General features: G+C 43.7%; 11 protein-coding genes and 5 long non-coding RNA genes across 40 annotated transcripts; 6 read left to right on the top strand and 10 right to left on the bottom strand.

Annotated features, from left to right (window-relative positions):
• The first annotated feature begins 27,737 nt into the window (after nt 1-27,737).
• LOC127004242 (uncharacterized) lies at nt 27,738-76,928 on the top strand. The gene is made up of 5 exons (XR_007757707.1): nt 27,738-27,838; nt 45,248-45,305; nt 61,654-61,729; nt 74,110-74,197; nt 74,371-76,928. It is a non-coding gene; the product is annotated as an uncharacterized LOC127004242 (long non-coding RNA).
• Nucleotides 65,357-69,701, bottom strand: LOC127004241 (achaete-scute complex protein T5-like). The gene is made up of 2 exons (XM_050871801.1): nt 69,597-69,701; nt 65,357-69,411 (listed from the first exon to the last, which is right to left on the bottom strand). Exon 2 carries the CDS (start codon nt 67,877-67,879, stop codon nt 67,094-67,096), a length of 786 nt encoding a protein of 261 aa, XP_050727758.1. The 5' UTR covers nt 67,880-69,411; nt 69,597-69,701; the 3' UTR covers nt 65,357-67,093.
• Nucleotides 73,308-90,274, bottom strand: LOC127004239 (proton-coupled folate transporter-like). Of its 6 annotated transcripts, none has more exons than XR_007757705.1 (13): nt 89,429-89,585; nt 83,026-83,241; nt 82,697-82,822; nt 81,659-81,893; nt 81,105-81,304; nt 80,326-80,485; nt 79,862-79,963; nt 79,314-79,460; nt 78,864-78,947; nt 78,056-78,212; nt 77,460-77,563; nt 76,879-76,939; nt 74,067-74,154 (listed from the first exon to the last, which is right to left on the bottom strand). XR_007757705.1 is itself a non-coding variant. In XM_050871798.1 (13 exons), the coding sequence occupies exons 2-13, from the start codon at nt 89,444-89,446 to the stop codon at nt 76,424-76,426; spliced, it is 1,641 nt and encodes a 546-aa protein (XP_050727755.1). In that variant the 5' UTR covers nt 89,447-89,552; nt 90,126-90,274; the 3' UTR covers nt 76,384-76,423. The 6 variants fall into 6 exon arrangements, 4 of the variants coding, with proteins under 4 accessions (XP_050727753.1, XP_050727755.1, XP_050727751.1 ...); XM_050871798.1 differs by lacking the exons at nt 74,067-74,154; nt 76,879-76,939 and adding exons at nt 76,384-76,515; nt 90,126-90,274 and having other exon boundaries at nt 89,429-89,552; XR_007757706.1 differs by lacking the exon at nt 74,067-74,154 and adding an exon at nt 76,428-76,515.
• A 1,829-nt stretch (nt 90,275-92,103) lies between these two features.
• LOC127004240 (endoplasmic reticulum-Golgi intermediate compartment protein 3-like) lies at nt 92,104-99,705 on the bottom strand. 2 transcript variants are annotated; one of them, XM_050871799.1, is made up of 10 exons: nt 99,458-99,705; nt 97,908-98,021; nt 97,480-97,638; nt 96,732-96,851; nt 96,391-96,508; nt 95,982-96,147; nt 95,576-95,633; nt 94,983-95,218; nt 94,709-94,800; nt 92,104-94,219 (listed from the first exon to the last, which is right to left on the bottom strand). In XM_050871799.1, the coding sequence occupies exons 2-10, from the start codon at nt 97,999-98,001 to the stop codon at nt 94,084-94,086; spliced, it is 1,179 nt and encodes a 392-aa protein (XP_050727756.1). In that variant the 5' UTR covers nt 98,002-98,021; nt 99,458-99,705; the 3' UTR covers nt 92,104-94,083. The 2 variants fall into 2 exon arrangements, with proteins under 2 accessions (XP_050727756.1, XP_050727757.1); XM_050871800.1 differs by lacking the exon at nt 99,458-99,705 and adding an exon at nt 99,318-99,336.
• Nucleotides 99,706-106,215: 6,510 nt separating this feature from the next.
• Nucleotides 106,216-111,823, bottom strand: LOC127004233 (cell adhesion molecule DSCAML1-like). Its single transcript, XM_050871780.1, has 8 exons — nt 111,656-111,823; nt 110,913-111,194; nt 110,187-110,338; nt 109,876-110,005; nt 109,048-109,147; nt 108,361-108,557; nt 107,571-107,861; nt 106,216-107,249 (listed from the first exon to the last, which is right to left on the bottom strand). Exons 1-8 carry the CDS (start codon nt 111,714-111,716, stop codon nt 106,675-106,677), a joined length of 1,788 nt encoding a protein of 595 aa, XP_050727737.1. The 5' UTR covers nt 111,717-111,823; the 3' UTR covers nt 106,216-106,674.
• A 2,150-nt stretch (nt 111,824-113,973) lies between these two features.
• LOC127004232 (von Willebrand factor A domain-containing protein 7-like) lies at nt 113,974-133,018 on the top strand. The gene is made up of 26 exons (XM_050871779.1): nt 113,974-114,125; nt 115,012-115,330; nt 116,084-116,325; nt 118,250-118,325; nt 119,096-119,308; nt 120,108-120,213; nt 120,663-120,802; nt 121,272-121,485; nt 121,868-121,980; nt 122,454-122,570; nt 122,785-122,991; nt 123,659-123,788; nt 124,026-124,283; nt 124,991-125,076; nt 125,650-125,975; nt 126,366-126,528; nt 126,878-127,004; nt 127,163-127,348; nt 128,185-128,327; nt 128,833-128,968; nt 129,367-129,467; nt 130,150-130,327; nt 130,806-130,905; nt 131,199-131,398; nt 131,751-132,023; nt 132,227-133,018. The coding sequence occupies exons 2-26, from the start codon at nt 115,205-115,207 to the stop codon at nt 132,841-132,843; spliced, it is 4,578 nt and encodes a 1,525-aa protein (XP_050727736.1). The 5' UTR covers nt 113,974-114,125; nt 115,012-115,204; the 3' UTR covers nt 132,844-133,018.
• Nucleotides 133,019-133,162: 144 nt separating this feature from the next.
• Nucleotides 133,163-137,472, bottom strand: LOC127004236 (uncharacterized). Of its 7 annotated transcripts, none has more exons than XM_050871783.1 (6): nt 136,784-137,472; nt 136,161-136,352; nt 135,493-135,642; nt 134,948-135,090; nt 134,570-134,680; nt 133,163-134,022 (listed from the first exon to the last, which is right to left on the bottom strand). In XM_050871783.1, the coding sequence occupies exons 2-6, from the start codon at nt 136,309-136,311 to the stop codon at nt 133,354-133,356; spliced, it is 1,224 nt and encodes a 407-aa protein (XP_050727740.1). In that variant the 5' UTR covers nt 136,312-136,352; nt 136,784-137,472; the 3' UTR covers nt 133,163-133,353. The 7 variants fall into 7 exon arrangements, with proteins under 7 accessions (XP_050727740.1, XP_050727745.1, XP_050727746.1 ...); XM_050871788.1 differs by having other exon boundaries at nt 136,823-137,472; XM_050871789.1 differs by lacking the exon at nt 136,784-137,472 and adding an exon at nt 136,634-136,683.
• Nucleotides 135,716-148,790, top strand: LOC127004237 (ubiquitin-conjugating enzyme E2 K-like). Of its 4 annotated transcripts, XM_050871791.1 has the most exons (6): nt 135,716-136,162; nt 140,552-140,704; nt 141,834-141,916; nt 142,455-142,618; nt 143,774-143,955; nt 148,423-148,790. In XM_050871791.1, exons 1-5 carry the CDS (start codon nt 136,016-136,018, stop codon nt 143,908-143,910), a joined length of 684 nt encoding a protein of 227 aa, XP_050727748.1. In that variant the 5' UTR covers nt 135,716-136,015; the 3' UTR covers nt 143,911-143,955; nt 148,423-148,790. The 4 variants fall into 4 exon arrangements, with proteins under 4 accessions (XP_050727748.1, XP_050727747.1, XP_050727749.1 ...); XM_050871790.1 differs by lacking the exon at nt 148,423-148,790 and having other exon boundaries at nt 135,717-136,162; nt 143,774-144,040; XM_050871792.1 differs by lacking the exons at nt 135,716-136,162; nt 148,423-148,790 and adding an exon at nt 137,552-137,734 and having other exon boundaries at nt 143,774-144,034.
• Nucleotides 145,971-159,929, bottom strand: LOC127004234 (solute carrier family 22 member 15-like). 2 transcript variants are annotated; one of them, XM_050871781.1, is made up of 11 exons: nt 159,852-159,907; nt 157,471-157,534; nt 155,000-155,201; nt 150,923-151,080; nt 150,491-150,696; nt 149,670-149,891; nt 149,134-149,358; nt 148,164-148,298; nt 147,752-147,913; nt 147,054-147,297; nt 145,971-146,593 (listed from the first exon to the last, which is right to left on the bottom strand). In XM_050871781.1, exons 3-11 carry the CDS (start codon nt 155,130-155,132, stop codon nt 146,426-146,428), a joined length of 1,653 nt encoding a protein of 550 aa, XP_050727738.1. In that variant the 5' UTR covers nt 155,133-155,201; nt 157,471-157,534; nt 159,852-159,907; the 3' UTR covers nt 145,971-146,425. The 2 variants fall into 2 exon arrangements, with proteins under 2 accessions (XP_050727738.1, XP_050727739.1); XM_050871782.1 differs by lacking the exon at nt 157,471-157,534 and having other exon boundaries at nt 159,852-159,929.
• Nucleotides 159,930-166,913: 6,984 nt separating this feature from the next.
• Nucleotides 166,914-169,904, top strand: LOC127004230 (uncharacterized). 4 transcript variants are annotated; one of them, XM_050871771.1, is made up of 6 exons: nt 166,914-167,048; nt 167,213-167,350; nt 167,556-167,764; nt 167,902-167,997; nt 168,273-168,470; nt 168,593-169,904. In XM_050871771.1, the coding sequence occupies exons 1-6, from the start codon at nt 166,914-166,916 to the stop codon at nt 169,626-169,628; spliced, it is 1,812 nt and encodes a 603-aa protein (XP_050727728.1). In that variant the 3' UTR covers nt 169,629-169,904. The 4 variants fall into 4 exon arrangements, with proteins under 4 accessions (XP_050727728.1, XP_050727731.1, XP_050727732.1 ...); XM_050871774.1 differs by lacking the exon at nt 167,213-167,350; XM_050871775.1 differs by lacking the exons at nt 166,914-167,048; nt 167,213-167,350 and having other exon boundaries at nt 167,565-167,714.
• On the bottom strand, nt 169,796-177,032 carry LOC127004231 (2-aminomuconic semialdehyde dehydrogenase-like). Of its 2 annotated transcripts, none has more exons than XM_050871777.1 (10): nt 176,882-177,032; nt 174,669-174,850; nt 173,404-173,604; nt 172,975-173,186; nt 172,635-172,801; nt 172,201-172,296; nt 172,035-172,114; nt 171,126-171,297; nt 170,556-170,765; nt 169,796-170,461 (listed from the first exon to the last, which is right to left on the bottom strand). In XM_050871777.1, exons 2-10 carry the CDS (start codon nt 174,836-174,838, stop codon nt 170,315-170,317), a joined length of 1,455 nt encoding a protein of 484 aa, XP_050727734.1. In that variant the 5' UTR covers nt 174,839-174,850; nt 176,882-177,032; the 3' UTR covers nt 169,796-170,314. The 2 variants fall into 2 exon arrangements, with proteins under 2 accessions (XP_050727734.1, XP_050727735.1); XM_050871778.1 differs by having other exon boundaries at nt 176,923-177,021.
• Nucleotides 177,033-182,283: 5,251 nt separating this feature from the next.
• On the top strand, nt 182,284-185,106 carry LOC127004228 (uncharacterized). Of its 3 annotated transcripts, none has more exons than XR_007757700.1 (3): nt 182,284-182,528; nt 183,715-183,851; nt 184,680-185,106. It is a non-coding gene; the product is annotated as an uncharacterized LOC127004228 (long non-coding RNA). The 3 variants fall into 3 exon arrangements; XR_007757701.1 differs by lacking the exon at nt 182,284-182,528 and adding an exon at nt 182,601-182,992; XR_007757702.1 differs by lacking the exon at nt 182,284-182,528 and adding an exon at nt 183,093-183,241.
• Nucleotides 185,107-185,250: 144 nt separating this feature from the next.
• Nucleotides 185,251-187,801, bottom strand: LOC127004229 (uncharacterized). The gene is made up of 2 exons (XR_007757703.1): nt 186,875-187,801; nt 185,251-185,776 (listed from the first exon to the last, which is right to left on the bottom strand). It is a non-coding gene; the product is annotated as an uncharacterized LOC127004229 (long non-coding RNA).
• Nucleotides 187,802-187,849: 48 nt separating this feature from the next.
• On the bottom strand, nt 187,850-192,285 carry LOC127004226 (uncharacterized). Of its 2 annotated transcripts, XR_007757698.1 has the most exons (4): nt 192,135-192,285; nt 191,950-192,015; nt 188,434-191,824; nt 187,850-188,327 (listed from the first exon to the last, which is right to left on the bottom strand). It is a non-coding gene; the product is annotated as an uncharacterized LOC127004226 (long non-coding RNA). The 2 variants fall into 2 exon arrangements; XR_007757697.1 differs by having other exon boundaries at nt 187,850-191,824.
• LOC127004225 (proline-rich protein 36-like) lies at nt 192,256-194,671 on the top strand. 2 transcript variants are annotated; one of them, XM_050871769.1, is made up of 2 exons: nt 192,256-192,780; nt 192,849-194,671. In XM_050871769.1, exons 1-2 carry the CDS (start codon nt 192,256-192,258, stop codon nt 194,184-194,186), a joined length of 1,863 nt encoding a protein of 620 aa, XP_050727726.1. In that variant the 3' UTR covers nt 194,187-194,671. The 2 variants fall into 2 exon arrangements, with proteins under 2 accessions (XP_050727726.1, XP_050727727.1); XM_050871770.1 differs by having other exon boundaries at nt 192,815-194,119.
• Nucleotides 194,672-197,080: 2,409 nt separating this feature from the next.
• LOC127004227 (uncharacterized) lies at nt 197,081-202,363 on the bottom strand. The gene is made up of 3 exons (XR_007757699.1): nt 198,081-202,363; nt 197,311-197,866; nt 197,081-197,205 (listed from the first exon to the last, which is right to left on the bottom strand). It is a non-coding gene; the product is annotated as an uncharacterized LOC127004227 (long non-coding RNA).
• Between the last annotated feature and the right edge of the window lie 10,209 nt (nt 202,364-212,572).

Below are 212,572 nucleotides of genomic sequence, written 5' to 3'. Positions count from 1 at the left end.
TCATCATTATCATCATCATCGTCCTCTTTCTCTCTCCTCTTATTTTTCATTATTTATTTTAGCGTCATTTTCCCGCGTCACCGCCCTCGTCTGGTCCACAGCAATGCTCACCGTCTGTCCGCAAGTCACTGAACTCAAGAACTGAGAAAACAAACAAACCTGCCATTCCTCTTTTATCTCTAGGACATAAGAAGATTACCTACAGATTCTATGGTGAAATGTCTACAAAAAGATATTAATAAACACTTGCAGGGAAGGATTAGTAACTTTTTCGACGTCTGGAGGCATCCCCTTCTTAGATACTTTCTCTCCATACACCAAGACGGGATAAAATTAACATAAACTCGACTATACAACCTTAAGTGAAGGGCATGAGCCTCGTAAGCTGCTAAAAGGATCCCCGCCAAACCGAACGTCAGCCGCATACCAATCTGAATAGGGAGGCGTTAGTCGCAGTCGGCACGCGCGAGATCAAACAGGTAATGACCCTCGACAGGTATAGGCGTATAGCTCAGGTGAGGAGATTAGGATCAACCATAGACGGGGCATGATGGTAGGGACGCTGCTGGTGGTGGTGGGGGAGTATTGTTATGTAGTGGAGGAAATAGTGACAGGGACGAGGGTGATGGCGGTGGTGATGGTGATGGTGAGGTTGAAGGGAACGCTATAGTGGAGTGGAGAAAAAACGACAGCGGGTTTAGAGAGAAAAGGATTTGCAGAAACTCCCATTTAGCAAGAGACGAGAGACGAGAGACAAGGGACGTGAGAGATGACGGCGGCGGTGGTGGTGGTGAAGCTGAAGGAAACATTGTAGGGAAAGTTAGAAAAAAAATATAGGGAAGGTATAAGAGAAAAGGGTAGGAGGGTAGGGGAAAAGAGTGACAAGTCGGATCTAGAGAGTAAAACATATCCAGAAACTCCCATTTAAGTAGGACACGATGGTTGGGAACGTAGGTGACGGTGGTGGTGGTGAGGCTGAAGGGAGCGCCGCAGAAAAGAGAGAGAAAATTACTGACAGGATGAGTTGAGAGAATTAAATAATTGCAGAAACTTCCATTAAGCAAGAGACAAGGAGATGGAGGAGACGGCAGTGGTAAGACCTAAGGGAACGCCGCAGAAAAGAGAGAGAAAATAAGTGACAGAATGAGTCGAGGGTGTGAAAGACCTGCAGGAACTCTCATTTTGGTGAGACGATAATTGGGACATGAGAAACAGGGATGGTGACGGTGGTGGCGGAGAGGCAGAAGGAAACGGTGCAGAAAAGAGAGAAAATAAGTGACAGGATGAGTCGAGGGCGTGAAGGACTGGCAAAAACCCTCATTAAGCTCATGTTAGCGTCCCGTCGAGGAGGCTGAAGGAGGGCGGGGACGTAGGGGGACGTAGGAGAGCAAGGAAACTGCACAAGAATCATATAAAAACAGTCCTTGGAGGTATGTGAGCCACAGAAAATTAGCCTCAGAGGTAAATTTTGCAGCTGTTGATTCGTACCGCGTCGGCGCTGCAGGGAATTAGAGAAAGGTTAAAGATGGCATTTGAGAAGAAGATGGAAGGAGGAGGAATTAGAAAAGGATTGAAGATGGAATTACTGAAGATGGACGGAGGAGGAATTAGAAAAGATGGAAGATGGAATTAGGAAAGAAGATGGAAGGAGGAGGAATTAGCGAAGATGGAAGATGACGGATGGAAAGTAGAAAGGACAGGATAATTTTGGGTGCTAAAAGAGGGAGTTATGGCGGCCCTATGTTAGTGGTTTAATGTTAATATATGCAACGCCCTTCCTCTGTCCCTTACCCCCCCCCCCCCCCTCCACACACACACGCACACACGCACACGCTCCACCTCCTCCACCTAATTGTCTTTCCTCCACCTCCAAGCAAGGTCGTTTCTTCTTCACCTGTTTTTTTTATTAATTAATTTATCCTCCTATCATTTACCGTTTCCCTCTTTCTTTCTTTTTCTCTTCCTTTCGTTCGTTCGTTCGTGTGTTTCTTTCTCTCTCTCTCTCTCTCTCTCTCTCTCTCTCTCTCTCTCTCTCTCTCTCTCTCTCTCTCTCTCACACACACACACACACACACACACACACACACACACACACACACGTATACGCACATCCCCCCCTCCCCCCTTCTATCTCCACCACCATCTTCCCGCGACTTATTATTAAACTTTACATTGTTATGTCTTATTTATTTATTTTCCTGCTCGTATCTTTCTTTTTTTATCCTCCTCCTCCTCCTCCCTCAGTTGATAACCCGCCAACATTTAATGAGCTACTTCAGAGCCATTCTTGTTTAATGAGCTCAGAATCAATTATTTAAGGTGTCTGTGCGAGCCTTCCTATCGGGGCGGCGGAAATACTTGTGGTGGCCGGGCGGTAGCGGGCTGGCGCGGGTTAGGTACTGCAGGGAAAGGCTTCATGATGTCGTTAACTGTGCAGGAGGAGAAGGAGAAGGAGAAGGACGAGGGGGTGGAGGACGAGGGGGAAGAGGAGGAGGAGTAGGAGGAAGAAAAGAGGAGGACGAGGAACAGGAGGAGGAGGAAGAGGAGCAGGATATGACCCAAGCTGAGTGCGTCGGGGAGGGACAGAGAAAAGAAGTAGGAAGAGAAAAAGGGCGATGTGGAGGAAAAGAACAAGAAAGAGGAGGAAGGTAGAGTAGGAAAGTAAGACAGTAACATAAGATAATAAGATAAAAAGGCAGAGTTAGAAAAAGGGAAGAAGAGATGTGGTATAATGGGTCGTCAGAAAGGGAAGATGGAAGAAGATAGTGAAACAGATAAAGGAGAGGGAAGAAATCAAGAGAGTAGGAAGGAAACAGCACGGCGAAGGTGGAGAAAGGCTAGCAAAAACAAAAAAAAACAGAGGTACTTGATAACGAATAAAAAGAAGAAATTAACGTCAAGATAGAATGTTGAGGGAGGAGACAAAGAAATGAGAGAGAGAACAAGAGAATCAGGTAAGCAGTTCATGAGGGAGAAGAGAAGGGAAGGGGCGTAGAGGTGGAGTATGGGAGGGGTGGAAAGAGAAAGGGAGAGAGAAATAAAATAGACACTGGAGACAAATTCTGATAAAAACACGTTATGCCAAAAAAAAAAAAATGGCAGACAGACAGATTATTGGCTCGCAACGCATACTATCTCTTACGATCTTGTGTAAAAACAAAAACAAAATCCACCAAAAAAAAACACGAAGAACAAAGAACTTAACGAAGAATCGCTTAAATTATCGAGTGTGCTAAAAAAAATACAGGTTTGGGACGGGTTTTAAATGTGTTCGCATTAGCTACGTTGCCCGGTCATTTGTTGCGGCGAAGGAGAGCAATGATCGTCCCTGGGAGAAAGGCTTTGTCACCGTGTTATGTTTGTATCTCCCCTCTGTTGTTTATTGATGTTGTTAGTGGACGCTCCTTCCCTTGCCTCCTGCAGCTCTCAACCTCACTGATTTGTTGCGCATTGATCGTCCCTCAGAGAGTCTTTGTCACTGTTATGCTTGTGTCTCCTCATCTGCTCTCTCTTCTTCCTCTTCTTGTTGTTTATCAGTGTTGTTAGTGGAGGCTCCTTCCCTTGCCTCCTGCAGCTCTCAACCTCACTGATTTGTTGCGCATTGATCGTCCCTCAGAGTAAGTCTTTGTCACTGTTATGCTTGTGTTTCTCTTCATCTGCTCTGTCCTCTTTCTCTGCTGTATATTGATGTGAGTTGACGCTCCTCTCCTTCCCTCCCTCCCTCAGCCCTCCCTCCACCTCACTGATTCGTAGCGGCGAGTAGCGTGTTGATCGTCCCTCAGAGAAGTCTTTGTCAGTACGTTATAGATACATCGCGTTTTCCTCCTTCCTTAGCTGTTAATTAATCGAACCGGGGATATCTCCGTCATGCTAATCATTGCACTGGTTTTATGTCTTTAAGGATTATGTAAGAAAAGGAATAAGCTACAGAAAAAAATGGAATGAAAGAAGAAGGATAAATAAGTGTGCGCAGAGAGAGAGTCAAGGATCGTGGAAATGGTTAGAGCAACAAGTAAAGTTAGAATGTAAGAAGTAGAATGAATGGTGAATGAGGTAATAAGAGGCATGGTTGAAGGCACTGGCCAAGCACTCACCGGATGCAACCAACCACGAAGCAGGATCAAAAGTCAACGAATATAATAATACTTTGCGACAGAGGTGACACGGCTGACCACGCGGCAGGGGTTGTATGCTTATAGGAGGGAACGGGGCATACGGCAGGGCTAGGCGGCAGCGGCAGGGGCAGGGTGTTGAGTGATGCCCGGGGAATATTTCAACAGTGCACCGTGCAGAAAGGAGATTTGGTATTCATATCAGCCCCGTGAGCCGTAGACCCGCTTACTGAGAACCCTTAAGCCGTGGTGCTGGTGCTGGTGGTGGGACGAGGAGAGGCAGGGAAGGGGAGTAAGAGCTGGAGGATGGAGAAGAACAATAACGATAACAAGAACAAGCAAGGGGTTGAAGGAGTATAGGGAAGAACAAGAACAAGGAGAATGAAAACTAGAAAAAGGAAAGAGGAGAAAGAAAGAGAATGGAAAAGGAGACTAGAGAAGAAAAAGAAGAAGAACAAGAGGAATGAGTTGAAGAAAATAAGAAGTGAGAGGAGTAGGAGGATAGAGAAGAACAAGAGGAATGAAAACTAAAGGAAGAAAAGAAGAAAAAGAGGAGAAAGGTAAAGGAAGGTATAAAAGAACAAAAAACAAGAGCCACGAGAGCTAGAAGAAGAGAAAAAGAGAAAGCAAAAGGAAGATAGAGAAGAACAAGAACAAGAACTCTGAGAACTAAGAGAAGAAAAGGAGAAGAAGAAAAATACAGGAAAAGGAACTGAAGGATATGGAAAGCGAAAGAAAAAATGGGAAAAGAGAAGAAAGAGAAGACTTGGAGGTAAGAGAAGAGATTAAACAAAGAAACCAGAAATTAACACAAAAGGAATTGCGCGAGAAATGACAAAGGGGAAAAAAAGTAGAAAAAAGAAATGGAAACAAGACTGGAAAAAGGAAAATGGTGGCAGAGGTGATTGTAAGAGTTCTAAAACGTTGCGGATCTTGACAATAAAAATGACGACTTTTCACTATATAAAAAAATGGATTATTACCCTCATTTTTGCTTCTGTCTGATTTCTCAATTATATTCAACCCTTGCGTCCTCCTCCTCCTCCTCCTCCTCCTCCTCCTCCTCTCTGACACGCCACCACCCTCATTCCCTTCACCACCTCGGCCTCTGTTGCCACCGTGTGTGTGTGTGTGTGTGTGTGTGTGTGTGTGTGTGTGTGTGTGTGTGTGTGTGTGTGTATGTTTCCGTGTGTCGAATAAGAACTGTCACTTTGTCACTCTGGACTTCGGCAGATCTTTTTATTATTCTATTTTATTTTGCCTCGGCGGATAAGAAGTTTTCCTCCTCGTCATCGCCGTCGTCGTCGCCGTGCAAAATAATTGTACATGGCGGAGGCGAGTTTTCCTGCCGTCCGCCTTAAGTGTAATTTGTTTCTCACGCTTGTCCGGCCCCGTATTCAGGTGTTTCTGGCCGCGGCAATATACAGAAGTGACCTGGAAACGGGGACACGGAGACGCGGCCAACAATTGTACCTTATATCATGCACGTTGGGTTGAGGAAGACTGTGCTACTTGTACTATTCTTTTGTCATCGTTGTTAGTAATAGGGATGGTAGTAGTAGTAGTAGTAGTAGTAGTAGTAGTAGTGGTGGTGGTGGTATCAAAGCTAAGATGCCACACTGTTTTTTTTACCCCTCGCTCAGTCTTAAATAAAGGTAAAACTAAGAATATTAAAAGCGTGTTGGAGTCAGATTTATTTTCGCCTGCCTTCATCATCATAATCTTTTTTCCTGCTTGGTGAATGTATCTTTCGCGCCCGTAAATTCATCGTCCAGAGAAGAGCAGAAATTGAAAGCAGAAGAAAATGCATGAAAAAGAACAAGGAAAAGAATGTAGAGAGAGGGGGGAGGAAAGAAGATTGGAAAAGATAAAAAAAAGTGAAAGCTGGGCTAGGAGTTGCTGAAAAGTCGTGGGCCTTGACAGCAGGAGTGATGACTATATATGATCAAAAATATATATATACGTAAGGATGATATATATATATGATGAAAAAACAACAACTATTACATTCACACTTCGATACATGACATACGGTTGGATTTCCCTTCCCACACTTCATCAGTCGATTCTTTCATTTTCTATATCGTGTGACAGTTAGCAGAATGGACTTGGCTCATGCAGCAGCTGAGAATACTAGCACCAACACATCCTTTGATACATGACATACAATTGACTTTCTCTTCGTACATTTCAGTAGTCGAATCTTACATTATCTTTACATGTAACAGTTTGCGGGCAGGAAGGCAGGAAGGAGGTGGCACGTGCAGCAGCTGAGAATAGCGGACACCAACACACACAGTTGATACATGGCATACAATTGGCTTTCTCTTCGTGCATTTCAGTAGTCGAATCTTACATTATCTTTACGTGTGACAGTCTGCAGGTGGGAAGGAGAGAAGGACTAGACACTTGCAGCAGCTGAGAATAGCGGACACCATTGATACATTACATCCAATTATCTTTCTCTTCGCACATTTCAGAAATCAAATCTTTCATTATCTTTGCGCGTGACAGTTTGCAGGCAGAAGGGACGTGGCACTTGCAGCAGCACCCGAGATTACTATAAAAAAAAAGCACCGCGCAACTCGTCAGACCGCTCCGCTTTCTCCTAAGTAAAGGGTCCGGCAAAGATTTATTGCTTGACGATGTTTCTAAATTGACGGTTTTACGTGTCTGTCGCAGGCGTAAAGATAAGCGATCCCCGCCCTCGTTCAGTGTTATTCATGGCGCCCTGGGAACGAAGCTTGACGTGGTGCGTATAAATCATGAGGAAAAACAATGTGAAAATCAAGTCAGTGCTATCTAAAAAAAAATAGATAAAAAAGAAATTAAAAAAATGAAAAAAAGTACAAATCCAGCGTCGCAGTTCTTCATTATACACTGCAGAATCAAGCTGGACCCAGAATCGACCCCTGTGGCAGCACGTATAAAAACACACACACACACACACACACACACACACACACACACACACACACACACACACACACACACACCAGTAAAAAACACCACCACCACCACCACCACCACCACGACAGCCAGCTAGCACGTTTTTTCTCCCCCACTTAATCTTTTATTGTTTAGCCAGTAGTCGTATGCAGGCCAGGCACACGCGGCTTGGCTCCATTAATAATACGAGCCCGGACTGTTTTCCTCCTCCTCTTCTCCTCGGATTGAATTTATGACGCGAAACTTTCCTGGACCTTCATTTTATTTTTTGTTTTGTTTTGTTTTTTGGTGAAAGTGAAGGCCAACAACGACGATAGGGAAGATTGTATTTGTGGATTGAAACTAATAATAACTAGCAATAATCAGAGAAATGAAAACAACAATAGCAACAACAACAAATAAAGAAAAAACAGCTATAAAACCTCACCTTTCCAGAACGATATTTTTATTTTCGATTTTGGAGGTAAGGAAGATTGAATTTTTTCGCGTCATACTTTCCTAAACCTTTTTATTTTTTGTTTTTGTTAAAAGTAGAGTCAGACGATAAGGGAAGATGAAATTTTTCGCGTCAAACTTTCCTTAACCTTTTCTTATTTTTGTTTAGCGGGAAACGATAAGGGAGACAGAAATTATGGCGCGAAACTTTCTTGAACCTTTATTTTATCGAAAGTGCAAGAAGACGACGATAGCGGAGATTGAATTTATAGCGTGAACCTTTCCTGAACATTTTATTACGGAACTGGAGGAGACTTAAAAGACCAGAGGAAGAGTAGAAGACGCCATGAAAGACTAAATTCACGACGTCAGACTTTCCCAAACGGTTTATCCTCCCCGAAACTCAAGGTACTCGATAGAGGAGAATAATTCCGTGGCGGCGTGACGGTGAAAACAAAGCATTACGGCGCATTAGCAAGTTAGATAAGATGATGTACTGCGCCCCGAACACCACACAGCCTCCCATTAGCCGGGGATTGTCGAGGCAGCCCATTACCTCGTCTGATGATGGGTTCAGCGTTTGCCAACCACCGAGGCGCCGCTAATAGGCCTGCAATTACCTGTCGGGAGGGAGAGAGAGAGAGAAGGAGAGGGTGAGAGGGAGGGAGAAAGGGTGAGATAGAAGGAGAGGGAGAGGTAGGAGGTGGGAGGGTGGAAGGGAGAGAAAGAAGGAGGGTGAGAGAAAGGAAGGGTATGAAAGACAGACACACAGACAGACAGAAACAGACAAAGCACTTGAGAGGCGTGGCAGTGGGGGGAAGGTGTGAAGAATAGTGAGGAGAAAAACATCGCAAGGAAACATGATTCACCCGGGAAGAAAAGGAACAAGGGTGCGAATTGAAGGCAGGTGTGAAGAGAACCAACGTAAGGTGTGACGCTGGAGATATGACATGAGAGAAACAATGAAGGAGAACAGGTGTGAGGAGAGGAGGCAGGTGCGGAAATATGAGAGGGACTTTCGGGCATATTCTTAAAGGCATTTCGACGACCAAGCACACGCATCTGACGAGACTTTCGTAGGACTTGTGGTCGGTGCTCCCATGGGTGATAGTTTCATAACCCTAATGGTAGTTTGATAAAGCTTCTGTTCTTACCACTACAAAAATAATGAACGAAAGCCAACACGAGTATGAATATAGTGGACCCAGGACTGAACCTTGTATTAACCACTTCAATCAGTCATGTGAAGAAGGGTTACTTGTCAAAATAGTGTTCAAAAGTCATAAACACTCCTAAAAACCCGAATAATCTGCTTTATGGATTTTGAATTGAAATTAGTTGATGTGAAAAACGGAAGCATCTCAGAACAATGACCTTAGGGAGAATATGTGTGTGAAAAGACCTCGAGCAAGGCCTGGTAAGGGATGTGGAAGGTAACTGGGAGAGCTGATGGGCCATGGACGTGAAAAAATACTCATGATTACCCAATTAATTTCTTTTGCGCTTCTTTTTTTTTCACAACAAAGGAGACAGTTCAAGGGCACAAAAAAAGTAAACAATAATAATAAAAAAAGCCCGCTACTCGCTGCTCCTAAAAAGAATCCAAAGAGGTGGCCGAAAGAGGGGTCAGTTTCGGGACCCCTCTGAAAATAGTTTGTAAGAAGCGAAGCCATCCGAGAACACCGAACCTTAGCGAGAACATGTGTGAAAAGATCTTAAGCTAGGCGTGGCAAGGGTGTGGAAGTAATTGAGGTCGGCATTGTCAGACGCTTCCACCTCTCACACCAACTACTTCCAAAGGCCCAAAGGAAGATCACTCGGGTCCTGATGAGTGTTTCTTTAGGTCCATGGTACAGCAGGAGGGTCATGCTACCTCCAGGGTCATCAGACTACTACTGGAAAGGCCCAAAACTCCTTCGAAAGCCTTGTCAAATATGTGTGCTTGGGCGCCGATATGTTTAAGGCTGGCCGGCGCGGCGTGACCAGCCCCGCCGAGCCGCGCCGCCTTCGCCCGGGGATTACACGTGTGGAGGCCCGGCGCTTGTGATTTATCTATGCAGCGGCGGTGATGGACGGGGCGGAGATCGTGGAGCGGCCGCCTCGTGCATGATGGACGCGACGCACTGACCCGAGAAGCCTGGCAGCCGGAAACGAAAATGATGCCTTACAGGGCTATATATACTTAGTCCTTTCCTCTTCTTCTTCCTCCTACTCTTCCTACTCCTCCTCCTTTTTTCTCTCGTGTTTTTGTTTACTAGTCATGTATTACCTTCATCTCCTCACCTACCTTATTTTTTCTCCTCCTCCTAATCATCATCATCATCCTTTTCTTCCTCATCCTCTTCTTCCTCCTACTCTTCCTTCTCCTCCTCCTTTTTCCTCTCGTGTTTTTGCTTACTAGTCATGTATTACCTTCCTCTCCACACCTACCTTATTTTTTCTCCTCCTCCTAATTATCATCATCATCCTTCTCTTCCTCCTTCTCCTCTTCATCCTCCTCCATTCCTTCCTTTCTCTTTCCTCTTTCATCTCCAATATTTCCCCTCCTCATTTCATTTCATCTCCTTTCTCTTTCCTTCTTTTCTCTTTCCTCAGCATCTCTATTCCTCCTCCTCCTCCTCTTCCTTTTCCTTTTCTTTATTGTATCCCACTTTCTTTGCCTTTCCTCTCCGTCCTTACTCATCCTGGTTCCTCCATTTTCTTTACACTTTTCTTTATCTCGTTATCTATTTCTACACCTCCTCCTCCTCCTCCACCACCTACCTCTCCTCCTCCTCCTCCGCCACCTCCTCTTTTTTCATCTCCCTCATGCTCCCGTAAATTTCACACCCAAGATTTACGTGGCTGTTCGCGTGGTCAAGTCGGTTTTCTCTCTCGCGGGATGATGGGCGAGTGTGTTTTGGGGAACCAGAATGAGACCCAGTAACCCAGAGAACGGCTCGTGGTCCAGGGTGTGTTTTCAACGGCGCTAACTTGTGAGAGGATTAAAGGAGAATAGAAGATGATAAGAAAGGAGAGGACTGGAAAAGTAGAAGACGATAGGAAAGGAAAGCATTGGAAAAGAAGATGATAAAGAAGATGATTGGAGGAGGAGTGGAAAACGATAGGGAAGGAATGGATTGGAGGAGAAGTAGAAGACGATAGGAAAGGAGAGGTTTGGAGTTGATGATGATAGGGAAGGAGAGGATTGGAGAAGTAGAAGACGATAGGGAAGGAGAGGATTGGAGAAGTTGAAGAAGCTTGTTGCTCCATCCCTACCAACAGCTCTCTCTCTCTCTCTCTTCCTTTCCCAAGCTCTCCTTACCTTTACCGAGCTCATTGTGGTCCAGTTTATTTTATTCATGGCGAGGACTTGTGAAATGGAGAAGCTTGTTGACTCATACCTACCAAGCTCTCTCTGTACTTACCTAGCTCTCTCTACCTTTACCGAGCTCACTCTCTCTTCCTCGGCTTCCCATCTCGAGACATCATCATACCACCGCAGGAAATACCTCTTCATTTTTTCACCATATTCATCAACCGCCCCCTCTTACACACACCCTCCCTCTCTCCCCACTCCTCTACACCACGTCTCTTCCTCATCCTCTTCCTACACACACATACAGCACCACCACCACCACCACCACGCCCTGCTTTCTCCCCTCTCTCCCCAACACACACCAATCCACAATCACACCTCCCCTTCCCTCGCCCTCACACACCTTAACACTACCATCACGCCCCCTTCCCTTCCCTTCCCTTACACACACACACCACACCACACAGCCCCCCTCCCCCTCCTCCCCCGCGGCGCCGCAGCCTCCGAGCATAACCCTCCATCACCCTCTCAACACCTCGCGGCCTCTCGGTATGTTGGTATGAAAATCAATCAGAGGAACACACCGCCGGTTCGCCTGGGCAAGCCGGGCTCTCCGCTCTGCCCATCTTCCTGGCAGGAGACGAAGGAACCATCTCCTTCCTTTTGACATTATCTCCCACGACCATCTCCCAGCCTGCCTGCCCTCACTCACTCGGGTCCATCCTTCCCCCCTCCTTCTCCTCCGCCTCCTCCCTTATCCTTTTCTCTCCGTATTCCTTCATTTTATCTTCTCTTCCTTCCTTGCTCTCTCCCTCCCATTTTGTTCCTCATTCTTCCTGTCGGCTTTCGTCTGGGTGTTCCTTCATCTCTGTTCTCCCTCTTCACTTGCTCTTTCCTTCTCTGACCTTCCTCCTCCTCCTCCCTTGTCCTTCACACTTCGCTCTCCTTCATCTCCTCCCTCTCCATACTCTTTCATCTCCTTCCCTATCACTTTGCACCTCCCTCGTCCTGCCCCGTCGTATTCCTTCATCTTTCTTCCTCTCTCCCTTCTCCCCTCTTCGTGTTCACTCATCTCCTCGCTCCCTCGCACTTTGTACCTCCCTCGTCCTCGCGTTGGCACCCCGCCGCCCTCGTGTCACCCCTTGGGAAGAGAGCGTCTGCCGGCCACACCTCAGCCCGTGCATGGACCTATCCTTGATGGTGACCGATAGCCCCTCCTTCCTCTCTCCCCTATCCCCAACCCATCACCCACCGCCCACCGCCCCTACAACCACCCACCACCCACCTCCCGCCGCCCGCCACCTTGCATGAGCGGCGTCAGGGTGAGAAGAGGTCAGGAGCACCTATCGTCGGTGATGTGTTGACACCTGTTGGCAGGGAGGTCACAAGGAAGGTGAGCGAGTCGAGCTTGAAAAGAATTATAATTGTTTAATTTATGGGTTCGGTTCCGTGTGTGCTGCCTTATTGGCTCCGCGTTTGTTTCATAAATTAAGTTTAGTGAAGAATTTAGGGAAGCGAAGGCATATGTTAAACTTCGGCTCCGATTAGTCGTCTTTAGAGATAGACGAGACAAAAACGCTTCGCAACATGACGTGCCTTGTAGTGGTACTTGCCGGGGAGACGCTCCGAGGCGCCTCCACAACCGCCCCCCCCCCTCCCGGCCCTTCCCCCAGCCACACACCACCCCGCTGACCCTACCACCTAAAAAGTGCCCACAACCACACCTCGTCTCCACCACACCACGTCACTATCCATTGCAGGCACCAATACTCACCCGTCCCTGCCCCCAGCCACACCTTACCACCACATCACACCAATGTCCAGGTTACCTCCCGTCCTTGCCCTCACCCACATCTAATCACCACCACTCCACATTATCGTCCTGGCTTCTCCACACACCCTAACCCCATCACCGCCACACCACACCACTCTCCATGCCACCACCACACGCCCGTCCCCTGTCACACCCTCACATCATAGTATTATAATTATATAGTCCCATATTCTTTCATCTTCTCTACCTCTTTGTACCCCCTTCGTCTTACTGCCTTCTTAATCCTCCATGTGGGGGAGCTGTGGGGCGTGAAAATAGAGAAAGAGCAAGATAGAGAAACAAAGGAGAAAGATCAAGAGAGAGCGAAAGGGACAAGATCATAGTTCATTTACCTGTCTTGAATTATCTCACGTCGCTGCAGAACTCAAGACTGGACTGACTGACCACCTTGTTCTCTGGTCGGGGATGGCGGCGTTTAACATACAAAGACTTTACTTACGAGCACAGACGAAGGTGGTGGAAAGTAGACCGCTCACCAGTTCTGTATCCGCGTTAAAGTTTATTCATTTTTTTTTTTACCTTCCCTCCTTACTTGATTTTATTGTTTTTTTTATGACTAGGCGTTGAAGAAGAGGAAACTATAAAAGAGGAAGATGCGATGATTTTAGAAGCAATACGTGTTTCTTATTTCTGAGCAGGTTTGTCATTTGTTATCATCCACTCTTTCTCTCTTGCCTCTTTATGATCAGGCGTTGAAAAAAGAGAGAGAAAAAAAGGAAAGAGCATGCAAGGATTTTAGGAGCATTACGGCTGGGTATTTTTTTCTTATTTTCAATCAGGTTTATTTTTCATACTCTCTTTATCTTTTTTTTATGACCTGGTGTTGAAGAAGAGAGAGAAATAAAAGAGGAAGGTTCGCATGCGTGGAATTTAGAAGCATTACATTTTTCTTACATTCAATCAGGTTTATCGTACTTTCTACCCTAACTTTGAGGAGGAAGAAGCAAGAGGGAGGTTCGCATGCGTGGAATTTAGAAGCATTACATTTTCCTTACTTTTAATCAGGTTTATCGTACTTTCTACCCTAACTTTGAGGAGGAAGAAGCAAGAGGGAGGTTCGGATGCGTGGAATTTAGAAGCATTACATTTTCCTTACTTCTAATAAGGTTTATCGTACTTTCTACCCTAACTTTGAGGAGGAAGAAGCAGGAGGGAGGTTCGCATGCGTGGAATTTAAAAGCATTACATTTTCCTTACTTCTAATAAGGTTTATCGTACTTTCTACCCTAACTTTGAGGAGGAAGAAGCAGGAGGGAGGTTCGCATGCGTGGAGTTTAGAAGCATTACATTTTCCTTACTTTTAATCAGGTTTATCGTACTTTCTACCCTAACTTTGAGGAGGAAGAAGCAAGAGGGAGGTTCGCGTGCGTGGAATTTAGAAGCAATACATTTTCCTTACTTTTAATCAGGTTTATCGTACTTTCTACCCTAACTTTGAGGAGGAAGAAGCAAGAGGTTCGCGGCGCGGCAATTTAAAAGCAATATTTTACTTTCTAATAAGGTTTTTATACTACTTTCTATATTTGAGGAGGAAAGAAGAGAGGTTCTCGTGCGTGGAAGAACAAATTGCCACTCGAAGGCTTATCGTACTTTCTACCCTAACTTTGAGGAAAAGCCGTACACAATTATGGATCAGCTACCTGCCCGGATCACCTCGCGCCGTCACGTTCCTGGGCGCTGATACCTCACGATGCGCAGCGCTAATTGTGTGAGGAGGTGATTGCGAGAGGGAAAGGTCTGTTCCCGTCTCTGTATAGCCTTGGAGTAAAATGTTTCTTTCTGATAACTGGTTTACCTTATAATAATTGTCTTGCTTTCCACCTGTTTCTCTCTCACTCACTCACTCATTTTCTCACTGACTCACTCGCTCGCTTACTCATTCCCTCCTTCACTCAATATGTCAGTCTGTCTATCTATCTATCTCTCTATCTATCTATCTGTCATGGAAGGCACTGACAGGTAGTATATATGTCTCTTTTCTTTCTTAAATTTTTTCTTTCTCTCTTTCCTTCTTCCTTTCTTTCTTTCACTCATTCATTCATTCTTATTTCCCTCCTTTCTCCCTTTCTTTTTTTCTCTCTTTCTTCCTTTCTTTCTTTCTGTCCTTTCTTACTGTCTATCTCCTTTACGTTCCCTCCTGTTCGATTTACTCCCCCACATGATTTCTGTCTCTGTCTGTAGGACTGTCTGTCTGTCTATCTGTCTGTCTGTCTCTCATTTACCTTCCCTTGTCTGTGCGATGTTAACCAATGTTTTTATCTAGTACGATTATATTTTCTTCGTCGTGTCTAATTTATCGACTTGATGGTGGCGGTGAGGAAGGCAGTTAGTTTTTTTCTGCTGCGTCTCTCCCTCTCTCGCTGTGCTTGTGTTCAGTTTTATGTCACAATTTGTATTCTTTTTGCGTCGTTTGCTCAGAACTTCGCCTTGTCTTGTCTATTTGTCTTCGTGTGAGTACGGACACGGCGCGCGGAACATCTGATAAGGGCTACCACCTTCTCCTCCTCGTCTACCTCTCTCTCTGCTTCTTTCTCCTCTCTCGTCTCTGTCTCTCCCCTTTCCATTCTTTCTCTCTTATTCGTTCGACAGTTTTCCTTCCCCTTCCAAATTCTGTATCTCGCGCAACATTTACTTTGCCTCCCTCTTTGCCTCTCTGTCTCTCTGTCTCTCCTTTCTCCTCTTTCCATTCTTTCTCTTATTCGCTCCACAGTCTTTCTTTTCTTTCCAGACGATCTCTATTGCAGTATTTACTTTCTCCCTCTTTAACTATCTCTGTCTCTATCTCCCACTTTGCCTCTTTCTCTGTCTCTTTCTCCCTTTTTTCCATTGTTTCTCTCTCATTCGTTCAAGTTTTCTTTCTCCTCTCAAACTCTGTATCTTCCTTGCAGTATTTACTCTTTTAATCACTCTTTTATTAGTCACTCCTTTCTCCCTCTCTTCTCTTTTACTTGCCCAACAGTTCTCCCCCTCCCCCCCCCTCCCCCTCTTCGCTCGCACTATCTGTCTCCTGCGCAGTATTACTTTAAGTGCGTCTTTTATTCGTCAGTCGGCCCTGGGATCTGACAAGCTTTATGTGGTGGGAGTAAATTAGTTTGCCCTGATGCTCTTCTCCCCGCCTGAGAGTGTGTGTCCTCCGTGTTATTTATTCTTGTTTTTCCTCCCCGCCTCGCCTATCGGTGTCGTGGGTCGCTCGTGGGTTGTCACTGGCGGTTTTAGTGTTGTCGGGGACTGTTGTGAGCGCGTTGACCCTCCCGCCGGGCCTCAGCGAGCTTGTTGGTGCTTCCCGATGCTGCTGCCGTCGGTGGTGATGTGGTTCCTCCTGAGTCATTTTCTCAAGTTTCTGTTTGTGTGGTTTAGTCGTAATCCAATCTCTGTACTCTTTGTTGTTCAGTCTAGCTTTCTTATCTGCTTAATCGTAGTTCAATCCAGTTCTTGCCTCTGTGGTTCATTCTCATTCTGCCTCTCTCCTTCCATTGATTTTGCGGTGTTTGCCATTATTTGTACGAAGGGGTATTTTTATCTTTATTCCCACTCGTATGGGAAAAAAAAGGAAAATTTATATTGTCTTCAGGTACGAGTATTACCTCACATCAGTGTTGGAATGGGATTCTCTGAAAGGATATGTGAAGTCTGCTTGGTGGGTGTAAGACATGGTAAGACGCCAGGGGTATGGAGTGTCCCTATGACCTCATGGGACTGGGTGCTTCGAGGGACGGGTCGCGGCACAACACAAAAACACTAAATACCAGAGACAGGCAATTACTAAAGGCACCAGGCTGCTACTTCAGGGATGACCAATAATACCAAAGGAGGAAGATTAATGGTTCCGAAATAGAGGCTGATGTTGATGTTACTCTGGTGATGAACAACACTTACTGAGGTTATCGATCCCGAGGGAGTGGTTAGTGATGGTGTTCTGTGACGGGGCAGGTAGTGGGCCTAACAGGAGACAGGTAGCGCTAGTGTGTTGACGTGCAGCGAAGAACGACAACGCAAAAACTAGTCCACCAATTTGAAAGGTGAGATCGAAGCCACCTGAGCCACCCAAGAGCCTCATCGGAACACTTGTCACCCATTCATCGTTGTCTTGTAACTGATCCATCCATCTCTCCTCCCCTATGTTAATCCTCGTCCTGCCTTTCATTTATCACTAGTTCTTTGCCTTGATTTGATACATTGAGGCTTCGTCCTTTCCATCACGCAGAGCCACTGGGGAAACTAAACTAACCAGGAATGGCAGGCAGCTACTGAATCTCCCTGGTGCATCGAGCCGCGGGAGCATCGAATTTTTTAATGACACGATGTTCCACTTCCCCGGGGTGCGCTGGGCTGTGTCGGGCTGTAATGAGAGCCAAGCTGGGACCCACGTCTTCTTAATTATCGCCTCAAGACCGATTTATACAGGCCCCCTACACTGGCTGACTGGCTGAGCGGCTGGCGGAAGGGAGGGAGCGAGCTTGTGGTAGTGGAAGTGGTAGTAGTGGTGGTGGTGGCGATGGTGGTGCTAATGGTGATACTTGCCTATACATCGACGGGCTTGTTGTCGGTGAGGAATGGCTTATGACTGACATCAGGACGGGCGGGTGAGTTTGGAGAAGGTTAAGGGGAGGATGACAAGCGAAAGGGAGAGGCGAATAAGGTGTGAAAGTAGATTAGAAGCGGAAAAGTAGGTTGTTACATTAAATCATATATAGGTGTGATTGTGTAAGGAGGAGGTGGCATGATGTAGGGGGAGGTAGCAAGTGATCTCAGCTCCCGTTTTGCCACCCTTGAGTCGTCATCTAAGCCGCCGCCGCTACCACACCCTCGTTAGCCTTCACGCAACCTTTGTCTTTCTCCTCCACGCCACGACCTCCCTCACGCAGCCCACACCTGACCTCACCCCGGCACTGATGAGCGTGTGATACAGAAGGGACTTTGTCGAAGAGAAGTTCTGTGCTCCTTCTCATGTCTTTCGAAAAATGTATACCTCTCTCTCTCCGCCACAACCTCCCTCACGCAGCCCACACCTGACCTCGCCCCGGCACTGATGAGCGTGTGATACAGAAGGGATTTGTCGAAGAGAAGTTCTGTGCTCCTTCTCATGTCTTTCTCTGATAGATAAATGTATACCTCTCTCTCTCCGCCACAACCTCCCTCACGCAGCCCACACCCGACCTCGCCCCGGCACTGATGAGCGTGTGATACAGAAGAGAATTTGTTGAAGAGAAGATTTCGGTGTTCCTTTTGTCTTTTATTGATCTGAGAATACAACTGGAACTGTCTTTGCCCCTTAATGCACTTATAAGCCACTGTAATGCATTGATACAGAATTTAATTTGTCGAAGAAACGTCCTATGCTCCTCATGTCTTTTTGTTGACCTGAGAATACAAAACTGGAGCTGCCTTGGCCTGTTATGTTCCTGACTCCACCGTTCTCTCGTGTATATCTCTCGCCAACAGATGCTGCGCCCTCTTTGTCTTTAATGAGCTAAGAGGAAAATAATTGTCTTACTCTTCCCTTGGGGTTCGTAAGATTCCTGAGGTTCTCGTTCGCATGTCAATGAAAATTTCGCGTTACCAATATTTATCTGAACCTTACGCGGCCAGCTGGTCTTGGTTGGGTTAGCTAAGGTCATAGATCCCGCGCCTGCCTCCAGCTCCCTGCCTCCGTCCTCGCTGGAGGTCACCCCGCTCTTGAGGATGCCCACCGCCCGCCTGTGCTCTGGATGACGTGCCGGCAGCCCATCGATAAGGCGGACCTCGGAGTCTTGCCCGTCACGGTACATCGGGGCGTGAAATCCCTCGGCCTACACCGTCGCGCTACCCGGGAGGCGAGGAGGCGAGAATATGATCCAGAGAGTCCTTATGCATTACAAGTTTAGGCATTTCCCCTCCTGTTGTGAATTAATGCAAGGATTTTCGTTAGTATGCCTCTGCGTTGCCTGGGAGGCGAGAAGGGCGAAGAATGTGATCCAGGTAGTCACTCTACATTACGAGGTTATGTGTTATCTCCCTCCCGTTGCGAATTAAATCAAGGTTATTCCTCAGGCCTATGCCTCGGCGCTACACGGGAGTCGAGAGAGGGGGGAAGAATATGATCCAGGTAGCCGGTCTGTACTATGAAGGTATGGCCTTATCACCTCCATTTGCGTGTATAAGCAGGGTGATTCGTCAGGCCTACACCTCACCCACCTGTGATCTAGAGGCTGGAAGAATTTGATCAGGGAAGACAATCTACATGGCTAAGGTATACAGCCTGCGCCTTGAGGGCCAAAATTGAGGCGGACGGGATCTGACTCGACCTCGAAGCCACTTGACTCGAGGAAGAACCTAATCAACCTTCCGTCCACACTCCTCTGTCTCTCTAAAAGCCATACTAAGGTCCATGTTATCACACTTTTCGAAGGCTTAGTCCATCTATTTCAAAAGGCTCGCGCGGAAGTTGTCGGTAGTTTTGCAAGGCCTCCGCGCTGTGAAATGGACAAACGCTCATGACAACCCGACGTAGCTTCTCTCTGGTCTTGAAAAACATTCGTAACAAGAGCCACAAAAGTTTGATAATTCGAGTGTAAGTCACGCCTATCCTTATCATCTGGCCTCTTGTAGTCTCCTTATGTCCTTATGTATCCTCATGTATCAACAGGAAGGAGGTAAATAATATAATCTCAGGGCTGCCATGTGTTGACCGTCTAGGTTTTTGTCGTCTCCTTATAGTCATTTGTATCCTCATAACCTCACCAAGCCAGTAATTCCTCAACGTGATAAAGGAGCAAGACCCGTATTCTTAAACGTATCAACGCCTGTGTACACTTGTTTGAAAAGCCTCTCGTAGAATATGTTGGGATATCCATGGATTGTTTTGTGATGCTATAGTTATACACGGCTTCTGGATCTTGAACGGGAAAAAAACACACATATAAAACTCCGGTCAATCTTCTCTAAGACCTTTGGAAACAGTCGTAATGGGACCCCGATACGTTTAAGAATAAGGACCAAGCAAGACTCGTTCACGTCCTCATGTAAAGTCACCGGCTGCTCCCGCTGACCCACGAGCCTTTGACCAGGGATCGGGGCGGAGTGCGGTACTGAGGCTGCCTCGCCTCTCCGCGCGCTATCATCCCCATCACCCGCCTGGCAGCCCACTATTATCATTCCTGGCCTTGGTGACCCGCGCGGTTGATAGCTCTGACAGCCATCGTCATTTTTGTTATCTGAGAACAGGCGCGGCCATCACCTCACTCTCGTATGGACTTTGTGGCGAGGCGCTGCTCATGTCCGGCCGACGAGACAAACAGATGGAGACACGAGCGAGGGGCAGGATGGTTGTGGCGCGCTACGGGATGCATATTCGAGGAGAAGGAGGAGGAGGAGGCGAGGCTTATGGCGGTGTTTTTAGACGCTTCTGGCTTTCACATCAGCTATTTCCAAAGGCCAGAAAGGAGATCAATCGGGTTCTAATGAGTGTTGTTTTAGGTTCATGGTACAGAAGACGGGTCATTGAACTATCCCTGGATATGATACGATGATGTGAAGACGGTTTGCTTTCCACTCTTCCGTCCATCTTTCATTTCATTTCTTTTAACTTTTCTCTCCTTCCTCTTTCCTCATTCCATCCTTTCCTCCCTCCTTCCCTATGTTCATTCTCGTCTCTTCCTCTCATTCATCACTAGTTATTTTTCTCCTTCTCCCTCAATTCTTCCCTCCTTTCATCCTTTACTTTTCTTCTTCCTTTCCTTCTGTCCATCTTCATTCCTTCCTTCAATTCTCTTCTCCATCCATCCAGTCTATCTTCTCTGCCTTCCTTTTACTACAGAAATCTATCCTCTCTTCATCCCTTAGTCTCTCCTCTCTCCCACCTCCTGTCCTCCCTCTCCACCATGAAACAGCAAAATCAACATCAGGAGCAGCAACAGTAGCCACAAACAGGAGCAGGGAGGCGCGGCGGGAGGCTGTTGGGCACTGGGCAGGCAAGCTAAGCGAACAGGCCGGGCGGGCAAGGAGGAGGAGGCAGAGGAGCGGACGGGTCATTACCTCCTAGGAACACCCTGCCACCCTCCAAATTCGGGCGACAACTTTCACTACCGATATTTCCTTTTGCGGGATCATTTGCCGAGGAATTTCCCCCCCGACACACACTCACCCGCGCGCCGGCCAGCCTCCTGCGCCCACCCAAGCCAGTTTTTGTGGGTTCTTGTCACCGACGGCGCCCCCAGACTTCCTCGGCCTTATCCTCCCGACACCTGGAGCTTCCGACCCCATACACACTCGGCCCTGCGCTCCTGGACTCCGCTGAAGGGTGTCTTGTGCGTCCGCGAGTGTGTCAAAACCAAGGTCGTCCCTCTGTCTTGTCGTGTGAGGTCGGCGTCGTTGTTTGTTCGCGTCAGGTGGAAAGACTGAATATATGATTGGAAAAAAAATGTGGCTAATAATGTGTACAGCTATCTAGGAAATGCATGCAGCCGAAAGATATGCGTTGGGTTAAAGGGGGCGGGGGGGGGGGGGGGGATGTAAACTTAACGAGCTTTGTGTGTTTGTCTGAGGGTGTGTGGTGTGTGTGTGTGTGTGTGTGTGTGTGTGTGTGTGTGTGTGTGTGTGTGCGTAAATGAAGACGGATCGAGTGAGGGCGGTGTGGTGGGCTGTCCTCCTCGCGTGCTCGGCCTCCGTCACTCAGGCACGCTATCACTCACAGGGATCTGGGTGCTGTATGCCGCAACACACAGGCACACACACACTGCAGCACGCAACACCTCGCCCACCATGCACCACCTGGACCCATGGCAAACACACCTAGGCACACACACACACTGCAGCACACAACACCTCGCCAACCACACACCACATTGACCCATGGCAAACATAAGCTCATATATTTGACACGGTTATCTTAGTAGGAGTTTGGGGCATTTCCACGTGTAGTTTAATGATCCTGGTGGTAGTCTGACCCTTCCTCTACACTAAGAACCTAAAAAAACACTCTTGAGAACCCGATTGATCTCCTTTTTGACACATTTGACACGATTTTCTTCGGAGTTTGGGGCATTTCCAGGCGTAGTTTAATGATCCTGGTGGTAGTCTGACCCTTCCTCTGCACCAAGAACCTAAAAAAACACTCTTGAAAACCAGACTGATCTCCTTTTCGGCCTTTGGAAATAGTTGATGTGAGACTGTGTGTGTGTGTGTGTGTGTGTGTGTGTGTGTGTGTGTCAGAGGAGCGTCTAAAAGTACCATCTACACACAGCTCCGTTCCTCTGCCCCTCCACACTAAGGCCTCGCTCAAGGCATCACGCAGCACTCAGCGGGCGTCTCTCTGCAGCTGACCGCCCCGCTGGAACCTCTTCACCTCGCACACCAAAGACGGGGAAACAGCTGCCAGGAATAAATAATACAACTTTTTTTTCTCCGCGTGGCTTCCAGGGGTCGCGTCGCTACTCTGGCCTGGCGAGTACAGAGAAAGGAAGAGGAGGAGGAGAAGGAGGAAGAGGAAGAAAGAGTAGTAATAGTATAGGAGGAGGAGGAGTAAGAAGAAGAAAGAGTAGGAGGAGGAGGAAGAGTAAGAAAAAGGAGAAAGAAGAGGAGAAGAAGGAGGAGGAGGAGGTGGAGGAGTAAGATGAGAGTAGGAGAACGAGAAGAAGAAGAAAGAGTAGCAGAAAAAGGAGTAAGAAGAAGGAGGAGGAGGAGCAGGAGGAGGAGGAGGGGGAGATCGAAGATGGTGATTTGCGCTCCTAAAAACCGGTGACTGAAGGGGATTTATATTATTGTACAAAGCGGCGCTATCTCGGCCGTGCTGCATGCGGGATTGCCGGGCGGCGCGCCACAACTCAGCGGGGCCCCAATCGGTGTCGCGCGGAACACTGTGATTCGCCGCCGCTAAAAACGAAAACCATTCCCGATATACGCGCGATGGGAGGGTCGTCCGCTGCCCTTTATCAACAGCGGCATGTATTAAGGAAATCCTAGTCGAGAGATCAACCCATATTCGCTATTTATGTGTGTATTAAGGCGGGAACGTCTTGACTCCTTATGGCAATGCGGCGGCTGCGGGCTACTGATACGCGGCGCTGCAGGTGTGTGTGTGTGTGTGTGTGTGTGTGTGTGTGTGTGTGTGTGCCCGCCCCGCCGCCTCCAGGGTCGAGCAGCGGGTGGTGTCCGTCCGGCGAGGCGCTTGACTGAATGCTAATGCTTTTTTGCCTTCGTGTCGATTTTAGTCTGCAGGTTGATGTTCCCTTTTTTTGTTTGTTTACGCAGTGGCAGCGTCTTGTGTGTGTGTGTGGACTGATGGCGGAGATTGCGGGTTAGTATAATAATGGCAGGTAAAGGAGAAGTATCGTGTGGTACGTTCCCTTTGTGAAAACTGAGTACTAGCAATCTCTTCGTTTTTTATCAGCCATAAAAGAGAAACGACGAGGAAATCACTGAGATCAAGGTGGGGAGGCGAAGTATGGCCGACGGAGGGACAGGTGTATGAGGACGGCTCAGGAACAGGTGTGACGCTGGAATGGGAGAAGGAGGAGGAAGAGGAGGAGGAGGAGGAGGAGGAGGAGGAGGAGGAGGGTAACTGCGATAGGCAATGCTACACGTGGCTTAGGAAAAAGGAGAAAAAAACAGACACGTGAAAAAACGGAGAGACAGGAGGAATAGGAGAACAGGAAAAGAAACAGGAGCAGCAGAAGAGATAAAAGGAGGAAGGAAACAGTAGAAGACGAAGACATTATAAAAGACAGGATGAAATGGATGTGGAGAGCAGCAGAAGAGGTGACCAGCAAAAGATGAGGTCGTGAGAAGAAGGAACGGGGAAAAAATACCCCCAAAAAAAGAGGAGAAAAGAGGAAAGAAACGGCAGAAAGCGAAGACATTAAAAAGACAGGATGAAATGAAAGAAGAGAGAAAGAAGAAGGCAGCAAAACGTGAAAAGCGGAAAGAGAGGCAGGAATATAAGAACATGAGAAGAGATGAAAGGAGGAAAGAAACAGCAGAAAACGAAGACAATATTAAAGGCAGAGAACGAAATAGAAGAGAAGAAAGGTACAGCAGAAGAGGCGGCCAGCAAAACGTGAGGTCGTGAGAGGAAGAGACGGGGGGAAAGGAAAAAAAAAAATGACTCCCCCCCCCAAAAAAAAACAAAAAAACACAGACCCCCTCACCTCTAATCATGACACCTGGAGCCCGCGTCGTCCCAGCAGGTGCGCCGCTAAACACCTGCCTCATTAAGGTGACACGGAGACAAGGGACCACCTGGACGATGTTTGAAGGATAGGCTTGAAAAAAATGGCAGGAGAGGAATTAGGAGAGAGAGAGAGAGAGAGAGAGAGAGAGAGAGAGAGAGAGAGAGAGAGTAGGAGGAGGAGAAGGGATGGGATACTATAAGAAAAGGAAGGTGGGAGGGAGGAAGATAAGGAGGAAGGAAAGAAGGGAAAAAAGGAGAGAGAAAGAGAGTAAGGAAGGGATGGAGATACGAAGGAGGAACAGACAGATAAAGAGGAGAGACAGAGACAGACAGAGAGACAGAGAAACAGAGACAGACAGACAGACAGGCATCCAGACAGAGTAGAAAAGGATTTAGTGAGACATGCAAGTGTGATGATAACTCCGCCGAGGTTTTAGCCGAGAGAGGATAAGCAAGCCAGGCCCATTAGCCAGGCCTGGAGTGCGCGGCGAGGGCAGATGTGTCTTCGGAGGCAGGTATGTAGGTGTGGGGGAAGAAAAACAGAGAGGAATGCCAGTGTTGTGATAAGAAGGTATGCAGGTGTGTGCAGGAGAGAGAGGGAGAGAGAAGGTATGCAGATGTGGAAGAGAGGAAAAGGTGTGTGTGGAGTTGAGAGGCAGAGCGCAGGTGTGTGGAAGAGAGAGGAAGAAATGCAGGTGTGTGGTGGAGGAAAGGCAACAGGTGTGTGATGGAGTTAGACTAAAAGGAAAGTATATCTAGTAGTGTGAAAATAATGGAAAGAAAAGCAGTGAGAGGGACAGACAGACACAGACAGACAGACAGACAGACAGACAAAGACAAAAACAGAAACTTGGTGCCTCAAAAGGTTTAGAGAGAAAGCTAAGAAGCGTACAAGGAGAAACGGAGGAAAGAAAAAAAATATGCTGAGTGTAACTTGGAGAGGAAGGGGAGAAGGAGGAGGAGAAGGAGGAGAGCATCATGGATTAGGGAACACACAAAGCTGAAAACGTTTTAATGACGATGAAAACGTTTTAATGACGATGAAAACGTTTCTTTCCCTCTATTTTCTGTTCCCTCTTTCCCTTATCTCATTCCTTTCCCTTTCCTCTTATTATTATCTCTTTCCCCTTCTTTTCCCTTCCGTATAATGATAATGATGTATGTATGTTCGTATGTATGGTATGTGTGCGTGTGTGCCTGTGCGTGTGCGTGTGTGTGTGAGTGAGGGTAATGGGGATGTGGCTGCAACAGGAGGGTGTGGCCGAGAAGCAGGTGTGGACTGGGGACAGGTGTAGCAGGTCATATCTGTGGCAGGTGGATATGGCTGGTGTCAAGGGGCAAAGACGTCCCCTCCGCCCACCTTCCTTTCCCTTCCGTTCCCTTTTCTATACTTATTTCTCTTCCTTTCTTTTTCCTTCCCCTTCCTCTTTCTAGTGTTTCTGTACTACTTACGTTCCTCATGCACCCATTATCTTCCCTTTCGCATTGTTTCTCCTCTATTTTTCCATTCCTTCTTCCCTCATCCCTCATCCTCCTTCCCTTACTCCCTATCACCTCCCTTTTGCTCTTCCTACCTACCTTTTATCTTTGCATTGCTCCTTTTTGTCCATTCCCTCTTCCCTCATCCCCTCTTTCCTTCCTCTCCTCTTCCCTTCTCAGTACTACCTCCCACAACACCCCATGCCTCTCCCTCCCTCCCTCCCCCATGATTGATACAAGATACTGTTATCAGATACACATTGAGGGTGCCCGCTAACCCCCGCAGCCTGCCATGGAAGTCGCTCTCTTTGCTGGATTATACGTCTGTGTGCTTTCTGGTTTTTGCATACGATTCGCGGCGAAGAAGAAGAATCTGACGGGAATTATTATAAATGCTAATCTCGTGGTTCGGAACAAGTTCAATATTCATGAGGAGCCTCACTTTAGATGGCGGTGATAAAGTTTAAGAGGAAGAGGAGCGGGGCGGCCGTTGTCTTCTTCTTTTTAAGCCATATTTGACGGGGATTTACGTTCATAGCGGAATCTGTGTGCTAAACTAAATTCTCTTGACAAATTTGTGTATTATGCAGTGCCCCGTCGCGAGGGTTTACTCTAGAACGCGTAATGCACTCCCGGCGAACAGACTTAGCAATGCAAATGGTATATCTAGCATGAGATAAGACCCCGTGTGAGTCAGCTCTTATCCGTGCTGGGCTCTAAAACCACCACCACTACCACCACCACCACCACCACGACCCCTACCAGCTCTCCATCACCTCTGATCCCCTTCTCTTCTCCTTCATTGTCCTGACGCCAACCACTCCTGTGTCCAGTACGAAATGTGCCACGCTGTGCTCCTCTCCAGCCACGGCGTTCACACACACACACACACACACACACACACACACACACACACACACACACACACACTGCACGCCTACACTGTCTCTCGTTTACTCAGATTTCACTCGTATGTTACATCTTACCGAGCATGAAACATATCCCCCACAGAAACTCAAAATATATTAGTACTCCCATGTTTAGATAAAAAAATAAAAAGGAATAAAAAACGAAAGGCGCATCAAAGAGCAGCATGTTCGCGCGTAGAGGCTAATAAGTCTTTAGGAGGGAAAATATTATTATACCTTCCACGCTGTCTTTGGGTCGAGTGCTAATCCTCCTCATCACCAAAAACAACAACAACAACAACCACTACTTGAAAGCCACTCCTCCTCTTCTCTTCTTCCTCCTCCTCTTCTTCTTTCTCCTCTTCTTCCTCTTCCTCCTCCCCTTCTTCCTCTTCCTCCTCCTCCTCTTCCTCTCTTCCTTTTCCTCCTCCTCTTCTTCCTCCTCCTCCTCTTCTTCCTCTTCCTCCTCCTCTTCTTCCCCTTCCTCCTCTCTTCCCCTTCCTCCTCTCTTCCTCTTCCTCTCTTCCTTTTCCTCTCCTCCTCCTCCTCCTCCTCTCCTCCTCCTCCTCTTTTAATTCCCGGAGCCGCGTTGTCGTTGTCGTCGTTATCGCGGCCATCACTCACCACCATTAGCATTTCGTCACCTACCCACGGCTCATGCCTCCAATCTTTTATTTTTTTTCCATTTAGTCAGTACAAGAAACCAGCCAGCCGCCGCAAGTCTTTAGTGAGAGCCGGAGGTCAGCTGGGGTTAAAGGGGAGAGGGATGGTGAGGGGGGAGAGGGATGGTGAGGGGGGAGCGAGGGGGAGAGAGGAGGCAAATAAAAAAAGTTTGTATTCTTGAAAGTATCTGCACCTCAGCTCGCCTGTTTGAAAAGCCCCTCGTGGAAGTTCCTGCTGGGATGTTCATGTGCCGTTTTGCGATCCCAGTGATAGTTTTACACGACTTCTGCACCCTGGACTGGAAAATCACCCTTGAAAACCCGGTTAATCTTCTCTGTGGCCTTGGAAAATAGTCGTAATGGGAACCCGATACGTTAAGAATATAGACCAAAGTGAAGAGGAGGAAGATGGTGTGAATGGGGCAAGGCGGAGTGGGACGGGGCGGAGCGGGCGGGGCAGGTTGCATGAATATTCCCCGTGTGCCTCTGTGTGTGTGTGTGTGTGTGTGTGTGTGTGTGTGTTGCGTCTCTCTCTCCGTCTCATGTTCAGTGGAGTTTTTGTGGTAAAGTTGCGGCCCAGAGCATCATGAGCCTTTACTGTGTCGCTACCCTTACTATGGAGAAACATAGAAGAAGCAGCATAGAAGAAGAGGTGGAAGAAGAAGAAAAAGAAGAAGTAGTAGCATATTTAAAAAAGCATAAAAGATTAAACTGAATGTATTTATTGTACACGGAAGCCGGAAATCAATCAAATCAATTCATCCACTCAAAGAAACACTGCAACACGTGGGAAAGGGAGAGGAGGAGAGGGAAGAGAGAGGGGGAGGAGGAGGAAAGGGGTGAGCTATCATCAGCCAGCCTGCGAAGTGGCCCAAGCCTCTCTGATTGGTCTCGCTCCACATAGTTCGAATCCCATGAACCCCGTGGCGCTGAGAGGGAGACGCCGCGGGAGACAGTGGATGCTGCGGACGTGTCTCTACCTCGTCCCCAGTCCTTCCTCAGCGTGTGTTAGTGGGTAAGGAACTAGAGTATACTATGTTAATTATACGATTTTTGTGTTATTTTGTGCTTCAGAATCTCACTTCATAGGGTCCTTGAATTTGGTTTAATAATGAGACTGATACGTGTTACTTTGATCATTGTTATGTCGCTTCTGGTTTCGCTGCGTTGTCGTACTGATTGTCGAGCTGTACGTTACGTTGTACCCTAAGTTACTATGCAGTTGACCGTAGAAGCAATAGTGGCAGAAGTATTGGTAGTATTATCAGTAGGAATGGCAGCGACCGAACGAGCTCTTGATAGTTGTGTGGAGGGTTGATTTGTAACGAGAAAACACAAGGAAATAGTATCATAAATATGCGTATTCATTGATGCACTATAAGTTATGCTGTACCCTATAAGATACCATGTAGTTAACAGTAGAAGCAGTAGCAGCAGAAGTAGTATTAGTGGTATAAGTAGTAATGGTAACTGCCGAACGAGCTCTTGATAACTGTTTTGTGAAGGGTCATGGGAAAGATTACAGGTGAAACTAACAATTATTTCCCCATGACTCGTAAAGACAAACAATTATTCTAGGGAGGGGTTGACTTTGTCGAGAAAACACAAGAAACAATGACGGTGTGCCTTCAGATCATTGTAATCTGCGCAGGAAATCGTTAACTATCAATCGGAAGCAGGAAAATATATATACGTGGATCACATTGACAACTTGGTGAAAAAATGAGTAACAATTGAGTGCAGGATGTGTCGGGGAATTGCATTTGTCTACTTTCATTTCAAGTAAAAAAATAAAAGTACATGGCGGGTTCTTTTGTAGCTGGATTTTTCTTCATTTATTTTTTGCACTTATTTAAGTTGCTTCCTTTACCTTAAAGATATATAAAACGGCAATACCAGTTCAGGAAAATACATTATCATCCTACAGGAGGCGGAGGTATTCTCAGACGCTACCGCCTCTCACATCAACGATTTCCGAAGACCGAAAAAGGAGATTCATCGAGGTCTATGGAGTTTTTATCCCCGTTCGTTGTACAGAAGCCATGTCAAACTTTTCAGCGCGGTCATAAAACTACCCATGGAAATGCAGAGAAGTCCTACGAAACCTTTGTCAAATGTGTGCTGTTAGGAGATTCATCGGGTTCTGAGGAGTTTTTTACGTTCATTTTACAGAAGTCTCATTAAACTACCGCCATGGTCCTAACACTACCCATGAACGTACCCAGAAGTCCTGCTAAAGCTTTGTCAAATGTGTGGTGTTAGGAGATTCATCGGGTTCTCAGGAGTTTTCTTACGTTCATTTTACAGAAGCCTCGTTAAACTACCCATGGAAGTAATCAGAAGTCATACGAAAGCTTTGACAAATGTGTGTACGCGCTGACCGCCGAAATCTTTAAGCATATTATCCCCTAAGTTAAGATTCTGTCCCTTCCCCTCCCTTATCTCATCACGTAAGCATCCGTATCTCGTTTGGAAGTGCCCAGAATTCATAAGAAAGTTCTGTCTTATGTGAGTGTGTACTTGGGCGCCGAAAAGTTTGAGAATATGGACTTTAAAATATTTCGTCCCCCTCATTCTCTCCCCCTTCCCGCCGCTCATCACATAAGCATCCATATCTCTCTGCACTAACGGCGTACGAAAGCCTTATCAAATGTGTGTGCTTGGCCGCCGCAATGTTTAAGAATATCGCTCTTTAGATTCCGTCCCTCCCCCATACCTTCCCCTTCCCTCCGCTCATCACGTAAGCATCCATATCTCTGTGCACTCACGTCGTACAAAAGCCTTATCAAATGTGTGTGCTTGGCCGACGAAATGTTTAAGAATACAGCCCTAATACTCCCTCCCCCCCCCCTCCCCCCTTCCCTCAGCTCATCACGTAAGCATCCATATCTCTCCTCACTCACGCCTGCGCGGAGAACAAAGGCTCACGTCCGTCACAAAGCCGCGTGTTAAGGAGACTGAGCCGCTAAGTACGTTCGTCTCGGGCATGGCAGGGAGTTAGGGAGACAGGTAGGGAGGGAGGGCAAGGGCTGGCCGGGGTATTTGCTTCTCGCACCCTTAACCCTTCCACCCACCCACCCTTCTTATGGTTTTCAAGGCTCTCTTCAGACTCATATGTAAATTTCACTAGTATACGGGCACATGGCGTCCATCCATCTAGATTATCGGGGTGATGCACTCGGACACGCGTTCCTCACCTCGGCTCACCCCGCGACCCGCCGACCAAGAGGCGCCTCCTGCCGTCGCTCAGCCTGGCCACGCGTCACGCAGCCTCACACACCTCGCCTCACCTCCCCGGGGCGACCTGTACGTCCAACTGTGTTTGTACGTATTTTTTCCGTCCTGACTTTATTCGCAGAACCTGTTTATGGGTTACCGGGAGGACCTCTGCGTGCCCTCCGCCGCCGCCCCAGCCCGCACGAGGACTCAGAGGGCGCTGGTCACCTGTTTGAAGTGACGGGTGGCAGCTTCCTTTGTTGCGTCTGTCAGCACGAGGCGGTCCTGACGAGGGTAGTGACACGGGGATATATGGAGTGGGAAGAATTAGGAGTCGTCAGCAGTGAAGGGAAGAGAATAAAGCTGAAGATATAAAAGGGAACATGAAAGCAGGTTTGGAGATGCGGAAAGAATAAAAAGGAGAAGATAATAAGTATGGATTAGTTACCACAGGGAAATCATTAGCCTTTATAGAGTGGCAGGAATTATGAAGCGACAGTAGTTAAGAGAAAATGGATACCGCTGAAAGAATAAAGGTGACTCTGAAAGCAGGTACGAAAAAAAAATATAAAAAGTTACGAGAGAAAAAAAATATTGAGTGGCAGGAAATATAAAGCGCCAATCGTTAAGGGAAAATGAATGTCGCTGAAGGGATAAAGGGGAATATGCAAGCAGGTGCGGAGAGAAGCAGAAAGAAAGAATATAAGTATAGATAAGTTACGAGAGAAAAAAAATGTAGGACGTAAAATTCAGGCCGTCAGCGCGCCGCCTCCCCGCCACTTTGACACACACACTCTGAGGGACGACCTGAAAACACGAAGCTTACCTAAGTTTTTTGTTAGCTTCCTTAGCCTGAGCCGCGCATACTAATGTGGTCTCGCGCGCTTGCATGTTTTCTCCTCGGCCCATGCGGATTTCACACCTACGCCTGACTGACTTGGCTGTATGCTGGGGGTGGGAGTGTAAATGGGGTGGATTGGTAGCTGGGGTGCAGGGGTGGGGGGAGAGGTTGGTGAGGTGCTGACTGGCTCTTTGGGTGGGTGGGTGGGTGCTCGCTGGAACGGAAGCTCCACTCAGCCGTATAAAGTTTTGTTACGAGAATAAACTAATGATGTACATGTCAGCTCTAGCCAAGTTCAACTGCCGCGCTCCGCCAGGCCGTATATTATGAGGAGTCGGCGGGTGATACAGACGGGTAGTAGTAGGCAATAACTGAGAAGCATCGTGGGGATCGTACAGAATTGTGTTACGAGAATAAACTAAAGATGTACATGGCGGTGTTAGCCAAGTCCATCTGCAGCGGTGATACAGGCAATATAATTCATAGGGTCTACAGACGTTATTTCTCGTTCTTTCTGCTTTTGTTCGATGCAGTGTCTAGCGTGCTTTTCTTCGTTTTTTTTTCCTTTGAGTTGCCTCTCGCTATAAAAAAACTGGTAACAGACAATGACCGAGAATCGTTGTGGGGCTATGCACACACGAATGAACCCAACGAAAAAAAGGTGTATTTTCCCGAATGCGAGATAATGGATTTTGCACGCACCGCACGCTCGCCACCCCAGTCATTAGCGAGAATGTAGTGCATTACGATTCAATAAAGGGTCGGATTTGGGCACCACTTACCACACCCGACACAGTGTTAACACCCACCACCACAAGTACCCGTAATGGTGGTGGTAGGCTGCGTCCCCCACACCTCTGCGCCCCACGTCCACCCACTACCTCACCTCCTCAGCCACCCTCCTCACACCCTACCCCTTCACCCTTTCTCTTGACACCCAACCTCCTCACACCTCACATTTATCCCCGACCTCCTTACACCACTGCACCCCACACCAAAACACCCACACCCCACACCCCTACACTATTCCATGTTCTCACACGCCCACACCAGTACAGCCTACGTCCCCACACCCCTGCTACACCCCAGAGCCTGTGTATCCCTGGTCGGCGGGGCAGGAGAGGAACACAGGGCAGTTTCATTACCCACGGTGAGTTTCATGCGTGCGGGGGCAGGGGCGGCCGGTGTTGGTGCTGGCTGGCTGGCGTCTTGGCAAGCGGTCGTAAGCACGTATTCCCGCGTCCTGCCGCCGCTCCCCGCACCTCTGAGCGGCTAATAAAGCGAGGAAAAACAGCGTCCCTCTCACTCGTGATTACTGGCTTTGGAAGGTCTTTAAGGAGGCTGCCTGATTGGTTTATTTTGAGCGAACAGCAATTCTCTTTTTTGTATCTTCCAGTCCGCCGAGCAGCCCGCCAGCCACCCAAGCCATGCAGTCAATTACGTGGTGTCGGGTGCTCATCGTTGTCTCGCCCGATTCGAGACATCCACGCTGGTTTATGTCGCTTAATCAGCCTTTCACTTCGTCTCTGCGCATGGCCTGACTCGATGCGGCTCTTTGGGTGTGAAGCGACGCCTGCGGGGAAGAACATTTTCTCGTATTCGAGGTAATTTGATGGTTTTTTGCGGCCCAACTCGTTTCTGCAGCCTGTGAAGTGTTCCCGCGCGACAAGTCCAGGCTGGCGTAGGTGGTGTTCAGTTTCTTAGCCTTGTGTGCTCGGCTTATGGATGCACTTAATAAAATACAGGGCATATTTCCTCGTGATTGCAGGCCCCGTGACTATTAGGCTGCCACGCGGCGTTAGGTCCTGCCCGTGTGAATGACTGCCGCTGTTATTAGTATTATTGAGAAAGTAATTTGGGGTTGAGCGATAATTTTGTACCGACTGTAATTTTCTTCCTTGCTCGGTTTTGAGAGGCGGAGGCGGAGGAGGCGACTAGGAGGATGGAGGAGGAGGAGGACGAGAGAGGGGAAGGGGGGAGGAGGCGTTCTTTGCTCTAGGTTCTTTGCGGTGAATGATTTTGCTTCCTTTTTATTTTCGTTATTAGATTTGACTTCCACGTATTTGTTAACCCTTTAGGAATGTACCTCTCCCACCACCCCACCACCACCACCACCACCAGGGCTTGTATCATGTTTATCCGTCCATGCTAATTTGGGGAGGAGGTTAGAACACGGATGCACCTCGTTTTTTATATACCATCATGACGTGAATGCATAAACTTACACGCCACTTTGTATGTGTAGAGGAGAGAGGGAGAGAGGGAGGCGGCTAGGGGGAGTAAGGAGGGACAAGCAAGAGGCGTGGAGGTAAAGCGAGCACTTGTTATAAGCTTGAAGGAACTGACTGAAAGGACGGTACCCATAAGTGTTTCTGGAGGAGGTGTAAATATGGGTGTGGGAGGGTGGGCGTTCGTGTGTGTACCCGTAGAGAGACTGAGAGTGGGATTAGAGGGTTTTGGGTGGAACTACATAGCTATGTATGGGTGCGTCTGTGTGGGTGAGAGGAATAACGGGTGTCTCGGGTTGCATGGAGGTGAGTGTGGGTGGATGTAGGCGGGTGTAAGTGTGTTTAAAAGCATTTGGGTGGATTCATAAACTCTTGGGTGAATCTAGATAGGTGTGTGTATAAGAGAGAATAGATACGCTTGGGTGACTGTGAGTGTCTAGAAGCATTTTGTGTGGGGGATAGGAGTGGCTTAGATTGTGTGGGTTGGTGTGGATGAGTAGGTGTGACTATATAGAGGAGGAGGAGGAGGCGGAGGAGAGAGGATAGGAAGGCGTAGGAAGACGAAGAGAAAAAAAAGAGATATAGAAGAGGAGGAAGAGAAATAATAGGAAGATCACAATAAAACAAAAAAAATGAGGAGAAAGGATGAGAAAGGCGTAGAAAGGAAGACGACGAGAAATAAAAAAAAGACAGGAGGAGGAGGAGGAGGAGGGTGGATGTAGATAGTGTAGGTAAGTGTGTGTGGATGTGGGTAGGTGTTGGAGTGTGGATTATGTGTGTGTGTGGGTAGTGTGCAGTGTAGTGTGGTGAAGGGTAGGTTGTGTAGTGTTATGAAGTGTAGTATAGTGTAGGGTAGTGGGGTGTGGGGGGGGCACTGTTTGTCTACTTCGGGTACACATGAGGGTGGAGAGTCGGCTGTTCTTTGCTTAACTCATTATACTCTCCATGACACTTCCGCCACTCCGCTCCTTCCTTATATTACTCCTCCTCCTTCACCTTCTCCTCCTCCTCCTCCTCCTCCTCCTACTGTCTTTTTTTTATTTATCGTCGTCTTCCCTCCTACGCCTTTCTCATCCTTTCTCTTCCGTTTTCTTTTTGTTTTATTGTTATCTTCCTATTATGTCTCTTCATCATCTTCTATATCTTATTTTTTTCTCCGTTTTCCTACGCCTTCCTATCCTTTCTCCTCCGCCTCCTCCTCCTCCTTCTACTCTTTGTTTTTCTCCTCCTTCTTCTTCTTCCTCTTGCTTCTCGACCTCCACCTATCCTATCTACTTTTATTCTTTTTTATGTATTTATTCTTTTATTCGTCCTTCTGTTTTCCTGTTCTCTTCATTTTCCACTTCGTTCTTTTTTTCTTCGTTGTCCTCCTCCTCCTCCTCCTCCTCCTCCTCCGCTGACACCTTCTTCTTTATATAATTTCCAGTTTTTCTTCGTCTTTTTCGTCTTTTTCTCTTGTCCTTTTCCTTCACGTGTTCTTCCTCCTTCTCCTCCTTTTCTTCGTCCTCTTCCTCCTCCTCCTCCTTCTCCTCTGCCGCCTCCTCCATCACCTCGTATTCATATTTCATCCCCCCTCCCCCCCTCTCCCCGCCCCCCCTTTGCCTTCCTCTCCTCAGCTCCTCTTCAGTTTTTTTCTTCCTCTTATGTTTTTCCGTTCCTTTTTATCTGATTTAAGACTTGACCAATTAGGAACGTGGAAGGAAAGAGTTTGCCCTTCAAGTCTTCCATTCATATTTATTGTTTTTTTTCTTTTCACTTATTCTCCTCCTCTTCCTCTTCCTCTTCCTCTTCTCTCCTGTCCTGTCCTGTCCTTATCGTATTCCCCCATCCCTCTTTTTTCAGTACAAGTTCTCCTCTTTTCTCTTCTCTTTCCTCCTCTCCTCTTTCCCTCTCTTATCTTGTTTTCCCTTCCCTCTCATATACCTTACAATTTCTCCTTCTCCTCCTCTCATTTCTTTTCATCTCTCTTCTTTCTATCTCCTATGTTATTCCCCTTCACTTCTTTCACTAGTTTTTTCTTTCTCTTTTATTCTCTTCTCTCATCTCTTGTCTTTCTCTCCTGTCTCGTTTTCCTTTCCTTTCTTACATTAATTTCTCATTTTCCCTCTTTTCTTCTCACCTCTCTTTTCCTATCCTATCCTTTCCCCCTTCTTAGTTTCGCCTCTTCCTCCTCCTTCTCTCTTCTCTTTTCTCCTCTCATATCTGTCTTTTCATCTCCTAGTCTTTTCCCGTCCTCTCAGTTTCTCCTCTTCCTCCTCCTTCTCTCTTCTCTTTTCTCCTCTCATATCTTGTCTTTTCATCTCCTATTCTTTTCCCGTCCTCTCAGTTTCTCCTCTTCCTCTCTCTATTCTCCTCTCCTCCCCTCCTCTTCCCTATCCTTTACTCCTCTCCCCAAACTCTACCCTATCTCTTACCTCTCACAGCATCTTCCCTTTTCCCTCTCCTGTATCTCCCTCCATCTCATCTCCCCATCTCTCACTCACACTCTCTTCTGGCTGGGCACATTCTCCCTTATCACTTTCCTCGCTGTGCACACTCTCCCTTATCGTTTATCCTCATCACCATCTCTCTGGGCAACACGGGACGCAGCTTGGCCACGTGTTGGAGTGGAAAGCAGCGAAGGAGAGAGGGAGAGGGAGAGCTGCTTGATGACTTTGGGTACTCCGTCTTACAGTGCGAGTTCTTGGGCTCTGAAATTGTGGAGTTGCTTGGAAGGTTCATGTGTGTGCGTGTATGTTTGTGTTTTCTTTCTCTCTTGTTAGTTATTGGTTGAATGGATATATAAAGTGACGAGTGAAGAACGGAGAACTAAGAATTAAAACAACATAGAGAAAAGAAACTAAGAAACTAAAAAAAGAACTTAGGATATTGAGAGGAAATTTAGTAGAAATTGTAGTGATGGTGAGGGTGTTAGTTGAAGTAGTAGTAGTAGCTGTAGTAGTAGTAGTAGTAGTAGCAGTAGCAGTAATAGTAGTAGTAGTAGTAGAAGTAAAGTGTGTGTTGAGGTGCTACAGGAAAGTGATGTAGTAGATAATTAATTGCATTGTTCCCGGCGCTAAATAAATCTTCGTTTCATGCCTCGTCGCAGTAAGTTATCACGTGACAATTATAGTGTTTTCTGATGGCAGCCTCGCTCGTTTTTATTATCGGTGTTATTTATTATTTATTCATTTATTATTATTATTATTATTATTATTATTATTATTATTATTATTATTATTATTATGACCGCTTCTTTCCTCTTCCTGCCCTCTCTTCCTCCTCCTCATGTTTTTAATCATGCTTCCTATCTCACTTTTCACAACTATATGGTCTCCCTTTCCTTTCATACCTGGTTGCTTCTTTCTCTCTCTCCTTGCTTGTCCTTTCATCCTTTCTCTTGTCATAGTTCTTCCTCCACGTCCATCTTTCTCCTCCTTTTGTTCCTAGTCTTGCTTTCCTTTCTCACTTAACAGCCTTATGGTTTTCCTCTCTCCTCATCCCTGGTCGGTTTTTCCCTCTCCTTGCTTGCCCTCTCATCCTTCCTTTTGTCTTACCACTTCAGGCTTCTCCTAACCTAACCTAAACTAACCTATAATTATTACCACTCCTCCTCCTCCTGTTCCTTCTTTTCGTATTCCATTTGCTCTTAATCTTGCTTTTGTTTATTACTTCACAGCCATATGGTCGCTTCTTCCCTCCTCACTTCCCCTCACATCCTTCCTCTTGTCTTACTTCTTCAACCTTCTCCTCCTCCTCAGCCTCCCTACCTCCTCATCTTCAGCCTCCTTCTCCTCCTCCTCCTCCTCCTCCTCCTCCTCCAGCTAGGCAGTACTGGGCACGTTGGGGGCGCAGGTTTAACAGATTTATAACCAAATATTTCTCTGGTCTCTCGGAGGCTGGCGCGGCGGATGGAGTCTATTCCCGAACGTTTATTATATTTTCATTATTATTTATCCGTTTATGATATTGGTTTATTTGCGCACCACGACCATCTACGCCAGTGGGGCTGCTTGACGTCCGTTTGTTTTGCCCCCCTGAGTGAGTGAGCGTTGTGTGGAGGCGGTGGAGGGAGGGAGAGGGAGGCGTGGAAGGAGGGAGGCCGTGAGGGTGTTGGGGTGTGCCTTTGTGTGTTGGCGAAGCATCGGAAATACCTGTGTTGTGTATCTTGTATCATGGTCTCTCGGTGACGGCTGGAGGAGAAGGAGGAGGAGGAGGAGATGGAGGGAGCTAGACTAGGTTGGTTGGGCTCACTGGCTGACTGGTTGACTGACTGACTGGTTTTAGGGGAGGAGAGTGGATTAATACATATTTTATTTGCTTCTCGCTACTCACCCTTTCCAAAACAGTTGCGATTTTACGGTTCAAAGCAACGTAGCAACAACGGGTGATCTTTAGGGACGGAATGCATATTAATTTATTTTTGGGGTTTGCTTTTGCCAACAGACGCTCCGAAAAGGCCGCATCCTCCCTAGCTGAGGCAACGCGGATAAACAGGCGATCTCGGGGAGGGCGGGGGTCTCCTATATATCTATTTTGCATTGTTTCACCTACACTCGGCTTTTCCTCAGGGGTCGGCGCCAGCACGGACTTACTTGCTGCATTATATTCAACTCAATACTTTTTTGTTAATTAAGGGTCACGTAGGGGTCTCATATTGATAGTGTGTATTATATTTACCTGCTCTCCGTTTTTGTCTAGGGTTCGGTACCGGACAACATAAGTTTATTCTCCGCATCATTTTCACCTCAACACAATATTTCTTTAAGGGTACGTACAGTCCGCCCAGCTCAGCACATAGCCACGCCCTGTGCTTAAACTTTACCCGAGTCAAAACACACCGAGAAGTATAACATTATAATACTTTTTCCGTCTTTGATTAATCGAGCTGAATATTCACTTAATCACCGGCCCATCCCGAACACCTGTTAATTGACAGGTAGCGGGGCGGGAGGCGGCGATGGGCGAGGCGGTGACCTGCTGGAAACTTGCCGTGGCGGAGGTGAAAGGGAGGCAGGGAAGGGCAGGGAAGGGCAGGGCGAGACGGGCGTACAGGTAGGCAGGCTTAACTATGAGCAGGGAAGGTATGATGAACGGTAAAGCTAAGGCAGGCGGGATAGTGAGCTAGTAAACTTGCACACACAACACAATTTGCCGTGGCGGAGGTGAAGGGAAGGTAGGGAGGGGCAGGGCGAGGCGGACATACAGGTAGGCAGGCTTATCTATGAGCTGGGAAAGTATGATGAACGGTAAAGGGCTAAGCCAAGTGGAATAGTAAACTAGCTAGCCTGCATATACAACAAAACCTCGTGAATAGTTTTTTTGAATTAGAAACTTATTTAAAATTGCATAAAGTAACATCAATCAGGTATAGTGAGAGGTAGGGCAGGCTGATTAGTAAATTAATGAGCCCGGAGACCTAACAGAAGATAAATAGTAGCAGAAGTAGTAAAAAAACTCTGGTAAATGGTCTCTTGTATTAGAAAGTTTACTTAAGATTACGTAAACTAACACCAAACAGGTACAGTGAAAAGTAGAGCAGATTAACTGATAATTTAGTAACCCCGTAAATGTAAGAGAAGATAATTAGTTTTGTGATAGATTTATAACATTACGTAACCCAGGGACAGTAGATGCAAGGAGGGAGTAAGGGGGAAGGAAAGTATAAGGAGACACACGAATGATTACCAGGTGGAGGAACTGAGTGTATACATGCGAGGATAGATGGAAGGAGGAGAGAGCAGGGACGGCGGTTGCATGGAGGTGAGGAGGGAAGGGAGGGCGAGGCAATAAAGATTAATAGGTGGAGGAACTGAACGCATTGTGACCGGGGTGCAGACAAACCAAGGCGGGAGTGGCGGCAGACAGTTAACAAATTTCGAGTAGAGATAAACTGGCGATGAAAATGGAAGCGTGCATGAGAGGAAAATTAGTCCCCGCGATGATATCAGGCGAATTAAAACTATATATTTGTCCCTGTCAAGACTACGCCATTTTGAGACCGAGAAGAATAGTGAGACATGTGTTCTTACGATAATAATAAGAATGATAAGAATAAGAATAAAATGATAATGAATATGAACCATGAATATTAAAATGGAGAAGGAAAAGGACAATAAGATGATAATAAAGAAGGAGAAGAAGAAGAAGAAGAAGAAGAAGAAGAAGAAGAAGAAGAAGAAGAAGAAACGGTTATAGGTTACTCTCAGATCTACATGAACGGTCGCGAGCTTGAGCATTAGTGAAGTTTATCCGAAGTTATCCGAAGTGAAGCTTGGATAATTCTTCCTGGACGCAGACAGGAGAGTTCGTTGTGTCCTGTCGCCAGTTTTGGTTCGAACATCCTAGTCTTGTGTAAATAGTTCAATCAGACGTGCGCACACTAATGCTACCCTCTGCTCCATGAATTTTCGTCCTCCCTCTCTATTAAAGGTAAAGGTAAGGTTGGGGGCGTATACTATAGCTCCGCGTGGCCTCGGTCCTCATCTCCTTCTCTGTAGTCAATAGGGAACCAAGTGCAGAGTCGTTTCTCACAATAAAATGCTGTACTCTGATCATTTTTGCTCTTATTTATTTTTCGTACTTGTTTTAGAATTCGAAAGCAAGGCAGTGTCGTACTCACAAAATTCATCTCTCATGCATATCTCATTGAGAGTGAGTTATCAGGTACATTGTCATACCTTTTTATTCATTTATCTGATGCGCATTTGTTTCCGTATGGACCAAAAGGAACTCAAATCAACATCGTACCTCAAAACCTAACACCTTGCAAGTATATTTAAGACAGAAAGAAAATCAAAGCACCATCGCATCTCAAAACCTCATTCACTACAAATATATTTAAGTAAAAGGAAAAACACCTGCAGCGTTACTCCTTTCTAATCGTGTTAATACTAATTTTGGTATCGCCGCCTCCGTCAAGCGTTTACATATTGATTGCATACTCTTTGCCTTCCCGTCCAGACCCATGAATCATTGCATATATCGGATCGTGCTGAGCTGCCAGTGCGTGCGCCATCTGTGTTCCCTTATCAATTATAGTAGTAGTAGTAGTAGTAGTAGTAGTAGTAGTAGTAGTAGAAGTAGTAGCAGGGTTTTTCTTTCCGTGCCGTTCCATTCACATTCCTTCGTGTTTTCAGTGGAAGTTTGAGCAGTGATCAATTTTTCTTTAACTTACCTCTATCTTGCTCCTCATTAACCCCCTCCAGTTTCTCTCTACCCTTCTGGTTCCTCCCCTCTCTGTCTTAACCCCTCTGCCCACCCCCTTCCACCCCTGCCTCCGTTACACTATCCTTCCTTCCCTGTTCCCTGCTAAGTAACTATTCCTTTCCCCTTTCCCTTCCTACTTCCTTAACTTTCCTCTACCATGCTCTGCCCTTCCCTGTCCTTCCCATTCTGCTCCACCCATTCCTCCTTGCTATCAACTATCAACCTCCTCTTCCTTCTCCTCCTTTCCCTGGCTCGTATCTCTTCACACTCCCTCTCTTCTCCTTTTCCTTGCCCTGCCCTTTCTGTTCCTCATTATTCCTCCCTTTCTCCTCCCTTTCTCCTCCACCCATTACGCCTTGCTATCAACTATCAACCTCCTCTTCCCTCTCCTCCTTTCCCTGGCTCGTATCTCTTCACTCTCCCTCTCTTCTTTTTCTCTTGACTCCCTTTTACCTTTCTTTTCCCTTCCTGTTCCTCCGTTACTCTTCCCTTTCTCCTCCCTTTCTCCTTTACCCATTCCGCCTTACTATCAACCTCCTCCTCCTCCTCCTCCTTCCTCTGCCTCGTATCTCTTCACTCTCCCTCTCTTCCCCTTCTCTTAACTCCCTTTTACCCTTCTTTGCCTTTCTTGTTCCCCCCTTTCTTTTCCCTTTCTCCTCCGCCCATTCCGCCTCGCTATCAACTATCAACCTCCTCCTCCTCCTCCTTTCCCTGGCTCGTATCTCTTCACTCCCAATCTACTCATCGCCTCGCCCACCCCACAGCATCCAGCCCCGCCCCGCCCCGCCCCGCCCCGCCCTGCCTCGTTCCGCCTTCCGCCTCAGACCACCCACTCGGGCCCGCTCAATTAGTAGGCAAGAGGTCGAGTCATCCGCCACCGCCGATGTCTGACCACATATATATCGGCCATTAACACCCACTTAGCTATTTGTTGGATGAGGAGCAGTGTATATCTATCCCCCTCCTCTTCCCCCTTCCCCCCCTCCTCCTCCGCCTTGTCCACCTCCTCCTCTCTTTGCTTCCTCTCTCCTCCTCCCTCCCTCCTCCCGAGTTACCACGCCCGTCCCCTTTCATCTCTACCTTCATCACTTTCTGCCGCCGCCTCCTCCTCCTCCTCCTCCTCCTCCTCAATCTCTTCCTCCTCCTGTTTTACCATCTCCCTTAGCTCCACCTTTTCCTCATTACATCCACCTCCCTCCACTTCCTCCTCCTCCTCCTCCTCCTCCTCCTCTTCTTGTCTCCTCTTGTTATTCATTAAGCTCATTCTTCATTAATTCCTCTCCTCTCCTCTCCCTCGCCTCCTCTTCCTCCCAACACTTTAGAATTGATCGCTCGCTCTTCCGTGTCGTTAATCAGCGAGGTGGTTCTCCGTTAGGTCGTTGTTTTAGCCCTGTTCGCTATCTCTTTTTTTTTATTCTTTACAGTTTTCAGGTTTTATAATTTAGCATAATGTTCTGTAGTTGCCTTTCGTTTCTATCCCTTTTTCTCATTATGTAGTTTTATGTATGCGTGTCAATGATTCTAATGCTTCTTATGCACATTTCTTACTTAAATAAAACTTTCAGAGGTAATATTTCTCTCTGGTCTCATACACAGTTCAGGGTTTCCGTTGTGGGCGTGTCCATGGTGATAAACTTTCCAATTTACACTTCATACCTGTAAGTCTTAAGTGGCAAGAGTTTCTCTCTCGTACAAACACCAACTAGTCATCGCCTGAGTATGCAGACCTCCCAGGCAGTCACCCGAGCACATACCCTTCGTACACACACTTTTAGGTCCGTTTTCTCAAACGCTTTCGGATCCCACAACAAACTTTTCCAAAGGCCCGCAAAGAAGATTAGTCGGGGTCTCATGAGTTGTTTACATTCATGGTGCAGAAGCCTTGTCAAACTAATACTAGGCTTATAAATCTACCCATGGAAAGACCTTTACAACTCTACGAAAGTCTTATCAAATGCTGGTGTCTGAGCTCCGGAATGCCTGTGAATATGGGGCTCCATGGAAAAACCCACAGCCTCTACGAAATCCTTCTTAAATGTGGGTGTGTTGGCCCCGGTATGTTTTGAGACTATGGACCTTCGTCATTACCTAAGCCTCATTTCTTCTCCCGGGCAGCAGACTCAGGTCCATAATCTGAAAAGTACCCAGTTCCCATTACGATTATTTACCAAGGCCACAGAGAAGATCAACCTGGTTTTCATGGGTGATATTCCCTGTTCAAGATGCAGAAGTCGTTTAAAACCATCAATAGGATCAGAAAACCGTCCCATGAAAATCCCAGGAACTTCTACGAGAGGCTTTTCAAACAGGCGAACTGAGGCGTCGATACATTTAGAAACACGAGCTTCAGCCTCTCCTCAGGGCAGCGGCGGTAACATATCATCGGCGAGGCTCCTTGAACTGATCATTACCTGTGTTTTCAATCTGACCCTCAACGTTTCAGCTCCGCGCGCCGCTAAAGGCAGGCCCACACTGCGTGATGGGTGACGCGGCACTCTGCTCCGGCGGTTCAGATCAGGCACACTCGGGGCCGCCATCCCTCACCCAGCTGGGCTACCGCGGCTACACGAAGCTCCCGGCGCACAGGGTCATGACACTCCTCGCTCCGCCCTGCCCAGCCCTTCCTGATGTCATGTTCCTTAACCGCACCCTGATACTACCTTCACGCAGAACAGTCTCTCCACTGCCAATATTCTTCCCCTCCTTTTCAACCCATAAACCGTCCTACCATGCCTCACCTCGCACTGCACAGCCTATTCCCGGCGTTGTCATGTTCCTTAACCGCGCCCCAGTCCTACCCTTAAGCAGATCCGTCTCTCCCTTGCCAATATTATTAGTTCTTGTGCTTTCCCCTCCTCCCTTCTCAGCCCATAAGCCGCTCCAATATGCCTCGTCTTGTCCTGCTGCACTGTGCCGTTCAAGCCGTTGCCTAACCTAGCATACCCGTCACCTCTAGGGCTATACAATATACTTAAACATATCTATCGACATCCAAGTATACACATTTTACAAGGCTTTCGTAGGAGTTGTGAGCATTTCCATGGATAGTTACATGACCCTGGTGGTAGTGTGCCAAAGCTTCTTTACCGTGAACGTGAAAAATATTACTCATGAGAACTCGATTAATCTTTTGAAATAGTTGATGTGAGAGGCAGCAGCTAGCGTCGAAGAATACTGTCCACTGTCCTGATTCTCTCACCCCGATACCTGCCACGCTTAACTTGGTACTGACAGCATTCTTACATCTATTAACCGACACCTCTCCTCCCGAAATTGACCTCTCTTTTGGACACTCCTTTGATCTCTATTCAGGAGCAGTGAGTAGCGGGCTTTTTTTATATATTTTTCTTTACGCCCTTGAACTGTCTGTCTCCTTACCTGTAAAAAAAAAAAGTTTGATCAGGCATTTCTCAAGCAGGTGAAATGGCGGATGAAGGCACAGGAGGAGGAGGTGGAAGAGGAGGAGCAGGAGAAAGCCGCTCACAGATGGATGTTCGCGTCATGGCAAAGCAAAACTGATATATCTCCGTGACAAGCTCGTAAAGTACTGTAATTAAAGTTGATGAGATACAACTCTGATCATCACTTCTATTTAGACTATGTTAGTGATTTGTACTTGCCGTTTTAATTATTGCACACATAAAAGATGATAAAAACTACTAAGAAATTAACTTTTATCCGAATTAAGAATCTTCAGTAATTTTACTTATGGCAATACGTAAATTTAATACCTCAGATTGATTTTCCTGGGAAGGTTTGTTTTTCCTGCTTGAGTGAGTACTGACTGGAGGGTGCTTACAAATTGGCGCACTTCCCCCAAAAAAGGACGCAGCGAGTAAATTGAAATCTACGCGTTCAGCCAAAGTGCTGTGTCGACCACGCCCCTCGCCGCAGGAGTCGCCGCCTCACCTTCCACCTGTTACCGCGATCCTCCTCAAGGCGCTGGTTCTATGCCACCCACCGGACCCGTGACCTGAACTGGACTTGTCTCTGCTGGGAACACTGACGTCAAGGCTTTGCTCAGCTTGTCTCTGCCGCAATTCTCAGACTGCTGTTTTCTCAGACGCCTCCACCTCTCACAGCAAATATTTCCAAAGGCCACAAAGGAAATTAGTCGGATTCTCATGAGTATTTTTTCACATTCATGGTGGGAAAGCCTAGTCAAGCTGTCACTATAGGCTCAACAAACGACCCATGGAAGTACTAATACGACCTCTACGAAAGCCTTGCTAAATATGGAAGTGTGAGTCCTGAAATGGTTGAGAAGCCTTGTCAAACCGTCTCTAGGCTCATACTAACACCACCTCTACGAAAGCCTTACTAAGTGTGGGTGTGTAAGCTCCGAAATGTTTGAGAAGCCTTGTCAAACCGTCACTAGGCTCATACTAACACCACCTCTACGAAAGCCTTACTAAGTGTAGGTGTGGAACCTCCGAAATGTTTGAGAAGCCTTGTCAAACCGTCACTAGGCTCATACTAACACCACCTTTACGAAAGCCTTACTAAGTGTGGGTGTGTAAGCTCCGAAATGTATGAGAAGCCTTGTCAAACTGTCACTAGGCTCATACTAACACAACCTTCACGAAAGCCTTACTAAGTGTAGGTGTGGAACCTCCGAAATGTTTGAGAATCCTTGTCAAACTGTCGCTTGGCTCGTACTAATACAACCTCTACGAAAGCCTTACTAAGTGTGGGTGTGTAAGCTCCGAAATGTATGAGAAGCCTTGTCAAATTGTCACTCGGCTCAGAAATCTACCCATGGAAATACCCACAACCTCTACCAAGCCTTACCAAAATCACTGTAGGTGCGTGTGTGAGCTCCAGAATGTTTGAGAATACGCACCTGACTTCCTGCCTATCTTGTCTCTGCTGCAAACACTGGCATCCAAGTGCTGCCAAGCTTGTCTTCGCTGCAAAGGCTCACTCAGGTTTTTTTTCTTCTTCCCACCAGGGCGAGATGGCGCCGCGGCAGGGTCTCTGAAAGGCGTGTGAGCCGCAGCCTGGCGTCGGTAAGTACACTCCTTTGTTCTTTGTATTGTTTTGGTCACGGAGGAAAATGGATTCAGACTCTATATATCTACGAAGCGTCTTTACTTTTTTGCACTAGTAATAATGATGGTAGGGGTGATGATGATGATGGTGATACGCTGCTACTATTACTACTGCTACTAATAATGATGGTAATAGTAAATAATAATAATAACGATAACAATAGCAAGGGAAGAGTTCGTGGAAATACCCCTTCAGTCTTGTCCTCGAAGTCCCCCGTCACCGCCCAACGAACGCCCTGTCCTCAACTAACCTTTCTCCTCCCTACCAACACACCCACACACCCACCCACACACCTACACCCACCCATCCAACACATGCCCTCCCGCTAACCTCACGCCTCCCACTTAACACCCACACCCTCACCCAGCGCCCCCGCCCTCGCTGCCCTTCACCTCCCAATAAGGGGCGTCGGGCGCGGGTCGGCGGGTTGCAGGGCGGCGCATAAGGAGGGATAATGCCCGCCGCGCCGTGCCTTCACGCTTATGTCGGGGCTGAGGGCGAGACATTAGCCGAGCCAGGGCGCTACTGTGGGGCGGGGCGACTGCAGGTGAACAGGGGCTGGGGAGGCCATCAAGGCAAAAAAGAGGGGGAGCGGAGGCGAGCAGAGGGGAGCAGGGAAGAGTAGGAGGGAGCGACGGTAATAAAAAACGGACAGAAGCAAGCAGAGACAAACCGAAAGGAGCAGAGGAGAGCAGAGAAGAGTAGGAACAAGCAGGAACGAATAAGGGTAAACAGGGATTGACAAAAGCAAGCTAGGGTGAACAGAGGCGAGAAGAAGATAGCAGGGATGAGCAGGAATGTGCAAAGGTAAACAGGAACGGAGAAAGGCGAGCAGAGGTGAACACAGATGAGCAGGGACAAGCAGGGGAGGGCAGGAACGAGCAGAAGCGCACTAAAATTAGCAGGGACGGACAAAAACAAGCAGGAGATAAACAGAAATGAGCAAGGGGGGAGCAGGGACGAGAAGGAAGGAGCAAACTGGAACGGACAAAAGTGAGAATTTTTTTTACGGCGCCGGGCAATGTGCGCAAAACGAGATTAAGGTGAAGTTTTTATTGCCTCCTCCAAACAGATTTTCCTCCACCCGAGCAGTTTACTCCCATCGCTTCTGAAGGCTAATGTTCACCCCCCACCCCCCCACCCCACCCCCCGGTAAATTTTCACTCTACGGTTTTAGTCCGGCGACGTTAAGGCAGCGTGACTGATTCGTTGTCGTGTTACAATTAAATGCGCCGGAACATTTAATGCAAGAAAAAAATACGAGAGGAAGAGAAGTGAGGACTCAGGCGACATGATAAATCGTTACTTTTTTTCCCTTCCTTCTTTTCCTCGTTTTTTTTTAAGTTACGTGTTTGGTTAGTTACTGATTCGTTGTCGTGTTACAATTAAATACACTGGAACGTTTAGTGCAATTAATATGACAGGAAGAGGAGAAGTGAGGGCTGAAACGACATACTATATTGTTACTCTTTTTTTCCACCTTCCTTCTCCTTTATCTTGTTTTAGTTAGTGATTCGTTGTCGTGTTACTATTAAATGCACCGGAACGTTAAGTGCAAAAAAATACAGGAGGAAGAGGAAAGGTGAGGACGGAGGCGGCATACTAAATTGTTACTCTTTTTTTCCACCTTCCTTCTCCTTTATTTTGTTTTAGTTAGTGATTCGTCGTCGTGTTACTATTAAATGCACCGGAACGTTAAGTGCAAAAAAATACAGGAGGAAGAGGAAAGGTGAGGACGGAGGCGGCATACTAAATTGTTACTTTTTTCCCATTCTCCTTCTTTTCCTTGTTCGTTTAGTGACGCGTTTGCTTAGTCACTGATTCGTTGTCGGAACATTCGGTGCAAAAACTTATGGGAGGAACGGAGCTAAAAAAAAAATATAAATAAATAAAAAAATAAAAAAACGAGAGTAAGAGGAAAAGTGTAGGTTGAGGCGACATACTAAATTGTTGCTTTTTTTTCCTCTTCCTCCTTTTTCCTTGTTTGTTTAGGATCTGTTCAGGCAGTTTAACGTTCAGTGTCAGATTTCTTTATTAGTCATTATTTCTTATCTTCATAGTTATTTTGTGTGTGTGTTCATGTTCTATATAAAATGTTCTTTCTTGTTTTTCTCTCTATCTATCTATTTATGTCTATCTATCTAACGTTTAGTATCAATATGGTATCTACTCAAGCTTATTTTATCGTTTAATATCAATTCGTTACTACTTATTTCCTTCCTTCATGTTTGTTTGTTTCTTATAAGTTCGTGTTCCGTATAGAATGTTAGTTTTTCAAGTCTCTCTCTCAATAAAACATTCATATTCATCTAACGTTCAGTATCAGTTTTGTTTTAGTTGTATATCTCTTCCTTTTACGTTCATGAGCCTTCTCCTCCTCCTCCGCTGTCTCTTCATCTATCTAACTCTCGCTCTCCGCGCACCGGCGTCTCATAAGCCGTCCATTATACTCGCGATTTACCATTTTCCGCGATGGGTAGCTCGTCCACAAGTCAAAACAACTCAATGTCTTCCCTGCTCTTACCCTGCTTCTTCTCCCTCTCCTACTCCTTGCCTCGGTTGCCTCCGTTCATTAAGGGTCATATTCTTGAACATATCGGCGCCCAAGCACACATATTTGAGGGGGGTTTATGACACTTTTGATAGTTTGACCTTTCTTCTGTACGATGAACCTAAAAAAACACCCATTAGAACCCGGCTGATCTCCATTGCGGCTTCTGGAAATAGCTGATGTGAGAGGTGGAAGCGTCTCAGAACACCAACCTTAGCCTCGCACGACGTCGGGGTGTGTTAGACCTCGTAAAAGGCAGACCGGGGTGGGCGTCTATATAATATTCTCTTATTTATCGTTCTGTTAGTAAGTTGGCGGGGTGTTGGCGTGCGTGGAGGCGAGGGAATGGCTACGGGGTGTACACTCTGAAGGACTAAACAAATAACCTGCCAGTTACACGATGAAATGGCTTTGTTTTATGCAGGGTCCTCCATTACTATGTGCATCACTTAGCGTTCGGTCCGCCTGGCCTGACCCGCCCCGTCCGAGGAATCCCCAACCTGTCCGAGAAAAAGCGAGCCATATTTATGCGTCCCTAGCAGAGGCGAGGCTTCGTTCCCCGTCCCAGGTTAAGGCGGGGACTCGCTCACCTGCCCTCGGCCCAAAGCACGTAAGGAAGTGTCGTGTTGTCGGGACAGAATGATCAATGTTCTGCCCGCCTCGACATCTGATCTCTGACTGGACACTAGCTCGACCTTCCTCACTATTATACCTGTGTGCCTTGTTCTGTGCGCTCTATACATGCATTCGCTGTAGCTATCGCAGTTCATTTCTTCCTCCGACTACCTGATAATACTGTCTTAGGTGTGGTTATGTTCTTTCTCACTGTGTAGACCTTTGTGCCTTGTCCTGTACGCTCTATACATGCATTCGTTTTGGGTATCGTAGTGATTTCCTTGCTCAGACTACCTGATGATAACGTCTTAGGTGTGATAATGTTCCTTGTTATTAGCGTAAGTTACATTGTTAGATGTGAGTGTTACGTTGTTTTGTTTATGTTTACTCCTTATCTCTTGTTTTTTTGTTTTTTTTGTTTAGTCTCTCTCTCTCTCTCTCTCTCTCTCTCTCTCTCTCTCTCTCTCTCTCTCTCTCTCTCTCTCTCTCTCTCTCTCTCTCTCTCTCTCTCTCTCTCTCTCTCTCTCTCTCTCTCTCTCTCTCTCTCTCTCTCTCTCAATTACCCTTGTCGTTCATAACCAAAGGTGCTAAAATTATGGGTGTGTGCCGGGCCGCGAGAGAAGAGGAGAAGGAGGAGGAGGAGGAGAAGGAGGAGGAGGAGAGTACCGACCCACAGATGACCAGATGAAGAAATTGCATGACTGGTTCAGATAAATTCCTCTCCTCTGGCGGGCGGGGCGGGCGCTGGCAACGCTGCTGAGTGATCACCGTATACGCAACCCTTCTCTTCCCCCTCCTTCAAGCAATAGTACCAACGCCGCCGCTTCTCGACCCCCCTCCCTCCCGCTCTCCCGCCTTCGCCGTCGACGTTATCTGTAATACACTCACACCTTTGTACTTCGCTGCGGGTTAAGGTTAATATATAGAGAGAGGGAAGAATGAAAAAAAGAGCGAGCGTCATTTCTTCTCCTCTTCTTCCTTTGTCCTCGTCCATTCGTTCGTGGTGTTAATGTTTTTGGCTCCGTCCGTCCGTGAGGCTGAAGCGTGATTTGTCGCTCCTCTTCACCGTATCTTTTACTATTAGGAGATGAAAATTGATTGTGTTAAAGTATGTGTATGTTTTCTTTTCTCTTATGGTTTGGTTGTAATTGGTAGAAGAGAAGAAAACATATGAAGAAAAAGTAAGGAAAGAATAATGTGATGGTTTGAGAGAAGGAAGAGGAGGAGGAGGAGGAGGAGGAGGAGGAAGACGGGAAAGAGATAAGAGAAGGCGGCCGTGACAATGGAATAAGGAGGAGGTTGTGGAGGAGGCAAGATAAGTGGAGGAGGAAGAGCGACACGGTAAAATAATGGGAAAGAGGAGGAAAAAGAAGAAAATGACGAGACGAATGAGGTGGGAAGAGAACAAGAAGACAAGAAAGGGCGAGGACAAAGGAGAGAAGGAGAGTGAGAAGGTAAAAGAGAGAAAAAAGAAGAGGAGGAGAAGAATGAAGAGGGAGAAAAAAAAATTAGGGAGGAAAGAGGAGAAAGAGGAGGGGAAGTAAAAAATATAGGAGGGGAAGGAGGAAACGAGGAAGCACAAGATGAACAAAAAAGAAAAAGGAAAAGAAAAAGTAGCAAAAAACAAGAAAAGAATGAAAAAGAAAACAAAAGATAGAAAAAGAACCCGAAGAAAAAGAAAACAAAAGATAGAAAAAGAAAAAAAAGAAGGAAAGCGTATAAAAAAAGAAAGCAAAAGACGAAGAAAAAAGAACAAGAAAGAAGAAGAAGAAGAGAAAGCATCACCACCACCATCACCACCACCACCACCACCACTACGACCACCACCACCATCACCACCACTAGCAGCAAGTCAGTGGGAACGCGCATCACTTACCAATTCGTCCGCCGGTTTTCAATTTATTGTTTAATCACCGGCGGGGCTCGGCGAGCAGGTTTTGTGAAAGCCCGTAATAGTTTCTCGGGCCACGGAGATTCAATGATAAAAATTTCGCGTGTTAAAAGCTCATTGAAGTCGGTGAAGGGAGGAGGAGGAGGAGGAGGAGAGATAAGTGGAGGAGAAAGAGGGACACAGCAAAATAAAGAGAAAGAGAAGAGGAAGAAAAAGAGGAGAATGTATAGGAGAATAGGAGAAGGAGGCGGAGGAGGAGGAGGAGGAGGAGGAGGAGGAGGAGGAGGAGGAAAGATAAGTAGAGGAGAAAGAGCGACACGTGAAAATAGAGGAAGAGAAGAGGAGGAAAAAGAGAAGAATACGGATGAGAATGGATGACAAGAAAGAAAGGGAGAAGGCAGAAGAGGAGAAAGAGGAAGAAGAGGAAGAAGTAGGAGGATGGAAAGGGCTCTGGGGGTCAGGGGGAGGTTTGTGTGAGTGCGTGTGCGTGTGCGGAGGTGACAGCGGGCATAGAAGGGACATCATTTGAGGAGCAGGGTTCGTTTCTTCTTATTTTTTCGTTCTCTGTTTCCTCCCTCTCTCTCTCTCGTGTGTGTGTGTGTGTGTGTGTGTCCCCGGGTCCCGCCGCCGCCCTAACAACCCGGGTCGAGATGGAGTGTTAATAGGAAGTCATTTTTGTTTGCATGAATCAGTTGACGACGATCTTTTAATTTATGCGAAGTGGATTAGCCCCAAACGAACCGCCCGCCTCAGCATCGGACCCCAAGCGTGTTTTTGTTAATTCCATGCAATCCGGAGCCGCAAGAGCCTATCATTTTGGCATAATTATTTGGGTTATTTATGCCTTTAAGCCTGTCTGGGAATCGGTAATTTTGTCGCTTACTTCTTTTTGCGGGGAGATGCACGAAAACTCGCTTGTGCCGGCGTTTATCGCACTGGTCCAGCCGCCGCCGCCGCCACCGCTACCACTCCGCCGCCGCCCATGATGGAGGGGGTGGGAGTGAACGTCGTATTATCTTAATTGTAACCACTGTACCTGCTGCTATTGTTACAGCTGAAGCTACTACTGTTGCTGCTACTACTGTTCTACTACTACTGCTGATTATACTACTGTTTCTACTGCTACTACTGTTACTGCGTCTTCTACTACTACTACTACTACTACTAGTACTACTACTACTACTACAACCAATATTACTACTACGTCTCCCTATGTTCTTATGTTCTTATGTACTACTACTACTACTACTACTACTACTGATACTACTACTGATACTACTACTGATACTACTACTACTACTACTACTACTACTACTACTACTGATACTGATACTGATACTACTACTGATACTACTACTACTACTACTACTACTACTACTGATACTGCTACTACTACTACTACTACTACTACTACTACTACTACTACTACTACTACTGCTACTACTGCTACTACTGCTATCCACACGTAGCAATGAAAACAGCAACAACGGATCGTAGATAACCATTTTCTTACCTACATAAATAATATTGCGATGCTGCTGAGACAAAGAAAAAAGAGAGAACACACGGAGATGAATCAGTAAAAAAACGTGTATGTGTATGTGTGTGTTGGCACCCGCATATGCATCAGGTGTTTGTGTCTTTCATGAGGGGCGGACGGACACAACTATATATACGATGTTACATTATTTCTTTTCTATCTCTCCCTCTGTCCCTCTCTCTTATTCTTTTCCTCTTCCCCCCGCGGCCAATAGACAATAGATCGCGGGTTATCTCACCGGTGACACCCGAGTGGAGCCTGGCATTCCGGGGCGTCAGGGGAGGGAAGACGGAGCGACAATGGAGGGTCGGGGCGCACGGCGAGAGGGTCAAATACCACTAGAATCAGAGATGCTAATGCGTTTATTGTCTCGGCTCCTTCGGTATACAGGGACGATCACACCTTATTGTAATCCCGATGCTCACTTGTTACCGGCGGCAGGTGTCAGGCGGGCCGGAGGGACGGGCCGTGTTCGACGTCGACTCGGAATAATTGTGGATCCCGGAGAGGTCATTTTCGGGGCGGGGGAGGAAGGGGCGAGGTGGGTGAAGGGAGGGAAGGAGGGAGCGCTGCGAGTAAGGTCATTAGGCTGTGGGAGGCTAAGGTGAAGAAGAGGAAGAAGAGGGAATGAAAATGAAAATGAAGGAAAGGAGGAAAGAAGGGATGAATAAAGAAACAAAGATACGAAAGAGGAATAGACGGATAGAAGAAGAGGGAGGAAAAGAGGAATAGTGAGAGAGGGAGAGAGAAAAAGAAGTGTTGCCAAGGGAAGGTGTAGACAGACAGGAAGCCGACCCGTGAGATTTATCGCTCAAATTATGAAGCTCACCGCCGCTATTGGTTTTCATCTATATTACTTAACCTTCCTCGGAGCTGCCAACCTGCCCTCTTAAGTAGCGTAATTATCTAGCGGTTTGTTAAGGAGTTTCGACACCAGTTAATTGAGGCTAATAATGAAGTAGTAAGGACCTGAAATATTTGAGCATAATGGCTAATTCTCCGCCTCGTTTATTAGTAAGGAGGGAAATGTTTATTGATAAGAGTCAAGTTCATTTTGTTGATATTTTGTTGGTCTTCGGTTATTGAGTTGGGGTCTGGTTCGAAGGAGAAGGAGTGAGGGGAGGTGGAAGAAGGAGGTGGTGGAGGTGAAGGTAGAGGTGAAGATAGAGGTGGAGGTGGAGGAGGAAGGAGGAGGAGGAGGAGAGTTGAGGTGAAGTGGAAAGAGTATGAGAAGGAGTAAAATGAGAGAGAAAAGGAAGAAGAGTAGAAAAGAAAGAGGAAGAGATAGAAAAAGAGAAAAATCGAAGGAGTAGATAGAGAGTTGAGGTGAGGTAAAAAGAGCATAAGAAAGAGTTAAGTAAGAGCAAGAGAGAGGGAAGAGGAGTAGAAAAAGAAGAGGAGGAGATGGAATATGAAGGAGAAAAAGAGAAGAAGAGGTGACAAAGGAGAGAAAATGAGAAAACAAAAAAGAGAACGAGGAAGAAATAAAACAACCTGAACGAAAGCAATACGTGTAAAGAAATAAAAGATAAGTGGTTTCGTTACGTACGTTCTCTTTAAAATAGTCGCGTCTATAAAAGAGAGAGAAAAAAAACAGAACTGAACAAACAAAACAAAACAAAACAAAAAATTATACGGGTGGTAACAAAAATAATAAAAAAAAAATCATGTATATATATTCCCTTTACCATGTGTGTCATCTAATTCCCCTCTTCAGTTTCCCCGTAAAATAAAACCCAGGGAACAAAACATTAAAAACAACAACAAACAAAAAAATACATACGGCTAATAACAAAAATAATAAAAAAAAGATCACGTATATATATTCGCTTTACCCGGTGTGTCATCTAATCCCCCACTTCAGTTCCCCCGTAAGATAAAACCAAGGAACAAAACACTAACCCAAGATCACAGCGTTTATAGATCCCTCCCATCAGCCAACCAGTCAGTCCGTCCGGTTACCTTGCGCTGATGCCTCTTATTATTGCGAGCCTCTTCCTCATACACAGACGCTTGCCCGAGCCACACAGGTGCGATCATTAGCGCTATCCGCGACACGATAGCCGGGGCGTCCGACACAGAAGGACAGTTTAGATCGCCTGATAGCAATATGTTAATGGAAAATGCCCTCGTTGTTAGATGCTGCCGGGGGAATAATATGTCCGGTTCTGTCGCACACTGATTCTCTCTCTCTCTCTCTCTCTCATTTCTCTCTCTCTCTCTCTCTCTCTCTCTCTCTCTCTCTCTCTCTCTCTCTCTCTCTCTCTCTCTCTCTCTCTCTCTCTCTCTCTCTCTCTCTCTCTCTCATTGGACAGGTAATAAGGACAAGTCAACATTCTAATTAAGTCAGCCAACCAGTTAGTCAGTCAGTCGGCTCGTCAGCTATATGACTGACAAACTGACAGGCAGGGTAACTTGTAGGCAGGAGAAAGGAGACGAAAGAGGAGAGAAATAAAAAACACCAACGAGCAAGAGCGAGTTATTACACTGATAATGCTGCGAAATAAATCCCAATCAGTCTTAAGCCCTGATGGATCGTGACCCGCTACACACCGTTGGTCCGAGTAATGAGGCAGCGGGGCGGAGCGGCGGGGGCAGGGTTGGTATTCTCAGACGCTTCCACCCCTCACATAAACTATTTCCAAAGGCTCAAAAGAAGATCAATCGCGTTCTAATGAGTGTTCTTGCAGGTTCATGGCACAAAATAATGATGAAACCACCAGAAGGGTTATAAAACTACCTCTGGAAATGCCCAGCACTCCTGCGAAAGCCTTGTTCAATGTGTGCGTTTGGCCGCCGAGATGTTTAAGAATATGGTTACATGCAGGCTCTAGCACGACCCGGTGACGGAGGCGGCGGCGGAGCTGTAGTGGGTGCCGGAGTAAGTTTTTTCCCATCGCTATGCTGCCTCGTGTGTGTGAGTGAACTGACTTTTTAAGTGAGCTTTTTTTTTTCCTTTCTCCCTTGCAAGTTTTCGGAGCCACCATCCACCTTGTTCTTTTGTTCTCTAATAATCTTGTTTCTCGTCCGTGTGAACCAGTAGACTTACGTATTGGATTTTTTTTTAATTGCAAGACTCCTTAATTAACTTTTTTTCCCCTTTGCTTTGTGGGGCTTTTGTTTACAGGACTTGATGGTGTTTTTGGTTGTCTGCTGTGCTCTCTCGTTGTTCTCTCTGCTCCGTGAGGGTGAACAGACAGACTTGTTGGGTAGACTTTCTTTACTGTACAAAATTCCTGGTCTTTAATTCCTTTTCTTTTGCTCTGTAGGTCTTCTGTTCCCACGACTCTAGACAAGATGCTGTTTGCCCTGTGGTGATGCCCCGTGGGTGTGAACAAACTGATTGGGTGAGGTTTACTGAACTTATAAGACTGTAGGCACTTTATCTTCAGTCTTCCTAAAGATCTATAATTATTTTGTTTCCACGAGTCGAAGTGGTAGTCTTTATGTGCTTTGTGTGTATAAAGTTAAAGAAACGTATTGAATAAGCTTTTGTTTTTAGCATGTAAGACTAGGCATGTCAGACGCTAGGCACCTTATGTTTTGTTTCCTTATAGGTATTTGGTTTCCAAGAGTATAGATGGTATTTTTGTTTCTCTATGAGTATTTTGTTTCCAAGAGTATAGATGGTATTTTCGTTTCCCTATGAGTATTTTGTTTCCAAGAGTATAGATGGTATTTTTGTTTCCCTATAAGTATTTTGTTTCCAAGAGTATGGATGGTATTTTTGTTTCCCTATAAGTATTTTGTTTCCAAGAGTATAGATGGTATTTTTGTTTCCCTATAAGTATTTTGTTTCCAAGAGTATGGATGGTATTTTTGTTTCCCTATAAGTATTTTGTTTCCAAGAGTATAGATGGTATTTTTGTTTCCCTTTGAGTATTTTGTTTCCAAGAGTATAGATGGTATTCTTTATTCTTTCTGTGATAATACTTCGTGTGCATGAGGTTACACGTCGTACAAGATGCGGTTTTGTCTTTGTTTGTGGCGTGCGAAAGTCATGACACTATTCCACTTTTCTTGCCTCCTGTTTCCAAGACGCCAGGAGGTATTTTTCCCGTGGCAGTGACTCGCATGCGTGGGAAATAATCTATTTAATGGGTGCGCTTTTTTTATTATTTGCAACTCCTGAAGCAATTTTCTTTTTCTCTGCAAACCTCCTGAAGCAATTTTTTTCTCCTTTATGCTTTCAAACCTCATATTCTCAAGACGCGAAGTGGTGGTTTTTTTTTCCCCCTGTGGTAATAATGCCTCGTTTGCATGTGTGAACTAACCGACTTTTTGGGTGAGCTTCTTTTAACTTGTAAGGCTCCTAATCTTCTCTTTCCCTCGCCCTATCAACCTGCTATTAAAAATTACAAGTGATATTCTTCATGTGATTATGCTTCGTATTTGTGAACTAACCGACTTTTGGGGCGATTTTTTTCCTTTTTAACCATTGCAAGACTTTTGAAGCAGGTATTCTATTATCAACGTATATCCCGTAAGTCTCCAGTTCCGATGACTTTGAGCGGTGACTTTTTTGGGCAGTTTTTCTTTTTAAAAATTGCTAGACTTCTTCAGCAGTTATTTCTTTTGTCTACCCATTGCAAGACCAGTCATTCTTTTGTCTTTCTCCCGTAAGCCTCCCGTTCCCAAGACATCTGCGGATTTCTAAAGCTGTTATTCTTGTCTCTCTTTCCCGTAAGCCTCCTGTTCCCAAGGCTCTGAGCGGTGTGTTCTCACGTGAAAGCATACACAGCGGTAAGTGACACCCGCTCTCGAGGCAAGAATCAAACCAGAGCGGCGTTTAAACAAGTGGAGAAAGGCATGCACTGAAGACTTAAAGGCCATACTTTTTTGCACCACCCGAACTCTTAACTCCGAGATAAACACACCTTCTGGAGAGGCTAAGGGAGATTAAAATGGCGTAGATACTAATTCCCCTGTCGTTTACTTATTTAAAAGGGCGGACTTGCGAGTAATCAACAGAGTAACTGAGGTGAGTGGATGCATGGGGGGAGGGGAGAGGAAGGTAGGAGGAGGAGGTGGGAGAGGTGGAGAGGGGAGGGCCAGAAGCGATAAGATCCAGCCTCACCCCCGTCGACCCTCCGCACAAAAACTGGTAAAATAATTCCAGTGGAGGTAAAAAGAGAGCGTTGAGGCGCCTCGCAGATTGGGACGGGAGGCGGCCGACTGGGGCGCGCTGGGGGCAAGGCTGGGGTATGCTGGGGACGAACTGGGGAATGCTGGGGAAGAGTCTTCTTTAAGGAAGGTCATGAAGAGTTGAAACTTGGGTCGGAAATAATTGTTTACTAATACACACCAATCATAAATTTGGTTGATGTTTGTTATAGGTATTTGCCGGCCCGTGAATCAATGCATTACTGAAGAAAGTTAAGGATATGTTAGAAACGACCTGGAGTGAGCTTGGCTGGGTCGGGTTGGTACTGCTGGGCCACGCGAGGGGAGGGAGGGAGGGAGGTGTGTGGATACAAGGGAAGAAAGTAGAAATTAGTAGGCGGTCAACATGTTGTCGCTGCTTCTTACATTCATTGTCACAGGAGTATTAAGTCCCTATTTTGTTGGTGTCATATTTATTTGTCCGCCCTTAAATCGGTGCTTGATATTTTCTCTGCGGAACACTGAAATATTTCCACATAGTAAGCGCGATTACTTGTTTAGTTAAGGCACAAGATATTCACACTGCTCGGTAACGAAACTTTTGGGAATTTTTAACTAAAAAAAATCAACAGTTGTATAAGCATTAATTTCAGAAGTAAAAGACACTGATATTGAATATGCTTAGAATTCTAACACTAGTTTTTCCCTCATGCAAAAAAAAATATCGCGGAGAGGAGCAGAAACACAAGGTCAGACAAGGAGACGAGAGCACTTCAAGCCTCGGGTCTGAGCACTCTCCTCCACAAACGCGAGAACCGCAAACCGCGAGAAAACTCCAAAATTAAGTTAGATATTAAAAGAAGGTCATTCATAGTCTTAAAATTGAGATAAGAGCCAACCGCAGGACTGGTATTAAAAGTAAGTTAATATCTTAAATCACAGGAGCCGCGAGTGGGGAGGGAGAACGTTTAATTCCGATGTAGTGGCTGAAAAGAGAAAACCAGTTAAGAACAAGATATTAAAGTAAATGACTCTCACTCCACCTCCACCTGCGCCTCCACCTCCCCGAGGCACGCTTGTACCCAGATGGGGAGAAAAAATGGCAAAAAATGAGCGAGGGTGATCCGTGGGAAATTTTAGAGGCGAGCCAGAATACTGGAGTAGATTGGGGCATGCGAGTGAGTATTTGGGAGGAGAGACGAGAAGACGGAGACAGATAAAAAGGCAGATAGACACAAAATACAAGTACAGAAAGGTAAGAGAACATACACATACAGGAGTAGATTGGGGCATGCGAGCGAGTACTTGGAAGGAGAGACGAGAAGACGGAGACAGACAGAAAGGCAGATAGACACAAAATACAAGTACAGAAAGGTAAGAGAACATACACATACAGGAGTAGATTGGGGCATGCGAGCGAGTACTTGGAAGGGGAGACGAAGAAACAGAGACATGTGTTAAGGCAGATGGACACAGGCGATAAAAGTACAGAAAGGCAGGAACACATACACATAATTGACATTTGCTCAAACACACCAAAAAAAAGACATACAGACGGAGAAACAAGAAAGTGAAAGACTCAGAGAAAGGCACACAGACAGATACTTATAACGTATGTGTATCTTGTAAAGGGGCTGGCAATTAGGTAATCCGTAGTAATAACAAACCCAGAAGGGCGAAAACGTTAGCTAAGAAATATATCGTCCCGCCTACATGCCTTGAGTGGGAGAAGTTTCGTCACAAAAAAAGTTTAAGGCCATTATCTAGTGAGTAATAAAAAGCGATGATTCTGCTCAGTAAAGGAGTAAGCGAACCTCTGGACAGACACTGGTTTCGGAGGCAACTACAGTTACCTTCCAAAGGCCAAGACGAAGACACGAGCACTACGACAACGGGAAACATGACTACGAAAATGTACTACAACAAACAAGGAGACTACACGAATACTACGACTACAAACAGAGCGGAGACACGATGAAGACGATCGAGACAAACAGGATGGGATTGACCAAACGTTGCAACCAGGAGGAAGATCACAAAAATACGACAGCGATGACCGAGACCCCAACTGCAGATACCTCCCAGATAAAGATTGTGAGACTAACGAAGATAACCACAACAAGCTCGATAACTACGACGTATCATGATTAGCAACTGAAAGACGATAAAAACATGGCGGTGATAACGAAAAGAGCGACGATCAAGACCCCAACTTCAGATACCTCCCAGATCGAGATTGCGAACTGAACGGAGATAGCCACAACAAACTCGATAACTACGACGGAACATTATAAGCAACTATAAGACGATAAAAAACACGGTGACTATAACTAAGAGAGACCACGACAACGATGATCACCGCGACGGATACAGATCGACGAAGATAACCACAATACACTCAATAGCTACGACGTAACATTATTAGCAACTGGAAGATGATAAAAACACGACTGCAATATAGACGGGAGACCACGACAACGATGATCAGTGACGAAAATAGATCCCGACTACGATAAAGACCATGTAAATCAAGAATGTGGAGACGAAGAGCATACCATGAGAACTACAAGACCTCCATCAGACCCACACCGAGAGGACGCACACACACCCCTAGCCTCGCTAAGGTGACGGAGCGTATCTGCGGGAGTACAATGGACACGCATCACCGGTCACCGCGGCGGAGAGCGCTAACAAGGGTCGTTTGTGAGGGTGCAGAGAGAGTGAGTCGACGGTGTGTCAGTGGGGACCCTCGCAGGCCTCTGGATCCCTGTGACTCCCCCTTCCCCCACGTCACGCCCCGAGCAAGTGCAGGATTGAATTATTGACCAGAGTATTACAGAGTGGATATACCCGACGGAGCTTTGAACTTCAGCGGATGCTTATCACACTAATGGGCATATATGTGTTTTCTTGAGTGGGAAAAAAACTTCGATACTTGAGGTAAAGGGATTAACAGTAAGAGATTTTTAAGTTTACACAAGCGTCTCTTTAGGATTTCATTTGTCACTTTAACTGGTGCCGTTAATCATGAGGCATTAGACAAACACGACCCTGGGATGGCGGTGGTGGCTGGTGGCTGCATGGCGGGGGCGAGGCGGTAGGATGGTAGTGGTGGTGGCGACGAGGCGATAAGCTGCTAACAAGTGGTGGGACTGCCTTCGCCGCCACGCCCGTGTACCTGCATTAATCACCTTCATTGTCCATACATCATGTGCGCGTCGCGATAGCGTGTGTGTCCTTCCGTCAGCGCAGGGCCACCGCGACGGCCGCCCCCCGCCGCTCATCCGTCAGCTTTATCTTGAGTGTTTATTATTTTTACTGCGCTGCCAATGACACTGCCACCCTGCACGTCCCCGCCCCGTCCACACACACACACACACACACACACACACGCACACAGACTCCCCCCTCCCCAACATTAACCGTCACCCACCCATCCACCAATGCACCTCCTTCCCTCCCTCCCACCCCCTCTCCCTCCCTCCCTGCACCGCCTGAACCTTACCAGCGTGAATGAACCTCCACTTTTGTATTTAGTTTATCTCGGTGCATTTAATTATTGTTTTTGTGTGTGGCCGAGAGCAAACATAAACACGCCCGGATACACATGACCGCCGCTCACCGTCCACACCGATAGAGCGTCCTCGTCACCTCGCTGTCTGAACTCGCTCATGAATTTACATCGAGAGACTTAATTGAGCTCCTGTCCCTCGCTTGTCGCTGCCACGATAGAGAAAATAATAAAACACGTCCACGCCTTTTTTACTCTTCGCCTCTGCCTCCTATTTCTTGACCAAAGGTAAAAATAGGTAAAGTAATTAAATTAGGGGAGGCGGTGGCTGAATGGGCAGTGTGCTGGCGTGGCGTCCAGGAGGATGCAGGTTCGCGTCCAACCCGCCGCTACAAGCTGGCAATTTTTCAGTCATTGCCGACTGCCCTAAGACTACTCACATGCTGCCCTGAAGACCACTTATCAACCAGAGCTTAAGAGTCTCTCTAAAAAGAGGATCAAAGAGGCGCTCTGGGGGGCAGCATGAGCCAAGTAATATTTCGCCATTATAAACATTTGCCTGCTCCAAAACAGGCTGGGGCCGACCACCAGGCCCCACTAAAAAAAAACTACCGGCGACATAGGCTAAACGTTATTAAAAAATCCTCTTTCTTTTCTGCCTTCTTATCTTGATCATTTAAACTCCGGGAGAAGATAAAACGACACATTTCTCTATCTGTATATCTATCTATTTTTCTCTCCTGCCTTGACTAATGCACCCGGAGAAACACATTGACTAAGTGGATATTATCGTGTTTCTCGTCGCTGCTGTTCTCGCGTGCTGGGTAAGGGTCGGTAGGCGGTGAGGAAGGCGGGAGGCGTCGAGGCAGGGCGCAGAATGCAGTACCTGGGTGAGTGGCGACGTGGTGATTGATGGATGCTTAGTATTTCTTTATCGTTCCATCATTTTCTTCCATCTTTCTTCATTTTTCGCAGTTCTCTTTATTTTTCTCCCTCAGTATGTTTTAGGTTAGCTGTTGTTCGTGATTTGCTATGAGTAATAAAGCCAAAAGTGTCTAATAAAGTGCTTAATATTTTTTTTCTTTCTTCTTCAGCTTTGACGCCGCTTCCTTACCTGTCCCCTTTCCCCCCGTGCACGCCACCTTCGTGAACTCAACAATTAGTCCTCAGGTAAGCGTTTCATAGACCCTTTATTATATTTCAGGTAATAAGCGAAGCGAGGAGGAGGATTTTCTTCACGCAGAAGTAAGTAGTCAACAAGTTTAGGATTTTGCCTTTTTTAGGTTTATAATGTAAGGTTTGGGGGGAGGAAGAAACCTGAATTCGCTGGTGGAAATGTCTCGTGTTTCTTTGGCTGTTTTGAAAGTGTGATGAAGTTTGTTGCTGAACGTCACTGACTTTACCTGGCTTTACCTGTCGCCGTCATTATCAGGTAAATTCGCTCTGACAGGTGGGAAAAACTTTTACTAATTGACGAAACCATTTGCATGTCGCGGAACAAAGGAGGGAGGCCATCGTTCAGGCGGGAAGCTGCTCCTGCCCTTTGTTGTTAACTCTTACCACATTTTCTCGTAAATGATGAACGTTTACGATTCATTACACTTGTTACCCTCGGCCCCAGAAAGCCATAACGTTCATGAGGAATGTTCTTGGGGAGACAGTCGAGGAGAATTCCCTTTTAGCCTGAACCTGTAAAAAATGTTAAAATGTTGGCTAAATTTGCATTGTATGATGAACGACTAAAGTGGACTTGGCGTTTCATTTGCACGTTTTGCGATTCTGAGGTTAAGTGCATTGCTGGGCGGGGCGGAGAGGTTGGGGAGGGACAGAGTGAGGCGGCAGAGAAAGTAAAGACGTGTTACTGTGACAGGAGCGACAGAACGTGGAAGGCGGCGAGCTCTAATGCAGTACATGTAATTATTTTTGACACAGCGGGAGATGTTATTCTCTTGGGTCAGAGCTCGGCGGATTTAGGGCATGGGCTGGGAGGTAAAGGGGATGCTACGGAGACAGAACATGTTAGGTGACGGAATGGAGAGCAGCATACTAAATATAGCACAGCGTGGGGTGTCACTGTTATGCGTGGTGGGGCCGGTGAGCTGCTACGGGGAAACGGTGGTAATACAGGTGATGCCATAGCCGGAGAACTGCCTTAAACGGCTCGGAGATGTGCGAAGTACCTCTAAAAACTAACCACTTGCCTTGCCGACACCCTGCCAAGCCCATGTTCGCACGGCCTCGCACGCACGTAGGCAAAATAAAATAAAAGAAAACATCAGGTCATATTCGAGATGACATCGCTGCTAGTTGAGGCAATTTCTAAAATAATCAAGTGTTTAGGCCTCATTGCACATCACTTTATTCAATACAAAGCTCTCAGGAAAACTGGTTCCTTGATGTTAAACTCATTCGTATAATAATCTTCCTTGTTTGGCTGTACCGTTGCCCACCACACAACCCAAAGAAGCGAGGGGTGATGCCACGGGAAGGTGTGTGTGTGTGTGTGTGTGTGCGTGTGCGTGTGCGTGTTGATGTTTGTTTCTTTCTGTGTGTTTTTACAGCAAGGGAGGCGGCTCAAGGGCAAAAAACAAAAAAACAGCAACAAAAAAAGCCCGCTAGACGATACTCCGACAGAAGAAATTAGAACGAAGGTCAGAGAGGTCAGTTTCGGGTGAGGAGAGAGTGTGGTGATGTTTCTTTGTTTGTTTGTGTGTGTGTTTTCCGCGCGTGTTTTTATTCGTATGTATCTTTGTCGTAGTGCGTCGGGCGATGTCCTTATAAGCAAAGAAAGCTTGCCTAATGGGAGACCTGGAGACCGTGTGCCAGACCGTGGTCCTCGTTCTTAGTGTCCTGTGACTTGGTTCTGCCTGATGGAGTTTTCTTTATTTCTCTTTTCTCTTTTTTTTCTATTTCTGTATTTCTCTCCTGTCTGTTTCTTTCTCTCTCTCTCTCTCTCTCTCTCTCTCTCTCTCTCTCTCTCTCTCTCTCTCTCTCTCTCTCTCTCTCTCTCTCTCTCTCTCTCTCTCTCTCTCTCTCTCTCTCTCTCTCTCTCTCTCCTCCCCCCTCTCTTCCCCCCCTCCTTCCATCCCTCTCCCTCCCACTCCCCCAACATACCCGTTAACACGCTGCCACTGTCAAAAGTTACTCATTTGAGGGCTTGTTAGAGGTACTTCCTTACATAGCCAAAGAAGCCTTACCGAGAGGCGCTCAAAAGGATGATGTTTACATTAGTCAGCCCGCCGCCTCGCCTCGCCGCGCCGCACCCTCCCCTGCCTGCCTTGTATGGGCGTAACGTAGAAGCTCTTGGGACACTCGGCGGGCGCTCGGGTATACAGCGTTTTCTTCAGCCCGTTTCCTGCCATGGCCCGTTACTGGTAGCTTGGTGTCCGAGGCGCGGAAAGGTCATGTAATAGTACTCCTCAATGTCGAGGTTCCGAGGCGCGGAAAGGTCATGTAATAGTAGTAGCATAAGCGACAACAATAGTAATATACGCCTCCGTGGTGCAGTGGTAAGCGTCCCTGACTGCGAATCTGCGGGTCTGAGTTCTGATTCCCAGCCTGGGCGGTCGGCGTGCAGCCCACCCAACTGTTCATTCAGCTTTCGGGATAGGCAAGTAATGGATACCTGAGGAAACCTGGGGAAGGTAAACTGTGGTAACCCGGATGTCACATGTCACCCGGATGCCCTGTGTTCCGGGGTAATAAGTTCTCTTCCACCTCAGACAAGGGACAAAGGGACGGAGATGAGATCCGCCACCACGCGTAGCTATAGCGTATGCTCCCACCTTTACCTTTAAGAGTAATGATAACAGTATTGGTGCAGTACTCGGTTTACTCTTATAATGAAGGTCAAATAAGCCTAGACTAAATGGTGCCTGTACTGTATTTCCGCCTCGAACGGCCCTTCATGCTAATCTTATAACCAGTTTGTAAAGCATCATTAACACGAGCCACCACTGTCTGCCTGCTGGACGGAAACATAAAAGGCGTCCATTAATAAGTGACTTAACCCTGGCCGTGTGGCATACTGAGGGGCGCGGTACTAATGCGCTAAAGCACCTCACTCACCGATGATAATGTATTTTTTGGTACGTTCAGAGGGATATATTTGACCCAGATGATTGATGTGCTTTTTTTTACAGCAAGGGAGCGGTGAGTAGCGGCCTTTTTTTTCTCTCTGCACTCTTTTTGTTGCCCTTGAGCCGTCTCCTTTGCTGTAAAAAGAAAAAGGCAGCAGCTCAAGGGCAAAAAAATAAAAACAGCAACAAAAAAAGGACACTAATCGCTGCGCCAACAAAAGAAAAGCGAACAAGACCCCAAAAGAAAGATCAATTTCGGGAGAGAAGGCTTAGAATTAGCTACAGGAAAATAGAAATACACCATTTCTTACCCGCATTTATTACAAAAAATAATATGATAATAAAAAAAAGAACATGTACAATAGATTCCGTGTGTCATTATTTACTCGTCACCCCTGCCAAGCCTCGCCCTTCGCTGTGGTTGCCCCCTCCTCCGCCTCCCCCGGTGCCCGCAGCGACCCTACCTCTCTCCGAAACACTCCGAGGAGGTGAGAAGGGACTGGAATGAATAAGGAGAAACAACCGCTGGGAATAAAGAAATGGGCAAGAAACTGAAGGAGGTAATGAGATAGAAAGGGGAGGGCGAGGAGGTAAGAAGGGATTGGAATGGATTAACAGAGACAAGAATAAGTGATGAGAGAAATGGACAAAGGAACTGAAGAAGGTAAGAGAACAGGAGTCTCCATGGATGGATTAAAATGGGTGTGAAGAGACGGGTATGGGTAGGGGAGGGCTGGAATCAGTGAAGAAGGACTAGGATGGGTAAGGAGTGAAATGGGCAAAGAAACTGAAGAAGGCAAGAGAACAGGAGTAAGTATGGATGGATTGAAATGGGTGTGAAGAGACGGGTATAGGTAAGGGAGGGCTGGAGTCAGTGAGGAAGGACTGGGATGGGTAAGGAGATGAATAAGTCTCTAAGGAGGCATTGGAATAAATAAGAGGGGACTGGAATGGGTAAAGGAGGGAATGAGTCTGTAAGGAAGCATTGAAATAGGTAAGAATGGATAGAAATGGATAGGGAAAGGCTTGAGTTTGTATAAAAGAAACATTGGAAGAGGTAATAAGGGACTGGAATGGGAAAGGAACCGCTGAAGTCTACGGGAGAATCGGAAAAGAAAAGGGGTGGAGGGAGTTTGCTTCGGAGGGCAGAGGAAGGGTACCGTGATCCTGACCTGACGTGTTCCCTTCTCTCCCTCACCATCCCGGCAGCGGTGAGGACAGGTTTGAGTGGGTGGGTATGGCGGTGAGAGGAGGGAGGGGGTGGCGGGGCTAATTGCAATAAGGTAGGGCGGTGTAAAGGCGGGAGGGGCGAGGAGAGATGGAGCGGGGCGGGGCGCGGGTGGGATGGGGCAGGAGGGCCTGAGAGGGCGAGGCTGGGCGGCAGGATCGCTAGCACACCTACATTTACGGTGCACAAAAACTCACTTCTCGCGTACTTTTTTTGTACTTATGGCACAACCACATGCGATCACGGGGACACGGCGCGACGCACACGATAATTGAGACGCTCACGCCGACTGGCCACCTAAGCACAGGTTTGGCCGCGTACACAGACACGTGCATGCCTTGACGGCCGTGAGGACCCGAATATTGAGTACGTACAGATAGAAACTGCATATCATTATCTGCAGTCTAAAATAATGGGTCAAAAAAGCATTTCTCTCACTAATTTAGCTTTTAGTGACCTACAACCTGGATTTACATCTTAATGAAGTTATCGTAACTGACTCTTGCATATCTCGGGGTAATTATGTACAGTTGAATAACATTTTTCCGCTTATTCTGATATTGCAAGTTCAGCGCCGGTCCTGACGAAACGTATATCTAATATACAATTTACACAATCACCTGATAGTGTGTTATCTTTTGTTTTAGTAGCGAAGGTTGAATACAGTGTTCTTTATGCTCGACCCAAGAAAAGTGTCGACTTTGTTTCTGTTGCCTAGACTAGAATCATCTCCGAGAAAGAAAACAAAACGAGATCGCTTAATGAAGGATAGTATTGCCTCGATTCGAGGACACAACCATTATTTCTAAAATATACTTTCTAAATGGGTTTTAGTTCCTGCGCTGGACAGCAAACCCTTCATGGGTGAGACAGCATATTACGTTAAGGAAAGTACCTCGGGGTCAGAGAAAGAGGGACAGGGCGGATGTAAGGAAAGGTGTGGGGAAGGAAGGAGCTGTAATGTTAATGAATCAATACGCAAATTATATTTCAGCTTTTCATTGTCAGAGATATTAAACGTTTAAACGTGTTTCAAAACGATCAGATCTGATGAGTTACATAAATACCCACAAACTGCCACGTCACCATACTTCTTTTTATACCCAAATCAATAAAGTGTGGTGTTCCACTGTCATTACGGGTATTTAATTAGCCCTGACAGTATATTTTCAGGTCAACAGTCTGAGTGCTGCCGGTGCAGCATCTCTTGTCTAGTAAGTCTCTCCGCTAGGAAGTGAGCGCCATGGCCTCTGTGTCTGGCGTCATGAGGAGGGCGAAGGGGTCGGCCTCGGCCAGGGCGGGGATGTCATCAAACGCGTCAAGGTTGTCCTCGAAGACGCAGGAGTCGTCAGAGAGCAGGTCACTCAGGTCGCTGCCGCTGCTCAGGGAGGTGCGAGGCAGCGTGGGGGACGCTGCGACCGATGCTGCGGGTGAAGCAAACTCCGGTGCCCCATTGGCGTTGTGGCCGACGTGGGCGGCGTAGTGGACGGGGCGGGCGTGGCCGTCCGGAGGAGCCGGGGAGCTGCTCATTGCTATTTCTGCCAAGTTCAAGCCGTCAAAGAACGTTATGTCCCCGGGGTGCCCGTCTTCCAGGATGTGTGACAGCGCCCTAATGTAACTGACGGCCAGCTTGAGGGTCGTGATCTTGGTCATGGCTGCTGCCGCGCGCCGACTGCAGAAGTCTGGCAGCACACGGCGAAGGGTTTCGAAGGCGTCGTTAATTTCTTTCATGCGGTGCCTCTCGCGCGCGTTGGCTGTCTTTCTTCTATACTTGGACAGTGGAGGGGGACGATTCTTAGAAGTCTTGAACTGCCGCTGTGGGATGTCCTCTCTGGTTCTCTCCAGCTGCAGCCGTCTGATGATAGTCCGGGGCCTCAGCCCATACTTCTCTGCCAACCGAGTGGGCCGGCGCTGCTCCACACAGTTACCGTCGTTGTTATTGTTATTACTGTCGGTACACGACGATACCTCCTCAGTCTGGTCCGTCTTCCCTGATTCCATCTTGTCGATCATATTTCACGACTACTGTCTTGTTCACCGACGCACCACCGTGGACACTAGAGATCACTATCTTGAGTACCGTTGAGTTTACCAAACACAAGAGAGAGCAAGCAGCCTTATACCTTCACTCAAACTTGTTTCAATCTACAAAACACCACTTTGGAGACCACATTAAACACGAGTCCTGCTGTGGCAGATAACCAGTCTCGCATTTGGCTTGGGCGCGCGGGCCCACCTGAAGGCTGGGGCTTCAAGTTCCTCACCCACACTGGCACTGACGGAGGAGCAGCGGACCACAGGAGCGATAATTACTCCGCGTATCACTTTTCACCGTCACATAAAGAATTGCTACACAGCCTCTGCTCGGCAGCAGAACGTTCGCGCCCCGTCATGATGCGGAGGCTCGCCTCTCTCTTGACACCACTAATTTGTTGCCATTTTTACTCCTGTCCAAATCGACATTAGCGTGTGTAGTTTTCTCCCAACTGACCGCCAATTAATTTAGGAGACAACCCGGCCGAGCACGCTGAATCTAGTTTTCTTTTGCGAAGGACTGACCACTGTAACACCACAATCAGCACCACCACCACCACAATCACCACAACAGCCACCACCTCGCTGACCGCTGGGCAGAGATTCTACGAAATTATTCGTCGTTTACTCAAGGTGATAAGCACACTGATAGTTTCATGAAGTTTCTCTTGATTACGACCTCGCTGCCAGTTTCTCAACATCAAAACGCCCTCACCGATACGTCATCCCTCTTTAATAACTTTATTCCACGAAGGCCGAGCTGTTGTTTCTGTAGAAGATGGCGATGAAAGTTATTGCTGTATCTTAATCATTAACTTAGTTCCTTTCACGTTACCCACTCACCAGTCCCATCAGAGTTTCGTCACTCACTATGATTATACCACACAAGAGTGAGGAGAACCACACTCAAAAAGTTCTAAATTTCAACAAGAGAGGGTGAGAGTTGAGGCTGCGTGATGTTGACAGGCACGGCTCCTCCCCACCACACTAGTACAGCACTGCACGGGGCGTGTCAGCCAAACCACTCACTTCGTCACTCAACACGATGTCCGCACACTCGAACTATTGGCACAGAATCAAGAGTCAGAGGTGCGTTACCATCCACTCTAATAAGTCGTTGAAAAGAATGAAAATGTTAAGAGTCTGTGCCAGTCCACTCAAGCAACATGTTACTTCCTTAGGAGGTGTTGATGGGAAGGAACGGAAGACTGCCACTCCTCTCGGCCCTCCCCTCCTCCCTCCACCTCATGCGCTGACACTTGCGGCGAGAATTTGTATGGCACCGGAAGGGACGTCAGCCACAGCCTTCAATGTCATACAGATGTGTCAGTTCTGGTTGTTCTGGCCTCGAGGTGTCAGACTCATGATTATTTCGTCACTGGACCCGCCGAGGATGTGTGCGTGACGAGGCTCACGACCCCTGTGACACGCTTGTCACTGTCCGGATCACGCCCACGAAGGTCTTGGCTGGCGTGCGTTATTCTTTCTCGTTGTGACAACAAGCAGGGGACCTGAAAACAGAGGGAAACTTAGATGTGCAGTCTTATCTTGATTATATCGCATATACTGTATTTTAAAGTACCTATGTATTTGTGATGTTAAATTTGCTTGTTTTAATAATGAGCACTATGGATTTTAAAGTTAAACATTATTAGAAGGCGTCCGTCCGCTTTGTGTTCATTCAGCCCAGTCACACCTTTGCTGAAGCTACGGAAAGTGTGGAGGCGGCGGGAGGTCACTGTGAGCTGTCCTCCCGCGTCGAGGGCACAGCGACCACTGGTGCTGCCTGCCTCGCACCGTCGCACCTACCCACCGCCCCCTCAACCCACCGTCAGAACCCTCACCTCTGACGTCACGCCCCCCTCTCCGTACTTAGGCGAGCCTGGAAACTCTTTAGCACTATATTTTAGCGATTTCCTTTTATTTTTGCAAGTATAATATCGCGTTACATCACATCCCTCATACTGGTTAAAGTCTTCTCTCCGGCATATCGCAACGTGAAGGTGCATCCTCGGGCTGGGGTGTCTGAGTCTTGAAACTCGAGCAAGGGTGCCCCATCGAGCGGCCAGTTAGTGCCAGGCTCTTTAACAAGCAACTCACGCGTGAAGCTGTTAGTCCACCTGCCTAGATCGCACCTCCCCAACACATCCATGCTGACCTATGACTCCCCAGGTAGAGCAGGCGACAAAGCGGAGGGCCGAGAGTGGTCATAGCGTGCAGAAAAATGACTATAAACGAAGGAAACGATGAACGGATGGTAAATAGATGTGAAGATAGAGTTGAAGAAGGAAAAGAAGGAGGGCCGAGGGAGGTCATAGCGCACAGAACGATGACTATAAACGAGGGAGAAGATGAACGGATGACGAATAAAGAGTTGAAGAGGGAAAAGAAGGCAGGGGATAATGGCAATGTTAATGCCTCGACACAGTACAAGGCCGCCCCTCACAGCAGCACCACGCCCCTACTTACACCTCTCACGCCACGCCTGCTCTCTGCCTCGGCACGCACGCTCCTCTGCATGCGTTGGCCTCCAGGGCATGGCTCTATACATATGGATGTGTGCTAATACGTCTGATGAGATATATGATAACATTTTCATTCGTCTGTTCAATATTCTCTCGCCTCCTACTCGCTAGTGTGTGTGTGTGTGTGTGTGTGAGTGAGTGCGCACGTAAGTTTACGAGGTCTAAGTTTTGTGTCTATGTAGGCATGTGTTTTATATGTTAGTCGAAACAGTTCTTGCACGTAAAATCGGTCATGGCTCCCTAAGTGCTTATATATCGCTGCTCCACACCACCTTCACTTCAATGCCTACCATCACCCCCCTCACCCCCAGTACCAGCACCGCCATAGCTAAGAGCTGGCTGGCTCCCCAAGGCGTTGACTCGGCCCTCGTCTTCATAACCTCCCGATCAGTATCTCATCTTTTGCCGCCCGTCCTCTCCTCCGTCGTCGCTCCTCCCGCCTAGTGAATGATAGCCATAATTCTTTGCTTATTAACCGAGTTGATAATACTTGAAGTGGGGAGAAGAATTCTGTATTGAAAGTCTGTTTTTTTTTAGCATAGCCGCGATTCTGCAGCTGGCGGGTGCCTCTTCTTGCATCCAAGTTAACCGTCCTAGGGATTAGACCCGCCACCGGGTATTAGCCAATCATCCGGGGCCGCTTTTTTCTTCCCTGGTGTTGGTTTTTGTGCATCTCAAGAGTGTCTCCCTGGGACGCGCATCCTCGCCAACTGGATGGAGTTCAGTCACTTGCTGATTCGCCCCTTGGGTGTCCGGGGGAATCTTTCTTCTTACGGATGCAGTGTCCCTGCCTACGGTTAGTAGCCAGCTCAGTCCCCGATCTGGCTTGTAACTCTTTCCCGTAAAACTTTAATCTCGCCCAATACAAAATACAAGGTAGAGGCTGGGGTCGAGGGTGGGGAGACGAGGCAGCGCGATCCCCAGCGTATGCTGCCGTTGATTGATTGATTCGCTCATCCATCGGAGACAACCGTTCCTCTCTTTAAAAAAAAAAGAATAGTCCAAACCTACACATCGTGTTGCAGTAAACTCCACGAACATCTCTTTCGCCCTGAGTCTGTTCTTAATTAATAATGCTTAGGGAGGTTTAGAGGGCTATAGCCTCGTTATCTGGATGCTAAGAGGGACAAGAAAGGATTGACATTGTGCTGTTGTATCTCGCTCGCTCACTGACACAACTCACCCACGCTTCCTTTCTCAGGAAAAGCGACCTTTGTAAAACATATCCATTAAGTAGGAACAAATTGAAGGCAGGTTTTAGAAATATTATGACTGATCACCATCTGAGTATGCATTATGCGAAGAAGTCTTAGTAGAAGCAGGAGTAACGGGAAGGCTAAGAAGAAGTCTCTCTGTCTCTTGAGGTGTCGGGGGCAGCAGATGACGGTGGTGATGGTGGTGATGGAGGGATCAGAGCTAACATGCATGGCCACATACATTCACTGCAAGGAAATATTATCAAACAGGAATGGCTCTAACGCGTATGCCGCCATATCATTATGTTACTTTGTTCCCATTCTTCTGCCCTGCTGTAACTCGGAGGTTGCGAGTTCAATGTACAAGGCAGGATTTGGCAGAGAAGGAAAGGAAAAAAAATACAGCAGGAAGGGAGGCAGGAGGCGGGGGAAGGTAGGGACATAGTAGAAGACATCAGATACCGAAAACGGAGCCGTTCGTTAGACGTCATCATAATTGTGATTCGAATTTTCCGCCCACCCCGCCCGCCGCCCACCCGCCCCACGAACCCTTTAGAGAGCTGTTTGTGTTATGGTGCATCTTGGCCCCATCTTTTCTGCTGTTTGGTGTAACAAAAGGTTTTACATTCATCCAGGCTTAATATGTTTTCTTGGAGCGACAGGAACTCTGAAAATTAAATGTTGATTTTCTGTGGAAAAAGGCCAAGTGCGGCAGAAAATGTAACTATCCACTCGCTCCCTTCCCAGGCCGTGCCGTTTAGAGCAAGGGTAATATAGCATAATACATCCAGGGTCCCTCTATCGCCCTGAGTCTTATTAATAATACTGAGGGAGGTTTTAGAGGCCTATAGCCTTGTTATCTAGATGCAAGAGGGACAAGAAACACTGTGCTGCTGCCTCTCGTTACGAAAAGTTTCCAACAGCATTGTAGAGCCTGAGCAACAAATTGTTTTACAATACATATTGTTGACAATTATCAGTTCACCATGATAAAGTCTCGGGAAGTCTTCAGCCACATTTATCACCAAGAGCCCTATCAGCAGATGGTTTTACATAAGATTTCCACCAGATTGCCACAAACTTTTCAGTGTATACGAGACAAAGTGTCACGGACGGAACGTTACTAAAGCGGTGACGCGAAAGACTCTACGGTCACAGCCATCCATATTTTCATTGCTTAAGGGCTTTCATAATGGACCCAGAACAGATATATAATGCTACATCGCTCTAAAACAGTGCTTGTAATAAGCACGATAATCATTGTGTATCATAAGGAAATCTTTCCTCTCTCCCTCGCAGCCACTCCTTCTTTCCCACCCCGTTATACATCTGATTCTTCATTTATCACATTAGAGATTCATATTTTTTCCAACCCAGATTAGATTATTTTCAAATGCAATAGTCCTGACCATCAGCTCCCAAAGGAAAATTTAAAAAGTTTTCCTCACAGTATTTATTGAACAAGTCACTTTTTTACATTTTTTTCAGATTTATTCCTTTATACAACTAAAATTAAGTTGCATGTACTTTGCACAAATAGAAATAGAAAAACAACTATGATTGCACAGCAGAATAAGTGCTGATTATATATATATATATATATATATATATATATATATATATATATATATATATATATATATATATATATATCTATATATATATATATATATATATATATCTATATTTATATATTATATGTATATATGAGAAAAAAGGAGGTGGCATATCATAGCAGCAGAAATGAAGGAAGACATTAGTGGTCAAGTAGTGAAGTGGATGCTTAATGTATGCAAATTAGCTTGGAAACTTGTGGATAATGCCTCCAGAGGAGCTGTGATTGTCCCTCCATACCAGCGGTTCCCAACCCTAGGTTGCGACCCTTATACCCAAATCAGGGCAGCACGGGTTCCTCAGTAGGATCACAAGGGCTTCTCAGACAATTTAAAGTATATAAAACTTAATAATCATAAGTAATAATGAATAGTGTTACTACAAATAGATTGTTACTATAGTAATTTGTATTATGTGATCGTAGTTACAGACTGAAATTATAATACACTGCAATTTACAAATATTTCAAATTTATAATGTTATTTGCCTTATTCATATCATATGTCTGTGGGTCATGTGGCTGTATTGTTGGATATTTAGGGTTGCAGCCTAAAAAGGTTGGGAGCCGCTGCTCTGTACAAAAGGAAGAGAGGGAGAGATGAACACAACAGTTAGAGGGATATGTCAAGATTAGTATATGGGAGAGTTCTGACAGGCTGACTGGAGAAAGAGATAATGGCAAGCAAAGAGCACAAAATGTTTAGAAACTGACTTTTCCACTGAAAGGAAATTTTGAATTATCTTGGCAGGGGTAGCAATTTGCATGTTGTATTCATAGGTTAGGAGAAACCAGAGTTGGAGAGAAGGCATCATGAGATGTTCTGAAAATGTATAGCACCAGTGGGTGTTGACTAAGAATAAACTTCCATTCCAGCCAATCCACCACAGAAGACCAAGTGACAGCCCCAACTTCAGGCTCCTGTGAGAGAAAAAAAGCCTGGTCACCTCTGTACCAGTGGATGGTAAAATAAGCAACAGTTATATTATTAGTGTACCAGAGTAGAAGAGATATCACCTCTGCTCTTTACTATCAACAGGAATGGGTGTATGAGAGATGATAGCAAGAATATGAAATAATGGTGCAAATTGAATATGAGTTGTGTGGAACAACCCCTCAGAGCATGTCTATTTGCAGGTTTGCATTCCAGTTCTGCTGAGGGGCCCAACCAGCCAGCAGGCTTCCTTGATGCATCTGCATTAGCTGAGCCTGCTATCAGGGATGAATGCACAGCAAAGCCTACTAGACCCCTGATCTTGAAGGAGGGAGGGCCCCCTAGCTCCTCTCTTGTTTTGAGGGTGGCTAGGGTTGTGCGTAAGTGGATTCCACCTTGCAGAAGCCAGGCTCCTGGAACTTCCCGAGTCTCTTGGAGGATCACCAACTGCCTTACCTAGTGAAAGACCTCTGAAGGCTTAAGGTTGATATCAAGAAGATGTTCAGTTCATTGCACTGCAAGGCACTCTGGGATCTTCTGCAACACCTCATGATTCCTGCAAGGACCATTGGTCTATTGACTGGTCTGTATTCTGGGATGGAGAGTACTGTGATGTGTTGGGGGTGGGGTCCACCCACCCATGAATGCAGAAGTGAGGTATGGCTGTTATTGCCTGGTCTAGCACACTCAGCAGTGTAATACCACAGTACTTGTTGCAGTCCTGACAGTCCCCTATAACTTTCCAGTCAGGAGAATTAGTACCAGATTTCCATATGTCAGTCGAAACTACATGCGATCCACTGATCATGGCCTCACTTCCAGCTGTGAACAGCCCTGCACTGATATTACAGATACTGGATGCCTTTCCACCCCTTAGCTTTGCCTCTCTGATCTTGTCAAGAGAGAGTGGGCTTTTCTCGATGGGTGGATCAGCATACACTACCTGCAACCCATTAACTGAAAGATGCCCACTTGGAGGGTCCACTGTGTATGACTGCACCAAGTACTCAGACCAACGAGCCCTCTGCCCATACATATCCGACACGAGGCAGCCATCAGGTATTCTGATAGCACTCACCTGAGAGGGAGACTTGGAGCCGACCTTTATCAGGGCTTAGTAAGGAAGTCAGAGATCATTCGCATTGAAATGTCCCTCAACTTCCTCAGCAAGACCCTTGACATACCTTTCTTTGTCTCTCCTTGGGAGAGTTCTAGTCTTACTTGACAGAACCCTATATTGGTCCCAATTTTCAGCAAGTCTGGGAGCATAACTCTCTTCAATATTCAACAGCATCTCCTCTGAGGCAAAATCACTCCTAGATCTCAAACTCTCCAAAGCACTCCTTTGCAACTTGAAGAGTTTCATGTTTGAAGGTATCCCACAGTTTTACAGGGTCCTCGAGGGTGTGAGTACACTGAACTGATTTGGGACTGTCACTGCCTATTCCTGAGCACATGCCTGGTCTTTCAGTCTCTCATTATGGAACACAGTATTGTTGCATCTCGAGATTCTTCTCAACTGGACATGAAGCTTCAGTGTTGCAACAACATGCCTATGATCAGGTCATGAAGGACTTGATATGTAACCATACTGTGTTTCTTCTCAAGAGACTGGAGAGACTTTGCATGTGCTCATGAGTAAGCAATGATATTCTTGAATTGGTTCAATGTGCTCAACACCCTTGAGAACCCTGCAGAACTGTGGGATACCTTCAAACATCAAATTCTTCAAGCAGCAAAGGAATGCACTGGAGAGCACTCAAGATCAAGGAGTGATTTTGCATTGGGGGAGACACTAAAGTAATGGATAAGTAACATTGCCAAGCTTCCTGATAATCCGGACAAATATAGGACTCTGTCACACAGAGCTAGAGCTCTCCTGAGGAGAGACAAGGTGAGGTATGTCAAGAGTCTTGCTAAGGATGTCGAGGGTCCTTGCAATGCAAATGGCCTCTGACCTGCTTACTGAGCCCTGTTTTGAGCCTTCCTCTCATGTGAGTGGTATCCATACAGCAGATGACTGTCTCGTGTCAGGCATGAATGGGCAGAGGGATCATTGAGCTGAAAACTTAGAGCAGTTGTACGTGGCAAACCCTTTGAGGGGGTAGCTCCCAACTGTTGGGTTGCAAATAGCAGATGCTGATCCATCCACTGATGAAAGCCCACCCTCTCTTGACAAGGTGGCAATGCTGAGGGGTGAAAAGGTAGCTGATATTTGTAACATCACATTGAAGCTGCTCAAAGCTAAGGGTGAGATCATGATCCCATGGGTCGCATGTGATCTTGACTGCTGTATGGCAACTTGGTAGCATTCCTCCTAACTGGACGAGGGGACTGGTAGTCCTTATCTGGAAAAGGGAAGGGGATTATCAGGACTGCAAAAACTACCATGATATTACCCTGCTCAGTGTGCCAGGCAAGGAGCTTGTCCATCTACTGCTTATGCCAATTTACAACCAGCTGTTGAAGCTGCAGAAACCTGAGCAGTCCAGGGTCATGCCTGATGAGTTGACAACTGAGCAGTGCATAATACCATTACAATGAAACCCTGTCATATTACATTAAACAAATTGATAGAAAGATAATCTGGTAACATGCAGCAAATTCATTCTTAGTTTTATAATACTGTTGAATTCTTCTCTACTGCTAAACTCTGCTTTGAGAACTCAATATTTCTCAAATAATGTAACACAACAATTGCTATAGCTCACCCTTTCCCATGGAAGCCATTCTTCATTAAACTTCTCAGTCATCACACAAACTCTCATTATCCTTGAAAGATTTAAAAGTCCATTAGTATAATACTTTATATGATATGATTCCTGATCCTCTCTTTATATTTTGATAAGTTTTATTACAATTTCAAAGTGACTGTACAATTAGTTCCTACACTTGGCAGCCATAAAATACATGTGGGAGTTACATTATTAGAAAAAGCTTGCATAGTAGGAATTCACATAATGAACATAATTTGCAGTGACATTAGCATGAGTTTGATCTCAGCCCAGAATATTACCACAATTTGTCATATCATTATTGCAATATTTCAGGACATTTCTTAAAAAAGCATAACCCTTAAGTAAGATTACACTGCATAAGGTCCCTAATATATATATTCAGAAAATATAGCACTAGAAATGCTTCATCAGCAGGACACCAAATATAAGCGTGAGGAAGAATGCTTTTAAGAATGTGAATTAATTGATTTTGTCCAAGTTTTCATTACAAAGCTACTTTGGATCAAAGTTATCTAATATGATGTTCATCTTCTCTTTCCTAGTGTTTCACTCACCTGTTATCTCTGATACTGAAGAGGAGTTGGTGTCACATTGAGTTGGCCTTTCACTTTTTTCTCGAAGCAATCTCCACACCTTCTTTAACTGAATCGCCAGAAACCTGAGGAAAATATGAATAAGTAGATTGGATGATTGATCAAGTGAGGAACTAAAAGCTGCTCTTCAATGAATTATCGAATTGTTTTGAAAGGCAATATACAAGATGGTATGCATCAGCCTCGTCTGCCAAATCATACAAAATGTTAAGTCAGTTCTGTTCATGTGCCTCATTTACTGTAGATTTGAGGTAGGAATAACGAGAACCATGTTATTGCAATAATATTAAAAGACCAGTAATCTTCATTCATGCAGGTATATCTGAAGCTACTCTTAAACAGTGCATGATAACCTATGTTTACAGTCATAAAAGGCACACTATATTTTTTTTCTCATGTTTGACATCAAAATAAAAGATATTAATAAAATCCATAATAAACAGTGTACTGTACTAGGTATGTGCCTATAGCTTGTAAAAAGTGACAACACCAGAGTGTGTGAAATGTTAGGCAGCCTAACAGGAGGCATGCATACTCAGCACTGGTATTTTACTCACAGTAATATAAGTGTTAAAATGATGTTGAAGCCAGCTGAAAGAAAATTGTAGGTTCCTGCACGGCTGTCAATGGTGGCAGAATATACAGTCTTGTAGAGCGGAGCAGCGGCCAGCACCACCAGCGTCTCTGCCATGGCCATCACAGCAAAGATCCGGCCTGCAGTGGCAGACAAAAAGTTTTAAGACTTGGATTCACAATGACTGCCTGATATACATTCTTCAAACTAATAAACTATATAATTAAGTAAAAAAATCAGTATTAACTAACTATGGCAGTTATTTAAAAGAAAAGGCAATGTGGACCTTTGGAGAAGGCAATGATGGGCAGCCTAAATGTCCATGAGTGTACCATCCATTAATAAAAAAAATGGAAATGTGACAAATTAATGAGATAAATATTTTGGAGGACAAAAAAAAGCTACAAAATACATCATTAAACTGACAAAATGATTCTGCCATTCATATGAGTGCAGCCAAGCCTCTCAGCACCTCTGAGGGATGTTTTTTTATTTAATTTTCTTCATGTGCAGCTCCTAGCACTGGTAGTTTCTTTTTAGTACTGCTATCAATACCACCAGTAGTACTCTTTTAAGTTAAAACTGATTAAATGAAATTATTAACAAAATAAAATGATGACTAGATATTGTAGATAATCCTGTTTCTTTCTCCTTGCATACAACTCAATTAACTGAGTAAAGCTAAATTCTCAACTATAGGATCAACTTCAATACTTGATACAAAAATATAGCTTAACCAGATGTCAGTGTATTATAAGGCAAGTTGAGTACAACAAAATTTTATTACTAACCAATCTCATTACTGCCTGACAGCTGTGAAAGAAGGGAACGAATAGCAACAGGAGCCATGTTTTTAGCGCTGCCCACCACCGCACCTGCCGGATAAACATCATTACAATAGTTTTTAAACACCTGAAATAGCTTATGCAAATGAGAAGCATACTATTGTATTACCAAACAACACAGTGGAGAATGAAGACAAGTATTCTTCATCATAGTGTTTTTAAAATCTATAAACTAGTGAGTCATCTGCATTTGCTAAATTTTAAGTTAGGGGGTATAAGATAATGATCCCTCAAAAGATATCAAATTCATGTACAACATCTCATTTTTAAATAAAACCTAATTACATCTACATAAAGTGATGTGCATTAGATCCTCATATCTGAAGAATATAATTACAAAAATGTCATTACAGAAGACAATTCATATACTAATGCAATAATCAGTGCCAACCTTACCCATCCACATCAGCCAGGAGAGGTCAGGGGACGTGACGCAGCCATAAATGATGCTTGACGCTGTGCGTGAGGCCCCACCAAGGACCCCCACCCAGGCATCAGGAAGGTGGACCACCAGACTCAGGAAGGGAACCACTATCACCATCACTAGGAACCAATCAATCTCAATAAGGGCATATGCTGGGGGGATGTGTTGCCTCACCCACCAATATGATTTAATATACACATAGCTTCTCTCAAATCCATGAGCAGCCAAAACTTCCCTGTATTCCATACATCACTTCAAATCAAATCTTATCCAACACCATGTAGTTTCATTTCTATTATCTTAAACAATTATAAATTCAGTTTCTACAGCTTGAGTATTGGATACAAATCACTGCCAATACCGTAGGATAGAAAGTCATTCTAACATTCTCTCTGTCATTCACCTCATACTTGGAGAATCTGGCACATCACTGGTGGAACAAGGCCTGATACAATGATCTAGGTAACATGAATGCAAACCGAAAATTGGTATGAAAATATCCAGGGAAAGGCAGACTCACCACAGACACTAAGCAGAGAGGCAAAGGTTCCCCAGTGGCTGTATTGGGTGTGGGTCCAATCCATGACTTTCTGAGTAAACAGATATTTAACGTTGCTCTCACCTGTAATAAACATTATTAAGCTTTACTTTTACCTTCACTTACATCGTGCTGAGATGTGCCGAGTATTGGGTGGAGAAATTTAAGAACTATATGAAAATTTTTTGCTTGGTACCAAATGGTCTGGAAAAGCCAAGAAAGTATCACCATGTCCTTGAAGATTATTCAAATGTAAGACATTAATGTACCAACTAAAACAAAATAATCTCTGTCTGATTTGCAATAGCTTGGAAACTACAGTGCATCAGTGGCTGAACAAAATCCTACAGTTATGTGTCTGTATTATAACTAGTAACGTATACAGATGATCTTTCCTCTGCTAAAACAAAAGCCAGCCAAAAATGTGTTGTGGGTGGAACACTCACCCCATACAGGCAAAGAATCACACAGCATGGCAAGAATAAGCAGAAGAATGAAGCAGGTGATGTGGTGGGGCCGGGGCTGCACTGTCACCTGCACTGCCTTGTACAGATGAGTCACATCACAGGAGGTCTGGCACTGCTTACACTTACTCATTTCAGGCTCCTGAAATAAAGAATAAAGCACCCAGTAAATTTCTCAGTTCATACCTTTAGGATAAGAAAATTGTATATACTCTTGCTTACAAGTCAGCAAAAATCTCACAAAATGAGTTCAATATTCCTATTGAGTTTAATTACCTTTTTTTTTCAATAAGCGCATAAATAAACTGGCATGGAAGCAGACAAAGAAGTCTTTAAGTACAGCCTCAGTATAATGAAACTTGTAGGAAGAAGACAAAGTTGCAAAGGAAAGCTGATAAAAGGTAAAGCTGCATGTTATGTTGGCTCTCATCTTAATCTCTTTGGTCCTTGAGTCTGTGATGGGTAAGAACCCATTGCTCTGGGAAATACTGGTGAAGTGTGATTGCAGGTTACCAGAGTTTACCTTCCTTAGGTTTCCCCAGGTACTGAAGAGTGGAAAGGGAGGATGAACAGCTGTGTAGGCAGTGAGTCAACTGCCCTGGCTGGGATAGAGCCCAAGCCTTTGGGTTTGTAGCTAGGCATGATAATGATTACACCACAGAGGCACAAAGCTGATAAATCTGCCAAAGAAGGTCATTTTAAATAAGAATATTGGAAAAAAAGGTATGAACACACATGATAACATCACAAAACTATTTTACCTCTGTGTTTGTAGATTTTTTCCTCTCATTGCTGAACCTCACAACTACATAGACAACAGTGACCACATAGAGGGCTATGGTCAGGATGAAGGCAGCCCGGTAGCCAGCAGCATCCAGAAGAGGGCCAGCCACTGCCATGCCCACCGGGGAGCCAAAGTAGTAGGCAGCATCCAGCAGACCCATGCGGACTGTGCGCTCACCTGAAACAGTTTAGTGACATTGCACAATACATTAAATTAATAATAATAATAATAATAATAATAATAATAATAATAATAATAATAATAATAATAATAATAATAATAATAATAATAATAAAAATAATAATAATAATGACAATGATAATAATAATAATAATAATAATAATAATAATAATAATAATAATAATAATAATAATAATAATACGTTAGCCCAATGGCGTGGCGTTGTCTTGTCTCGGAGTAATGTGTGCACAAATTGCTGATGGACTGTAAGTATTATCACAGGTGCGACATGAACACTTTCGGCGATGTGCTTGTTACTATTCTCCACTACACAATGTACGTAATACTTGCCAGGTTTTGAAGCATCGGCCAGGTATGCAAAACAGATCATGAGGAGTGCATGGGTGCCCCCGCTGAGTGAGTAGGGCACCGAGGCCACCAGGACAGTTTCCACGGGCCACGAAGGTAGGAAGGAGATGATCAGGTACACCAGAGCTTCTCCTCCGAGGCCACAGATGGAAATGATGAGTGGGAGTTGCCTGCTGTACCGGTCACTCCACGCCCCCAGCATCAACAGCCACACTGCCTAAAAAAAGACATCCCATAATTTGTTAGTAGCCATAGCCATCAGTTACCTGTCTTTATAATTATGTAACCCAACATTTCCTTCAAGTGTATATGCTTTGCCTGTATACATTCGGTTGGTATCTCATAACAACCATATGCTCCACTTATGGCCCAACAAGCATGCAACCAGCATGTCGGTATTCACAAGACAGCTGTGGCAAAGCGTATATTAAAACTTTTGGCACAAAGTATGCTATTGTATCACCCATAAGTCGTGTGTGTTCCCTGTCTTGCTAATGGACATGTGAGACGTGAACACTTAAGAGTGACATGGAGACGAATTAATTGATGCCTTCAGTAATTGGTACCTTCGCAAAATCTTGGGTTGTCACTGAAATTAATGATTGGGGCATATTCTTAAACATTTAGGTGCCCAAGCACACACATTTGACAAGGTTTTCGTAGGTTTCTGGGTATTTTCATGGGCATTTTTATGATCCTGGTGGTAGTTTGGCCTCTCTTCTGTACAATAAATTTAAAAAAAAGCACTCATTAGAATCAGATTAATTTTCTCGTCCTTCGGGAAATGGGTAATGTGAGAGGCGGAAGATGAGTCTGAGTGCACCCTTCCCCTCAATACACACAATGATCGTAATGATCAGAAAGTACAAATGCATTTCCTTAGAGCCTACTACTACTACTACTACTACTACTACTACTACTACTACCACCACTACTACTACTACTACTACTACTACTATTACTACTACTACCACTACTACTACTACTACTACTACTACCTGTGTAACTGTGTCTCCTTACCTTGATGGAAGCCTCGAAAATGGAGCGGTACATGAGCATGCTGGTCACCAAATCCTGCACCGTGCTCTCCAGCGCGTCGTGGTCGCCCAGGTTTGCGCAGATGTCGTCGCTCAACCCAACATTTACCTTTCACGAAATATTACATTCACACCATACCACACAAAACTCATCAAAATCATCTCTACTTATACATCACTTTAGTTGGTAGCTCTCTCTATTCAATAGTGGTGGGTCCAAGAAAGTCATGTTGTGACGTTGGTTTCGGGGATTCAAGAACAAGAAGAACAAGAATAACAAGGATAATAACAATAACAATCAGTCATACTCACAGCACAAGCCTTATCGATCTGCAGGTCCTGTGAGGCCAGCCACATCACCTGGGAGCAAAGATTGTGTACGAACAGCACGGGCTCCACCGTCACCCGCCGCGCCAACACCTGCGGCGCCTCCTCGGTGGCGGCGGCGGCAGGAATCGGCGACGTGGCGGGGGTAGACGGGGCAGGGGGAGGCTCCTCAGAAGTCGAGGCGTCGTTCCCATTATGACACTTGAATCCGAAAACATTTAGTCCTTTAGCCCGTATTCTTAAACCTATCGCCGCTCCATTCGCCTGTTTAAAAAGCCGCTCGTGGAAGTTGATGGTCTTTTCATGGACTGTTTTGTTATCCCAGTGATAGTTTTACACGACTTCTGCACCATGAAGAGGAAGAATCACCCATGAGAACCCGATTGGTCTCCTCAGTGGCCTTGGGAAATGTAATCGTAATGGGAGCCCGGTACGTTTAAGAATATGGACCAATGACCGCCTCTGGAAAGTAAATTGACAAGTGCTCAAAAAGGGATGAAGAGATCACTGTAGAGTATCACTAAAGCGAATAAGAAAAAATAATAAGAGAACGGACAAAAGTGGATGACAGTAAACCAATTAATTTTACGAAATGGCAATGGTGCGGACACTTATTTGGGAGAGATGACAACAGACTGATGGACTAAAAGAGAGAGCTAGAAAATAACTTATATAATGATCACACACTACATGCTGCAAAAATGGAAGGAGGGTCGGAATTTGCAGTGCAGGCCAATTTGTCTCAAGACTTCGAGGGGAACTCCAGAGATTCGGGTGTCGATATTCTCAGTCGCTTCCGCCTCTCACATCAACTTTCCACAGGCCAAAAAAGAGATAAATCGGTTTCTAATGAGTGTTTTTGTAGGTTCATGGCAGAAAAGAATGATCAAGCTGCTAGAAGGGTCATAAAACTACCTCTGCAAATGCCCAGAACTCCTGCGAAAGCCTTGTCAAACGTGTATGCTTGGGTTCCAAAAATGAAGAATATGCCCCACGGTCTCTGCTGAATTTCCAAAGCAAGTCATTGATGTTAGCCTTCATTACCATGTTCGAGTGACGTTTCGTGGATGTTTGTTTTGTCTCCTTGCCTCCAGGCCGTCTTAAAAAAATTTTTTATAAATAAATAAATAGACCCAGTGAGTGACATTAGCCTTCACATCTGTTCCACGTGGTCACTTATCTGTTTGGTGATGTTCATAATTATATACATTACAAACACCACAAGCTCTACAGGGTTAAGGCTGAGTCACGTGTTTGCCCAAATGATGACAACAGCTACATAGACCTACCTTTCCCGTTCCAGTCATGTCACTAGTCTATGAATGCCTGGTAGACTGGCTGTAGCTCGTCACTAATCAGTAAATTGGTTAATCTAGCGGGGATATGGTAAACTAAATCATTCTGGATTCAGTCTCTCAGATGGTCATTATCGGGTACTTGAGACTGCTTATCTGTCTTATCTCTCTTCGGTACAATGGGGCATACGCTGTTACATTAATTAATCGCGGTACAATTTCAAAAGTCTTGGGGTCATATCATCAAACATTTCGGCGCCCAAGCACACATATTTAACAAGGCTTTCGTAGGATTTGTAGGCATTTCCATGGGTATTTTCATGACCCTGGTGGTAGAATGACCATTCTTCTGTACCATGAACCTAAAAAATACTCATTGAGCCCGACTGATCGCCTTTGGAAACAGTTGATGTGAGGTGGAAACGTCTGAGAATACCAATCCCGATCACTGACACCAACACTTATCAGGCAGCGACGGCCCTCACGATCCCCACACGTGGTTATCCTCTCGACCAAGGTGACTTTTTATGCTTGAAATGCTTGTCTTGAAAGTTACGTACTACATACCCTATCATTAAGACACACACACACACACACACACCTCCGGTAGCTACACCGCTCCGGTAGCTAGAGCGCCGCGCTGCAAGGCTTCACGGCCAAACAGGCGGCGGTTCGAGCCCCGCTCAGGCCGGATTCATTCCGTTGACCAGGAATGGTTACTGTGCCCCCTTGAGCAAGGGGGATGGGGTGTGAGGTCCTGGCAGTACCCAGAGATCGACGATAATGAGCATGCACTTGCTCGTGTCGGGAGGGTACCTGCTGGCGAAAGCGAGTTCAGTTCAATTCGATCGTGATCAGCCCGTGATGAATTACACACACACACACACACACACACACACACACACACACACACTTACCAAACTCGATCAACGCTTCCTACTATTCTAGCCCCTCTCTGGATTTATATATATATATATATATATATATATATATATATATATATATATATATATATATATATATATATATATATATATATATATATATATATATATATATATAATTTTAAGCCAACACTGGAAGAGTGTCACTTCCTATCAAATATCCTTTTAATTTCAGTTTATGAGACAGATGGAGACCGCTATTTTTTCATCATACGTAGGCTCAAAATATGAAGCAACTTTACGTGCCCAGCAGATTGTGGACTTTTTTGTGACAGCTAGGTCAGGTAAACTTGGGACCATACGCCATAGCTGCGCGTGGCCTCGGTACTCGTCTCCGTTGCACTGTCCCTTGAGCCTGTGGTGACTGGTGAGTATAAGAACCCATTACCCCGGGACACAGCGCCAGTGTGATATTCGGGTTACCACAGTTTACCCTCCCCAGGTTTCCCCAGGTGCTAGTTTATCGACCAGCCCGAAAGAGGTAAAACAAAATATGCTTATGGTTGACTGGCATCACATTAACATGAAATGCCAGAATTTTTCTACGGGAGAGCCACTCCTTTACCAGTCGGCCAAAGAGGTACCCCACAGGCAAGTCGGCACTACAAACACATAACAGACCTAGACCTCAAGAATTAAAAGTGTATCAAGACACCTCTCCACCTGAAATTGACTTCTTTTGGCTACTCTTTTGTCTGTTATGGGAGCGGTGAGAGGCGGTATTTTTTTTTTTTTTGGCCCTTGAGACGTCTCCTTTGTTGCAAAAAAATAAATTATCGATAAGCCCTTGCGATAATCTTTAAAAAAAAAACGTGACAACCAGAAGGATGCCAAGGTAAACAAACAACAGCTGATTCTGTCAGGCGCCAGGCAGCAGCATGCGCCGCGCTGATTGGTTTGGGCGAGGGAAGAGAAAGTTGAGAGTTTCCCAGCAGTCATGAAGCCCTCCAGCACAAAGGCAGTGGGGCACGACTCATCGGTGAGCGTCTTCCCATTGCCGTGTGTGTGCTAATCGTTGTACTGGATGTGTGGCCGCTGGGACGGAGGGAGGCTGCTCAGGTGTCCGGGAGGGAGGGGTAATCTGCTCCACAGACAAGTGTTCTTATTATGCCTGGTTTGGTTTCCGTGGGGTTTAGGCACGGTTTACTCAATCACATGGACGGCTGAGGGTATCCATGCACACGGTGGGTTGTAGCCAGGGCTGGCAGTACGGTACGGCACGGAATTGCCATGTGTTTAGGGCACCTGTCAGCCATCCCTCCATAATGCAGGCAGCAACCAGTGCCACTGTTAAGAAAAGCATACACAAACATTGGTATAAATGTTCCTTTGGGGATTATTTTTGCAGATCTGAGTGTCTTATTTGTAAAGTATGATGTTTTTTCACATAGGTATAATCTTCACTGAAAAACAGCTTCAAAACTGCCAAGTAAATTTATTGCAGAACTCACTGTTAGAATGAAAACAATGTGCTGTTGATTATTTGGCTGCCTTGACCCCAAGATCAACTGTTTTGATTCCCAGATTTAGTTCCCAAATGTAGTTATAAACTAACAACCCGTTAGCCTTTAAAAGGCCGTGATTGGTTCTAAACTTATCTCTAGCATGGCCCCCAAAATTGCAGCCTTCCTTTATTTATATGGCTAACACATAAACTAATGTGGCCATTTCGCATAAGGTTAATGCTAACATTTCCTTGTATTTTATTACTCTGAGTGCAATGCAATAACTAATAGTTTCTGGAAAACTAAAGAATTTTCAAAATATTGATGCCTAAAGTTTATGAGTGCAGTCTAGCACATCACATTTTGGCAGCAGATGACCAGGTCAGGTTAGGATAGATATAGTTAGGTCGCATTAGATTAGCTTCATTTGGTTAGATTTGTCAGCATAAATATTGATGTTAATGATTGTGATATGCTTTGCGGTGGCTGAGTGGATAGCGTGACAGCGCTGCATTCAGGACGATGCGGGTTTGCGCCCCGCTCAGTGCCACCAAGCCGGGATTTTTCAGCCGCCGCCGAGTGGCTTAAGACTACCCACATGCTGTCCAGAAGACAACCTATCAACCCGAACTCTAGATTCTAGGATTAAAGATGAGCTCCGGGGGGCAGCATGAGCCAATGCAAGATGGCACCACTATAAACACTTGCCTGCGCCACAACGGGCTGGGCCATACCATCAGGCCCCTCCAAACAAGCCAACCAGCGCCACAGGCGAAGACGTAAAAAGAAAAAAAAAGTTGTATATGTAAAGGCTAATCTCCATATTCTGTATTTATAAAATTGGGTACAAGCCTTTTGAAAGATGATGTATTCCCACATCTTCAGATGCAGCATCCATCTGATGTTTTTTTCATTTTTTTACTCCTTTAGCTATATACAGTAGTAAATAAAACTGTAGCAGTATTTAGTAGCTATTAAAAATATAAGCCAGTAGCTTTTAACAAATTCATTCGTATATTTCCAGATGTCAAAGAGGTTTTCCACAGTGGCGGGGAATAATGTCACAAGTAACATTAGTGAGGTTACTCCTAAAGCATGTTGTGAGGGTGCACAGTAACATGAAGTTACAGCTGCGGCTGAGACTGTGGGTGGGGCTGGCTCTGGCCTATGTACTACTCATGGGATTTGTGCACTTGCTGCGCATTCCACTTAGATCAAGAACATGTAAGTAGATATTCAGAATACAATGCTTGTTATTATTTTTAATCCTTCTTCTCATACCGAACAAAATAAATTTCATTTCTTATACAGGCAAGCTGAAATGACTCATATATGGAAGGCATGTTTATATTACGAAGTAGACCACACTGCTATACATGCAACACACATACACATTGTGGAATTCACAGGTATTATAGTTACATCCTACTAACATACAGAATCCCTTGTAAAAATTAAAGAAGCTAAATATATAATTGCTTTCCAGTTCACTCTCACTATGACATGTCAGATGAGGGTGTTTTGGAAAAGGCACACTCAGCCGTCAAAAAGATGGCTGAGAAGTATGCCAAGGCTGCCCTCAACCACCCTGGCTCAGAGGTGGATACTGCACAGCAGATAAACCTGCTGACAGAAACATTTAAAAAGTTTGTAAATATTCCTTTTCAATATATAAAGTTTCTTTGTCATATTATATGATATATTCTATCCCCTTTACATGTGATTTTCATACTTTTGTTCCAGTGAAGATCATGTAAGGTATGTATTTTTAAATGGTATCATGTAAGGTATGTATTTTTAAATGGTTTGGTTAATCATCATCATCCTAATTAAAGATGAAGATGAATGATTATAAGATACCTTTGAAAAGGATTATTTATATTTTTCAGAGCTGACAGCAATGCAAATGGAGTTCTGGAGCTGAATGAATTATCATCTTGGATCACTGTTAAAACCAAGGAACATCTAACACTTGCACTCAAAGAAAACATTTTCTTCTTCACAACAATTGATCAGAATCCAAGGAATGGTTAGTAAAATATATATATTTTTAGATGAAACTGATTTTAGTTTTATGTTTCTGAAGCTAAATTCTAACTAGAGACAAGTGATTATTTTGCACACTGAACAGTTGAAGGAATGTTATGACAATTTGCCATTACAACTGAATTCTTTTTTTTGCAGGAGGAGGTTATATTGGATGATACCTAACTGATGTTTTGTTGAGAACCTTAATGCCTATTTTCTTCTTCAGGTGTTGTATCATGGGATGAGTTTCACAGATACTTCCTGAAGCAGCATGGCTATGATGACAAGTTCATTGAAAACCACAAGCACAGTCATAAAGGACTGCCAAGGGAATTGAAGGGCAAGTAGTTCTCATACAAAATGGTCAAGTTATGTAAACTGAGCCAGTTCAGTGAAATATAAATTATTAAGTTTACAACTGATATTACATATGGCACATTTAATATGCCAATTTTTTGTTGTATTCATAATTGTATCAGACTTGATTGGGTATTGAAAAAATATAATAAATTGTCGAGGCAGCTTTGAGGAGCAACCTACCCAGGATTTCTGCCATTTAGATTTATTTCTTACACTCACATTGTTCATCATCCTCAACAGCAGCATTAAAAACACCTTCCCCATCATCAATGAAAATAAATCCAAGTTATTGATTTTAACATTAAATTTACCTTACCATGACAGAAGCCATCATGAGGGACAAGGCAGCTTGGTCAGAGGCTGCTAGAGACAACCCAGAGCAGCTAACCCTAGACGAGTTCTTGGCATTCAGACATCCAGAGTCTTCACACGCAACAATCCTGAACATCGTTGAAGAAACCATTGCCAGATTAGGTGAGGTTCTAACTTTTGAAGGTTGAGAAAAACTTCAATATATTAAATTATTAAATAAAAAAAAATGCTAGAATATGCTATATTTTTTTTCTCTTGCTATTACTTGTGTGTGCCTTTAAATTATCTTTGAGTGAAAAATAATTATGCCAGTTAATGATATTGCAGATATTGATGGAGACGCCCAGCTGACAAAGGATGAATTTACAGACCCTGAAATCAATGAAGTACCAGAGGATATGACGCCAGAACAGTACAGACAAGACCGCTTGAAAGACTTTGGCAATGCAGATGAGGACAAAAATGACATTGTTGATAGGAAAGAATTATTGGTATGTGGATGTAGTAGTATGCATTTGATTCTTACGTGCCATTAAGAATGATAGGAAAGAGAATGTTTTATTGCATGCTTTATATTTAGGAAGTGGCCCTCCCCTGCCACTGACTTATGTATTGCAAACATCTTCATTTGTTGAAAAGTTGAACTAAGGATCTAGTGTTTAATGCAAAGTCTTTCTCCTTTAAAAAATAATAATTATTACCTTTAACTTATTCTTTTTTCCGGCAGCGTTACATTGATCCTCGTAACATGCACCATGCAGAGAAGGAAGCCCTGAACTTGCTGAGTGCGGCGGACACCAACCAGGATGGCGTGCTGACCCTGCTGGAAGTGCTCAACCAAAGAGAGCTCTTCATGGCCAGCAAGATGGTTGATGCTGCTAAAAGTTTTCATGACGAATTCTAATTTGAATCTTTTTCAATTATAGTAGTTACGTATGCACAAGATATATGTAAGAAGTGCACTATAGTATACAAGATGATACTGTATGAATTGCTTATACTAAGCAGATCTCGTATATATTTTTTTAACTTCTTTTAACTTCTTAATTAAGTGACGAAGGTAATCAAGTTTGCCTTTATTTGGTTATTTTTTATGTGATATCAACATAAATACTGAGGGCTTTAGAAATGTACTTAGGTGACAGCTTTAAAAAGGTTCCTGTTAATTATATAGATCTATATTTATGTGGATAGATAGATAGATAGGTAGATATAGACATTATAGTCTAGGTATCAATGCAACAAAATCATCTTTTTACTGTTTGCTACGAGCATGCTTTATAAGTACCCCATCTTCTGCTGTGCAACCAATAATAAATTTCAAAGTTCCAAATATGATGTTTTGTTAGTTGATACTTTCAGAGGTGTACCATTATGTTGGCATGCATGGACGAATAATCACCATCAGAACACCCAAGAGCTCAGAAACCCTTCAGAAACAATACATAATGATTATGCTGTGAAATGAGCACACTTCACATTCACACCACTGCTGCAGCCCCTCACCATGACAAAAACTTTGCCATCATTACTGTATGATGTCAGGCAGGCTATCTAAAATCCGAGGTCATACAGTGGCTCATGTGTAAAAATGGTTATACCCAAGCTGATGCCCTCTTGCTTAGTTTTCACATTTTAATTGGAACCATCAACTCTGCATCTGCCATGTCCACTCCATCATTACACATTTACTATATCCAGCTATCTTCTAGGTTTCCCTCATTTGCTTTATTTACCAACATCACTGATCTGCATATTCTTTAAAAATTTTGTCCTCCATTCTTTCACTAGGGTCATCAGACCTTAGCATGCCTCTACCTACATGGGTAACCTGTCCACTTTGGTAGAGCTACCAGTGATCAAACATAGGTAGTGCTACTGATTCAGTACAGCCACCAGCTTTCAAATGTGGGTAGTGTTACTGGTTTGGTATGGCCAACAGTGTCTGTGACCCCAAGTTAAAGTAAATCGGATGCCATGGTGACATGTGGCAACCCAACATACATGACTTGGGGTCTAAAATTTGGTCAGTTTAGTTTATCCTCTCTCCGTCCCTCCCTCTGTGTGAGTGATGGAAAAAATGGCTAATAATTTAAAGTAAGACAGATTTGCCTTTCATTTCTTCCCTACTCTTGGGGAGCAGCAGATCTGTATCCTAGCCATTGCAAGTAGGTTTATTTTGTAATCAAAACCACCCAGCAACAATATTATTTGAATGAAAAAAAAAAATACTAATGGCTGCATGGTTATGAGAGGAGCATGCTAATGTACATTCCATGTTGTTATGCTAGTCTTATATTTGGTCCATGTTTAATTAAACATTTCTTACCCACTCATACTTTCAAACTAGTCTAAGCAGATGGATTAAATTTCTCACTGAATATGGTGGATACAAAACAAAAAACTTGGTTCATGTATTGCGTTGCAAACTTTTTCCAGTCCAGCATGTCATGAATGGGCTCATATCCTTCATTTCCCATATCTTCTTGCCTTTTTCATTCTTTAGCCTTTCACATGAAGTGTCTGGTAGTTGTGCAGTAGAGTGCTTGGCTCCTTTTGACAATGCCACAAATATGTACTTCATCAAACACAGGGACTTGGTGGAAGTATAGTTTTCTTGAAGCCCTTGTAGAGCTACAAACTCCGAGCCCCTTTCCTCAGGAATTATTCAATTACTGCTCACAAATACTCTTTTAATTACCAAAATATGTCTACTTGGTCTACAAAAATGCATTGCCCAAGAAAACAACAGTGCTACCTTACACAGACTCCCTACTTCTTAGTGTGCAAAAGAAGAAACTAAAAAGACATAATAAGAATATTAACTGGACACAAGTTAATCCCTGGTATTGAAGCTTTAATCTTTTCTCAAGAGAACAAATACTGGGCAGAAAATGGGAAAACTCATATTTGCAAGACAAAGGTAAACATATAATGCATACCTGTAATATGCTGTACAATATGAGAAATTATGTAATTAAACATTATGGTACAGATTTACAAACTTTTAATAACTTGATACATAAATCTAGTGGTGACCATCTTGGGTGGGACTTATAAGTTTAATCTGGACATGAATGACCTGGTACAATGTTTGTGCATGGTCAGCAATCCTATACTTAATGGATGTCACTATGAATTACAAATAGTTTAATGTTTAAAAATTTGGAGATGACCAAATTTCAGTGCAACCTTCAACCAGCGTGTGCAGAAGGCTTGTAAGGTCACCTATGCCAGTGCATATCTGACCTAGGATGAGGGAGACTGGCTGAGTGTATTATGGTCAGATGAGGCAACCATTAATGTGACCTTTAACCAAGGAAATGCAGAGTACTGGAATGTAAGCAGTGATCCTCTCAATCATGCTACCGGGAACCCATAGTTAAACATCCTGATTCACATTTGGCATAGGGTTGTTAATCTGGTAAGGAGTTGGGTCCTTCCCAAAAACTAAAAAAAAGTTAATTGGGGCATGTATCTCAAGCTCCTGTGTGACCATTTGCATGAGTCTCTGAACTCTCAGGTGTCAGAATGCTTCAGCAGGACAGTGCACCTGCTCATACTGCCAAATCCATCCCCAACTGACTTGAGGACTGCCAGGTACCCTTCAAAAGGGATTGGCAATATAAGAGCTAAGACCCCAATCTCACTGAAAGCCTCTGGCACCATAATCATAAAGAATAATCTTCAAGGACAGGATGTGAACTCTTTGAACTGGAGGCAGTTATTCAAGTCATGGATTAATATCACTCTCCAGACCACTGAGAACCTCATTTTTTTGTTCCCCTGACAACTCCATGCAGTGAAGCATCATGGATGCCTACTGACTTTTATATGTAAGTGTAATACATCAATGTGTGTGTTGCATAAGGGGGCAGGCAGTGAATATTATTGTCAGATACTGACAAATCCTGAATAAAAAAATATGGTGATAAATTGGTCAAAAAGTAATTTAAACTTGAATCCGAGATTTGTCAAAAGCTAACCTTCCCTGTAGCTGTGACAATCAAATCAAATCAGCAAAACTGGCGGCACTATAAAAATTGCCTGCGCCATGACGGGCTTGGGCCGACCACCTGGCCCCTGAAAAATGCCTACCGGCGCTACAGGCAGAGATGTAAAAAAAAAAAAAAAAAAAAAAAAAAAAAAGTGCAAATAATTCAGCTACATTCACACACCTGGCAAACCACAAAATAAATACATCTTCATACAACTTCCTCTGACTGATGCCATCACTGGACATGCAAGAGGTTCCATAAATGCCCTCATAATAATTATAAGAATACATGATAGGAATGTGTTATGTTTCTACTCTCAACATAAATGACTGCTACACCATTTCAATAACCCTAGACGTTACTCACAGCTTTGGACATCCTATCTACCCATGCCAGCACAGGCTTCAACTCTAGTGTCACCCAGCATATCTGGCTACTAAAGTACACTGATCTTCATAGGTGGAAGGGAGGAAGAATGGCAGATAAATGAGTGCTTCAAGTTTTTGTTGAAAGCTGTCTAAAATACAGTTCCCTTTGACAATTATCCATACTTTAGGAGATACTCTAACTACTAAAAAGATAAGCCAGGTAACACTTCACTTAGATGTTACACCATATCTACTGAAACATCCCTTGTCTAGTCATACATGTGCACTCATCTTTAGGTAGTTTTTCCAATTTCAATTTTCTGTTGAAGCCTTTGGTGGGCAAACCCAATAAAGTTGTAGAGGAAGCCTGCAACATTGAACACACCTCCAACAATGGCACAAAGGCCTGTGAGGAAGTGCCCAAGAGACCTGCAAAAAAATTATATCCTTTAGTTTCTGGTCATAATCACTGATTATGCCACCTTACTCAAAACACACAAGATTTTAACTCTACATCATTATCATCATCATCAATGCTGACCTGCCCCATGCAAAAGGATGGTGGAGAACCAAGATGCAATATAATCATTTTTATGAACTTTCTTGTCAGAATTAAGGATGAGGAAGTAAGCCTCAACCTCAGCCTACTTCATTATAGAAGCTTTGTCCCTTTAAATTGCCTCTTACAACAAGAAGTGTAAAATATTGACAAATTCTCAATCCCAGTGTATCTGGGGCAACCCAAAACCGTTTGTGACTACAACGCTCATCAGAATGGTCACGTGTTCTCTTTCACTCCTCACAGCATTTACAGGAAATAGGGTCAATGATGATTGTTATCACCGCTGAAACTTTGTCTCCAAGATGCACATCACTAAGGCTACTTATTAAACAAAGATAAAAGCACTGATTCCTTACTTGTGTTGTTCTGTATATTTCACCATCATTGGAGATAATTCATAGGAGAAGAAAACACCTGGTAAGCCCCCATCCATGGCTCCTAGAATGTTCTGAAAGAAAAAGTGAAATTATGTACCTAAACAAAATGTTAACATAAGGCTAGTACCACCAGGCTGCTTGCCAGCTAGAAACTCTATTTTATTTCTTATAATTTATTATATTTATCATTTATTCATCATTGTTTCATTATTTAATTTTATTTATTAGTCATCAACAGTACATGAGAACTAACCTTTTGGTGTTGTGTAACAGAAAACTGGTTGGTGGAAAGTGTTGAACCATCAATCTTCTCATAAGTTGTCGGCACAATCTTTAGGTAATAGTTGATGCTCTTGGGCCCCTTTTCTGTCTTGAATTCAGTGCCATCAATGGGGTTTGTCTTGCCAGGTATTTTGGCACCAAAACTTAAGTGACGGATGCGGTGTGTCAGGTCAAAGTCTGAGGTGCGGAACTGCTGAACGTCATGAACTGAAATAGATTTCATGAAGTAATCTTTAACGTGGTAGTAGCGGGGATCATATTTCTTATGGTCCCTCTAAGCGAGAAAAATGAGAAAAAATCATCACTCACACAAACCATTTCATAAAATATATCAATGCATTTTTGATCAGTTTATGTATCATCTATTTTTGGGGGAGTAAATCATGGCACAAATTTGGCCCGTCGCTGCTACATGGTAAAGCCACAAGTTTGGCCCGTCGCTGCTACCGGGTTAATGATTTAAAAAGTTACACTTCAAAAAGTAAAAAACAAGCTACAAAAATGTATTTCCACCAAGGGACATATTATATAGTTAAAAATAATGCAATATTTATCATTACTTACTGTGAAGGTGATTATGTTGGAATGACTTTCCAGGAGCAAGATGAAAGTTGCCACCCACCTTGAAAATAAAGAGGCTACACATGAGTATATTCTCAAGTATAAGAGGAAATTTCTCAATATAGGGAAGAGTGAAAGAGAATTCACTTGCCAGCAACTACCTTGTACATAATGGGCAGGTGCAAAATAGGGCAGATAATTCATAAACATAAATGTGGTAAAACAGAGGGAGAAGGAAAACAGGAATGGGAGTGATGCAAGTAATCTGTGCATGAGGATGCAGTATCCCTCAAGGAACGACAGAGTGTATGAAATGACGAAACGCTTATCAATTACATTAGATTCCAATAAATGAACTTTTTTTACTTCAAAAGAATCCTTAGTCTATGTAACTACTATTTCCCCTTACCCTGTTCACTTCTAGGTAGCCGTAGATCTGACAGCCTTCATTGGGAAGCTCAGTGATCTCAACCAGCTGGCCCTCTCTTACACATTGCTCAATCTCCCTGAGGGACTGCACAGCCCAACCCTTTGTACGGTATGCATCCTTCACCTCCTCACAGGTGTTACAACATCTGAAATAGGAGAATGGCATGCATGTAAGCACAGCAGGTATTGTGCATTTAATTCAAATCCATCACAACTTTCTCTGACTGACAATTTATTTTCTCTCTTAACACGATGTTTTAACTTGTCTTTAAAAGAAATCCACTTGCTTCCCCACACTGGCTGAAGGAAAGGGGTAATTGATGATAATGATGTTGGTGAGATATAGGCGAATTATGAAATAGGAATAATAAACAAGAAATTCAACTTACTGGTCCTCTTTTGTGTTGGCCCCATAACAACTGCCACATTTAGGTGAGTCAGACAGCGCCTTTGTCTGGTTGCCTTGGCCAGCTGCTGCATCAGACTCCTTGGTCCCGTGGCCGATGTCTGTAAATAAAACACATTGTAATAAGACCTTTTTTCCATAAAAACATGGTGGCATCCAACTCTCTTATATCTAAAGAATAGTATTAAAGTTTCTGTCAACAATACACTTACAAGCTTGAATGAATAGTTACAGCATGAATATATTGGCATAAGTTGCATCTCCAAAAAGAGCACGGCAGCATATAGGTTTTGACAGTAATGAATACAATATACAACAACTTACGTTCCTGTCGCTCAGGGTCATCTATTGGCCTTCCATCCATGTCAAGCTTGCGCTTGTATATGTTGTGATGAATGTTGATGTGCTGCTCTCCACTCAGGTCCATGGCATCCAGGCTCAGCCCTAAATGAGGGAATAAGATGCATTATCTCCCTTGACAAAAAATCGGGGTAAATCAGAGTCAATGACCTGCTTATTAAGTAACTGAACCTATAAGAGCACAAAAAAAAAAATTATCACCTCCATCTGTTATTGAACATCATGTATAAAGGGTAGTCAAAGGGTCACTTAAAAAAAAAAGTTGGAAACATGTCAAGAAAACATGAAAGAAAAGTACTATTGGGAAAATAAACACAACCATGATTTTTTTCTTCTGATATTTTATGTAGCTAGGTAATAAATCTTCATCATAATCAGTGACCCCATTACCTAGAGAGGCAGACAGAGAGTTGAAAAGGTTATGTGACTATTTTGATGAGTGCTCTAGGCCAAAAATTGTTAAGAGGCTTATACCTTACCCACAAGATCCAGTAGTGATAACTTCTTGCAACATGCAGTAAGATAAATGTGTTTTTTCAGTTCCAATGTCTCCAATCTAATACAATACAGAGGGATAATATACTGCAAAGTATGACAGCATTATTCTCCCACTCTTATCTGAAGAAAGGGTAGCCCATGATTGTGATGATGATAGCCTTCCATTTACCACTCATATTCACTCTTATTAGAGAACCAAATATTGTATACGTACTGTTACAGGGAATGCTTGGAAAGACAACATCTATATTGATCTTCAGTTTGCTTCCTCTTGTAGTATCAACAAAGAGATCTTCTGCAAGCTTGGGAGTGAGATAGTCATGCAGTTCATACATGAAAAGCATTCCCATAATGATCACAGTCACGAGTGTCACTGGAAAAGGAAATGTTGCAATGTAATAATACTCTTGTTTAATGCCATCTGCCCTTTATATTATTATCTTTAGGTTCATGTGGACTCATTTTCAGGTGAATTATTGTTCTTGGGAGATTATATTAATGATGTATTATGCTCAAGTAAACAAAGATTCCTGTGTATGGTAAATGAATTGAGATTTTGTCACCAATATTTTTATTTGCATTATGTTTCATGAGATAGCAACAGCTTTTTTTTTCATAATGTAAATACTGCATAGTGCTTACCTGCTCCTCCTGAAAAAGTCTTCACTTGGAAGTCCTCCAGAGTCTTGGGGTAAGCGTCCCATTTCCGAAGCTTTTCGGACACTGAGCGAAACATCTTGACCAGTTATCACCTAGCTGTGAAGGAGAAGTATATGATGGTCTTTAAGCTCAGCGAGTATATACATCATGACAAACTAATAACTTGATTACCTTTTCGGTTTTGCCATCTTGTCTATGGCCATGGGAATTGAGGCTAGCAAAATAGTAATTAAGGCTCCAATACACATGCCTTAATAAATGCAATGCTGAGAATGGAAATTTGTATTAAGTATTTCATGTCACAGCTACATACACTTTCCTTAATTAATAGCATTCAGGAGCTGATGTGCATTAGGGTGTGTGATTTGAGCCAAGGAGTTCGCAAGCTATAAGGATATTTTGCTGAAATGAGTTATTCAAAGTTTATCAGAACCACCTTTTTCCAAATTTGTATATAACAGGAATGAATTTGGGAGGAAAATAAACTGAGTAAATCAGGAATAAAATATTTACTCCCTACAATAAAAAATCAACAATTAAACTACTTCTGTCCCACTGAAAACTAACTGATGGCAATTAAGATTTCCGAATTCAGTAATGTCAAATTATTGCCCATTTAGTCTGACGCCAGTTTTCAGAAAATTATTTGCATTTATCACATCCACTCGCTCTGCACCAACCACAAAGAATCCCTGACCAGACTCCACATTTACAGGCCAGCGCTAAGGGACCAGCTGGGCAGCGACACCCCTCAGCCCTAACACTGCTATCCAAGCCCTCCCGTGAACACAGACCTTCCTGCAGAAGTCTGGCCAGCTTGACAGGATCTAGCCCTGCCCTAGGGACATATCTTAACAATAACAACAGCCACAAGCAACCTGTGCTGCTGGGGCTATAAAGGCCAGGGTCTCATGGCCTAACCAGCCCCCATACATCACTGAACTATATATACACACCATGTAAGTCCTTACTCCCTTGTTATATGCTTCTCCCAGCTTATTTCCTCACATTCTGTCCTATCTTGCATTCCCCAAAACGTAGCTACAGCCTCCATTCCCTACACTTTTTTCTTCTTTTTTTTACAGTAGAGGAAACCGTTCAAGGGCAAAAAAAAGGAAACAATGAGAAAAAAAAGCCTGCTACTCACTGCTCCTACAAAAGTCAAGAAGGGTGGCTTTCCTCTCCTCGTACACGGTATTCTACACCTCTTTTTACACACCACTAGCCACGTATACAAGATTTACTGGCCCCATAAAGCACCGTGTAATGCCAGAAGGTTAAGTTAAGCATGGAATGGACACAGGATCCTCATACCTACTTTTGTGATCATCCTGTGTCCACTCCATACTTAACCTTTTGGCATTACAACTGGAGAAGATTTTTTTTAACTACATGTATAATATTTGCAGCCACACAGACGGCTCTCGTGCCCCTCCCACTCCACCGTCTTCGAAACTCCAAAAGTACTCCTCTTTACCCGCTCTCCTTTCACTGTAACAAAGTCGGGGTGTTAATTAGCGTGTATGACTTACCTGGCGGCCATGGCAGGTGATTAAGCCGTGAAATAACCCTGGAAACACTGGTAAGGACGGGGCAAGCTGTTCAGTCCCGAGGTCTTCTTCTTCTTTTGACCTGTTGTATTGCTTCTGGTCCTCCTCTCGGTCCTCTCTTCTCATTCACACACTTTCCTTTTCAATAGTAGGTAGCTTTCCTCACTGTAATACGCTATCGCATTATAATTTTTTGTTTGTTGCTACAATCACTTATTTTAATTGTTTTTCTGTACACTTATTCAAGCATTATATTGTTACGAATGAACGTGTATCCTTTGTGCCCTGCCTCGTTCCCTCCTCCCTTCGGTGTTCTGTGTGGGCCGCTGTGAGTGACTGGTGCCCGTGTGGCTGTTCTGGTGGGGATCACGCCGCCTGCCTGCCCGTGGATGGTGTGTGGTAGGGGGGGTGGCGTAACACTTGGTGTCAGGAGTGGGATGGTGTGGAAGAGCCCACTGAGGACTGGCGGCTGGTCGGCGGCGTGGCTGACAGGCGGAGCCCCTTGGGGGCGCGAGAAGAGACTGTGGAGGACAGACTGATTTATGTGTATTGCATGTATTTTTCTGTGTTCAATGCTCGGCCGGGAGCTCAGGCTACCGGTGGATTTGGCCACGGGGCGGCCTCCCGACGTGAGCTTGCCCACCGTCACCTCTGGCTTAGCAGCGGCACTGCAGGAAAGCCTGGCTGAGGTGCACCGACGCGTACGGGGCAAGCTCAAGGTGGCAGGCCAGGCCATGAAATGAAGGAGACATACGACCGGCGTAAGAGGGACGTGAGCCCCAGCAGCAGCGAAGGGGACGTGTATGAGGTCGACCAAGGGGCGAACGAGAACATGGGCGGTGCGGGCGAAGCGGCAGATGTCAGTGACGACCCTGAGCAAGTACCTGGGGCCGACGACGCGGCTCTGGGTGCCACCGCCTGCCTGCCGCCGCCCGCATCCCAGCGGCGCCCTCAGCGAGAGAGGCGTCGGCCGGGATGGTTAAGAGACTTTAGTGACGTCCCAGGGGACTGATTAGTTTGAGTAATTTCATGTTTTGTTTGTTGAATGTTGGGGCAGCCGGGTCGACTGCCTTCTGAAGGGGGAGATAGTGTTACGAATGAACGTGTATCCTTTGTGCCCTGCCTCGTTCCCTCCTCCCCTCGGTGTTCTGTGTGGGCCGCTGTGAGTGACTGGTGCCCGTGTGGCTGTTCTGGTGGGGATCACGCCGCCTGCCTGCCCGTGGATGGTGTGTGGTAGGGGGGGTGGCGTAACACTTGGTGTCAGGAGTGGGATAAGTGAACAGTGAAGCGCGCCGAGTGTCATGGCGTCCCCCAGTGATCGCCATGAGGGTGAGGAGACGGGCAAGGCCGAGGCTGACGTGGGTGAGGTGAAGCCGGGCCAGATGGACTTGTTCGCTGCCATGTTGGCCAGTCTGAGGCAGGAATTGGATCAGAGAACAGAGAGGGCAGAACAGAGGGCAGAAGAGAGGGCACGCGAGCAGGCTCAGAGGGCAGAAGAGAGGGCACGCGAGCAGGCTCAGAGGGCAGAACAGAGGGCAGACGAGAGGGCACGCGAGCAGGCTCAGAGGGCAGAAGAGAGGGCAGACGAGCAGGCCCGCCATCTTGCCGAGGTCCTCCAGAGCTGTTTCTCGTCGCTGAAGGTGGAAACCCAGCAGTACACCGACCAGGGCTGCGACAGCGCGAGGAGTGAACGGCTGGAGGAGGGTCCGAGGCCTGAGGGAGGCGGAGGCAGCTGCGAGAGGTGGCACCGTCGCACGCGGAGGAAGAAGGCTCCGTTCTGGCAGGAAGCGGTCCTGCAGGGGCCTATCTGGGGCCCTGACTCCTGGAGCCTGGTAGCGTCGTGGCGGAACCAGTAGCTGCCGCAGGAGGTTGGGGAGCCCCGCCTCGTTGCCTCCCTCACCCCTTCCTCTCCTCCATGCCAGCTGGCTCAGGTCACGTAGTCCGCTCTCTCTCCCATGGCAGCAGCGAGAGGTGGCAACGTGGTGCGGGAGGAACAAGAACGGTCACGTGTGCTGGCGGCGGGTGCACGGGTGGCGGACTGGCGGGGCCTGGCAAGGCCCCTGAAGCCTGGTGGCGTCGTGGCGGAGCCGGTGGAGGCTGCAGGGTCCAGCTGGTGCTGGAGTCGGAGCCATTAACCCTGCCTCGTTGCCTCTCTCACCGCCTCCCTCTCCGCCATGCCGGCCGGCTTGCAGCCCACGTGGTCCGCCCGCTCCCCTGCAGCCCTCATCCTCCCGGAGCTCAGGGCACGACGGGAAGTTGGCATGGGAGGCTCAGTTCAAGATGCCAGCTGCTGCCCAGGGCTGGGGCGAGGATGAGAAGGCGCTGCAGCTGACAACAGCGCTACGGGGCTCAGTGGACGGGCCCGGCCGCTTGGTGGGGAGCGCCGAGAGGACCTTGGGGCGGCCTGACATGCCGGCCGCTACACGACTCCAGGACGCGCCACAGAGGCTGTGTGGCGTCACGGGGCACTGCGTGCAGTCTGAGGGCCCAGTGGAGGCTCGTATCGGCGTAGGCAGCGCTGTGGAGCGCCGGCCGATGGACGTCGCCGATCGAGACGAGCCGTGCGTGCTGGGCCTCGACTACCTGCCGCAGGGCGAGGCCTGTGCCGACGGACGGGAGCTGGAGAGGCTGCGCGGACAGGCGCCTTTGCTCCCGAAGGTCGGCTGTGCAGAGGTAGTCGCGGCGGTCCCTGCCCCGGGGACGGAGGCTAGGGTCCTGTGTTGCCGGTCGGACGCGATGCCAGCGGAAGGCACGGTGGAGTCCACGGAGGGCCTGCAGCTGCCTGGTGGTGTGGCAGCCGGACAGAGTCTCGAAGGAGCGGGGGAGGAGTCAGTCACGGTGCTGGTGGCTAACTCCTCCGACGAGGCTCGGGAAGTACCCGCTGGTGCCAAGCTGGGCACCTGTGAAGAGGTGGAGCAACAAGAGGAGGCGTCGGGGAGTGCGGAGTCGGCCGCTGTGAGGCCGCTGCCCGACTTCCTGGAGGATTCGGCGCACCGGAGCGTCGCTCACCTGACGGAGGCGCAGACGAAAATGCGCCACACCCTGGCCCAGTACGCGTACGTGTTTAGCAGGGGTGACTTGGATCTGGGCCGCACGGGGTTGGTGAAGCATGGCATCAGCACGGAAAATGGTGCGCCCACCAGGAGCCCGCCCCGACGTGTCGTGCCGGCCAGGCGGGAGGAATTGCAGCGCGCCGTCAACGAGCTGGCGGCGCAGGGGGTGATGGAGCGGACAGACAGTCCGTGGCCCTCAGCAGTCGTCCTGGATATGAAGAAGGACGGCACGCAGCGCTTCTGTGCGGATTGCCGGGCGCTGAGGGACGAGACTGGCGAGGACTCCCACCCCCTGCCGTGGACCGACGACGCGCTGACAGTTCGGGGCATTGACGACGATCAGCGGCCTAGCGGCGGCCGCCCCGCCCTGCCATGACTTCCGGGGCCGGATGGCGAAGGCGAAGATGAAGGCAGCGTCGGTGAAGGCGAGCCCGGAGGGTCTCCGTGGCTCGTGCGGGGGCTGTGGCAAGAGGGGGCATAGGTGCAGTCGGTGCCTGGGGAGCGAAGGACGCGTTCGATGCCCACCAGCCGCGACTGTGGCCAGTCAGGCCACCGCTTGAGTGCCTGTCCCAGGTCCAGGGACGCGGCGCGGGAAGCGCGGACGGGCTGGAGAAGGGAGCCGACTTCCAGCCGTCTCCGCCCTCGGGCCCGCTGCCGCCGCCCGACCAGCGTGTTGCCAGTGGGAGGCTTAGCGGTTGTAGCCACGACGCGTGACAGTGGACACCGGGGGCTGAGGAGTCCTCGGCGCGGCCTGACCCGGGGTAGTGTGTGCTGCTGGAGGGGCCAGTGGAGGCTCGTATCGGCGTAGGCAGCGCTGTGGAGCGCCGGCCGATGGATGTCGCCGATCGAGACGAGCCGTGCTTGCTGGGCCTCGACTACCTGACGCAGGCCAGTAAGACTCGTGGTGGCCTCGGACGGGAGCTGGAGAGGGTGACCGGAATGGTGCCCTTTGCTTCCAGAAGGTTTTCGAGCATGGCTGCGTGGGGAGGTAGTCACGGCTGAGCGAGGGCACCTTGCCCCGAGGGTGGAGGCCAGGAGCCGGTGTCGACTGTCCCGAGCGTCACGTGGAGTGGATGGTGTGGAAGAGCCCACTGAGGACTGGCGGCTGGTCGGCGGCGTGGCTGACAGGCGGAGCCCCTTGGGGGCGCGAGAAGAGACTGTGGAGGACAGACTGATTTATGTGTATTGCATGTATTTTTCTGTGTTCAATGCTCGGCCGGGAGCTCAGGCTACCGGTGGATTGGGCGGCCTCCCGACGTGGCAGGAAAGCCTGGCTGAGGTGCACCGACGCGTACGGGGCAAGCTCAAGGTGGCAGGCCAGGCCATGAAATGAAGGAGACATACGACCGGCGTAAGAGGGACGTGAGCCCCAGCAGCAGCGAAGGGGACGTGTATGAGGTCGACCAAGGGGCGAACGAGAACATGGGCGGTGCGGGCGAAGCGGCAAATGTCAGTGACGACCCTGAGCAAGTACCTGGGGCCGACGACGCGGCTCTGGGTGCCACCGCCTGCCTGCCGCCGCCCGCATCCCAGCGGCGCCCTCAGCGAGAGAGGCGTCGGCCGGGATGGTTAAGAGACTTTAGTGACGTCCCAGGGGACTGATTAGTTTGAGTAATTTCATGTTTTGTTTGTTGAATGTTGGGGCAGCCGGGTCGACTGCCTTCTGAAGGGGGAGATAGTGTTACGAATGAACGTGTATCCTTTGTGCCCTGCCTCGTTCCCTCCTCCCCTCGGTGTTCTGTGTGGGCCGCTGTGAGTGACTGGTGCCCGTGTGGCTGTTCTGGTGGGGATCACGCCGCCTGCCTGCCCGTGGATGGTGTGTGGTAGGGGGGGTGGCGTAACAATATAGTGCCCTTTTTTCCCAGCACTGCTTCAGGAACACTTTTGCCAGCTTTACAGTTCTTGTTTCTGTTTCCTTTTTGTCCCAGAAACCAACGGAACACGACAAGCTGTGCCCAAAACTGCGCGGGTGCCGAACTTTTCCCGGTGTGGTGTCGTCAGACATCCCGTATCGTGAGACATCCCATCCTGAATACATGCATGAATTTCGACACGGTACCGTGTCTTTTGTTGACTACTTGTCGGGATCTGTCCCACCCAAGTTTATTTGTATTATTATAGAAGCAAATGATGACGTATGTGTATAATATAATATCAACAATCAATCTTCTTCGTCTTCTTGTGACCTGTTCCGCTTTGCTTCGCTTTTTAGGTCCTCCTTTGTATTTTTTTACACTTATATGTAGATGCTTCACTTAGTTACTCTATGATAGTAGATCGAGATTGGGTTCCGCGATACGAAGTTCAGGATGGGATGCCTCACGACAAAGGATATGACAGACGACACCACACCGGGAAGTAATACATCTATGCTATTATCTGCAATGTGTGTGTGTGTGTGTGTGTGTGTGTGTGTGTGTGTGTGTGTGTCAATCAATCAATCAGCGTGTGTATGAAAAGACATCTACTACCTAATGAGTCCTGACGGGCATGTGAACAGCAGCTCATTTCACTGACCCACCGAGTCGATTTTTGTTCACAGGAGATAATGTTACATATTATGGAACATTCTCTCTCTCTCGAATAGGCTACTCATATCTCGTGTGGTAAGCGTTCAAGTAAACGCAAAGACATGAAAGGATGAAGAATGAAACAATGAACAAAAAAATCCACACGGTCCCCCCCACTATTCGTGGGTTGGCCATTCGCGGATTCGACTTTGATTATGTTTAGAATTATGGTGTAAGAGCGGTAGATAGGGCGAGAGAGCCACGTTCTTACCTCCGCTGCCCTTGTTAGCCCCGGAATAAGGTATCTAATCCCCCAAGGAATGGAATGCAAACAACACTTGTAGGACAATAGTGTATTTAACCACAAACACACACGACAGACAAGTGTACACAACTTCCCCGGCCCGTACGGTCGCTTAGCAGCTTGAATCAAGGCCTTGGCTTGAATCATACCCGACAAACTAATACGTGCACTCACTGGCAGCGACACTGGCGATTAACTTGAAGATGTGGGGGAAGCACTAGCCTAGTTAAGACGCACCTGCTGGGGACTCGGGTTTGTACTCACAAAAGATGGCAACATAAGAAGATTGGACAGGAGAAGACTGGACAGAGTCGAAGGGTAGCCCATGCCGTTCGACTTCCCAGGGAACGAGCAGCAGACAGAGGAGCGATGGTATCGGTGTGGTGTCTGGTGGACGAGCGTCCTGGTCAGGGGCCCTCTCGACTATAATTCCCTCCGCCCCCCTCCCATCTCCCCCCTTCTTCCGGTCCTCCTCCAGGGCTAAATGGCTCACAGATTACGCCATGGGGTTTAAGGAATATGTGCGGGGCCGTCAGGTGGAAGCGGTCATGATCAGGGGCAGTCATGGTCATGGGGCGTCAAGGGGGAGTGGTCATGGTGGGCCGTCAGGGGGCCCGTCATGGTCAGGGGTCGTTCTAACTGTAGCTTTCGCTTCCTACTCAACCAACTGTTCCTCTGTTGTCCTCTATGTCTTCTGCTAACCTTCAGATGGCAGCCGGAGTAAAGGGCGAATGGTCAATGTCTACGGGACGCTAAAAACACAAACATGAAATTACTGTCTTTGTCCATTAGGTGTTACCTCCATCCCGACATTGGGGATAAAAGATTTGAGGATACTCATGGGAGCATGCCCTATTAATGAAATAAATCACAACTGAGCAACAAATATATTAATAATGTCTATGCAGTACAGATTCAGCGTCAAAACATGGAAAATAATGATTGAAAACATTCATTGGGTATGTAACGGCTACATGTAATAGCAGCAGTAGTAGTAGTAGTAGTAGTAGTAGTAGTAGTAGTAGTAGTAGTAGTAGTAGTAGTAGTAGTAGTAACAGTAGTAGTAGAAGTAGTAGTAGTAGTAGTAGTAGTAGTAGTGTACCACACAGTTGTTTTTGGTACATGATCAACATACACTTGCATATCACCATTCATCATGCTTCTAATTGAAAAATGTGCTTGTTCTTTTGGTGAAAATAAACATATTCACAATACGAATATTTTCCCTTATCCAAGGAGCATAAAATGTAGGTAACACTGCACGGAACGGTTATTCTTGGTGGCATTCTTGTTAGAACTACCAATGAACATAATTAAATGAAGAGACTACGTTCATGAGCAAAGCGTCGTATTTTGGAATGTAGTCTCCGAACTTTCTCCAGACAAGGAATCAGCGCTGAGGAAGAAGTCGTAGATCGTGCAGGGAGTAAGGCTGTCCACATTGTACACCACCTTGAAAGTAGAGGCGTTGACGGTTGCGTTGGCAACGACACCGTCGGGGTTAATCCAGCTCAGGAGGTAATCAGTGACGCAGCGCGGGTTGACGGCTGGCTGGAACCACTGCACGGTGACGGAAGTGGTCGTAAAGGCGATGGCAGTAAACTCTTGTGGGACTGAGGGCAAGTCACTCAAGGTATTCTCTGATATTTCTTCCACCAAGGATTCCAGTCCGGTGGGTGACACAGTGCTGACTTGAACTGTGTAGTCCGTGCATGACGCCAGGCCAGTGAAGGTTTCCTCAAAGGCAGACTTCACCGCCTTCTTCCGATGTAGCCTCTGGTTATTATCAGTAATTCGGGTGACGATTTCCTTTACGCACTGAGGGTCTTTTTCCGGGAGCTGATAACTTATCGTCAGCTGATTGGTGTCGATGGACTTAAACCTGAGATCGCGCACGGGATCGGGACCTAGGAAGAGAAAACCGGTGAGTCGATTATCATGATGAGCAAGGGGACATGACGGAAGGAGTCATTTATGGTCTGAATTGTCAAATTATTATTTTTTTACGGTAAAGGAAGAAGTTTATGGGCAAGAATTGTGAAACAAAAGCCCCTTCCTTATACGCTGCTCCTGTAAAGGAAGTAGAGGTAGCCAAAAGAAGGAAAGGAAGGAAGGAGAGGTATCTTGATATTCTCCTGCTGAAAAAGGTCAAGTCATAAGCAGAAGGAAATACTTTACGTGAATGATGAATGAAACAATTCGTAGGAAAAAAAAAAAACATTACTTACGAACGTCGGCGGTGGAAGTAGAGTTAGTGACTTCGGTGCTAGAGAAGGTGCCATTCGGAGACACTACAGTCACGATGAAGTCATAGTTGCTACACGGCACAAGGTCGGTAATGGTCAAACTGTTGTCCCCACCGCCTTCGACATCCTCGCACTGCTCGATGGGGTGCACGCCGTCGCTCCAGCACACTTGGAAGCTACCCGCGCACCCATCTTTCTCATTCTCGCCCCAGCTCACCTCGATGCTGTCCGGTCCGTTGGGCGTGACAGTGACGGAGGTCGGCGGCAGCGGCTCTGGACAGGCGGACAATATTACCAAGTCTAGCAGCAGAGTGTTGTGTGTCTGGGTCTAAGTTGCTTCCCTACTTCGTGTGCACAGGTAAGCAGGAGTTTTCTTTTATTTGTGTTTGAATCAACGTTGTTTTCCTGTCTCACGTTTTTTGTAAATGATTTTTGCAGAAATTTACGTCTGTTTTATCAAAGCAAATAATAAAAAAAAAAGTGAAACTAGATGTCCCAAGAGTTTGTTCTGATAGTTCGCTTAAAGGAAAAAAGAAGAAAGAAAATATATACTTAAGTGTTCTAAAGTTGTTCTAATTCCCCAATTTCCATCTACTTATAAAGATAATAATGATAGTAACCTATTCCTAATATCCAAAGTGTCTCTTAACATTGCAAAATTCAAAACCAACCTAACCCAACCCAACCCACCCCAGTCCAGCCTAAGCAAGCCAAACCTTATAAGTCAACCCACCCTAAGCCAACCTGCCCAAGACCTACCCTAGCCACGCACCTGTCTCGTCGGTGGAGGCGTACCTCTCCACCTTTGCGCTGGTCTGCTCGGCCGCGTTAGCTGAGCAGACATCGATGACGAAGTCGGTGCAGGGGAACAATGGCGTGAAGGTGAACTCGTTGTCATAGCCACTCACGCCCGTCTTCTCGGTTCTCTTCACCATCGTCGCGTGTGCCTCTCCGATGGTGATGAGGAACCTGCAGCGGCGCAAGAAGTGAAGTGTGCATGGTGCATTGCATTGGCGTGAAGGGAAATGCTGTCCTCCCACTGTTTGTGCCACCTTCGTTTGCGTTGATATTGCAAGTATTACTGTTGTTTTAACTCTATAATTCTTATTCTGAAGTTTCTTTTTCTTATTATTACTCTTACTATTACTATGTTAGATGAGAAAGATAGAGTATGGAAGCTTTTTAATACACAGATGCCATTTGATAATTGTTAAATGCTTAAATGTTGAATGTTAAATGCTTCTCGCTGTAATACAAGTAAATCATTGTTTTCTTTTAGTCAGCGAAAAGGAGAAAGGCAAAAAACGGGACTAAAATAAAAACGAAGAATGCCTGGAACAAATTACTCTTATAAAAGGAGGATAGTTTTTATTCTTCCTTTTATAATTTGATCATTTATATCATTAACTGCAAACTTCTGAGGACAGCGGTCCACCTCATCACTGCCTGGATTACGTACTTGTCGAGGCAGAGTATGTTCTCTTCGGGGTTGTTCCACAGCAGCTGAATGGTGTCCTGCGTGATGAGTCCCACCACCACGTCCTGGGGCTCGCCGGGCACTGGGGGAGAACACGAGGCATGAGGAAGGCCAAAAAGGAAAGAGAAAAAAACGAAGAGGAATGAATGAAAATCGTATAGGAAGAAAAAAAAAGTGTTGAACAACCACGGTTGAGTAGATGAATAAATCACATTCAATCAAATGAGTGCAAAGATTTCCCATTCGTTATATATACTTTATACATTAATGCAAAAATGGTACTTTTTTTTTAACAGCAAGGGAGGCACCTAAAGTGGAAAAAAATATGACCGCTAGGCGCTGCTCCAGTAAAAGAAAAAAAGAATGAGTGGCCAGTCGAGTGGTCAATTTCGGAAGAAGAAGTGACTCGATACTCTCCTCTTGAAAGAGTTAAACTCGTAGACAGGAGGAAATACAAACGGAGGAAGGCTGTTACAGAGTTTACCAGCGGAAGGAATAGAAGGTTGAAGATGCTGGTTAACTCTTGCATAAGGGATCTGGATAAAATAGGGAATTGTAGGTTGGTGTTCCGCTTGCCGGATTTAAATATACAAAGGGTGATAAACGAGCAAGAACTTCACCGCAGCTACTCGATCATCTACTTCGGACAGGAACTCTTGACGTTTCAAATAAAATAAGACATCTAAAGTTAAAGAATTAAATGAATAAACTTAAACGAATATGAAAACAACAACAAAGAATCGTGTTAAGAGGACAATTATGTAGGTGAAGGCGAGCTGAGATGATGAAAGCGTGCGGCCCATGACTCACCGCCGTCGTGGGTCTGGAAAACCTTCTCCGTCGTTTGTCCCAGGCTGTCGGCGGGCGTCACTGGAGTCACCTCAACGTGATACTTTCCGCAAGCACTCAACCCCGTCGTGGTAACTTGGGTAGTGTTGGACTGAAAGCAAAGGAGACTCATTACCCCACTCTCGGAGAAGGAGGAGGAGGAGGAGGAGGAGGAGGAGGAGAAAGAGGTTGATATAGCCAGTTTTTTTTTTTTTTTTTTTTTTTGCGGCACAGACACCAAGGCAAGGGCAAACACACACACACACACACACACACACACACACAATTCCCACCTCCACACAGTCCCTTTCTATCTCTCCGTCCAGGCGGAAGCACACAAAGTAGTAGTCAACACACTTGGCGTTCTCGCTGGGCTTGGTCCACGTCACCGTCGTCTCCCCATCGGTGTCGACAGGCATTGCGATGTTACTCACGGCGCCCGGGACTAAAACGATTCGAATGGTGTTGTATTCTACAGTATCATATTGCGCTGTATTCACTCATTGTTATCAAGGTTTTTGTAGCGAGAGAACAATAACTAAAGTCGGAGAGAAAATGATAAGATACTGCTTAATAACAACGCATGTGTGGCACGAACAACTAAGGAAGGAAATAAACTACCCTTCTCCCCGAAATAAATGGGGGATAATTTCGCATGGATCTCCTACAATTAAATAGGGAGGAAACATTGATGACCAGCAAAAGAAAAGTAAATAATCATGTATGCATCTGCCCCACGTATGGTCTGCCACATATAACCATGGATGAATCTGCCACTAGTAACTCCGGCGGAATACAAAGTGGTCATAAAAATGTTACCTATCGTTCAGTTTCCTAACATACCTCCACTGATGGGATCTGAGGATATTGTTTGCAAGAAAACAATGAACAATATCCAAGTGGAGGGATTGTAACAAAAAACTATCACATTTTATATAACTGCACAACTGAGGGCAAAGCATTACTCAGAAATCTTGGAAAATAAGTAAAACACAAAAAGAGGAACCCAAAAGACTTACTTTCATCTTCAGTGTAGCCGGACGTGGTGGCGACATCACCATTCACGTCCGCGCCAGTTGTGTCGTAGAATATTGGCGTCAGGTCGAAGACATGTTCGACGCAGGACTGCAAGTCATACACCGTCTTGGTGCAGTGGGCGGAAGTGCACTTGAACTCCGAAGTGAGGTCATTGTCGATGACGAGCGAGTACTTGTGCAGTTCGTTGGTGCCCTCCACGAAGTCCCAAGACAAGGTAATGAAACCATTCCCGAAGTCCGACACAGCGAAGTTTTCAACATAACCTGCGACAGAAACATGTCTTATCTAGCAGCAACGTTTAAAGTCTTTTTAAATGTGTATTATATATCTAGATATATATATATATATATATATATATATATATATATATATATATATATATATATATATATATATATATATATATATATATATATATATATATATACACACACAGTATATGACCTCGTTAACTTCGAGATAGATAGATAGATAGATTGATATAAAGATGTAGATAGATAAATAAATAAACAGATAACATACAAGAATGAGAGAGAGAAAGAATGAAACAAACAAACAAACAAACAAACAAACAAACAAACAAACAGAGAAAGAATGAATGAATGAAAGAAAGAAAGAAAGAGCATAACTGCTCTAACAAATGTGGAACACTAATGCCAGGCTATTTGTTTCCTCAAAATAGTCCTGCAATCCAAACTTGTAGTGTCTCCATCACGGAACTCACCGTTGTCTTGGGCGACGCAGGCCGTCACGAGGGCCGCTAAGCAAAATATAATGTTTCTCATGATTGGCTTGCGGTTCTGCCCTGTCTTGGTTCGACGAGTGTCACCTTCCTAATGCCTCCGAGGAGTGGGGCACCATGTTATAAGGTCGAGTGTTATCACCGCGGGGCCCTCGGGAAGCGATAGGTCTGTCCGTGACGTGGAGGGTTGCCGCCGCGTGGGATAATTTCTTGTATTCCAGAGGATGACCTCGCATGTGGAGAGATGTATTTCCGGTGTGCCTCATAATACCGCTGCTGCTTGCTGCCGTGGAGAAAGATAATTTTGAACTGTTAACTCGGCAGAGGCGAAAAGAAAAAAAAACAGTAAATCCTAACCAAACACCATCTGAGAAATTTCTCAGTGGCCAAATTCATGGAATAATCAGCTCTTGAGTTGTAGTGAGAGGCACCATTACACCCTTTTCTAAGCATTTATTAGCTACGGATTTACGGACAAAATGAAGATAGGTATTAGTTCTGGGAATGACGCAGCTGTTTATATTTTTGGAAGCACATTAAAAAAAACATGAATAATTGATGCAACCCAAAACGACCTTGACCGCGTGAGGAAGCCCCGTCAAGCAGAACTGAAGCCTAACAAGCACCGAGGTTCTGGGTGTAAAAAAAAAAAAAAAAAGTGTTGCATGCTGTTGAGATGATGAGTGGGGAGCATATTCCTAAAGTGGGGAGCAAATTTCTGAAGCGGGGGGCATATTTCTGAAGCGGGGAGCATATTTCTGAAGCGGAGAGCATATTTCTGAAGCGGGGAGCATATTTCTGAAGCGGGGAGCATATTCCTGAAGTGGGGTGCATATTTCTGAAGCGGGGGGCATATTTCTGAAGCGGGGAGCATATTTCTGAAGCGGGGAGCATATTTCTGAAGCGGGGAGCATATTTCTGAAGCGGGGAGCATATTCCTGAAGTGGGGTGCATATTTCTGAAGCGGGGGGCATATTTCTGAAGCGGGGAGCATATTTCTGAAGCGGGGAGCATTTTCTGAAGCGGGGAGCATATTTCTGAAGCGGGGAGCATATTACTGAAGCGGAGAGCATATTTCTGAAGCGGGGAGCATATTTCTGAAGCGGGGAGCATATTCCTGAGGTGGGGTGCATATTTCTGAAGCGGGGGCCATATTTCTGAAGCGGGGAGCATATTTCTGAAGCGGGGAGCATTTTCTGAAGCGGGGAGCATATTTCTGAAGTGGGGAGCATATTTCTGAAGCAGGGGGCATATTTCTGAAGCGGGGAGCATATTTCTGAAGCGGGGAGCATATTTCTGAAGTGGGGAGCATATTTCTGAAGCGGGGAGCATATTTCTGAAGTGGGGAGCATGTTTCTGAAGCGGGGAGCATATTTCTGAAGTGGGGAGCATATTTCTGAAGCGGGGAGCATATTTCTGAAGTGGGTGCATATCTCTGAAGCGGGGAGCATATTTCTGAAGTGGGGAGCATATTTCTGAAGCGGGGACCATATTTCTGAAGTGGGTGCATATTTCTGAAGCGGGGAGCATATTTCTGAAGTGGGGAGCATATTTCTGAAGCGGGGACCATATTTCTGAAGTGGGTGCATATTTCTGAAGCGGGGAGCATATTTTTGAAGTGGGTGCATATTTCTGAAGCGGGGACCAGATTTCAGAAGTGGGTGCATATTTCTGAAGCGGGGAGCATATATTCCTGAAGTGTCTGCATGATTGCATGCATGATTGTACCTTCATGAACTCTACAATGTGTGCGGATTTTGTGCCCTCTTCATACAGTTGCCCTTCAATATACCCAGTTAGGCATCCGCGCGTGAATTTCTGATCTCTTCTTGAATAGACCTCAACATCGACAGAGCTCCTGTTTGATACGTTCATTACATTATTGAATATATTCTTTCTTCAGTCTTGCGTGGATGTAGTTCACTAACTTCTCACGATAACTTCATGCTAATCATATGAATAGGATGAGTAATAGTAAAGGAAGCAGGCCAAGGGCAACAATAACAAAAAAAAGCACTCTAATCACTGTTCCCATCTCTGGAAACAAGTATTTATAAAGAGGTATGATTTCATGCCTTATCATCGGTAAATTGTCTATAAATGTCATACAAATATTTACGCTGAGCCACTTGAGATCCTTACAGCAAGTAGGGCTATTCATAGGAGCGACACATGCGACAGACGAGGAACACCTTTACAGACTTGTTCCGAGTGGACAACCCTATCAATTCCATGTAATTTGAAGTAGCAGGAAATGACGCAAATCGTAGGCGGGCGGGCCGTACCTACACCCCTCGAAGCACTCGACAGATAATTAAAAAGAGGAAGAAGATTTACCAGTTTATCGTCAGCAGCCGTGTGTGTGTGACCCGCTCGTGTGAGAAGCGACAGGTGGCTGGCGAGGCGGTGTTACAACATGTGAACTTAGCACACTCATGGAGACAAGAAGAAGGTGATTGAAGGGGACAGGGAAGGGATGGACGTGGTGATGGTCAATTGGATGAAACGAAGGGAGGTTAGGAAGGCGACAAAGAAGGGGAAAGACGTGGTAATAGACAGAGGGGTGAAATGAAGGAAGGTTATGAAGACGGCAAAGAAGGGGAAGGACGTGGTGATGGTCAATAGGAAGAAACGAAGGAAGGTTAGGAGCTAGGAACAAGATTAAGAAAGAATTAAGGGGAAGAAGGAAAATATATGGATGAATATGTGCATGAGGGCAGGATGATGTGAGATAGATAGACATATAGATAAATAGATAGATAGATAGAGATAGATAGATAGAGAGAGAGAGATACATAGATAGATAGATAGATAGACAGATAGATAGATAGACAGATAGAGAAAGAGTGAAAGAGATAATGAGGAAATTAATTACCGTTAATTTAGGAGAAAAAAAACAGGTGATACCAATAAGATTGCTCTGAAAGACTAGCATTTTCACACTGATTTGATCTTGATAAAAATAAATATCTACATCTTTCATCTGCAAGAGAGAGTTTTATTCTCATTGCTCTGAAAATTGATGAGTGGAAGAAAGATTGATTTAATGGTCAGCAGCCTCCCTTTATTGATTCTGAAGATAAAGGTGATGGGAAAGTAAAGCAAAGGGCTGTTATCAGACTAGTAGAAGGAGGTGGCAGTGGAGGAGAACACGAGTTTGTAAAATATTTGCAAATGCCAAAAAATCCACAAATCCCCTACAAAATATGTACATAATCCTCCCACTAAAATATCTCCTCGAATATGTACAAACAGAAGTGTTTTGCGCGGCGTGTGAGCGAGCCAGGTGAAAAAAGGTGAAGGACAAGCCCTTGCGTAACCTCTGTTCTCTTTGGTAGGCCTGAAAACACGACCTTGCCAGCAGGATCCAGGAAGGGTCGACGCACCGACTACAGATGACGCTACTGTATTGGGAGATGAGTGCTATGGGACTCGAGGCCAGGCTCCGTATGGCTGGTAACACTCGTGTAGGCTCAACGGGGTGCTAAACTATATAAGGAGTCATCGCCCTTGGTTGTCTGTCACTCCGACATGACTCCACGCGTCCTGCCAGTGGCCACAGTTCTTCTGGTGGTATTTGGTGCGGCGGCGGCGTTCCTGGCCACGCCGCTCAACACCACCGACCCGGATGTGGCTGCCATCCTGTGTCCAGAGCAGGTACTCACGCCCACTAAGTCTTTTGTTAGTCCATCAAGGAAACAACTTTTATTGGTCCAACAAGGAACCATCGATTATTGGGGACTAAGCAAGAAAAGTTCGTAGCAAATTATTAATGATTCATAAGATAGTTTATATTACCAACAACATACATCGTTTTTCTACGGAGAGTTAAGGCTTCTTCTCTAAAATAATTCATAAGTTCATGAAATAACGTTCGTGTCCCATGCCGACACAGTAAAAGCTTATAAATATGCAAATCATTCCTTTCCATTTTCCAGAACAAACGGAGAAAGCATGTACTACTAAAGCAGAAGGCATTTCCTAGCCGGCCTTCTCGAGAGCATGCTTGTCATTAACTTATTTTTCAAAGATTTCACCGGGAAAGCCCTCACAGTAAGAAGCTCTCAGTAGCTACAAACACCGGAAGGAATAGGAAAACACGAATCACAATCATAAAAGCAGGCATGTCCTTTATAGATAAGATAATAGGCTTTTCCATGTTCTATTGCTCACATTTATGCCAATGAATCATCCGATGTTTTAACAAAATCTCATTTTTCGTCAAGTAGTATGGATTACAACATTCTTATATTACTATTTTACCCTGCGTGAGGCGGACAAATTGATAAATCAGGAAGGTAAGGAATCCTTGGCCAAAGCTGAGGCGCTATTCGGCAAGGAAACAAAATTTCCTCTTTCTTCATGTTCCCGTTCTCTTCTGAACGTGACCTTGTCTGCCTCCGCCGCCAGACTGTGGGCGTGACGCGAGACCACAAGTGGATCACCCGCGAGGCCATCCGTCGCAACATCCGTCGCTTCTTCCTGGACAACCCGCCACCCGAGCAGTCCGACTTCAACGTGCCCACAGACGCCAGCCTCAGCGAGCTCTACCACGTCTACTACGGTGCCTACGCGTCGCCGGCTCGCTTCATCAATGCAGTAAACTCCATCGCAGCGGCCAACGTCCGAGCTGACTCTGCCCGCCAGCTTAGGTGAACCTTATTAATAACTTTAACGTACTGGAGGGCAAGTTCCAAGGGGAAGAAACCTTTAATCATAATTGCAATGCACTGGCTGGCTGATGGAGCCCGTTCTTAACCGATCTATGAGTACTACAGGAACCTTACCCACCACACACCCCTATCTTTCTACTCAAGTGGGGACAACTTATCATCTGAAAAAATACTTTAGTGTGAACGGGGCTCGAACCTCTGCCTTCAGGAGCGGTGTGTGTGTGTCTGTGTGTGTGTGTGTGTGTGTGTGTGTGTGTGTGTCGGCCATAAGTTTCATGATCCATTTAAAAATTTGATGTGAAAAAAAATTTGTACAAAAATACGAAAAACTAGTCAATTTGTATGAAAAATCTCATTTTCAAAATATGAGAGGTTGTGAAGTGTCGAATTCATTATATTAATATTATAAACAACATTTATGACTACAACTATTAAGAATCTAGTGCAGACTGTGTCCCCGCCACCGAGTTCCTGGCTAAGGTCCAAGAAATTACTACACCGTCTAGTTTTATGGCTGGAAACACCTCCGACTACACAACCCTGTTCCTTCACCTCATGCTAATCGGTCTTTTTTTGGTACACCAGGGGAGATGCGTTATGGGACCCGCGAAGAGTTAATGACGCTGCCCTTCCAACTTACATAAGACTTCAAAGTTATGGATAAGTATGGAGAAATCGGACAAAGAAATAAGGTCGATAGTGGCAGAGCGTTTGGAGGGCGAATCATCACTGCGGCTGATAACATGTGACCTGCCACCTGCAGCTCGCCCACACGTGCACGGTTGTGTTTGTCCGGGTCGCGGCGTACGTGTTGTGTAGAGAAACAATACTAGGAAAACAACAACCCTAATCTTCATGAGACAGAAATTGGTGGATCGAGGATATGAATAACGTCGTATTTTACAGCAATGGAAGCAGCTCAAGGACATCAGAAACAGAAAACAAAAAAAAAAGAGCCTCTCCATATGATACCGAGCTCACTTCTAGCCTCTCGTTCTTTTCTCTTTTGTCTTCGAAGGCCTTTTTGTTGTCTTAGTTTTTCGTCCTTGAGCTGCCTCCCTTGCTAAAAAAAATAAGGCACTGTTCCAGCAAAATGAAGACAGCGCGAGTGCCCAAAAGAGTGTCAGTTTCCCATAAAAAAATACTATTAAAAACTGCGCATTTATATTTTAGAGGTCAGCTTGACGTACGCTTTGTCTTTTTGTCCCAGCATCCAGACAAATTCAGAGGCTTTAGTAGGTACTGTCGGACGCTTCCACCCCGCACATCATCTATTTCCAAAGGCCGAAAAGGAAATCAGTCGGGTTCTAATAAGTGTTTTTTATTAGGTTCATGGTACAGAAGAAAGGTCAAACTACCACTAGGGTCATTAAACTATCCCTGGAAATACCCTAAACTCTTACGAAAGCCTTGTTAAATATATCAACTTGGGCGCCGAAATGTTTAAAAATATGACCCTTTTGGTGGCATTTCTTATCTTCACGAGGCAGAAACTGGTAAACCGAGGAGATAAATAATAAAAAAACGATCATCAAACACTGCGCAACTATATTTTAGAGGCCAGATTGACGTTCGCTTTTCCCTTTGCTACTCAGGCAGACGGCAAGACTTTTGGTGGCATTTGTATCTTCAGAAGGCAGATACAGGTAGACCGAGGATTCTGAATAGTGTAAAGCTATCATAAAAAAAACTGCGCCTTTACATTTTAGAGGCCAGCTTGACATCCACTTTTGTTTTTCTTGCTCAGGTACGATTCCAGCATCCAGGCAGACGAAGAGGATTTTGATGTCATTTGTATCTTCAGAAAGCAGAAACTGGTTGACCAAGGATATAAATAATGTATAACTATCATAAAAACTGCGCAATTATATTTTAGAGGTCAGCTTTTGCCTTTGGTCTTCAGGTACGATCCCAGCATCCAGGCAGACGGCGAGGCATTGGGTGACCTGCAAGATAAACTGTCCTCCAGGTATCCTCAGGTAAGGCATAAATAGCAGGTGGATACTGGTAGGTAATCAAAACATAAACATGCTACACGGGTCCATAGATAAACTAAAGGTGTTGGGTCACCATTAAGTAGTAAACATATAGATAGTAGTTACGCAGTGGGTGTTATACTATATAAAAAAAACTTACATGGGTAGTTTAAAGTGAAGAAATATACACCAGATGCCGTTGAATACGTTAGAATATCAGTGATTGGGTGTTACTAGGCTACATAACAGGGCAGAGCAGTAAGGGCATGATTATAATGGAGCAAAACACACAGACAGAGAGGCTAACACACAAGGCAAGTCTCAAAACACGATAGTCATGATGGAAAAAACACGAGGCGGTACACCTTTTAGCTGATTGCTACACACACACACACACACACACACACACACACACACACACACACACACAAAAGCAGAAGGTACGCAGCTGACCTTCCCCTTGACTTTGTCCTTCTCCCTCCCTTTAAAGAACATACATTTCATTGTACCTTCTCATTGCTTATTATACTTATTTTACTTAACTGAAATTTCGCAGTGCTAAGAATCTAATTAAGTGTAGTCTCTCTCTATCTGTCTGTTTTTCTATCTATCTATCTATTTATCTATTAATCCTTTTCTCTTCTCCTCTCCTCTTTTCCCTTCTCCTCTCCTCTCCTCTCCTCTCCTCTCCTCCCCTTTCCTCTCGACTCCTCCCCTTTCCTCTTCTCTTATATCTCTAACCCCCTTCCTCTTTTTCTTTCCTCTCCCCACAGCTTCTGACGTCCATCCTAGTGAACGAAGCTTACTCGGCCGCGCGCTCACTCCTCGGCCTCTCCCTCCACTCCATCCAGAAGTTCTACGCGCACTCCACCTGGGTCGAGGCGGGTAACACTGACATTCTCCCCGACCTCGGACTCCCTGGCAGCCTTATTGACAACGTTGCGGGGCCCGAGGAGGACGTCTGCACACCTTGTTCCCAGAGTCAGGTGATTCTGGTTATTATTTACCTGGAGTGCTTGGGGGGTTGGTTTGTCATTGTGTAGTGGCGTGATTTGTCTTGATGTTCGCTCTCGTTCTTTTTTTTTAGAGCGCTGAAGTTAGTCAGTCAGATATCTTGACCTAAATTCATGAGGTCGATGCGTCAAGTGCGATCTGATCCATGGGAGTCGATCATCAAAGTACTGAATTCTCCTCCTCTCTTCTCTTTCCTTTCCTTTCCTTTCCTTTTCCTTTCCTTTCCTTTCCTTTCCTTTTCTTCCTTTCCCTTTGTCGAGTAATGTGAAAGTGGCTGCCTGTGTCCGTAGATTTTTCGCGTCACTACCTGGGTAAGGCTCCACCCGTGACACACTGCTTATCTTATAGGGATTATAAAGTTGTTGATAATGTGGTGAAAACCTTGCTGAAAACTTTCTGGCGATCGGTCTCCTTATGTCAAATGTGGCATAAGATTTCCCAAGACTTTTGCGTTGAACAATTTGTGACGTAGGCTCCAGAAAGCTTTTGGAAATTTTGAGTAGCGAACTGTAATGTTGCTTTGGTAGGACTAAATACGAATATTTGGAGGACGAGTGGCGGTGCTACTACTACTGCTACTACCACTATTACTACTACTACAACTACTACTACTACTACTACTACTACTACTACTACAATTTGCCTTGGTTTGTGTAGTTAGTGGCCAGCAGAGCCATACGATGACACAGCGCTGGGGTTGGCCAGTCACTTTACCGCCTCGGAAGGGTGGATTTAATAATTTAACCAACACGTGTTTTTGTCCATTTCCAGGGCTCGTGTGAGGGTAACGTGGTCGCGGGCGCTGGCCTCACCACCGGGTATTACCAGTTCACCGACGAGGACGCTGATGACTTCCTTATCCCCAAGCCCTCCTCTGGTGAGTGAGTTCTAGCGGAGGTGAGATCTTCATAATGGTAGTGATGACTGACTAATTGACTGATTGATTGACTTCGTGGGTTCGTGAGTGAGTGAGTGTTTGTCTTTTCTCATTTTTTTACTATCTTCTCTCTCATCTCCTTTCTTCTTCTCTCCTCTTTTTCCTCTTCTCTCCTCTCTTCTCCTCTCCATTTTTCTCTCAATTTTCCTCCCTTTATTTTTTCTCTTGTGTTTCCTTACTATTTTCTTGTCTTCTCCCCTCTCCTCTACTCTACTCTTCTATACTCTAATCTCCTCTCCTGTCCTCTCCTCTCCTCTCTTATCTCTAATCTTTTCTCTGCTGCAAAAAATATTCAGTGCTTTTATTCGTGATGTCAAGCGGAATGGTGCATCAGAACTAGTGAACAAAGCTCAAGAGTAAACAAAACTCCCTTCCTGTTCATGGTGCAGGCGGCAAATGCAGTCACGGAGGCACGCTGGACGAGAGCGCTGCCCAGCCGGCCATCGGGGGTATCAACAAGGACACGGCCTCGCCCTGCTTCTCGCCGCACCACCACCTCCACCAGCAAGCCGCAGACCTCGCCGTGCAGGTCAGGACACACCCAAGACAACGCACATACATCGATTGTCTGGCCACAGTCTTAAACATTTTGACATCTAAACACACAGACTTTCGTAGGAGTAGTAGGAATGTCCGTGGGTAGTACGTATTATGGCCCTGGTGGTAGTTGGACAAAGCTTCTGTACCGTGCTAACCCTCCCTCATGCCACTAGACAATTTCGGAAGCTTTCTCACTCTTCCTCCCTCAATCATATCCGCTATAGTCCAGCTATTGAGTTCCAGTGCATGTTATCCCTCAGGCAGCTCTCTTTTTACAGCTGTCAGCATTATTAGATAATCTCGGAAGCTTTTTCACTCCTCCTGAACCTCACTGCGTGCCACCCCTCCCTCAGACTGCTCTCTTTTAACAACGGACAGCACCTCTCGGCAGCTATTCACTCCTCTCTCAACCATATCCACCAAAATCCAGATACTGATACGTGCCCTCCCTCCCTCAGGCCACCGAACACTACCTAGACGTGGTGCTGGACGCAGTGGGCAGCGACAAGTACCGGCGGCTATTCGATCTTTACCAAGGCTCAGCGCTCTCCATCGTGATCGACACCACGAGTTCGATGACGAGTGAGATCAACGCCGTCAAGGATCAGGTGGCGGAGATCGTGGCCTCCATCCCAACGGAGCTGTATATTCTTGTCCCGTTCAACGACCCTAGTAAGTGTCCCTTCAGTGAGTAAGTCCCTTCAGTCAGTTAGTGTCTCTTATGTAAATGGTTCCTCCCTTCATCAGCTGCTGGGCTTGTAGGTTGTGTACTTTATCTTTGTCCGTCAACTATTTTTCTCACTCTGGATTTCGGGTGTTAAAAGATTTATTTAAAGCAACATACTGATTCACTTCACAGCAATTACGTACTAATACATTTTTTTTTTCGAGGGGATCATCGTGGTCTGTCTTCTCTTTTTCTTTTCTTTACTTTATCTCTTCACGTCTCTTCTCTCCTCTCATTTCTTACTTTGTGATGAACGCACACACGCACACACTTGGGGTCATTAACAAGGATACTCAGCACAAGTAAAATAGGACTTCTTTGCAACAGCCGTGGGTCCCGTGACGAAGACTGACGACTCTGACGAATTCCTCGCGGCTGTCAACAAGCTGAATGCCTACGAAGGCGGCGATATCCCGGAATTGTACTGGCAAGGACTGCAGGTAAGAGCCGTGGAAAGTCTGGTTGTCTTATACATAGGAATACATAGGAAGAAAGAACAGACACCAAAAGATCTGGCGGTCTATAGTGAGGGTGTCTGTTTACTACCGCTACTACTAGTAATCTACGTGTGGTTAAATAGTCTACGTGTGGTAGAAGACACACCAACAGCAAATTTAATTCCGTAACACGCTGTTCCCATTCCGTCAGTTAAGTTTTCACGTGTGTGTATGTTTGTAAACGACTCCCTTCCACAAAGAAACCCATGCGGCTCCCACAAAAAAGTCAGTTAAGTTCGTTTTATAAGTGTGTTGGAAACGATTCCTTCGTTCCCTCCCTCAGCTCTGGTATAGAGAACACACCAACGGCAAAACGATACCAAGAAACCCCATAACAAGCCGCTCCTACGATCAGTCAGTCATGTTTCTATGTGCGTATGTGTGTTGCAACGATTCCCTTTCGCTCCCTCCCTCAGCTCGCCCTCACCAACACCCCAGACTACGGCAACGTCTTCTCCTTCACGGACGCCGAGGGGAAGGACGGCGAGATCATGGAGAGCGTCATATCACTGGCGCAGGAACGTAACATCAAGGTAAAGAAAAAGAAGCCACAGGAACGGATCACTAACTCTGCAAACCTACCCTTCACACACAATTTTTTTTTGGGGGGGCGTTATCCATGTCTCTACTACAGCATAACAACTTACCATGGTAGTTCATTTAACGGATTTCAGTACAGATTGGAATGAGGAGACGCCTACATCAGCAAAACAAGACACAATATTGATTATTTTCTTATTATTTCAGGTGACGGTCATTTTCAGTGGATACCTTGGTTATAAAGACGCCTCGAGCACTACTGTCGGTGTGGAAACTCGTGACCCGCGGTTGGTGACTGGCGTGGACGAGTACCGGCGACTGGCGGACTCTACAGGCGGCCTCTTCATCCCCTCCTCCAAGTTTGAAGTTGACGCCATCACGCCCATCCTCGGTGATAGCGTTCAGAGCGTTGATGTGAGTAGTATTATGTATGTTGTGCTTTGAGTCGCCCCTTCCTTTCTCTTTCTTTCTCCGTCCCTTTCATACGACCACGGTTTTGCCTTTTCATGCTTTGTGACTCCCTCTCTTTACTCTCTTCTCTTTCCCTTTCTCCTTTCCTCTCTCATGATCCACGGTTTCCTCATCTTGTGCTTCTTGCCTTCCCTTCTTTGCTTTCTCCTTCACTTTTTCATGCTTCAAGATCTTTCTTCTTTTTCATTCACTTTCCTTTCATGTATGATCCCACGGTTTCTTCTCCTTGTGCTTCGTGCCTCCCTTCGTTCTCTCTTTTCTTTCCTCGTGCTTCAAGACCTCTCTCCCCTCTCCTTTGTCTTTTTCGTTCGCATGCTTCACGGGTTTCCTCCTCTTTCTCCTATATCTATATCCTATATCTACCTTTCCTCTCTCCTCTTTCTAATGTTCTATGACTTCCTTTTTTTGTTTCGTATCTCTTCTCCCTCTCTCCTTGTCAACAACGAGTAATCATTAATTTTAACTTCTTCCTTTTAAATGGTTGTATTCTCTACTATCCATGTTGACAAGAATTAGGTGCCTCCTCTCACTTTATTCTTCTCTTTTTCATGCCTCAAGAACTCCCTTCTCTCTCTACTTCCTTGGAACGTGCCTTCATGCGTCGTTTCAGGTGGACATTACGATGTTGAAGGACGTGACCGGGGAACACCTCATCCAAGTACCTATCGACGACTCCATTCAGGACTTCGAGGTGCAGCTGGTGGGGTACATGGACTCCGCCGTGATGAAGGACATGACAGGTAAAGCACTTATGTAATAAACGCTTTAGAGACAAACCGGGTGGCTTTAGAGGCAAAACAGATGTAAGCAAAAATAAATTACTCTCGACGGTATGTTTAATCTCAACTTAATTTCCGGAGGTAGTTATTTTATTTTTCCTTGATTTGACTTGTAACTGAAAGAGTGCGTATGAACTGGCTAACTCCTCCCTAAAAGACTGCGTACAAACTGGCTGATGTCCCCCTTAACAACCACAGGCACGACGTACGACCTGCTGGACAACGCGGCACTGGAGGCGGCGGCAGTGGAGGTAGTCACGTCCTCGGCGGCACTGCGACTCCTGCGCTTCACCAACCCTCGCTTCGGCCCGTGGACCCTCGACTTGGCGGCGGACTCTGCCTACTCGGTGAACGTGAACGCCAACTCCTCCCTCAGCTGGCTCGGGGGGTTCTCCGTCCTCGACCCTTCGCCCCCGCACCCCCACTTCAGCGAGGTGGAAGGCCGCCCCCTCACAAGTAACACACATGCGCACGTATAAACTATAGTCTTCGTACACTAAGTTGGTCTGGAAACCCCGCCTCTTCCCTCACCTTCCCTCCGAGGTAACATTGACTATTACTTACAACCTCCTTCCAACAAATCAATCAGCTCCCTTAGCCATAGACGACGGGGCGGGGCAACTGGGAAGGCTGAGTGTACGGTGACAGTAATAAACTAATAAAACTAATCGACTACTAATCAATAAATAGCAATAATAATTAAAGTATTAAGTAAAGTTAGGAGCATACACTTTGGCTGCGCGTGGCCTCGGTGCTGATCTCTGTCGCATTGTCATTTGTTAGAGTGAACTGATATAGAATCCGATACTTTGAACATGGGATTTAAGAGTCAAAACGCTTTTATTTACGTTTCAAAATATAAAACTTGGGTACTGCTTTAACGGTTATTATTATACGAGTTCCTATTGCATGAACTTATCGAATTACGTAGGATTGTGACGCGTTACTAAATGCCATGTAAAAAAAAAAAGAAAAAAAAAAGCTTACAAAACGATAAAAATGCCTCAATTCTATTCTAGTAGTTCCTCAAAGTACCGGATTTTATGACTATTTACTCACTCAGTCTAACAATTCTAATGATAGTCACATACATTGGATTATTAAACAAAATACATTAATCTTAGAATGCACTATTTGATATTTCTCTGTTCACTTTTTTCCAGACACGGTGTATTACGTGGACGTCACCCTGATTGGCTACCTGGAGAACAACGTTATTGATGTGCACAACATTGAATACATCGACAACGTAAGAGCACGCAGTTGAAATGTTTTTCGTATTCATTTATACGAGTCAGAAAATTCATTATATTCAATTCTATACTAAACGTAGGTCTGCTAGGTCAAGCTTTCAAAATAACGCACCTGTTTGAATTCTGTTGGTGTCAGATTTTACTATGTAGGTTAGATTTGCCAATTTGTACGCACCATTTAAACAAGCGCTCATTATGGCGAAAAAAGAGTGAAAAGGTGAGCTCAAGTTGCCTGGAGCTGCATGATATCGTAAGCGTGCGTGCTAGCAAGCTTAAGTGCTTGCGCTCGTGTGTGTCTGCGTGCGTTAACCCTGCAAAGTATATCAATCAACAGCTCTTGAGTCAGGTTTCTCATGAAAAAGTGTCGGAAATTACTTTAATAAACGAAACACTGGAGATACCATGATATACTCCGTTCGCTTTGTTCACTCCTTAATTACTACTAAGGAAGAATCTAACTGACTAATATTTTTGAAAACAGTGCACTAGATAAGTCTGATTGACAGCTACTACTTAATACAGTGCAGTAGGTAGGGTCTGGCTGACCCTGCGTGTTCTCCACCCCTCAGAGCGGCCTCACGTTGCGGAACATCACTTACGATGGAGACATTGACGACGAGTTCTACATCCGCTCCGAGCCCCTCCCGGAGCAGCCTTTCAATATGAGGCTGTGCGGACACGTGCAGTCTGGCAACGAGTTCTGCCGCATGCTGCCCGTGCTGATCACCCCCGTGCAGGCCAGCGTGGAGGTGTGGGCCACGTCGGAGGACCTCTCGACCCGCCCAGGGGAAAGCACCGCTGGAGACTTCCTCATCACGAACTACGGCCTCGACTCTGACTTCCAAGTGTCTGTCACCGACGACATGAAGTATTTTACGAGCCTCAGTCCATCCACGTAAGCAAAATCGATATACTTTTTTTTCATTCTTATGTATGAGCAAGGATACATACATACAGCCGACGGAAATTCATGAACCATCAATCATGTTGGTACTTATTCAGTGTTTTCGTGCAGAGCCACCAACAAGAAAACTATCCCTTCACCAGCCAAGTCAAGAAACATGCGATTCACGGACACGTGAACTTAAGTACCAGGCAAATTAAGTGTATAGTTTTCCGTTGACATCTGGCAGAAGGTGCGGGAGTCAGATGTCTCAGTTCACGAATCTGTAAACCTAAATATTTACAGATAAAGCGACAACGCTGTTGTTGTCTATTCATAACCAATGTTTTACAAATAACACTGACTAAAAACTTTTTTTCAATTTTTCTTTCACTTTTCCAGCATCCACTTGAAAAATAACGAGTCTGGATTGGTGACGGCCACCTTCACCGTGCCGTCTAGCAGCCTGCCCGGCACCGTCAGTACCATTGTCTTCACGGCCCAGAGTGTGAAGCAGACGCACTCCGTCAACAGCGCCGTAACTCAGCTCGTCGTGCTGCCCGAGGTGGGGACGGTCGTGTGAGGCAGTGACAGGCTGGGCAAGGAGCACAATGACTCCGAGTGACAGGCAGGGCGAAGAGCCAGGAAGACTAATGTTGATATACTGGGAGAGAAACATGTAACAGGGACGATGATGTCTTCATAATATCAGATTGTAAAAAAAAGTAGATGAAACATTTGCCATGGGGAACTTTCCATTCAAGTACTGCAAAATCATTGATCAAAAAGATGGTTAGTTTGAATTGCATGTCTAGATATATTATATAAATATGCAGGAAAGTGAGAACGAAAAAATAAGTGGCTGCTACACACAAGTATGTTAGGGTCTCTTGCACGTTTGGCTCTCGTCACAGACGGTTGACACGGCACCTCCATCATGCAGTCTGGACCCCGAGCCAGACTGCAGCGGCTACACGGACGCCGCCATCTGTGCCCAAAAGAACTGGACCACCACGGCCACCCTGCAGGACTCAACTTCAGGTAGGCTCTTCCATTTTCTTGAGTATAAATTTAAAAACTGTCTCGTACAGAAACAACTTTGGGAATACTCAGGAAAATAGGAATGGCCCTTATATGAGTGCCTAAAACTGGAAGGCTGCGTACAAACTGGCTAACATGTCCTATTGATCCTCTGTCAGGTCTGAGCAATGCCTACGCGATTCCCGCCGGCTTCGGGTCAGAGGTCACCGGACTGAGCCCCGGAACGACCAACCCCGTGACGGTCTACTATGAAGCTTCCTGTTGCAATCCCCAGGTGGATATTATTGGCGTGGACACCGTGGGCAACGTGGGCAAGTGTAGTATTGACATGGGCGTTTTAGGAGGTAAGAAATAGCGTAACAGTACTATTATTATCATCATCATCATCAACATCATCATCATAGAAACATAAGAACGTAAGGAGTTTGCAAGAGGCCGGTAGGTCTCTGCAAGGCAGCTCCTGTGAACCTAACCCTCAAATGTCACCTTGTTTCCCAAAAGCCCTCCAGGCCAGTCTCGTGTGCGTGGAGTTGTGCGCACATTAGTCACACGAGATGGAAGCAGAAAAATTTATAAGCAACGCATGGAGGTGTTCACACGGTTCAAATAAAATACTGACGGACGAAACGATAAGGTGTGTGTGTGTTTGTGTGTGTGTGTGTGTTGTGTGTGTGTGTGTGTGTGTGTGTGTGTGTGTGTGTGTGTGTGTGTGTGTGTGTGTTATGAGAAACCCGCGGGAGAATGCATGTGATTTCGATTTGAGGCACCTGTCAGCGTTTAGCGGGACACATGAGACATTGTTGAGCAGTGAAGATAAAGTTGGGGCACATGATATAGCTCATCTACCCTGCATTGGCCCCTCATTTTGCAACAGTGATGATGAAAATGCAAAATTGTTACTATTATTAGCTACTATTAATAATACTAAAATCATGACAATAAGTATGACCACCACCACCACCACCACTAATAATAATAATAATAATAATAATAATAATAATAATAATAATAATAATAATAATAATAATAATAATAATAATAATAATAATAATAATAATAATAATAATAATAATAATAATAATAATGAAATTGACGATGAAATAACAGCCAAATGTTCTGCGCGTGCACGTAAAAAATTAAACGATCGTGGTATTTGTTTGTTTTGTCCGTGTGTGTTCAGGAGCCATCCTGGACCTGGAGGTGGAGTCCGTGGGCGTGCACTGGGCCATGCTGCGCTGGACCCTCACCGAGAGCGTCCTGGAGCTGCACAAGTACTCGCTCCTCATCAACGACGACTTCACCTCAGAGTTCCGCTGCACCGAGGTACGCACGCCGCTGTTAGGGCACGAGGAAGCTTGACTCGATTCATCGCCGAGCGCTTATGTTTTTCTTGTTTGTTTGTTTTGTTTTTTTACAGAAAAGGGGGAAGCTTAAGAACGCAAAAATATAAAAAAAAAAGTTCGCAATTGCTCTGCTCTTGCAAATAGCGTTTAGTAGAGTAGATCAAAACAGAGAAGCCAAAGTCATTTAAAAAGTTTCTTGATACTCCTCTCTTGAAAGTGTTTAAGTGGTAGGCAGGAGGAAATACAGACGCAGGAACGCTGTGTCTGTTTCATCATTCTGTTCCTGCAATAGGGGACTCCTTTGCCTTCTAGGTTTTCTCTCTCGAATGCAACTATTTCATGCTACTTTTCTATCCTTTATTTTTCACTTTTTTTTTAATTTATCATTATATATTGTCTATGCCTGTTCCACTATATGGTCTGATCCTCCGCTTGTCAATCATCCTAATGTTTTCTTCTTCCCTTCATCCCCTCGTGTTGTCCAGGCTGAGTGTCATCACAACGTTACGGACCTCCAGCCCTGCAGTCTCCAGACCTTCCAGCTGACGCCTTACTTTTACCTAGGGGAGGAGGACCGTCTCGGCCTGCCCGCCTACACCGACGCCACCACCCTCGATCTCGGTGCGTGTGACACCCTGCATCTGCTTGACAAGAATGTTTTCATTTTAATGAGGATAAGTGTTTACCGCTAATGAACGCGCTTTTTCTTTGATAGATAATAGCAATGCAATGAGGTATTTGTTACTTTCTGTCTCTATCTCTAGTATACCCAATACCACCTTCATTTCTTTTAAATTTCACTTCAGTAAACTCAAACTATGACATATTAATCAGAATACCATTTTATTGACACTGACATCAAGCCCTTGAAATGCAAATGTTGGGGAACCCATGAAAAAGCTGTTCCATTCTCCTATTCAGCTCAGCTCTACGTAATGGCTCTTCAGGAAGCTCTCAATGACCTATAGCCTACCTATTCTCAAGGGCTGCTGAGTCGTGACTCAATCCTGCCTCCACAGAGCCCGGTTCGCCCGTCAACGGCAGGCAAATCAACTCCACCATTACTACGGCCACAGTCGCCTGGGATTCCGTGAACTCTTTTTGCCTTCACCAGTTCCAGGTAACGCAAGAGAGACACTGTTAGAAGTCAACCAGTTGATATTTGTTTATGGTTATCTTCTAAACCTCCTTTCTCACTTCTACGTGGGATGGATATTTCTGACAGCTCTCCTCCACCCAGCCCGATCAAACGCATCGTTTTCTAACAGATATTTCTTTTTCTTCTACCAAATCCTTCCTTGTGTAGTTCATCCCCTTTCGCTTCGGTCTTCCTTTCTTTTTGCCTTGCACCTCCACTTCCAGCATTTCATCCTGTTACGGCAAATGCTCTACTTTCATATCTCCACCCGCTCCTCTCTGTCTTATATTCTACAGCTTCTGGGTTTCTACTCCTAGTTTGGTTGTCTGTCTGTTATCAGTTTACGCTTGATGACCTGCCCAATTTAATTTCTTATTCTTGACCCTAAATTCAATATCTTCAACCTATTTATTATCCCTTATTGGTGAATAGGTATAGAGTTAACCTTTTCCTCTTGGTTTACTCTTACTCGTTTCTCTCAAAACTTTCATGACCTCATCCACGGACAAGTCTTTTTCTTTTTACGTTTTAGCCTATGGCGCCGGTAGACTTTCTTGGCAGAGCCTGGTGCTCGGCCCCAGCCCGTTATGGCGCAGGCAAGTGTTTATGGTGGCTTCATCTTGCTTGCATTAGAGATTAAGGTGCGCGGTGTCATCTCCCACAGGTGTGTTACCGGCCCTACGGCTTCCCGGGGACGGAGGTGTGCGAGCGGACCAGCGCCGAGTTGTACGAACTGCGCGGTATCGAGCCCTGCGCCGTCTACGTGGTCACGGTGGTCTCCCTCTCGCCCTCGGGACTACCCAGCGACCCTCTGGAGTTTTACATCAACAGTGACGAAGCAGGTAGGGAGAGCTGTCTATCTTTCTATCTATCTATCTATTTATTTATCTATCTATCTATCTATGTCTTTCTACCTATATATGCATCGACCTATCTATCTGTCTATCTATCCGTCTATTTATAAGTGTGTCATTCAACATGCAAATTCCTCTACCTATCAAACTGTTTATCTATCTGTTTATCTGTCTATCTATATTTCTGTCTATGTCTACCTATATATTCATCTACCTACATATCAACCAATCAATCAATTAATCACTCAATCAGTCAATCTATCTATCTAACCATCTATCTATCTATCTATATTCCTTTACCTCCCCTCCCCACATCCAATGGCACATCACATCTCCGCCCTCCAGCTGCGACCCACCCTTCACTTTTAACCCATTTCCTTGCAACTTTTCGCTCCTTTCCTTCCCGTGTCTGCCAATCCTGCCAGTCTTACTATACTTGCACTCCTTCCTCTCTTTCCTCCTGCAGACCCCGAGGCGCCCAGGAACGTGGAGGTGGAGCAGGTCACAGAAACCACCGTCAGCCTCACTTGGGACGACCCGCTCCACCGTGTTCTGTGCATCGACAGGTATTTTTTTCTTTATTTCTCTCTATCTATCTATCTCTCCCTATCGGTCTGTATATCTGCCTATCTATCTATCTGTCCATCCATCTATCTATCTTTATCTCTTTATCGTTCAAGCACACCAAATGAAATTCAAAGTACGTATATATTTTTTTTTCTAACATGCGAAAAAAAGGTTCTTCTTCCTTCAGTTTTCTTAGCGATCGTTCACACTCGCCTACAGGACGGAACGGGGTGTCCCTAATCATGACCTGAATGCATGAATCTGGACTGCACTGAGCATACGTATTCTGCAGGTACATGATATCGTACGGCGAGGTCGAGTTGATGAGGACGCAGGGGGATCGAGGGGCCCACGTCACCCTCAGGCAGAACCAGGCCACTGTCTCGGAGCTTCTGCCGTGCACCAACTACACCTTCGTGGTAGCCGCCGTTTCTTTTACGGGAAAAGTCGGACCCGGTGCCCAGAGGAGCGCTGCGACACTAGAGATGGAAGGTGAGAACTATAACCAAAATATTGTTCGGTGATGTTCTAAACAGACTCTTCCCTCTTGCATTTTTGTCATCTAGTGACGAATAGAAAATGTAACACGATCTATCAATAACTAGATTTCTCACGGACCTTAGATAATTTTTCAGTTTCGTGTACACCGATTTAGATCTAAGGATAACAAAACTCACTCAGCATCTTCGTTGTTTTCATCCTACTCGAAGACGCAAAAGAACTGGGTTTTCCTTTAAGTACGAGTCTAATAAATAATTGGTCAGTGCATCTCTTACAAACATCACCCTGAGAACACACTCCCAGATTCAAAGATGTGTGTTCTAACCTTCCTGCCCCGTCACAGATCCCAGCCCCGTGGAAGCGCTACTTGTCGAGCCCAACACCACCACTTCCCTGAAAGTCTCGTGGTCCACGGATAGAGTCTGTGTCGACCACTTCTCCGTTTGCTACTACGAACACTCTGTACCGGAGATAAAGTGTCATGACGAATACAACACTGATACCATCCTAGAGGACTTGTTCCCGTGCACTGATTACAGCGTCATCGTCACCGCCATCACGCCTTCAGGAAGGGAAAGCGAGGAAACCTACAGCGGGGCCACGACTCTCGAAGTCAGTAAGTATCTTAGACGGTAGGCTGTGACTGGCCCGAAGGCAGGAAGGCTTAAGGCACTGCTTATATCCTTTGACTAAGTCATTAAGTACTAAATAACCTCTACATTCTATAATAACTCATGGGCGAGCCTTTAATTATGACCCAGAGGTGCACAGCGTCGCAGGGAAGTTTAAGAAAAAGACACCGATTTTTTTTCCCATCAGCCCCTGGAGAGCCCCGGAACTTGAAGGTGCTGGAGAGGACGTCTCACACACTGCAGTTAAGCTTCGACCCGCCGACCACTGGCATCCAGTGCGTCAATGAATATGACATCCAGGGAATAAAATTAGATTCTTATTCATCGAGGGACAAAATCATCTGGGGGAAGGTGCCTGTAGAACCTTATCAGGAAAGTTTGTTTACCAACCTCATGGCCTGTGCCAACTACGAGATACGTGTACGCTCCGTGACGCGAGGCCTCCTCACCAGTGACTGGGTGTCCGTGGTCACCAGCACACTGGAGGACACGCCCAGTGTACCACGCAACTTGCAGCTGTTGGACGCCACGCCTACGACTTTGACGGTGCAGTGGTGGGAGCCGATGGACAACTACTTGTGTGTTGACAAGTACAGCGTCAGGTGGTGGCACCACCGCGGAGGGATCGAAGGCAACCAGATGTTAGTACTGAGAAGCACACGAAGCCCATTGGTGGACCCCATGACCCTGCCAAACCTCGACCCATGCACCGAATACAATGTGGAAGTGGTGGCCGTCACGCCCAATGGAGAGGAGAGTGCAGCTGCACCCCTCACGGCTTTTACTACTGGCTGTGTCCACTAAGGATGAAGTGGAGTGTCAAGCCGCCGCTTTCATCATTTCAAGGCGCCCACTGACAGCCTAACAATTGTCCACTCCTTCCCTCACTTCCAAAAGTCATCATGTCACTCTGTATGAGGTAATTGTGCAAGCGTCGAGTGGTTTCAGTAAATTTAATTGATAAATATATATAGGAACATGCAATAATTATCACACCTTCCTATTTCCAACTTAGAACAGCACTAGATGTCAGTTGTGTGTGTGTGTGTGTGTGTGTGTGTGTGTGTGTGTGTGTGTGTGTGTGTGTGTTGTCGTGAGAAAAGTAAAAGGACAATCAACCGCGTTTTTATACGGAATGGCAATACACTTCGTGATAAATTTATTAACCATAACTTGATGACATCCGGCACATGGCGATTTGGGTCATTGCAAGGACTATACACTTAATTATACGAGTACATACAATTAATGACTAGCCAAGTCTTACGTAAACAATGTAAAGTTATCAAAACTTGCTTGAAGTGCGATGCGAAATCACAAGTGGTACTGGCAAATGGGACACTTACTGGACTCCCTCAGACACCGGCGAAGGCAGTCCCCATGGAAGAAGTGATAACAAGGCGTGACGCGGGCGCTGGTCATAGGGGAGAGGCAGATGGCACACACGTCATCATGCCGCCGCACCTCCGAGCGACTTGCAGACCGGTACGGAGACAGAGTGGCCAGTTCATGTTGAAGGGGCTTGATGCAGTCGTCCCGTAACTCTCGATACTTTACCCGAAGGTTAGTGAAACTAGACAAAAGAACGAGTCTAACATTCGCCGTGGAGGCACACAGGAGTGTAAGTAACGTGGAGAGCACGAGATGAGAGCCGAGCAGCAGTGATGGCCAATACAAACTCTCCATGCTCTCGAACGGCTCGAACTTTTTGTTGTCCAGCCAAGAACCTACGATCTGTGTGGAGAACTTTTCTGTCGCAAAGAAGTAAAGGCCAGTGAGGAAGAGATAGCCCGGCGAGGGGGAGTAATCCTTGAGACCCTTCTCGAGGCCCATCACCAGCAGCAGGAAGACCACCGTGATGATGAAGGTCACGGCCTTGGTCCACTCGAGCACCATCTTGGTGGTGGAGAGAGCCAAGTGCCTGACGTTGGATGTCCGCGCTATGTTGACGTACATAGTCCAGTCCTCACGCTCCACCACTTCCTGCAGAGCACAAAAGCCACTATTCAGTCACCAGCGCCGAGGGGCGATTAAATTACTGCGTCTCCATGGATGAAGACTCGCGAGGAGCTAATCTGAAGCTCCGAATACAACACACAACTGGAAATGAACTAAAGCAGCTGCTACGATGCCTGTTTTTTTTTTGTTTTTTTCCTTTTATCGAATTTCACTTGGTTTACTAGGTCCTATATATCCAGTTGAATCAAGTGAATAATATATATTAATTCCACCTTTCAATATTACACCTTCAGGGACAGTGGGTAGACTAGCTTTCTTCTTGGGAGATTCATATGAATCCTCTAATTGTTTGGAGGTAACATTCTTGATTATCAAATCAACCTTGGAGAACAAGTAGCCTACTTCATGAGCTTCACAAATATCATTCAATGGCGTCAGCCACACTGAAGTTCTCCAAGATGAAGTGATTTTCATCTACTCTGAAAACCGATCTACATCATAAGAAAAATATACATGTTACCTGGACTACCGTAATAAGGTTCTACATGTTTACTTAAACTAAGAGTATTACCTTGACGTAAGCGACGCAGTAGAACAGCACATTGAAGAACATGAGGGTGTAGAGGCTTGTCAACTTGTTCTTCTGCACAAGGAAACGCTCGCACATCGTGAAGAAAACAAGCTGAGAAAAGAAAGTCTTGGTTAGGACAAAATTAGTCAGGTAGTTAGCGGTACAGTAAGGGGGATACATGTGAGATGAAACAATGAAAACCATGTTTAAAAAAATACTAGTTACACTAGGAGGAGGGTAATAACTGGTTCCAAACGTAAAATAAAGGGAGATGGAACAATGAATAGCCATGTATAGGAAAATATCCGTAAATAGAGGCATCACAACCATTTTTATTATATCAATGCGACATTAGACAGCAGGATCAGCTCTCCAAACCTGATTAACTAGCATTGAGAAGTTCTTCAACTTCAGGTAAGCAGATTCGAAGGCCAGGAACCGCAGCTTCATCCGCAGCAGAATTTGAGGGAGGAATTCTTTACACCACCAGCTGTCGCTCAGCCGCCCCCACCAGCCCCCGCCTCATGAAATAAACAATAGGTATATAAATAAACCAACAATTAAAAATCAAAACAAAGTCGTATGAATAATCTATTAACAATGATAATTACAAAAAAAAAAACAATAATAATAAACAGATCAATCTTAAATATCCTAGCCTTAGTCATCAAACACCACGTAGCAGTAGAAATTGAGAACGAAGCGAGAAGGACAAGTAAAAAGAGGTAACCTATATAGCTAAAGGATTTTGCAACGGAGATGAGCACCGAGTCCATTCCCAACTGTAGTGTAGCCTACGCCCCCAACTTTAGGCTACTCCTAACTTCCGTCTACCTCCCAACAATCTCACAAACGAAGATCGATAAGCAAAGGCGGAGACCTATGTATGCAGACCCCTGAGATCCATGCTTGTGTATGCTCACCCGCTTGCGGAGGGGCGGCGGCGGTCGTCTGCAGGCCACACACCAGCAACACCGTGACGAGGCTGAGGGCGGCCATGGGGACGGCGACCCGCTGACCCTGCTGCTGAGGCGACGCGTACGGCACCAGCAGGAGAAGGGCGAGGGTCACACCTGCGAGTATCAGTGGCAGAGGGATTGGCATTGCGTGGGCGTGCACGAGTTTGTGGTGGACTTGCCAACAATACACACACACAAACACACAAATGACTTAGTATATAGATATATAGATACCAGGTCAAATAAATGGATAAATACAGCGAAGAGAAAGAAATTGAAATATTAAAAGAATTAACAAATGAATCACTTAATCAAGAAATTAAATAACATCATCACAACGCCAGGCAACAAAGATCACGTGATGCTCAGAAAATATACACAAAGAGGATTTTTTCTTTACATATTCTTGCAAAAGGAGAATTCAAGGGTAAAGGATGGATAAACAAAGAAGGAGGAGGAGGAGGAGCAGGAGGAGGATACCTACGTCATGATCTCATTCATTGCAAATAACAAATGTCTAAGGCTCTACGTCATGGGAAACCCCCACACCACCATGACTCAAGGGAAGGGGAGCGGCGGCCCCTGTGCCCCCTGCCTAAATCGGTGCGACCATCCTCAGACACCTTACTTACCTGTGAGTGCAATACGCAGGCCTCGGGGGCGTGTGTTCCGGGCCTGTGCGCTGCGGAGGAAGGAGGCTGCGGCGGGAGGGAGGGACTGCACTCGTCTGGCGTAACAGTTAGCGACGTACAGACGAAAAGCGACACGATAAGACAGTCCCATCGTCACACCATGGCTGCACGGACCCTGAAACTGTGTGCCACCTGTATGGAAAGTGATACTGTATGGAATGAAACTGTATGGAGGGAAACTGTATGGAGAGTGAAACTGTACGGAGAATAAAACTGTGTGCCACCTGTATGGAGTGAAACTATGCCACCTGTATCGACGCTGAAACTGTGTGCCACCTGTACGGACTGACAAAGAACCACCTAGCCACCGTTTTACACCCCGGAGACCACTGTTGCCTGAGACTCCTTCGTGGGTCAGGCGGGCAGACCTCGCCCCAACAGGTGGGAACACAGACTCAATAGTAGCAAGTCACCTATGGCGTCAACAGCTGAACTGCGTCATAACTATGCACCAGCCAAGTTAGAACGACCCCTGTGGTGGCACGAAGCAGACCAGGCATGAAAAAGACGCTGCGTTAACATTATGAGCTAAATGGCCTTGGAAATGTGGAAACACCAATTACTTTCATGGAAATGTTGAGAAAACGAAATGTGAAGCAAACCCAAGACGAGGCCATCCTCTGAAATCAGAATCAGGCCCGTGCCAACGCCAAGACAGCAGTGCCAGCTCTTGGGGGTGGCACTGACTGCGTGTGTGTGTGTGTGTGTGAAGAGAGGGAGAGAGAGATTTACATAGACTTACATAGACATTCAGCTAGGCCACACAGAGCCGAGAGAGAGAGAGAGAAAAAAAAAAAACATTTGACACTAACACTGTAATAATTATAATGATGACGTTATTACAGACACCAAGAGTAGGCCGTCTGCGTCATTCTGTTAAAAACGTTTTGTCACTCTACGGCATTTGCGTCATCACTCACACTTACCGAATCCTTTTTGCCTTATCTACAGGTTCACATTTTTCATTTCGAAATATACTTTATGAGAAGGAGAACGAGAGGAAGGGGAGGAGGAGAAAAAGGAGAAAGGACGAAATAATTCAGGGGAGGAATCAAGGAGAGGAGGTGGGGGGATTGTACAAGTTCGTATTCAGTACTTCAAAATTCTTCGATCTGTCCTCTGATATCACTTTCTTCACCCATCTTTCCTAACTTAGCCCTTCAGTTTTCTTCGTGAGGTCCATATCTTGCCTTTCATGATCAAAATGTTATTATGTCATGCACCAGTTCGTATTAAAATCCTTCATGTGTTCAATATATCAAAACAAGAACGCTACATAACCACCATGTTCCTCCCTTCTCCTTTGTTGAGTACTTTGGCAACCGTAAACCATCACTCAGTCACTTAATGAGACAAAAAAAGGAAAAAATGTGGGACGTTGCAAAGATGCTCGAGCGGGAGTCAGCTGGGCGAGCATAACACAGCAGGACGGGGGTCAGCCTGCCTCAGCCATGGCCAATATCGCCATACAGAGGATTAAAAGAGAATTCAAGGAGGTCATAAAGAGTGATGAAGTGAGTTTCCAGGCCAGTGGTGAAATATGAGTGCGGATTTTGTGGCCAGGGGGATTTAATGGGTCATGGGTGGGAGGGACTGTCATAAGGAGTTTTTGTTTATTTTTTTTCACCCATGATGAAGCAGTTTTTTTTCAGTCTCCAGGAATATGAGGTTGAGTTTGAGCTCGGTTGTGTCCACGCCTATTTCTGGCCATGGGGCTTTAATGGGTCATGGGTGGTGGGAGAGCCTTGTCATCATGAGGGATTCTGTCAATGGTATTTGTGTTTTTATATTTTTTCACCAAGGATGAAGCAGTTTTTCTTCAGTCTCCAGGAATACGAGATTGAGTTTAAGTATTTTCATGTCCATGCTTAAATTTCGTGTGTGGTTTTATTTAAATGGTTGCTGAGAAGTGACAGATTTATCAAACTTGCATGCACAATATCTCGATGGGGTTAGGATTGGTTGTATTAATGAGCCCATATCATGCATCCTACCTCACCAAGTACTCTTCGGTTGTCGTATATGTCTTCTACTAAGCTTCAAACCTCCCGGAAAACCAAGAGAAAGTGTGGAAATAGCCATGAATTAGTGGGTTAGGATTGGTTGTATTAACGTGCCCATATCATGCATCCTACCCTACAAACTACTCTTCAGTTATCATATATGTCTCCTACTTAGCTTCAAACCTCCCAGGAAACTGTAGGACCTAGAGTGTAGAGATTAAGTGTGAAAATAGCCATGAAAGGTGTGCATTGTGATTAACTCAGCTCCACCCTTTTCCTCTTTCCTTATTGCAGCTTTGATTTGATTTATTTTCTAACTAGGAAACCTTCAGACTCCAGTGAGCCAATATTTTCCTCACTACAGTTTCATCCACCTATGTACTACAAGTTTTATTGATTTAGAACCTTGATTAGTCAGCGAGTTAATGATTTTGTATTTTCAAAAAGGTTTCTGCTGCAAATTACTACTACTAAGAGTGTTAGGTAAATATCTATTAACCCTTTACTCCAGTGACGCTGACATCGGCGTCCGACGGCGTCACCGTTAGTCCTCTTCTTAATCTCTTAACCCTCTTCCATTTCATCTTAATCCTCTTCTAAACCTCTTAAGAGGAAATGGAAGAGGATTAAAAGGAATTTGGAGGAGGATTGAGAGGTTTAAAAGAGGATTAATCCTCTTCCATTTCCTCTTGACCCTTTCTGTACTGTGACAGACTTTTTTTTTTTTTTTTTTTTTTTTTTTTTTTTTAAGTTTTTGCCTATTGCGCCAGTAGGCTTCTTCCCAGTGGGGCCTGATGGTCGGGCGGCCCAAGTCGTCTTCGTGGTGGGGCCTGATGGTCGGCCCACCCCGTTATGGCGTAGGCGAGTGTTTATAGTGGCGCCATCTTGTATTGGCTCATGCTGCCCCCCGGAACTCGTTCTTGATTCGCTTGGACGGCTTCCTCTAGAGTCCGGGTTGATGGGTGGTCTTCAGGACAGCATGTGGGTAGTTTTAAGCCACTCGGCGGTGACTGAAAAATCCAAGGTGGTAGCGTGGGGATTCGAACCCGCATCGTCCATCACACGGTGAATGTGGGCCCAGCACGCTACCAGTTCGGCCACCACCTACCCCTTTGCATCACGGATGGAAAGGGTTAAGTTAATACGATTCACAATGGTGTACGAAACGGTTTATTTTAAGTAAGTTTTGATGTTTTTGAGTAATCTGCTAGCTATTCCCCACTGAAACTAATAGTTTCCCGAATTTTCCTCCCCCTTTCCCTTGTGAATAAATAATGTAAACTAATATCAAACGCATCAAAACTCACTAGAGATAAAACAATTTCACCTTCACAGTATGTAGAAACCAGGAAAAAATAAGCACTTAGTCCAGTATGGGTTAGTTAGGCGGTAGCTGAGTGGTGCGGGCCCCGCATTCACCACGTGATGGACGACGCGGGCTCGAATCTGCTGCTGCCACCTGGGATTTTTCAGTCACTGCCGAGTGGCCTAAGGCTACCCACATGCTGCCCTGAAGACCACCCATCAACCCAGACTCTAGAGAAAACCGTCCAAGTGAATAAAAAACGAGCTCCAGGGGGCAGCATGAGCCAAGAAAAGATGGCGCCACTATAAAACATTTGCCTGCGCCATGACGGGCTGGGGCCGACTGCCATCCAGCCTCTCAAGAAAGCCTACCAACACGTAAAAAAAATAATAAATCACGAGACCACTAGGATGTCAGACTCCGCCACTGTCATAGTGAGCCGCTACCTTGACCATCACATTGACAACAGCACATTGGAAAGTCTGTCACGAGTATTTATCGAAGTAATTAAAAAATGTACCTTTCAAACATATGTTTCAATTGTGAAAAAAAGGGTAAAATTTGAGAACAAAAGCAGAAATAAACTCCTTGAAATTCTCACTTCCCCAGTGACTGATGGTCATATATATGGAAAATCTTGGCCACTGGTTGGACATCACTGTTCTGAAGGTTCTCGTGGTAACACCAAGAAAACCTGCTGATCCATGGTGTGTTAGCTTGTAGCATACTTACTTTGGGTGACTTAAGTGTCAAACAAAAGGATCTTCAGAATAGGTTTACAGAATAGCATACTAGATTCTGGGCTTCAAAAATGAGAAAAAAGGTAATAATTGCATGTTTTCTTGTGTTTAGTGCAATATATGAAGTAGCATCTGGTAATGTATGCAGTGCTTACTAGATTTTCAAAGAAACTGGGTTAGGCAGTATGTTTAATTTGGTTAAAGATATCAGCATTGTAACATGAATCATTACCGTAATTTATACTGAAAGCAGCATTTTATTATTGTTATTTTTATTTTTAGGCTCAGAAGTGTGCCATCAATGTGGAGCTTGTTGGAGATGACTATCGGGAGCTGAGAGGAGAGATCGCAGGGCCACCTGACACACCATACGAGGGCGCCACTTTTCAACTTGAAATTAAAGTTCCTGAAACCTATCCATTCAACCCCCCAAAGGTGATTTGCTACTGTGTTTCACCACTTGCTGAATACTGAAGAAACTATTTTCATTTTGATTTCAGGAATGATGTAAGGGAAGCAAAGACTATATGATGCACTTAGTTCAGAGTCCATAAGCGCCACAAATAGAAAACTGAGCAAATGGCATTCAAAGATTTTTTGTTTAAACTTTAAAGTACATATCTTTGAACCTAACCAAGCAAATTTTGTGATTTATGGATGAAAATTTAGCTGATCATCCTTCCTATTGACTGAGACTACTAGAAATCATTAGATTTATCACCATTTTGAATGAAAAAATTATGAATTTTGCCACAAGGTTCTTATCAAATTTCTGAACAAAGCATCTTGTACGTACCTAGATCAGTGGTTCCCAAACTTTTCTGGTTGTGACCCTAAATACAGTCTTGACCTGGCCTGGTGACCTTAAATGTGTGGCCATGTAGTACCGTATATATTTCCAATTATTTTTATGTTATAGTTTTAGATATTTATGATTTTATCCTCTGCCTCCTCGCTATCTGCTCGTTGGATGAGTATTATACATGAATGCTACTTGTATGACATGCAGTACTGCATGTGTATGGGTGCTTTATTACAAAGCTACTTTTATTAGTATGTGTTCAGGGGAATCTTCATACTGTCATACTGAAGTAATTCAACTACATTACCGGAAAATCTAAATTTGACCTGACTGTGATTTTAAAAATTGGCCTGCATAGTATGATATAATTATAATTATGGCTTTTTTCCAAGACCCTCCAGCGACCCTCAGAAACACTCTCACGACCCTCATTTGGGTCGCGACCATGGTTTGGGAACCACTGGCCTAGATTCTAGATAGTCAGGTATCACAGTACAGGTTAGTGTTCCAGGTAAATCTTTGATGACCATTCTGTTGTTGCACACACACACACACAAAAGGTGCAATTTATTTGGTCATTTAAATGTAGTTATATTGTAACATTTACTGTGGAGTTATCTTTGTTTTTATGGGATACCATTATAACTAAATTAATTATTTACTTTATTCATAGTTGGCTAGCAGTTTTGCATAGGCTGGATTTTGTTCTGAGACAAGCTTGCCTGACACTTAAATAATGTATGAAAATATTTTTTTCTTCAGGTTAAATTTGTTACAAAAATCTGGCACCCAAACATCTCATCAGTCACAGGTGCCATTTGCTTGGACATCCTCAAAGATCAGTGGTAAGTCTAGTGTTCTGCTTTATTTTAAGTATTTTATTAGTTTTTATCTGAGGTATGAAAATATTTGACAGCAAATAATAAAGGTAAAGTTGGGTGCATATGCTGTAACTGCACATGGCTGTGGTGCTCATCTCCGTACCATTGACTGTTTGAGCCTATGGTGGGAAGAACCCATTAACATGTGACACAGGCCAGGTCTGGCATTGCCACAGTTTACCTTCCCCAGGTACCCATTTATCAACCAGCCCATAAGCTGCGGATTTGAAGCTAGGCATGCTAACCACTGCTCCACCTATTTCTTGACATATCCAGTGTTTATATCATTATGCCCCATGAAGTACACGAGTTTAAAGGTTGAGAATAGGAATCTGACCCTCAAAGTTGTTTTGATGATGACCACAATCTCAGAACCAGATCCTATGCCTGACCAAATTGTAATAGTATGTTTAGACTGTTTGGAAATGAAAGATATTGGGTGTGGGTGTGGGTATGTGTGCTACAGTCTCTTAGCTTTGACTCTGCTACTTTTGATTTCTAGGGCAGCAGCCATGACCCTGCGGACGGTGTTGCTATCCCTCCAGGCTCTGCTGGCTGCTGCTGAGCCAGATGACCCACAGGATGCCGTTGTTGCCAAACAGTTCAAAGAAAACCATGCACTTTTTCTACAAACTGCTCAGTATTGGTCTCATGTACATGCAGGAGGTATGACTAATGTTATATTTGAATACATTGTTCAAAATTAGTATTCATCCAGTGGTATTGATTGTAAGATCTGCGCATACTTACTTCAACTTAAAAAAATAGGAAAGTTCAAGCAACCAACAGCAAGACAAGGCTATCTTATCCTATTTTGCAAACATTCTACAGTGCTCATCAATATTGTATGTCAGGTAACCTGCTCAACATTCATCATGCTGAACCATTTCCTCACCACCATTTAAGTGTAGAATTTTTCTGCAACTCTACTTACCTCCCTGTTATTTACAAAATTGCCATTTGCATTTTCTATTGCAAAAAAAATGCTGTTTTCATGGTTCTGCCATTCTGAGTTTGTCCATGTTAAATTTATGGATAACACAAACTTTCCATTGTTGATGAGTTTTGTCTGTTCTGCCAGCTCTATCTCTTCCAGTTCTTGCTTTCATATTTTTGTGCTTCTTCTTGAGATCCTTTGTTTTACCCTACTTCCTGTATATGCTTAAATCTCATCAGGTAGATTCTAAAATTTGTTCTAAATCTTTCTACTAATTTCTTCAGCCTTCTCCAACAGGTATAGACAGCTTACATAGATGTATATAAACATACACAAGGCAAACAGCAACAACTCCTGGAAACATGGGAAGGGCAGCAGCAAGTTGCATGTAGATGTGCTCATTTACCTACACAAAACAAATGCACACAAAGCTGCACAATCATCTGGCTCCTGAGCCATGGGAAAGCAAAACCGTCCTTCTTGCTCATATCAACAAGCAACAGCATTGTTCAGCAATTCATTGATTATATTGGTGACATTCATCAGAGTTCTGTGTCACTGTTGGACACTTTTATATTCTAAAAGATGTATTGTCACCATAAAGTAACATTTCTTGCCACCTGGCTGAAAAGAACAGGCAGGACTATTTAGTACCACTAGGCAGCACTAACCAAATGTAGTAATGCTGGTACCAATAGCAGTAATATTAAATTACCACCAGTTCTTGATCTGGCAGTATTGCCCACCTTTGGTTAGATCAAACACAAAGAGTGGGTAGGGTATTGTTTTTCATTATTAATGAATGCTGGGTCAGGTGCCCAGCATATATAAATGATGAACACTATAGCACAGATGGATATTTTATCCTGATCTTTCTTTTTCAGTTCCGAAGGGCAATAGTGAATTTTCTAAGAAAGTTCGTCGCCTGATGGATATGGGAGTCGGAGAGCATCAAGCTTTGGTGGCTTTGTCTTCATGTAATTGGGACATGGACCGAGCCATTGAACAACTTTTTTCCTAGACAGATGGGGAGGGAAGTGATTCATTAGACACTTTAGGGAAGGGGGTAAGCATACTACAACAGCTTCAGTGATTTCACTAAACCATTTGTTGTCATATTTCATCTTCCTTCATGGCATTCTGTGTTGTATGGGGAACAGCTGTATTGACCTTGCTTGACGCTTCTAAGTCACCCAAAACAAGTATGCTAAGCTAACACACCATAAATCAGCAAGTTTTCTTGGTGTTACCATGAGAACTATCAGAACAGTGATGTCCAACCAGTGGCCAAGATTTTCCATATGGCCATCAGTCATTGGGGGAGGGAATATTAAGGAGTATATTTCAACTTTTGTTTGAATTTTACCTTGTAAATTTAGAAAATAAACGTGCATATAAGGAGCTCAATTTCCTTATGCATACATACCAATGACTTTTATTTATGTACATATCTTTCATGGAATCCTGAATACCTCAAATAAATATAAAGTGTGCCCCTTTGACACCGAGGTTGGGCATCCCTGTATTGGAGCAATTATACTTTATGCCAAGGAGCTGTGATTATATATATATATATATATATATATATATATATATATATATATATATATATATATATATATATATATATATATATATATATATATATATATATACAAACAAAAATCATAGAAATACACAAATGTTTACCATAAATATTTTAAAACTAATTAAACATTTAAGTTAATTTTAAGTAACAAATTAATCATAGCTTTCTCTAATACAACAAAAATTATATTAAACAAAAACACTTTAAGCATATCTAGGGCTGATTTACTTTTTCTAACATATCCAGCATATAGAAAGCTCCATTACTGCTTGCACCTTTCTTGACAATGGTTTATAGTGGATATAACATAAGCATGAAGATATCTCACTAAAGCTCAATCTCTTCTTAATTTTTCATTCCTACAAATAATCACATCAAGCCAAACCGTAGTGCGGACAGTGGGATATGCTTAAAACCTCCAAAGGTAATGCAACACATTCAAGGGTAACATCACTATTACCCAACAAGGTTATCTGGCAATGCAAACAATAAATCACATTCACAAGTTTCATTACCTTGGTCTGCTTGGAGCTGACACCTATTCCTTCACTAAAACACGAGCTGCATTGACTGAGGTTAGGAAAAGCATGACTAAATATGAACAGACTGATGAGATCCTATAACAAGCAATGAGTTTGTAGAGTAAACAGTTTTCACTTATGGTCATAGGATAAATCTTAAAAGTTAGTATTTATAGAACATGTTTATTTTTCCACATATTATGTCTCGAAAGAAGTCCTTATGTCAAAAACTTAGCTAGAATGTACAAAAATAAAATGAAAAAATTTAAGCTGTACTGTAAACCCACTTATTTCTCCACCCAAGATGAGAGACAGGTCTTACAATCGCTTACAATTTATATATATAGCCACAGCTCTTTCCCTCCTTCCACAGCACTTTACCCTCACCAGCACTCACTCACTCACTCACTCACTCTTCAAATACCACTACTTTCAATACACTCACCTGCTGCATTCACTCCCCTACTATATTCGACTGCTTTTTGGCCAAACAAATGGATTTCAATACTAATTAACAGTTTGCAAACCATTCATGCACCCATCAACAGCCATCCTTCTCATTTTCTTTATTGTATTTAACTATCCTAATTTGAAAACTTCAGTAATACCTTCTTCCAGACTCCCTTCTACCATTCTTTGGTCAAACAGACTTCCTCCCCTCCCTTCAATAAACAGTTGGTCACCAAACCAGAAACTCCACTTTGCTCAGAGATAAAAGGCAAAACAAAAAGCTATAGGTGCTAGTAGTTGCAACTCCATCATGCCAGATCTAAACATGTGTGAAAGGCTTACATTATTATAAAATGAATCATTCTGAATACTTTTTTCTCCTTAACTTCTTCTAAATTAAAGGAATCAATTGGCCAATATAAAAACTGAATACTTGCATACTAGATGACAATTATCAATTGCCATGATTAATATGTAATACCACAGGAAATTGTTCTTGAGGTATGTAAGTAAATTTGTGAGAAAATAAAATTTACAGTATAAAAGTTATAAACAACAGCAGGAGTAAGAAATATATTGAACACATTTTACTGATTAGAACTTTGTTAATTTTTATAAACTGTGGAATGCTACATCACTGCTATAATAAAATGTGTTCAACAAAATTTCTTATTCATGCTAATATGTAGGCCTACAACTTTTCATTATCTCTGGTTTTCAGCTTTTCAACTTTAAAATTTCATTACGTGCAGTTGCATTTTTCTTCTATACAACAAAACTGAGAATGAATACGAATTCCTAAAAAATATACTTTAAGTAAACAAAAATAATACCGCTTCTAAAATTAATAAATAATAATAATAATAATAATAATAATAATAATAATAATAATAATAATAATAATGATGATAAGAAGAAGAAGAAGAGGAGGAAGAAAAAGAATTGTAGTGAATTAGAAGGAAATTAAATAATCTTAACTAGCTCCACCTTGATTCTGTATTTTCCACTATGAGGGGAGCCAGATCATCGGCAGCTGCTGGCTCTTCTGTGGTTCTCCTTGGGCTTGGAGAGCGTGACAGGGTGTCCTTGTCTGCCTCTACGTCCTCTGTTTCTAGTTTGTTGTATTTACCATGATGAACGGTTTTCTAAAAAGGCAAGGCAAATGGGTTAGGTGTTGGCAAGGTAGACTCAGGATGGAAAGTTTGGGAGAGGTTCCTTTAAGTTTTCTTCTGGAGAAGGGGTAGAGGAAATTTTAAGGTGGTGACTTATCTCAGTATGTAACAATTATGGAAAGTTGCTTTTTACTGTAATTTGGGAGTAGGAGAGATTAATTCAATGCTGACATGATTATTTGTTTTGTATCCTGTCCTTTAGAATCCTTTTGCTTGTAAATGAGTTTGAAATTCTCTGCAATTATGTATATTATTTGAGGGAGCAACAGGGGTTTGTTTAGCCCCCCACGTAATAATTTTTTCCTAGGATACTTGTCTGAATTCTCAATGGTCTTTTTATAATTCCCTACACTGCCTCAACAGAAAATTAGATAACTGAAGATGAAAGAATATATCAAATGTGATGCTAACTAAAAATGCAACGTCCACTTACACTTGCTTTCCTAAAGGCAAGAATATCTGCAATTGTTTCTGGCATTGGCTGCCCCAAGGTTTCTGGTAACTTGAGATTCAATAGGCCTGAGGAGAATGTGAGGAGGCCAAGTGCAGTGAACTGAAGGTTGGGAGCAACATCTCCCAACATCAGAATGAACGGTGCCAGCATTCCTCCAATCCTGGCCGCAACAGACATAATTCCCATTCCAGAATTCCGGATCATCGTTGGAAATATTTCACCACTAAAATGTGGAATAATTAGAGGAAATAAGATACAATGGTTAATTTCAAGTTATTAATTATACACTAATTGATTTCAAGTTAATCAAAGCCATTCATATTTCTTTCACAAATTAGGTGGTTTGAAGGTTCAAGCACAGTATGAATACTAGAGAAATGAAAGAAATTATTGAAGCTGATCCTCGTAATTTTTTGACTGACTTCAAAGTAACACCTTTCCATTGTCTTTGCTGAACAAAAGAATGTTTTTCATTTAAAAAATCACTCCTCCTTACACTTCTGAAGAGGAAAAATAAATGGCATTGTCATGGCCCAAGATGCGGATAGACTTCAAAAGGATTGGGGTACCCTCTGGTTCAATGTTAGAGTGTCAAGCCTTATTTTCAGAAACAATATTAAGCATCTTCAATACCTGACCTTATGGTATGTTAATAAATAAACTTAAATGTTTCTTGCCTGAAAATATAGATGGCAGCAAAGCTGCTGGATATGCTCAATTTTCCAAGAAGAGCAAAAAGGGTGGTGAGGGTTACTAGGCTTGCTGGTAACAGCTGTATACAAAGGCAGGCCACACCACCAAACAACATAAAGCCACACAGTGTTATGCGTCGACCCAACCTGAAACACATTTGAATAATTTCTGCATAATAGAGCCTTCTGCTTTAGTGGAAAATTTTAAATCTGTAATACAAACATGTTGCAAAAGTATATTTTGACAATTTAAGTATTACTATAAAACAGGTTGATAATTATAATTTATACCTTAATTCTGAGAGTAAGAGATAGAATAGTAGAGAGGAAACATGTTCCCCTTATTAATGAAAATTCATCATGTGTATATATGGACACTATTTGTAAACATGCTTACCTGTCAATCATGAACATGGCAACCAATCCCGACGGTATCTCTACTAGGCCATTTAGGGCTGTTGACACATACACATTTCCCCCCAGGTCACTAGCAGCCATGGTTAGGCCATAGTATGTTGCACTGTTAACAAACCTGAAAGTTTTCCAAGTTATCAACAACACTTAGAACACTTAGTATTCATTTTGTGAAAGGATTTATCTGAGCAAAACAACATGCAAATCTTCAATAATTCTCACTCCTTTTCTGCTACTTTCAGACTTACAAGAAATGAACTGCATCAGATCAGTATTCACCAGACAAAAAAGATAATCTAAAGGTGTCATAAGTCAAGATAATTTGAAGGTGAAAACAGTAATGGAACAAATATGGGAGAAATGTCTGCAAGATATGGGCAACCAAGGTAGGATAAAATGGAAAAGTTACAGTTTAAAGTTGACATTCAAGTTGGATATGGCTGGATTATTATTAACATGATGTGCTTAAGTTTCTGAGAGATGAGAGATTCCAGTACAAAAATTGTATTGGTGTTGCAAAGCTATGGACACAAATAATTTTCAAGTTGGAGAATGAAACCAGAGAGGAAACAAACTTATGTTACCATAAAACTGATGGAATGTCATGCAGCTTAGGTAATTGACAATGGCAATATAGACAAAAAAGAGCAAACTAAAAGTAAAAGAGCTTCATACATGATGGGAAGTGTGGAAGTGGAATTGTAAAGAAAAGTACAAAGCAAGAGGTGGTGGAAGGCAACTACTGAGATTTTGTAGCATATTATTGTAAGGTAATGGAGCAGTGCACCAGTCTTAGCAGTGGTTGGCAATCATGCTAATAGGGTGGGAGGAATAAAGGAATCATTGGAGATATTTCAGGCTGAGTGTCATATCTCATGAGAAAAAATAAATTTGGTATGGCGATTATAAAATTTTACATGTGCAAAGCAATTTCAACTGAAGGATAAACTTACCAAGAAAATATCAAAATGAGGGTGATGAGAGCAACATATGAATGGCTAAATAGAAGACAGATTCCCTTTGCTTTTTTGCTCAAATTGCTGACTACACTTGGAAGATTCCACTGCTTTGGCAACTTATCTAGAGTCATATTCTTCATGGCCATTCCCTCCAGCACTGCTTTGGCTTCATCGTTCCTGCCTTGTGAGGCCAACCACCGTGGACTCTCAGGAATGTAACTATGAAATTAAAAAAGTCTTTGATAGCGAAAATTGAACTGAGAATGATTCAAAGGTCTTCCTTTTATTCAAGCTAATATTTTTTGTTATAAAGCCTTTTAGTGATTTGATTCACTCACAACACTTGAGTATAAATGCAACACCTAATCCCTAAAATATTATTCTAAGCAAAATCCACTCACATGTTAAAAGAAATATCTTCATAATCATTACTATAAGTGACCTCAATTCCTGCATACAATGTCATCTTTTCATTTCTGGCTTGTGTCATGAAAGGCAATGAAACACTCATTAAATCAACATCAACTTACCATGGGAAGACGAGGAATGCAATGCCCATGACTGAGCATATGAGGGTAAGGGTTCTCCAGTCACTCACAATGGCTGACAGTGCAGAAAACACTGCAATACCCAGAGCAAAGAACATGCTAAGAAGCATGCCACAAAAGCTACGCCACTCCATCCCAACGAGCTCCTGGGAGAGGACAAAGCTGGCCACAATGATCAGCGAGCAGCAAACACCACCAAGAAACCTGCAAAGCAGCATTTTTTTTATAATTTGCAGATCTTTTCCTTCATATTGTAAATCTGATGTGCTGTCACCACCATCCTCTATCACATTTATTGAACTGGTTAACTGTTCAGAGACAACAATGTATGCCAATGTTTTCTGTCAAGCGCTAATGAATTCTTCAGAAGAATTGACATTTTGAAGAAACAAGTAACATTATCATTATTAAAATCTGAGAGATAAATTCACAATGGAATCTCATTAAACTAATTTCATGGTGATTTTGTAACATTACCAATACATTTTATGCCCATGACCCATAACTCCGTGGCATTATTCACATTCTTGCTATTAGCAAGGTTTTGGGGAACATATCTCTTACAAATGGCAAGGACCTGCTGTACTAATATATATATATATATATATATATATATATATATATATATATATATATATATATATATATATATATATATATATATATATATATATATATATATATATCAACTTATTCCTGTCTCACTCAGAATCTCTCAAATGAATATAATGAAAAAAATGGAAAGGAAAATATGTTTTCAAATCTTTGAAAACCTCACTGAAGCCCCTAAATGTAAAACCCACCTAAAGACTACCATGACTGTGTAGGTGGGAGCAAAGGCACTGAACCCCTCAAAGGCGATCGTGCCCAGGAGTGCCAGCATGAGTGTTCTGAGGCGGCCAATGATGTCCGCCAAGCCTCCCAGCACCAGGGCTCCCGTCATCACCCCAAACATCCACACTGACTGTACCAGCGCCACCTTGTACTTCTCGCTGCATATCAGGTTCCACTGAGAATTAATTTTATTGTCATCAATGATCCTGTTGCTCTTGAGGAGGTAGGGCATTGGAGATAAAATATAACACAATTCACACACTATTCACACACACAGTTTACATTTTAGATTTATCACACAAGTTTTCACCTGTTTATTAGGTCTGAGGAGAGAGTTCAAATGCCTTAGGAATACATCAACAGAAAATGATCACAAGTACAGAATATAAACTTTGAGTTACCTCAGATGCAAATGATTTGTACTGCGACGTGTAAATAATTCTACACTTTTGTACATCATTGTCAATGCACTCGTTGAGGAGGGAGTCACTTCTGTTGAGAGTGGCGCCATGCTTTGGAATGACATCTTTAGGAGAGCAGTGAAAAGTTGGCTCCAGCCCTGCCAAAGGAGTCCAAGATAAGCTTTAATCCACGATGTTTTTAACTGTTGCAATCACCTTATGAATTTTAGGCATGTTTTACTTCAGAAATTGTTTTATCATATCCAAAATACATTGACTAAGACTTATCATGATGATATTCACAGGCTTTCATGTACCAATGTGTCCTGGAATGACACTGAAGTCATGAAAATAAGTTACATTCCTTTTGATTACTCAAGACAAAATAAGAATGATTCTAGTGAAAAAATAATAGCTAAAAACATTAATCATATAACTATACACTATTAATGATATACACATATCAAAGAGCAAGCTCTCATATCATCTGATGATTGCTAAACATGCAAATATTGATTAGTTAATTAAGCTTGTTTTGCATTAGTACAAACAATTTTCATGATGTGCATCAAAACAATAGCATTTAACTTGTAAGCAAATAAATAATGTGGCTCAAAGAAAATATTCCTGATATTTAGAACTTTCAAGCTTTACAAAATTAATTTCATAAACCAAAACATTTTCTCCATATACGTTTGAAAAGGAAAAGGAGAAGAAATGAAGCACCAGCCGAAGGGTAAATAACAACCAGTCAGTAAAAAGGCAAAGTGGTCCATATAAGCCACAAGCAGATGGACCAAAGAGGTTGCTTGGAAACATGCTCTTGCTTAGGGCCATATTCTTAAACACTTCGGGGCTCAAGCACACATATAAGACAAGGGTTTTGTAGGAGTTTTTTTCGGCATTCCCAGAAGTAGTTTAATGACCTTGGTGGTAGTTTGACGTTTCATCTGTACCGTGAAACAAAAGAAACACTCATTAGGACCCGATTGATCTCCTTTTTGGCCTTTGTAAATATTTGATGTGGGAGGTGGAAGCGTCTGAGAATACCAACCTTAAAGCCGCATTCCATAAATCACAGATGTGCCCTTAATCTTAGGTTGTAAATGCTAAGCACAGCATAAAACAGTATTAGTATGATTATCCCTGAATGGCTCCACTAAGATATCATGATTTCCAAAGGTCACTTTACAATAAGATGTGTATAACATGCTGCTTTGTTTTGAATCCTGTAAGACACTACAAATATTTGAAGCAAACTATCAAACATTATTTTAGCGACTGGCAAGAGAATGAAGGGAAAAATTAATGAAATATCTGTGCAGTCCATTAATAGTGCTGGCCAATGAAACACTACAGTGCAACTACAACAAGGTCCATGCTATCCACAGTACCTCTCTTGATACAGTCACTCTATTAGCAAAACCCAATGATGTAGTACATATATATATATATATATATATATATATATATATATATATATATATATATATATATATATATATATATATATATATATATATATATATATATATATATATGTATATGTGTGTGTGTGTGTGTGTGTGTGTATAGAGTACAATGAATAGTTCAGCATCATTGCTTTAATTCTACCTTATTAATCTCAGAGGAAGGGAAAGGAGACATGGGTGTACTGAGGTGAGTTTCTTCACAAATAGTTTTACCAAAGCTTCCTCACAGGAACTGAAGAAGCTTCAGTGCCATCATACCTAATATGGCCAGTCACTGGGGCAACCCAGCTCACTGAATGAAGGAATCACATACAGAGGTCATCTCCTGGTCCATCGTGTGGACACTGCTGGGTGGCCCTCATGTCTGCCCTTTTCTTGATTTGCTTTGCTCTGTTTACATATGCTACACATACACACGCTGCAGCCTCGGCCCACACCAGATTTCTAGTCCTTATCTTGATGTCCTGGTTTGTAGAGATGCACTTTGCTCCCATGGCAGGTGAACTTTCTTTTCTACATGGTCCACTAGGATACTGGTTTGGTAGAGGTGGCTGACGTCCACTCAGTGCTCCTTGATCCTGGTAGCCAGTCCCCTGGCAGTTTCCACTGGGATCAAGGAGCATCAGGCAAATGTCAGACACCACCATCTGATCAGTTCCCTGGTGCACCATGTCAAAAAAATGTCACCTGCTGAAATGGGACAGCATAAGAGTGCTGAAAAGACACTTCAGTAAAAGAGAAAGATCACAAAGGCATAGTATATCACTATAAGCCAGAACATCATCATAAGGATTCGAGATCTGGTATGAGCCGAGACTGCAATGTGTGTGCACATACACATAATACAAAGTAATGTGGACCAAAAATAGGGCAGATGTGTACGCCGACCAGCAGTGTCTGTAAGATGGAGCCCAAGTGACGGCCCCTGCACCTGATTCCTTCATTCAGTGAGCTGGGTTTACCCTGTGACCGGGCATATTGGGCAATATGGCACCAAAGCGTCCTCAGTTTCTCTGATGAGGCATCGACAAAAAAAGATGGGAATAAACTCACCTCAGTACACCCAAATCTCCTTTCCCCTCTTTCTCAAACTTGTGGGTAATGTCACAACATTGTACTTTAACACACGATAAATTACAATATCAAATTATCATTTGAGGGAAACTATTACAAAGACAATGTAGACCATTTAAATATTATGTAATAAACAAGTTCATCTACTAAAGGGAATATTATGTTTTATGATGGTGGACAATACTAATTATTGACTGTAAATTATATTATGTTTTCAATCTTTATTAAACCTGTAAGATTACACAGATGTTTGAAATAACTTTTTTTTATTAATGGAGAACAATTTGATTTATGGATTTGAATTACAGTGCAAGAAGAGGTCTAACAGAACACTTTCACACGTTTCTTAAATTTGTTTGTCTTTATATTTTCAAAGTAAACATTTACAAGAGAAAGGTGTCCTCTTTCATTATGCAACAAACCTGTAACTATTGCAAGTGATTGAAAGGAGAATGATGGAGACGATCAATAATGAAAGGCAGTTTAAATCAAGAGGGTGATAAAACATAACAATAGAGGTGAGAAAGTTAATTGTCTCAAGTAATTTTTCACAGTTCTCCACAAGGAATGGTTGGAAAAAGATTACCTCAGTAGCAGAAAGTCAAAGGAAAAGTATGCAAATTCACAAAAGGAAGAAATATGTCAACTTTTAATTGAGTAAAAAATAGTATTCCCATGAATAAATTTAAGATGATTGAGAACTGAGGTGAAGTAAGATATCAGAGAAATTAAATGACTACATGAAGTGCATTCTTTGCATAGAAAAGCAGATATATGGACTGCTCAATCACTGCTGCCCATTAGAATAAAGCTCCCAAAAGGTAATGATGAACCATGACCCATTTCTCTGGAGACTTTTAATCAAGTGACATTTCAAGTTTCTTAAACTCAGTCATCCACCTGCTACACAAAACCAAATCATATTACAATAATATGATCTGGTAATAATTTTCTAATAATACATGTAAAAATAGTTAACATTTACCTACATGTAACAATGTAAATAAGTAGGTACTTGAAGACCAATGAAAATCTTCATAAATAAGTTCAACGCAACATATCTAAGTACAGTTCTATGATTGACTGCCTTGTGAACTACTGTAGAAATTTTACTTTTTCCAATCATAAATCTTCCATTGCTATGCTCATTTGAGCAAATTTCAAACTACTACTTCAAATAAAGAATGCATAAATTAGCATTGTAAAATAAATCCTTGATAAGGGTGGAGGAATGATGACCGGGGAAGGCTTCCATGAAATTTTAAGCCAGAACAAGAAAAATGAAGTCCCCTAAAAATAGCTGCAGGCAATACAGCAAGATGTGTTGCATGTTAACTAATGTCTTGTCAGTTGGTGAATAATCAACACAAAAAATACAAAAAATACACTGCAGAAACTACTCCGGAACCAACTAAGTTGTATAGCAAATGAATGACCGAGTTTTTCATATAAGGGTTCTAATCTTACCCACCACCACCTGCTGCCAAGCTGGAGCAACTACACCACTGAAAGTGTTGCACTGTATACCTACCAGTGAAAACATTAAGCAGCATATGAGGAGCTATGAAGAACTGCAGGAGTGAAATACCAAAATAGTATATTTTCTGGCTGCGCCCAAACTGTCCAGTTATATGGATCACGTCATCCAATGTAAGGTGCTTCATTGTCGGGGACTGCACGCCACCAATGAATTGTGTTCATGGAGATTTTCCCTCGCCTTACAGTACTATTTTCTATTTACACAAACAGAGTAAACAAACAGGATATTAGTTCATGAGGAATGACAATTGTTGATAATATAAATTTTCAAAGGAAGTCCTCAGCTTTAACTTATAAATACATGAATCTGTCAGCATTATACAGACTAACATTCAAATCTGCTCACAGAAAATAATAAACTGCTGGAAAGTTTACTTATATGCTAGAAAAACAATTTTCTCTATGTAATACTAACATTGATTGGAAGCTGTTACCTCTGAAGGTACAGGTCAACCAGCTTATAATATCGGGAGCTCTTAATGAAAGGCTTATGGTAATTTAATATAGTGAAGCAATTATGACAGATTCAGTGGATATGCTTTTCTGAATTTGGCCAACCACAATAGACAAATGTATGAAACCTATAGGAAGATACTTATATATGTGTAGGATGAATTCACACATAAATGTAAGTCAAGCTCAGTAGTTCCCACACTCTCATTTTGAATTTAGATATACTGGTCAGAATTTGTCACAAGTGGAACTTTAACCCTGCAGGGTAGAACAACAAATCATACTTGCACTTCTATGCAGACATCAATACAAGATGTAGCTCCTAATCAAGCTTATGGTTTTATGTTTCATGAAGCTACTGTTGCATCTTAAAGTGTACATTTAATTAATACTTACACTAACAAGAGTGTTTGGATTTTAGTACTTTGATAGGAAAAGTAGATGATGAAGTGTTAATGACTCACTTTCCTTGATATGACTGTACATACATAATTCTACTCCAAAGTCAAAATGACTCGTTTGCAGTTTGCTTGCTTATCTTTGTGTGGGGGACACTTCAAAGATAGTAATAACAGGTGAATCAGCACACAGCTGAACAAAGTGGACTGAGTGGAAAATACACAGGGACTGCTTGTGTCAGGCAAAACACATCCCTGTTTGAAACATCTATAACTTAAAAAAAAAAAAATCCTAAATAAAATTCAAACCACTTGAACATTCAAGACTATTCAATATGAGGTAACAGGAATTCCACTGTATCTCCAACCCCCTTGGTGAAGTGGTCACACTGCCTAGCTATGAATCCATGGGCTCAGGTTCAATAGTGACCCGTAGCAATCAGCACACAAGCCTGGATGCCTCACTGGCCATGTGTCCACGGTAATGAGTTTAATGAGATGGAGATGAGCACAGACACCACCTGCAGCTTAGTGTATGCCCCTAATTTCAACTTTGCCTTTAACCTAGTCATGAATACAGGTGGCATGAAAGAAACTAAATTTTCACATGATGGTTAGTGCAAACACTATATAAGTTATCACACACACACACACACACACACACACACACACACAGCAGTACCCAGAGATCGACTAACGAGCCTTGTTCTACTCAGGAGAGTACTTGCTGGTGATTACAAATCCAGCTCGTGATCAGGCCGTGGGTGAACTACACACACACACACACACACACACTATAATAAGAATAGAAAGCCTATAAACCACTGCATGCTATCATGTACTGAAATATACAGACAGGAAAACAACTCAGAGGCCATTGCATGCAATAACAAAAATATATTTGCATTATCAGGTACAAATGAATTAGTACATGACTAAAAAATAGTACTGATCACAAGTTAGATCATTAAGACTACAAATGCACAAATACTTTTCAATAAAGAGTTCAAGAGAGGTACTTCCCTTTTCACAAGACCTTTCTTCATCAAAATCTGTAACACTACTGAATATGAAACTTGAAGCTCACATTTGTTTACAAATGGAGTGATGGCCATGAAAAGGTGTTAAGTAGGACTCTCTCTCTCTCTCTCTCTCTCTCTCTCTCTCTCTCTCTCTCTTCTCTCTCTCTCTCTTCTCTCTCTCACTCTTCTCTCTCTCTCTCTTCTCTCTCTCTCTCTCTCTCTCTCTGCAATCGCACCAGCTACTGGGTTACATTAAAACATGTTAGTATTACGGTACTTTAGGAAAGGTTCCCTGCAGACCCCAGGGCTTGTTGAAGGCATTTGAGTGAGAGGGGAAGGGAGGATAGGCTTCTCTTCCATACTGTATAAAAACTTTCAATAAAAAAAAATCTATAAATAATAAAATAAATAAATAGATAAATAAAATGCCCCTAATTTTAACTTTGCCTTTAACCTAGTCATGAATACAGGCAGTGTGAAAACACTTGAATGAAAGAAACCAAATTTTCACATGATGGTTAGTACAAACACTATATAATTTTATATAAGTCATCACACACACACACACACACACACACACACAGCAGTACCCAGAGATTGACTATCGAGCCTTGCTCTAATCAGGAGGGTACTTGCTGGCGATGACGAGTCCAGCTCGTGATATGAAAAGAAAGAAAAGTGAAAATAAAAATAATTACTTAATTAAGTGAGGCAATTAGTTTGGCAACTCTGTATTGATTATACTATTAACAAGTGCTTCACTGACCAACACATTTTTTTGTTTTGTAATTATCTCGGAAGTTCTCAACAATTACTGCTCCACACCAATCTGTACAATAATTTTAGCATAGTACAGTTTACACAACATAGTTACCATTTGTGAAGGTTTTAGTGAGTGCTCTGCTTTGCGATGCTCACAGTAATTCAGTAAATTTCTCAAGATGCCTCCCAGAATCAAAGTCCATAACCAATGTATTCACCGGTGTCCCCTTCACAGACTGAGCCTCATAACGCTCTTTAACCTGGTAGCAGCAATGGGCCAAATTTGTGGCTTTACCATGTAGCAGCGATGGGCCAAATTTGTGCCATGATATAAGCCCCCCAAAATAGATGATACATAAACTGATCACAAATGCGTTGATATGTATTATGAAATGGTTTGTGTGAGTGATGATTTTTTCTCATTTTTCTTACTTAGAGGGACCATTAAGAAACATGATCCCCGCTGCTACCAGGTTAAGACACCACTCAACATATGCCCCCAATATCACCTTGACCATGTAGGGGATAGACAGCTGTATAAAGACCACACTATATTACATTATATATTATTCTTGTTGCCAATCAGCAGTAACTTCCAAAAAAGGCTGCACCTACCTCTTTCTTCTTTATATCTACAATAAACAAAACATTTCAGCCAGCCACTTATAAGCTAGACTAAATGCCTCTGTGATCTGAATTATGCCGAATGATTGCAGGCCTCGGATCTTTACTCAGTCCAGGACAGTCAGCTAAAAGGTAACTTATTAGGCATTTCGGTCCCCTCCTTTTTTCATTCTTCTCCTTATTTTACTGTCACTGTCTCTCTTATTTGTCATATCTATGTTTGCTCATTGGGGGACTCTGTTTGAGTCTATATCAATTTTTCTTATCTTCCTTTGGTGTCCTTTTATGGATCTCAATAACAACAGCAATAATAATAATAATAATAATAATAATAATAATAATAATAATAATAATAATAATAATAATATATGCACTTTGTGAGCAATTTGTATTGAAAACAGTAATTAGCACATTAAAATCCACCTGATGAAAGGGTTATAATAATACAAATGATAGAAATGTGCGTGTTTTCATGTGTGTTTGTATGAAGGTGTGCGTGTGCTTACACTGAACCTGACGCATACACTGGGGTTATTGAAATGAGAAAACCCAACCTCTGGCATTTAAGTGTCTTCCTATCTGCCTGCCTGGAGTGTAGATGTGCTGTAGTGTTGCCGTCTCTACCATGCTGTCCTGGTGTGCTTTTCACAGCCAATGCTGGTGTGTTGGTGTGCAAGGCTGCCTGCCCAGGTAGAGTGTGGCCACTCGGAAGAGGGCGGGTGGTGTAACAGTAAAAGTGCTACAAAGGATACTAACCTGTTGACCTTCAAATAGTAACTAGCAGCCACTTAATCAAATAGCAACATTACCACTGAGGATAGTAGCCTATGGACCTTTAAATAGTAACTAATAGCCAAGAAATAGTAACACTGCCCCTAGGGATAGTAACCTATGGACCTTTAAATAGTTACTAAAAGCCATGAACTAGTAACACTGCCCCTGAGGATAGTAACCTGTGAATCTTCAAATAGTTACTAATAGCCATGAAATAATAACACTGGCTCTAAGAATAGTACTCTGAAATAGTAACCAATAGCCAAAAAATAGTAGCAAGGCCCCAAAGGATAGTACTTTGTTGACTTTGAAATAGCCAACAGCCATGAATGAGCCACAGCCTGTTGACTTTGAAATAGCCAATAGCCACTAATACAGGAACACATCACCACATAATTGCTCAATCTCATATATACACACCAACAATTAAGTAGTAAAGAAAACGGTAATTATATAGAGCACATTAATAACTTATCTAATAGTCTATCTAGTAATACCTATCCAATAAAGTTTATCAAACAAAACTTATCTAATAAAGCCTATCTAATAAAGCCTATCTAATGAAGCCTATCTAATGAAGCCTATCTAATAAGGCCTATCTATTAAAGCCTATCTAATACAGCCTATCTAATAAGGCCTATCTAATAAAGCCAATCTAATAAAGCCTAATAAAACCTATCCAATGAAGCCTTAAAATCTATCCAATGAAGCCTATCTAATAACACCAATATAATAAAAATGTCCGCCCCTAAAGTGAGATGCAATAATTATCCCAAGTTAAATACGCCATAATTATAATTAACCAACTCACGTCAAGGGTTATTTCCCGAGGACAGGGCTGAGATACATGAACACTTGTGCTACACTCGTGGCGTTCTCTTAACAGGTCTTGCTCTTGCTCTTGCTCTTGCTGTACAGGTGACCCGTTGGAGAGTCAGGCCTTCGTATCGGCACACCCTGTAAAAATAAAACAACACAAGCAGTATCCATTACAAATCTTCCAATTCCCTATTTCTTGCACACCACATCTTTTCCAGAAAACTCTTCATGGCTTCTATAATTCTATCATTTGCTTCATCACTCAGTCCCAGCAGCAGCAGCATCCATTCCCTCTCTGTCCTTGCAATCCTCCCATTCACATCCCAGCCCATCTCACTCAGTGCCACCCTCATCATCTCCGTCCTTTCTCTCCGGTACCTCCCACACACCAGTATCACATGCACGACAGTTTCATCCACACCCCTGTCACACATCTGACACACTTTGCTGCGGGACTCAGACCACCTGTAGTTTCTTGCATTCACATTCATACACTGCGCGCGAGCTTGGAAGAGAAGATCACCACCCAGGCTTCCATCATACCAGCTGACACACTGCGGGGCTTCCTTTTCCCTGTACCACTCCAAAGTAGTCTTTCGCTCCATCACATGCTTCCACCTCCTCAGACCGTCACCTTTCACTGCACTGTCTATCTCTTTCTTCCACTTTCTCACATTCCATTCTAGGCCCTCACTATTTCTGTCAGTCACCTAGTAGTAGTAGTAGTCGGTCGGGAGTTTTGCCTTTGTAACGGCACTCCCTGATGTGTCTACTGTCTGGGTCTATTATTTTCCTTTTTCTTTCATTCTTTTTTCTCTTATTGTCCAAAACTTGTGTATTGTTGTTTTCGTTTGTTCGGTGTGTTCATTTTCAAATAAAAATTTTCCAATGGTGTCGTCCTCTTCTTCCTCGTAAGGCTGTTGCAGCCTCACGCACTTTATTCTTTCCTCTGCATAGGCCGGGCACCAGAGCAGGAAGTGTCGCAGGTCTTCGTTTTCAGCTTCGCACATGTCACACTTTGTTTCCTCTTGCCGGTGTCTGTTTCTGTCTTTTAGTTGCATGTTGTTTGTCCTACATCTGAATAACACTTCTGAGGCTTGGTTGTTGTTGTATACCTCCTCTTGTCCTCCCAACTCCTGTCTCCATTTTCTATATATCTTAAGGCTTGCTTTCTCATTCATTTGCCTCTTCCACTCTCTTGTATCCACCTCTCTCATTCTCTGCTTTATACTCTCCTTTGTCTCATTCCTCACACTCACACTCAGTCCCTCTGTTGCTCTCAGTTCATTCAACAAATCTTTCACCCACCTACTTTGTCTCTTCTCTATCATCTCCTCTCCCACCCTTCTCACCAAATCGTTTCCTTCCACAAGAACATACCTTAAGTACTTCCACTGTCCCTCCCTTATCCTGTTTTTAACACTGGAGCTTCCTATCTCCCCCCTGAGTGCTGCTTCCTGTGCATACATTGGTGCCCTCAAAATCTTCCTGTACACCCCATTCTCTATCCTCTGCAACTTTTTTATGTCTGTCTTTGTGATGTTTATTATATTTACCCCGTACAGGATGGATGGCAGCGCAACATTTTTCCAATATGTCTTTCCTATTAACATTCTTGAACAGCTCTTTTCAATTACATTGTATGTCATATTTGCTAGCCTTCTCGCTTTCCTGAACATTTCTTCCTTTTGCATTTGAAAACAGTTCCTCTTGTCATTGACTATTATTCCTAAATATTTAATTCTATCCCCAACACTAATGCCCCCTATATTTTCTGGTTTGTTTTCCATATTAAAAATGATAATATTGCTTTTCTGCTTATTTACTTCTAGTCCATATTCTTTAGCTATAGTCTCCATCTTCTCTATCACCTGTACTGCCTCCCCTACACTATTTGCCAAAAGCATGCCATCATCTGCAAAGAAGAGTGAGGTAATCCTGAATGCCTCATCTTTGTACCCACATTCTAGCTCCTGTAGCTCCTGAATTATTTTAAAAGTTATCATCTTAAACAGTGTAGTTGAGGCAGTACATCCCTGTCTAATCCCACTGGTCACTTCTATTTCTATCTCCTCCTCTTCTTTATCTATCTCTATCTTAGTTCTATCTCCTACATAAACTCCTGCTATGAAGTTAATTATATCTGGGTTTACCTTGCTATCCTTTAAAACTTCTATTAACTTATCTCTTCTTACACTATCATAGGCCTTTGCAAAATCTATCGAGATTACTATCAATGGTTTCCTCATCTTATATGCTCCTTCTACACAATATCTTAGAATAAATAGGTTGTTTTCTATCCGGCTTCCCTCTGTGAATCCTGCCTGTGTATCCTTACCTATACCATTTATCCTAATGTGGTCTTCCAAGCTAGTTCTAATCACAGCCATCATTAGCTTGTACCCTACATTTGTCAGAGCTATTGGCCTTAGTTCTTTAACCTTTGGTCTACACTTCTTTGGTAACATGACTGTCCTAGAGTCCCTCCATCCCTCTGGTATCCTCCCTGTCTCTAATACTGCCCCAAGGTCTTCAACCAACACCTTCCGTAATACTTTACTTTTTGCAAATTCTTTGTACATTTCTGGCTTTATTTTGTCTGTTCCAACTGCTTTTTTATTCTTCATTCTATTGATACATTTAATTACTCTATCTTCCCTTATGCTTTCTTCTTCCAGATAGATGAATCCCCCCTTCACCCTTCTTGTCATTTCCATGTGTTCTCTCACTTCTACTCCACATTTTTCGGTGTGCTGCCACCCCACTGCCCTCAGCTCATTAATATCCTCCAACCTTACAGCCTGGTTTTCCTCTATGTCCTTTTTTACCTGTTCATACTCCCTTACATACTCCTCTCTCTTCTCTGTGTTCCAAACTTCCTTTATATCATTTCCATGTTTTCTGTACTCCACTCCAAAAACCTTTTACTTCCTCCCCCACCTTTCCTCTCTCCAGCTCCACTCCGTCCTCCCCATATATCCTTAAAGTGTCTTTATCCTTAACCTTTTCCCCTTTAAGTATTCTTATATACTCCCACATCTTTTTCCCTCCATCTTTCTTATCCTTAATTTCCTTTGTTATCTTCTCCTCTTGTTTGTACATTTCCTTCCTTATCTTTAATTGTACCTTTGTTCTTTGTTCTACATATAATTTTTGCCACCTTTCTTCCTCTTCTTTGCATTTTGCATTTCTCCTATTTCTGTTTAACCTCTTCCTTTCTTTTATTTCTTTCCTTATTTCCTCGTTTATCCATGCTGGTTCCTCGCCGTCCCCTAGCTTTTTCTCTCTTCTTCTATATACACTTTTTAGCACTGCATCTGCTGTTTCTCTCATTTTTTTCTCCAGTTCTCCTATACTGTCCACCTTATTCCTCGTCACACTTTCTTCTAGCTTTCTCCTAAAGTTTTCTAGTGATGATTTATCTGTTTTATAGTACTCCCTCTCAATCCAATCATTTTTCTTGAACTCCCTCTTTTCTTCTTTTACCCTTAATTCCACCTCTATCAGGTTATGGTCTGAAAGGTCATATTCTTCCTTTTTTTCATCTATCCTCATTTTATGGAACCTATTGTACACCTTGTCTGTCACTAATACATAATCTATTACACTCTGTTGTCCATCTCGGCTCCATGTCACTTCTCCCTCACACCTCTCGTCATCATTTAACATAATCAATCCATATTTTTCCATCCATTGTATAATCACTTCCCCATTCCTGTTTACTTTTTGTGTTCCCTTGAACCCCACATGTCCATTGAAGTCACCCATTATCATCAAAGGCTCTGGGTTTTCCTCTATTATTTTTTCTATTTCTTGTGCTATTTTCTTGTTTCTCTCTACATCACTAACACTAAAGTATACTAACACTAATCTAACCTCCCATTTTCCTATTTTTCCTATTGTGTGTAATACATCCTTACATTTTGTTTCTATTTTACATAAAGTTGTTCCTTTTCCTTTTCTGTAAATAATCATTAGTCCTCCTCCCCTTCTGTCCTTTTCCTCTCTCATATTGTCTAAGACTTCAAAATTATCGCCAAAATTAACCTCCCTATATTTTTTCTGGGTTTCCGTTAAACAAACTATACTATTGCCCTTAACTAATTCCTCCACTTCCTTCCCCTTAGTTTTAGTTAACCCCTGCACATTCAAAACTTTCACTGCTGCAAATACTTCCCCCTCCCCTTTTCTTTCCCCTCTTTCCCCATCTCATTCCCTACCTTGATGCTCTGCCACCCTCACAACCCTGCCTTTCTTTATTATCCATTTACCTCCCTCCCTTCTTTTCTCTTGTAGCTCTTCCCTTAGCACTGCATCTTCCTCTCTCTCTTTCTTTGTTTTATCTACACCAATCCTGATGTTTTTAATCTCTTCCTCTCGTACATAACTCAGCTCTTTGCCTCTCTTAATCACTCCCCACTTTGCATACACGTCACTCAGACATGCCACGAGTGGCCGCTCTCTCCCTCTCCCTCTCACTCCCAGCCTGTACACCTTTTCTACCTGACCTTCCATTCAAAGAAACCAGCTGGTCTTGGTCATGGTCTTGGCTTCTTCTTCTTCTTCTTTTGACCTGTTCCGTTTTGTTCATGCTCTTGCTCTTGCTGTACAGGTGACCCGTTGGAGAGTCAGGCTTGATCTTGATCTTGATCTTGATGTCACAGGTGGCTCGGGATTTCTCCCCAGCCAGGCCTTTGTAGCGGCAGCTCCTGTGAAAAGAAAACAAAACATATCATATCGGCACAACCTGTAAAAATAAAAACAAAACAAGCAGTATCCATTACAGATCTTCCAATACCCTATTTCTTGCACACGACATCTTTTCCAGAAAACTCTTCATGGCTTCAATAATTCTCTCATCGCTTCTTCTCTCCACTTTAAGATTTGCCCCGGGATTTACAAACTCCACGACACAAACCTAAATACTGTCTAGCTCTTCACACATATACCTGGGCGTACACATCAATTAGCAGGTGTAACACAAACAGGTCATCGCGATAGACGCCATGAGGAGTTTTCTGGAAAAGATTGGGTGTGTAAGAAATAGGGAATGAGAAGATTGTAATGGATACTGCTTGTCTTTTCTTTATTTTTTACAGCTTGTGCCGATATTAAGGGTCGTATTTTAAAACATTTCGTCGCCTAAGTTCACATATTTGACATGGCTTTCGTAGGCTCTAGGTGTAGGCCTTTCCAGGGGTAGTTTCAGGACCCTGGTAGTAGTTTGACCCTTCTTCTGTGCCATGAACCTTAAAAAACACCCATGAAAACACGATTGATCCCCTCTTTGACCTTTAGAAATAGTTGATGTGAGAAGCGATGGTGTCTTAAAATACGGCCCCTTGCTGACTCTCCAACGGGTCACCTGTACAGCAAGAGCAAGAGCAAGAGAGCATCAACACAAATGGCCTAACTAGCCCCATAATACACCCAAGAAGAAGAAGAAGAAGGCTAACCACTGAAGGGGCTCTAGAGGCTGTGGCCCCAAAGCCTAAATAGCCCCATAATAACACCCAAGAAGAAGAAGAAGAAGACTTCTTGCATTCTGAGAACAACAACATTCTGAGTAAGTAAAAAGTAGCAGTAGACAACATGTAAGTAGTATGCTATTCATCGAGCAGCTCTGTAAAAAATTAAGTGCACGAAGTCGCTTTCTTCACCGAGTGACAACTTATTTACCGAGCAGAAATAATGTGAAGGGAAAGACTTATTTTATTTTAACAGGTGTCTTGGAGCCAACATCACTGCTATCCTGACACGCTACACGTAACAAGACTAATTTTATTTTAACAGGTGTCTTGGAGCCTACATCACTGCTATCCTGACACACTACACGTAACAAGACTAATTTTATTTTAACAGGTGTCTTGGGGCCAACATCACTGCTATCTGGCATGCAACAAGCAACTAGAAGTAATTATCCATAATTGCACCCACCTCACTGGTGTACTGTAGTGCCGACTTGCCTGATGGGCGAGCCTCCCATAACTCACTCTGCAAGGGGGGTACCTCTTTGGACGACTGCTTAAGGAGTGGCTCTCCCGTCTCGCTGGTCGCGGGTTTGATCCCCGGCGCCGGCAAAACTAGAGTAACACAACAGTATGTGATAGCTTGGAAAGGCTAGTAATGCCGTGGGAGCAATATTGGAGGAGCGTAGTGATTCTCCATATTTACCAAATTGGGTCGAGAGCAAAGCTGGGAGGTAGGGAGGCAAACAATCACTGAAACTAATTATTTTGGTGAGCAAAATTTAGTAAATACTAAAATTGAGATCACTAAAGACATCGACAAATATTCAGGTGATACGGACATGTGTCTAGACTGTGTCTGGAAAACAGGGAGGGGGGAGGGACTGTGAGGCAACTGGGGAAGGGGGACTACCATTTCATGGCATTACGGTACAAAACTGTTTATTTCTGTTATGTTTTGTTGTGTTTGCTTACCTAGTGATGCTTACCTAGTGATAGTAAAGAGGCTTGGGAGCTTTGCTCATAGGGTGCCTCTTCTCAGTGTGTTTTTCCATTGTGTCATACTAATTTTTTAGAGTATCAACACAAGGGCTAGATATAACTTCTCGTTTTAATTCATCTGCTGCAGTAACTATTCCCTGCAGGTATTACTAATTTCCCTTTCCCATCCACCGCACAAAAAACTAGTGATTTCTGAAATAAAAACTCAGATTAATAGCAAACACATCAAAACTCAAGAGAAATCAAGGTTATGTCTTCACAATACACTGAAAAACTAGGAAAAATAAGCAGTTTAGCCTTGACAGCCACAATGGTTCATGGTAAATTGTATCACTCGTATTTATCATAAACAACAAAATATGTGAATATATGAGAGACTATATCCTTTCAACCACTGAATTGGTAGGAAGTTTGGTAAATATCTATTAAAACAAAATGCCAGCTATCTTTTCAATGTTGAATTGACATTGCTTTATTTTATTTATTTATTTATTTTATTTATTTATTTATTTATTTATTTATTTATTTATTTATTTATTTATTTATTTTTTTTTTATTTTTTTTTTTTTTTTTTTATACAGAGCATGGCATTTGAGGAGGTGCAGCACATTACCCCACATGTGAGCAGTTTATCCTCCATCACAGTCAACATCAGCTGCCCAGAGGGATGCTCTCGTACCTTTGCCAATTCTTCTGCCCTGAGGTTGCACCTTAAGCAGGTACACATTTAAGCTTTAGTTTCCATAACTTTTTTTTTGTCCATGCCCTCATACATAAATGTGTAAAGTTTACAATATGTACAACTCATTAACATAACTGCACACATGGAGTCTGATTGTGAAAAAAAAAAAATCAATAATGTGCTCTTTGTCTTCTTTGTCAGGTGCACCACAAAGAGGATGAGTGTGGTCCAGCCACCACCTCAGATGTGTGGTATCACTGTCCCGAAACAGCTTGTAGTTATCATGTTAGTTTTGGCAGTAATGGAAAGCACTTTTCAAAGCTCAAATACTTAAAACAGGTAATTTAGCACAATTGGACTGATGGAGCCTTTGTAGTTACTGTCGAAATATTGTGAACACTCATTTAGATGAGCAGAATAGGAAATCAATCCATCAAATTCCTTCATATATCGTGTTTTACATGAGTTACTAACGAATGCATTTCATAAAAGATGAGTTTAGTTTTGCTGGGATGTTATGTCTGTCATTCATTTATGGTTGCAGCATTACCTGAAGGTCCATGCTGTTCGGGATCACCTGTGTGAGTGTGGCCATGCATTCAGCACTGTAGCGCATCTTGCCCAGCACCGCCGGGGGTGTGGCATTGATCTCATGTGCACGTGTGGCAGCTCTTTCCAGGCAATGGAGACTCTGCAGACTCATGTGCGTCGCTTTGACCATGCCATCATGCCCTCCACCCTTCAGGCTCTGAGGTTGTCCATACACAATTTGTATTCAGTTATTCATTGCCTGAACTGTGTGGTTGGTTCTATATTATGATATATTGTTTTATTATATAAATTTTTATTGAGTTTACATAAAGTGATTGTTTCTCTTAATGTTAATTCAGGGCAAGGAAAAGCCTTCTTGCAGAGTCAGTGAGGGCAGCAAAGTCTCTTACCAAGTCCACAGCGCAGGCCGTCATTGCACACAGCATCCCCATTAAGTAAGAACATTCTCTGTGGTCTGATAATATTGTACAGTAGGATCTTGTCAAATACGACTTCCAAAACAACAATTTTGCCAGTAATGGCAAATTCAAATAGATATCAAGTTTTTACGATAGTGTTTGGTTTCTTTTGAATAACAGATAAAGTAAGAGACATGTGAGTTTGTATGGGGTTGGCACCACTATATCCCATGACTCCAGTATGATTGTGTATAAGACAAAATTATGACAATAATAACTATTGGTTGCATTGAAATACATTATTTTCCCAGGTGTCAAGGCATCGATGACAGAAAGGAAGAGACTGCATCCTCCTCCTCCTCATTCCTTCCTAACATTGCCCCAACACCAGCAGCCATATGTTCAGCTGCTGCAACATTCAATCATGTTACACCTGTCCACTTTCGACAACCAACTCATATGCTTGCAGCAATAGCACTCAGTGAACTTGCGGCCACATCCATGAAAAGGTATAGTATTTTAAAACTTTGCTTTAGAAGAGGTGATAAGAATATGATATCTTAAATTTCTTGACCCTATGATTTTGTTTTGGTATGTGATTTTTAAATTAACTTCTTATAATTTATTTCAGACTCCCTTGTGCAGATGTTGGCGTACAAACAGAGCCCGAACATGGGAGGCGTTCCCGAAGGAAATCATCAAGTCCAGCAAAGTGCTCCGAGTACTTGGAACGTAGTACTAACAATCGCAGCTTTAGCAAGAGGAAAAGAACTGCCGAGACCCAGACAAGACTAACACATAGGGACAGCAAACAAATGCGCAGTGGATCAAGCTGTGCTACATCTCCTTTAAATACTCCTGTTAATAGTAATAGTAATGACAGTATTACAGGAAATAATTATATTGAAGAATGTACTAATGAAAATGGGTCTCTCAGTGGCTTATCTCTGCAGGTAGATTTACCAGAATTCATCACAACCCACCACAGTACATCAGGCACACAGACAAGTCCTCGAGTTGGCAGGCTTTCACAACCTAGCCTACATGATTTTACAATTTCCTTTTTTGATCGCGCATGTGGAGGGGATGAACCCCAGATAAGTCAATCGCTGACCACAATAACATCAACACAGACCTCTGATCTTGATTCTTATGAGTCATCACAGTTGTTAATTGAAGAGGATGAGGAGCTTTTAGTTGTGGGAGACTCTGCTGTAGTGGGAGGACAGCGCCCTCCTTCCTTAGGTCACATACGCTCCTCAAGTATTGAAACACAAACTGATCACGACGTCCTTCTCAGTAAAAATGCTGACAATACACCTGATGATGTTGATGGGATTATCCTGACAAACACAGAAACTCAGACAGATCCAAGTAACCTTCTCAATCCAAATGTTAATCATTCATACCCAAATTCAGGAGACTCCGGGGGATGTCATATTCATGAAGGGGACAGTTTGTGGTGCACAAGTGAAACTCAGACTTATGAAGACTTCTCTGATATTGAACAGTTCATGCGCTCAACAATCCACACCCAAACACCAGACAACAGTCACAGTGAGTTGTTTCCCGAGCTTTCCTTTACTCATACACAAACTCAGACGAGTCTTGATGACCCGCCTTCACTTGTCACAACACACACTCAGACTCCTCTCAGTGAGCTATAAGCCTTTCAGATCTGTAACAGTTTTAATGCAACAGCAGTTAATTTTTTTTTTTCAATTGCAATATCACAACCCTGATGGCAGCACAGGCTAATTACATAAAAATTGTATTATCAAAGTAATATATAATTTTTTCTTATTTCTGCCCTACAGAGAGTTCATATGTCATATTTGTTACTTTTTTTTTTATGTAAGAATGCAAGGAAACTGTAGATGGTCTATTTAAGTCATCCTCATCCATATATCTATAACTTTCTCTGCAACTTTGATATTGTACTTTTACTGAATTACTGCCAGGTGTACTCTACTACCTTGTCTGTGCACCACTGCTAGCCTGTGCTACTGAATTCAAATGTATTTAACCAGAATACAGTGCAAAAAGCTCTACATCTACTATTTTCTATAACTATATCACCTATGAATACCACCTCATAAACTCAGGTTACTGCGCATCATTTGGTTTACCGAGAATTGCAAATAGAGATGTCTCAACCAATAGATTTATGGTAAAGTTGTCAGGCCCAGATTTTTTTCTCCATATTTCATCATCTTCAGCCATTATGAGTCCACTGCAAGACAAAGACCTTACCGACACACTCCTCCTCTCTGATGTAAATGTGCTCCATCATCCTCATTATATTTATCTTCAGACCTGCTCTCAGACTGGGTAATTCTTAGGGTTAAATATGTTATATCTTGGTGCAGATGGTCTTGGCTTCAGTGTAAAACTCGAGAGAGTCTTGTGTACTTTCTCTCCCCATACCACTAGTTTTCACACCACCAAATGGCATGTCAAGGTCTCTCACCAGCCAACAGTTGGTCCATACAGTTCCAACCTGTTGAAGAGAACACACATTAACAAATTGCAACAATTAAATTTTCATAATCAAGAAAGATAAGTAAATTTTCAGAAAAATATACTTTAATTACTTTGAGTTTGTGAGCAACACGATGACCCCTTGCCAAGTTTGAAGTGAAGACAGATGCACAAAGACCATATTGTGTGTCATTAGCACGACAAATTACTTCTTCCTCGGTGTCAAAGGGCGTGACACATGTCACTGGACCAAATATCTCCTCTTGCATGCATCTGGAGTTGTCTTTCAGACCAGTAATTATAGTTGGCCTCATAAAGTAACCCTGAAAGGACATAGCACATGAAATATAAAAGTGGATAATTGTTTACATATAAAATGATGGTAAAAACTTCCAGCAAACTGATCACACTGCCTCTTCCCTTTGTTCTGTTCTGTTTAACAAATGATTCATCATATACAGAGAACTCATTACCTGTAAAATGTAAAAAAGAACATTGTGTACTGGTACATTTAACTCGAGCAATTTTTGTCAGATTCAAAACGTACAGACAAGCTGAAGAGAATAATCCAGCCTCTGAACCTAATCCTAATCCTCTAATATAATTTCAAATTTGTTACAAATGAATTAATACTGCTAATGACAGATTATTATTAATAAACTCATCTCAGCAGTAAATTTTACCTCCTTGTTCTGAGAGGGGAGGTCACAGCTGTCCACCCCTTGGCCACACAACACTTGTCCCCCGTCCTCCACAGCATAGTTAACGTAGCGCAGGACCTTTTCTAGGTGAGGCTTAGAATTGAGAGGCCCCATGAAGACATCCTTCTCTGATGGTGGACCAACCTTAACTTCCCTGTGTAAAGGTCACAAAGAATATGTTTTGAATGTACTATTTATAAATGAACAAAAAAACAGAAACAATTTGTATACTATGACAACTCAATTTAGATTTATGACCAGGAAATCCACCTCAGATTCCACATATATCACATGGCAATTACAAAAAAGTACATTGAGACAGAGGCAATAGTACCATGTGTTTGTTGATTTAGAGAAGGTCTCTGATAAAGTACCAAGAGGCAATTAGATGAGTAATGCAGAGGCAGAGAATTCTGGAGAGACTGAAGAACTTGGTGATGGCACTAAATGCTGGAACAGAATCTAAAGTGAGAGTTGCTGATCCAAAGATTTGGTTTGGTGTTGGAATGCATCAGGGGTCTGCTCTAAGCCCATTATTGATCATTGTGGTAATGGAAGAGTCCACAAAGGAGTATAGAAGAGGAGGTCCATAGGGGCTACTGTGTGTGAACAATCTGGTGTGTACAGCCGAGATGAAAAAAATTAGGAATATAATATTTAGAAATTGAAGAATGCAATGGGGGGAACTCAGGCTTAAAAGTGAAGATAGATAAGACTAAGATGGTAGGTATGGGCAAGAAGATGGATGAAAGAGACAGTTGAAGGCTGGGCATCAAACCTCATAATTAAAAAAAAGGAAATTTACCCAACATGAAACCAGTGATGATTATATTAGAAAAAACGTAACAGTATATTAATGCAAAAGAAAAGTAAAAAAGTCAAAACACTAACCTTGCAAGTGCTACAAATTTTTCCAAGAAAGCTTCATACAAAGATCTCTGAACAAATATTCGTGAAGTACACAAACATATCTGAAAATAGGAATGAACATCAAATTCAGCTTCTGCCACAATGACTACAGCATGTTGACCAAAAATAACAATGACCGTATACATACTTGTCCTGAATTGATGAAAGAACTTCTTTTAAGAGTAGCAAGGCAGGATTCAATATCACAGTCATCAAACACAACAGCTGCATTCTTGCCACCCATCTGCAATTTTTTTGTAAATCTAAGTGAATGCAAGCTTAAAAAAGAAACTTAGTAAATCCATACACCATCTACAGAGTTACAAGTGATATTCAGTAAAATGAAAATTCAGTAAAAATCTTTTAAAAAAATCATGACTAGTTTTTGAAAATACAATTAAGATTAACTTTGCTCTGTATGAGAACATCTTCCTTGGACTCATTGAAGATTTTTCCATTTATCAACCTTAACATAGGCTTCTTAACTGAAGAGATCCTTTTGAATAGTCTTGCATTTTCTTACTCTCAACCCCTCCGCTGTTGCTTGATGTCATGTACGGGTGGACAGCTTCATGCACATACCTCAAGAGATAACTTTTTGAACATTGGGGCTGTGGCTTGAGCAATGTATTTTCCTGTGAGGGTTGACCCAGTAAAGGACACCAGCGGCACTTCAGGATGGGTTACTAGGGCCTCTCCCGTAGTAGGACCAAGTCCAAATACCATGTTAATGACACCAGCAGGGAAATCTGTAAAGAAGATTGACAGGTCACAACTACTTAACTATCATAAATTTTATGCATTTTATTCAAATAGTCATCAGACCCAGACTTTGTGTCCTTTCCTTGATTTTACGCATGATACAGCCTATGCCAATAAATAAATTGATAATACTAATACATTAATGCCTGCTATTCATCACCTGCATCCTTTAGTACTTTGCAGAAGAGGTAGGCTGTGACAGAAGTCATTTCTGATGGCTTGGCAACAACAGTGTTGCCACACATGACAGCTGGAGCAAGCTTGAAGGTGAGCAGATACAAAGGCAGATTCCATGGACTAATCAGACCTGCCACACCTTGGGGCTCCCTGATGGTGTAGTTCACAACACCTGCCTCCGGGTTAATGCTCGATCTGTAAAGGACCCTTGATTGTCTCACAATAATACAGTATAAAAATAAAAAGTCACCTAATTCTTCTTTATACTGGCAGGTTAAATGGCTTAGTCTTGCTTCATAACTTATTTTCTGATGTAGTAACTCTAAGAGGGAAGAGAAGAGAGAGAGAGAGGAGGCAGGAAATCAGGCAAACAACCAGAAAAATTATTTTATTTAAAAGAAAAAAAACTTACATGTTAAGGTGATGTGGGATGGCATGAGCAAAATGCCTTAAATTCAGCACAGATCTTGGGATGTCCATCATTCTTGCCAGCCACACAGGCTTTCCCTGATCTCGTGACTCAGCAACTGCAAATTCTTCAAGGCGTGACTCCAAAATGTCAGCAACCTTTAGGAGGTGATTGGCCCGGGTCTGAGCTGATTTACTTGACCACCTGAAAATGCACACATGGCTTTTATTGTTTTCCCCATTAAAGAAGTTGTTTACTGTTCAATTAACTCATACTCTGAATTAATTAATCAACCCATGATATGATATTAATTATTCAGTCTGGTCCTGAGGTCTCACTTGTAATTAGTGAAAGGATAATGTTTCTTGACTTACTTTATTCTAATGCTTCTCACTATATTTTCCTGTTAATCTCAATAACAGCAAAAATTGCTTTGACCACTTGTTTCAATAGAAGTGAAACACTAAACTTCGTATAGAGTGTGTGGCCAGTACCAAATGCCTGGCTACAGCCTTGTATATACCGTGAAAAAGCAAAGAAAAGAATTTAAAGGTAAGCATGCTAACTGGAATACAACAGGGCTATAGAGGAACAGACATTCTATTTTTCATAAAAATCAGGTTTGATTTATCTCCTTCAGGTTTGGAATTTTGAAGAATTTAATTGATTTTATAATAGCTCAAGACAGCAAAGACCACACATTTCGAAGAATAAATTTGGAACTATAGAGGATGAGAAAGATAGAGTTTAATGCAAGGGTGGACTATTAGTCTTTAACCTCAATCTTGCCTTGAACTTCTTCCCAATATATAGAGAAGTAACTGTGTTACTATCAAGTGATAATGAAGGAATTGGTGAAGCAAAGGAAGTGCAAAGAAATTTGTTTAAGGAAGAATAATTAAGAGGAACAGAAAATGTAAGATTCGTTAAGTAATGGGCAGGAGCTCAAGGCAGGAGACTAAAGCTAAATGAACACACCTTAACATTATCCTGCACCTGTCTCTAAAGCAGCAGCATGGATTCAGTGGCCATAGTATATATATATATATATATATATATATATATATATATATATATATATATATATATATATATATATATATATATATATATATATATATATATATGTGTGTGTGTGTGTGTGTGTGTCTGGAAAAGTAGCAAACATTGGGTTTGCAACTTTTTCTGCCTCTCATGTTTTCACAGGATAATTGCACGATTCAGAGCAAAAGAAATATAAACACCAAACCTACAAGTACAAAACTCACCCTTCAAAAGCAGCACGAGCAGCCTTTACCGCAGCATCAACCTCTGCCTTGCCAGAGTCCGGGATCTTGGCCCAGACTTTGCCGGTGCTGGGGTCATGGGAGTCAAGGAGCCGCTGGCACGGCACCATTGACCCTCCAATGAAGTTGTGCACCACCACCGAGTCACTCATTGTACCTTTGTGCTGAAATAATGAAGATAACAATAGTAATAATGCTTTGTCAGGATTATTTACCTTAACTCAATTATGACAGGTTGGAGCAGCAAAAACACAACCTGCATAAACTTTACCTCATAGGAAATAAAAGGAGTATATAGTTTCTATGCATCTAACATTATAGTATTGCTATTGTTTTAATAATTTGCACCGAAATCGGCCGTACCATGGTAAATCCCGCACTTGCTTTCTTCCTAAACTCGAGAAGTGCGAAACTCGGGAGGGTACTGTAGTAATTCCCTCTCCGGTGTATGCCGTGCCTGTTATGCTGTACCGGACAACCGGTGACTTGCCAGCCTAATTCAACATAAACTTTTGTTGATTTGTTTTAATGACAATGCGTGTCCACATTGGCTCAGTTTACGCAAGCGTTGGAGCTAATACTGAAACTTCATTATCGAGCACCCAACGACCATTGAGCACGGTAGCTCTCGTTGGCCACTCACCTGTTAACAGGATAGAAGTTCCTCCATCCAAGGGATGCCTCAGTTTGGCGTCCTAGAGGATATGATGTCATGTGGTTGTCAGAGGTGGGCAAGTGCGGTACTTAGTGCGGTAGTACCGCATCACAAAAAAAGTACCGCACTACCGCAAAATTTCTGAAAATACCGCACTACCGCGGACCGCACTAAAAAATCCTGCCGTACTTTGAAAACTATCGAAAATGACATTTGCAGCGCGGCAAGCTCGCATTTTTTTTTTTTTTACAGTGATTCAGATCCAATCAGTCAATCGGTATCAGTCATCAGAATCAGTGATTCAATCATTCTGACTTTTCAGTTATTGTTCAAAATTAAATACTAAATAGACAGACTAAACTACTACACTGCGAGTCTTCTTTAACGGCCATTTCAACCCCGGACCTATCCGTGGTGCCGGCCGATTTTTCATTTTGGGAGAATCTATTGTAAATTAAGGCAATTGTACTATTTTAAGCATGTTTCCTTTGTTTGGATAGCCAGGATAGGCTTTGAAGTATTTTTTATTTTGACTTCCGCTACCGCAGTACCGCACACCGCGTACCGCACTGGGAAAGAAAAAAAAATGGGACCGCACTACCGCAACCGCACTACTTCGGAAAAAGTACCGCACTACTGCTGATTTTTCAGTATGGCGCCCACCTCTGGTGGTTGTTATAAGTTTGACCTCATTGTCCTATTAATTAGGCAGCGATGAAATTTTGGTATTATTTCGCTAACGGTCGTAGGATATTGCTGGTTACTTGCAGAATCCTGTTGATGATACAGATTACAGTACCCTCCACCATTTGGAAAATATGTCAGACGGAAAGAAAGTGCAGAGTAAGTTTGGATATAACATGGAGATTGTGTGTATTAAAAATGTGAAATTTACTTTGAGAAGGTCATATTGTGCGTAGAGCCGGGGAGACAGCGGACCAATAGCGCATTGGCTTCGCGTTCGTGATGTCATGGCGGCTCCTCCCATAATACCTCCATGGTTCGGACGATTTATAGCCTCTTCCATTTAGCGTAACCCGTTTCTGGGTCGTGATCTGTAGAGTCCCTTGATAGATAGAGTCCCGACAGCCTAAGATTTGGACGCTATTATTGTCCCTGTTTTACGCCGCGAGAGCGTGTGCTAGTGTTTGAAAAGCGCGGCGTAAACACAGGGCCAATAATGGCGTCCAAATCTTAGGTTGTTGGATTCTATGAGGACTCTACAGATCACGACGAAACGGGTTACGCTAAATGGAAGAGGCTATTAGAAACTTGTCTTTCACCATCAATATACATCTGAAAACTGGAAATGGCTACGGGTGTCATATTAGCAGCCTAAAGAGCCAAAGGATGAAGGAACATTTTGAGATCAACAAAATTACACTACTTAAACTTTTTTTCTAAAAAGTGGCCGAATCATCACCGCTCTCCCCTACATAACCTATCACACACCGCTATATCCCTCTTGTCAGCGCTTTACAATGCCCTCGAACAACTATACTATATATATGTCTATTGACGGTTATGGAGAAATCATTACCTTTGAAATGAACGCTCACTAGTAAACCAACACTACCACACCTTCCACTTGCCAGGCTGGGAGTCGTCTGAAACTAGGAGTCCTCTGAGGTGGTCTGAGCACTGGGGGCGTGGTGACCTTGGGGTGGCGTCGTCAAGGGCCAATATCGCGTCGCTGCCAGATACAGAAATTTAACTCTAGTCTAGATGAACATTGATCCAGCTTGTTCTGTTTATTTGTTTCTGTATGTATTTGCTACTGACCAAAGGTTATGCCTGTAGAATCTGTTGTGCGTGGATATATATATATATATATATATATATATATATATATATATATATATATATATATATATATATATATATTTTTTTTTTTTTTTTTTTCTGCCCTGCCTGGGGGTGGGATGGCATATGTTCCTCCTTCTCCTTAATTGTTGTTTGCCTGCAACAATAAACTATCAATCAATCTTTTCTTATCTCTCAGCCTCATGTTATTTGTTCTGCAGTTGAAGAGGATGGCGCTGATGCTTCACTGTTGTTGTACACTTCTTGTCCTCCCATCTCTTCTCTCCAGGTTCTATATATTCTCAGGGTTGCTTTTTCTCGTTTCCACATTTTTGTGTCCCATGCTCTAACTTCTTTATTTCTTATTTCGTCGTTTGTTATTGTGCCTCCTCTTATTACCATCTTTTCATCCATCTTTTCTTCTTATTAGTCTGTCCTAGCTAGCTCTCATCCCTTCTATACCAACACTCTCTAGCAGCTCATTCCCATCCCTCCCTCAAAATATATTGTAAATATTTTAATTGTCCTTCCATAATCCTTGCTTTCATGCTTGATAATCCCACTTCTCTTAAATTAAAGCTGCTACATGGGCATAACTTGGGGCTCCCAGTATATCTTCCTGCATACACTGCATGTTCTCTATTCTTTGCAACCTGTCTATCTCTTGCTTTGTGAAATCTATTATATGTTGGCCCCATACAATATTACTGAAAGAGCCACACATTTCATGTTAAATTATTCCTATCAGTAGTCTCGAGCAGCTCCTTGCCACAAATAAGTAAGTCATATTTGCCATTTTGGTTGCTTTTTGTATCAGACTTTTTGTGCTTTAAATTCATTCCTGGTGTCATTTATTATAATACGTACCTAGATATTTCAGCTTATTCCTAACCTATATCCCTGCTATCTCCTGTGGTTTGTCTTTCATATTAAATATTTACTTTTTTTTATTTTTAGTCCGCATTCCCTTCCTCTTGCCACCACCTGTTCAACCACTGCCTCTGCATCTTCTACACTCCCCGCAAACAGCATTAATCTATCATCAGCAAAGTAGATATGTTATATTGAAGGCCTCATCTTTAAATCCCTTGTCCAATTCTACTAATTTCTGAATCACTTTGTAACTAACTTAAACAAAGTATATAAAAGTTGAGCCTGTACAGCCCTGCCTTATCCCACTGCTTCGACTGGTATCTCAAGGTCTTCCCCTTCATCAATCTTCACTCTGGTCATATCCCCCTTGTACAGTTTAGAAATTATGTTGCTTTTTCATATATCATACAATCCATTAACATTTTGATTGAGCGGTGCTCGAGGGCACTGCTCGATCGTCAGGACGGACCTTTATAATCAATTCTGGTGCCGACATTTTCCTTAATCTTCAAGTTACGTCACTCGTTATTTAACAAGCATTGGGTCATTGGATATAAGCAAGAGTTTGCCCCTAAAATAACATCAGACATAGAAGATGTAAAATAACGTAGGAGAGACTAAAATGGAGTGAGCTGCTGGGAAGGTGGTTAATACGGCGGCGATGGGAGATCTGCCCCTCGCGTTCATGGCCTTCACAAACACGCTTATTTAGACGAAGTGATGTACTGAATACGAAAATAACCTGCTTAATAAGTAAATAAATAAGACAATGGAGGAGCGAGCCGCTGGGAGTGGTTTAGTACGGCGACGAAGGAAAGATAGATCCACCCCTCGCGTCAATGGCCTTAAGGACCACGCTTTAAATTAACTGATGCATTATGGGGGGGGGGAATTAAATAAATAAATAAAATAAATAAAGGAAATATATAAAACAATGGAGTGAGCCGCTGGGAAGGTATTGTTTAGTACGGCAGTGGAGGGATATAAAGCCTTCGCATCAATGGCCTTCAGAATCATATGCTCTTGCTCCAGGTTATGTTTGAAGATTCACAAACCAGCTAAATTAGGACCTGCAACAGTCCATTACCTGGCTATTAAATGTGGTGCAGCACTTCAAGTGGTGGAAATACAAACCTTACCTTTGAAGACCTGCATCAGTCCATTGCCTGGCATTTAATGAGGTGCAGCGCTTCAAGACTTTCTATTCGTCTCCGCATTTTTTACCTTTTCCAGTCTCCCTTTCTCTCTTTCTGGCTTCCATTTCCTTTCCGTCCCCATCATTCCCTTACTAATACCATATGGGAAACACCCCACTATCCATCACAGAAGGCAGAGAAAGGCATGGGAGTGTATGTTACAGGCTACCAGTGAAGGCCAAATACGTGCCAACCACAGCGGACGGGTTAATGTGGTGCAGCGCTGAGGTAATTTCTTCTCACTTAACCCTTGCTATTGTTAGGTAACCAAATACTTGTTCCCAATACTATTTAAACATACACAAGCCAGTGGTGAGGACATACTAACCTTCAGCTTCGAGATCCCCACAAGCAGGCAGACGTTTGTAGGTAATGCTTAAATATGTTTCCCAGTACGACACTAAAGTACGTACGTAACATATAAATTCCCAAGTACGTATAACACTTAAATACATTCCCTGATACGCAAAACACTTAAATATGTTCCCCAGTACGAAACAAATGTATTCCCTAGTATGTAACACTTAAATATATTCCCCAGTATGTAACACACATATTTCCCAGTACATGACACTTAAATATATTCCCCAGTACGCAACACAAATATATTCCCCAGTACGCAACAAATATATTCCCCAGTACGTGTAACACGTAAATATATTCCCCGGTACGTGTAACACTTAAATATATTCCCCAGTACGTAAAAAAAAAAAAATAATAAATAAAAAAATTAAAAAAATTAAAAACACGAGAACCCAACTCCTCTCCTTGGTAGAGCACATTTGTAAGCTAAATGTGTTGCTGACCAGTTTACACAATGCAGAGGACACAGAGACAAACACACCAAACGCTGGGGTCCAGACATTGGCCTGGCAGCGACTACAGTAAATAATTTAATCAACCCGTTTTTTTCTCAACCCGACCATTGCTGACTGGGAATGAAGGCAAACACTTCATTCAACTTTCTCTCTCTTATTATGTATATTTGTTTATTCAGTAAAGATCAGGAATTATTACCTGTACTGCAGACATGAAAGTGTATTTAAAAAACAATCATTTTTGAGGGTAAGGCCTCTCAACCTTGTGTTCTCATGTACCTGAGACACTTTATTGTTAGCATAGGATACTTTGTGTTAGTTTTGACTTTTTTTCCACACCACCTCAAGAGGTAAAAGTCTAGGCGCGTTTTTATTAAAGAGGTTTCCCCTGTAGGCCTAATCCTCTCTGCCCTTTCACCAGGAAGAAAAATAAGGTCTTGCACATGCAGGAGCAGTACATGTGATAGATGCAGCAGTACGGTTTGTGATAGTGACGCAGTACGGGTCGTGATGATGACGCAGTACGGGTTGTGATGGTGACGCAGTACGGGTTGTGATGGTGACGCAGTACAAGTTGTGATAGTGACGCAGTACGGGTTGTGATGGTGACGCAGTACGGGTTGTGATGGTGACGCAGTACGATTTGTGATAGTGACGCAGTACGGGTTGTGATGGTGACGCAGTACGGGTTGTGATGGTGACGCAGTACGGGTTGTGATGGTGACGCAGTACGGGTTGTGATGGTGACGCAGTACGGGTTGTGATGGTGACGCAGTACGGGTTGTGATGGTGACGCAGTACGGTTTGTGATGGTGACGCAGTACAGGTTGCGATAGCGACACAGAACGGGTTGCGATGGTGACGCAGTACGGGTTGCGATGGTGACGCAGTACGGGTTGCGATGGTGACGCAGTACGGGTTGCGATGGTTACGCAGTACGGGTTGTGATGGTGACGCAGTACAGTTTGTGATGGTGACGCAGTACAGGTTGTGATGGTGACACAGAACGGGTTGCGATGGTGACGCAGTACGGGTTGCGATGGTTACGCAGTACGGGTTGTGATGGTGACGCAGTACAGTTTGTGATGGTGACGCAGTACAGGTTGTGATGGTGACACAGAACGGGTTGCGATGGTGACGCAGTACGGGTTGCGATGGTGACGCAGTATGGGTTGCGATCATGCGATGGTGACGCAGTACGGGTTGTGATGGTGACGCAGTACGGGTTGTGATGGTGACGCAGTACGGGTTGTGATGGTGACGCAGTGTGGGTTGTGATGGTGACGCAGTACGGCTAATGCAACACTTAAAACAAATTAAAACTTAAATATATATATATATATATATATATATATATATATATATATATATATATATATATATATATATATATATATATATATATATATAAATAAATAGACTAGAGGGTTCAACTCCATTCTCTCGCCACGGTGAGTGACATGTATCCTTAGTTGTATAATCACAATGTACTGCCTGGGGGTTGGGATGGCATGCTCCTCCCTTCTCCTTTGTTGTTTTACTTGCAACAATAAACTATCAATCAATCATGGTTGTAGCGTATAAACATTTTTGTTCACCTTATTTGCTTCAACTCATTGTCATTCATGTACTTTTTATTGCATTAGATTTTCGTTTACAGTTTCAAATTCAGCACATCTTTCCGATTCAGATGGTGTATGACATGTACCAATGTAACAATAATCAGGTGTAAAAAATGGAGAAGAAAATAACAAGTCTATCTGACAGAGGATCGCCGAGGTGCTGCTAACTTGATAACAGCAGTAGCAGACATAACAATGTGATGTTAAATTTCAGTCTCGCGGCTCGACGGTCTCGCGGCGAAGACAGGGCCAATAATGGCGTCCAAATCTTAGGCTGTCGGGACTTCATCTATCAAGGGACTCTACAGATCATGACCCAGAAACGGGTTACGCTAAATGGAAAAGGCTATAAGATGGTCGCCAGTTGCTTCAAAATCCAGCCGCTAGCAGAAAAGTCGACGTTAAAATGGTACAGGAGAAAACAAAAGCCTGAAAGAGAAAATTGGTACCGGGGAGACTGGGGGAGTAAGCTGCTGTTCAAAGCAAGGTCCGGAACTCTAGAAGTTAAGGGGAGAAGCAGAGACGAGCAGGACCAAAACTGCAGCTTGTGTATAGGGGAAAAGGAAACAATAGAGCACCTGATAGTGGCCTGTGACAGGTATGAAGAAGAGAGGCAAAAGCTATTGGCATCAGTGGTGGAAATTATTGGGGAAGAGGAGTGGCATAGCAGATTGGAGGAGGAAGCCGGAATAAGTACTGTGTTAGGACTATAAGGCAGTAAGGAGGAAGCAATGAAATTAATACCTCACACAAAAATTGCCCGCCCCCCCTTACAGGGCCCCCTTTGAGCAAAGGCCCTCCCCCTATTTAGGGGGTAAATCTTACGAACGAACGCCGTGCGGCGCGCGCTAAACCAACAACACTCAAGGAGGCAGGTAAGTTGCCCCTCTGCTCTTTTATGGCTGTTGTTACATATTGTTGTATTGTATTCTCCAACTTCAGTGCTGTATGTGTTAGGAAGGGCTTGTGGATTTGCTGGACACGAGGAATGGTTGACGATGATGAGATCTATATGATAATAGGTTATTAAGGAGTGTGTTGCTCGAGAAGTGTTGATGTCCCTGATCAGGCAGTTTGAAGAGTCCTGCTGGTCCCTTGGTAAAGCTGCTGGCTGGGTGTAAGGACCTCGGACGGTGACTGACTTTGCCAATTTTCTTAGCATGTGATGTTTTGTACTTACACTATCTCAAAATGCTGGCAGCTTGCGTTCTCAGTGTTGTGGGGATGTCTTGTCTTCTTGCACGGTTACCTGGGAGTCCAGCGCCCCTCCACTGTGCTCCACTCCTATTGTGGCTCAGCTGGCCAGGGAGAGAATTACTCCCTGTCACCCTTGGAGTAGGTGAGTGTAGGACATGGGCTCATCAGGGATCCCTGGCAGAAACAGATCTAACTTTTCTTGAAGGTCTCTGTGCTGCAGTTACCCTAGTAGTGTCCCTGGGCAGGCAGTTGAAGTCTTGGTCCATCGTTAGTAAAGCTGGTTGCGTGTATGGACCTCAGATGTTGACTGACTTTGCCAATCTTTGTTTAGCATTTGCTGTTTTGTACTTACAGAATCTCAAAATGCTGGCTGGCAGCTTGTCTCCATAATGTGGGTGTATTAGTGTAAAGAAAATATGGGTAAATCTTGAGAATAGCGGCTCCTAGTGGGTCACATTTAGGGCACGGTGTGGTGGTAATTACAACATTTCTAGCACGTACAACGGGGTTTTGACAAACGGATAGGCGTCTTTGTCACAAGGGGTGTATTTTTCCGCCTGACCTCTTCCCTTTCTTCACCCTGGAGCTCGCAGTCTCATCGCCCATTGACTTAGAAGAAATCGTGAGGCCAGCGTGGAAAATTCACCCCTTGTGACATAAACACGCCTGTCCACTAGTCAAAATTCCGTCGTACGTGCTAGAAATGTTGTAATTACCACCACACCCTGCCCTAAATGTGCACCTACTAGGAGCTGCTATTTTTAAGATTTACCAAAATATGAAATATTTGACCTAAATATTCCAAAGCTATGAATGCTATTGTGCATTTTGTTGTTATTGTCACAGTATTATTATTATTTTCAGTTGAAGAAAACTAAAGTCTCCTGAAGTTGAGCGTCACTAGCTGGTGATACCTGGGCTAAAAGGTTGGAATTCTTCAAACCTATATACAGTGTCAACACAGGCTTTGTCTTGCTTTTTCCTGCCCAACTTTTGACAAGGTTAGTAGATTAATTACATTGTAGTTTTCCACAATCATTGCTTAAGTTGTAATTTTGTTTCATAGTATAGTTTTGGACTAGTACAGTCAGTTAAATTCAAACTGCTTAAGCAGCAATGCAGCCATTTCAGTGTGGTTGGGGCTAGATTCCATGGGCAGTATCTATCTATGCCTGTTCTCAACCCTAGATTACTATCCTTGTTGGACTAACGTGGTTACTATCAATGTCCGGAATCCCGGACAAACTTTGCAGGCTTGAAAACACATATAAGAATGGTGCAAAGTTTAATTACAATTTTTTTTACTTAAACTAGAATACACTCTAAATTATATGACCTATAAACTTAACATATTACCCAAAAATAACATTACGAAAAAATAAATTAAAAAAGGTGAAACTCAAAAAATGCTACCTTTCTCTAATGAAGGCACCACTGCCAGGCAGTATTGGCGGATTGTGTTGAAATGTGCCACACTTGGAGTTCACACATCCCCTGAAATGTTCCACCTTCAAAAGCGCTTATGCCAGTATTATACTTGATATCAGAATTACTACCGTTGTCTGGAATTCCGGACAATTGTGAATAGTTCAGGAATTATGCCCGGGAAAAACACAAACGTACCTCATGCACCAAGGGCAGAATGCTAACTGAGATGTCATGGCCGAACAGCACCGTACGTCTGACAGATTTCCTTCCGTGACGCAAATTAACCTCCCATGCCGGGATTCTGGACAACGAGAGTAATCTAGGGTTAAAAACTTTCCCATATAATGATTACCACATTAGAAGAGCCTCCATTTATTCTTATCCTTGCATGCTCTATGTAGAAACGGTCCATATGATGCAAGCGAAGCTTCCCACTCTCCGTGCTGGCAGCGTTGAGAACTACTGGGCATTCAAGAGGCAGTTCCAGGAGTTTGTCCTCGACACGTCAGCTTCAGCCATGCATAAGCTCAATCAGCTATAAACCAACTGCGACGGGGAGGTGCAGCTACTGATAGCTCACTGCATGGCGCTCCCGGCAGAACAAGGCCTCGTAGTGGCCCTGGAGATCCTGGATGAACGGTTCGGCGATGAAAGAGTCTATATGAATCAGTCAAGGGAGAGGCTTTCCGAAGTCGACGTTCCACACACACACACACACTGCAAACACCCCACAGTATTCTTTCTCGATCGTTACTCACTCCTCACTTAACTCACACACACGTCAACTAAACCCACGTGTAAACCTAACTCACACACGTTAACTAAACCCACGTGTAAACCATAGAGTGTTACTACACACTCCCGCATTCGACACATCCTGTCCTGACACAATAACCCCATGCGTTTGACTGTAAGCGCGATGATGACCAACGCTTATTTAAGTGAGTAGTTAAGGTGACTGATACCGCTGCGTCGAACTCACATCATTTATTGATAGTGGTCAAACCTGAAAGATGGGCGTCATATGCGTTACAATACGGAAACAACGACGCACAATCTCTTTATTATTATTATCACGGCAGAGCAAGCAAACACTACTAACCGTCATTAACAAGATAAAGGCCATGGTCATATAAGTGCACGTCAGACGAGATATTGGATAAACTACATTAAAACATACAATGAGCATGGTGACCAGTACAATGAACAAGGCTAGTAAGGCATTAATAATAAGTGACCAGTACAATCAATATGGGTAGTATGACACTAATATAATCAATAACACATACGCATTTGCGGGTACAGTCGGGTTACTCCTTCCGGTCGGCCCCGGTGGTAACGGCAGTGTGAATAACGTCGTGTTTCCTCTCTTACCACTACCCTGCTACTGTCCCTTTCTCCTCCTTGCTCAACCCTGCACCAGAGGGGCCTCCAGCATGTGTCCCGAGTCAGCATTTCACTCATCTCGCTGCTGTCTCGACACTTTTCCCGTGAACATCTGCCGACACAACCATCATTTCTACTAATATATTTTGACTGTTTGTTACAATTGCTAGCCCATTGATATTGTTTCATCATATTCCTTGTAATAGGATTAATGTTATGAATGAATAAGGATTAAATTTTCTCAGTATCCAAACCTTTTTGTACACTATGTGCTTGAAACCAACTTATGCATTATTTGTTACCAAGAGGACGGAAAAAAGGATTAATAGAGAGATGAACGTTTTACTAGCTGCATAAGCCATGCCTGCTTAATTTCAATATATTTGAAGTCTGTGTTGCAATTGCAAGCCCATTTTGATATTACTGTTTGCGCTTTCCTCACCTCAGAAATGAGTGGTAAGTTTTAATGATTTAATGTATTATATAGGTGAATGGTGGCTGCCATAAAATTCACCATCATATTTTTTTTTCAATTCCTTGCCTTATTTTTTGGGTTTGTTGTTACCTTAAGGACAATTATAATTATTATGTTTACAGAAATTGTATTATTTTTTTGATATTGCCATTCTCTATTTTGTTTTCCTTTACAGAGCATGTTAACATTTTGCAATAGTAGCATATGAATATTTTGCAGTATGTATTTATATGCATAATTTACAATATAATCAGCATATATAAGTGCATCTATACTGTATTGTAAATTATAATATATATATATATATATATATATATATATATATATATATATATATATATATATATATATATATATATATATATATATATATATATATATATATATATATATATATATATATATCTATATATATATATATATAATTTACAATACAGTATAGATGCACTTATATATGCTGATTATACTGTATTGTAAATTATGCATATATATGTATAAATTACAATACAGTATATATGCATTTATATATGCTGATTATACTGTATTGTAAATTATGCATATAAATACATACTGCAATATATTAATGTGCTGTTAATTTAGACAAAGAAATCCCATCTACATTAACACGGGTAATAGACCACCCAATATTCACGTGAAATACTCGTGAATGTTACACGTGGTTTAGGCGAGAATTATACCTGTGGAAATCACCTCGCCCTCCAGTCATTCCTTTACCTTAATTAAGTGTTGATGGCGCCATAATAACCAGGGAAGGGCCTTGTAGTGATGAATAAATGGAGCCACAGTGAGGAGGAGCATCTGCTGGCGACCAGAAGATCAGCTGTTTTCCTCTGCCACAGCCTCTTGAAGATGATGATGGGGGTGATGGCAAAGATGATGCCTATAAAGCCTGTTATCAAGATTTTTTCCTCCCTCAGGCTATATAATGTTATAGGGGTGATGGCAAAGATGATGCCTATAAAGCCTGTTATCAAGATTTTTTCCTCCCTCAGGCTAAATAATGTTATAAGTATAGTAAATAAAGTCTTTTGTATTCTGTTAAAATTGAGGTCTTCTGGTCCTCTTTGGTTCTAATAGAGGATGTCTTTAGATAATATAAATACACTTGGGCAATGGTTGTTATTCTCAGAGATGCTTTTGCCTCTCATGTTACTATTTCCAAAATGTAAAAAGGTCAGTTGGGTTCTAGTGAGTGTTCTGGTAGGTTCAAGGCACAGAAGAAGGGTCAAACTACCACCATGGTCATAAAACTACCCCAAGAAAAGCATATAACTCCTACAAAAGCCTTGTCAAATATGAATTTCTTTGGCACAGAAAGCTGACAGGAGGGATTACTGTACCCTTTAATGCAAGGAGGACGTGTGTGAATGAGGCCCCAGCAGTACACATAGATCAGGCAGAGGGAGTGAATGGAGGGGGAAAGGTTGAGGATACATCCCTACATCAAAGTGCCTCAGTTAAAGATTCTGAACGCTTCAGTCATCTTCAGTTACCATACACTAAATTGACCCAGAAGCCACTCCAACCCTCCTCCCCAACTATGGGAGCAGATTGATTGTATGAAAAAAGGTTGGGGTTTCACACCAGTGTTACCCTGAAGGGAAGTTGCCAAAGGAAGCTGGCTTCTGGACCACTTAGGTGTCAGTTCCTACTCGCCTATTGCTACTGCAAGGCTAGAGAAAAGTAATATCCATACTTCAATTTATTATATTCTGAAATAACAAAATACAGCATGTACAAAACTTAATACAACTTTTAATAAATCTTACATTTTAAGGAAGCTAGTTTTCGGCACATTGCCTTTATTGACAATCTTAAATGAAATCAAGGATGAACATTAGATATGAAAGGCTGCAATGGGAGACAATTGATATGCTTACTAAAGTTGTACAATCTTAAATGAAATCAAGGATGAACATTAGATATGAAAGGCTGCAATGGGAGACAATTGATATGCTTACTAAAGTTGTATTTGAAAAACATTTCAAGCAAAATTCCCTTCACAACTGAGTGCTGGAACTCATCAGGATAAACCCCAGAAGTCTCCATCTTCAGCACCTCAGCAAACCCAGATATACATGCCCACTCTCCCGGTGGAGCAATCCACGGGAGACAGCCAACCTCTTTGAAGAGCCTGGTCCATTCCAGTCACACTTACGGCGTAATACTAATGAAGTTGGGGGGGAGGGGGAGGGAGTGTCGAGTTAGTGAACTTGCATAAGTCAATGCTTATTCATATAATCCATACTTACCAAGACTAAGGGTTCACTTACCTTCAGCACCTTGAAGAGCATCTCTCAGGCAGACTCACTTCAGTCCAATCCAAGCCCTTGGCCTCTGCACGGGAGCGACTTCCAATAGATTCATCAGTCTTTCGAAACACGTGCTACCCTTAGTTTAGGGCATATTTCTATCATGTGCAACCCAGCAAGATTCCTTTGCCATTTCATTCCAGATTTCAATTAGTCTTGCAATGTTCCTCTATAGTTCTGTTCATACATCATAGTCTTGCAATGTTCCTCTATAGTTTTGATGTATAGTTCTGTTGATACATCAATGTCTTTAAACCTTACTAGACTATGTCAGCTTTTTTTAAAATATATATTAAGGGTGCAAGTAACCGAACTTCGCCGTTATCCAGAATTGCTTCGTTGTCAGTCTCACGGCTTCAGACGTTCACCATTTCCTGACACGAACTGGCCCACTTCCTCCTGAAGATTCCTGATGTTACAGTGGTCTGATGTAAATCAAGCTCTGCCTGTAGTTGCTCTGGAGAAAATTTGTAGTTTCCATCATAACCAAGCTCTGCCTGCAGTTGCTCTGGAGAAAATTTGTAGTTTCCATCATAACCATCTTTCACTTCGTGTGCAATTTTTATAAGGGTGCAAATAACCGAACTTCACAGTCATCCAGAATTACTTAGTTGTCAGTTTCACGGCCACGGTCATTCACCATTTCTTAACACTCCCCACTTCCCAAGGATCCTTTAAGGTGTAGCAACATGTAAATCAAATTCAATTTCTATGATTACTCTGGAGGAAACTGGTTCCCAAACCACTGTTCCCCCTCATTACTACTCTGTTTAGGCAGTACTCATTCTTGATATAGGCAGCAGTATAAACAAAAATACTGCTTCACAATCCTGCTTGACATGTTTCCTGTACTCCACATGACTTGGTAGCACTTGCACCGATGAGATCTCCTCCAGCTGTTGCTTTAATATTCACAATCATTATAGTCCACATAGCTTCATTAATAACTCCAATGGCCAACTATGACAAAGAAACCTCACTCAAAACAGAATGAACTAATAATCTTAAACTAGTTTCTCTACGAGAACTGAAAACACCCACTTCTTAAAATCTGGTGGCAGGAGAATCCTTTCTTGTGAGGGCAGACACAAGGGATCACTCTCTCATATGCAGGCAGCACCAAAGCGACCCATGATAACCACGCCCATCCTCTTGTCTCTTTGATGAGTGACGACAATCACGCCTAGTCTTCTTTCTTCTTATGGCAGACACCCCCATCCTCTTTTCACCTCGAGAATCGACAACCCAGCACATTCTCTTTTCTTCGAGACTGACGCCGTGCCCATCCTCTTCTCTCCAATGACCGGTGACGACCACGCCCGTCCTCTTCAATGACCGATGACGACCACGCCCATCCTCTTCGATGACCGATGACGACCACGCCCATCCTCTTCGATGACCGATGACGACCATGCCCAACCTCTTCGATGACTGACGAAGACCATGCCCATCCTCCTCTCTTCAATGACCGACGACGACCATGCCCATCCTCTTCTCTCTTCGATGACCGACGACGACCATGCCCATCCTCTTCTCTCTTCGATGACCGACGACGACCATGCCCATCCTCTTCTCTCTTCAATGACCGATGAGACCTTGCCCACTCTCTTCTCTCTTCGATGACCGACGACCACCATGCCCATTCTCTTCTCTCTTCGATGACCAACGACGACCGTGCCCATCCTCTTCTCTCTTCGATGACGACCGTGCCCATCCTCTTCTTTCTTCGATGACCGACGACGACCATGCCCATCCTCTTCTCTCTTCGATGACCGACAATGACCATGCCCATACTCTTCTCTCTTTGATGACCGACGACGACCATGCCATCCGCTTCTCTCTTCGATGACCGGCGACCATGCCCATCCTCTTCTATCTTCGATGACCGACGATGACCTTGCCCATCCTCTTCTCTCTTCGATGACTGACAACCATGCCATCCCCTTCTCTCTTGTCAGAGACCAATGATGACGAAGTCCATCCTCTGCTCTTCAATGAGGATTAGGCCGCACCCTCTCTTTGATGAGCAACGACACCGAAGCCTCTCCTCTCACTGTTCGATGACCACCACCCTTTCTATCTTTGATTAGAGACAAAGCTTTGTTTTGTCGACCACACCTATGTCTCAATGACAGACGAGATACTTGGTAGTACTAGTTGTGTACTTTTTTTTTTCCTCAGTGGAGACCAATGATGGTCACACCCATTCACTTTGATTACTCTCAACATTCATCTGTATCTTGTTTTGCTCTAACTGACATTACATATTGGTTTCTGACCGCTCCTAGCCTTCCCTCCTCGATGACAACCCAACTTCTTTCATGACGTCAATGGTGATGAAGACTTTATTGTCACTGCGATACCTAACACTAGTCATATTCAACATCCTACTCTGCTTCTAACAATAACAATTCCCTTCCTATTGCAATCACAACTATCAATTTACAGCCACTCTCTTTACAGCCTTTTTCTTTATCTTTTTTTTTTTTAGATCAAATTACAAAACTTGATTACAAAATGTAATGCACAAAAAATTTTCTGCAAGTGCTCCTGGTGCATGGAATGCACTTTATTACTGCTTGCCAATACTTTCTAACACGATATATAAGGTGTCATGGAATTTAATAAAATGGTATATTTCAACCACGAAAAATCTTCAATATCCCTAAGTCATAAATTCACTCTATTCATTACTTGGTGATCACCAACCAAAATCTCCAGAAAATGTAGATTTTCATTACTCATAAACGAGATTCATACAACCATGCTATGTTCTTGCTCTCTTTACCATGACTTCTCAATCTTTTTTTTTCTATCTCAGCTAAAAGTCCGTTAGATATTTCTCCCAACTCTGCTCCGATTATGTTTTTCAAATATGTTTTGGTGATTAGTTGGGGTCTGACAATTTATCTATTGCACAACTTACTTCTCCAAAACCATGTAGTACCACAAACCAAGTATTCAGGCTTTGGCTTTTGGTTTAACCCAAAACCTGTTTTCAGAGATATCTTTCTCATCATCTTAGATTTGCTTACTTGAAATAATAATTTAATATTCCTAACCTATTCTCCATTTAGTTAAGCTTGTTCCAGAGCTCCTTTCTTTCCCTTTCCTTTGATAATGCAGTTTATCCCGTCAACACACCCAAGTTCAATATTCAGTTAGTCAGGTTCACCAAGGAGGTCCCAATTTTCTTATTAACCCTTTCTAGATCCCTCTAACCCCTCCCACATTATCATTTATTGATAATTACAATCAGCCATCAACAAATGACAACACTGATCAATATATCTAACCTGTTTACATCTGAGGTGACCACTTCACCACTGGACTAATGAATCCATTCTCAGACCTGGAAAAAAAAAAAGCCAGAAAATTGTAAGTCTCTACATCCAACACTTACCTCCCATTTCATTAATACAGGATGAAATGTTCCATAGTATGTTCAACTACGTTTAAATGTGAAAAATAACTAACCATTGTATAACAGCTCTTGTTGCTGGTACGAAGATCTACTCTGCGAAAACACCACTTTTTCATAATCTGGAAAACAAGTACATAGAAAATGAAAACTCATACCTTGAAGTAATATAAAAAACATTATAATCAAGATAGAGCAAAAGGCTTCCAAAAATTTAATTGCAAAAAGAAGAGGAACAAACCTTTCCATTTGGACTGCATTTCTTCTTTCTTCCATGCAGTCAGCTAGGGTATGGCCAAGAGATCAACAACGAATACAGCTGTCTTCCTGGATCGCCACAGTGGCTGTCTTCCTGTACCAACATGCCACCTAATGGGTTGTCATCTTTGGACTGCCCAAAGACACATCTGCTGCTGCTGCTGGAAGAAACAGCTTCAAGAACAGCCATGCCGCCCTTAGGCCAGTCTTCCAGGACTGCCACACCATCATCCACCACCATCATCTTGGACTGTCACGCTGCCCACCACCATGCTGCACTCCAGCATGTCGTCCCAGACTGCCACGCTGTCCACCAGCATCTGTCATCCCAGACCGCCACACTGCCCGCCAGCTCTGTCGTCCCGGACCGCCAAGCTGCCCACCAGCGTCGGTCGTCCCGAACCGCCACGCTGCCCACCAGCTCTGTCGTCCCGGACCACTATGCTGCCTACCAGCATCTGTCATCTCGGACCGCCGCACTGCCTACTGGTGTCCGTCGTACCAGAACCCACGCTGCCCACCAGCGTCCGTCATCCCTGACTGCCACCCTGCGCTCCAGATCTGTCGTCACAGATCGCCACAACACCCACCAGGGTCTGTCGTCCCAGATTGCCACGCTGTCCACCGGCGTCTGTCGTCCTGGACCGCCACGCTGCCCACCAGATCCGTCGTCCTGGACCGCCACGCTGCCCACCAGATCTGTCGTCCTGGACCGCCACGCTGCCCACCAGATCTGTCGTCCTGGACCGCCACGCTGCCCACCAGATCTGTCATCCTGAACCGCCACGCTGCCCACCAGATCTGTCGTCCTGGACCGCCACGCTGCCCACCAGATCTGTCGTCCTGGACTGCCACGCTGCTCTGTCGTCCCGGACCGTCACGCTGCCCACCAGATCTGTCGCCCCGGACCGCTACGCTGCCCACCAGATCTGTCGCCCCGGACCGCCACGCTGCCCACCAGATCTGTCGTCCCGGACCGCCACGCTGCCCACCAGATCTGTCGCCCCGGACTGCCACGCTGCCCACCAGATCTGTCGCCCCGGACCACCACGGTGCACACCAGCTTCCGTCGCCCCGGACCTCCACGCTGCCCACGAGCGTTCGTCGTCCTGGTCTGCCACGCTGCCCACCCCCATCCGTCGTCCCGGACCGCCACGCTGCCCACCAGCGTCCGTTGTCCCAGACCGCCACGCTGCCCACCAGCGTCCGTTGTCCCGGACCGCCACGCTGCCCACCAGCGTCCGTTGTCCCGGACCGCCACGCTGCCCACCAGCGTCCGTTGTCCCGGACCGCCACGCTGCCCACCAGCGTCCGTTGTCCCGGACCGCCACGCTGCCCACCAGCGTCCATCGCCCCGGACCGCCACGCTGCCCACCAGCGTCCATCGCCCCGGACCGCCATGCTGCCCACCAGATCTTTCACCTCAGACTGCCACGCTGCCCACCAGATCTGTCGCCCCGGACTGCCACGCTGCCCACCAGCGTCCATCGTCCTGGACCGCCACGCTGCCCACCACCGTCCGTCGTCCAGGACCGCCACGCTGCCCACCAGCATCCGTTGTCCTGGACCGCCACGCTGCCCACCAGCGTCTGTCGTCCTGGACCACCACCCTGCCCACCAGCGTCCATCGTCCCAGACCGCCACGCTGCCCACCAGATCTGTCGCCCCGGACTGCCACGCTGCCCACCAGATCTGTCGCCCCGGACCACCACGCTGCCCACCAGCATCCGTCGTCCCGGACCGCCACGCTGCCCACCAGCGTCCGTTGTCCCGGACCGCCACGCTGCCCACCAAACCTGTCGCCCTGGATCGCCATGTCACCCACCAGCGTCTGTCATCCTGGACCTGCACACCACCCACCAGTGTTAGTTGTCCTGGACTGCCACGCCGCCCACCAGTGTCCATCTTTCCAGGCCACTGCATTGCCCAGCGTCCCTCGTCGCGCCACCACCATCTGCTGTCCCAGAACATCATGCCGCCCACCAGTACCTGTCATCTGAGACCGCCACGCTCCCCACCAGCGCCTGTTATCTGAGACCGCCACGCTGCCCACCAGTGCCTGTCGTCTGAGACCGCCACACCGCCCGCCAGCGCCTGTCATCCGAGACCGCCACGAAGCCCACCAGCGCCTGTCATCTGAGACTGCCATGCAGCCCACCAGCGCCTGTCGTCTGAGACTGCCACGCCGCCCGCCAGCGCCTGTCGTCGGAGACTGCAACGCTGCACGCCAACGTCCCTCGTCCCAGATCGCCACACTATCCACCAGTGCTCATCTTCCCAGACCACCAGCATCCATCATCTTGGACTGCCATGCCGCCCATCAGCTGCCATCATCCTGGACTACCTCGCTGCCCAACAACAACGAATGTCCCAGACCACCACGCTGCACGACCATCTTCCTGGACCACCACGCCGCCCACAGTGGCTGCCTTCCCGGACCGCGCCGCCGCCCACCAGCGGCTGTCTTCCTGGACTGCAACACCGCCTACCAGCGGCTGTCATCCTGGACTGCAACACCGCCTACCAGCGGCCGTCATCCTGGACTGCAACACCGCCTACCAGCGACTGTCTTCCCAGACCGCAACGCCGCCCACCAGCGGCTGTCTTCCCAGACTGCCACACTGCCTGCCAGCGGCTGTCATCCTGGACTGCCACACCACTCATCAGTGGCTGTATTCCCGGACCGCCACGTTGCTCGTCAGCGGCTGTCTTCCCGGACCGCCACCCCGCTCGTCAGCGGCTGTCTTCCCGGACCGCCACGCCGCTCATCAGTGGCTGTCTTCCCGGACACACGCCCGCTCATCAGTGGCTGTCTTCCCGGACCGCCACGCCGCTCATCTGCAACACCGCCTACCAGCGGCTGTCTTCCTGTACCGTGACGCCGCCCGCCAGAGGCTGTATTCCTGGACTGTGATACTGCCTATCAGTGGCTGTCTTCCTGGACTGCAACACTTCCTGGACTGCGACACCGCCTTCCAGTGGCTGTCTTCCTGGACTGCAACACAGCCTACCAGTGGCTGTCTTCCTGGACTGCAACACCGCCTACCAGCGGCTGTCTTCCTGGACTGCGACACCGCCTTCCAGTGGCTGTCTTCCTGGACTGCAACACCGCCTACCAGCGGCTGTCTTCCCGGACTGCGACGCTGCCAACCAGTGGCTGTCTTCCCAGACCGAGACGCCGCCCACTGGTGGTTGTCCTCCCTGACCGTGATGCTGCCCACCAGTGGTCGTCTTCTTGGACCACTACGTCACCTGAAGGACCATCATCACAGACTACCATGATGCCCACCAATGGCCATCTCCCTGGACCGTCATGCTGCTCACCAACAGACGTCTTCCCATCCCGGACATACGCCATGCACCATCAACTGTCTTTCCAGACCGGACCTGCGGCGCCATCCACCAGAGGATGTCTTCCTGGACTGCGACGCAGCCCACCAGCGGCCGTCTTCCTGGACAGCTTCACCGCACACCAGCGGCTGTCTTCCTGGACCACCATGCTGCCCACCAGTAGCTGTATTCCTGGACCACTACATCACCTGAAGGACCATCATACCAAACTACCATGATGCCTACCAGCAGCTGTCTTCCAGAACTGCCACACCCACCAGTGGCCATCTTCCTGGACTGTCATGGCACCAACTGGTGGCTGTCTTCCCAGACTGCCAAGGCACCCACCAGCGATGACAGTCTTCCCAGATTGCCACGCCGCCCAGCAGCAGCTGCCTTCCCAGACAATCACGCTGGCCGTCTTCCCAGACTGCCATGGCGCCCGCCAAAAGCTGTCTTCCTGGACTGACACGATGCCCATCAGATTTCTTCCCAGACTGCCATGGCGCCCACCAACTGCTGTCTTCCTGCACTGCCATGGTGATCATCATATGTCTTCCCAGACTGCCATGGCGCTTACCAACGACTGTCTTCCCGGACTGCAACGGTGCCCATCAGCAGATGTCTTCCCGAACTACCATGCCACCCACTTTTCCTGGATCAATTTGACCACTATGGTGCCATAATACTCTGTGACCATATCTAGTGACACCACATATTAATACTGTTAATGCCATAGTCTTTCAATGCATAAAAGTTACAATTTGAGACTGCCTTCCTGTGGTCATATCTGTGATATTAGTTCCCCATCAGGGATCACTTTTACTGGGGACTGCAATTCTGCAGCTGCTTGCTATGGGTGTCCTAGTTAATTCCTTGTCCATTCTCTACTCATGTTTACAATGGAGCACTTCCATGACCTTTGTTCATTCACACAAGGCTTTACATGCCACCTCTGTAATAAGTTGAAATTTTGGACTGCATCAGCCAGTCCATTCAACTGATCACTTCACTAGGGATCAACCAAACTAAAAACGCACCACAGATACCCTGTCATCACAACTGGCCACACTTTACTTTAGCAGCATGAACAAGATTGGATTATCACTTTGCTCAATATACATCCTTGCAGCCATGTGCCCTACATTCCTTAAACATCCAAATTTCCAATGTCATAACCATTTTCTTGAAATCTATCATGAGCAATCTTGATTCCACAATCAACTTCATTTATGATTTAGCATGTTGAAATTTATCAGCAAACCAATCTACTTGCAAAATCCCTTTCCATGTCTTCCAAATCAGTTTTAAACTTTGTTCAACTTTGGTAGAAAACTTGCATCCTGTTTTTATCCCCATCTCTTTACCTGGAAAAAGAAAACATTTTGCCTAATATTTTTTTTAAATACCTTGCATGAAATTTATTGCAGATGTATCAACGGATGACGCTTTTTCTTATACAATCCTCATTATTGAAAAGAATAAAACAATCGGCATTAGCCTGACAACCATTTCAGAACTGAAATCAACCACTTTCATTCCCAAGTGTAATCCCTACCAATTCTCTCTGCCTGATAAAGTGGGTGGAAAATGTTCAACTTACCTTAATATAATGGATATCAGACAGCTATAATGCTAGATTTCATCTTCTCTCCCTCTCCTTGACGATAACTATCAGTCCTTCAGCTAATCAGTCCTTCAGCTACCTCCCCTTCAATACAATCCTGTAACATACATAAGAAAATAGTTACAAGGAGGTATAGCTTACAAAAAATATAAATTATTCAAAAAGATATTGATATGTGAAACAAACTGAATAGTTTACTAACCTAGACTAGATAAATGCTCCTGAAGATGATGCCGGTGACACATTCCTTTAACGATGCTAGTTTATAAATTACTTAATTTTTACTTAGAGGAAATGCCCCACCCACTTTCCCACTCTTCTTGATAGCCACTATACAGCTGAGAGAAGAGTGACCAGCAACTGAATTATCAGTCTATATGACAATGATAAACTTGATATGAACAAATATGATAATTCAAGCTCCATTTCCTCTAAGTTCACAGTGTTTATGATAATGTTTTTTCCTAAATGCTTGAGTTTTTTCCCAATAACAAATGGGCAACTTCCAAAGCAACTGAATATTTCTATATGCAATGTGGCAACATGACATCATTAACATCATATTCACAGGCAAGTTTAAGTATCTCATGCTTGTCTTTTAACTACCATCACATAATAGCAATAATATAGTTCCTGTAACATTATTTAAATCTTTACCATTAAAAACTTATTTATATATAAGCAGTACTATTTTCAACAATAAAAGAACACCTAACAATGTAGGTCAAGAATCTTCACTGAATGTAGGTAGTGCAAATCTGAAACAAGGCATAAAATTCATGAGTAATTAATATCATGATTACTCTCCATTAATGGTGCACTTCATTTAATATATCAATGCCATTGCAACATTTACCACTATTATCTAATCATTATATAAATACGCACCACTATTATCTAATCATTATAAAATACATAACACCAACAACTTATCAATACAGTAGAACTAATAAGACAGCTTATAACTCCTACCTTATTAACACTGAAGTCATTGGCCAAATGGTGCTACTTTTCCCACCGAATGCTGCATCCTCTACTCCTCAAGCACCTACAAATAAACATCCTACCTATCTACTACCAACATTTAGTTATTTAAATTCAAAATCAATTAACTGCTTTAATGTGGTAGTTAAAAATTTATTTAATGAGGCAGTTTGATCGTCAACAAAATCCATAAAGAGCATGATAGTTTGATCATACTAAAACTTGTGAAATTATTATTTTTTTTACATACTAAACAGAATCCTTTGAGTTCTCAATCTTCATGTTATTTAAGTTACTGGGAATCTAAAACTGAGATTAAATATGAAACTTTTACCTCATTTGGAGCAATAAATGGGATGAATAATAAATCCACTGCTGAGCAAATGATGTCTCTGAAGAATTGTAAAGACAAGACTTAGTTGCCCCCACCCGTCCACCCCCCAAAATGTTGCCCTTCCATTATTTGTGTAAAATTTCAGTTATATTCATAGAACTTGTTGCTACTGAAATACCAGAGAAAAAAATTATCAGGAGTTACCTTATCTGGAGCAACTACGGGATGTTCAGTGAATATGTTGTATTTATGAAACCAGAGAATTCTGAAAAGACATGTTTAGCTGCCACACCCCCTGTCCCCCAAATCTTCTCCTCAATTATAAGTTCATTTTTTTAAACTATATTTTCAGCACAGAACTAAATTTGGTAATAAAATTATACAATATCAACACAGGCGGAAAACAGGTTACCTTCTAGGAGAAACTAATTAAAAGATGTAGAGCAAAGCAAATGTTGAACAAGTGTTATGTCCATGCCAGCCTGAAAAGACAGCATTAGTTGCCCCCCCCCCAAAGAAAAAGTAGCAATGTAAAATCTATGCAAGATCTACTAAATATTTTAATCGTAACTTTTAGGATTTGAATTCCCTAGTAAATCCACAGTAAATCAGACCAATTAAATAAGTGGTAATCTCATTGAGTAAAGGAACTCCATTCAATTACTGAATGCCAGAAGACATTAGATTCTGAGCTAATTCAATAGATGTCAGTTAATGAAATCAAGTGGATTAACCATTCAATACTATTCTGAGAATTGAATGTACAATAAAACCATACTGAGCAAATGAAAATTCCCCAAGTCTGAAAAACAATGGTCACACCCCATCTCCAAATGCAGGAATTAGTCCCATCCAAGCAAGTCAAGTAGAACATTAACAATACTAGTTACCTCAATTGGAGTTTTTCTCAATTGATGTTTACTGTAGTCAATAATGAACAAATAAACATCTGTAAATCTCAAAAGAAACACTTAGTTGCCCCGCCCACCCCTCAAAAAATTACCCTCCCGTGTGCACCCACAAATTTAGGATAAATTTTCCAAAAGATAGTCAAGTATTTTTTCATCAGTACAAAGCTGGTTACCTCATTCGTAGCAATGTTGCGTTAATGAAGTCCACGAAAGTCTGAAAAGACAATTAGTTCTACCCCACCCCCAAGAATAATATCTTTCCCTCCTATTGGTGCTGATCATTTAAAGTTTTTGTTAATGACACTGAAACTGACACAGGCTTTTGAATGATTTTCAATCATTGAAAGATTTGTACCTCCTAAATCCTAAATGAAGTATACTGTCAACACTGGTTACCTTATTTGAAGCAATAACCAATTAATATGGGGTAAATCCAGCCACAGCAATAACTTCTGGGAACTGAAAAGATACCTTTTAGTTGCCCCTCACCCTCCTATCTGTGCTGGATTGATATTTTGAAGTTCCGAATACACATTAGATATGTAGAACATTTAACACCCTCCCCATTTAAGCTTTAAATTACAAGTTACATTCACTTTAAATCTCCTTATACTTTTCTTCACTTAATATTGAAAATATCAATGTTTTATGCATCCATAAACTGAACAACTGGTTACCTCATTATGACGAAAGAGTAAACGATGAACAAGTGACGATCACGATGAAATTCAAACTGTGGAAATAAAAATCAAATTGCCCCCCTCCCACCCTCACGTACTTAATGTATAGACTTTCAACCCTAAATAAAATTAATATGCAATCAACACTTCACAAAACACCATTGTAGCAACAATTACAAAGCAACTCCAAGATTACCTCGCCTGCTGCAACATGGATCAGACGCAAGTTGTATTTTCAAGAAGAAACCTTAGTTCAGGACGAGCCTGAAAAGAAACATGTGAATTGTGCCCCCCCCTCCCCAACCTCACTACAATCTATGGAAATCGGCCCGAATCTGAACTTTGCTTGAATTGTTGTTTGTTAGGCATTGTAGTGGCAAACAAGGTGAGTATACCAAGTAAATTTATATAGCACTGATCTACTAATTCCTTATGTTTGGGATAATGTGTCATGTACTTATCCAGTTTTCAAAGTCAAGTATTTGCCAAAGCCAACAGCTGAAAGCACACCACCAACACCAGTGCTACTACTCAGTAAGCAGACAATTACTGTTAAACTGATATCATTCCTTTATAACTATGCAAGTCATTTAGCATCAAAAAACATTTGCACAGAGCCAGTGCTATATCCAGATGAAATGTTAGACAAATGAACAAATTGGAAAAAGGTGCATACATGCCCCCTCACACAGCATAAGACTTTTCAGCTCAAGCTAATCTTCATCAAAGGTTAAACCATATTCAAAATGCCAAGGGATACACCATAAATCAGTACAGTATGCCTAACCTCAAAATAATGTTTTGTCTTCCATTAAATGTGACCCCAATTCCCACATGAGCAGGGTGGGGAGTTAGGAGGAACAATGTGGCTCCTTAGCAAGGCTTTGCCTAATATTAAAATTATTTCACAAGTTTACAGATTAATGCAAAACTGGCAAATGCAGACTATCATTTTATAAATTTCATAATAAACTGAGTAACTGCATCACAGTGGCTCACCTCTACGTGCAGACAGTACTGGAGACTAACTGAAGTAAAACTGCACAGTATGAAACACCAGATGCAACAGCCCGGACTGTAAGTACTCATTAATGTTTCCTAAGCTAAGTTACCTGTCATCATGCACTACATACCATGAGCAGACATTGTCAAATGAAAATGAACCTTCACAATGAAACAAGCCATACTATATAAAATGACCAGAGCCATATCGATACAGTTCTGGTCATACCTCACTAATTAAAACGAGACACCTCTGATGTAGAGCATCAATTTACATGTTCCTTCAGGGTGCTTTAGGAAGGAAAATCCTGTATACTGTTGGCAAGCATTCAAAACAGAAAAATTATTCAACTGACATGCATGAACAAGTCATCATCTAAGTGTCAAGACTAAAACCTTGTTAATTGAGCACAAAGCATAACTTATCAACGAGTTAAGCTGTGCATAGAGTAACCTGTCCTCAGCCATATTCAATTAATCTTTCACTTAGTATTGAATTGCCATAAAGCCAAAATGCTACAAGATTGCATTTATTGCATAGGAATACCTAGTACTTTTCTCCGCATTGAAGATGCAAATTAATTTCCAATAAACTACTGCCGTCAAAAGTTAGTATTAGCTTTCTTGTGTATTTACCTCCCTGCCGCTTGCCATTATACGATTCCAGGTGCAACAATGGCTGGTTAGCTTGGGAATAACCTTCACCACCAAGAGGGAAGCCAGGCCAAAAACGGGTGTTCCTTAGATGTGGCACCTATAAATAAATCATTACGTTCCCAATCCTCCCTTCTGCATCCCAGGAAAGGCATATAACCATTGCTACATCCCTTTGAATTGTGAAAACAAGTATCCTTTAGAAATTGCTGAACAGTATTATTTCTAATTAATTGTAACTTACATCACGTTACCTTTGCAGTTGTTCTACCCGATGGGAGGTTCAATGGTACGATGCTGGTATGCTGAACAGATAACCATAATAGCAGCAGAAGTTCGGTGCAATGCTCAACAGGCAGTCTTTAAAGATAATCAACACCCTTCCCCGTTTTCCCACTACGAAGCCAACAACCAGTGGCACTTAAAATGGACTGTATTGGCTATACAGGCAGCACCACACGTGGCCAGTCAGTGACTTGTCAAAGCAGTACTTTCCATAGAATTCAAGTTCTGTACTAGAATGCGTCTGAGGCTGCCTCCAGGATACAGGGCCTTGGTACCGCCACTGCTTCAAGCCAACGACTGCACACTTTACCCCTACCCGATTTCCTGACTCTACTATCCGACGGAGAAAAACGGAAATTGGGTAGAAGTGAAGTGTGTGCAATCATCGGCTTGAAGCAATGGCGGCACCATAACTGTGTATTCGGAGACAGCCTCAGACGCATTCTAATCTATAACGAACTCTATGGAAAGGTCAGATGAGTGGCCATGTGACACTGCCTGTATAGCCAATATGGTCCATTAAAAGCATTGTAACTTTTAAGGTCCAACTGGTCCATTAAAAGCACTGTAACTTTTAAGGTCCAACTAATATCTTAAATTTCATGCTGAGGCAGTACTGAAGCCATTAGAACAATATGTGCTCTGCAATGTACTGTACAGACATAAACCACAATATGCTCTTTAAATGTAAATTCTAAATGACAAAGCTAATATGGAATACTGCCATCAATCTCAGAAATAAATACCTGTGAGGCCAGCCAGTCACAAATCCTTGCGCTTTCAAAGATCAACCAACTTGCAAACTGCCATTCAGCGAACACAGCAACGCTCACCTAAGGACTGTGGCCTCTGTGAAGTCTTCAGGACCCTGCAAGTACTGTTACCCCTCCTGTCCCTATAAACCCTTACAAAAATCATTTATCTTACAAACCACAATGTCTCTTGTATAAAGACTCCTTCAGGTGAGAATGTAATTGTACCCAAGTGGGAGAGATTTAGCACTCCAACTGTATGCACTGGGCAAATTCTGCCACTCATGCCAACAAATTGAATTAGTGATAAAAGTTAAGTTCACCAATTTACTGGTATTGCATGTGGACAAGTACCTGTTTACAGAAGTGACACTCGACCAGATGCACCCACAACTTGTACGCGGTTAAATTGGACATCAATCGGCAGTATCTGTCATCAGTCTAGTGTGGTTCAATCAACGCCTCACCTCAACCACTTCATCTTTCAGTGGTCTTAATCCGTAGCTTCGATTGTTTCAGGATTCTGCAAGTAGTTTATTTTCCCCACCCTTTCCTTAAACCTTAAAGCATCCCACACTTCCTTAGTTCCACTTTCCTCATCTTCCTCTTTGGGCTCCATTTAACATGTTAGGCCTACCAGTCTCATGAGAACTGTCATGCTCCAGGTACAGGATAGGCTTTGCTTTCCTGCTGCAATCAATCAATAAGGGCATATGCAAGGGGGTGCTTCGACTCACCCACCCTGCTGCTGCAAGCGTGCAGCAAATTTTTTTGACCTGTTTCTAGCCTCTAGCATAAGTATTAAATTGCTTCTCTATGTAGCTACACTGTAAAAATATATATAACCCACCTTATTCCCCTCGGTATGCTACCCTCAATGATAAGCACATCTAACCAATTACCTGTTAGAGGATGTGAAGCTTGACACAAGCCAGTTCCAAAAAAAACGATCCTGGTTCATTATTCGACCGATCCGGATTTAACTGTCTCGTCAATTCATCCTTTTCCCCCCATGCCAGTGCATCATGCCCCATCCACTTCTGTTCTCTGCTTCATCAGACGGACCTGTAGTTTTCCCGAAGGCACCAGGACCCTGCAAGTAATTACTTCCCCACCCCAGACTTATAATTCCTATCTAAATACCATCCTTTATTCTCAATTTCATAAAATTGCTTAGTTTGCCTAAGTGTAATTTTAAAATCATATAGCAGATCCGTGCACCAGATTTAGTCAAATAAACTTTGTTTATCCAACACATGGGCTAATTTTGCCTGTTCCAATGCAACCTGACTAAACAACTGCACCTAGTGTTAATTACCACTTATTCACCTCCATCCTTTTCTCATAGGCAAATTTCTGAAAGTTGCATCACACCTTAATACCTTTTGGTTGACGAGTCAATACATCCACCTCCGACCATACTCAGCCAAATCTCCCACAAATACAATAGTTGGATTTCACCATCTCAAATTCCATCCATTCTCAGGGGTCTGCAAGAGCCCATCCCTAAATAATATTTACCCTAGTAAATAGCCTTCAAAAACCCTCCACACCCAATATATCATGCTTGAGAATTATAAGCGTCAGTTTAAAAGGCTTTGCAACTGAACTAAAAAAATTGGGACTTCCTGCAAGCCTAGTTCAACATACATAATTAAATTAAGGTTCGATACTTTTTCGGCATGACATGTAAATAACATAACATGGGTACGAGGCCCAGTCACTGCTCACCTTGTCATGTAAAATCTACCGTGACCGTGGGAACAGGCCAAGCCACTGCTCACCTCTAGCCATTCAACTCCCGTCATTTCTTGGGCAGTATTCGAGGTGCCAAAGTAATCCTCTGGGGTCTGCAAGAACCATTATTTCCCCATCCCTAAACTACATTAGCCCTAATGAAGATATACATTCAAGACCCTCCACACCCAGTATATCCTGCTTGTAAATAAGAATTGTCACTTGCCCAGCTTTAGCTAAAAAGGCTTTGCAATTCAACAATACTGGGGCAATTCCTGCATGCCTAGTTTAGTAAACAACATACACAACTAAAGGCTTGATAAGTTGTATTTCTACACAGATAAATAACATACTAAGGCAAGCCCAATCACTGCTCACCTTGTGTAAAATCTACCGTAACTCTGGGAACGAAGCCCAGCCACTGCTCACTTCTAAGCCATCCAACTCCCCCTCAAGTGTTGGGCAGTACTCCTGTGGTCAAAGTAATCCACTGGGTACTGGAAGAACCATTATTTCACAATCCCAAAACTACATTTGCCCTAACAGATATACATTCAAGACCCTCCGCACTCAACATATCCTGCTCGTATAAAAGGAAAGGATCACTTGCCCAGCTCAAGGTAAAATGTCTTTGCAATCCACCTGAATACTGGGGCACTTCCCGCAAGTACAGTTCATTGTATACGACCAAAGGAGGACTTGATAAATTATGTATTTCTACACATAAATGAATTACTAGGGGAACGAAGCCCAGTCACTGCTCACCTTGTCATGTAAAATCTACCATAACCGTGGGAAAGTAGCCCAGCCACTGCTCACCTCTAGCCATTCAATGTCGTTCAATTCTTGGGCGGTATTCGACGTGCTACCAATTCCACACCGATCACCATGCGCAACGGGGCGGACTGAAAATACTAATTACTGGGCCCTACCTAGGTCCTATGCCTATGCAACATCTACTTTGTAACATGCACCAAATTTAAGGTTTACAAATTTTTTTTTTAAATGACAAGTCATGAACTGTAAAGAACGAGATGAAAGGAAAAATAATGGTTTAGACTTAACAACAATGAATGAGATGGAAGGAAAAATGTTTTAAGTGTTAGCAGTATACCGACCATACCTCAACCCAGCCGATGGAAGAACCCGCAGTGGACTTCCATTGCTATGTAGACTCCGGCAAGACCTCCCGGGCAGGACGGTAACAGCCCATGGAGTGAGAGAGAGTGTAAGATGATAATGGTGATGACTGGCAACAGATATTTAGCATACAATTGCCAATGATAGCATGATAGCCAACGACCATGTTGAAAACTTAGAAACATTTAACCAAGATTTTAAATGTAAAACAAACGAGTAACCAAGTGTAGAGTGGTCAGCGCGGGGGGAGGGGAGGGGAACACCTGACCACACGACCGGGGGATGATCACTAACAGGTTGATTGGGTGACCAGCATTCCACCACCATACCGCTCACGAAAGCTGTAACAAGAGTGCACAGGGTACGAGAACCTATACTGTGAAGAAAATTCTGTAAGACATCTGCCACAAGAATATATATAATTCACTCATTCCACAACAAACACCGTGATACAAGAGGAATGCACTGGTGAAAGGCCCGAGTGTTGTGTGGTCAGGAATGCGTATGTTGGTGGGACGATAAGCTGCACCTCAGGACACGGGCGAACACCCAAGGACACGGGCGAACACCGAAGACATATCTGGCCCTCGGCTGTAAAAGGGAAATCTTTAACTAATACACGGTCTTGAGATTCACTGGTTTGCACTTTATTAACGGAGATTCTTTGATACACTTCACTTATTCTAGAGTCTTGAATTTAGATTTGACAACTGATTCACTAGAAGCAAACTCGTAAAACAAATAAAAAAAATATAGAGATGATGCTCGAAGTCTCGTTGTCCACGTCTGCCTGCCGCTCCTTGTCGAGTGAATGCAATATGGCCGCGACACGGTATTTATACCAGCTTCAGCCGCGCCCTGAGCCACCTTTCCTCCGCGTGTATTCATCCGCCAGAACTCGATAACTAGATCCTACTCGTATATCGGGTAAACCGGTACACCATCGTATCCTGGGGGGTACAACTCATACTGACTCATACTAACCAAGAATTGTGTTCATATTAATAACAAAGAAAAACCCTAAATATGTAGCTAGGAATATTCATCGAGGCTCTGAGCATTCTTTGTGCGAACTAGGTGTGTCAGATTGACGTCAGAAGCGACGGGTGCCCGCGATCAATAATAAACCCTTTTCTGATGGATCATTGACGACTCTAGGAAAGATCAGATTTACATTAACCACCTCTTGCAAACTACTCTGAATCATTTTGCACATATATTTACTAGAGCACCCACGAAATGATGTGGTGTCTTAAAAGAGAACGGGAAACATACATGTGACTCAAAAGGGCATTTCCTCTAGAGGGCTTACATTCTGGTTTTATCCAGTTACAAAGGCGTGTAGAAAGTCCCTCTCTTTGAAGATGGGAGCCTATGCGCCTTTCACAACCCTGTGTTTGTTGTGAAATGACTATTTTCATTCTTATTTATATGGTAGATGTCTTGGGATGCTGCTGCTACCAAAGATCTTTAATAATAGTAATGACAATACTAATAATAATAATAATAATAATAATAATAATAATAATAATAATAATAATAATAATAATAATAATAATAATAATAATAATAATAATAATAATAATAGTAATAATAATAATAATGATAGTAATAATAATAATAATAATAATAATAATAATAATAATAATAATAATAATAATAATAATAATAATAATGTTGATAATATTAATGTATGTATAATAGTAATCGATCTACCTCAACAACAACAAAGAAAATCTATCTATTGTGTATACCTACTACTACTATAGCTTATAATGGTAACCTGTGAAGCTCGGATGGACTGCATACATTTCGGTAAGCAATGAGATCATGCTTCTGAAATAAATAAGCTAATAATCTATCGAAGACAGAGTAACCAAAATGTCATTATTAATGCCTTAGGTCTGCTGCTGCTGCAGTGTGGGAGGTGTAACCTTGAGGGTTCACATGACGCGCATCCCCCGAGGGAGACTCCGTATTGATTCACGCCGCCACGCCGCACGTTACGTCACGTCTGCCCACCACGCCTAGGCACTGCAGGGAAGCTGTTCACCCGGACTGGGGATCACAAAGAATAACGGAAAAATATCAAATATTGTTAGGGAAAAAAATCAACAGGAAAAAAAATATCAGTAACCGCGTCGGGCCTTATTCTTATATAGGTATGTATAAAATAATTAACGTGGCCCCCCACCCTTTCAAATATTACAAACATTCTGTACGAATGAGATCACTATATATACAACCAAGACCAGTACGTTAAATGTCTTCGGCATTTGTGAGCCAGTCCCTGAAAACGGCCAATGTGAGCTGATTTTGATATCGATTTCTATATATATATATATATATATATATATATATATATATATATATATATATATATATATATATATATATATATATAAAACGGGAGCCGCGTACGATTCAATAATTCACCATGGTCTTACCAAGAGGTGGACTCATGATCCCCAGCGTGTGTGTCTGAGTGTGTGTGTGTGTGTCCTATACCGTATAAAAATAAATAAATACGTAAATAAAACGTGTTACTATTCGGTTTATTTTCAAAGGAAAACGCGCTCTGAACTGACTCATGGTAGCAGGTTAAATTAATTATCAATAAGATAAAGGTCAAGGAGATACGCAACAGTTGGTTCACGAATAGGGTAGTGAGTCAGTGAAACATGTTCAACATCATGTAGGACGAAGAAGAAATCATAAATTCAGTGAAGTTTATGGATGCTACATACTAAAAATATGACAATTGTTGAATAAATTAGCATATATATATATATATATATATATATATATATATATATATATATATATATATATATATATATATATATATATATATATATATATATCCATCTATCTATCTACACACACATTCACACACACACACACACACACACATATATATATATATATATATATATATATATATATATATATATATATATATATATATATATATATATATATATATATATGTGTGTGTGTGTGTGTGTGTGTGTGTGTGTGTGTGTGTGTGTGTTAAATGTGATATATAGTGAGTTAATTCACAATTGTATATTATCTTTAAAAAATATAAGAAATTATACAATTGTGAACTATCACATTTAACCAGACATGATTAAGAAAATCTCTGCCCATATATACCTCGATCAATATATATATATATATATATATATATATATATATATATATATATATATATATATATATATATATATATATATATATATATATATATATATATATATATATATATATATATATATATATATATATATATATATATATATATATATATATATGTGTGTGTGTGTGTGTGTGTGTGTGTGTGTGTGTGTGTGTGTGTAGATAGACAGATGGATATAGGCAGATATAGATATATATGAGGTATGTCTACACATACGTCTTCGCGGTGCAGTGAAGCTACTGCATATATATATATATATATATATATATATATATATATATATATATATATATATATATATATATATATATATATATATATATATATATATATATATATATATATATATATATATATATATATATATATATATATATATATATTCAGGAGATAGTTAATGATTATTATAGTAGTCTATATTCCATAATTTCAAATATCCCTGTTATAGGCTCACAATAGTAAGACACACACGAGGACCACATTGGAAATAATTGTTTATATTCATGTGTCATCGATGATTCATGGGTTGCATGCACAGACTTCCATACGAATGTAAGTCTGTGCATGGTTGCATGATGAGTATATTAAAGAATGACGAAATAAGAGATAAGCATTGCTACATAATTATATTGATAGACTACCAAATAGAAAAGGCTACTGTATAAAAAAAAAATACTAATACAACTAAAATTCCACTAGTTAAAAATCTGAACTTTATTTTTTCGTTTACCGTTGTCATAGTCGGTCGGATAGGGACGGCCAACTTGTTATTTAATTTAGCAAGTCTGGATTATTATTAGGTTACTATATATAAAAAAAAAAGCTGAGTTCATATTTCAACACACAATTATTATATGAAAACGGCCTTGCCATTGCCTTGGGCCTTCCATTAGGTTTTCGTTTTGGGGTAATATGATATGGAGTTTGAGAGGCAGGAATCAGCATGGATAACATGGGCTGCATTTTCCCATCAATATCGAGGCGGCGACGGAAGACGCAGTGCAGCGGCGCCAGAGCCAAGGTTTTGCCGACGTCACGGGACTTGTAGCAGCGAGGGATTATGAACCTTCGTGTCTTCGTCACGTACACCTTACTATAAGGGCTAAAATACTATACTGATCGGGGGAGAACTCGACAACGTTGTATTGTATTTGTGAGGATATTACTCCTTACGCGCCTGGGGGCTGTTGAGGGTGGCGGAGTGGAGAAGCCTTCCCCCCCCCAACCGTCATCTGGGGCACGCAGGTGGGTGTGGGTTAAAGAAAGACTTCCTGTGGGTCTGGCGGAAGGCGGGACGGCGGCAGGGCGACGTATACGTACATTACATAGTTGGAAACACAAAACTAGAAAATGATTATAAAATATACCACTACTATGTTGTATTAAAACAAAAGCATCAAATACTATAAATTTATTATATCCTGCTTCTATGTATTCAGCCTCTTTATATATATATATATATATATATATATATATATATATATATATATATATATATATATATATATATATATATATATATATATATATATATATATATATATATATATATATATATATATATATATATATATATATCCCCTATATCCATCTACGCATACAGTGATGAATTTCTCGAATGTTACAACTCGTTATAGTACTGCTTGCAAAAGAATAAGGACGATATTCGGATATTAATTTTGACAGCTGTACACGTACTACCATAAAGCTTCCTCGCATTAATTGTTATTAATAAGTCAATATATAGATGCAACTTGATGTCTACCACGTGGTGAAGAAGAGGCTAGGAGAACCACGTGACCATACCAGTGACCGCGTGACAGCTGTTCCTGGCCAGGGTTAAAGGACGGCAGCCCTTCCCATGGTCAATATATTTGCCCTTCCCGCATCGTGTCTGGGAACGGAGAGAGAGTGTGGGATTTACCCCTAAAAGGGGAACGGGCCTTTGTCGATTGACGAGAGAGAGAGAGAGAGAGAGAGAAAATCGATTATTCATATATCATGAGTTGCCACGATGATGTAATTATCTTGCCAAGTGAAATAAGGTGGGCGTTCTATTCGTATCCCAATTAATTTTCTTCAACACATCACCCTTAATTAAATTGTAAAGTGATAATCCATTATTACCATTGCGTGCATTAATTGTTATTATTTATGTAGTATTTCATCTGATTTTCTTATTTTATTTTTTGCTGAATGGGCCTCAAGATTAATAGATCACAATCATGTGGTTTCATGTGCCGCCCGCCACTTATGTATACTTATCTGATATAAATATTTCATCATATCTCAGAATACAATGAAAGTCAACTACGCTCTACTACATCTGTGAGCCTTTGTATGCTTAAGAAAGATGATAATAAATAGGTATAGCACATTTCCTTCCTGATAGTAGTTCTTCCAATCTTGGTAGTCATTCCCCCCGTGATGCTGTCTTCTCTCTTACCTTGGTTGTGTTCATCATCTACACATCGGTGGTAAGTTCGCCATTACTCCAACCATGTGTTACAGATCGAGAACATGTCTTTATTCTCTTTGAATTACCGATATTTATTGGCTTATAAATTATATATCCATCATGAGTAAGGGACCCGAAGTCTCAAGACGTCTTTATAAAATGTATGTCAAGAAACAGACATGTAACTGGTGACAGGGGGGGGGGGGGTTCCCCTACATCCACGACTGATATCACGTAGTGCAAGCGAAACTACTACTGGGTATATCTCTCAGGATGTAATTTTAATATAAAAACGACTGGGTTCGTGGGTGCCCCTTCACACATTCTCGTCTGTATGCCTTCTTTTTCCCTTTCGTTTTCATGCCCGATTTACTATATTTCACCTCACACAACTCTTCTGATCATTTTTTTTTTGCATAAACTATAATTTTATTGAAAATCCGCCTCCATGGCGTTTACTCCCATCTTTACTTTTTCCATCCTTCAAGGCCTTCACAACTTCCATCCTCTTCCCTTAGTACTACAGAATGGACATCAACTTGCTAGAATCAGTTCAGAGGAGGATGACCAAGATGATTCAGGGGCTGAGGAACCTCCCATATCAAAATAGGCTGAAACATCTAAACTTACATTCATTAGAGAGACGAAGAGTGCGGGGAGATCTGATAGAAGTATTCAAATGGGTCAAGGGTTACAACAAAGGTGATATAAGTAAAGTACTGAGAATTAGCCAGCAGGATAGAACTCGCAGTAATGGATTTAAATTAGAAAAGTATAGATTTAGGAGAGATATAGGCAAGCATTGGTTTAGTAATAGGGTGGTGGGGGAATGGAATAGACTCAGCGATCACATAGTTAGTGCAGGGACGATAGCTTGTTTTAAGAGTAGACTGGATAGCTACATGGACGAGGACGACAGGTAGCAGTGAGGTGTGGGTGCAGTAAGGTGACGGGGTGCTGGATGCGTGCCTGGGTACCGCCAGTATAACGAGGATCAAGCCTCTACCTGTAACCCCTGTAACTACACCTCACCCACCGTGAGTAGTGGGGGGGGATTCTGGAGCCGCCCTGTGTAGGCCACCCGGCCTCTTGCAGTTTCCCTATGTTCTTATGTTCTTATGTACCTGTTCTAGACCTTTGGGGTAGTTTTAGGCACCCATAATGTATACTCCTGTATTTGCAGAGTAATTATTTATCTTAAAATATCACGGAATAAATATATTTCTTTATGATACTTAATACATATTGGAGGACCCTACAGAACACGGGACTCCAAGTGCATGTATTGCTTGTGGTACCTCTACCTACTGTTGATCCAGGTCCTG

This window comes from Eriocheir sinensis, chromosome 27 (assembly GCF_024679095.1).
Source record: "Eriocheir sinensis breed Jianghai 21 chromosome 27, ASM2467909v1, whole genome shotgun sequence".
NCBI lineage: Eukaryota > Metazoa > Arthropoda > Malacostraca > Decapoda > Varunidae > Eriocheir > Eriocheir sinensis.
The sequence above is the reverse complement of the archived record's forward strand: the minus strand, read 5'-3'. Positions and strand labels throughout refer to the sequence as shown.

Coding starts and splice junctions, on each gene's coding strand:
- LOC127004241 (XM_050871801.1), bottom strand. CDS start 67,879: ATGATCGACAAGATGGAATCAGGGAAGACGGACCAGACTGAGGAGGTA.
- LOC127004239 (XM_050871794.1), bottom strand. CDS start 89,575: ATGGTTTCTTCAACGATGTTCAGGATTGTTGCGTGTGAAGACTCTGGA. Junction 77,564..78,055: donor ATTTTAACACTTATATTACT/GTGAGTAAAATA, acceptor TATTTTCCTCAG/GTTTCTGGCGATTCAGTTAA. Junction 76,516..77,459: donor TTCAGTATCAGAGATAACAG/GTGAGTGAAACA, acceptor TCCCTTTTCCAG/ATAAGGACTACCAGTCCCCT.
- LOC127004240 (XM_050871799.1), bottom strand. CDS start 98,001: ATGTTTCGCTCAGTGTCCGAAAAGCTTCGGAAATGGGACGCTTACCCC. Junction 96,852..97,479: donor TCCAAGCATTCCCTGTAACA/GTACGTATACAA, acceptor TCCCTCATTTAG/GGCTGAGCCTGGATGCCATG. Junction 95,219..95,575: donor CCAACATAATCACCTTCACA/GTAAGTAATGAT, acceptor AATCTATTTCAG/TTCATGACGTTCAGCAGTTC.
- LOC127004233 (XM_050871780.1), bottom strand. CDS start 111,716: ATGAGAAACATTATATTTTGCTTAGCGGCCCTCGTGACGGCCTGCGTC. Junction 109,148..109,875: donor TTTCCAGACCCACGACGGCG/GTGAGTCATGGG, acceptor GTTCTCCCCCAG/TGCCCGGCGAGCCCCAGGAC. Junction 107,250..107,570: donor TACTTCCACCGCCGACGTTC/GTAAGTAATGTT, acceptor TTCTCTTCCTAG/GTCCCGATCCCGTGCGCGAT.
- LOC127004232 (XM_050871779.1), top strand. CDS start 115,205: ATGACTCCACGCGTCCTGCCAGTGGCCACAGTTCTTCTGGTGGTATTT. Junction 122,992..123,658: donor ATAGCGTTCAGAGCGTTGAT/GTGAGTAGTATT, acceptor GCGTCGTTTCAG/GTGGACATTACGATGTTGAA. Junction 125,976..126,365: donor ACGAGCCTCAGTCCATCCAC/GTAAGCAAAATC, acceptor TCACTTTTCCAG/CATCCACTTGAAAAATAACG.
- LOC127004237 (XM_050871791.1), top strand. CDS start 136,016: ATGATCTCATTCATTGCAAATAACAAATGTCTAAGGCTCTACGTCATG. Junction 136,163..140,551: donor CTCAGACACCTTACTTACCT/GTGAGTGCAATA, acceptor TTTTATTTTTAG/GCTCAGAAGTGTGCCATCAA. Junction 141,917..142,454: donor GACATCCTCAAAGATCAGTG/GTAAGTCTAGTG, acceptor TTTGATTTCTAG/GGCAGCAGCCATGACCCTGC.
- LOC127004236 (XM_050871783.1), bottom strand. CDS start 136,311: ATGGGACTGTCTTATCGTGTCGCTTTTCGTCTGTACGTCGCTAACTGT. Junction 135,091..135,492: donor CGCCGCCCCTCCGCAAGCGG/GTGAGCATACAC, acceptor TTATTTCATGAG/GCGGGGGCTGGTGGGGGCGG. Junction 134,681..134,947: donor TCTCAATGCTAGTTAATCAG/GTTTGGAGAGCT, acceptor TTCTTTTCTCAG/CTTGTTTTCTTCACGATGTG.
- LOC127004234 (XM_050871782.1), bottom strand. CDS start 155,132: ATGAAGCACCTTACATTGGATGACGTGATCCATATAACTGGACAGTTT. Junction 150,697..150,922: donor ACAAATCATTTGCATCTGAG/GTAACTCAAAGT, acceptor ATTAATTCTCAG/TGGAACCTGATATGCAGCGA. Junction 146,594..147,053: donor TTGCCTTTAGGAAAGCAAGT/GTAAGTGGACGT, acceptor TTGCCTTTTTAG/AAAACCGTTCATCATGGTAA.
- LOC127004230 (XM_050871771.1), top strand. CDS start 166,914: ATGGCATTTGAGGAGGTGCAGCACATTACCCCACATGTGAGCAGTTTA. Junction 167,351..167,555: donor AGCTCAAATACTTAAAACAG/GTAATTTAGCAC, acceptor TTATGGTTGCAG/CATTACCTGAAGGTCCATGC. Junction 167,765..167,901: donor TCCACCCTTCAGGCTCTGAG/GTTGTCCATACA, acceptor ATGTTAATTCAG/GGCAAGGAAAAGCCTTCTTG.
- LOC127004231 (XM_050871777.1), bottom strand. CDS start 174,838: ATGAGTGACTCGGTGGTGGTGCACAACTTCATTGGAGGGTCAATGGTG. Junction 171,298..172,034: donor AAATTTGTAGCACTTGCAAG/GTTAGTGTTTTG, acceptor ACCTTTACACAG/GGAAGTTAAGGTTGGTCCAC. Junction 170,766..171,125: donor TCCCCTCTCAGAACAAGGAG/GTAAAATTTACT, acceptor ATGTCCTTTCAG/GGTTACTTTATGAGGCCAAC.
- LOC127004225 (XM_050871769.1), top strand. CDS start 192,256: ATGCCACCTAATGGGTTGTCATCTTTGGACTGCCCAAAGACACATCTG. Junction 192,781..192,848: donor TTGCCACGCTGTCCACCGGC/GTCTGTCGTCCT, acceptor GCTGCCCACCAG/ATCTGTCGTCCTGGACCGCC.